Below are 246,433 nucleotides of genomic sequence, written 5' to 3'. Positions count from 1 at the left end.
TCATAAACACGTGACATTTTATTAATGATTGAAAAGTTCGAAATTGACATCGGCAATTTTATTGCAAATCGTATTAATTGTTAATAAATATTCAATAAATTGTCCAGAAGTATATAAAAATTTGTAATCTTATATTGTATTACGTACTATACGCACGAACATATAAGAAACAAGATTAATATACTAAAATATTTTTACTTACAATGAATAAATTACGCGAGATAGCCGCCACAAAAGGTACACGTCGTCTCATCACGCTTCTTATGAATCATCAATCGTTAAATGCGTAATTATTTCAAAATATAATCGCGCTTTACGAAAAATAATAACGCGGAGAGCATTACATACGTCACTACGTACTTTTTCATTCGAGTCTCGTCGCTAACTAAGTAATCGCGCTGGAATGTATTCCAAAATTTACTTCTTCAAGTATATTAGTAAAAATCAATTCAACCAATCAATACAAAAGAAACCAAAATCTCTTTGCCCAGATTGGTCGATCGAATGCTACTCTACTCGAAGGAGTAAATTTTCGAACGCAACCCTGTTGTTTACGCGCCACGTTCGCGCAGTTGTATACGCCATGATATTAGCGCCGTGACCGTCACGGCGCTAATGTCACGGCGTGACATTCGCGTCGCGAGAGTCGAGCGGGTAGCAGTGACGTAAAGTGTTCCGCGCTTCGTATCCGAGATATTACATTGTTATTCCCTACGATAGTAACAATTAACGAATCGTAAAGGTGTCGGGACAGCAGCTGTTTATCGAGGCAGGTATTTCGTGCCATTTATCTATTTCGAGTGAATAATACATTAATTTTTCACGGATCGTATATTCGCGAGCATTCATCTCTAACCTCTGTACGCATAGTCGTTGCGGCAAATGGCGTATGAAGTTCGAATGCCGTATGTATCTGTGTATGAATTGTTGCGAAACCATATTTTTTCGCTTTATTCCACCGTCGCGATGTAATAAGGAGCGTGTGATCAATGTCGGGAGTGCCGTGCAAGATATCGGGTGATCGTGATTAATCGAAGTATTCGCGAGTAAGTGCCAGTAGCAAAGGATAAACGAGAGGAGGTGGAGGCCCGGGGAGGTATCAGGTGACGGCGGAACAATCGTGAGGTGAGTAATTTATTAACATATTTATAGCATTTTCGAGTGAGGGAAGGTTTGATCTCTCGTGGGAGAGCGATTAATATAATATAATATAAATATAAATATACTATAAGTAATGTAAAGTGCGTTCTCCGTTTGACGTTATTTTGGCTTTAAAGCACAAGATCTTTTGTCCTGATTAATCAATTAAACGCTTATTCGATGTATATTTCATTGATTAATTCAATAATCCAAATACCTCTAGTGATCGAAAACGAAGTTTATGACATCGTTAATCGCTCTCGGAGCGATCAAAATTCCTTCATCCGAAGATACTATTAGTTTATTATTTTTTATTTGCAAAATTAATTGTTTATTTACAACCGTTCTTTAGAATTATTTTTAAATACTTGATGTATTTGATAAAAATTATTTACAATAATATTTATATATATAAATCATTTATACAAAATAATTTATAGAAAATATTTCAACACTGTTTAAAATTTATAACTATTTAAATTTATTATATGTAAGAACTTGATTTTTTATTTTATTAGATTTCGTCAAAAATATATTTATGTTTTCATAAACAAATATTGTTTCAAGGATCATATGATCTTTTTTTTTTTTAAATAAATTTGTTTAAATGATAAATCAACGCAATAATTTAATTGCGTGGAATAATTTTTTTTTCTTAGATAATAACTATGTACTTAAAATAATACACATGTATACTTTCTTTGTGTGGACGGCTTTATATAATATATGGTGTATATATATATATTTATATTTTTTATAGATCAACATTGTACATTACAACTCCGCTGTTGCGCATCGTGTACCTGTGAGTAATAAATTATTTCTTTTTTTATATAATCTCAAAATAACAAATTTATAAAAATTAGATATAAATATCATCGGATATAATATCTTGCAGATTTTTCGTATCATATTTTTTCGTAAAAAGGCGTGATCTTTTTGCAAAATATCGAATGCTCGCGCATAGACCGTTTTGTAAAACAGATTTTATAAAAGAATTTAGAATTTTTATAAGAAATCTAAATTTACAAAATTAAAAAAGTCTGCAGCATACAGTTATATAATTAAATTTTAATTTGCATACCAAGAGCATTCCAAATTTTAACAAAGTTATTTTTTTTTTTTAAAACGATGTTTGCTTGTAATTTAAATAATTTTTACAGAGTTAAACATATATTGTAAATCAAAGAGTAATATTTAGATAATTTAATTACTAGCAACGTTAATTCAATCTTCATTATTTCCGCGTATAATATATAGGAGAAAGTAGCCGTAAAATAATGAAGACATTGAAAGATACTAGAGAAGTCTGGTTCCTCCTGAAATTAATGACTAAGTGCCATGAATGTTCAGCCCACGATTTTTAATATTTCAGTGGCCCAGAGCGATATAATTATATTCAGGCACGATCATACCTGCCAAACCTACATTTTCCTCGTTTAAATGAAATATTACAAATTGTGGGTTGGGCAGCGCTCGGTGACTCAACTATACATGCATTAGGCTCAGTTCTGACCTCGTCATGATGTTTGTACGATAGTGAGAAATGTTGTCTGCACAATTTGCTCTCGGATAGAGTCTCGAACGGAGAAATGATGTGAAGAGAAATTATTCATTACTCTTGTCAACTGGCGAATGACCAATTATCGCGCGCCGAGCTTTCCCGTCTAGCATTCGCGAATGCATACACTTCCTCCGGTCGGATAAGCATTCGCGGCGTAATAAAGTGACGCTTTCGATTCTCGTATCCGTGGCACGTGGGTGTGGGTGAGGCTTACATCGTGCATTAGGCGCGAAACGCCGTTGTATATCATAACGCTCGCGCGATCAACGGCTTCGTCGGCTGATTGTAAGTTGCGCCGCGATCGTGCGCGTAAAAGCGAAATTGCACGGTTCACTTTTGATCGTTATGGATTAAAATATTTCAAGCGACAGCAACGCGAATCGTGCAAAACATCGTTTCTATAAATTTCCCTCATTTCTGTCATTCATTATTTTTGAAGAATTCATTCATCCGGGACGTTCGTTAAAACTCAGTGTTTGTATAAATCTGTTTTTTTTTTTTTTTTTTTTTTTAAATTACACAATCAGATCATAATTCAAAAACATAAATTATTTTTGTGCGAACACATTTCTTACACATTTATTTTATTTGTTTCCTTTGTTTCAAATGATTTATCAGGAGTGATTTTTAAAGAAGTGCGCGAATAACACATAAATAGATCTTTATAAATATTTCAGTCATCATCAAGTCGACACAATGATGTCACAGCTAATATTTGAAATGAATTTTAAAGATTGTAGACACGGTACACTTTGCTTTGGAAAGAAGTGAGAGGACATTCTTTATTTCAACTATGACGTGATTGTATCAACTTGCTAGTATCAAGTCGTGTACAGAAATGAAAAAAATTTACATTTTTTACATTTTTTTTTTTCTCTCCTCAATCGTATGTAAATGATAAAATTGCCATCTTATCAAGAACAAACCGTATAAATACGCCTTAAGGCGCTTGCTGTCGTGTGTGCGATGTGTGGCTACTGGCTACTCGTACAGTACCTTTCAATGATGCATTTCCGGTTTGGTAGCTTGGCATCGTGTATCTCGCGTAGCAGCGCGTGCTGTTGCTATTCTTCGTCGCCGTCTTCGTCGTCGTCTTCGTCGTCGTCTTCGTCGTCGTCGACGTACTCCCTGCTTACAACGGTTATTGCGCGGTAGACACGTTACCCACCATCGGATTTATGCTCTATGTACTTGGACGTATTTATGAGCACTTCGTCAATAATCGGATTTTTTCTAGACCAGTTTCTCTTTCTCTCTCTTTCTCTCATCCTCTTCCGCCGACGACAGCACGCGACCGGATAATAAAATTAACGAGAAAATTGGTCTTACGTTAAAATAATACGATACGAGGTAGCTTGATGCTAATTTATAATTGAACCCGTGCATCGCAACACCATAATATCAAATGATTGGGGAAAAATATGGATTTGTATTTAATTATTAGAAGTTTTTTTTTGTCATTTTATAGCACACATACATACTCATAATACTTAATATATCTATTATAAACTCATGTAAAAATTGGATACTTTATGCTACTTATTATGTAGAAGATTGTGAGAAAAATTCGAAGAATTTTAATAAGGTTTATTTGATTTTGAATTTCAACCTTTGTCTGTCTTTTTAAATCCATTCTTTCGCCAATAATCATAGTACCTTAAACCGGTCCCGCCTTCATCTGTTGCCTGTAATATTAATCGCGTTTAATCGTTCGCCATCGAATCCTGGAATAAGAATGACTCACACTTATGTATGATTTAATTGTATAGCCTTTTATTGTACATGCTTTATCCACGAGATTGAAATTCAATTAAATATAAACCTTTCCTTCATTTATCTGATCGAGTAAGAGGATTGCTTAGAATTTTTAAATGCTAAATTCTCATATTTATATACATGTACGAACAAAATAAAATTAAAAGTGAATATAATCTCGGAAAATAATGCCAATTTTTCGAGCTTGTTAAATTAGCAGAAAGAAAATTAGCAGAAAGTAGCACGAAAAATATAATTTTGTATAATACAAATTATAGTGATTAATATATATAAAAATTCTTCACATGTCGTTTACTAAGGAGAGTTTTCAATTATCTCCGTATCTCGTCCTTTCGTAGAATGAGATTTTAGCTGAGAGACGACACGCAGATTGATGACATAACTGTATCCGCGTTCGCGCCACGACTTTGGTGGTCCTTTTTTTTATTTCACCCGAGAACGTTACCAATGGGGACGTGCGTGATTGTAATTTCGGCAATACGAAGAATTCGATGCGGGAAGTCTCTCTCAATCTCTCTTCTTTCTCTCTCCTTCGCGCGCGCCCGCTGAAAACCGCATCGACGTTAAATGTAATTTGCCAGACTTTCCGGATCTCTTTCTAGTCGCCACGAGAACGGATCAACATCCGCCGCACCTCTCTTGATCAGGCGAGACCTTGTCTCGACTTTTTCGAATCTTGCGATTTGTTAGCGATTAAGCTCTGTCGGTGATTCTTGCGAAATCGATCTGGTAAGAGATAATTAACTGATCCAGGAAATTTATATATACGTCAAGATTGTTACAAATATTTTAACTTTGCACGAATTTATATTTTTTAAATTAAAATACGCGCGCTACTCTTGTAAATATTTATCGCATCTTTGAAAATTTATGATTATTACAATTTATGACGTATTGACAGTTTAATTTAGAACGATTCATTAAAATGGTTCTATATTGTTAAGATTCTATATTATGAAAATTAATTTGTGTGTTAGAAAAAGTATATCCGCCATTAAAATTTATTGTTGATTTTAAATTTTTATCCGTATATATTTTTTTTAAAACATATTTTTGCTTTTAATACGTTAGATTTTAAAAATCGTTGCTTTCGCATCGATGATATATATATATTAGAATTTTAATGCTGCCTAATTGACATATATTATCCATGATAATTCGGAGCAACAAATAGAGTTTATGGATCAAGCAATTCTTCATCTTGATATCGAGACATGGCGATTAACTGGTATTTGCATTTTCATTATGCGCATACCAGATGCATGCGCTTCAATCTTGGTAGTTACATAATGCATCACGTGAATTACGCAATTCTCGATACCGCGGATAGATACCGGATAACAATGTACGCACAGGGTGTTCCGTAAATATAGACTCTTTTATTCTCATTACAATTCGTTCTCTAACAGATCCCGAAAAGTTAATAACCTGATGTAGCGGAGGAATTAAATCTTGCAAAATATTGTACAAGAAAAAGTAAAGGAAATGATGTACATATGTATAATGTATGTGAAAATGAATTGCTTCGTTATTTCATGGCTCTTTGAGTAACGGACATATTTTTTTTTTTTTTTTTTTAAATGATAAAAAGGATTTAGTTAACTATCGCTCATTAGGGGAACCGGATCTTTTCTTCGAAATAATTACTTCTCTAATCATTCTCTCAGAGAAAATGTAAATGCCATAGTATTTTATAAATATAGTACTTAATGATGTTTCACATTGCTAGGATGCTTTACCTCATTTCTATCTTCCTCGCGATAATTCTCTTCAGTATCGTTTCTCGATTGGAAGTTTTCGTCAGAAATTAATTATAGTAATTATTATAAAAAATTTTGATTTGTCAATTCTTTTTAAAAAATATAATTAATAGAAAGAAAAATCAGTTTCTCTTTCCTAGAGAATAATTTTTTTCTATTCTCACGATAAGTATCATTTTTAGAATTATGTAATCTTTAAAATTGATCACAAATTATACTTCGTTTGTTATAATCTCTGCGAAATGAAATTGCAATGGAACCTTCTCTCTCTCTCTCTCTCTCATTCGTCATTTCGTCTTTCATCGTATTAGTTTCTTCCCGCAATGATCGATTCAATTCCGAGTCATCTAGATGCACGCGCACGCGAATGCCTCGTCAATGTTTAACTGTGTTTTCATTTCCTGTCAGGGATAGGAGACGAAAAGAAAAAAAAAAAAAAAAACGAAACGCCGCGGAATGCCCACGCCCTTCCGATAGAAACGATCTCTACTATCGGCCAAGTATGCAAACTCCGATTTACGTGTCGGCGGACGGACAGCCCTTCCGCAATAAGGAAGCGCTCGTTATGATCGATCTCACGGACCGACAATGCCTGACAGATCATTCGAGATGAACATTGCAACAGCTTCTCTCTCTCTTTCGAATCTGTGAATATTTTTTTCAATGACGGATTTTACAATAGGCTCGCGTACTTTGCGTTTTAGCGCTTTAAACTTAATATTAAAAATTAATAAAATAATAAAACAAATATCATTCGTATTTTTTTATTTTATTTATTCTCATCTGCAACAATTGTAATTATCACTGTTTCTAAATAAATCGTATATTTCTTGTTTACTATGATAAAAATTAGTAAGAGAAATACTTCATAATTTATGCAAAATATTTTAAAATTTTTCTAGAACAATTATATAAAAAAATATTTAATTTATAAATATTTTTTCATATTGAGAGAGAAAGATTAAAGTCAAAACATTTCTATCTCAAAACAAATATAATATATTTTTTTTTTTTTATCTTCCGCGTTTGGGGCGCTACACTTGATAAATCCGCAACGTCCCCTATCTATCTAAACGAGAAGGGAAAAATGCAGCGGGAGCGAAACGATCAACGTTACATTGCACGGCGTCGAACGTTACGATTGCGACGATAACGTTAACTAGATGCCGAGGGCGCTCTTTTATTTTGATGGAATGAAACATTCTCTTCCGAGAGAGCCGCGGTCCCAAGAGCGGCGATTAATCATCAATATTAGATCTAACATTCCGGGTACGGTGCCGACGATTTATCGCGCGTATTCTTGGTGAAAGAAAATGGGAAGGGGGGAAAAAAATGATATCGATTTTTCCGAGCGCAATGCACGTACGTACGTACATACATACATATGCGCAGAGTCCGAGTAATCTACGAATATCAAATCAACGTCGAACATGCCTTTACGTTTTGCGATAAATAATTCTTACATTCATACGAGATTATGCTGTAGGTCGCGGCAATATGCGATTTCCAGTGGAGCTTGTTACAACATTTAAAATTGTATATATAGTAAAATTAAATAAATGATATTTTGTGGAAGTCAGAGAGAGAGAGAGAGGGGGGGGGGAACGCGAATTTATTTTAAAATTAATTAATTATCTTATAAATTTTAGTAAGCAAAAGCGCGTAAAACACGTTTCTATATTCCGTTATATTATATTTGCTCTGAGATAGAAATGTTTTGATTTTAACTCCTCTTGTCCATTTCCTTCTCTCTCATGTCAGTGTAAAAGAAAATATTTATAAATTAAATAATATATAATCCTTCTGGAAGAAATTTATTTTAAAATAAATATATATTACATTTTACATAAATTATGAAATATCTCTTTTATTGTATGATATTTTCGCACAAGCTACATATTAATTATTATCTCTCAAACATTGTTATTAGACGAAGAAAAATTAGTTTATCATCTGGATATCAATTAATTTCAAATAATTATCTTAAATAAAAATCGTCTTTGTTATTCAGGCATATTTTATACGAAAAACTTTAAGAATACGATACAATTACACTAAACGCGATAAAATTAAAAATATATGTTTATATCATATATAAAATTAAGCGGGAGATGCCTTTGTCAAGGATAAAAGATCCCATATATATATAAATTACTTCCTTTCCTTATATATGCACGTGAGTTCATTCGCGTTTCATTAGTTCACGATCGTAATCTTAAAAACGTCTCTTGCGTTTACGAAGGAATAAATTTCGCGAAGAGTCACATCGCACAGAACGCGCGAAAGCGCATCCCTCGAGGGGTTAATAACCACATAGACCGTATGCACCGGGCAAAAATGCGTCGTACATCCAGGAAGAATCTCGAGGATCATCTCGCCGCGTTCCGAATTACTTCGCGAGTCGGCTCGGAGCGACGTGTTATCGAGATCACGGTCGCTGATAATCGTTTCGAGTACAGCATCCGACAATGAGGAGAGAGAAAGAGAAAGAGAGAGATGGAAGGAAGAGGGAAAGACAGGGAGAGAACAGTCCACGTCGTGTCCACGGGGCGTGCACAGTTATCCGGATGATCCTCCGGATCTTTCACGGCGGTGCATTACGTATGGTGCGATGCACCGAGAGCGCGGATATATAAGAGTTACGTCAGATGCATTCAGGAAGAGCTCGCGAGAGATGCGCCACGTGTTGCGCAACCGCGGAAAAGGCGCGCGCTGCTTGGGAACGCGCGGCGATACGTCAAAAAAGATTGGAAAGAATCCACGTGCGCTTGCGTCTACGTATGTAGATGCGTGCCGTGGGCCGTGTAAACGCACGCACGTATATGCGTATACGTATATAAGTGCGGGGGCGGGTGGACGAGCACACACGCCGAGAAGTAACGTGAGAACGTCTCCTCTCGATTTCGTCGACGGTATTTCGACTTGGATAGATTACTTTGCGATCGATGTGTGTAGGAAGTATGGCGAGTATGCGTTTAGGGAGCCTTAGGTCAGGCACGATTTTTATAGAAGCGTCTAATATAGAACTGTACGTAAGAGAGTGTACAGGGGATGATCGAAGGAGGAAAAACTATAGTTTGAGAAATTAAATGCCCCTCCCCGTAGAAAGGGAAGTAAATATTATACGCTGTTATCTATTTTCAAAAACAATAATCTGTACAAACTAAATATAAAAGTTTATAATTTTTTTAATTTTTTAGATAATTACATTCGTGAATAATAAAATAATGAAGCAGTTGTATGTTTATATTAGAATTTCAATCGAGACTTTTGATCGATTAATGTCATTAAATATTTATTACAGCACATGTTGTTTTCCTTATATAAATTATTGCATAATATTTCAAACACTGCATTTTATAATGTATACGATTATAATTTATTTTACAAATTTTCGCTTTACTCATCTAACAACAGACTTTGAGAAGTAATAATCAGTTCTTACATTATCAATAAACTAGGAGATTATAGATAATAATAATTAATATATAATTTGTGCAAAAATATAGTAAAAAAGATACTCTAAAAATATAGTAAAAAAGATACTATTTTAGAATAAATTTTTTTTCCGGAAGAATTATATAATATTTAATTTATATAAATAGTAAAGACAGAATTCGGAGGAAACATTTTACCGTTTAATCTTTAAGTTAAAGTGAAAAAGAGTAGAAGTCTGAAGGCGCGCATGTGGATAAATAAGGCATGTGGGAGCGGATTTATTAAAATCAGCAACGTGGTGAAACGTAATCTACGACACGCTCGTATTTCTCATGCATTTATGTATGTCGAGCTCTCCAGCCCGAAGCCGGAGCGACGCGTGCGGAGACTTTGTCTGCGATTCCATCTCGCTTCCGTTTCGGTTCGTCCGCGCGTAGCGGGATTTAGCGATTTATATATACGGGTTTCTTTATCTTATGAAAAAATTAGTAACGTGAGGAACGCGACGCATAATATATACATGCCCTAAATGCACGTGGGCGTGCGAAGTTCATTGCGGACAACACGTACGAGTAATGTGAGAGCTGTTCCATCATTCCACATTGTTAGTCGTGATCGTGATTATCTGGAGAAACAAGAATTAGAAAAGTCATAAGGAGCAATTAACGAATATTCGTAAAAATAGTCAAATTTAAATAATAAAAACCACACGACAAAATTTAAATAAATTATCGTTTCCGATTCTATACTCACTGACCATTAGCTATTTAATTTATTTTAATTTAATTTATTTTTCAACGCTGAAAAGAGTCCAGTTCGGGACTGAAAGTCTGCGCTTTTTATTTTATAATTTATTTTTTATTTTTGTATAACTCAAGATTCATTAATTTGTACGTAATGTTTTTTGTTCTTTAATTTATTGAATTTTGTCGCGTGATTTTTTTATTATCTAAATTTGACCATTTTTGCGGACATCCGTTAATTTCTCTTTACGCCCTTTCTAATTGTTGTTTATTATATTTGAAATCTTTTTGTTATTTTGAACTTATCTGGAAAAAATTTCAGTCAGAACTTAGAAGCGTAAATGCGAAAATTGCCTACAGTCCTCTGGTTTATCGACAATATAAGAACTGATTACTACTTCTCAAAATCTATTATTAGATGAGCAATGCAAAAATTTATAAAATAAAATATAATTATACACATTGTAATTATAATATGCGGTGTTTGAAATTTCACGAATTCAAATTTCATCAATGACGTTAGTGTGTGTATACATATATATGTATAATCTCTCTCAATTACATATGTGTAATTTTTATAAATGTTTAAAATGTTTTGCATACATTTGTAAATGAATATATTGTATATATTCCAGTTTTTAATTTGATAAATTTTCTAAATTCTCCGTAGGTTTTCGTGATTAGGTCAGATTAATGTAACGTGCAGCTCATTACGAATTTAACGAACATGCGAGACGTTTTGCGTTCCCACGAACAGTAGATCTGCTTGTTTTTAATAGTTTCACCAAGCGTGAATTCAGAGCGAATTTCATTCTATTCTTTTGCTTGTATCCTCAATCGTCCTCAATGCATAACCGTGCCTCGCAGACATCATTACTTCCGGCACAGTGAATTAAAACGGTATCGTTTCAATGATGCAAAACCCGCCGAAACTTGATGCACAATGTCACTTTATGGGATATGTTCACTCTTTGTGACATTGCAATTTAACGCGTAAAAATGAAGCAAAGAATTTTGGAAAAAATCCTGAGACAAAATTTTGCTCCTGTTTTCAATCTCTATTTTTTAGCGTTTATGGATTCTGGAGGATTTCGATATATTTTTCATTTATATAGAAATTATTAATATTTTATTGAGCTCTTACTTGATATTTTAAATAAGACGGTAAACGAGAGAAAAGTTTTTTACTTAAAGGTTTAAAAGAAAGTTTGCGGAAAAACTTGAATACTTTCAAAATAAAGATCTGATTGTAAGTATGAAAATAGATGTTAGATTGAACATTGAGGTCAAAAGTAGAAGAAAATTTTGACTTGCGATAGCTCGTATATTTAACTGGATTTGGAATGTCTAATATTAACTAGAGAATAATTAATTTAATAACTATTGAAACCATTTTAAACTGTTTATAGGAAAAAATAAGAGATGAAAGATAATATTCGATTAATATCTTCATGCACAAAATATTGCAAATGTAGTAGTACGTGAGAAGTCAAATTTACAACTAAAACCAAGGCAGTCTCTCTCATTTTTATCCGTCATTTTTGTCGTTTGAGCAGTTCTCGATGATCCTTCGAGATGATCGTCTGAATTTCGTTAATACTATCGCTCCATCAAGGCCAGACTCTGAAAATAAGGCACTTTATATTCCCATGGAATAAATCGCGTCAACATCGGCACGAAATAACAACCAGAAATGTCAGATGTCTCCGTTGCGACGTGAGCAAAAGTGATACTACAAAAAATTAACTATAAAAGTGTTTTTGTTGTTTAAGATTATTTTTTAAAGGCCATTGCAGCCATATATATCCAATAGTTATTTGAAATAAATAGCATTTTTTTTTTTAGATAAGAAACCTCTCTATTATGTTTTTGATTTATATATCTTATAATTAGACTTTTTTTTTTTCATTTATAGATTTACAACTATAAATTTGTATATTTTGTTTTGAAGAAAGTTAAAATCTCATTCTCTTCGATTCAATTTTGTATTATATATCTTTTTATATTTCATATTTCTATCGTTTTTTTTTTTCTATGAACAATTAGTTTGAAATCAACTAACTATGCTCCCATTTGTAAGCATTTTAACTAGGACAACCGCGAAATTATAATAACAGTGCGATATGACATTGCGATTCTTCCGATGACATATCCTTGAATGCAATAGTTGCGTGTAATTTTTCCCGTCTACAAAAGGTCAGCAAAGAGAAAAGACAATGGGTTCATTTTACATGTCCCGTCGAGATCTTATGTAATTTTTTTTTGTCCATTGTACTCTCGCGATATCGACCAAGATATTTCTGTACATCAGTGCGAAGGAAGTGTCGTAATATAGGATGACGTCGGTGTCCTTGCTGCGCTCTCATTACACGTGACTCTTGATGTCAATTTGCCTTGATTCCGGATACGTTATTTCGTTAAGAGCATTAAATTTTCAATTGCCTTCGGCACTTTGATAATTGAGGAACTTGATGCAAAAAAAAAAATGTGTATATATATATATTTATATTTACATATTTATATATATACATATATATTTATTAAATTTTATTTAACTTATTTCTTCCGCGTATATCTTTATCAAACATAGTTTTTACATAGATTCTTTGTGACGTGTTTATAAAAGATTATATAAAATTATTTTTTTACAATTTAAAATATTTAAAATTAAAGATTTATTAAATAAAAATTTGAAAAAAAAAACAAACTATATTATAATTTTTATAAAAATACTAGGAGAGAGAAATTACAATAAAATCTAATATCTTTTATAACATTTTAATATGTTAGGCCTTATTATAGTTATTATTTCTAAAATTAAGAGTTTATCGATTTTAAAATTGCGTGAAATTTCAAGGATACTCGATGCTTTAGTGTGCCAAACCCTCCCTCCCTTTCCCCTCCCTCCTCCCCCTCCCCCCTCCCCACACAATAATAAAATAAAATTACCAGGAGATTGTTTATTTTTAATTCGTTTATTCTTATCATTTGTTCTTAATCAACTAAGGCAAAATTTGCGAAATTAGATTGTTCGGCCGGAAGAATAATTGCGACAAGAACGAGAGCGAAAGCGACAGTTATCTCAAATGACATAGATTTAATTATGGGCCGAGGATTTTTACGCGAATTATCGGTCTCCCCCGAGGGGAATAAAAATTGCTGGGGCCCCGGATGTGCGTGTGGGCGTTATCGGATCGGATCCGCGAGGCATTTCGGATTTTTTTACGACGGCTATTACTTGGGCCATATTTCATTCGACGTATTTGCGATTGTCGTTGATAAACGATATACAGTTGTTGTATTAACCCTCTTAAAAAATACAAGGGAGGGAGAGGGGGGAGAGGGGCTATACGGTATCACGATACCGTGCTCGGATATTAATAACTAGTTGCGTGCGCATCGAGCTGCATGTCTGCACGGACGCGTAACGATTGCGTAATTCCGCTTGCGGAAATAGATGTAAACGGTGCGCGATAAAGCGCGTATCCCACATGCGTGTCTGCATACATGCATCTCAACGATGCAATTATATCGGATGGCTTTTGTACGGGATGCTCGGTAATTGCTTAAATCAAATCAGAAAGATTGTTATAAAGTTATTGATAAACTTATATTCATATTTAAAGAAAACTTTATAAAAAAGGAAGGCTACTTATTAATTTATAAACAGAAGACATTTTGCAATCTATCATTTTGCTGCGCACAAATGTGCACAGATTAAATCATTAATGAATGTTATAAAGTAAAATCATTTTATCCGTCATAAAATAATTTTTCTTATGTCATTATATTTTTGCTATATTTTCTCAAAGATATTTTAAAACCGAGAGATTTTTATTGTAGTCCTCGCTGTTTAATTTTAACTTATATATAATATAAAACATAATATCTCGTTTAATCGCGTAAAAAGTTATATACATATAATACAACACGTTGACTGCTACTTTTTCAAATTGACTCAGATTGAAAATCGCCCATACGCGTTCTATTGACAGTATCTGCCACAACCTGTGACCTGCTCGGGCTCAATTAAGTGGGCAGGAAGTATCAGCGCGCGTACAATGATACGTAACAGACCAATGATATAGGTACATACATACGCATGTTCGATGTTCCGTTCAATCGTGCGTCAAGCCATCGTAATAATAATTGTCCCGGCACACCTGACCCTCGTTAAACGCGTTGCTTAATCGTTCGCTACTCCTTGAGAACGACCCTTCACCTACTTTTTATACGACCCACGCGCGCTGCGCACACTCGTATTTGCCTTCTCATTCCATCATTGAGTTAGCTAAAATTATTTGTAGGAGTTTTTGTAATTATTTATTAACGTAAATTATTTATTATTATAATATATTATGCAATTATTATTAATTGTATTTATATATATATATATATATATATATATTAATTTTATTATAATAGTATATTTAACATACAATGTATTTGATTAGAAGCTTTTGTCAATTTTAATTACATCTGTCTATATTTCATATCAAAGATAATTTTAATATTTGAAAAAAAAAACACAATTTATTTAAAATATATATCACACACACAATAAATATTTGTAATTCGATTATTTATTATAGAGACTGATAGATGTAACGATCGCGTGACGTATCGTATTTTCAATCAATGACATTGACAGTCAACGTTATAGCCTTGTCAGATAAATGCTCTTCCGTCGTGGCAGGAATAAATTTTCGCGGATACTGATTTCTACTTCGAAGATCGTTTCCGACAGTTGCCAGCTTCGGAATTCGCCGTGATTTTTCGTCTCGATATGCGCATATTGCGCGATTCGATCGGGATATATCCCACGTGAGGAAATTTCCGTGTTCGAAAATTCCGGTACTCTTCGATTTCGCAAAAGGCCACGCGAACGCAATTTTACGCTCATTAGAAAACAACGGGGTGGGGGGTGGGGAGGGAGAGAGAGGCTAGCGCATCCCCGCAATGAAGAAACGCAGCTTCGCCTCGTCTCGTGAAAGTCAAGGTCGCGACTACGTGCGTGCGTGCGTGCGTGCAACGCGTGCGGACACGCAATATCGGACGCGGAGCCGTTTTCCCGGACGTATCCGGTCCCAAGGTCGCGCCACTTCCGAGAAAGGCCGCCAATGAACGTCGTCGTTCTCCGATCCTCTCGCTGCGAGCGAGAGGCACAAAACTATACTTAACCTGGGTTAAAGGCAGGAGACTCCTCTCTGGTTTGAGCGCGTGTCTCTGATTACGGGATGCACGAGAGCGTGGCTCTCTCGAACTCCGATACCGCCGCCGCATCTCGGACGTCGATTTCGCGGAATGCACGCCGTGTCGAGGAAGTGCATCCCCGCGGTTGATCGCGCTTTCTCCGCGAGAAAGTCGCAACACAACTCCGAGGAATTGTTTTCGGCAACAGTAACTGTGTTAAAACAAAGGACGCTCATTTTTCAAGAATTTTTATAGAATTTGTAGAATTCAAATTAAATAAATAACACAGAAAAGGGAAAATGCTTGATTGAACATTTGCTGCGTATAGTAAATAGGAAACGTATGATTGTGTGTGTGTGTGTGTGTGTGTGAAAAATGTACAAAAAAAAAAATCGAATGGTTTAACGACAACACTGATTACTCAATCCATTTGTTTCAGAACTTAAAAAAAAAAGAGAATATTTTTGATCTAACATATATGTAATTTTTCCAACTTGTTAAAATGGATTTTTCTTAGATATTTTTATCTATTGTCATCGGATACCAGATCTTTCATTTAAAAAAAAAAAATCTATTATTAAATATATCTTTCATTCAAAAAAGTGTTATTCTTTATAAATATTTTATATGAACGAAAAGAAAAAAAAATGACATTATGTTTATCAAGATTCTTTTAAACTTTTGCGCAAAAGAATAATGAAAGAAAATGTGAATGTCGCAAGTAGATTTTCTCAACTTTATCTCTTATCTCGATCTTTTTTTATTATATATTGTTGTTTTTCGACTCGGTCACTTTAATCGTGAATTTTTGCCCGGATTATTAGCGATCGATGGTCGAACAAACCCTTTCTAATGGAAAGGATTTATCCTGCCGTTCTCAGCCTTCTTTGCCTTCCTTGTCAAGGAATTAAATGGAATCGTCAATCATCGGATTTATTTGGATACCTTGTTAATTCCCTAAATTATTGTGGCGAGCCTCATTGTAGGGGTTCTCGACAGGTTTTCTTTTCTTTTTTTTTCTTTTTTTTTTTTTAAATGATACACGACTTCTTTTTGAGCGTATCGGAACGTATTCAGATGTGGCGCCGCTGAAGGATGTAAAAAAAATTTGAGACCATTTCCGGGCCGCGGCCAATCGACCCGCACAGTTCGTGAAATTCGGCATTTACGATTTTTCAAAAACGATTAAGATGGCCGAGCATTTAATCGTGATTGATGATTGTATTTTGGGGCGCTAACTCAAGTCGAATTAACGACTCTTGGAAGTTGCCTACGGGTCAAGCAGATTCGAAAAATCGTCGGTTGTCATCAGCTAAACAATCACAGCTAATCAGTTAGTTTTTCGATTTTTTTTTTAACACGATGATAGAAAGCGTGTCGTGTTTTCTCTATTTGAAATATCTAAACAGCCACTTTTTACAAGATGATTCCTTAAAACTATAAAAATAAATATGATAATAAAACTCTACGATAATAAAGCTCTAACTATAATAATAAAATTCTAGTCAACAATTAATTAGAATTATATCTATTGTATTATAATTAAATCAATGATCAAAAAATCAAGATTTATTCTTAAAAAAAAAAAAAGAAATATTTTTATTTATATAAATAGTACAAAATATTATATAACAATAATATAATATATTAACTTTAATAGGAGTATATTTTTGCATCGGTTTCTTTGATGTGTAAAATACCATAAGATTTTAGAGTTGAAAGGATTTTTTGCAAAACGTCGAGATGCGCTCTCGTGTGGTCTATTGTGAATTCTAACGAGGCCTCGCGCAAACTAACGAGGGAACGAAAGCAGGGTTCTAAGGGAACGTTACGGTCCGGCCTTAGACACAAAAAGTGCTCGAAAACGGTTGCAGCCGCGGTTAGTGCTTTAATAGTTCTCCCTTCATCCGGTCCAGCCGTGTGGCTGAGGCTCTTAAGTGGCGGCATAGGTGCCTATAATAGGGCCCCTATGTCTGGCCCTTCGGGCTATTCTAGTTTCCTCCCTGAATTCCGAGAGAGCGCCCATAGATTCCACGATACGTCGTCGTAACTCTTTCGTTCTCTATATTCGGGGAACCAGGACGATCCAGGACGATTGATTTATCAGTAGAATTATGAAATTTCAGACACTGGCCATTTTACAACGCCTAATCGCACTCGCATATTTCGGCGCGATTGTGAAATCAAATCAATTTCTTGATAATTAATAATTTTATATACTAAAAATAAATTTTTTTTAATCAGATACATTTTGTTAATTTTTTTTTTTTTTTTTTTTTTTATTTATTTAAATAAATATATACTTTGTTTCCAAAAAATATTTTGTTATATCAAATAAATTATTACTTTACGTGCAATAAAAATTATAATTTTTTAAATACATTATTTAAAATTTTAATATAAAAAATATTTATATTTGATGATAAAAAATTATTTATTAAAGTAAAGAAAACTTGTGTTCTTGAAACAAATAGCCTAAACTAATTTTTTTTTTTTTTTTTTTTTTTTTTTTTTTTTAAGGAAGTAATTTAGTATAATAAAAGTAAAAAATAAATTTTTGCAAATAAAAGCATGCTTTGCTTTGGATCTAATACATTTTTTTTTCAGTGTATATTTCGAAAAATAGTAATCGAAAAAGAATGAAGTATATGGATTTATATAATAGATTATTGAGCATAGAGTTAGGGAAGTGCATCGTTACGTTAATGTAGCTGGAAATGAGTTACCGTCGCGTAACATAACATTGGGGTCGCTGAATAATCGCTGAAAATCAATTTTAACCTAAATTGCCGAAACCCCAGTTTAGCTGGAATAATTTTTTTTTTTTTTTTTTTTTTTTTTTAAATCGGTTAAGTGTTCGCATTAACGTGATCATTAAAATTCAAGTAGAAAGGGACGGGGAGATGAGTCTGGCAGATATGACCGATCCAGGCGAACCTATACATCACTATACGGTGACCAATTTAGGAGCCACGTTCCTCGAATTCGTTTAGCGAGAAGGACCACCGTAAACAGGAAAGGAGAAATTGGTCAGTAGGGAAAGTCAAATATGCACGGATCGCGGGGAGAGAGCGATTCATCGAATCCTTCGAACTTGATGAGCGCGTAACATGCAAAGTGGCGTGTAAGAGCGTATGATCGACAAATTTTTTGTTTGTGTAAACTATATAAAACAGGATTGGCAAAATTCCACATTTTTCAGATAAAATTCATGCCAGCGGTAAAAATTGGTATTTTCCGGAAAAAGTTGGCAAAAACTATCTTTTCTACTAAAAATGTTAAAATAAATAAAAAACCTTATTATCAATATTCGTCGATTGCGAGAGTATTTTTTAATTGAAATTTTATCCAAAATAATATTCCCGTAATAAATTAGAAATCGATGAATAAATAATTTTTTTAGAAAATGTTAAAGATAAACGCGAATTATATCTATATTGATGTATAAATATTTCATCTTCTTACTATTATATTTTTTAAATTAGATTAAAAACTAATATAAAATTTTTAATATAAAATTAACACTTACTTTTAAATATATTTGCAATGTGATTTACGATCGTTTCTTCTAATCGTGCAAGTTATTCAGCACAATTTTATAACTAACGATAAGTATTTTTTATTTATTTATTTCATTATAAGGATTATATTATAAAACTATCATTGTTGTGTTTAGAACGTCAACCTCAATCAACATTTAAATTATTATTTGCATCATAGCGCGATGATGGGCTCTCTCTAGAATCAAACTAAACGTTACATCGATGTTAATCAAATTTTTATCTAACATACATATATAATATTATTATATTATTATACATATATAATATAATATTATTATTATTGTTGCTTATTATATTATTACTATATTATTATTGAAAAAATTTTGCATGTTGATCATTTTTAGTATATTTACGCGACGCATTCTCACTCACTCTATTTGTCAATATATATTTCCCGGCATATTAGAATGCAATTCCGGATCTCGTAACTTCATTGAATATCAGACCCTTTAAAAAAGTATATAATTTAATTAATACCACTATATACTCAGTCTCGCCGCGCCGTACCATTCACTTGCGCGAAGTAAAAGTAAATAAAAAAATGTATTGCTCGCATGTATTTGGTACTAAAATAATCTGTGGACAATATACTATCGAAATATATGAGAAACTGAATTTGTTGCTCGTCTTAAAGTATTAAAAATCGATACTTTGTCGCCGCGGACCCTATACGACGCGCTCTTATATTATATAAATTAACTAAAAGAATTTGTTGCTCGCATGTTTTGGGTACTAAAATAATCTGTGGACAATATACTGTCGAAATATATGAGAAACTGAATTTGTTGCTCGTCTTAAAGTATTAAAAATCGATACTTTGTCGCCGCGGACCCTATACGACGCGCTCTTATATTATATAAATTAACTAAAAGAATTTGTTGCTCGCATGTTTTGGGTACTAAAATAATCTGTGGACGATGTACTATCGAAATATATAAGAAACTGAATTTGTTGCTCGTCTTAAAGTATTAAAAATCGATACTTTGTCGCCGCGGACCCTATATCACGCGCTTTCCTAATATATAAATTAACTAAAAGAATTTGTTGCTCGCATGTTTTTGGTATTAAAATAATCTGTGGACGATGTACTATCGAAATATATGAGAAACTGAATTTGTTGCTCGTCTTAAAGTATTAAAAATCGATACTTTGTAAAGTATCGATTTTTAATACTTTAAGACGAGCAACAAATTCAGTTTCTTATATATTTCGATAGTATATTGTCCACAGATTATTTTAGTACCAAAAACATGAGAGCAACAAATTCTTTTAGTTAATTTATATAATATAAGAGCGCGTCGTATAGGGTTCGCGGCGACAAAGTATCGATTTTTAATACTTTAAGACGAGCAACAAATTCAGTTTCTTATATATTTCGATAGTACATCGTCCACAGATTATTTCAGTACCAAATACATGCGAGCGATACATTTTTTTATTTACTTTTACTTCGCGCAAGTGAATGGTACGGCGCGGCGAGACTGAGTATATAGTGGTATTAATTAAATAATATACTTTTTTAAAAATATTTTTATGTTATTTTAGAGCAACAAAATAGCAACAAATAATACGTCTCGATAATCGCGCTTGTGTGAAGAGCGTTACGGAAAATTTAGGCTGGACGGATAGGTGGGGGGAGGGGAGGGGAATGTCGTCGAATATCTCTTCCAAGAACAGGAGCGAGCGAGTTTTTTGCGAGAAAAAAATCGTGCGCCAAAAAACCTTCGCGATACGAACAAGGATAAGATAACGAAGCTCGAGCGATACTTTTGCAATCTCGCGATTATTTTCTGGCGAAATTATACATATAATTGAAGAAGAATCATATATTTTAAAAGAATATTAAAGTATATTGAAATACGCGACGCGAAGCTTCACCAATTGTAAAATTTCTCATTTAGCTGTTGGTACTCGTGGTTTCTCGCGGCATTTCAGAGACATTGATTAACGTTGACACGTCACCCTTAATTGGATTTCAGTAACATCCATAGTTTTAAAACTAACCAATCACCAATCAAGAATCGAATGACCGTGATTGGTCAATTTTACAACCATGAATATTATTAAACCTGACGTGTAAAATTAGTCGACTAACTGTCGACTAACCGAACACATTTTTTTTTTCTCTTAAATAAGAATATTTTATTAGGAATGTTCATATGTGGTGTGCGAGCTGCTTTTCAGATATATTCCTCCTTGAATCTTACACATTCTATTCAACGATTATTCTCGTTGTATTATCGTTTCGCCATGAAAATTGATCGAGATTTTGTAATATAAGCTCTCTCTCTCTCTTTCTCTCGAGCCGCGCTTCTTTGTTTATATCTGAATGTTTACATCCAACTTTTTTGAACGCTTCCGTACCGAGACGTTCGGCGACGCGGTCCTCCCCTCTCCTCGCCTACCCGTCCAGCCTAAATTTTCCGTAATCGTGTCAGTCTCTTCCCACAAGCGCGAGTCTCAAGACGAATTACGGTCGCGCTCCGTGTTTCTCGCGTCTTTTTATCCGTCGAAAGTGAGATCCGCGTACGAACGAGTGTCGGGGGGGTCTTGTATCGAATAACAGGCGATTATCCGAGTGTAATATATTAACCCGTGTAATCGTGATTAAGGCATCTTTCGATATATATATATACTCGCAAACGACAAGATTTTTCCCACGCATCTTTTATCTATCGAAAATGAATTTCGCATCCGAACGAATATTCGAAATATCCGAATCGAGAGTAATTTGTAGTTTTGATATATCGACTTTATAATACGATACAACGATCGATGAATACATTATTTAACATATTTTTAGGCGCTGAAATAATTTACTCGCTGTCGTATATAATAATATTGCGTTGAAAATATAAGCGCGTCGCGTTCCACACGTTTCTGCTTTAATATTCTTTAATATTGTTTTCAAATGTAATCCTTTTTTCAGAGTTATATTCACAATTTCATAAATCGAGATCGCAAAAGAGCGTCGCTCGAGCTAGTTTGATTTATCTCGCGCAGGATTCTTCGCGTACGGTTTATTTCTTGGAAGAGACGCGCTCGCTCCTTTTCCTGGAACGGATATTCGACGACGCGTCCCCCCCTCCCCATCTACTACTACTCGACCTGCCTAAATTTTCCGTAACCGTTACAGTAACCGTCGTATTGCGTTAGCGTGCGAGATTGAAATATTCTTTCCGTATTTCTCGCCTTTTTTTATCCATCACAAGTTTATCCCGTGTATAAAGTGGATGTCGTGAGTATCGGGAATGTCGATTAGAATCACGGAAAATCGTCTCCGTCCATTTATTAATACGCGATTATATGTTCTTTCATGTTTATAATCGGCATGGAAATAATTTTACCGCGTCATTGCATATGGCGGATTTTGGACTACGAGTGAAATAGTGATTATGAGAATAGTGATTATGCACGAGTGGACAAATTGATAGACTGTCTCGTCTCAATTTGAAGCGAAGGGAGCAACCGGAAACGGAAAGGATCTCGCGATGACCAGATGCGGAAAGAAGTGAGACATGCAAGGGCGGTGCATCGGTCGGTCAGTAGAATTTATTATTAAACATTTAAAATTGTCAATATAATTTTTAGTTTATGGAAACAATAGTATTGAAAAATCGGGGGTTTTTTTTTTTTTTTATTAATGATTTATAGCTCATGTATAAATATTTAGAATTATAACTGACCATATTATCTTTGCCTTGATTATTTCTATTATTCGTCATTGATGATTACTGATGATTTCATAATTATAATCGTTGAGCGCATTAATTTTACTATTTTATTAGCATTCGAAATCATCATTAATACGATTACATTTTATTTAACTCTGATCACTCTGTAATCTAAACATCCTTAACGCGTCATTTTTAGAGAATGAAAATTATCAAACATGTGCATTAACAAAATTAATCATATAAATATTTAGAATTAAAACTGACCATATTATTTTTGCCTTGATTATTTCTATTATTCGTCATTGATGATTACTGATGATTTCATAATTATAATCGTTGAGCGCATTAATTTTACTATTTTATTAGCATTCGAAATCATCATTAATACGATTACATTTTATTTAACTCTGATCACTCTGTAATCTTAACATCCTTAACGCGTCATTTTTAGAGAATGAAAATTATCAAACATGTGCATTAACGAAATTAACAATATGCATGTCAATTTATTTTTTAATTTATGGAAACGATGATATTGAAAAATCGAGTTGTTTTTTGATTAATTATTTATAATCTGATAATCATATAAATATTTAGAATTAAAACTGACCATATTATCTTTGCCTTGATTATTTCTATTATTCATCATTGATGATTATTAATGATTTCATAATTATAATCGTTGAGCGCATTAATTTTACTATTTTATTAGCATTCGAAATCATCATTAATACGATTACATTTTATTTAACTCTGATCACTCTGTAATCTTAACATATATCTTTAACGCGTCATTCTTAAAAAAGCAAGAGGAGCAACAAATTCAGTTTCTTATATATTTCGATAGTATATTGTCCACAGATTATTTTAATACCAAAAACATGCGAGCAACAAATTCTTTTAGTTAATTTATATAATATAAGAGCGCGTCGTATAGGGTCCTCGGCGACAAAGTATCGATTTTTAATACTTTAAGACGAGCAACAAACTCAGTTTCTTATATATTTCGATAGTAGTCATCGTCCACAGATTATTTTAATACCAAAAACATGCGAGCAACAAATTCTTTTAGTTAGTTTATATAATATAATAGCGCGTCGTATAGGGTCCGCGGCGACTAAGTATCGATTTTTAATACTTTAAGACGAGCAACAAATTCAGTTTCTCATATATTTCGACAGTATATTGTCCACAGATTATTTCAGTACCAAATACATGCGAGCGATACATTTTTTTATTTACTTTTACTTCGCGCAAGTGAATGGTACGGCGCGGCGAGACTGAGTATATAGTGGTATTAATTAAATAATATACTTTTTTAAAAATATTTTTATGTTATTTTAGAGCAACAAAATAGCAACAAATTCTAGTGTATTTTATTTTTTGATTCGAGCTTTATATATATTTTTTTCACTATGTGGGGGGGGGGCTGGCTTAATGTCAAGCTAGCACCCCCCACTTTGAATGTAAATTCCTGCTAAACGGTTTGAGCAATAAAATTCGGACTACGGCAACTAATTAGCACATAATTAGCACTAAATTATTTGATGTATTTGATTTAATTTGGCGTTGGTGGGGGGGCTAACTTAATATGGGTTCAAAATTCCATATACGAACTTGCACGTACGTATGCAAGATAATGTTGGGTGCCCCTCTCCCCTTCTCTCCTCCATGGAAGATGCGTGGCTCGATGCGTACCGCGCTTGTAAACGTGCGTATGTGTCGGTGCAGTCTACGGTGGCCTTGGCTCAATGTCGCATATTTGCCGACCTGGGGCTGCCAGGCCGGCAAGGCTTGTGTGCCTACGTTCCTGTACATTGCACAATCTTTATGTACGCGCGCGCGAAATGTTGAGGGAACGTTCTCTCGTGGGACGCGCGATATATGGTACTCGAGGGGTCAGCCGGGGTCAACATACGCGAAACAAATTTGACCGCGGTGGCAGATGGACTATAATCGCCATTTGTCATGTTGAAGCACGTTGCTTAGATCCATTTATTAACCCTGGGAATATTCTCGGTTCCTCTCCTGCTCTTCTTCTTTTTCCTCTCGGTTACACGTACCACTTTTGTTTAAATGTAACTGGGACAGACTTTTCCCGCGAGTATCGCCTCTTGGCTCGGATTTTATCTGGAAAAGTAGTACGTGTCTCTCCTTAATAACGGTAGAAGTAATCTTTACCAATAATGATAATATTCATTGCTCGATTGTCACTCTTGTTACAATGTATAATAAAACTGATAAATATATAATGACTATAAGAAGCTTTATAAGAATTTTACAATTTTCACCTGAGATCTAATTACCAAGATATATTTAATTACGTATATAAAAATGTTATGACAATTTTTGTTATCGAAAATACATAATTATTAGGTTTATTTTACAAGAAGTAAAATATCGATAAAAAATTTTATCCCTTCTTATTATCGGATCGTCGCTTTTCTTGTAAGCGACAAAAAAAGATTACGATTTACGCGTCACATTAAAAAGTATCAAAAATATTCAGCTTTCTCTCTATCAATTTCTTCCACGCTCGCTTGCGCAAAAGCGTGATTATTTTACGCAAAGATAGACGCTACGACGTACAAGACACTGTACAAAGTATAAGCGGTTAATTTTCGCGAGAGGACGTTTATCGTCGAGGCGCGTTTTTTTTCTATCAGCCTTCGAGGAAGCATTGCTTATATCATCCATTACGATGGCATCGATCATTCTAAATAATAGCCGGTAGGGATTGGGCGGTAGCCGGAGGACGCGGGGCCACGTGGTTTTCTGGGAAAAAGTAATACAGGCCTGACTTCTCTCCGTAAATCTGTTTGATTTATTCGCGATCTCCTCCGCGGCTTTAATTTTACGAGCAACTTTGATTTTTCATACATACACGCGTAGTGCGCGCAAGAGTACGTATAGAGCCCGTATAAGGAAGCCGATATTCGAAGGAAAGGATTCGAGGCTGGACGATCGGCGTACGTTATCATACCGATCGCCAAATTCATGCGCAGAGTCAAAATACAAAAGTACGTAACGCGGACGATAATTACGGTGCACAGTTGGAAAATTTTTTTAATTTAACATATATCGCATGTCTACGCAAATTCTTTTGTTAATTTAACATAATAATATGGAATGTTAAATGGTGACATTAATTCTATATTAATATTTCAACGCAAAATAAATGTAAACTTCATAATAATTTGAAGTAAATTTTGTGTAAAAAATCAACATAATTTTAATGATAAAATTAATTTCGAGAAAAAATTATTGACGGTCCGTAGTGACTCTTGTAAAATAAAATCAACATTTTTTTCTGCAAATTTGAACAGATATATCCTGTCATTAATAATACGGAACATATCTATTGATATCTAAAATTGAAAATATGTACACACTGTATTATTTTTATATTTTTCTTCAGTTGTTTTAATAATTTAATATTTGACTTCGATTAACACGACATCGCTATGTTTAATTAACATATAAATATGTTTAATATTTAACACAAAAATTTTAACCGCCATATTTTTTAACAAAAAAAAAAACATAAATTTTCCAACCGTATGAAAGTGGTGGCTGAAGACAGGAAGGGAGTCTTATTAATTATCGTTAATTCTATGACGATGGAATAGCGATGGCAAGAAGCGTTTATGACACAGACATACCTCCGGATTCGAATCGCTAAACGAGGGGAATTATGGTACAAAAATATCAGCGGACGATTTGAAAATAATGATCGAATCATTGACACATCTCATTATCAAAGTATAAGCAGCGAGAAATTCTATTAGCAGATATTAGTCTCTAAATATTTATCACAATATATATATATATATTACTTTTAAACTCATTTTTTTTTAAAACGTTATTACGCAATAATTATTGAACATAACTTTATATTTCTATAATTTTACACTAGAAAAGAAAATTAAATTTTTTTATAATATTAATAATGACCTGCAAAATATGAAATTGTAAGTGATGCGGTATTTCTTGGCGATTGTTTTTCTCTTTATTCGAAAATTTCACTATTTAATCTTATTTATGTAATAGTGACAAGTGGTAATATCTTTAAAGTATCAATACACCATTCTCGCGCATAAGCATTCGTACTTGACTTGGAAATGAGAAGTGAGTGAATCGCTACAGGGGTTATTACTACTGTCTGCGTTTCACGAGAACGTCCCGTTGCGCCCACAATTGTACCGGATATGAAGAGCGTGAAATGATTATAGATCTGTCGCTTTGGGCCTGCCAAATTACAGGCCTCGGAGTGAGAGAGGCCTGTATATATATATATGCGTGAAGAATGCGCCGCGATACATAGGATTGCGAGCGTTTACATCCCGTGTACTGTGCGTACACGCGTGCGTACACGCATGACGATGAGTAAGATCGGGCGGAAACGGTAACGCGCGGATTAGAGCGCGAGTTTCTTTTGCTCCGGAACAGATTGCGCCCGACACGAAAGGCGAGAATATGTTTTATTCGTCTTTTCGGATCGCCTATAAGAGATCACCCCCCTCATTACGTATTCACGCGATTACGTGGAAATTCACTTCGGGATATATATAAATTGAAAGCCAAAATGATTTTAAATACTGCATACAGCTTATCTTATTTCTTTTTAATTTTATTTTATTATCTTTTTATTTTATATATACAGTGTACTTGATTTAAGCGTCTACACTCAGTTATTTTTTAAAAAGTAATAGGATTATAAAAAATGTTTTAAATAAAAGTATTTTTTTTTTTTTTTTTCCATGTTGTCCATGACAGTTTTTATTGGAGATACTTTGTTTTTCCACTTACACCTAAAAGCAACACACAAGTCAAGATAATATCTTATGAACTATATTGAAAATCTCTTTTTATTACACATATTACATACGTGGAATTGAAATACCTTACAAAACTGTAGTGAAATAATTAATTAAACAAGCTACAGGTTGAGCAGAATTGAAACGCTAGCGGAACATATTCTACCATATACTCTACGCTTTTGATGGGTTTTTTTGTTCGCTATTAGCGGACGCTCGCTATTGTTGAATGATGTGTAGGTGAATGGGGGTACCGGTACATACGGGAGAGAACTTCCGCAGCTCTGTTTCCATCGCCGTTTCACCGCTGTAATAGTAGCGGAAGACAGAGACCCCGCGATACATCGGTAAGAGAGACGCACGTAACGCGACGACGACTTCCGCGTAAGGAGTTATTAATCGCGGCCCTCGTTAACGGCGTAGCGATTGTACGCGCGAACGTGCGAAAAGAGTGGGAAGTCGGGCAAACCGTGCACGAGTTGCGTCACTAGCCGCGATTGTAGCCCGATTTGCGCGGTGACGTGTGAAAAACCATCCTCGGTGAAAGGCTCGTTTATCCGAAAATCGGCGACTGTCTGTTTGTCGACAATAGATAGATGAGCGCGATATTTGCTCGTCATATTTTACGTCATTATTCTTCACCATTATTTTGCATTTTCGAATCCTTCGAATATTATTATGAAACTAGTATAAAAAAACACATTCATTTTTTCAATTATTGACTTAATATTATTATAATATTAGAGACAAGAGCTAACTTTTGATATTCATTCATATTAATTAATTAATCATTAATTTTATATTATTTATTAGAGAGTATTTATTAGAGATTTATTAGAGTTATTTATTTTTAATTAAAGAACTTTTTTGTAAAGATATTTATTTGCCTGCTATTTCTCTCTTATAAGCTTTGCTCTCATGCTAAGCCTTTTTCTTGCTACCTGTTTTTTATATTATTTATTAAAACCCTTTTTTGTGATTTTTATCCTTTGAAATTATTTTACTTGCGCGTTAAATTTTTATAATTATTCCGTTTAATTTTGCCATAAATCTTCACCACACACATGTGACGTAATACTCTATTCTCGGTTATTAAGTAATATTAAATTATGTTCTCACAATTAAATTATACGATACGGTAAATTTTATGTATCCATTTTTATTTATTCACGTTTATTATATCATTATTATATTTTTTTTTCTTCGATGAGAGAGAAGGAATTTTTAATTATAAGATAGCATGCGCGTGTGTGCAAAGAGATTCGATACCAGTGGAAATCGTCCAAGTTTTAGTCATAATTTCCGTTAACGATAACGATAATTTAACAACATTACACACGGAATTATTAATCCGAGCATCGGGATGGTAGCGAATATCGGGACGATAAGTATTCTCAGGCACCGTGACGACCGCGTACTCTCGTTGGAATGTGGAAGAGTCTTTAACTATTAATTAAATTAACGCTCGAGTAAGCAGGACATATACGAGGAGGAAGCAAAATAGAATGGTTCTCTCATCCTCCGCTCTCGCTCGTTCAATCGGCGAAACGAAAGAACGGGCAAATAAACGACGAGGGCCAGTCCTGCAAACGGAAAGAAGCGGCAGGTCTGATGCTCAAATGCGTTTCATTACTTACATAAGGAATTAAATAGAAAATAGTTGAACCTTTCCAGCCACAAATATTTATTATAAAATGTAGACACAAAAATATTTTTCTCACATATGTGTTATAATAATAATAAAAAAAAAATAAAAAAAAAAGCTCGCGTTAAACTTTTTCTGGGCGAGAATTTGATGGAAGAAATATAATTTAGAATAGAATATAAAAATCATTGCAAATCTTCTGAATGTTTAGTGACAAATAGTTCAACAATTAAGTCGTAAATTAAATATATTATTGTTTGCGGAATCGATTCGAAGATTTTATTTTCCATTTATCTTTTGTGATAGTTGATTCAGGAAATCACTATAATTTTCCTTATATTGCATTAAATACCTTTATATCTATCATTAAAAAAAAAATCTCACCTAATCGAAGTTGTTATATTAAATATATAAATATATAAATTATCTCTGGATCGCTAGATCCATCTATATATATGCAAATCTACTATGTAAGTAGATCGCTAAATTGCTTCATTTAAATTTATCCATCGATCCATGAAATTCTTCTTTTCCAGCGTTATGATCGTTGAAATAGAACGATCTGAAATGAAATTAACGATAAGCGTAATCACGCACACGCACTATCTCTCTAACTCTGTGCGTGCCTTTCTTTTGTCCGTTGAGAAAACAAGCAAATAGAATTATTAGCATGCATCCGGTGCGATTTTCGCCGATAAAGTGCATGAAATAGCGAACCGCGGAATTTGCCGGAAGTTACGCGAGACGCAGATTATTATCGATCAGATAAACGACGACGATCAGCGCCAACGGAGTGAAAGTAGACGGTATCTCTGTCTTTGCTTCCTCCAATTCACCGTTCATTATCGTCTTTTTCCCTCAGTCATCGATATTCTTCGCGAATAAAATTACTGGCGATGCAATCGTAAAGATGGATAAGACAGATTTATCTGACTCATAAAATACATAGATCCCTTTAATATTTTGCCATCCTTTATCAATGCCGCCAAATTATTACGAATATTATAAGAATGTATTTGATTTTATTTAATTTCAGCTTACAAAATACATGTTTCTGTACTTTTGAACTTTAGTATAAGTACAATACGATTTCAAAATGAAGTAATTTCCGAAGTGATTTTTTTTAAAGCTATTTCCTGTGGCAACATAGTGATTTTTCGAAAGATCTGATCTCCGAGAGCGCGATGTAATTGTTAAATCTCCGATTCTCGTTTGGCTTGAATTCGTCCAACGATCGAATCTTGACGAAAATTACAACTTTGTAAAATCGAGCAACGCTCTCGTTGGCTCTGCCGGAAATCCTATCGCCGAAAAGGTGATCGGTGTATGTGCACCTTGCTACATCAGCTCTCACTGCAATATGTTTGTAGCTCGATCGGGGTCTCGTTTCTGCGGAGGACGTGATAAGTGAATCGAGCCGGGTTGCGCAATCTCTCCCTCTCTCTCTCTGTCTCTCCTCTCGTACTCTCCCTTCCTCTCGAGTCCTTCTGTTGCATCGAGCGACGGGGAAGAGAAGACGAGAAACTACGAGAGAATACAACCTGCACTCCCGTCTAATGAATAGTTGGGTCAGGCTGCTGCCTCGGTAAATGCTGAGAATTAACCGTCTGCTTCTTGACATTTCGCTCGGAAGAAGATCCTCTCCTCTCTCGCGAGGGCTCTTTCTCGCGATCTGTCTGGTCTTGCCGCGTATATATACTGTCTTTAACCCTTTCCTCTTTTCCTTTATTGCCGGTCGTTAGATCGCACGAAGCGATAACGGTTTAAGAACGCCAAGAGAACTTGCGCGAATCTGAAAGCAAAGTTGCTCTTTTCAATAAGAACCAGAATCAGGAAATTAGACATTTGGAAAATTTATGTTTACTTGGTAAAAAGTATGCCGGTTAAAGCTTTTTGCGTTAAATATTTAACATATTCATGCGCTAATTTAAATTTTGCCATTGTGTTAATCGAATTTTGAAATATTAAATTATTAAAACAATTGAAAAAAGTATAAAAATAACACAATGTGCACATATTTTTAATTTTACACGATAGATATATGGTGACAGGATTTATCTATCCAAATTTACAAAAAAAAATGTTGATTTTATCGCACGATAGGATACGTTGATTTTACAGAAAATTTATTTCGAATTACTATGAAATTTGCATACATTTTGCGTGGAAATATTAACATAGTATTAGTGAAATATTATTAAAGTAAGCAAATGAATTAAATTAATTAACAGAGTAAGGCACATGTCAATAAATTATTACATGTTTCAGGTTGCATGAAATAATGTGTGTCAAGGCATTTCTTTATTTAATTATCAATTAGTATTCGTTAACATTTTACATTTTCTGTGTGTTCGCTATCTATTTTTAATTAAATATTAATTACTAACAATAAATTTTATTTCCAAATAAATTGTATCTCTTTTGGACACATAAAAATTTTCTAGTTGAAATTTTGGACTATTCCAATAGATGGTTATTAAATCTCGTTTGGATATATTTATAATATATGTTGTTATATTTAGCTTGTTCGAATGACAAGTGGCTTAATAAATAACGAAATAATAGTCATACTAAAGTAGATATGCGCCATATGGACAAACATGAATATTATTATTATTATTTCTCTGAATTATATATTAACCTACTATCATCTTTTCCTTCCCACATTCGCGATTATTACACGACGATAACACTAATAGCCGAAACTTTCGCTTAATGATTCTAATAAAAACTGGATAATTCATTTATCGCGCGCGAAAAGGAGGGGTGTCCTCTCTCTCTCTCTCTCTTCGCGGTTCATCACCTTTCGTCTCATCGTTTATCGGAAGTCGTTAGATATAGGGAACCGCGAGATAATGGAAGAAAAGACGCCGATGCGTGTTTACTTGAAGTGGCCCGAGATTAAAACGCAGGACAGACAGGATCGGCCGCTTAATAGCCGAATCTGTTTTCTCGTGATGGAAGCAGAACGCGGGTAGTCTCGATACATAACTGGTTTCTCAAAGGAACGATTGCGCTCCACGTGCGTCTAATTCCCGGAATCTCGTCGGTGTCGAACGAAAAACGAACAAAACGTTAAATATGTTTCTTGGTTCGCGTGCTTCTCTCTCTCTCTCTCTCTCTCTCTTTCCGTCAAGTGTCCGTTATCTACGCGCTATGTGTGCCGATGTATGTGTTTCGGACACCACGCTGTATAAACGCAAATCTGGCATCGTGATTTACTACCTTATCGGGCCTTTGAATTAGCATAACCCGGACGAGAAACGCCAACGAGAGGCGCAAAACAGCCCGAAATAAAATCGAAGACTAAACATGATCGTGATCTAACGGCCTTGGTATTCTACATGAGCGAGAGTGGCACTTGGTACGGTATCTCAAATTGCGGAATATCGCGAATATGATCAGTTTTCATAGCGCGCAATACGCTTGAGCAATTTCACGCGTTCATCCGTTTGCACAATTTTATGAATATGATGCACGATGAAACTCGGAATGATACCCTGTTTCAACTAGTTTTTACATAGTTTAAACGCTGAGAGAAAGCGTGAAATAGTTTTCTTAAATTACGCCTGAATAAATAGCTTGACGAAGAATATATAATGGAAATTTTTAATAAATTTAATAAATTTATCAATTGACAGGCTACGTTCCATGTTATATGCACAATCGCCACCTCCTACGCGAGACCTATAAAAACTTATTGGTTATATAGGACGCATTTCAACGAGCGAAAGGCGGTCATCACGCGATTGTACGTTGTCGGAGCACTCGAGCAAATAACTCAATAACGAAAATACGTCCTACATGCGTGCCATTAACCTTTTTAAAAGTTCGTCACGACAGGCGTTTTGCAATTCGAGCCAGTTGTATGTAACATGGACCAGTCGAGTGAAAGCGCTCTTTTGCTGTACAAATAATTCTGTCCGGTTGACTCCCTTCTCTTCTCTCGTTTGCTTACATTAAGAAAAAATTGTAAGCAATGCGTAATTTTTTCACACTATTTGACAAGATTAAAAATTTTTTTATAAATATTATATATCCCAAATATTTAAATATTAAAATATACGAGTGCTTTTATTAGCGCAAAAAGTATAAACATTTTATTAATTATTTAACGATTGCTTTTATCTCACATAACAAAGTATTAATTACTGAATAAAAATTCATTTGCCCCGGCGTATTAAAACGACGAACAAAATAATTATTTTATAATATAAGAGAAGAGAACGTTAAAAACAGATTAGTATTTTAAAGACAAATAAATTAAAAAGAATCATCAGAAATAATATACGTGATGGTTTCGCAAAAATAGAATATCTAAGAAAAGGAAAATGTAGATTTTGATTTAAAAAAATTGAACAGAAGAGAATTGAAAAAAGTAACAAATCTTTTAGTTCGCTAATTGAAATATTTTTTTCGCAAATTCTTCCCATTCATGCTACCGCGACAAGTGGATAATCTACAAATCAGCGGGAAATCAGCTTAATTAATATCTTATAAAATTTGCGGTGGCACGTCGCGCTGATTCACTCGAATGCACGGGGTCGCTTTCGCGTGTGGGCACCATCCGCGTAACGCGGATTAAGGCCGATGTCATGTTCATCGTGTGCATAGGTTGCATACATTCGAGTGCATAAATTCAACTGGGACAGGTATACCGAATGAGACATTCTCCGTTGTCTACTTAGATTAAAGACGGCACTTCTTTAACTCTGAACAATTCTCAGAACTGTCAAGTGCATTAATGCGTTCGCCGAAAGTGTATGTTTCTTTGTTGTGTGTCCACCCATAATTGTGACACGAAATTTAAAGAGCACACCGCGTGTCAAATAAATAAATAAAAAAAAATGAAAATTTTTTTTTTTTTAATTAGAATTTTTTTCTCTTTTACTTTAATTTAGCAGATTTAAATATAAATGTTATAAATAGCAAAATTTACATATTTCAGAAAGAGAAAGATTATATCGTCACAATTTTATTTACATAATATAAATATTTTTACAAACCATCTTATCTTTTACAGCATTATTATAAGAATATCGTAGGTAAGGATTTTCAACGAACGAAATAAGTTTTAGCATATGGCGCTCTTTATGTCGGTCATCTCTTCAAATAATGCATTCGAATGTATTCTGTAAAATAGTGGGCTTCTGCGATTGCGCTCCTCGCGAAGAGACAGCGAGAGGTCTCGGCCGTCGACCATGATTTTCGCTCCCACTTGTAATTTATGGCGGGACGTTCGTTATCGTGGAGAAAATGTTTTCTCCCCTCGTACGCATTTAATTACTCTCTCGTGCGCGCGCATACGCGGCAGGTACTGAGATTAGCATGCCGACGATCGGCGTCATGTCAGACTGTTCTCGAGAGAAGGGAAGGGGAGGAGGGGGGGGGGACGCGACTTCTCTCTTAACGTGGAATTATATAATAATGAATGAGTACGAAGGAGAGTACGCGAGCGGATACGTCTCTATCGCGACCTTCGTCGTTACTCGTTAACTGTCGCGTGGACCGATGGACGAGGTTAAAAAAAGGTTTAAGTAAAAAGTTGCGTGGGTGTTAGCCGATGCGGGGGACAATCTTATGCATTCGAATGAAGAATCATCGTGAAATGCCACTGCGAATTTTATAAGATATTAATTACGCTCAGTCGCTGTGATAATTTGTAGATAATCCACTTGTCGTGGTAGCATCGATGGGATGAATTTGCATAAATATTTCAATTAGCGAACTACAAAATTAGCTAGCTTTTTTATTTCTCTTTGCTTTCCTTTTCTTAGATACTCTATTTTTGTGAAACCATCGCGTATATTATGTTGGATTTTTTCTTCTTTTTTTTTTATTTGTTTGTCTTTAAAATACCACTCCGTTTCTAATATTTCTCCTCTATTTGATTAATGAAGATTGGCCATTGATTGGTAAGGAGAGTTTTTCATCCAGTATAAATATAATACGCATACGACGATAAACAATTTTGCGTAAATTTAATTTTTGAAAAAAATAAAAGGTCCCGATTCGATATATCAACATTAACATTATGTATTATATATCTCATATTTATTTTATATCCGACTCAAAAAGCTCAAATACGATATCATACAATGGCTTGATTAATCGAATCTAAATGAGCTTGAGAAATGGACGAAGTGATTGAGAAAAACATCTGAGAATAAAATCTATTAAAATTAATCATTGTTTTCTTCTTTTTCAACTTTCTCGAGAGCGAATAGATCTTTCCTTCGCTTATAACCCGTGTCGCGTTTAAACAGTGGGCAAATTATTATAATCTCGCGACCGTTGCTGCTCGGCGCGATACGCATAATCGCCAATCGCATCCGACAGTCGCGCATAGACGACGGCGACGACGACGACGAATCGAGAGTCGGCGTTATCATCGGAGGGATATATACCTTGATTAATGCAGCATCAATTCCCGGTACGTATACGAGATAGGAAATCCAACCGGACGAAATTACAGCAATAACAATCTCGTCGCGCGCTCGCCGGCAGACAGAGAACTAGAGAGAGAAAGAGGGGAATAAATAAAGAGGAGAAGAGAAAGAGAGTCGGTCGCCGATCGCAGAAATGGATGAGCGCGGCACGCAAATGCAACGCTACGCACGGGCGGTATATAAGCGAGAGCGCGAACGTAGATAAAGGATTCGCGCTCGCGCGCGCTACGCCGGCAACTATCATCGGCCGTATCGGACGTTAGCCGCCGTTGATTTAAGACGCTTGTCGCGGCGCCCGGTTGTTGCGATCGTTAATCGACGTTTCGTAGCTGAGTCGCAATTAAGCCCGACGGCCGCGCCCGGACGCATTAACGCACGCAACGCCTGCCTCGTCCTCTCTCTCTCTCTCTCTCTCTCTCTCTTTAGCGCGCAAGCGTTCTCTCGTAATCGTCATAATTATCGATGATGACGGATCGTTCCGTCACACGCGCTAATTATCGCCGGCCAGGGCGGTCGCGCAGCTTCACGTCCCTGTGGGCGTAAAATCGCACTGGGCGCTCGCAGGATTTTTATCCCTGTCCCCTAGGGATGCCTCGCGCAAACACGCGGCATTTGCAATGTTTGTATTTGCAAAGATCGAAAGTTGTATGTATACAAAAGAAATCAGAATGTAAATGTCAATGCTTATGGTGAAGTAAAAAAATTTCCAAATAATTGACAATGACTATAAACAATATTATAAGCAAAAGTATAGGACCCTCCGAAAAAATTTAGCCTTACATAATATAAATTTTGGTGTATATTTATCTATATTTTTTCAATCTTATAAAGTATATCGATGCATATTTAAACAAAAATATGCAGATATTTATTATACAAGATAAATATTTTATCGCGCATTTTCTATCAATCTAAACAGATTGTGACGTGGTTTCTTCAAGGATTCATTAAAGAATGCATCGTTAAAATTTTTATCTTCATATAAACGTATATTTGAATTACAATTATCTGACGGCTGCCTCGGTGGATTATCAATTCGAGGCTAAGAATGCGGAATGTAACTAATCGAATTACAAGTTTTCAATTCTACTAATATTAATATTAACTATACATTTCGTGCTGATTTAAATTTTAAATTTTTTTAAATTTTAATCGTTTCCATAGAGTTTTACTCAAAAAAATATTCCAAATATACTAATAAGCTAAAAGAGATGGCAACATATTGTTTGATTATTATAAAAATAAGAAGATGTTCTTACTTTACGTGAGTTTCTTTGTCCAAACAATGCTGTTTGATTTTGAAAAGACAAAATAATTTTAATCAAATGACGTAATTGGATTTCTCTTCTTTGATATCAAAAATTATATCACTCGCGATACATTCTTCGATTATTAAAAAATTAAGACTCCCAGAAGCAATGGCGCGAAATCGACGGGACGATTTTTCTCCGTTATCTGTCACGTGCGCGTATTACGTAAGGATCGTGCAAATCACTCGGTCTCAAGAGGGGCCCCGTTCACGTCAGATTCGCGTGTCCCGTGCACGCGATTCGTATATTTGTATACGTTACGTAGCCTCGGTAACCCAACGTGTACGGTCGAAAACTGTTTGTAGATTCTCTAGAGCGAGTTTACGACACGCGTCTCTGAGCAATTAATTGTTATGTAAATGACACTTCAATGTGTCGGTGTGATGGGATGATGAGGCGTTTCGTCCTGGGTATCACACGCATTACGCGAGCCTCGCTCTCGATCAACGCGCTCGCGAGACACTCTTTCTTTATTCGCTAATTATTTTATTGCCGCTCGAGGCGTTGTCCTCGCGAGTAGTCGCGTAGGTATAAAGAAAAAGGAACGCCGCGTCCGGCGAAAGAAAGAATCGAGAGACGGCAGGCTTGTTTGCGTTAGGCGACGCGGGCGCGTAATCATTACAATTATCGACACTGACAGATTATTCCGTCACCGGCGGTGAATCGTAATTATCGATCGCCGCCAGTCTCGAAGTCCGGCCGAGGATCGGTCGCGTGGAAACGAGAAGTTTATGTGTTCCGTTAAGATCGCTCAACGTTTGAAATCGCGCCGAGGAGATAGAAATTACACAGCGAATAATCCGCAGTGCGATTAACGGTACCGCGTGCGATTTGCCTAATAAATAACTCGAGGAAACTCCATCTCAGTCTCTTTCCCCCTCTCCCTTCCTCTCTCCCTTGATATACATATATATATATATATATATGCGCATATCCATTAATGGAAACTCCTTTGCGATTCTCGTGAAATGAGAGACGGCACGCTGTATAAACGCGATCTCCTCGAGTGAAACCTGACAAATTATATGCAAATTACGCTTGTCACGCGACATTATTGCACATGGTAAATATGAATACGATGGCGAGCGTGTCATTATATCGCGACGTATCGCCGTATATTGAATTTTGGATAATAACAACATTCATCCCTCCCCCTCTTTCCGTCTCTTGTTATAATTATATACGAAATGAATATAATTGATCATAGATACGGAGAACATTGCAACATCGCTGTGTATATCGTATGTATAATATTTGTGTCGGATAATAATACGTTACGACTTTGAAATGGCGATTTACTTGACAAGAGCCAAGGGGGGATTATAATACCTCCTCTCATAAGAATCAAAGTAGGTGCGCGCGCGCGCGCGCGATCCATTTTTGCCGAAACGAACGGCCACGCGTGCCATGCCAACGTGAAATTAATTCTCAGGTTAATCGTGAGCAGGGAGGAGGGGGTGGGGGGTGGGGGGAAGGGAAGGGAGGTCACCGGAGCTGATATTTCGAGGTCTTTAACCCTGCCCTGCCCTACCCTGTTCGCAGCAACATACGCGCGTGACGTCATCGAAGATATAAGAAGATGACGCGATCGGTCGATCGTCGTGCGTGTGTGGGTTAACCTGCCGAGTTGGCGCCGCTTTTCGATCCTTGTCGAGCATATCTAGCGGTGCGTGTACACACGCATATATTTGTCGGTTATCCGGGGAGAAGCTTGTCACGTACACGGGAACATGTTAGAATTTACCGCGTTATCGTGTTAGAGCGATAGGTTGTCCGGGATCGTGTGTTCGAGATTGATGAGGCTAAAGCCTTTTTCTTTTATTCGATTGTTCTTTTTTTTTATTTATTATTATTTTTCATTATTTTATTTTATCTATTTTCTCGATATCGCTGTAAATTTCATTTTATTAGTCCTGTCGCAAATTTTTAATACAAATGCAGATATGGAAATTAGAAATCGTACAAGTCGAATTTTAGAGGAAAATATTTGTAATGGACGGAAAAGTAAGATTCCATAATGTGTTTTATACAGCTTTACGCGCTTGTCAAAAGTAATGCTATATGAAGTATAAAATAATTAATGCGTTCTCTATATTAATCCTCTATTTATCTATGTATTCGAAGACTCGTTTCAACATTCGTTTATATCCAGTGGAATTACAATTGCAATGTCTTCTCACAATCATTGAGATTATGCAGAGTAATATTCTTAAGTAGAGAGATCTCTTTTCGAAAATATTTTGAAAGGAAATAAACGCGCGCTATTGTTACGAGAATCTTTACATAATGACGAACTAAATGCTCTCGGATGCACTCGGTACTTGGAACTAGATACGGCTTTATACTACAACAACAAATTATTTCGCCACGAGAGCTATTTAGAGCGAAAACGCGCGTTCGCGCCTTGCTTATATTTTGATTTCGAAAAAAATTTGACTGAAACTTCAAGCGAAGTGTCTGCAGTTTTTTTGCAGACGCGCACAGAATGCCGTATGAATTTTCAGACATGCTTCAATTCTTAGACACACCCTTCTGAACTTTTAGAAAAACGACTTTCAGATTATTAAGACAGATTGTCTAAAATTTCTTTCAAATCTGAAAACTCAGAAATATATCTTACGATTGAATAAATTGCGATGCGTATCAAGAATATTAAGAGATTAAAAACTGCAATGGCGTGATTAAGAAAAATTAAATACAAATGATTTAAATGAAATTTTGAAATATATATTAAATATTAATATATATATATATATATATATATATATATATATATATATAATTAGTAATTTAATTATAATTAATATTAGATGTAATAAATATGAGAAATTTAATATTTATTTAAACTTTTTAAATTTATTTATTATTTATAGTTTCTGATATATTTAATTCTGTCTATTTCTATTGGGAAATTTAATAATATAATAAATTAGGGAACACACAGGCAAAGTGTGTTTGAATTAGAAAATTTTTTGCAATGTATTTTCATGGCACAATGGGGCCGAACTCGTGCGCGGCAAGCCATCTAACCCGAGGCAACCCCCGATATGCGACTAAATAGGTATCGGCGAATGGGAGATGCGTGGGAAGCCGTGGGGTCCGGCGACGGTGGTGGGCGATCTGCCTACGTCCCGCTGGATAATAAATCTGGACCGAGGGGACAGAGGGGTCCGGGGACGTTCGATCTCAGCGCGATCTAAATACATTCGTGAATGATGCCGTTTACACCGATCGACGTTGCGTTAACTCTCTGCGAGAAATCTCTCGTGTCTTTAATTCGGCCTCCAACAATGCTCATATGTATACTCATTGGACCGTGTGAAAAAAAAAAAGTGAAGCAAATATTTCTAACAGAAGGCAAAGAAACGAAAAAATATTTTATCGGAAACGTATATGTAAAATTCTAATATATACATATATATTAGATATCACTAAAAAAAAATTTTTTTTTTTTTTTATATAAATATATATTTCTTTTTAGCTTGGTAATTAAAACAGCAATTCTTCGATCGATATCTTTGATATTATTCGTATTCTTTATTGATCATATTTTTTCGATCATATTTTCTCTTAATAGAAATAAACGAAAAGCAAATGCTTTTATTACTATTTTTAATTCTATTCGTCAAGACGATTTTGTCTCGTTAAACGTCAAAAGTACTTGTGTTCCACTTTGTTTCCTATGACTCATCATAGGTAACGCTAAATTCTTATTATGGCAAGTGTAAGGCTGCTGGTCATTCACACGCCCACAAGTCGGCGTGATATCAATTACACAGCAATGATATCGGAAAAAGGCGAAATTCTACATTGCATTTAGCCTGGTTATCGAGGATCAATTAAGCTAACGGCTACCCAGCCGTAGATCGAATTAAGATAGATTTTTCGCGAATTGTATGAGCTAACTGTAAATACATGTAATTTACATAGTGTTATTAAGTCGCTATTATTCCATGACGATATTTCATATCGAACGCCATTTGGTTCTTTATGACTCGACATTCAAATATTTATTTGAAACGCCCATGAACGATTGATCGCGGATTTTTATTCATCTATCGCTTTATTTGTCATGCACCTCCTCGAATGTCGTAAACGGTTAATTATCGAATCTAATAATATACCTTAAGCTCACAGAGCAATCATAACTTTATCAATTGCTAACGGTTGTTCCGTACGATCATGCTCAGGCTTTAAACAGATTTATTTCATACTCTCGTCCTCGATTGTATATAAACTTGCATATAATTGTTCGACAAGTTTGCGATTATGCATTCGGGATAGTTTACTGTTATAAGATTAATCAGATTTTACTTTTTAAATACATCGTAATTAATAATTATCTCTCTTATTCAAACAAAATGTTAAACATTAAATCTTCTTTAATTCTCATTTTTCAATATTCATTAATCCTTATCTGAAAGATTTTCTTAGACCGCGAATATTTCTAGAAAAAATCAAGTGAATACATACATAGAATAGCTCACATATATTAGCTAAGATAATTAGAACTTTCACATGCAAATCTTAATTATATCAAGCACGGGGTGAGACGTTGGAATTATCGATATTTATACTATAGTGAAGGTGATTTCGAGTGGCGTCAAGTAGCTTGTTAATTAGATGCCCTGCGATAAGAGTTAATCTCGCTGATCGGAGTGTTTAGAAAGCACACGCGACGCTTTTCCCTTTCGACGGTTGACAGGCGTAAAATGATTTTCACGCATCGCTGCAAAAACGCCGGCGGAACGAAATCCGCACACAATTAATCCGCTTATCTCGAACTAATCGGCCTTCTATTATATTGCCGAGCGCAAGAATAATCGCTAATGCTCGCGCACGGCAAATTTATAATACGCGTCGGTTTCTGCGAAAGATAGAGAGAGAAAGAGAGAGGATACGTGTGCGAACGGCGATATATTGTCATGCGCGATTATATGAGAGACGCATCTCGTAATCGGTGAATTGCACTTTCGCTTCTACCTGTCATCGCGCGATAACTTGGATGCATGAAAAGAATAGCGCGACGCGTGCAACTCTTTTGTGAATTTAATTGCGTCGCTTATAGAAAATGAAGCATTAATTTCAAACAAAATCTTGAAATACTAGTCACAGAGAATTTTAAGAAAATTTAAAGCAAAAATAAGAAACGTATAAAAGACGGTCGTGTCTAAATTTTAATCCAAAAATAATTTTAATCACATGTGATTTTGATGTAAATCAATGGTACAACATTCATAACAAAATTTTATGATAAAATATTTGAAACTATAAATGTTAGAGAAGTGAAATATATATATATAGTACAATTGCATAATGCGAGTTGTCTTTCGTAGACATTAAAATAATTAACGGTCTTATAATGCTGACGCATTTCTTTGTCATCGGTCAAACTTGCTATAAAAGAGAGATTCGTGATACCGGAAAAATTTGAATTGATTCAGTTCTATAAAAAAAAAAAAAAAAAAAAAATCTTGAAAAAATATACGAGATATATTAAGAGAATATTATACATCAATAAATGTTATATGTGTAAAAAGATATATAATCTTGAGACGTAAATATACACAGCACTAGACCGCGATTTACGAACGCCCTGCAAATTTTCTCATCGCTACGACGCGACTGGCGAGTTCGATGTTATGTCACAGGTTGCGTCATCGCCTTCTATTACCAGCGGTTGACAATGAGATACTGCCGTTAAAGTGGATGCTATTTGCATGTAAATCGGATCGACTGATGACTAGATCTTTAAACAGCCGCGGAAAAGCTTCGTCTAAGGTCTAAGTACATAAATCGCGATATTTCTACCGAGACGCTTTTTACCTTGCCCTAATTGACGTAGAGATTGCGCAAGAAATCGAATTACGCAAGACAGTAGGCATAAGGATGATTCTCTCGCAGATATAATGCCGGATATTTATGCGAAATATTTGATTCGCGTAGCGAATGACGAACGTCATTTGTCTTTCTCGCGGAAAAAATAATTAACGCCTCCGTGAAATAAGGCCATAAGTGATTCCCAGGATTACAGACACATGCGCCTTTAAAATACTTTAGCCGGAATAAATAATTTATAATTATGTTATAAAAGTTAACACTGCATTTTTTTTTTTTTGTAAAATTATATATTCTATTCAAAGTAACGAAATAAATTTGAATCTTAGACAATAATTCTTACAGTAAATTTTCCATTAATTCCTTTTGTGTGATTTATTTATGTAATAAATAAAAGAAGCTGAAAGTACCAGAAGTACGAATGAAATGCGAACAGTGATGCTGCCATTTAAGATCATTTTGCAAAAGTGAAATTGCACACGCGACTACCGCAAATATCGCATAGAAACACTCATCGATTACGATAAAGTGCACGAGTCGGCAAGAGTTGCACATTTTATTATCGATTTTACCATTCGCGCACTGCAAATAAATAATGCAAAAGGAAACCGTACAACGAATACGTACGATCTATAAACCTCTCGATTTTGCCCAATTATTCGTAAAACGAGCGTTTCTCAATCTCTCGGATAACGCGCGAAAAGAATACACGCTGGGCAAGAAAGTCTTTAGGCTTCTCTCGAACAGCGGCGTAGCTATCGCGTAGTAAAAATATAGCAAAGCACGATTGAGAAATGAAAACTTTGCTGGGAAGAAAAATTTTTAAACAGAAGCCTCACATTTTAAGCAAAATAATATAATTAATATTAATAATGTAATAGTTTCTTATCCTAATGTACATAATTTTATCTTGGAGAAATTTCTATAATTTAAATCAATTTTTTTAGCGTAACACATTATAATATATATTATAGTAACATATATTGTATATATATTACATAAACAAAAAAAAAATATATATATATATAATTATTTTATATTATATAATACTATAATTATATAATAATTATATATATTTATAAAATTTTGGGAACCGAGTCTTGTATATAAAAGTGCAAAATTTTTACTACGCCATTTCTCTTTAATCACTCTTCCAGGGGAGAGATCACGAAACCCTGTCAGCCGATTTGTAGATTAGCATTTCGCACGCTGTTTGACTAACTGGCCATATTAGCGTCTGACGACCGATCGAGACTATGATTAATTCGGACGGAGGACGTCGATATCGACGTGCATGCTCGCGCTTATTCCTCCGTAATGCGTTTCTCCCGTTCTCGTTTCTTGTTTCCCATCGAACGGCCGATGATACGGCCATTAGATATTTCCTCTGTTCGTGCATCGCCGGATGATGAGAACTCGCGAGCGGCCGAGTCTGGATTCCCTTTTTTTTGCCCTTTTTTTCCGAGAGAGGATTAAAGACGACGGACGTGCGAGTTGTAGTTGTTATCGACAAGCTTGTTTGATTACTTTCTTGGTACTTTAGGTGTGAATTACGCTTGGCAGCCTTTAACTAACTTCGGCCGATGTGTTTTCTCTACCGGCTTAGATTATGTCGATCATGTTTCGCGATACAAATGGAAGAAGAATTTAATTTACACATTGAATGATATTAATGCAGCGAGTGATTTTATATATACACGTAATTAGAAAAACGTTGCTTAATTAAATGCTTTGTTTCTCTTGAAGCAATCTCAATCATCGCGCGAAGACAAAATGCTTCGAGAAGGAAATGCTAACTTTAATTGTCGCTCATCGTTATAGCGTTTGTCAAGTTGCGCCAACGATAAAACCACGGTGTCGTCCACTCGTTTGTACGATGATAACATTTCCGGAATTATGGCAATAGTTAATTTTATCATAAATGCTGTTAAAAGGAACAAGGGACAAAATTTCAACAAAGACAAGAAAGAGAATCAAATATTTAAACGAATACATATACTCAAGAGATATTGAATTATTGTCAATAATTAATTTGGAAATTGACAAAATTAAAATTGATGATAATGATAATCAGCGCGATATAATACATATCTCTTTAATAAGATGATACTTTTTTTATCAAGTATTCAGCATATTCTTTATTTTACACTCGAGAATCTAACTCGAGTCGTTTTTGTTGAGAGAATTATATAACCGTTCCCCAAATATTGACGAGCGAAATTTCACGTCAGCGGAAGAGCTTTCTATCGGACATGTCCGATGATTCTCCCGGACTTTCACGCGGGGAAGAGCCACTTGAGAAACTGAAAGTCATGTCACGAACGATCACGATTTTCTCACGGCGACTCTCGGCGTGTCTATGCACTCGTCGTTTACATTGCCTGATTTGAGATAAGAATAGTTTATACACGGGTATATCGATCTTTCGACTTTTCTCATCACTGTAACACAAGTTATTTACGAAGAGCACGATTCTTTCGTCAATATAAAAATCATTATAATTCTTTATTTAATACGTGTTAATAAAATTGTTGATAAATATGGATAAAAGGTTACACCTCACCGATTTTATCGCCACTTAAATATGTTACAGAGAAGATCCTTCCGAGTAATTGCCCGCATTTTATTTTATCTTTTATTATAATAATTTATAATTTAATTTTAATTATTAACAATAGAATAAAAATTAAATATCATATATTTTGACCGCATCATTATTTAAATATTAAATATAAATAAGAGTAAGTAAAAAACGCGTAAGTAGTAAAGAGTAAGTAAATGAAAAACTGTGTGAGATTTATTAAAAACTGAAAAAAAAAAAAAAAAGAATTAAATTCGAAAATTGAAATTATTATTATTATCTTTAAAATTGTTTTAAAAAACAAAATATAAAATATATACATTATAAGTATCTCCTCTTTCTTATCTGCCTGCCTGCCCGCGGTCGAATATACGCCTCGTCGAAAACGTGAAAAGTCAACGGGCCGTGACAAGTAAAGACAGTAAAGATAGAACGCGTTCGTTAATGTGTACGTGTGCGGATATACGGATGTTGCACAATGCGACCGAAAAAATAAAGCGACAGCAGATTAACGTTTATCGTGGTGGGAGATGTATGCGTGCCCGCATCGAGAGGGAAGATAAGATGCATTCAAGGATGTTCGCGGAGAGAAAAGTGTCGATCCCGAGAAGAAACACTACTTACGATAATGATATAATATATAAAAATTTGTAGGCACAGGTTTAATAATAATTTAAAATTAATATATAATTTAAAATCTTCAATTGCAACACTCATGCTTTTTTATATATCTATATAAGATTTTTTTTAACTCTATAATTCTAACAATAAGTTCTGAAGACGATATCTTATACGATACAAGATATTCTATCGTATAGATATATATTTATTACATATATACGTTTCATCATTTTAAATTTATATTCAAAACTATATATCATTTAAAAAGAGGAACAGCGGAATAGCGGAAAATGAGCGTGTAAAGACGACTTTAAAAGGTAACGGAAATTCTGTTTGGAGTATCATGAAAATTCTTGAGAGAATGTTTTGCGACGTGAAAGGCAAAAATAACAATAAGTCGACCGCTATTGAATCTGTGCGAGCTATAACGTACGATTTACAGCATTTAGATAGTTGAATACAGGATAAATACATAGATGAAGAGAGGAGGGCTCTAAGTACTAGGGTTGACTTAAGACTTAAGACAAGACAATATTTATAAAAGTATTATATATAGATTTTGAAAACTTTTCGAAATTAAATCTTGTCTTGATCTTGAGCGAATGTAGTAAAAATCTCGTCTCGATTTTATTAACGATTTTTATCTAATACTGAACAATTGTTTGAAATAATATTTATCATAATCTTTACAATGTATAATAATTTAAAGATAATTATTACTATTTTTATCATTCCACAATCATTAATAATTGTGAAAAATTTTATATTGTTTATTTAATTTATTTTATTAAGTAATTTTTCAATATAAATGTTTCTATTTATTACATAGAATTTTTTAAGTTTGTTTAATATAGTGATTTTTTTCTTTTCGAATTTACACACACAAATATACATATTTCAGTTTGTTTTAAAAATAATCTTGACAAGACCAATAATTTTGACAATCCTAGTCTTGATAATTGATTAATTGTCTTGATAATTAATTAAAAATCTTGTTTTAATCTTGTCTCGAATTTCGAGACAGAACGACGCAATATCAAGATTAATCTTGATATTTCGTGCAATCCTACTAAGTATCAATCAAAAAGAGAGAGAAAAGGAAAGATTCAATTTTCTTTCATTCAATGTACAATAACTCTCCTCTCAAAGTTCCCATCCGTACGTCTCTTTCTCGATCCCCCGTTCGACATTTGCGGATATCGATGAAGCAAATAGTATCGCGGGAATTTAATGACCGTCGTCGCGGCCGTATGAATTGTGCGAGTGTGTGTGAGCGAAGATTCGTGTTAATTAGGATAAAGCCTCGTGTTTTTCATGAACGAATCAAGCGCTGTCCAGCCGATGGGACGGCAGCCGGATACTATTCTCCCGGTGGTGATGCTTGACCGGTCGCGACAGTCACGTGCATGCCCGCCCATTCTTTAAGCTCCGCTCTTACAAGACTCGACAGAATTATATTTTACTCGACCGCCTTGTAACATTGTCTTATCTAAAATGTCAATGGCCTTACAATCATTTTCATATCTTTTCCTTCATTCCTGAAATACTTTTTTACTTCTCAAATTTCTTAAATCCGTTATCCTTCTCCTTATTTCAGTTATTACCTATCTATCTTTTTACATTTCTTTCCATTTTATTTTTTAATCAGAGCAAAGAACCCATTCTCGCTCCCAGAGTTGTCAAACCTGCTTTATTCGAAAAGGCTATTTGTCGATTGATCTTTATCTCGCGTATCAAGAACGGAAATGATGCCGCGGAGTTGGAGAACCACTGGTCGCCCACGCTTCTCGCTACATTCATTCATTCACTTTAGCATCGATCCCCCTCTTCCACTTGTCTCGCGCGATGCCTTCGACTCGCGAGCGTGTTCGCATCGCGTGCGTACGTACATACGTGTGCTCACGGTTGCCTTTGGCCTCGCGGGCGTCTGTGCACGAGGAGTAGGACGTCTCGGCAGGTGACGTCATCCGTCTCTCGTACACGTTATCTGCACGCGCGTGTCCTCGTCCGGTCGCGCGAAACCATCATTAATAAGGTTTATTACGCGTCGTCGCATCCGCGATTCGTCAGCGGCCGCGACGACGCTATCTCTTTCGGCGACGGGATACGCGACACACACGAGAGTATCGCGTATCGCGAGAGGCGGCGATGTTCTTTTTTTGTTTTGCGAAAAATAGAGCAAACTGCTGAAACCATCGACGATGCGTGCCCACGTCTCGTGGAGCTCTCGGGTTGGTACGCGTAAACAGGAAACTTTTCATGGCGATTATTTCTGAACTTATAGTTGTTAAATACCCTGCTCCCTTAGATTTATTATCCTTAATTATCTAACAACTTCAAGAAATTAATACTAGTTATCTTCATTATTAAACGATGACTTCTCTCCATCATCACAGCCATTGCCAATGAGCGAAACTATTTATAATAATTTCTATTATAAAATTGTGGAAAAAAAAAATATATATCAAAACTCTGGAAAAACGAATTCTAATTTTATTAATAAACCATAAACGGAATTTAATGGATAATAAAAAATATTTTCTTCCTTCCTTTCCAGATTCTGATTCCTAAAATTCTACATTACGTGTTTTTAATAAGAATTTAAGATCTTTTTTTATTGTCTTTTTTCCAGATTTCGTTTCTTGAAATTCCATGTCACATCATCTTTTCATCTTAAATCCTTCAATTCCCGTTTAAAATAGGCGACATAAAATTCCAGCAATTACAATTCGCGACAAAGATGAGAAAAAAAAAAAAATCTTTAATAAAGACGAAAAAGATGTTACTCATTGAACTTTTCAATTCTTTCCAACGACAAATCACGTAACGAACAAGGCGCGATCAGCTTGAGAGCTAAGATATTATCTGGTCTACGATGTGCAAACACAATTATACGGCGACTCGAAAGAATGGCCAATAACCTGGGCTCTTCGTCCGAGCTTGGCAACGAACAAGCGGATGCACGTAGGTAGCCGGCTCGTGGTTAATGATGCCCGCGCGAATCGATGATTCGTCAATGTCCGCCGCGAAATTGGAATTATCCGACGAAAGGGTGGGACGTGGGCCCCGGCATCGTGCACGGGGCCCGTCCTCCTGTCGGAAACTTAGATGAATATTAAATGTCCCGTTGACGTGGATCTATCCCCATCGCTTTCGAGTGTGGGAAAAAACCAAACGAGCTAATCGGCGAGGGTTTCTCGCGTGTCGCCGCTCCTCTCTCTCTCTCTCTCTCTCTCTCTCTCTCTCTCTCTCTCTCTCTTTCTCTCTCGTCGGGAGATGGACAAATCTCGGTGAAAAGAGACCGTAGCATAATTAAGGGCTTGAAAGCTAAAGCGGACGAGGTCTGTAATTTGTAAGGCCTGCTTTGAGTACTTGAAGTCGTATGTAAAGTGGATCTTATAAATTATGGACTTGGTACATTTTTCCTCTTAGCCCTTTAATTATTAACCGTCTACGCGATGTAATTGGAATTAAGCGAAGAGTGGAAACATCGAGCAAAGCTTAATGCTACGATACTATGTGCGTCTAAAGACATGCCCGCGCATGGCAGCTTAAACGTTATACTTTTTTTTTTTATGAAGAAAAATTTATGATATAAGTATATTGATTTCGGGATAATTTATCCTTTATATTTTGCAACTTCACGCGTTTTTGTTTATTACATCATTTTTAATAATAATAATTGAAAACAGTATATAAATATGTATTGTACCTTATAATCCACAAGTAATATTTTAGAGGAGTAAAATTAGTCCTGAGAAAAATTTTACCAATAGTTATCATTTGCAAATCGCCGGGAGAGATTCACTCATTGTCAGCGAAATACGCCTCTTACAGGACCGATGAGTCTCTATTACCGTCGATCATGCTACCGCATCATGATCATCGAGCATCGTCTATTCTCTGGATCGAGAATACGGGTCGTAGGTGACTTTTTCGCGGCAAACAAATCCGAACAAGTCCGAAACGCGCTCGCCGAGACCGGCGTCTCGCACGATTGCCGGACTCGACGGACGCCGAGTATCATCTCCAGATCAATGGCGCGCCGACAGGCAGAGGATGCGCTCTTATAGACTCTCCTCGGGCCATAACTGTATTCGCTCGGATAGCACGCTCGGATTATGGATGCACCGTTGCACGGTTGCGAAACAATGCGACTTAATAGCGACGGCCTGCGCGGACGAGTAATATACCTTTACGTACACATTGCGTGGGGTTTATTTATATACGTAGGAATGTGGAACGCACGCAGCGCGGGTCCTCTAAAATCTGAGCGTGATGTTGCTACGAGCGCGTATATACCGTTGTCATAACAGCATCCTTCCCTCTCGTTCCGCGAGGGAGATAATCGGAGGCGTTGGTCGAGAGGTTCTCGTTTCGATTCGAGGAGTTTGTCCAAACCAGATGGGCCACGTCGGGTCTATCTGGTTTGGACAAACTCCTCCGAGAGCCGGGTCCCTTTCTGTTAAATCATGAGTCGCCGACCTTTTTCCGATTCACTGTTTCGTCTTTCGGATACAGGATTTGGCCGCTCTTTCGAGTTCATCGCCCGTTCTTCGTATTAACCCCCGACAGTCATCTTTCACTTTGTGCAACTGACATGAGAACAGAAGCCCTGCCGCTAAAGCAATGTGAGAAATTATTCAACAGATTAGCTAAATATTAATAAATATTTATAAACGGATAAGTTCTAAACACAGAGCCTACATCAATCTACAGAAGAATCTAATTTTCGGTCCATTGTAGAAAATTATATTGCGGAAGAGGAATTAAATCTAATCTTGGCGAGATTAGTTTGATTAATTTAACTCCGCGCTGGACTAACGACTTTTTTTTTACGGTACCCAAAAGTGCTTCTAACCATATTGAACTAATATAGAAATGACTGTTGTACAATAGATTTGTGTTAAAAAGTACTGGTCTTTCGAAAATGGACCGATCGTAATTCATGGAAATATTTCAAGTGACCAATTTTGAAATACTCGGCGAAATATCCCGACTTATGACGCGGCGATTCGTTTATTTAGACCTGAAGGAGCGTCGATGGCGATAGCCGATAACGTACATCCGAGAGTTGTAACATCGCCACACCCGTTGTACAACTTGAAGCCGTCGGTCGCCGCTACACTTTGCGCAATACCGTAACTCGCATCACGGCCCTGCATCCTGCATCATCTCCGTCGACGATAGACCCTTCCAAGGTGCTCCTACGTTGTATCCTACACGTTTCTACATATATACACGTGTACAAACCAGTCACCTCGGCCAATCCGATCGGCCGGACTCGCGAATGAATAAACTCGTCCCGATCGGGCAGATGTCCGATCGAGAAACGAAGTGTCCCATTTATCGCCGGGCACGCAACTCCATTTCGCGCATCCAACCGCGCATCAACGATTAAACTGCAACCGAGGAATGCGATGCAAGGGAGAGTCGGTGGCAGAATGGACAGAGAGATGATAAGCGGGAAGGACGAGAGAGAGAGAGAGAAAAAAGAAAGCGAGGGGGCGAAGCGCGTGGTGCATCTCTCGTATGGGGATCAGTGGACCCCATACGTGCGAACTGGTGCGACTGGTGTTCGTTCGCGAGCAATCGTTGCGTCGATCCCGGTACTAAATTATTTCGCTGCGCGATTGGCGGCGTGATCGCGGTCGTATCGAGGTGCGATTACCGCTGATGGAAAAAAGAAGCGGCACGAAGGACAGCGAGGTGAATAACGGCGGTTTTATTAATTGACCAGATCTATTATCGACCACCGTTTATACGTCACCTTTAGTCGAGTTTAATAACATTCGTAGGTCTAAAACTATCCAATCACAGTTGTTTCGTTCTTCAAAGGACTAATTGTTTGGCCAGCCTTAGAATTACAGGGAAGTTGTTGAACCCAATTAAGGGTGACATATAAACGTAGTCGTTGATCATCTTTGTCGGTCATGCACTGAGAAATTAATAAAAAAAAAATCAGCTGTCTCCGCGGAAGAGGTATCTATCTCGCTGATCGACTCTACTCCTTCTCAAATTTTATTCCGAGGATACGGGACCCGTGAATGAAGAAAATGAAAAATATCGGATAAACAGGATATCCCCGCTACTAATTACCCAAAGCATTCGCGATTAAGGCTTGGAATGTTCTCTACAGCATGGAACTTAACTAACGACCGCGTGGCGTATAATCTCGTTGAAACTCTGTCTTTCTTTTTTCTTTCATTTATTTTAATTCTAATATTCTTTAAAGCGTATACGCGTTCCATTTTATAAATATCCTGTATGTAGCAAAAAACATACTAACGTCGCGCGAAAGCTGAAGAATAAATTGGGCGCAAAAACTGGTCTTTATATCGAATGAAACGTCTTTGACTATAACACTATTGCGATGAGAGATAATACTCGCAAATCTGAGGATTCATTAAACTTAAATCAACAGGGTATTAGCCCTGCGCGAATACGCTAATGAGAATCTTAATCTACAAACTCGAAACTTTTACGATGGAACGAAAAATACTTAGAGGTATTTGGGTATCGTTACGTAACAAATAAATTGTGCAGAATTAAATGTCTCTCACGAAAGACGACAGTTGATTTCCGGATACCCGCAGGGAAGTAATTGGTCCCCGTGACTGGGATGCGGAAAGTTAAATCTTGGCAGATTCTTGCGACCCTCGACTGTATTTAATTACCAGAATTCATACCGTGTTATTTAATAAAAATAAAAAAAAAATTATACAACCTATTCTTTCTTAAATACTATATATACAATATATATATATATATTTTTTTTTTTAAATATTTATGCTTAATTTTTAATAGATATATTTTTTTATTTCGTTCACTGTTACATGCACAATTGTTTTTATTTGCAAATTAACATTTTTTTTATATGGTGACTTTTTTCTATAATAGCTTTCTGCATTTCGATATTTTTTGAAATGCAAGTAAATTTTATACGCGAAATATATTGTGTAAATGTTTGGCAAGATACAACATAAATCGATTTTTAAAACTTGTGCATCTTTCATCTCATCGGTTTGGTAATATTTATGACGGAATCGATATTAATGTAAAACTCTTTAGTTGCATCTCACGTTCATTATTATTCGCCTGTGAAATCGCATGCTAAGCAGAAAGAAACATTTTGTTCTGCAACATATCGATCTGATATTGAAATATCTTATTTACGCGACATCAATGATCAAAATTTTCAATCGCCCTTGTCACAATCAACATCTTTATACGGTACAAGTTTACATACCTACGCGTATAGTCCGTGTAATAATTTATACATTTAACGTGAAAATTGATACAACATAGAGTTGTAGATAAGATGACATAATTCTTTGCGCGGTTTCATAATCGATTTTTAAGCACGTTGCACGCGGAAGTTTACAGTAAAAAAAAAAAAAAATACCGCTAGAATTCCTAAATTCAAACCGTCTCTCTATCGTTATTATTTATTACTCCATACAACACGATTTTTATTATTACGTGCGCGTATCGCGTTACACGAACCGCTATCGATAGCGATCGCAACTTGGACGCGTCAGAATCATCGTCGTCCGTATTCCCGTAAAGGAGTTACGAATTCGTTAATAAAATTCACGATAGAAGCACATTGTCGAGTGCGTCGACGAGAAAACGCACAGACGTCTGGACGACAAATAACTTCCTGGTGCGATCGCGCGATCATCGGAGCCTGTAATAGAAATCAATATTCTTTACACCTACATAACGGATCTCTTGATGAATCCTACGACACGCCGCTAATTAAACGAAGGATCGCTCTCGAATTTGTAGAATCAGGTGAAATGAAGATTCGTAATAAATAACAAAAGACTTTATCCCATATATAAAAGTCGAATTTATTTTTTTAAAAGCAGATTTTAAAATCGTAAGATTATAGACAATTTTATTTCATTCTTTTTTTTTTGTAATTATGGAATATTATAAATATTTTTCTACAACTTTGAAATTTTAGTTGGCATATTAAAAACAAATTTTTTTTTTTACTTATATGAAAATAAAAATTTATTTGAATGGATCTTTATTTTATTAAGAAACTATTCCTTCATCGATTTTTACTTCATCAATATTCTTGCCAATAGTAAACGAATGTCTGATGTCGTTAAAAATTTCGCACACGTTACCGAACCGATCTATAACGAACGATTCTTGATACCAATGGACAGCCATATAAAAAAAACACTCTCACGCTCTTATCAATTCTCAAAATTTTATTTTTTGTTGAAATAAAAAATTAAATTTAGTTTTAGAATTATAATTGGAATTTTTGAAATAAACGTGGAATACTTTTATTTAGCAAATCTAGAAAAGAAGCTAAAAATAAAAAAATTCAAACAACAATAATACGAAAATATAATATATAAAAATATATATAATAAAAATTTTCTATGGAATACACTGCATTAATTTTGAAAACATTTGTTTAAATATATTAATGTTTTTTTTTTTTTTTTTTTTAAGAAGAGAAGTAAAGTAAATCTCGATTTGTATGCTTATGAAACTTGTGAAAAAATCATTTTAGTTTTTCATTTTTGAATCAAATTTACGCTTCTGAAATTTCAAATTGTACAGGGCTTGACTAATCGCTCGTAAATACGCGTCCGATGTCCTCACGACTCGCCTCGCGTATTCGTAAGCCATAAAGCCCTCTCGAGTTGAATATCAATCAGTCTGCACGGTTTCTTAAGATCTTATCGAATGATGAACACGAGTATCACGGACTTAACTCTGAGGAGGAGATACGTGTTCGTACTTTCGGATCCTTTCGGCGAAAACGGACGAGTAGGTCGGGCACGAGAAATCGGTCGCGAAATTTCTCGTTCTCCTTTAGACACGCGGTGCAAGTGTTAACTTTACCGGATGTACTCGATCTTCTTATTTTCAGGACGATCATACGCAGCGACGTTCTAAATGTTCGAAATACAATAAAACAATACAGTGGGATTATAAGAACATAATCGCAAGATTTATAAAATCATTACAATTATATGCAGAGTTTATTTAATAATTAGATCTTGTATATTATTATTGTATGGTTATTTTATAAACGTGAAGAAGTGAAAAATATTTATTTCGCAACTCATTTAGAAATGATTGAAAATTCAAACAGTGTGTCTGCAAAAAAGCCGCGGACACTTTGTCTGAAGTTACAGTAAATTTTTTTACAGAGTGCGCGAGTTCTGTGGGAGAGACTCGAGGCTCTGGCGTCGTCCCTCTCTAAAAGCGCGATCGCTCTCGCGTCGACAAAAAAGCGCCACTTTCGTGTCCTTGCGGTAAGTAACACCTTGGGATCGCGAGGACAGGATAACAGCATTTCCCGGTAAGGCCGAGAAGGCCCTGGGCCTCGTCCCACGTATCCGATCGACTCACCATCGTCGTTCCATCCGACGATGGTTCTTACCAACCGCAATTTCTTTCGTCGCCCCCGCCAACGGAGGTAACGTACCAGGAAGAGCGTTTACCTCGTCGGTATAAACCTCAGGCCCCTTAAACCAGAATAGAATGTCAGTTTCGGTATCGGTCAGTTTTGATTTCGTTCCTTTATCACGAGACAGACACGCGGGCGTCGCGCGTTCGCGCGGCAAAGGATTATGACAATTTACGACGTAGGCTCTTTTTAACGGTGTCCCGTTTCGCGCGAATGAAATGATGTCTTTAAATTAATGGATGTACGGGTGGGCTTGAATGAGACTTTGTTACGGGATTTACGGTTCGCCTGTTACCATAATTTTATTTAGATATGTTCGGCCATACCGGGTGTATGTTATGTAAACGCTAATCCCTCTTCTTATTTTCTTGGATTTTAATACGTACGTTAATTAATTTGCATGTTCTTTGTAAATCATTTCTAAATGAGTTGCGAAATAAATATTTTTTACTTCTTCACGTTTATAAAATGATCATACAATAATAATATATACAGCATCTAATTATTAAATAAACTCTTTTAAACTTTTAGAGAAACGACTCTGATGATTAAGACAGATTGTCTGTAATTTCCCTCAGACGCTCGGATATGAAAATTCAGACAAAAATGTGTCTGAATTTTTAGAAAATTTTTTTTACAGTGCACGACTCGGCCATTCGACGTATTACTGCATCGATAAAGACGCCCACACTAGGGTCCCTGTTCGCTGCAGGCGCCGTTCTATCTATTATAACGAAGCGGAATCGAAGCGGCGGCAGGCGAGGATATACGGAGAGAAGGAAGATGGACGCATTGTAACTTGTAACGTCGTACGCGCGCTTCATCCCGTGCCTCGAGTCGGGTCGATGATACGCGAACCGGCCGTATAAATCATCTTCTAATCTCCGCTCTTACGTCGCGCCGCGATTATTGAGATGATCCCCTCGCGACGTTTCAGGATAAATTTGCCGTTTATATTACGGAAGCACGCGCATTCAAGGACTGTACGCGCACTGTATATAAATTCATGACTTGAGCATTTATGATTCGTGATAATTTCATTTGACTCGAGTAAGAGTAAATTAATATACCATCATTCTTCCGTATCGTCGATTAAAATTGATGAAGAGCGATATTCATTTAATTGAAGTTTATAGAAGAAAATTTTCGTCGCAATTATCTGCCTGCTTGAAACAATTTTGACAAACGACCATGTGTTCGGATTAAGTTTGTATGTAATTTCGCTTGAATATAATTTATTTTTTACTATTAGGGAACATATTATTTTTTTAAAGAAATTATAACGCATCGAGAATAAATTACGCGACTTATTTCATGCAATATTCATACAAATCAATGTGTTTACCATTTTATAATATACAAAAGGCAGGCACTTATCTCTCGTCTATTTTTCGTTACGAGGCTTATCAAGGATCGAATTATGCGAAGGGGGAAAAGGCGAAGTGATGCAGAGCGAGGTGATGCGTGGACGCGTGCCCTCGCGATGGTGTGTCTCCATACACGAGCATTCTCAAAGAGTGCTATTTATATCTCCTGACTGCATGAGCTAAAAGAACGGCCGAGGAGCGGGTTCCTCAATATGGCAGCAGGTAGGCCGTGCTCAGTGATTCAGAGCCGTAATTTTTCCGGCTGGACCAGACGGTGGCTCTATTCTCTACCGTCTGCTGTTCCCCGTCCTCAAACAGCGAGAGACCACGATCTCCGCCACCTTGCTCTTCCTCTCGCGTCCACGGTTGACGGTTCACTCGCGCAAGAAGGGATCGCCGGATCGCGTGTCCCGATTTAACGCGAATTTTTCGCGAATGTCTTTGTGTGGATGTGATTCATCCAAAATAATATTTGTCTATTTTTTTTTTTTTTTTTTTCCCCTTAAACTTTGAAGAAAATTAATTTTTTATTTTTTTTTTATCTTTTTTTTTAAATTGTACGAAGAAATTTATCTTTGCGAAGATGTAATTCTACCAAAACAATATTTGTCTAACCATATTGTAATCATTCCCCCCCCCCCCCCCTGTATTCTGGAATTATTAAGAATTCGGAAAATAACGGTATAATTTAGCCGTTTCTTTTAAATCTTGAGGAATATTAATTTTTTATTTCAAATCCTATTAATTTTTTTTACCTTAAATTGTGCGAAGAAATTTATAATGGTGCGTATGCGTGAGGCTTCCTCCCCCCCCTCCCTCCCTCCCTCTCTCTCAAATTTGCTACACAAAGTATCAGTGTTTTATATATATTAACGCTCGCTCATTGAAATATTTTTGAATTAAGTTCACGCAATAACATGCTTGCAAACAATAACAGAATATAATGCAATATTTAATGATACCGCTTCGTTTGATGCATCCTCTCATTATCTTATCTGTTATCGAGATATTAAAAAATGATCGATACACGCACCAATGTACGACGATACGTATTCCCCTTATTAAGTATCGCTATCTCGTTGGATGAATTACCGCGAGAATTTGAAACGTTTTATCGGCATGACAATCAAGTTAATATTTAAAAAAAAAAAAAAAAAAAAAAAAAAAAAAAAAAAAAAAACGATACCGACAATTGTCAGGCCGATCGCGAATACATCGTGTGCGTCGTGGGTGTTAGGCACCTCAATTAATATTAGAATGGCATCGGCGTATATCTTACGTAGGCGTTTGGCACGCCAGACACGTATCCGTTAGCACGTTTTGCAGTCGTCGAGACAAGTGGTGTCCCTTCGATCGACAATGTATTACAATGAAGATTCTTAAAAAGCCCGAATTTGTGCACATTCAACACTTTCGGACGCTTCCAAAATATTTTACCCCTATAATTTGCATCCCATTGGATGTAACAGCACGTGAATATTTTATGGCGATCACGTATTCGTTGTAAACAAGATTTATAACGTTTAAATCATCATTGAAAGGTTTTACACATTTTTCCTGCTCACTAAAAATAACATGGCTATAAATATACTTTTGTAAACAGTCCCAAGCTGCATTAGCTGCACAAAGTGTCTTAAAAGATTTCTTTCATCTTAATTTTAGTACCATTATAATCTTTGATTGAAAATAAGGTTTTCTCACGATAAGGTTTTCTCTGATAATATTGAGAATTTTTTTATCAATTGGAAATATGTAGAATAAGTTGTGAGTTTTGCGTTTTGCAACTTCAAACATTTTTTTTTTTTTCTTTTACATAGCAATTTCACTTCATTCGTCGACGACAAGATTTTCCCAAGAGAACACTGTTGAAAGAAAAACTTTAGATAAAGTGTCTGAAGCTTTTTTTACAGACACACTATCTAAATTTTCAGATAGGAGACTATCTGAACTTTCAGACACATTTCAATTTTCATATTCTTCTGAACTTTTAGAAAAAACGACTCCGATGATTAAGACGGATATAGATGACAAAAATTTTTTTTCACACATCCAGATCTGAAAATTCAAATAAAAATGTGTTTGAATACTTAGATGATTTTCAGTGAACGTCATATTCGCTTCTTTTCCCTCATCCCCAATGAATTCCCGGCCCCTCGCCAGAAATCTCGGGCTCCCAATCGGCTCGAGGATCGATTCTATCCTCTGTCTTGCGTTTGTAGTAACCCCGAACCAGTGCGGCGAGCGAGCTTTCCGGCTTGCGGAAAAATAGCGCGGCTCTCGAGAGGAGGATATCCGATCGCTTCGCGGGATCGTTTGCGGACCGCTTACACCGACAGATGGGATTATCTGATCTTGAATCTAGCCGGGATGGCTCCGGCGCGTATAATTGCCATCGTCGAGCGAACGAGCGTAGCCTGGTGAGCGAGCTAGAGAGAGGGCCCCGATATTCCTTCTCCTCCTTCTCTATCTACGACTCTCGTCTTGGCTGGCTGAGTCTCGCTAGTCGAGCTAGTCCGTCCAGCCGACGTTCCTCCTCGTTCCTTCGTTCAACAGCCGTTCGTTGTTGCTGCCGCCGCCACCGGTCGCTGCCTCTCTAGTCGACTCGTTCGCCACCAGAGTCAAGGCTGCGAACCGGGAATGTGCGTGCAACTATGCTACCTGAACCTTTTATTCCTCCTGATATCCGCCTGATGGTCGCCGCCGCCGCCGTCGACGCCGCTGCCTTCCCTTAACGTGGGTTTTTAGTCTTAGCCTATGCCTAGTAATAGTATACGTAATAGTAATAGTATACGCGTTCGTATGAATCTGCACCGTGCACATGGAATCTTCTTCTGTTTGATCCCGGTCTGATCTTCCAGCAGCAAAACTTTCTCTCCCCTCCTCTATTTCCCCTTCGTTTCTCTTCCCGCTGATAACGATCTTCCGACAAGAAAGAGAGAGAGAGAGAAAGAGAGAATACTTATAAACCCCCTTAGCACCTGTCCACCCAAGATAATAACACCGTCGCGAACCCTGCAACCTGATTGCCTGACTGTTACCTACCTACCTACCTACCTACCTACCTACCAACCTACCTACCTACCTACCTAACTAATCCACCCACTTATCTCTCTTCCTCTCCGCTATCTATTCTCTCTTTCGCTGTTGAATTCTCGTTCTCCATTTACGTCGCCTATATTGACCACGTATTTTGACGCGCACGTCAGAAAATTTGCTTCCCATTTTTCATAAAGCTCGATTACGAGAACGTTTGTTGCAAATGTAATTCCTTTAGGACAATCTTTTAAATCACTTACTAACGATTCAATCGCGTTACGATTGATTTTAGTTTACCCAATCCTTTTTTTATTAGGCTCTTCAATTCTATTATGCGCTTCAATTCTTTATCAATTTAGTTGTATCTCACGATACACTTGGGCAAAGATTTTATCCCGCGTAAAATGTAATATAAAGCGTTTCTCTTCAATATTGTTTACCTACTAATCTCCATTTCATATCGATATTTATTCTATTCGTGTCTAATAAGAGAGTCGCCGGGAGCGTGGTTTCTCAGCGACGCGATGGTTAAGCAACCGCTTCGCTGGAAATCATTGTCTCACAAGCCAAGTGGCCGCGTGGGTCGTTCTCGCAAGGACTTGACCATTGTAATAAGTAATAACGGAATAGTAATAACTCATATTAAAAAATTACTCAACATTTATTCGAGTACTATCCATGGCCAGGAATTCCTCGTAATTATGACGAAAGCTCGTTAAATATTTTGCACGTATATCTCACTTTCTTTATACGCTGTATATATACATAAGTATCGAATATTGGTATGTTTATCTTATGGCACATTTTTCATATTTCTGTTACAGATAAGAGAACGTTACGAGCCGATGGAAGTATAGGTCTGTAATTTATCATATGTTGTCTTGCATTATATATATATATTAACCATTAAGCAAAATAACAAAATAACATTTTTTTATTAATATTTTTATATATTTTCTATTTTTTTCTTTATACGATTTTTGAGTTGATCTCTCATTTCGAAGAAAATTGTAATTTGCTCGATATAATGTTTGAAACTGAGCAATATCTATTATCATGATATTCTCGAACACGTGTCTTCTGTTTCATGAACAAAGTAAATATCTATTAAGAATAAAATATTTATTAAAACCGGCAAATTTAAACAGGGAAATTACACGTAATGTCGTAGAAAGATCTTTTAATGTTTTATGTTATACTTACAAAAAAGGCGTAAAAATTGAAAACATCATTAATCTTTTTTTCTATAGTAGCTAACATTAATATCAATTGCTAACTCATGAATAATTGATAATTAAATTAATAACAATTTTAGTCACTACGTATACATATATGGTTTCAAAGATTTATTAAAATTAAATTATAATAATTAGATAATGTTTATTAATTAATTATAATGATTTTATCATTTCTTGCAATATAAAAAAATATCAGTTTTGGGAGAAAATAGCAAATGAAAGTATTTAATACAATAACTTATACGACGATAAATCATTTTTACGCTTAAGTCGACACGCCTCGGACAATCTAATCGCTTGGATATCTGTCACTATTCACTCCACGTGACGGAATTAAAACGTTTGCGTCAAAACATTAAATCGGTCCCTCTCGGCAGCAGAGGGGAGGACACAGTGTATATATGAAAGTGGTCGTCCCGGTTGAGAATATTTTCTGACACACGCTTGACCTTCTTCAGATCTGTGGATTGCCATGATCGAGGCTTCGCGTGAATTATTCTCTTTGTCAGTTGACAAACGCACATGCCACATGAGGAGATCGCAAAATAGCGCGACCTCGAAAAGACTACCTCCTTTTTTTCTTTTTTTTTTTTATCACCGTTTTTTTACCATCGACTTTTTGTCGCGTTCGTCTCATTGTCAGACGCTTTTATTATTCCGCAAGTGCGCAATCGTACTGAATTACACAGCCGAATGAAAGGGCCGATGATCAATGAACTTTGCGCCGCCGTTAAATTGTTAACACGCGCTTCCTCTCTATACACGAGAGGGAAATACCGTTAAGATAATATCGATTATCACGCTCGAAATCTCCTCGCGAGCTGGAGAAGAAATAATCGCTATTAGATTTTAATGAAACTAAATGATGCACGGATATATCGATCTCGCTGAGAGCTTGAGTTCTATGCAATTACAGCCTTATATTTTTTCTTAGCTAAGAATTGTTAGAGAGCTAGAATACATTTCGCTTCATTAAATTATCTTCATTCATCATCTTAGCAAAGATAATCAACAGCCTAAAGATTTTTTCAATTTTTAGTGTAAAAATTACCTCCATCATCGTTCCAAGTATTAATCCTCAATTACAATGTAAAGTGATTTTTAGGACATTTTACACTTTAATCTAATCGATTGATTCTAACATAAGAAAAGAAAATTATATCTAATATTATATCAATTATACGAACAGTTGGAAAATTTGGCTTAAATTTAACATATATCGCATGTTTCAAACGGTCCACACAAATTTTTGTGTCAATTTAAAATAATATAAATGTGTTAAGTGGTGACATTTAATACTTTGTTAATATTTCAACACAAAATGAAAGTAAACTTGGTAATAATATGAAATAGATTTTGTGTAAAATCAACATATTGTTAATGATAAAATTAACTTGAAAAAAATGTTAATGTAACGTTCTGTAATCACTCTCACTTCTATTATAGAATAAAGTCAACATTTTTTTCTGCACAGATGTATTCGAACAGATAAATCCTAATACCTAATAATACGAAATATATCTATTATGTAAAATTAAAGATATTTGTATATTGTGTTATATTTATACACCTTTTTCTTTTGTTTTAATAATTTAATATCCGAGTTCCATTAACACAATAATAATATGTTAAATTAGGACATGAATGTGTTAAATATTTAAGAGAAAAATTTTAATTGGCATATTGTCTTAACAAGAAAACGCAACGGTGTAGCAGAAACGTGAGAGCAAAAGAAATATTCAATAAATTGAAATAAATGTGTGATCGCGCATCCGGAAAGGATCGATCAAGCTTCTGCGCGTATAATGTCGATCACGTTCGCGCACACGATCTCAAAATGTCGTTATTATTTCGCATAAGAAACACGGAACGCGGAACCGGCTGTCGCGCGAATACCCAGAAACCGTGTAATCCACTATGTGACACGTTCGGTTCGCGGACACGCCATTAATGGTACATATCCTAGTGTATCCACGCATTTTTCGCGATCTTTCGCGAGAGAACGAGTGGTAAGACAAGGAGACGACCGAGCGGGATCTCCGGATAAAAAGCGTCAAGGTCTCCACCGCGTGTCGTTCGACAAAACAAACCATTCAAGAACCATTGGGCATGAATGCATGGTCATTAACGAGCACCGCTCCAAAGTATCTCTTTCTGCTACCGATTGATGAATAATATTTCCCGTCCCATTCTACCGTAATATAGATAAACTTCCATTATGATTGCATTGATATTTTTTTTTTTTCGATTTTAATGCCACTCTGATCAAATTAATATTAGCGATATTATTAATATCGTGTGTGATGCACGATATTAATAATATACTCGATAAGAGGCTGATTGTGCATTAAAATAAAATAGATCGTCGCGTTCTACTTAAAGTAACATTCAAATTAATATATAATAATAAAGCTTCGTACGTGATGCACGATATTAATACAATAATATACTCGATAAGAGGCTGATTGTGCATTAAAATAAAATAGATCGTCGCGTTCTAATTAAAGTAACATTCAAATTAATATATAATAATAAAACTTACATAATCATTAGCATCTCGTGTTTAAGTTAAGAACACGCCAAGATGGTCGTTAAATTGCGTCAAAGTGTAATTAACCATCGCAATTACCGATTCATTTGCAAAACTCCCCGTTCGCCAATTATGTTCATTAGATTTCCCGGTGTGCGGTGACGCAATTCGTGCTGGCGAACGCCGTCTCTTCGTTAATTATCCCCGCGGGATTACAGGTTTTGCGAGTTCAATTCGGGAAAGTTGCCGCGCGACCGATTTCCACGTATAAATTCTCTCGAATCTGGTTCGTTCCCGATCAATTTCCCCCATCTGGAGACCGAATCTTCGAGACCGTTTTTTTTTTTTGGGCCCCATTTTCCCCTCGCCCAATGCAGCCCTCGAATCAACCTGGCTAAACCTGAATGCCGTTTTTTTTTTTTTTTTGCCACGCCAATATTTGCGTAATACGACCAATCATACCCGGAAATTATCCCGCCGGTTATTCACGCGACCACGTGTGTACTTTCACTGTCGTGGAGCACTTTCGTGTCTCCCGCCGTCTCAAACGCACGCAGTTTCTCTCTCCTTCTCTCCTTCTCTCCTCACCGGACTCGATAAATGTGCACATTGTGCTTTAGCTTCATCAATCGGAGCGGGTGCCCGAGGAGAGACTAATGCCATCCTTTCAGCTCGATCGATAGTTGTTCTCGGCTTGTAACATAAGTTTTCGTGCGATTCGAGCTACTTGGATCGATTAATTAACGATGATTAACGATTAGTTAACGCGTGCGGTCGTTGTACATTAATATATATATGTGGAGTCACCGTGCACATTCGAGATATTCAGAGAATTGTATAATAGCGTAACCGATAAAAGATACGGTACACGTAATTCTCGGCGAGAGGCAATACTAGGATTATGTTGAAAGTGATATTACGGTCTGATAGATCGCCGAGCTACGGAAGTTGAGATCATCGTTGTGTTTGCACGTTACACAAATGCCGCACAGTATTTTCTCTCTCTCTCTCCCTCTCTCTTTCTGTTTACCGTATCCGATCTAAAGTGCAACCACCAATTTGGTGCACCGACTTAAATTGGATATCTATGAAATGAAATTCTCCTGCATAGATAGATGGATAGATAGATAGATATCGTGCGGACGAAAGTAATAATGCTGCTTCGAATGCCATTCCGATGTCAGGCATGACATCACGATTTCTGGCAACGTTATTAGATCGGCGATACCGTTAATATGATCACGATCATGGGGGTGAAATCGCTGGGAGCGTGACTACAAGAGATCTCATTAGCAAATTCAATAATGTGCGTAGATCAAAATCGCAGCGAATTCATTCCTATATATTACTCGGGTATACAAAGTGATTTAGAGAAGTGTGGATTTAAGGCGCTTTGCAAATGTGAGATTTCGGTCCAACGACGATTTTAATCTTCGAAGTGACTGTCTGACAAATACGAGATGAACCCGAAGACGAAGAGAGATGTTGCCGAGAGGAGAGGGGACGATAAGAGGATAGAATAATCGAACCGATAAAGAAATCGTGACGTGAACCGGAGAGAAAGGAGGATCCTACAACGGGTAGAGACCTTTAAGATCGCGAGGAGCAAAGGTATACTACATCCACGTACATAAGCGTACACTTGCGTGTGCTTGACCCATTGTCCCAACTCGGGAAGACCTTACACGGTTCAGGAACACGCGTAACACAGACCGATCGAAACTGTGCTGAATTATCGATTTTCCGGATTTTGCGTAATCGACGACGCGCTCTACTTATATAGATTGAAATACGACAGTGGATCGGGATATCCTTGAATTCGTATAAAAAGAGATTTTAAAACGGAGAAAACTTTTACGAGGCAACATACTTTTCTCATCGAGACGTTCTATTAAAGTTTCTCGATCTTTCGCAAATTAAAAATTATAATTAAATTATAATTATAAAAAATTTAATTCTATTATATTATATTAAAGGTTGAAATCAATTAAGTCGTATAATAATTTAATTATAACTCTCTCGATTAATTTACTGCGGATAAAAATCAAATTCAATAATTAAAATTGAAGAGATTTGAGAAATATATATTTATTATATTTATATCGACGATTTAATTCTCTAAATTACATTAAATATTGAAATTAATTAAGTCATATGATTTAATCATAACTCTCACGATTAATTTATTGCATCAAGATGAAAAGCAAATTCATTAATTAGAATTGAAAAATATTGTATATTTATTACATTTATATCACGCAAATCTCATATTGAAAAAATTACATTACATTAGCTACCGTACATGCGGCACGGAAAGTAAAAGTTTCATTGTATCGTAATAACTACATTTATGTATTTACGACGATGGATACAAGATAATCGATACATAGTTAACACCCGTAATCAGGCTTCGATAGAGTGACCGTTCGCGCGTGTCGCCTTGTTAATAGTGATAACGCGTGTAAAATTACCCGGCTACTTATACACCGATCTAACGTCGACAAAATATAATACAAAAATGTATTAGGCGCGTGTTCCACTGTTTTCTTAATATTTATATGTGCAATATACCGGTTACGCTCGCGGCTGCACGAACTGGGTCAATTTGATTGACGGATAAATTTTCTCGCTGCAACTGCAAGAATTTTTAGGGTGGACGCACCCTTAAACCGAGGTTATTCTTGCCGGATATATTTTATCGCGAAATCTTTCGCTTTCACAGGAAGATGAAAATTTTTGAAAAATTTGTAAGAAGTTTTATTATTATTCATTGTAAGGAGGATTCTCTTTGACATATTTTGAATCGATTTCCCTTCAATCAATTGACATTTTATGATTCACAATGATTAGATAAAATGAAAACATTATTATTAAAAAAGAAAATGAGCAGGGGAAATTTATGGAATTAAATTTATAATATGCATATTTCATGTAAGAGAGAATGTAAAACGAAATATAATCTTTATATTAAGAAACATGTATATATTTAATTAAATATTTTAAACAAATATTAAAAAAATATATTAATAAATGTTAATAAATATTTAAAATTTTTAATTAAATTATAAAATTTTTCAATTATCACGATACTTGTGTGATCATTAATTTTTGATACTCCGCTTCGAAAGAGAGATGACGGGATTTCAATAAGAAAAATAATAGATTAATTTTATATCTTTAACGATGATTCTCGCGCCATTAGAAGGAATACCGAAACAAACAGGTCCGAGATGTGAACATTAGGCCGCAGAACTTTGCGAAATTTCACGAGAGAGCCGAGACGTGATTTCAATTAACCGTCCGGCCGTCATTATCCTCTGAAAGTGCCCCATCTTCCTGCCTGTTACGTGTGTCGGCGTAGAATTGTAACCCATCTGAGATCGCCTGCCAAAGATCACGGTAATTTGTAATAATTAGAGCCACTCTTCCCTCCTCTCTGCCTCATTCTCCTCCGTGCTTCTCTCTCTCTCTCTCTCTCTCTCTCTCTCTCTCTCTCTCTCTCTCTCTCTCTCTCTCTCTCTCTCTCTCCGCGCTCATTCGCCCTCCCTTTTCTTCGCTCTCGTCTCGGCGGCTCATACAGTGCCGACACCTTCCTCTCGAACGTACGCTGATATTACCGGTGAGATTGTAGGTAAGAAAAAGATAGTGTACTTAGAGCCTCTATCATTTGTCCGACACGGTATTACGCGTTTGCTCGAACGAGCGTTCGACAACGATAATTCGAAATTTAGAGAGATTACGAAAGATTCAAAATTTTGCGTCGCAATGAGAAACGGAGCGTTACGAGCATCTTCTTTCGTCTAGCTAATCTATGCTAATAACGGTTAACCACAATTCTTAATTACGAGATTAGACCGGCGACGTTTACGAGAGAACGCGGTCAAAAATCAGGTAGAAAATAATGATGCGGCAGTTCATTGTATCGCGTCGTAAAAGTTAATTCCGGAAAATGAGGCGACTATTATTTTCTATAAACGTACAACTTAATTCTTATTATTAGTCTGCTTTCTCCAAAAATAAGTCAACAGATATATAAAACATATGATATATGTGTTCCGGTATTCCTTCTAATGGCGCGAGAATCATCGTTAAAGACGTAAAATTGATTAATTACTTTTCTCGGAATCCCGTCATCTCTCAATTTTAAAGCCAATTATTAAAATTAATAATCATATAAGCATCGTAATAATTAAAAAATATAATTTAATTAAAAATTTTAAATAGTAAAAAAAAATATATTAATTATAGTGTATAAAAAAAATTATATTAATTATATGTAATAGATACTTTTTTAATATTTATTTAAAATATTTAATTAAATATATATATATATATCGTTTCTCAATATAGAGATTAAATTCCGCTTTACATTCTCTCTTATATAAAACATGCATATTATAATTTATAACATGTGAAAAATTCGATATTCTATCAAAACATAAATTATAATACACCGATCGATTAAAAAATCCGACTGATATATTACATCATCAATCGCATACAAAGGTTGAGCACTTTTGACTTCTGATAATAGAATTACGACGCACTCTCGTCGACGATGACGACGACGGATTTATCCGATGGACGAATGTCCTGCGGCGCAAAAAGAGAGAGAGAGAGAGAGAGAGAGAGAGAGAGAGAGAGAGAGAGAGAGAGAGAGAGAGAGAGAGAGAGAGAGAGAGAGAGAGAGAGAGTGGTCCGACAAATTAAGTGTTGCCCCGACAACGGGGCTGAAACACGCGTCCGCACTAGAATTACATTCCCAGATACGGATCTACATGGGATTTGAATAATGTACATAGTTCTCCCTCCTTCCCTCTCCTCCCGTCCCGCTCCCTATTCCCTTCCTTTGCTTTATCCTCGAACCAGGAATAACCAGTCTTCGCTAAGCGCAACGATCGGGAAAAGAGCCCGGGATGCTGCGCGTTCCGGAATACCTCTCGGTTGTTTTGGCGCATCCTCCGCGACCCCGTCTAAACAATTTAAAAGCCGTCGGAGATCGGAGAACGGATAGCGCGGAGGTAAACGACGATGATCTCTCGGCAACAATGTGAGAGAAGGAAAGGAAGAGGAGGATGGCCGAAGTAAGAGAGCTTCTCGGAATGATCTTTAATACGTTATACGCTAATGAGGCAACGGTGTACAGGAAACACGCGGCGAACGTCTCCGGCCGAGAAGAAGGTTCGTTTGCCCCCCTCTCTCTCTCTCTCTCTCTCTCGTCGGCGATCATTAATCCTCCGGACTGACCTTCGCGAATTTAAAACGGTATACGCCGGGCCTCGTGTCTCGCGCACGAGCTGCATTTTCGTAACGTCTTCATTGTCGTTAACGGCCGAACGACCGCGCTCCGGTCATGGCACGGCTTACGAAATTTCAGCGGCCGCTGACACCCAATTGACACACCGTGGTGGTCGATGGACCGTCATTGTCGTCGTCATGGCATCGCAAGGAACGGTACCGTCAGCGCCGCAACCGCGAGTGTCGTCTCGATCTACTAAGGTCCGTCGTTGAAGATCACAGCGATTTGCTTAGATCGTTTAATCGAAGAAAATATTTCGAGAAGCACGATTTAGTCTGAAATAGTTATATTAAAGCTTGAATTAATTCTTCATTAATTTTAAAACTAATTATCTTTATTCGATTATGACATTTATCGCTCAAGATTCGCGTATTCTGGAATCGAGATGAAGAGTGGTACCCGGAGTCTGCGAGAAGTCGACGTTTAGAACATCACGCGGGAAATCGCGCGTAAAACGGGAGAACGCGTACAATTATCGATGCTGCGTTGGATGAAATTTTATATGGATTCCAGGAAATGGAGATTGAGAATCCGTCTGTAACTGGAAATTTTGTAAGAAAGTCGGCAATTCCAGCGCGCGAAATTGCGAGAGGCGAGGAGGAACAGCACGCTAATGACAAGGATCCACCAGGGCGATTACGCGAGAAACGGCGCGAATCGATCATCGGAATGATCATCGGCGCGCCCAGGTGTGACTCGCGTGCGTTTCCAGGAGCATATACTTATCAACGCCGGACTCGGGCTCGCTGATTAGCGCTAGGTGCCGAGAGCGCGTAAAATTGCCGGGAACAGGACGGCAAAAGGAGCAAGCGACCGGCGGCGATTCGCGCTGACCTTGCGTTTCTCACTCGAATGTAGAATTTAACGTTAGACTTGCGGCCACAACCGAGCAGGGCGACTGAAGGAGGCAAATGAAGCGAGAGAGGAAGGAAGAAGAGCAGGAAAAAGGTAGACGCGGCGGGAGCGAGAGAAAGGAAGGAAGGAAGGGGGTTCGACGTGAGGAAATAGGGGATGGGGTCTTGGTCGTAACATTGCAGGGAGAAGCCCGCTGAGTGAGATATTACCGCCGTCATAATCTCTAATAACTACACAGAGCCCTTTATAATGTTTTCCAGTGCTTCATCGTGCCGCGGTAGCATAGTCTCTCTCTCTCTCTTTCTCTCTCCCTCTCTCTCTTCTCGTCTCGCATAATGTAAATGATTAGGCCCGGGGTCCGGGGAAAGATCCGCGCTCTCGAGAAAAGACGTGACCACGTATCACGCTGCTGTGAAAAAATTTTCTACAAATTCAGACAAAAATTTATCCGAATTCGTACACCCGTTTGTCTGAAAAATTCAGACAGTATATAAAGAAGCTGCAGATACTTTGCCTGAAGTTTTAGCCAAATTTTTATTCCCGAGAAGGATAGCGAGGTCAACCGTGTCAAAGAGGCTGCCGAAGAAAGGGGTGAGGGGGAGATATGGACGGCGAAATCGGCGTGAAAACGATTCGCAAAATCGTGCACGAGACAGTCTACTACAGTCACGCCGCAATTTAATTAGCTTCTGATCTGCACCAGTAATGTGCACCGGACATTAAGTCTGGCCGGTTTCCCTTCCTTTGACGTTCTTTACTGCCGGTCGAGCGCGAATCGAGCCAATAGCCTTCGGTTATTCTCTCCACAGGTCTCGCTCTCTCGTATATATCCCTTGACGCGGGTATTCCATCACCGCGGCGCAATTTTATCGCCGTTTAACGCGATGTAATTGAAATTACGAAATCTCACGTCTACTTAATACTCCGCGCACGGTGATGAGCGTGTCTCTTGGTTGCTTTCGTGGGAATATAATTCCTATATAAAGTGCTAAGCCTTTTTTTTTATTTATACCTACTATGAGAGGAATAAAATGAACAAAGTACAGTATATTAAAAAGAGGATGGGTATAATGAAAAAGCGCTCGCAAAATGTTGTGACAGGAGTGATGCATGGACAGAATGATTTTTTTTTTTCTTCTTCTTCTAAAGATAAAGGTACATCTCTATAAGATGGAATGCATGCGGAAAATATCTATGAATATAGACAATCTCTTCCAAACAATCAATCATATGATTCTTGATTGACTGCTTTCTTAAATAAAGGATAGAAACCTATCACAATTAAAGAGCTAGATTTGCAATCTTTTCAAAAATATAAATCACATGTAGATGTGTGAAATTTTATTTACTTCTGTACTTTTTTTTGTAGAAACATTGGAGAAAATGGAGATAATACGGAATAGTGATATAAATAAATAAGAAAACATTTTTTAAATCCTATACTTAAATCCTATAATACATAAGATTTTATATCAAAAATATATAATATATAAAAATAAAAAACACATTTTTCAAAAAATCAACGTATATGAAATCGGGGAAAATAAGAAGACGTGTCTGTGTGTAATTAAGTCCGTCTGCCTAGAGCTTCTTGCCTGTTGTCTCTCGTTGTGTCTACGTCATACGTAGAAGGGAGATAAACGTATCTTAAAAAGAAATCGGGAAGTCTCCGTATAGTCCATATGTATCGTCGACATTTAATTGCCTTTGTATTATATGCAAGTACCGCGAGCTCCTCGCGTCATTTTATTACCTATCGCAACTCAGACGCACATCCTGTTAGTTCATAGAACACCAGGATGAACATCGGCTCCGATAGCGGCGATAACATTTCCCTCTCCTTTCTTTCCGCCTTTACGTTTCCGCATCCATACCTTCCTTCGTGCGTTTAAACCGAGTTCGTCCTCAAATAACGCCTTCGGCGTCGTCATGAGTGCTATTTATTGTACTTTATTTCTTTTATCAGGGCTCGCCTTCCGTGCGATGAAATTGATATTCCGGGAGACGTAAGAGAGAAAGAAGGAGAGAGAGAGAGAGAGAGAGAGAGAGAGGGAGAGATGATTTAAATACCGGAAGCGCGCGCGCGTTGGAAATCGGGTCGATCGAGAATGATAATACGGAGATTCTGAAATGCACATTCTAATTCATGGACGATTGAGAAAATCGTTGTAACGGCACGATCGCTCGTAATAAAATAGATGTAATTGAGGAAGATAGTTGCAGGCAATTTAAATCTATGTATCTGTCAAATTTATTACGGTGTGATTTATGATACTGAAAATTTAAATGTCTTAAATCTATATTTTACATTTGTCCATGCTGTATAATACAATGAATTCTATCTTCCACTTTATCCGTGTAACGATCGACAAGAAAATTGTCTAAGCGCCTTTTAATTTCGAAACGAAGATCAAAGCTCCCGTTATATTAAAAATCTAATCGATGGATTATAAAAGTACTCTTATGATTACATCGAAATATTTATTATCCGCAAGATATTTATAAGAAACATATAATATATATAATAAATTTATTAAGAAATAAATAATTTTATATTAATAATATAAATATATTATATACACATTTTATAATAGCATTTATATATTCTCAAACACAAAGTTCTGTATAAATATAATCATTTATAATAAGATAATAAAATACAACACTTGAAGTTAAAATCATGTTGACACGTGAACGATTAACGCAGTGATATGATACGAGATTCGGCGATGTATATCGGGCAAGTATTCGATGAATCTTTCACGGATCACTCGTGGCAGAGGTTCAGTGTGTTAGCGGTACATCCACGGCAACGACGTCGGTAAGCCGTTTAACCGACTTACGAAGAAACCAGCGAGTGTCCCTCGCACGTTGCACCGTGCACGGGTAGCAGGTATCCATAGGAGCGCGCATCTCGACGGCGGCGGCGGCGGCGGCTTACGGGTGTAATGATGTTATTTTCTTGTAGCCGGTAACTCCGGTGCCGGCGCAAAAAGAGGGGGCCCCCACGTCAGGCAGTTACACGTTTGTATCACTTCGCATACCTGCCCCCTCCCCCCCCCTCCTCGATTTCAATTTTCCCTCCCCTTACGCATTCCGCGCTCTCCGATGCGGTGCCCCGTTACCGCGCTTACGCATCTGGATGTCATTTACGAGCGGGCGATGCGAGACGGAGGAAGCCGCGCTATTTTTGCCCGTGGTACGCTAGATCGAAGACAAACGATCCGCCACCTCGTCGTCGTCGACGACGACGAGAAGGGGACTTGATTACGGACGCGCTGTTAATACGACGCACCTGCGCGTCGCGTCGGTGTAGCAATTAAAGATGTTACGGAATGCCGCGAGGCAGAGGCGTCGTTCCAGAAACGCGTGCAACTAGAAATCGTTGCGACAAACGTTCCCCTAGGCCGTCTCTCGCATTCCTGAGACGAGGTGGACCTTCGTTCCGACGCGCTAGCCTGGATGCCAGCGCTACTAAGGATACTCGATGTGCGCACGGTGACCCTGAGCGCGATTCTCTTTTAATGGCGAACAACACGTTAGGGACTGAATACAATCTCGTGTTTGAGAAAATGTAATCGAAACGCGACTATTTTTGAATTATAGAAAGCTAATTACACTATGTGTAATCGGAAATACAATATATATATATATATACATACGATTTATAAGAAATTCTCTTCATATTTCTCACTTATAATCTTTGAGGCAGAAGATAAAATGTAATTATAAATTATAATAGTAATTATTAATTATTAAATATATTATTAAATATAAATCATTAATATAATTCAATCTTAATTCTTACATCTTTTAATAAGGGCGACTTTTTAATTTGAAAAAAGTTGATGGATTTCAATCAACCGGATTTATATAGAATCGCTATCACATATTGAACGCTCGTATAATTTCCAACGCGATATACAATAATTGCGAAAAAATCAATTATAGTATCTCGAATGACCCATTTCAATCGTCTTTCGCTTAAAAAAATGGATTCACGAGATATCGCGAGGAGGCGCTTTTTCTCAGACCGCTGACGCAGCAGTTTGTCGTTAAAAGGAAGTCGACGGGTTGGTCATGGACACCCCGTATGTATATCGACAAGAGAAAAGATTTCAATCGGCCACATTACGCGACATCGGCCACTCGAGGTCGTGGAAAAAAGCATCATTTCACACACACACACACACGCGCGCGCGCGCGCACGTAATCTCTTTGTCGTTCTTCCTCCGGCGATGTAAATTCATACGTCGGTGCATATTTAATTTCCCTTAGAATAATTTCGCGGCGCATAATGAGCGTGACGCTCAACGGCGTCCGGTTGTGACTCCGTTATTAAATCGCCGATAGAAAGCGAATCGATAAAGAAATACCGATCCCCGATCTACCGGCGCATCGTTCGCGGTTAATGTTTCTTACGCCAAGGATTAGGGATACCGGATCATGTCCTGCGGGCGTATTCCGTATTTTTTCTTTCTTTTTTTTTTTTTTCCATACACATTCGCTGCAGTTGTATTAACTAAAAATGAGAAATATTTAAGAACCAGACGTCGATTAATCCCAATTGACGTCGAATATAATTTTCTACTTTCTGACTGTGACGCGCACAGAATCTCTCTCTCTCTCTCTCTCTTTCTCTCTCTATATATATATATATATGGTATTTTTTTTTTTTTGTAAAGAAATTATTCTAAACACAATTAATCCGCTAAATTATGGTCTCGCAAATAATTTTCAAACAATGTGGATGAAGCTCCGGTCAAGCGAAATTTAATTCTCTCGGTTGCGCGCGCACTATGTAGTAACCAGCCGAGACGTGAAAAACTATGGAACTTCTGGTGTGTATATAGTTTAGTATAGTGATTATACTGGAGGCGGCGGAACGCACCGCGGGCTACAATCGTCTGGCGCATAATTTTGAGCGCGCTTTTTGCGCCCAACACTCGACTGTAATTTATTCGCTTGATATATATTCAAAGTTGGAGAAGTACATATCGATTTTCATATGCTCTACTAGAGGCGTGCGCGATAGTTGACGCATTTCACGCGCGCGTTATTACGTGTATTATTATTTTCATGTCTGCGCGTTCGAGAAATAACGAGAGAAACGATTACAGCAAATACATGCGTAAGCGATTTACAAAACAGCGTAAATAAGATTGCGAAAAGGGAAGATGGGCGTAATCTGATTTTCACAATATATGCGGCGGGTATGTCAATTTATAATTAATTATAATCTAATTTACACGTGATTCAATCGACCTATATATCCGAATGAAATATTGTTTGAAACATTGACATTTAAGGTCTTTAAAAATAGAGTTGCGTGTTTCTACTTTTAGAGTTAATATTAAAATATTAAAACGTTAAGATATCAAAATATTAAAATAATAACATATTAGAAGACGGATTCTATTTTTATTTCCGCGAGTGCAGCAACGGCGTAAATCGACGTTTGATGATCGCGAAATTAGTTGAAAAAAACGGACCGTCCTCGCAACGATAAATCGTGGTTGGAGGTCCGGATTTTTGTCTCGAGCAGCTCGTTACAGCGGCATCGGAGAATCGAACGGTAACGTCGGTAGGAAAGACCGTTTTCGCGGATACAAAGTTGTCTGTGTAACGAAGGGGGGTAAAGAGAGAGATCGGCGGTGGAAAAAAAGATCGCCTATCTTCCAAGTCCGATCGCGAGTACCCGATGTTCCTCTTACCTTGCCGCGGGGCACACTCGAATCTATATAAGAGGCCGAGAGAGCTCTCTCTCTCCCTCTCTCTCTCTCTCTCTCTCGCTTTCGGTATCGGGGGTATAACGGTGATTGCACGAACTCACGATTTCCATATTTCACCGGCGAGTCAATGGCCAAATCCGAGTGTTTGATTTACGTAGTCCCGCGACCGCGTGATCGATGAATCTTTTCCCCGGCGATTAAACGTAAATTACACTGGCTACGAAATCGTTATTGGGTCCGACGATCGATTCCGCGCGCGAGAATTAATTTACTCGACACGGAAGAGAGAGAGAGAGAGAGAGGGGGGGGGCGGAAGACGGAGATAGGTTCGAGATAATAATCGATCGATCTCGCGAAAAAAAGAAACTTTATAATTTAATTACGAATTCACGATAAACTTATTCTCTGAATTTTTAAGATACATATATCGTACATTAATGCGAAATAATTATTTCTGTCAAAATTAAATGTTATATCACAGAAAATTATATATTACACGAGATTGTAGGATCATATTTCCTGCCTGTCAAAATTATAATTATCCGATAGATACTTTATCATTTTTTTAAATAGAGAACACTATTTCAGAGGAGATCTCCTCTATATAGAGTCTACGATCTAGCGAGAGGGAAAAATAAAGAAAAACCGCGACGAGATCGGGCTCTGCCTAAGGTCTGCGAGAGTGTCACGGATTGAGATATAAAACGGGGCCGGCTTCGGGGAACCGGGTCGAGGGCTATCCGCGATAAATGGCCGAGCGTGTAATTCACGGACACCGGTTGCGACGAGAACGCGTGATTGATGACGGAAACGTAAGCAGATACACGGTCGTTTCGCCTCGAAACGACCATATACCTAATGGATTTTTCAAGCGAGTCTCCAAAGGTGCGAAGGGAAAAAGGGGCAAAGGGAGGAGCAATTTATCGAGCGTTTCTCCACCTCTTCAAAGTCGCATCTCAAATCTCTCCCCTCCCTCCCTCCCTTTCTCTCTCTCTCTCTCTCTCTCTCTCTCTCTCTCTCTCTCTCTCTCTCTTACCTTTTCTCTTTTCGCGAAACAAATAGCTATCCGATTTTAGGTCCGGTCGATAATTTTTCTCGCGGCGTGGGCGACACGCCTGCTTCCTGCCGTTTTTTGGGCCCGGCACGCGATAGAATCCAAGGATCGGCCAAGGATCAGGCCTGGCCGAATTTGGTTTTCGGCGTAGATTACTCGTAAATTCGTAGCCCTCACTCGTAAATTTTCGGCGTAGCCGCCCGCCGAATCGCTATTTACATGTCTCGCGCGACCAAAACGATGATGCATAAAGTCTCTCGCGTCGGTCATCTCAATTTTTCTCCCCCACGTCCGCGAGCGGCCGTTCTCCAGTCACGTAAAGGCTCCGATAAATCGACGATGACGATGTGGCAAAAAAAAAAAAAAAAAAAAAAAGTCTTATTTAAAAATTAAAAGCTGATGTGAAGCTGCACTTTGTTCTTTATATAGTGATTTATTTTCGCGCCACCCAAGAAGCAACGATTAATGTCCGTGCACAAGGACTCGTTTTGTTCTCTCACGTTACAATGTTCTTTACGATATGGGAACATTCTCGAGTCACGTAAGGAGTATCCGACTTCGAGATTGTATTGAAAAGTCTTTCATAAAACTTACGAAATAATGCCACTCTCGTTGTGTGCGAAGCTAGACAATACCAACTTGTTCTCGATATCATGATTATTTATTTCCACGCCGCCCAAGATACGAAGATCCAAATAATGGTATCGCGATCTAAGATTCCGGCGATAAAACGCATCTTTACACGGTATAGTGCACTTTCGCGAAATATGAAGGATTCGATGAAAATACAATTACCACGCAATCATGACGATATCTGAGAGACACCGGAAGGTAAGAAAGTCGTTTATGCTGGCAAATCGACATTCGCGAGACGGTTAAGTTTTGTACAAATTAGCGGATGTATTGTATTTAATGCCGACACGCAAAAGAACGCAAATGGGCACGATATGTTTTTTAAATCTCTATACTATTTATAATATAATAATAATTATAATAATATTATATTAATTTTAATAATTAAGTATAATTTTTCACGAAGGAAATCAATTGTTTGGGAGACGATAATCTAAAAAATATTGATTTTTATTTGTCTCATTTATTTTATTTGTCTGACTTTTTTTCGCATTTGCTTTATATATCCGTTTTAATTATATTTGATTATGAAACGTATAATAATTTTTTATTTTACCCTTTTTTTCTCTCGGCCGTGTTTCTCGTATCCGTACGTGACTTAATCAGAGAAAGTGTACATGTAATGACACTCGCCGCTGCTTCGTACATGTAACACACATCTACCGGAACTCATTGACTCATTTGTTTATTTTTTTCTCTCTTTTTTTTTTAGTCACAGAGTGTCAAACATAATTATTAAGACTATGAAATTATAAAACGCGAGAAATCACGGTACAGTAACTTTCACGCTCTTCCTCTTTAATATAAAACAAGATAGTCTACAAGCTTATTAAAATTCTCTTACGTTTTGTATCTTTCCACGTTTTAATAAAAAAAAAAAAATATATATATATATGTATATTCATTTTTATTTATAAAAGAAATTTATTCATATAGAAGAGCTATATTTGTCGCTTCCGTGAAAACGAATGTACCATTTCCTATTGGATTTCTTCCGTTGCGCCATTCGTTACGTCACGGATTTAGCGCTCTCCACGGCGGAGCGATTCAACGTCGTAATTAACTGCGGCTGAGAGAGAAGAGGCTGAGTTTCGAGAGCGTACACGTGCTTACATCGACTTACTCTCTCGACTCGAGGCGCGTAACCGGGAATCGCGGTGACGGAGAAAGTGAAAATAATTTCTTCATCGGAAGAACCCGTCGTCCCTTTCGCCGTTGCCTGCCGGCATCAGATAGCCAGCGGTGCGGCTAGTTAGAGTCGCCTTGGCGGCTGTCCACTGTTGCGAGCAAAGGACCTTCGTCGGCGCTCTTCATTAGCACGGCGGCAAGTTCAAGGCCGGCACGTTCCAAACCGAGATGGAGAAAGAGAAAGAGAAAAGAATGGCATCATGTTCAACCTTGAAAGCTCTTTCATTTCAGTCGCCATCATCGTGGTCGTCGTCATCGTCATCATCATCATCTCGAAAATCCTGCGACTTCCGCCAAAGTCTGTCTAGTCGTCACCCATTTGCGCACGCCGATCACTTGGTGCGAGAATCAATCATCGCGGAAGGGAAATCCCCCGATCCGCGAGTTCGCCTCTCCGCTAGAATCGCCGTGCTTCGATCGTAAATCATGCAAACACGCGGACATTTCCCCTCGCTTCTCGTCACTGTCCGCCGATCAGATCCGCGATCGCACTATCGCGCGGTTAGAATCACAGTTTTGTTCTCACAGCGTCTACATATGTAATGTATGCGTCCGCTGATCTTCCTTGGCCGACCTGGAAACTCATCGGAGCGATCCCATTGCACGTTGTACTATTCTTGAGACATTGCAAGATCTTATTAATTATTCAATATATAAATAAATGTCGTTGTAGGCGATTATATCTAATATATTTATAATAATATTGATATTAATGTATATTTGCAAAAACGTTGGAGAAGATAAAATGGAAAAGTAACATATTCCATATCGTATCTAATGATTTAGGATCTATCATATTTCGAAAGTTTATAATTATAAAATTTATATTTGCCATTAAATTTTTCTCATCGTTACATTATATCTAACGATCTCTTGAGAAATAACTCGAATCGAATTAAAAGAGCTACGAGCAGTCGAAGCAGGAAGATTATGCGGCATTCGAGCTTCAAATCTCGTTTTACTATGCATCGCGACACATTACGCACTTTGCATATGTAAATGTAACACACGGAACGAGTGCCGCGGAAGGAATCGATCAAAGTATTGTAACGGATGTAATCCGCGTAACTCAATAAGCCCGGCAGCCGTTGATTGAGTAGTAACCCGGGGACATTTATTAGATCGGCGCTTTGCATAAACGCATTTTTCCGGGGGACGAATGGACGAGGAGAGGGAGGGAGGGGGGGGGAGGGGAGGAGGGAGACGATGCCTCCGCATCGAGGGTGCGCATCTTAACGATCCGCCTTGCTTGCCCCATCATCATGCTACGCAATAACTCTCCTCTTAGTGGCGGCATGTCCAATGTGGAGCATCGTCCGTCCCGTCCGTCTATCCCTCATCAGCTAGATCCGCGGCACGTAGGCCGACTTTAAGGCTCAATTATTTATATAGCCGAGAGTGAGTGCCGTTGATTCGCCCATGCGATGATTACGCCAATCATAATAGGGCTGTAGTCCCGAGTGAGAAAGAGAGAAAGAGAGAGAGATAGAGAGAGAATCTACATTGTGATTGGCCTTGCCACACTGGAATCGGGACTAACTACCCACAGAAATCAAGCAAAATAGAAACAAGACCGATCCTCAATCACGTGTAATTGTACTTGGTCCGTGTTCTACTGCACACACTAGTATATACCTCTCCTTTGATACTTATATTTAGCGGCGCATAATTTTCTCTCGATCTATCCGCCTGCTGCGTGTCTGCTGCCTCTCGGCCGGCAGCCCCCAGTAGCCTCTCTCTCTCTCTCTCTCTCTCTCTCTCTCTCTCTCTCTCTCTTCCTCCTCGTTATTTTCTTTATTTATAGTCATATTCGCTGAAACGCCGCGTATCATCTCAACGCCGCGCGCCCTATACGCCGCACGGGGCCCCGCATAAAGTCCGAGGCCGAGATCTCTAACGTAAACACGCTTATCCGCCAAATCGATCGTAAAATATCCTGTTATTATCGGGGCATGCTACCGTACCCGGTACAACGATCGTCGACGTACGATCTCGGCGAGTTCGCAGTCCGATGAGACTATAAACATTTATTCCCCTAACTATTTGTAACGATCTGTAGGAACTTTGTCAAATGAGTCACGTCGACGGAGTCTTTTCGACGCGCGTACTTCGTTATATATATATATATATATATATATAAAAAGTGACTTTTTCTCACGTTACTCTGTATATGAATATTTTTTATGATCGCACACTTGTATTTTCATATCTCGATTTTATCTTTGCTATTTTAATTTATTTCGACTTTACGCGCCTCTTTTAGAAACGGACATATTAAAGTTTATTTATAGTTGAGATAATTAAATCTAGATTTTTTAAATTAATTATTTCGTTCACCCAATTAAATATTCAAGTAATCTTTATCAAAAATTTAGAAAACGCTATTTGCTTATTTGCTCGAATCATTTATCTGTTATCAAATCTTCGTATCTATTATTAAATTCTTTTTTCAATGTATATAATATCTTTTTTTTAGAAAGATAATTATAAAGAACACTTTTGTTATACAATCTCTTATATTTAACGAGAACAATTAATCATTTCACGCGATTATTCTTTGATTATACAACTATTGATAAATTTTAAATATGTCAAATATAGGAAGGTGTGTATTAGTCGAATATAGCATCGAGATGATATTTTCTTACATAAAACTCTCTATTTTCTCTATTGGATGGAAATGACGCATCGACTGAAAAAGATTGCACTCAATTTCAATAACAAGCAGACAGCCGCATTTAGCGAGAAACGCGCGACGAGTACGCGCCGAGGCCGAGGTCCGTATCTCTCTCAACTTCGCTCAACACCGTATCGAGCGCGAAAGCGTCATCGAGGACGAGGATTTGGATAGCCTCACACCCTCGCCTGTGAACGGCCTCGCGTGATTACTTGGTTCGCACCAAGTATAGCATTGTCCGTGGATCAAGTCGACCGTGGCAGGACGAGGCGAAGTGGCGAGAGTCGGCGACAGCCTCTGTTGCTGCAGGTTTTTGGTGGGGGACCTTGACCGAGTGACGTTCACCAGCAGCGGCAGCCTGCAATCGCGCAGGTAGGGAGAGACAGGTAGGTAGGGAAGAGTGGTCACCGAGAAAAGACAGAGAGAAAGAGAGAGAGAGAGATAGGCAGCGCTGGCTGGACCCAGCGGTCGCTGGTGACGACACCGATACGTGTTGCACGAGGCATCGAACGCTTTTGACATATGTGTATCTTTCATCATCAGTCAACATCAATCGACATGAAAATTTTTCTCGACCGAAATATTAATGATGCGAGGATGTCGCGAAACGATCGAGTCATCGAACCGTTTTGAATGCGCGGTATCGAGTAGGTATCTTACAACGCGGATTACAATTGACAGATAGGGAGAAAGACAGGGAGCTTGCGGGAACAACGGTCAACTCGAGTGATTTATAAAATAATTATTAAATAATATAATTAATTTGAAATTATTCATTTATTTATAATAGATGGTAAAGAAATTTTTAGAATAGACGTTCATCTCTTTTGAGACGACACATTTGTAGAAAACCATTAAGGGAAACTAGAGTAAATGTAAAGGGACATTTACTTATACCGATTTACTTTCTATATATCTTCTTCTTCTTCTTCTTCTTCTTCTTCTTCTTCTTCTTCTTCTTTTTTTTTTCCTTTTTTTTTTTTTATTCAGAACAAGGATATAGAAGAGTATTTTAATGAGCACGATATTATAAGCATAAAACAATCATTGATTATAATTTGTATTTATTTAATATAGTGATTTCATTTCAACTTTATTTCTTATTAATGTTAAAAATTTCTTATGTAAACAAACTTAACAGCAATTTGAAAAAAAAATTTTAACAAGTTTTATGAAATTTAACACTTTTATTAAATTAAGAGATTATTGTATTTTTAATCTAAAAATATTGTACAACTAACACTTGTTTGCAATTCAAACGAAAATTCAAGCCATCAGTTTCTTTTAATATCGAAATTATTTAAGAATGTAAACTAAACCGATACATATCAAACAGTCACACGATACGTGACAAAATAAATTTTTTTATTTAAAAAAATTATACTATCTGAACCGATTAAATCGTCAAATATTTACCTAATAATCGATTAAATTAATTCTAAGAATTCGAGGATTATCAGAGGTTATCTACCAGCAGTCGCGTTTCCCGGTGTGTGTACTCCTTGAAATCACTCTGTACGTCCGTGTTGTGTCCGTCCGTGCCTACTCTCCTGCCTATCTCCGTTGGTGCTCGGGCCCGGTGGGATAGGACGCGGTGGAAGGAGTAGTAAGCGGCCTACGCAGTTTCAACCTGGGTCCCAGCTTTTATTAGTTCTTCGGCGCTCGGCGGAGAACGAACGGAAAACGAACGAACGTGTGCGTGGTGCGGACGAACGACGGTCTGTACCCCCCTGGTCCGGACCTCTGATCGGATCCCGGAGTCGAGCCTGCAGCTCTGAGACACCTGCAGTCTCTTACGAATCCTTGGAGGCGACTCGCGTGAGGAGGTACGAATAAGTAGCGGTGTTATTAAGGTGTCGATAAGAGCGAGGGATCACGAGTAATATCGAGTGACTTCCGAATATATATATATATATATATATATATATATATGTCAGTGCGAGACAATTTGGAGGATCGAATTGGAATATTCGATCTTGGGTGTTAGATAACGAGTGTCGAAAATTGGGGTTGAAAAAAAAAGCAAGAGACCACGATCGTTGATCGATAATTGGTGATATTAATCCTTCGAGTCGATTTCACGTATTCGCGAATTCGGTGAATAGTGACAGTTGGCGATCGTGAGAGTGTTCAGTTCGAATATTATCATCGCAATATCTCTTCAAAAAAGAGAGAGAGAGAGAGAGAATCCTCCTTCTTCCGATTCCGCTCGGGGAACCGATCGTACCTGAAGGGTTGTAATCTTAGAGAGAGAGTACCGGATATCTAAACGATCGGAATGCTACTGTGTCACTGAAGGTAAATCTAACATCGACAAAGGGGCAAAGTCTCTAACGTCAACACATATTTAACGACGATGACGACAAATCGATCGGATTGGCAGGATCGAATCCGCGATCGAACATGCGTTCGATTCGATTCTTACCGCGAGAATGTTAATCCAAGGTAAAACAGTGGTGAAGAGAGCTCGTCGAGTCTTCGGTAGATCGGGTACATAGATAAGGTGTAGGGCTTCTACCGCTATACGTACGTATGTTCGCGGAGCCGAATAGATTACAGAGGGTCCCCCGAGAGCGAGTTATTTCGCGCGCAGATTGGATCTGCCGGCCGAGCTTGGCTCGTCTCGGCGCTGGGCACAAACCAGCGAAAGGGTAATATCCCATTAACTGAAAGATCAATTAACTCGCGTTAACGGACACTTTAATCACCGATGTGTGCAGCTAGAGGCCTCCTCTCGCGATGCGCGCGCGAGCGAGCGCGAATCTACGCGTTTAATCTGCCCAGTTCCGAGATCGAGTCGACCGATCATACGCGCCGAGCTCCTCGCTATGAGAAGCGATCCGCGATATAATACGAGGAGAAAGGGGAAGGGGAGGGGGGGGGGTTCAAACAGGATATCGAGGAAAGGAATATATTATTCATTGACGCGGATTGAAACGAGAATAAACATTTATGGAGATGTCGCCCGCTCTCGCGTCTGTCCTCGAGGATCAATCGATCGGGCCGACGAATCTCTCCGAATTAATACGCCGAGAGATTTACGATTAGGCGACTTAGGTTCGAGTTAACGCGCCCCTAAATCGACAGATCTGCGTCGTGCGTGTCGAATGATATTTTTAAATAAACGGCAACGGGATGATGGAAAAAAATTTATATACTACCGCATTTATTCGTCGATAATAATTTCTCTTCGATAATTTATTTTTCAAAGAAATTTAACGTAGATGTTCTGATTGTGGGAAAAAAAAAACCTACCTTTAACAATAAAAATTGTAATTACGATTAATTATATCGGTATATCTCTCAAAAAAAAATACAATTTTAGCCCCTGTAAAATAATTTTATCGCGAAACATATTTTAATCTTATATTTGTAAGAAATAATATGTTTATACGCACGACGCGTATCTTATCAGGTATCTTATCAAGTATATTGAGCGTAAATAGACTACTCGATGCGCAAAGGATCGATTGCTCCTTTTCTCCTGTTTTTCTCTCGCCCTCTCGCCTGTTCGCACTCACGAGATGAAGATCGCGCCCATCAGCCCGAGGTGTAAATCCCCCTTCGCTGAATCTCCGATACGGTTTTATCGCACGTTTCAGCATACAGCGGGCGGACGTGCGTCGCGTGTAACCGCACCGTGATAGAGACGTAAGGGTTTAAAGAAGAGGAATACACGCGAGGGACGGTGCAACGATAAGCACCGGGAGGAACTTTCGGCCTTGACGTGTACAAAGTGTGTCAGTGTTACTCGCGCGCGAGCGAGAGAGAGGAACGCTTTCGATGGGAATCACCGTTGCTGGTTCCATTCACCATAATGCATCCGCGTAACGTGACCGTTCGCGTCCAGATTTCTCCTGCTGCCCGGTATAAGCGATGGCTGCATCGCATAATCGCCACGACGGAGGACGCGCGCGGGACGCATACAGTTAGAAAAATTGTTTTCTTGTTAAAAAATATGCCGATTAAAATTTTAAATGTTAATCAATTAATTTAACGTATCGCCGTTGTGTCAATTGAATTCAAATGTTAAATTATTAAAACAATTGAAAAGAAATGTAAAAATAACACAATACGCATATATTTTTTTATTTTACACAATAGATATGTAATATGTTCCGTATTATTAGTGACAGGATTTATTTGTCAAAATTTACAGGAAAAAAAAAAAATATTGATTTTATTCTATAATAGGAGTGAGAGTGATTACAGATCGACAATAACATTTTTCTAACAATAAGTTAATTTTATCGTTAAAATTATATTGATTTTACGGAAAATTTGTATCCGGTGCGAGTATGCAAATAAAGTGATCGCGCTTAATTTTTTTTTCTTTTTTTTCCTCGCGAATCACGAGTGCGACTTATGATTTCCATTTCCATTTCTGGCATCCGCGTCATGCTCGTGTCGTACGTGTTCTATTAGTTTTGAGTCATATTTCCGCATCGGCTAAACTGATGATAAAGTGACGGTTCATTCGGACGATATTTATGATGGTTTTTTATAGATCGAGTACACAAATCAATCACATTGATTTGATTATTGCAAAGATCGTTTACAGAGATTTACGTGTTGCGAGAATTTTAAAACCGCGGAGTTATTTAACACGGATAATTACAGCTTTTGGTGAATGAAAAAAAAAGTCACAGTCACTACTAGTTCTTCTACCGAATCACGATTGGACAGTCACGTTTACGACGGTGTCCGACGGATTTCTCGTGATGAAATTTTTATACGGATAATTCTTCGACTTTCTGATCTGACACTAATTTATGCTAATTTCATTTATCTTTTCAAACAACCTAAACAGCAAATGAGGATTATGAATTCGTTAATTCGTAAACATTTTTAATGCCATGATGAGGTGCTGTAAATGCTAGAAGCTTGTTTTACGATAATCGATGATGTTTTGGGTATAGAAACAGAATATATTTAATACAGATTGATTATTGAAAATTTTACATTCGCGATTTCGGTAATCAAGTAGCGGTTTTTTAACCAAGAGTGCTTTATTATACATGTGCCGAGTGAAAGCGTGAAAAAAAATATGGGGCAATTAAAAAGCCGCGACGAATTTCGTCATCGCGGGATGAACGACCCGAAAAGTATTCCGAAGAAGCGCGCCCGAGATACAATTTACACGCAGTTGGAAAATTTGGCTCAAATTTAACATATATTCGAAACGATCAAATTTTTGTGCCAATTTAACATAATATGGATATGTTAAATGATAACGCTAGTACTCTATTAATATTTCAACACAAAATAAATGCAAATTTTATAATAATTTGAAATAAATTTTTTATAAAATCAACATATTTTTAACGATAAAGTAAATTTGACTTAATCGTAAAAAAAAAAAAAAAAATTATTTACAGTCTGTAGTCACTCTTACTTTTATTATAGAATAAGATCAACATTTTTTTCTGTAAATTTTGACAGATAAATCCTATCACTAATAATACGGAATATGCTTGTCGTGTAAAACTAAAAATATATGTACATTGTGTTATTTTTACACTCTTCTTCAATTGTTTTAATAATTTAACATTCAAGTTCAATTAACATAACAGCAATATGTAAAATTAATACATGAACGTGTTAAACATTTATTACAAAAATTTTAATCGGCATATTTTTGAAGAAGAAAATAAATTAATAAATTTCCCAATTGTAGAGGAGAATTGCGTCGAGTGTAAACGCGGGAGGATTCGCAGGCTTGAGCAGGCTCGGTAGGCCGTTGAAGATAAAGTTCGTAGGCGAATCTACGTCGGATGGTAAGAGCAGGAATTTTATAAGCGATGGTAGCCCGTTCCGGAGGAATACGTGCGCGCGAAGGATCCTCTCCTGCCGCGCGCGATCTAAATTAAAATCTTTCCTCGGGGCCTCTCTCGTCGATTCTCCGACTGCCCGGCGTAACGGGTGACGGCTAGAAACGAAAGGCCTCGAGTTTGCGCGAGCGGCAAGAAAAATAAGCAGACGAAATCGCACACGGAAACGCTGACAACGCTCGTTACACGAGTATCCGGGCGTATTTTTTTCAGTCACGCTTTACGATGTTTGCGTAAATTTATTGGTCTAGCGATATTAACCGTAAAATGCACCGCTCCGTGATAAAAAGTAACGAAAGAAAGAAACGAGTCTCATCAACTTGTTTTCGCAGACAGACACGTCGTTCGAAGAACGACCAAATGAGAAATCGAAAGGATATATGGTATAAAGGACATCCAAAGGATATATAAATATTTAAAAAATCGTACGAAAGATAATTTGTAATTATAGTATAAAGCCTCTTATGTAAAATAGTAAAATGTTACATTAATTGATTGAGAAAATTTTACAGAAATTTATTATCAAACGTTGTCGATTAAAGTCTCTAATCCAGAAGCATCAAAACTGCGAGAATATTATAGAGTAACCCAAAAATTTGTTAAGAAACTATTCAAATATGAGATATCGCATGTACAAAATACACTTTTATTGAATAAGCGTGATATTATTGAAAGTAAAATCAGACATTTTATTATGTATAGAGATTGACGTATAAATTTTTCTCTAAAACCCATGCGGACAAAAGTATAGTATACAAGATGTAATCTAGAAATTTCCTGCATTTCAAGGGTGTTATTAAGCTACTGAAACTACATAGGTAGAGTTCTTCGAGAGCACCGTGTATAAACCGGCTATGATTCTCGTTCCATTTGGATCCACTCGTCCTCTATAATCCAGCAGCAGCTTTCTAATAGCGGTTTGATCGCGATTGCAGACGCGCGAGCCTTCCAGCCGGACGGATACACCCTTCTTCTCGCGTCCAGCCGCCTCGACTACCACTGATTTTATTATCGGGCTTCTTCGCGCCGTCAATAAAAGTCAATGAAGAAGGTGCTAAACGTTTCACGCGCGCGAAAAACGGAAGTGTTTATTACATGTCTCGGTGTCCGAATGTCCCTCGCGCGCAGAGAAGACTCTTAGAGAATAATTCGGTATATGTAACATCGACGTGAGTCTCGGTCGTCGCTTTTATCGCGCGTTTTTGATTTTCGCACTATTATCCCGTAACGAATGTGAAAGATTTGAAAGAGAGGAGCGGGCGGACCGTTAGATGATTCGTAACGACGACGCCGGTGACTTTGTAAGCTTTTATATCGCCTTCCGACCTTCTAATTCTTCTTTTTCCACACTCGTGGGGATTCTAATTCTAACACGCATGAGAATTTGACCGGACGAATTTGACCGCGCTTTTGTCACCATCTCACCGCTAATGACTAACTTCATGTCGAGGACGACATGAAATCATCGCGAGATCCGTTGTCACATTCTCTGAGAGAAAAGGCTACGTTTTTATTATTCCCGTCCTCGTGCTATTATGTAATATGAGGAAGCGGCAAATAACATGTATTAAGGAATCCTACCGCGTATATATCTGTCAGTGCTCGAGAAAAGTAGATTTCTCATCGCCAATATTTGCTTGATAATATTAGAAATGCAAATTAAACGATGTTACATATTTTCATCTTTTTTATTTTTAAATTTATATATATATATATATATATATATTATTTATGTTTATTTATAAGTAAAATTTAAAAGCAAATTTATAAGAGATTAAAATTGTCGAGTTTTATCTGCATCCACGTTTGAAGCTGGTGCATCTTTTATCAAGAATGATTATACAAAATTTATTAATTATAAAGAAAAATATGATATTATTTTTATCCAATCGATAATAATACTTTAGATAAAAAATAATCATTTTTCGAGTATATTGTATATTAAAAGCTATGAAAAACATGATGGGATATAATGTTCTCATTCGACTCGATGCAACTTTCTTCGCTCTCCGTCAGCTATCTTAATTCCCGTCTACTCTCGTAAGGAAGAAAAAATATTCGATGTGGAATGCGCGCAAGGTGGAATTAAAATCGCAAGAATATAGTCGCGTCTTGCTGCATTTAGCGACGTTTTTTATCCTTCTCTTTACTGTTATCCAGCCCCATAGCGGATAACGAAGGACGCATTATGGGATCCCCTCGTACATTAGACGCGGTCCTGGAGACCCGTCGTCTTTTTTTCTCTTTTGCACTGTGGATCGAATCAGATGTTTCTGCGCGCGATTAGGCGACTAGGAGACGCGTGGGAGTCGAAGCCTGTTGTAAACTTTCATCCCAAAAAAAATATATTAACCGTCACTTTTTATAGCGTTGATTCCCGCCGGAGGGGAGCACGACAGGAGATTCTGCGATCTTGTTCGCCAAATATGGCCACCCGAGCCTATCGCGAGTAGGCTTGATCCCCCAATCGGTCTCATGCGAATTGTCTCGTTTGGAGTTGGCGTTTCCTCCCTCGCGCTAATAAAGTCGTTGAATGACGCCTCAACCCCGTCCGCATATGTCATTCGAATGCGAGAACTCGTCAAGACGTATCACTCCGGTCAGCTGATGGCCTTGACAGATAAACGCGCGCGCGCGGGCGCGGGGTCACCTTTATTTGTTTCACAAGGGCAGATACCGATCGGTAGACAAAAACGCACCATGAATGTTAATGTCTACTTCAGCGATTCATCCGAGAATCTTTTAGTGAATCTTTAATTCAACAGTTTATACAGCATGCTCACAATAATTAGAGATACTCTTCAAAAGAATATAGCTTAATCTCTTTTTATTATTGCAAACGATTTATCTTTTTTTTTTTTTTTTTTTTTTTTTGTTAATAAATACCGTGGATTTAAAATTTTTAAATAAATGATGAATTTTTTAGCACAAGGCACGTCGATTTTTACACGTTTTCGCGACATTGAAGTCGCTTCGCTCAGTAAAAAGATTGTGACCAGGGTCGACTTTTTGAAAAAAACAAAGTTGTTTTTACACGATAGCGCGAAAAACATCGAGTGAAATAAAGCGCTTCTGACGATAATGATCAGTCCCCCTGACGCTTCCGTCTGTGTCGTCCGAGTGACTCTCGTCAGCGATATTTTTAGAGCCGTTTTTATATCGCGTCTCTCATGTTTTTATTTGCAAGGAAAAAATTTTATTCCACGCACAGCTTCATACGTTTTATTTCTACCTCTCAGAATGTTATGAAATAACATGCAAACAACTGCATCAATTATTCTTGGGAAAATACAATAGTTTCTAAAAATTAGGAAGCTTGCTGAATTGAACATTAGCAAAATACTTATCGACGAATATCAATTCGATCATAAATTTTTTTTATAAAAAAATTGATTCGCGAACGAGTCAGACATTTTTCCCTATACGATAAATAATCTTTTCTTTCATATAAAATAATATTTAGACGTGACGGAATATGCGCGCGAAATATGACAAAATCGAGACAGGACAGTATAATTTATCGATGTCGTTTTAGAAATTAATTAAGATCAAGTCAACATCGTATCCCATAGCCTCGAGTCGACGACGCGATACTTTGTTACTGCCGCTTCTATGAAATTTAAATTAGATGTTACGTTTAGATCGTAATGTCGATAAGAAAATTGCGAAATTATATTCCGATATCCGGCTAATTACGGTGCATAATTACGATAATGTTTAATATAGACGGTATACACAGGGGGAAAAAGTAAGACGGGTGAGGAGGAAGGAGGAGGTCTTATCGCATAATCGTTCCTATTAGCAATGTTTTCATCGGCGAATCCATTGCCGATATTGTGCACTGTCACCATCATCCTTGTCACTGTCATTATATCGTTGCGCGTATCTCGAGTATCCCATCTGCCTGCATGACGACAAAGAGAACCATTATCACTCGTTGCGCGTTTATCATCGTCTACCTTATAGTTGGCATGCGCTAGTATAGACACGTCGCAAGGAACATCACGATGCTATCACTTGTCTCTCTCTCTCTCTCTCTCTCTCTCTCATAATTCCACATGCGCACGCAGAAATAGCGTATACAGCAAGCGCAAACATTATTCTCGTACATAAATTGCACTCTCATGACAACTGAGGAACAATCGTTCGGCCGATCGTTGGTTTGAAAGTAGAATAAGTCTGAGAGAGCTCTCGTTACAATTGATTCAGCCCGTCAGTTTGTGCAATTACATTGTTTAACGTTCGTTATATATGTTCAAATGATATTCTGCTACTCTGAAACATCCTGTTATTCGCATTCTTTTCAAACAGATCCTCGTACGTTCGATAGAACGAACGGACAGTTTCGTGATCAGAAAAATAACGGACGAAAGGAAGGCTAGACGCGTAAATCTTCATCGACGAGATTATCCCAAGTATTAAGAGCGCAGCTTTGCTTGGCTTACAGGTCGATGATCGGGTCTACGGATGCGCTTCGTGAAGGGAGATAAGAACGAAAGAGAGTTTCGGGGGTGAGAGTGGTGTAAAAGTACGAGGGCGTGTGAAAGGGGGGCGAACGAAACGGGGAGAAACGTGCCTCCCTATAGTTGGATCGCGTGGCATGATCGGGCGAAAAGGTGAAAAGGCAAGATGCTTACGATACAGCGTTCGGAATCGTTGAGAGGGGCAAAAGGCTGCAATCCCCCCGGCACGCATTTGCTACCCCCCATTGGGTCCGGGGCTTCCGTCTCCGGGTGGAAGCCCGCCGAGAGAAGCGTCTCCTTCAATCGAGACGTCCACGTGAAGAGGATCGGTGAGTCCAGGCAATATCACACACACCACACAAACTATACCGACATATCCTGCATATGTAGCGGGAGCGAGAGAGATCGAGAGAAATGGCGCTGCTTGATTTTTCGGGACCGACGCACGTCGGTTATTTTAATAAAATAATATTCTCTCACTTGTCTATATATTAATTAAATTTTGCAGATTTTTTTTTAATTTTAAATAAATGAATAAATTAAATGAATGGATAAATAATGATATAAAAATACAAAGGATTTCGTGTACAATAATTTTTTTTTTTTTTTTTTTTTTTTTTTAAATTCAATTTTACGCAAGGGAAATAAAATGTAAATTCTAATTTAGAATTTAGATATGTAAAAGATAAGCTATAGTCATATACATATAATTTTCTCGCCAACCTTCCGTGAAAGCCAGCCCTTCAGGTTTCGCCTAACAGTATCCGCGCGCGTGAGGGCCAAGTACCGTTTGCCGAATTAAAATCTGATAAGACGCGAAGACGACCTGTTTGCAAGGACGATCTTCCGGTACGATTGGTGCATACGCGGTCGGAATTTAATGCGTTATAAAAGTGCACGCACGCGCGATACCAGAGAGGAAGAACGGGAGAAGAGATTGCGATTTTACCTCGCGATTCCGCGATGTCTTGTATCTCGGGGAAAAAAAAAAAAAAAAAAAAAATACGGGCCCGACGTAGAGAGCGATTCCAGATTGTGGAAATAATTCGCGACGCGACTCTCGCTTCTAGCTCCCGACAGCGATCTCGTCTCTCGGCGATGCGACCGTCGCCGTCGTTTCCAAGAAGCAGTCTCGACATGGAAAATTATGCGTGTGCGAAATTCTACCGAAACAAAAATCATATTTAATTTCATCAAGATGAGAGCGACAGACGGAGACGCGAGAGAGATTTCAGATTTCCTTTAACATCTTTAATTGAAATCGTTCGTGTTTGAATTCCCATCGGTCGACATTTTCCTCCTTCGGATTTGTTTCATAATATTTTTTTGATAGAGATGCGTCATATTACGTTGACGTTTACGTTTAGTGCATTTAGTATTTTTTTAGTATTTTATTTTTTCAGTGTAATACAAATACAAATAGTACGCAAAAATCGATAATAGCGACAAGAAACCAAAGGCATGTATCTTTAATAAATGTTTCTTACGCCAACATGACATTTAAATGCAAACGTGAGGAAAGATTCTCGGATTTCTCGAGTAGGAGTAAATCGCGAAACGTCAAGCAGTGCCATAGCGCTAAGAGCTAAGCAATTCGCCTAACTTGTGTCTAACTTCCGCAACTCCCTCGATATATGAATGTGTAACAATACTTAATCAGCAGAGCCTGCCGCGGACTAATGGCACGAAATAATAATCGTTACGCTATGCGAGATGAGATTCGTTTTCCCTTGCGTGTTATATCTAATATTGACTATAATATTGACTATATTAATCGTAGTTAATTATTGATCGCGTAACAAATAACTTAACGATGAATAGTCTTAACGGCGACTCTCTCCTCTCTCCGGAGAAGATAGCGGATGATTTCAATGACCTTGACATCGTCGAGATCGACGAGATCATCTTGAATTCGAGGGGAGACGATTATTTCATTGAAGGACACGCGCGCCTTCTCTGTCTCTCTTCGCAGTTCTCTTAATGCAATATGTGGGATTATAATGGTATTGGTGTGTGCGCACAGGACTCAACCCATCCTCCTGTATTACTAGCTAATTATTAATCGTATTAATAATCCCCTTCCCCCTTCTTACACTCCGCGAGGTAAGCATCGATCCGCATTATGTTCTTCCGAGCTCACAAAATTTTCGCTGAATTCTCAATTAATGTTAAGCGCTGTATAACAATGATAAGACTGTATACATTTTAGCAAATATTAATTTTGTTAATTATTATTATGTAACACTCTCGAAAATTCAGTTCTTAATATGTAACGGTAATTAAAAATTAAATGGAAACGTAAAACAAAATCCAATAAAAATTAAGAAAAAGCTACTTTATGTTTACGATACCTTCCGTATAAACTGGCTCTAATTAGAATGGAGAAAATTTTAAAAAGTGTGTACTAGTAAAAATTGTGCAACCGATCTGTTACAAGTCTCCTCCGCGCGATCGTTACATTACGCTAGGTCACGTAGATATATTAAAAGCAGTATACCGGGGATCGCACATCTATCTTATTTATACGCAGTTTCAGGGAAGCAACTTAATATGCCACACACCACGAGCCGTAGCGAAGTACGGGATAAGCGCGGCAGATAAAGCCAAACGCAACGAACCGTCACAAGTTACGAGTGTTTCCGCTTTTCGTGTACTATCGCCATCACGGCGATCGAAACTCATTCACATTCTCAGCATCTCTTACCTTGTTTTGACAGTTCGAATTATACCGGCGCAGATAAAATTTATGACTATCAAATCGAGGCAATTATCTTAAGATTCGACTGGAGTTTTATTTCAATTTACAAGTGGCATTATATTTTACAGCTGGCATCTCCGTTAGGCGGGGCTGTACATATAATTACACGCGCTGTATATTAATTTTGAAATGTCACGGAACATGTGTGTAATATATATTTTCGAAACATATTTTCATACGGGTCGACCCGACTGTTCCTCAATGAAAATGTCAAACTTAATCGTATATTATTTTATATTTCGTTATTTATTTAAATATCTAAAGCTCTTTATTCAGGAAAGTATTTTCACACACATATTTTATAAATTACCTATGACTCACAAGTATTACTACTACTATTACTACTACTACAATTGCTTTAACAAAAATAATTGAATTGATTCCAAACTCGTTAAAGAATTTTTAATTATATTTTTCGAACTGCATTATCGTGTCCATTGATTAAATCTTTAATGATATTGATTCGTATCGCGAGCATTTCTAAAAATATCGAGAATATTTTTCCTTCCGCGATCTTTTCTTTTCTTTCGGAATCGAAAGATAAATCTCGATTGACAGGGTCGAGAGTCATTGGCGCGATCGGATACGGTCGACCAACTCTCTCACTGACTTCATCCGCTTATTACGATGATGCGAATAATAAAAGTACATGCTTTGCTCAGTACAATTTACCGCGAAATCGCGATGATCGATTCAAGTCGAAAGAGCATAATAGCATTCGGATATTTATTATCGTGCCCGTTTAATTCTTGTCATTGATCAGCTGATCGGTAATAGCGACTATGAGATCGGAGGATGCCTTTGTTCTCAAAAGATGTTTTAAATATTTTCAATTAATATATCGAATCTCGGTAGAAATTATACTTGCATATATTAATTAATAAGATTAGTAGAACACGTCAATTCGTTATAGCGATTTTTTATCAATCGGATGTATATCGTTCGGAACGTGATACTCCAAAATTAAAGGGAGACTTTGCACCGCGATAAAAAGATCGAATCGGTGCATTAACGATCGTACCGTATTTCTTATCATACCGGTATGAAGTGTATGTTTCTTACTATCCTCTCTCTCTCTCTCTCTCTCTCTCTCTCCTTTTTTTCTTTATTTTTCCATCTCTCTTTCTCTTCGTTTCCCCTCTCGTCGTCAATGCGGGCGGTCTCGGGAAGTCAGCCTAGTTGGGTGCAGCGTTTGCGCATGTGCCTCTCGTTCAAGCTTGTTAAGAGCCCCTTGTGTCGTCCGCATTATCCCGCCTGTTGGCGTTTCCTGGATCGTCGCGTGCTCCGCGATCGCAGAGTCCGGCCTTAGTCTGCATCGGTATGCGTGTATACGTGTGTACGAATGTGTTTGTGTAACGAGGTGTAATACGCTTCGCGCTACGATCTTCGTTAGATCACTAATGGACGCCGCGCGGAATCGCCCCGAGATATAATGCGGATGGTGGAAAAAGTAGCTCTATCACTGCACAGGAAGTTACGATCGAGTCCCCTTCTATTCGATATAAACGATCGCTTCTACCGTATAGCGTGATCATGCATCTCCTTTAATTTCGAATGATTAAATCTGGTTTTGAACTCCGTATTATCTTTCCTTGGAGAACAACGACGCATCGCGAGTTTCATGATAACGCAACGAATCTAATAGCGATCAGATCGCACGAGAGTCGCAGGCAACAGATGTAAATACTCGAAGCACCGCGAATGGACCGGTATCGCGAGTCAACGACGTATCGAATACCACGTGTAAACCGCTGTCATTAATGCCGTACGATCGCGTTAATCGCCTTTCTTGCGGGGAGAAATGCCAACGTGATCAATCGCGAATTAACAGTTCTAGGCATGAATATCGACGTTAAGACGGACTTATACATGGCATATTAATCTTCATCTCTCGCAAAATAATTTGTCCTACCTCTTCACGATATGATGCCTATCATATTTATAAAGTTCTATAATTATTACTAAATATATATTGTATATACGAAATTTATTATAATTATTACAATTTTTCTTTTTTTTTTTTTTTTTCAATTCATATTTAATTCATATTTAAATTATTTAATATATGAGTTTTACTATCTGTTTTTTATAAATTCTATCGTTTCTGAGAGAAGTAGCCAAGTAACTTTAAGGTTGCGAACAAACCCGCAGAAACGAGGAAGTGCCGGGATATCGGATGAATCGGTAAAGTTGAAAACGTGGGGATCGTTCTGACATGACTTTTGTGAAACGCGTGCTTACAAGTGGAAGTGAGTAAGAGGAGAAGGAAAAGGGCAACGTGTAGCAAGGATGAGAGGTTACGGAGGTGAAGCACGTACAGATTATGGGAATACAAATTAGCGCAATCCGGCCACGAGCATCTCTACCCAGTGCATTTGACGCGATCTACCTGCGATTCGACAAAGTTCTACCATGTATTTTACAGTCAAGTTCTACCGGGACAAATAAACGAGAGACACTCACCGCAGAAAGATTTCCGTTGGAATTTTCTTTGTTAGAACGAATTAACAGTGCGCTGTTGGAAAATTTGTGTGTTTCCTGTCAAAAAATCGTTAAAAGACTTTATTATTGAAAATGTTGATTTTTACAGAAAATTTCTTACAAATTATTATAAAGTTCGCATTCATTTGACGTTGAAATATTAATATATATAAAATTATAAAATGGTGATATGTATGTTAAATTAACACAAAAATTTGTGTCGTCTATTTGGGACATGCGATATAAATTAAATTTAAACCAAATTTTTCAAGAGTGCGCCACGAGGATTCAGAATAAATTCGAAAGTCAGCGAGGATTCGCGAAGGGCCGCTGTAACTGAGATTTTCTCATAGTTCCTTTAGCTAGCAAGATCTGCGATTTAACGGAAGACACGTTGATCGCGACTAGTCGTCAGTATATTACGGCGCAGAAAACATTCCTCTCGCAATTATGACGTCATGCGCTAAAATCATTCATCAGTGTCAACGCTACGCGCTTTCCCAGATGCTTACTCGCTCAGGTGTTCGCGTTCGTCGCCGGTAATCAATCTTCGGAAATTAGCTTTCGCTCGTGCACAAACTTCTTCCTCGATAAAATCCCAAGGATAAGATATAATAGGAGAAAGATCGTATAATGTGTGAAATTAACAGGAAATAATGCGAAATAACGAAGATGTTGTCGCAAGGGTAAAATTTTACGACTATTCCGCGAGAAAGTCCCCTAACGAGAAAAGTCGCGTGTTAGAAAGTCAAGCGAACACTGATCGAAAAAGGAAAAAAAAAAAAAAAAAAAAACTGACCGAAACTTCACACAGTGTCCGCAGCTTTTTCGCAAACGCAATCGTTTGAATTTTCAAACAGAATGCCGTCTGAATTTTCAGACACACTTCAATTTTTCAAATATTCTTCTGAAATTTTAGAAAAACGATTCCGATGATGTAAGACAGATTGTCTGAAATTTCCTTTAGAGAGACCCAGACAAAAATGTATCTGAATTTTTGGAAAATTTTTTTTTCAAACAAAGATGTTTCAAGAAACGATGGAGAAATCGAGTCGTTGTTGTACTTTGTAGTTCCGTTGCAGCTCGAAGCCGAAGTCTCGTATCGATTCACGCGACGAACTGACCGATACCACGAGGTACTGCACGAAGTGTTTACGGCGTGTTCGCGGCCCTCGAAGCAGTAGGTCAGCGCGATCCGCGCGAACTTTGACCCCGTGCAAGCGAGATTTGCACTTCCGCCGATTCTTTCATCCGCTTGGTGGTATCCTTACCGTACACGACCATTCGAGGAGCGATGGATTCGCGAAGTAGTAACCTGCATTCCATTCGAATAAACAATGGATCATGATAAAATCAATGGAATGACATGATCGAATAATTGCGTATTTTTTTACTGGAAAAATATTTATTATAATTTTATATATAATTATTATCTTGTAAATATTATACATATATAAATATTTATAATATTAACTTATTATTTAGATTTATTTATGCATTTTTTTCATATAACTCTCAATATTGCCAATGGACATAAAATTTAATTCGCATTTAATATGTTTCATGTTATACTTTATTTTATATTATTTCTACGATCTCTACTTTTCATACATACTTTTTTTCTGCTACCAAGATATTCGTGATATTCGTGAAATCAGGAATGCGGAATCTCGACATATAAGCGTCATTTACGCGAGCAGAGGTTGAGCACGTCGAATAATATTGTAATTAACTCGCGCTCGCGATCGATCGGATTAAGCTAGCGCGTAGATTAGATTCATCATTACCGGAATCTCGACTGATTGTGAGATACATGTGTGTGCCGCAATTGAAACCTGCCAATAATTTCATGCCTATTAAGAGCTTCGGTTAACTTGAAACTCTCTCGCAAACTTGATATTAAATTTTATTATTACATTGGTATAACAATATAATAGTGAACAAGCCTTTTTCTCATATTTCACACATTACTTCCGCCAGTAATATTGAAACAAATAAGATAATATAAAAAAACACCTGACGTTAAGTACATTCGAATTTTAAGACAATTTTATAGTTATAATGTAAAATTTCTAGAAAATATTAAAAATAACTTGCGCGTGTTCACTCTTTTATCTTTTAATAATATATTATTTGATTATGATTATTTTATATTCGCTGCGCAACGTTCCCAGAATATTGTCAAGAGAATGGCGACAGCGCACGCCCCTAAAAGATAACAATTCGTGAGAATGTCAAGCATAGTCTAGGATCTAGGGAATCGACTACAGTGGCCCCGTCAGTTCAGTGCGATTCACACGGCAAATGATTTCTTTCAATGAAAAACGTTCACATTGTTCGTATGAATAATTTACTGTTGAATTGATTTTAGATAGGAAAAATGCCAAACGCGACTTTCTCGAGTGTAGCATTTCTTTTCCTGTGAAGAAATTAAAGGCACGATTAACGTACAAGCTATTAATTAGCGTTTTAATTTGCACAAGAATATGTAACTATGAAGGAAAAAAATGTATCAAAGGATAATTCGTTGAATATATTAATTTACAAGAGGAAGAAATTATTTCGAGAGTATGGTAACCCTGAGTATGTTGACCCTAAAATTTGAAAGTCTAAGAATTTAGGATGTATCTAATCGTTTTAAAAATTAGAAATTAGTAATTGAAAGATCTGAAGTTCTGAAAATCTGAGAATTTTTAATTATCTAAGAATTTTAAATAGTTCAATTCAGAGAATCTAAAAGAAATTTAAAAGATCTGATAAAATCTCGTTGAAAAGCTGGGAGTTTAAAGAATTGAAAGCTTGAAGTTCTCTCTCAAAGAGAAACTGAAGATTTTAAACTCTACGCGATTTAAGCTTTTGCAATTCTGTGGATTTGGAAAAATAATTGATTTTAACAATCTTCAAGGTTTCGAGAACTTGAAAACTTGATAATCTCGACGATTTGAAAAAACCAACAAATTAAACGGCGCTCCATGATTTGATGATCTGACGATCGGAATGTCCTGCACGCGTGGCGGGAACTTGAACGATGGCTAACAACGCGATACTGTCGTAATGATATGTCTCATGCGCGTTCTCCATCATGAATTCATCGAACGTACGTGTAACGTGCCCCTAGTGCAAGATCTTGGCGCTAATGTCGCGATAATTAAATCGATTTTACGACGCGCCTGAATATCAATCGGTCAGTCGAGCACAATGATTACATCTCGTTAACGCTCGCTCGTGGTATTGCATTAAATGACATTAGCTACGCTGAGTGTTGCAGACAGAAACGCGCATCCCACGGGATAACCATACACGGAAACATAAACAATCTGTTGAACCGGTAAATAATAAGCTGATATTACGGCAAATTTACAAGTCCATAATTGAAAGCATTTGGGTATAATCACGGAGATATGTGCCCATATATCAGTGCTTGGATTCATCTCGTAGTGGTTTTCATGTTTTTCTCAACATCTATTTCTCATCTAGACAGCAATTGCGAGTCTATATATAACGAATGGTTTTACTTGACTCTTATTCACAATTCAAATTTTCTAGAGATACTTTTTAAAATGTTATTTTACGAATATTTCTTTCTAACTCTTTAAATATTGCGAGAACTTTTAATACTACTTTTCTTAATTTTTTTTAATTTACGCGTTTTTTTTTTTCCAAGATTTGAACGCACATTTATAAAATTTAATTTTATAGCAATATATATATATTTTTTTATTAAATTATGATAAAGTTAAGATTGTATTAAGAATTGAAAAGGGTAAGTCGTTAAATACAAGGTGGAATCAATCGTACAAGCCTTCAGACAAGATCAGTTATCTAAACGCATCAATTCTCGCTACATTTTAAAGCACCTTCTCTCTCTCTATCTCTCTCTCGTTTTTTCGCGCTAAAACCGCAAGTATGTTTGCGTTTATACATTCGCAAAATATTTCTGCCGCATACATTCGAACGATAATTAGTCTTCAGGAGAGAGCAGGATCGAACCTTCGTGTCTTGTTCGAGATCGGAAAATCACCGCTCTCTTCTGTCCGTTTTAACTCGCATTCCGCGGTATCAGCCTGTGAGCTATACGCCTTATTAATCTCGATCCGCGGAAGATACGTCCGCTTATATACGGGAACACGATGGCTGCACGACGGAAGCCCCGCGAGCTGGAAACGCACGTGTCCTTCGCTCGCGAGCTTGTCGTGTAATGCCCGCGCGACGCAATTAAATCCAACGATATCTCAAGAGATTACATTCCCGCGCGTGACAGTCGCGCAGGGTTCGCGCCACTGAATCTCGTAAACGACGCAAAGTTTGTCGTCTTAGTTTACGATTTACAACTAGTAGTAGGGAACACGACCAACGAACTCTAGGCGTGCAACAAGCTTCAGCGTCAGCTGAGGGAAAATTGCCCCGCTAAAGGATAGCGTTGTCTCCTTCGATATACATTTTAGTACACAATAGGAAAATTTATGTTTTCTTGTTAAAAGATATGCCGATTAAAATTTTTGTATTTTTGCATTAAATATTTAACGCTCATGTGTTAAATTAACATTCATGTGCTAATTTAACATATTGCTGGTGTTCTAATTGAATTTAAATGCTAAATTATTAAAACAACTGAAAAAGAAGTGTAAAAATGCGCATATTTTTAATTTTACACAGAAGATATTACGTTCTGTATTATTAGTGACAGGATTTATCTGTTAAAATTTACAGAAAAAAAATTTCAATTTTATTCTACCATAGGAGTGAAAGTGACTACGGACTGTCAATAATTTTGTTCAAATTAATTTTATCATTAAAAATATGTTGATTTTAAAGAAAATTTATTTCAAAACTACTATAAAGTTTTTAAATTTATTTTGAAATATTAACATAATAATAGTGTCACCATTTAACATATCCATATTATGTTAAATTATCAGAAAAATTTGTATAGACCATTTGGGACATGCGATATATGTTTAAATTTGAGGCCGAATTTTCCAACTGTGTAACAAAGTTCCCCCTCACATTTTACACGGAGAATAATATCCTTATTAATTATAACGAATACTAAACTTTCGACAGAGAGCTTGTACGAAGCTTTCATGCGTTTACGCTTAAAAAAGACAGCTACTACTTAGAATATTTTCTCTCTTTCTCTGCCTCTTCTGACTTTTTTTTATACGAGAAGTATAGTATGGGAGAGCACGTTCGAGTATGTATAGAATTCAGTGGACACGTCCGACCGGACTGGTCACGAGGAAATCGCGTTCTAAGCCTCTCTCCTTTCCTTCCTTGAGATGATGTTTCCCCGAAAGCAGTATAATTTAGCTAAACGCTAAGAAGCCCGTTAGACAGGACAAACCTTTAAGAGACAAAGCTTCGCGAGAGGCTGTTAATTGCGTGTTTGTGGAAACCGAGCGACCGACGTCGTAAAAGCACTTTCGTATGACGGCGTTTTAAACGACGATTGGTGATGAGTTCCCACGAGGGAAAGAGAGAGAGAGAGAGAGAGAGAGAGATGCAATTTTCTGGAAATAGTATATCTCTTCACAAAACGCCAGACGAAAAAAAAACGAATAATGAGACGAATTTGTATTGATGCGTAATTAATTAGTAACGCTGCAAATATCGTCAAAGATACAAAACAAAAAAGCAAATGTTTTGGTTCATTTCGGAATTATTTTTTTAGAATTAAAGAAGATTTAAGATGAACTAAAATGTTTGGCATTTATAGTATTTTCGCAATACTTGCGGTTGCTATAATTAATTAATATGCATTTACAACTGCGTCTAGACATTATTTGGTGCGAATGCAACGGCGAAGTAAGTTGTTAAATGTATTCGCAACTAAAGGAATTAACGCAACTCTATGCAACGACGACGACAAGGATGACGATGCACGCGACGGGATCGATAATGAATCAATTTTCGTCTAATGTCGATTAGCCTTCTACCGCCTAAGGCACGAATGAGATTCAAGCTCGTCCGGCGTGGGAAGACATCCATGGTCGCGATGCTTTCTCCTTATGTAAGATAAACCGTCCGCGCGCGAATAAAAATAATAGATCGTATGTGCGTAGGCTGATTTTATCTGCAGTGAAAATTTCGTGGGAGACCTAATTAATGTCGGAGGATGTTTTACATGGAGGAATATAAAGCGATGAATTTGCTTTCAAGAGTGTATAACTCGGTGCGAAGATATATTTTACTTTTAAATTAAATTCACATACGTAGGGAAGCTTTCATCTTTTGTCAGAATCTTAATCCTATAGTTCAACTGAAAGATCCAGCGTAAAAAAGAAATATGTTCACTTTTATAGCTCGTAAAATCTTTAAATATAAAAAGGAATAGATATACGTACGCATGGAACTTTTTAGATATTAAATATAATGGCGCTGGAAGAATTAAATAAGTTAAAGTGCAATAAGATTAATTGATTTTATTTTTATTCCTCGGTTTTTTATTTGATCTTTTCATTGTCGAAAATTATTTACTGCTACGTTCGCTATACTTTTTTTTTTTTTTTTTTTTTTTTTTTTTTTTTTTTTTTTTTTTTTTTTTAATTTGAAATAACAATCTTGTTCAACCGTCATTACTATAGGTCCTTTATCTCTCTATGTTACCCACGATTATCGCTTAAAAGGGAAAAAAGAGAGGAATTTTAGTTATCTTTCGAATTAGCACGTAGCAATCTCGAAGGAGCCGACCCAGCCGTTAACGAGCTGTTGATTAAACGACCCATTTTTAAATATGACAGTGTTAATTATAAGCATTATATCGATCGCGAATCGGACGATGCGGCGAATTAATGGCGGTCCCAATTCAGCCAAAGTAGCAATTTCTTACGCCTCGGATTCTAGCTTCTAATGTGAGCCAGCCGCTTCTACCAGACGCTTAGTTAAACTCGATTAACATCTAACGATCATGCCCTCGCTGGCTTAACATAAATCGTCGTGACATAATTCATTAATTTATCGAAGCCGCCAACTGTCGAGCTAATAACAACACCATATCTTTTTCATAATTTCATTTAAAATTCAGGAATTGTTGACACCCGATTTTTATATACGTAGAATCGATTTATTAGTCAACTATGTCGAAACTACCAATGTTTGGCTTCATCCATTTACATTAATTCTTTATCTCGTTATATATGCTATCTCATTTGCATTTTTTAATCACGTCAATAGGTTTACGAAATGCTAGAAGTTTGAGACCGGATTTGTCTTCTACTCGAGAAGAAACGGTAGAAAAGTATTATCGAATTTGGTTATCTTGGCACGAGCACAGTAATTATGTAGAATGATCAATCTTTGCTTATTATATTGTATCTATCGGAAATCCAAGTCGGCGTCGCATTAAAACACTTGAATTTGCAGAGAGATCATTCTAAAATCCGTCTTCTTTTTCTTTTTTTTTTTTTTTTTCATAACTTGTAGCATTTCTTCACTTTATAAATGAATGGCGTTATACGCACAAAAATAATTGACCAAATAATATTTTTAAATAAATTAAGCTTGAAATGCATAGAGTCTCATTTTATCGATCCAGCGAAAAGAAAGATGTACAAAGAATAGTACACAACTCATTTCACTCGGATTACTTAATTGTGTAATATCGTTCAAATAATAATTACACAGTTGAAAAATTTGTTTTCTTGTTAAAGAATGTGACGATTAAAATTTTTGTGTTAAATATTTAACGTATTCAGTGTTAATTTAACATTGACAAATTGATTTCAAGTTACTATGAAATTGGCATTCATTTTATGTTGAAATGTTAACATAATATTAGTCATCATTTAACATATCGATATTATATTAAATTGACAGAAAAATTTACATGGACATGTGATATATATTAAATTTAAGCTAAATTTTCCAACTGTATAGAGGCGCGAGACTAAAGGCCATCGCTTACAATGCGTGTTGCAGGACGTGGTGCACCGCGCGTAACCGCGGCTCTCGTGAGCGATGGAGAAGGTAGGTTGATCGCCACCCCGATTCGCAAGGAGAACATCACCGCGAGGAGCAAGGAAGATCTCGCACAGGAAGCGGCTCTGGTCCTGCAACAAGCGGGCAGTCTTCACTGCGTGGCGCGCGACAACCGGCGCAATCTGCCCGGTCGCTTCAGCACCCTCCCGGCGCGTCGTAACAAGAAACGCCCGGAGCTGCCGATCGATGTAAGGCCCCGCCGCGGCAGCGAGGAGATCGGCGGCAGCGCCACGACCGCGAGTGCCGCGGACCTCGGCACCCCGCGGGCCAAAAAGAAGCCGCTGCTAGAGAGAAGCGTCAGCGATGCCGGCGCGAGGAAGCTGAAGAGACCGCTCGCGCGCTTCTCCTCACCCAAATTGGAAAGACGGCGGCAGCCGGTTGGCCGGAGCGCGAGCGACGCCGGCACCTGGAACCGTAACCTGGGCACGCAGCGCAAGCGGAGCGGCAGCGAGAGCGAGGGCTCGCACCTTAGTACCGTCAGCCAGCGGGTGAAGAAGCAGCTGTCACCGATAATCGAGGCGTCGCCGCAGCACGTTGATCAGCAACCGTTTCACTTTGACACTTGGACGTGCGCGGACCGGGAGAACAATAATCGACCGAAGGCGAAGAAGCCGAAGAAGGGAAGAGAGGAGCAAGCGAGTCCGGCTATCGATGTCGACGACGTGATATCGACGCGATACCCCGAGACGAGAGAGACGACCGAGGAAAAAACGACGATCGAAACGTGCGTCGACGAGCTCGCGCATAGATCGCCTAGCCGAGAAGCCAAGATAATCGAGCATCGCATATTTGTCGAGGGCAGGGACGACGAAGAGAAGAGGGAAATCGCGGATACTAGCCGTACTCCCTCACCTCTGAAGGAACGCAAGCGCGGGGAAGACGAAGTTGATAAAGCGGGCGCGGATAGTACGCTACATAGCAGCCGCTACGATCTTCAGCAACGTAATCGGCAAGAATCTACCATTCATAAAATGATCCACCGATTGTCCAACGATCGTTCGCCGCCACCGCAGCTGACCAGGACGATGATGTCACCGTCGCCAGGATTCAGCCACAACAACAACCGGCCGTTCTCCTACACGAGACCGAATGAATCTTGCAGCCCGTCGCCACCGTCGCAGACCAATGTCATCTACGCGCAGGTACAGCCGGACAAGAAAAAGGCTCAACGAAGTCATTCCGACAGCGACGAGGGTCTCGGTCTCGAGAGGAAGGACTCCTCGCGTGAGAATAGTCCCGCGGAGAAGGAGTACCGCAGAACCGAGTACTCGTACAGTAGCGATCTGCGTCGCAACAATGAGATTAACGCCTTCGAGTCGAGATATGAGGAGGATCGTAAGAACGCTGGCCTCTTTGGTAAACATTTGGACAGCTCGAAGGACTTTATCTCTAGAACGAACGAGGTCACGAAGCGTTACGAGTTCGACGATATCGACAGACGTCTCTACGACAAGCCTGACAAATACACGTCGACCGTATTCGTAGACACTTCCGGCCGCGGCAGGGCCGACGGCATGGATTCTAAGCGAAGGGACAGCGGCGAGCTATCATCGAGACAGAACGAAAGCGGGATCTCACCCAAGACGTCTGAATTGAGCGCGCGTCGGGATCTATTGGAGTCCAGGATCAAGTCCAGGTTGCTAGCCGACGAGATGTTCGCTGCCAAGAACAGCGCCAACGTGCCAGTGAAGAAATCGAGCGAGCATGAGATAATCGACAAACCGATCGTGCCGTCGCCAGTCACGCCGAATCGTATCGCGTCACCGAAACGATACATGGACACGTACATCACGGAGAAGCGTACCAATAGCAATGGCGAGAAATACATCTTCGAGAAGGAGATACACGAGGATAACGGCAAGGTTTACGGTTACGAGAAGAAGATCACTAATAAGATCCCGACGAACGGCTACCTCGACCCGAAACCGAAGGACGGCTATACCGTAGAGACCAGAACGGACAAATACGGCGACAAGTACATCGTGGAGACGCGCACGCACGAGGGTTACGCCAATGATTTCCCCTTCCTCAGCGATCGTAATCGAAGCAGCCCGGAGGAGAGATTCCAGGGCATTAGGAACGGTGGCAGCTCCTACAAGCCGTTGCATTATCTACCCGAGAACGCTGATGCGACAACGAATCACTTTCGCAGCGAGTCGCGAGGGAACGAGCTATCGTCGCCGATCATCGCCAAGAAACTGAACGAACGCAAATTCTCGAAGAGCGACGATTTCCTGGATCGCGAGAACCGGCCGATCGGACGCGTGCTGCCGAAGAAGAAGCCGTTCGAGTCGATCCGCGGCATGAGCAAGTCGACGCAACGGTTAGACGAGGTCGCCGGGGAGAACGCCAGGGTGCGGGCGCTCAGGAGCGAGTACACCACGAGATCGCACGAGAATCTGACCAGCCACGCGGGATACGCGAACGCGAGACGACCGACCGCGTTGCCGGACAGCCCGACGATGAATGGACGCGGGACGAGATCGCCGTTCGCGAAACGTGGTCACCTGGATAGTTTGCGCGAGGGCCCAAACGACGACTATGACACCGACATCTCGCACATGACCAGCAGCCAGCTGGAGTCCAAGTTTTACAAAGAGACGCGCACCACGCAGAGATACACGAGCGGTGGCGAACGTCCGATTCACGACGATTACGACAGCTCGCCGCCGCGGATACGCACTGATCGCGGTGGCTACAATTCCAGCCGATATGACTCGGACACTACCGCCAGGGACTCGATTCGCTGCGAGACGCGTTACGATGAGACGTCGCGCACTCTGAGAAAGGAGCACCGCGGCAACCTGGATGATGATCCGAAGAAACCGCTCAGACGATCGCGCAATCGGCTCGATTACTTTGACGATTCCGATGATCCTCGAGGGAAGGTGTCCTCGGTCAGTCGATTGGAGACCTTCGACGAGAGTCCGACCAGACCACCCAGGACTTATCACGAGGGCAAATCGAGGCATGCGAGGCAGGAAGCGCGTCATCGGCTGAGCGATCCGGATCGCAAGGATCGACTGGCCGATTCCGGGATCGAGAACGATTACAGGAGGGACTCGCAGGAGGCGGATAGGCGCGAGCAACTCGAGTCCGAGGACGAGGGCTTCGTCAGCCGGCAGTTCATCAAGCACGAACGACGGCATACGGATCGCAACATGAATCTGACGCCTACTTTTGATCGACGCAAGTACGACAAGTACGGAAACGGCTCGTCGGGCGCGAAACCATCACTGGTCACCGCAAAGCCGCCCACCGGCGCCGCCGACAAAAAGTACGAGAAGAAGGTGGCGAAGAAGAGCGGCACTATGAGCAAGGTCAAGCAGCTGTTCAGCAAGAAGGAAAAGAAGGCAAAGGAGGAGAAGGACAAGAAGAATGCGAGGAGCGGCAGCAGCGGCGCCTTCACCGACGACGAGGTGACGATGAGGTATCGAGAGTATCGCGGCGATCAGCTGAGAAGTGCCAAGAGCGCGCGGGATTTGGGCAGCGACATCGATCAGGTAAGAGAGTCTCTTTTTTTTTTTTTCTTCTCCCGCGCGTCGGTTTAAAGCCGCGGTCGAACACACCGAGATAACATCAACGATGATGGCCGATGATTGATTGATTTTGGCATCTCGGTTATCTGGGTCAATGAATCGGACGTTAAGCGAGGTCGATGGAATCGCATGTGGATGAAAAAAAAAAAAGAGCGATATACCGGAAGTTCTCGCGTAAAAAAGTGCAGCGGTAAATGATTAACGATTAATTGGCGAGAAAAGTTTCTAAAAAGATATTTTTTATATATTCGATACATTTATATAATTCATATTAACGTATTAAGAAATATCGTAAACACTAAAATTGTAACAAAATCGTAAAAATCATCAAAGTTGAAAAAAGATATATATGTAATATCTGTTTATAAATTATCTCATAAATTTCTAATCTATTTTTTAATGTTTGTAAAATTACTTTAATAATTCAAAATTATATATTAATTTTAATAATTTTTTTAAATTCTTCTTATAACGAAACAATGTTTATATTCAATTTTACGAGACAAGTAACAACGTCTTTTAGAGAAGGAAAATATCTAAATACTTAGATCATAAACTCGATCAGTTCAAGCTATATATATATCGAACATCGCATTTCCGGGATTTTCCAAGTTCTCGCTGCCGTTCTCGCGGCAAGAGCAACGTACACGATAATATTTCAAAATGATCACGCGCGAGAGCAAGTGATTACGTTTCGAACATCATCTCCGTTAGTCTGAGTAAAAAGAGGAGATAAGGCTCGCGTGATATTAATCAGGATGACCGCGGTGCGCGAGAGTCACAGGGCGTTACGAGAGAGATTCTTGTTCCGCTCGCGTCGTATTTATGCGATTGTCGCGGATTAAAGGCGAGATAAAGAAAAAGAGAAAGAGAGAGAGAGACCGTTCCCGCGTGCGGTTCTGCTTCCGCGATCGGACGTCGAATAATTTTCTCGCGCTCCCCGATGTTCGGTATACGCATCGCGAACCGGAAGTAAGCGGGTAATTGGGTCCCAAGCCGTCGCCGACTGCCATTGCAATTGCGTCATGTCTAACTGTACACCTTAGTCGGCCTTTAACCATCATAGTCGCGACTTTAACGGGTGACCACGCGGTAGGATTACGCCGCCGCCCACGCCCCCGTAGAAACATATCCTTTTCGGAATATCTATCATGCAAACGCACATATACGCATACACAAGCCGCGACAAGGTAATGCTACACTCGACCCCGCGATATCCATAGATAGACTCTGACACGCACGTTGAATCGGGGTAATTTGCGACACGTGATGACATTTTATTTTTAACTTCAGTCCGCATGACTTTCCATACAAAAATATGATACGATATAAATATATAATTATCTAATTTTTTTGCACCTGTCGACACACACGATAACTTGATAAATGATTAAAATGTGGTGATAAGTACAGCAAATTTTGATTATATACAATAAAATGAAATTGAAATACTTTAATGTTGAAAGAAAAAAAAATTCAGGTTATTATTAATATAGATAAATAGATAGATTATATATATATTTAAAATTTTAATAAAGAATTAGAGAAAGGGGGGAAAATTGAAAAAAAATTAAAAAAAAAAAAAATAAAAACTGAGAAAATATTAATATTAATATTAATTATTCATCTACTATGAGATTTATATACTCGAAAAGTCGACTCATTTTTCGCATAAGATTATATCTGACAATTGGTTTGATTCATTTACCAGTGGACAGTTACGAATGTTATTGTTAGGCTCGGGAATCCTGTACTAAGGCGCACGATAGGCTTCGTCGATCTCGCAAAGTTAAGCGGGATAGACGTTACCCCGTAACGGAGCTTTCGCTGTCGGACGTCGCCGGGGTCCCGTATGAAGAGTAATGATACAGCGTCCGCGAGCGATCATCGACATGAAAGCCCAGTGCCTCCTCTCTTGGGAAATAAGTCCAAGTTCCGCGCGCGCGAGCGCGAATGATAGATAATTCCCTCCTTAGCCCGAGGAGATTTTTCCACGCGGTAAATCTCGGAACGATCGTTATTCCTCGATTGCGCAACTCGTCAAACAGCTCAGCCCGCCAGGTATTCAATTTCGCGACGATAAATAGAATACACACGGTATACAAGATGGTACGCGGCTGGAAAATTTCACTTAAATTCAACGTATATCGCATGCCCCAAACGGTCCACACAAATTTGTTTGTTAATTTAATATAACGTGGATATGTTGAATGACACTAATACTACGTTCGTGTTTCAACATTTCAAAATTAATGCAAGCTTTATAGTAATTTGAAATAAATTTGTTTATAAAATCAACATATTTTTAATGATAAAATTGAAAAAAATATTATTGATCTGTAATCAGTCTTATGTCTATCGTAGAATAAAATCATTTTTTTTTTCCCCATAAATTTTACCAGATAAATCTTGTCTAATGTAACTAATAATACGGAATATGTATATCTATCGTGTAAAGTTAAAAATATGTGCACATTGTATTATTTTTACACTTTTTTAAAAATTGCTTTAACAATTTAACATTTGATTTCAATTAACGCAACAGCAATATATTAAATTAACACATAAAAGTGTTAAATATCAAATAGAAAAATTTTAACCCGACATATTTTTTAATAAGAAAACAAATTTTCCAATCGTGTAGGATGGGTACACTTGACGCGGATGTGTGCAAGTAATAGCGCCTGATCACGCTCTGATTACTCGGTCATTTAATATTCCAATTACTGCTGTTGTCTCTGTTCGAGGTCGATCCCGACCGAGTGCTCCCGGCTCTAATTTCCCTTGAGTGAGCTCCTAACTCGATTACGCGCGAGCACACGTTATTAACACGCGTCTCTGCCTCATCCAAGTCGATTTACTGCGCGTTATAGCCGTAAACGATTTGCGGCGAAGGTCGCGATTGCTGTCGGCTGTCGGCCGGGTAACGTGCGTCGTGCAAACGCACAAATATAAAATATCGACGCCATTATCTAATTAGATGAGTACGCCGTAAATAACGATATAGTATGTGTGTGTATATATATATATATGTATTGTATTGCCTGCCGGCGTGGCGAAGGGAGACGAAATTATTCGCTCGTTCGCGCACGACGAGTGTTTTCAACAACGAGAATCGTGAGAGCCGCTCGTTGCGATTATGACTCTCGAAATTCGCGATTACTCGAGCGAAATATATTTGTCGCCGTGTGTAAAACTCGAAAAAGAATCAAGCACCATGACACTCTATTTCATCAATCATTTGCAAATTCTCGATTATAAATCGCTAATTTTTCCTCAACTCTTTGTTAACATTAATCCGATATCATAATTTCCATCTCATTCGCAGCCACAATTATTTGTTTTTGATCCATTTTTTAAGAAAGTCTTTATATTTAACTAACCGGTTTCCGGGGAGGGGGCGAAAAATAGTAGAGACATATTTTAAGATTTCGCACAAAAGAATTGGCCCGGACGATAGAATAATTCGCCGGAGATTGATACATGCTGCGGGAATAAGGGTTGAATAGCTCTTGTAGATGCGATCATTTTTAGTTCCATCGATGAGAGATTAATGGACCACAGCGTGTCGTCGGTTGTTGGACCGAAAGCTGCCAACTCTAAAAAGAAGATATACGACTGGTAAAGAAAAAGGCGAGCGTGAAACACGTCCATAGAACCGATCTCACGGCGAAGTCGTTACACAACACGTGTTACACGCGTGTGACAGGTGTTTGTACGTCGCGAGTGAATTGAACTAATTGTGAGACGGCATCTCGAATTTTATGCACTTCACAGACTTGCGCAAAATGAAAAAAAAATAAAATAAAATAAAATAAAAAATTCTATACTTATTGTTAGGAAATATTTTTATGAATATAATAAAGTAAATATAACAATTAAAATAAGAATAAACGTAATAAATTTTGTACTCTTATTTTTGTAATCATCGAAGTCTAGATTGTTGAGATACATAGTCGAGAAAGAAATATAAATATAAATATATAAAACCGTATTTGAAGAAATTGTCGTAGACTAACGATCGTCTTGTGACTAGAATGTGTACCCAGACTAGGCTCGTTATCAGGCAATTTATCTCATCGGACGATCTATTTGTTGAATCCAATTCGCAACCATGTGCCATTATCTCCTTCGGCATGCATTCGGCCGCGTTCCATTTTCTGTCATTCCGCCTCCGTTAATCATTCCGGCGCTTTCGCACTTTATCATTAATCGCGACCACGTCGCCCTGGGACACGACGAAACCGATTTGCCTCTTCCCCCGCTGTTCGTACGACGTCCAACACGGCCGATCGTCGAAGGTACGAAAACACCGTACCCCCTACCCTCCCTTCACCTCATCATCCTTACCCTTCATTCTCTCCTCTCGCCCAACGAGTTACACGACTGGGAGCAAACAAACCGCACCGCGTGCACCGACGAAGGTGTCTGCCCGGTGTTCTCGTCGGAGACTTGGTTTTCTCACGCGGCGGGACTCGAGACTCGGTTGCGCAATTTGCATGTCACGAAATTATAAGGCGCTAAGTATCATTTTTCAAACGTGAAAGTTCCAAGATCTTATTGGCCAATTTTATCACGGCTATATAACTTTGCGATGTAAGCTCTCGGTTCGTTTCGAAAATATGTAACATTGTTATTTCCATCAAAATATATATATATATATATAGAACGAGAAAATTACTTCAAATATACATATACATTTATATTTATATTTGTTCTTCAATTATATATCTCAACAATCTAGACTTTGATGACTAGGAGAATAAGATTAAAAAAATTACATTATTTATTATATATTTCTAATATTTCATAGGTATAGAATTTTTGATTTTCTTTTATTACATATTATAAATGATATACTATAATATATAAACAATATTATTTATAATTATTATAATTATATAATATATAAATAATATTATTTACAATATTATGGATATAATATATTAATAATATTATTTCAGATAAAATATTAATTTTGACATATAATCCTCCATGTAATTTCTCACCTGCGCACGCACACACACACACACACGCATACGTCGCGTTCTTCCTCGCAGGTGTTTTCGCGCGAATCGAGTAGCGTGTAAAGCTGGACCCGCTGGCTGGAGGCTGCGAGCGCGCGCGAGATGATCGAGCATTATCGTATCTCGGAACACCCACGCGCTCTTCGTAGCCGCCACGTCGGACGGCGACGAAGGAAGGAAAGAACCGGGCATCGGTGTCGCGGCCGACCGGGGGTGATCCACGCCCAGGTGCAAAGACACATGCTCTTGCACGGAGGCGCGGTGATGCTTTCGCAACGACCGCTGGCGTAAAAGCGACCAGCCGACGTCGGTAGCGAAAGGAGAACAGACGGGACTGATAAAAGAGAGAGAGAGAGAGAGAGAAAAATAGAGGGGGGCGGAGGAGGTAGAGGACCGAAGAGGGCACGCGCAAAAAAGGGCCCATTAACTTCATCGTAACCCGGCAGGAGAGGTGCGGATCCCCGCGGCGCGGCTTGCCTTATACCGCGCTAATTAATAATAAATGGCCGTAAAACGAAAAGAATATCCTTTATTTTCTACCGCCGCCGCCGCATCGAGTCCTTCTTCTTCTTCTCCTCCTCCCCCGCGCCCCTCCTCTTCCTCCTCCTCCTACGCTTTTTCCTAGCTCCGTTTTTTTTTTTTTTTTTTTTTTTTTTTTTTTTTTTTTTTTTTTTTTTTTTTTTTTTTTTGACAGCTCGCTCGTTCTAGCTCCGGCGTCTCTCGTCTGTGTTTCTCGGCTTTATTGTACACGAAATGTTGCAGACGCTTCTCATTTTCCGCTTATGTAATAATCCGACGATCATTTCGCGCGAATCATTTCAATGTCCCACTCTCGTCACGCTTATTCGAGGAACTCGCGACGCGTTATCGCGTCGCGTTCGTAGACTTATAACGTTATAAATCGTATCGTAGCGTTCTGTGTATATATTGAGTTGTAAGTTACGTTACTTCGCATAATCTCCGATTGTCCGTAGGGGATTTATCCAAGGATAGAATAAATCTGTCTATCTACCTATCTATCTATCTACCTTGCTCGCCGATTAATACCCACCGTTTCGCGGTAGCCGCACACTCGGGACAATCGCTTACGCATATACGATATTCACTCTCGGCGATGATAGAGGGTCGCCAATGTACGTTATCTAATCGCATAATTTTTCTTAAACGCAGTATCGATCATAATTTTGCGAACACGGTCTATTCGATAGAGAGATAGAGAAACGACTTTTAATTTATGACTTATCTTTTTACCGTAAATTAATAATATAGTGAAAAACATAAAAGATTATAGAAGTTTTTATATCGATATAGAATTATGTCTAAGCTCGTCGCACATGCAAGATATTTTATTTAATTAACTGACTCGCAACGACCTAATAATATATCACTATAAATGATTAATATCTTTGCGTGATAATTATGACAATACACTTCTTCAACGTGACGCGATGCAATTTGTTATCGTGATTTAATATCAATGACAATATTATTAATTAAAATCATTAAACAAATGGATATCAATATTACGCTGTACTTATAGCAAACTTTTTCATCTAATTTTCCAAAAAAAATGTGCAAGATTGTTCGAATGGAAAATGTCAAAGAATAACGAAGAAATTATTAACTCGCGATTGCATTCCGCGTTGCATCGCGAACGCTTTCGATGTGGAAATTCCGATCGTACGCCGCGAGCATTCGTCAGAAATCGGATTTCGCGGAGATGAGGCGAATGTACGGAGAGGCGCATGCTCGCAAGGATCGGCATCTATCGATGAGGGAGAGATCCCTCCTTCGCCATACGCCCCTTCACCCACGAGCTGTGACCTACGCGCGGACGCTCACCCACCCACCCAACCGCGTGCAGACCGCCATCGAGAGAACCCGTATTCCATTTCCATCGAAAGTTCACACTAATGGCATTTGCTCTACACACATCGTGCGCGCTATGCGAGCGGCCCGAGAGAGAGAGAGAGAGAGACCGCGATCGGCCAATTACGATTTATTAGCTGGTGCGGGCGTATTCACGGGCTTTCAAACGACTCGATATACCGGATTGAGCTGGCCGATATCGGCTGTTTTTTGTCGATAGTCGGTGTGTCAGTGCACACGTCACAACTCGATCGAGCGCAATCACGTTCGATTGCGTTTTATTGAGGGGTCCGATGAATATAAAAGTAACATATAAAAGATATAATAAATAAAACATGTTTGCGCAATAAAGCGTGATGGTGTTCGGATCGAAACAACGATCATTCGAGAAAAAAAACCTTCAATATTTTATTACGAACACTAATATAATAGAATTAGTGCCCATAAAATGAAATAAGATAATTAAAATATAACGTTAGGAAGAGAGAGAGAGAGGGAGCATTTTGAATTATTAACGTTGAAAAAACGCGTTGGAAAAAACGGCAAAGAACATTTGCTCGTTAAAAATTCCATGAAATATTATTTAAAAATATTAAAAATATTCTAATATGATTTTTATCATCGATATATTAAAATAATCAAACAAAATTCGATCAGATTGAGACACGCTGATGACTCCGGTCGTATCGTCCGTGTGGAAAATGACCGACGAAGGCGATGACGAGGAATAAATCGAAACTACGTAACGAGAGATGCTAAATTCCTGCGAATCGTCGAGGATCGAAGGCGCCGCGATATGACGAGGGTACAAGAAAGAGAAAGGGAGACGAGAAGGGAAAAGGATCCCTAGAATATTCACGTTCGCGAGAAAGAGCATGCTTTGGAAGCTAGATGCACTTTGCTTTATGGTAGGCGGATCATTCGCACCTCCAATCCGGCTTGGCCTCCGCCAAGCCGGTTGTTGCGCCTGGATTAAAGGAAAGGACCCAGCCGGGACTGGCTAGGACATAGGAACTGGATCGCATTCCCCGCTCCGTGGGGCATAAAACCGCCGAGATAATATTGCCCGATAGGTTATTTATTGATATCTCGGGCTTAGGCTGCCACGATGCTCTATGCCCGGTGTGCCATCACGGAAATCCTCCGCGAGATTGCAGGAGTGCTACGTTAGTTTGCCTCCTTCCACGCTGCTCTATACGAAACCGTCCGTGTAACATCCTGCTTAGGAGTTAGGATACCGTTGATAGTTCTGAGAGATACTTGTCGCTCGGTAAAACCTCGTCAAGAGCCGCGGCTTTGATAAGCGAATGACGACGGTCCCTAAATAGTATTTCTCGAAGAAAAAAAATATAATAAAAATGTTGCAGATTTGAGGAAAAATTATGAACATACTCTATAAAAAATTGTTGTAAGAAATTTACGTTTAATAAATATTTTGAATTTTAATTAATGAAAATTTAAAGATAAAATAAGATTTATTTAAAACTAAAAAAAAATGATTTAAAGTTCTTAAAATAAAAGAAGCCATGATTTTTTCATTTTCAATCATGCGTCGAGGATTATCTCGATATCTCGGATAAGAAGAAGTCAATTCGAAAATAAATTTTGAAAAATCTGTAATCGATAAGACTCAGCTACGCGAACGACGACGGTTCCTAAATAATACTCTACTTTGGATTTTTTTAGAGAAGACAAAAAAGATTATGATGAAAAAGTTGCGGATTTGAGGAAAAATCGAATATACTCTGTAAAAAAATGTTTATAAAAAATTTTCATTTGATAAATACTTTGAATTTTATTCTTAATCTCGACACTATTACAATAGATTCAATTAATAAAGATTTAGAGATAACAAAAAAATTTATTTAGAATTTAAAAAAAGATTTAAACCAAAATTTCTTCATTTTCAATCGTTCGTCAGACAAGGATTATCTCGGATAAGGAGAAGTCAGTTCGAAGATTAGTTGAATGAATCTGTAGATGATAAAAATCAGCTCCACTTGAGAGACGAGAATGAAACACTCTGTATACCCGGCGTGTAGGTTTCGGTGTAGGTGTTGGAACGTAGGCGCGATATATATATAAATATATATATATTATATCTCGTCTCACGCGGAATCGTATCCGTACGGATCTGCGATGACGGTTCGTCGGCCGATTCGTGGCGTCGGTTCGAATTGTCTTATAAATGCGACGGACGGGCGCGAAGATACTCCGCGTTCACTTTCCAATTTCTGTATTCCGCCTTCTTCGCGCCGTTTTAAGCAGGCTCGCCCCGGCCTTTTCCACGATGGGCCGCGATCGCGATTTGCATATTCAACGAGATCCGGCCGATAGCTCCGCACGCCTCCGACTGTCTTTTTCCGACGCTTACGTGTTACGGGCTATGCGCATATTTCGCGATATCCGTCAGGCATTAAGCTAACTCGCACCGTTATGAAATATTTATATAGCAGGCGCTAAGAAAGTGGCGATCGTCGCTTCGTCGGAATTTAAAATCGCGATAATGCGAAAAGAGAGAAAAGTGTATAGGAGAATTTTAAAACGCACTAATAATTTTGCAAAATAATCCGATACTCCGTTAATGTAATTCTTAATCGGTCTCGATTCTCTCCAATCTTATGAATCTTCCTCCCGCTCCTTTCTCTCTCTCTCTGCCCCGATTATACCATAGTATTGTAGTGTAGTGTAAAACCTTGCCACAGCAGCGAAAAAGTTGCTAGACCGGAGGTCAGTGAGAATCCACGCGAGATATCTCGCGAACACGTCGGTCGGCGAGAAACGAAAGAACGACGAGCGAGCAGGTTGCAAGGAGAAGATTTCCCTCGACGGGGCGCACGCAGCACGGTTTCGTGCACCAATCGTTGCACCGGTTAGAAGTAATTAATTACGCGAACGAGAACGATTAATGATGTTTCGGAGGCTCTCGCGGCCCGAGCGGCTCGCTCGCGAAAAGTCATCCTTCAAACCGCGGGCTTGTTCGATCGGGGACCCACTTTCGCGAGGACGCGATTTTTCCGAATGCCCGACATCGTACGAGAATGTATTAACGTATTGCGAGATGCGGGGTAAACGTGTAGGAAGATTGTAGAGATTTTCCGATGACGATATGTTTGAAATCGAGAGAAAGAGATGTAAAGGTTTCCTCGATTGATAATCCTCTTTGACGCGACTTTTCATATATATTATACTATATTAAAATATTTTCATTATTAGTGGATTTGCCATTCGATTGGGAGTAACTTGTTTCTCTAGACCCTCTTAAATTAATATTTCAATTTAAAGAATAACGACTATGTACTTTGTAAGCTGTTTTTTTCAACATGCTTTGAATTTACATTAATATTCTTGATTGGTCTCTAATAAATCATCTTGAAATATATTTTTTTTATAACCAGTTTCTAATAATTTTCTCTAATAATTCAATTAAGAGATACTATTAGAGGTATCATTCGAAAAATAACATCGTGCAGAATATATAGATGTTTTCTAGATTATTTATAACGACGAAAAAAAGAGATCAAGCGTGTATAAGATCCTTTCGTTCAATTTATATTATAATAGTGAATATATATATATATATATATATATATATATATATATATAAATATTTTTCTACGCGAAATACACAAATTAACATTCCAAGTCAAAATAATGGCACTCAATGATAATTTGTTACCTCGAATAACAGAATTTCCTTCATCCTCGATGACAGCTTCGAAAAAAACCAGCCGCGTCACGTGACACACTTGTCGTACACAACGCAAGATAAACAGACGCGCGCATAGATAAACGCGCCTCGGCGACGCGTCAGCAGGTGCGACAAGGTCCCCGCGAGCGCATCTCGTTGCATCGATTGCGCGGGTAAGATGCCGTTGCCTGTTCGAGAGCCAAATCGGGAACGGTGAGGTGTGAGGTCACGATGGTCGTCGAGTCGACATCGAGAGCAGAAGCGGCTGATTATCCGCGCGAGGTGTCGTACGGACGTTTTTGGTATTAACGAGGGAGGCGCATCTGCATAATTATGCAACGATCCGCCTGCAGCCCCGATCAAGTCTACCCGCTGCTGCGGGGCTGAAAGTGCCGTAGAATCGAGCGAGTGCGCGAGCGATAATCTGCATAATCGCGCAATCATCGACATAAAGTGAGGTTTTAATAATCGGCGCCGCTCTCGCTCTCTCGCGAGATAAGATCGCGCGTGGACTCGTTAAACGGGACGCGAAATATCTCGCCGTATGCGGATATTTTGAATTTTACGATACTCGTCGTGTGTCAGCGTTCACGTCGACGTAAATCACTCTATGATCCGCGCATATGCAATCGCCACGTTTACAGTAGTCCACCTGTCTAATAACGGATCGGATTTTACCATCTAAATTTGGCCAAGTATCGGCGATACTTGCGAAATGCGCTTATCAATTTATTTAAAATATGATTCTCTTGTGCTTTAAAAGCTGATAGTTTCCCAGACATTTTTCTACATTGTTCAATAAAAAGAATAATTAATATTTTAAAAATTATCTTAATACTTTTTTTTACCATAAACTGATTTTTATTGATTGAAAAGTATTAAACGAATTATTCGTTAAAATCTTCTTTAATATTAATTTTTAAATAATTATGATATATAATTGATATAATTATATAATTTATAAATTATAAAATTAAATAATAATTATAATATATAAATTATTCATACATTTCCAGAGATAGTTCATCAACATTCAACCTCCGGTTGATGGAAGCTCGAGTGAATTGCTTATGTAATTATTAGCATACTTAGTTACGACAACGTCGCGTATTACGTACGGGTGGTCCTGCTTTCGAGCGCTCCTGGCGAAAGGTGGCACAATATCAGTCTATACATTAACTACACACGTCGATACCACGATCGGCGCGCTTTGCTTCCTTACACGTCGCGTACACTTTCTTGCGAGACCCCGTCGACTAATCCGGACATTAACATTCAATGCCCGACTCGTTCCAGTGTGTACCGGAGCAAATCGGGCAACCGTTTTTTTTTTTTTCCCCCGACGGGTGATAATTATTTATACTATATGTACACCAAGAGATATTTCCTATAATTATATAAAATCATATTTTTCTCTTCTAGTATTAAGGATTATTTTGCCTGTCATTATTTAAAGATTGAATTTCTAATCAATTTTTTTTTTTTTTTTTTTTTTACAGAAAAAAGATTGTTAAATTATATTTAAGCTAAATAATATTTAAAAGGATTATATCTAAATTTTATATCTAACTACGTGAAATTATTTTTTGCTATTTAATTTCTTTATTCGTATAATTTAACCGTATAATCAAGAACCTTACGTAAACACTTGTTCTAAAGATAAGAGAAAATATTAATTGACATATTCTTTAAAAAATGAAATTGATTTCTTGACGTGCTTTGGATACACATTAATATTTTTGTTTTGTCTAATCAATCATCTTGAAAGATATTTCTTTTTAAAATATATTGATCTAAATTAAATCTAATAATTTTCTAATAATTCAATTAAGAGATACTAGTAGATATAATAGATGTTTTCTAGATTATTTCTAGCAATAAAAAAAAAGTTCAAATATAAGACCCTTTCTCCTAATTTATTATAATAGTAAATATATAGATATCTTGCTCGTCTACGCGATATGCACAAATTAACATTCTAAATCATTAAGATTCTAAGTTAAAATAATGGCACTTAACGTTTATTGTTGCCTTAAATAAAAGAGAATTTTCTTCTTTTTTATATTTTTCAATGATAACACGTATTATCTTTTATTGAAGATTTCGATATCTTTAGAAGGGGACTTTTAAAGCTTTCAACGTGCTACTATGTTATATCCTTGGAATATAATTTGTGTACTTTGGGAATAATATTATTCGAGATTTTTCCGTAAAAAGAAAATGTGAGGCAATAATTTAAAAATTAAGATTAAGAGAACGTTATTAGCCTCCTTGCTAGCAGTTATTTACTCTGCCTAGCAAAATCACCGACGTTCTTCAGTATCATTTACCAAGCATGCGCCTAGTTTGTCTAGATGCAAGATAGACCCCGATCGAGAGAGTGTCTCGAGAGCTCGTTATCCGATTTCCCATTGGCTCTCGCGATGCCGCCGACGACGAAGATTGCCCGGATGTTTTGCATATTTCTGATTACGCGTTATCGATCCCCAGTGAGCGGGAGAACCGAGTCTCTCGTCGGGGTTACACGGCGGGTTTATTAACTCCCGTGTCAGTGTCCCGTGTCGCACTTTGTTACTTTGCCTGACAACGTAATCTCGGTACACGCCGCCCTGATGCACGCTCGATAATCGATACGCCGATCGTCCGGTGTCGTTGTCCAGAAGAAACATTGTGCGTAAAGACCAGTTTAGCATCGACATGACTTTCGATACGATACCGCCGTATCCAATTCAGCCGTTCGGTAAGAAATATGCTTATCGTTCGATATGCTTATCATTTGCTGGCATAAATCACATCTTTGTTATTTTGGAAAAAGAAAAATATGTATGCGAGAACGCATAATTGGAATTTCAACTAATTTATTATCGATTTTTGTTATACTGATATAAAGAGAAAATCTTAAATTACACGCGTGTCTAAAATATAAAATATTATTATGAGACGATCAGTGGCTGTATCTATATTTTTATTAGGATCGTTGGTTCACAATATGGCGAAATATAAATGAAGTTATGCGTAATTTCAATTGTTCGATTCGATTTTTCCAAGATTGTTAAAAACTCTGCAAGGCTGTAAAAATTGATATATCCATTGAACCGAACATTGAATTAGAAAAGAAAGGAAGATAATTGTTCGCTTATCCTTGTAAAATCTCCTCACCGTTGAAGAAAATTGCGTATTAAAAGGATTAAACGCAACCGTTCGTTTCATACGAATAATACTGGCAACGAGTGTGGGAATGCGTTGAAGTTACAATGGCTTACACCTGTGGGACGCATATACGGAGTCAAAAAGAAAAATTCGCGTTCTCGCCAATAGCTTTCGAATCGCGCACGTTGCATCGGGTATTGCGAAAGTGTCGTAAAAAGTGTCAACGACGAATGAGAGAGGCTGAAATTTATCCTTTAGCGCCGGCGTACACGCGATATACGCAGAGTCCTCAGGGGTGACGCGGTACAAACTCCAACGTCGTCATTTTGTTCCGTATATGTTAAGTATGTTACACCGTAGACATTATGCCCGAGCACACATTTTAACTCGACATAATCGTATCCTTCCCCGTTGCGCGACCCACTTTGCAAGGTCGTGGGATCAAGCATCCAAGCAGGTGCAGACAGTACCGTTTATTGTTTTTTAGCGCCGGGATCGCACGCCACCATATATATTATATTCGGCACGCTTAATATATACACCTTGCGAGAGATATTAAGCCGGATCAATATAATCAATGTAATCTTCGACGTTTACATCATGGATTATTCGAGCCGGACAGGCGGCGAGAGCTTTATTAGCGAAACCAGTTGGCGTAATTTTTAATAAGTTTATTCTCATTCGTCATATTAAAATATACGAGATTGTTTATCTCAAATTTCATTTGAAATCAATAAATATTTTTAAAAGTAGAAAATAAAAATTGTAGCAGAAAAGAGTCTTTATTTATAGGGAAAAATTAATTTAATCTCTTTTAACGCCCCAAATTTTAATTTTTATATATTTAAAAATTTAAATTAAATTAATTAATGTTTTAAAGAATTTTCAACGCTAAACAATCTATAATAATAAAAGATGTAATAAATATAAAATATAATTCCAATTATCTATTATCAATGACACAATTCACATGATTATTATCAGTAATAAACTATATTTTATCATTATATCTTGTTACGTTCCATCTGTAGTCGCGCTTATTAGAATGACAGACTCTAATTTTTTTTTTTTCAACGAAATATTCAATATGGTAATGAAAAAAAATGCAGAATTACATTATCCCCGTTGACATATGCAATATTCGAGATGGTAATTTGCGCGACGAGCATACCACTACCCACTTCAATAATCCCCGGTGTTCCCACGAGGAGAACAAAGCTTCGCAGCAACGGGAGCGACGCGCACTCGGCGCACTTGTCGGCAGAGTTGCGAATTCCGAGTGCCGACGACGACTACTCCAGGTATACAAGTATAGTCGCTGTTGCGTCATATTGCGAGGTTCGCTATGTATCGTATAAATACAATTCTCGGGAGCTGCTCTCTGTTGCGAAAGACAAACGATCGAACGTGTCTAGGAAATCCTAGATAAGTGCCGCGTATGTAAGAAGGTTCGTATATATATTCTGTAATAAGCTGTACATTATGAGTCTATCCTTTCCCCGCGAAAGTAATTTCCGCGATGGACTGTACTCCTTGTACGAAATATCGAACAATGTCACTGTAAAAAAAATTGAAACTTCAAACAAAGTGTCTACAGCATTATCGCGGACAAAATGGTCTGAATTTTTAGACAGGATGCTTATTTGGATTATCAGACGCACTTGAATTTTCAGACCAACTCTTCTGAATTTTTAGAAAAACTGATTCTCATGATTAAGATAGATTGTCTGAAATTTCTTTCAGTTCTGAAAATTCAAATAAAAATGTGTCTGAGTTTTTAGAAAATTTTTTACGACGATTGTCATAGTTTACAAATCGTACAAATGTATCGTCAAAGGTTATATATTTCTCACTCTAAACAATTTCCAGTAAACAATAATATATACGTTATCTTTTTTTCTCATTATTCTAAATGCATAAGTCACTTCGTAACTCTTCCTATACCTTGTTCAAATAAAACCGTCCGACAGATTCGTCCCGTAAGATGGACGATCTTGGTCAAGGAGTCGCTCGCTTTCAAAGCTGATGAGGAGGAACGAGTCGATCGGCATGAAACAGCGTTCGTTTACTTATATTTACGCGATATATAAAATGAAGGTCTCGAGAGTGGTTCATGCCCGATCGATCGTTACCTCGTTTACTCGAGCAGGAACGGCGATCGACCGTTGCTTGATGCACACAGATTGATAGTCATCGAAAATTCGCGGCCGATCGTGCCGGAAAAAAATCCCCATTCCCTAAGTCTTGCACGAATTCGCGTATCGTACCGTACATAACGATGGAGAAACTAGAAAGGCCGGCCGCTCGCGGCCTGTTTCCGGCTCCGCAGATACGTGCGTCTATCGCGATTGCATTTGGCGATTGGCATTCTGGAGATTTCCGCGCGGGGTGAGAGAGAAAAGGGCGAAATATCCGCCTCGGAGAAATATTCGCTGACGCGAATATCATTCCGCGGATTTTTTTTCTGCAGCCATCGGTCTCGGCATACATTTTTCATCGTTTTTCTTTTTCTTTTCTTTTTTTCGTATGTATATTGCGGTACGCGGCGGTAATCGTCTTTTTCTCACATCATCAGCTGATTATCGGTTATACGGGAGAGATCTCGCGACGCGCAACGTATCATTACAACGTCCGCATATATCTGTAATGACATCGTCGACATCTTTCGCGCTCGATTGAACAGCGGCGAAGAAAGAATGTCCCTCGTGGAAAACGACAGCGCGAACGATTTTCCGCGAATGCAGCTTGCAAATTGCAATGTTGAACGATATAGTCGCCGGTTGATCTCCGCTATCCTGTGTAAGAGGCGCGACGAGACAGGTTGTCAGCTGCAAAACTGGCGACCGTGATTCACAATCATACAAAAGCTAATATATTTGCGCTCGAAAATCTTCGCGCGTTTCTTCAACTTCTCCTTTTCCTCGCCTCGTTTCTCCTCGCGCGAACGCGATTTTCGCGCTGCTCATTTTTCCGCGCCGGCTGCTCGTTCGTAACCGCAAAGCATTTGCCATTACGACGTTGACGACGCGTACAAAATGTCTCATCGAGATTTCTCGTAGGACGTCTCTTAAAATATCTGTGTTTCGTACCGACGCAATTTAAAAAAAAAAGAGAGAGAGAGAGGAAAAACGGGTTAAGATGGCGCGGTGGAAATACTACTTTTTATCGAAACTATCTTTTTTTCCAATGGATAAGTTAGTTAATATTTAATATTCATTGAATGAATAGTCAATGATTGTTGCGTGAACTAATTATATAAATATTTATAACGCCTGAATTAAATACATTCGAATTTAAATCGAAAGATTAAATTTAAAACTAAACTCTGAAAATATGAAATCTGCTTATAAATAATTAAACTATTAAACTTACATGAAATTAATCGCTAAGGTACGGTACTTTATCTAATGCCTGTAACGAAAAGCAAAGTAAGATACTTGATAAAATTTGAAAATGTATTTTCCATGCGACTTTTATGAAAAAAATACATATATTGTATACTTTTCAAAATCGCAAACATATCGATCAAGATAAAAATCTAATTTTTTAATTATGATTTTTAAATTATGATTATAATAGATTAAAATTATTACTATTAAAAATTTTTTATAATGTTTACTATTAAAACTATTAAATTATTAAAATTATTAAAATAAATTATAATTTATAATATAAATTTATATGATTTTCTAATTTATAAACAAATCAATTGCCATCTCATTGAAGAACAACAGTCGAGGTGATTAATAAAAAAAAGGAATGCGATTAATAATTGCAAATATGTTCTCGCGTGTACGCGAAACATTATAATCGCCGTTCCAGCAGCTCGTTGACGCAACACTAGTTATTGTTGCGGCGTAGTCTCGTACGATAAATTATGAACACGTATCGCATACAATGTATTCTCGTCGTCGTCGTCGTCGTCATCGTCGTCGTCGTCGTCGTCGACCTTCTGTCGTGCGTCCGCGAGCGCTCGCGCTATTCTTCATTTTTACCCTATCGATATCCTATCATTATGACTAAAAGGGAAATAGCGGTAGGTATTATTATTGAAATGTCATGCGATCATGTTATTAAGCTGTCTCGTAAAGCATCCATTCGCACAACAAATACCGTCACGCGAAATCTCTCTCGCCGCACGCTCTCAAGCGCTATCGAGACGCATACGTCTTGAGATAATGAATTGTATACGGCCAGCCGCGCACAGATTTCCGTCACTTATGGACAGTTAACGTGGCACTTATATTAATAAATATACTTGTAACGTCAGCTTTCTATGTCTCTTTATTTATACGTATTTACTTGACATGATTACGTTACCGCTCTCAAAGTATGATGAGATTGTCGAGTGATTCTAGAGTGACGTTGTCAACGTAAAAGAAAATAATTTAATCATCTTGTATTATCGTATGTTTTTATTTATTTTATAGACACGATATTTATATTTTATTTTACAGACATGATCATTTGCTTAAGAACATAGGTATTCGCTATATAAGAATTATTTTCCACTTTAGTTTAGAACTTCTTGATTTTTTTTTCGGTATCCCTTTCGATTTCAGATTTCTTTTATCTGTGCTTTTTAAAGTTTTTTTTTTTTTTTTTTAGTTTGTAATGATTATAAATTTTTTTACTATGCATATCTATTGAAACATAACATAAATACCTGTGAAAAATAGAACATAGGATATTATTGGAGGAAAAAAAAAAAAAAAAAGTCTATAAATTTATTATTTTTTTATTTCTCTTTCTCTCTTTTTCTCCTATAAATGCAATAAATATAACAATTTTTAGCGTAAATAAGACTGAATATGATTGGACCAGTAGTTGAAATTACGATAAATAACGCTATTAATAATTCGTACAATATCTCAGACGTTGTCTCGAACGTTCGATACAGTCAAATCTCCTCGACTTAGCTCTCTATGTATCTTTATAGCGACATTCCGCAACGCGATATTTCTCGCGTCGGAAAAAAATATAAAGGAGCAAGACTCTAGGCGTGATCGGCGATTAAGCAAGGGACACCTGCCACGAGCTTTGCGAAATCGCTGCTATTGACTGCACCGGACTCGCCGAGAGGTTGCGCTCTGACAACCACCGATTTTATTCTGGGGGAGGTGTCAGACCCGATTTACGATACGACACGAATGCCAATAGCCTGGCAGTGAACATAACTCATTTCGCTGCGTGATAATCGCGACTCTATATACGGACTCTTGTATATCTAGGCGTGGTAGACAGTTGGAGAAGTTGTGTTAAATTTAACGTATATCGCATATTCCACACGGTCGACACAAATTTTTGTGTTAATTTAACATTATATGTTAAGAGCACGTTAAATGATGGCACTAATATTATGTTAATATTTCAATACAAAATCAATTCAAACTTTATAGTAATTGGAAATAAATTTTGTGTAAAATCAACATATTTTTAACGGTAAAATTAACTAAGAAAAAAGTTATTCACGGTCAAAATAGTCACTCTCATTTCTATTATAAAATAAAATCAATATTTTTTTTCTTTAAATTTTAACAAATCGATCCTGTCACTAATAATATGCAATATATCTATTGTGTAAAATATACGCACATTGGCTTATTTTTACACCTTTTTTTTTTACTTGTTAATTTAATATTTGAGTTCGATTAACACAACAGCAATATATTAAATTAACATATGAATGTGTTCAATATTTAACACAAACATTTTAAACGTCATATTTTTTAACGAGAAAACAAATTCTCCTTCCCCTCATGTAGCCCGTATATTTAAGATTCCGCGAAGACTCGCATTGTTCTCCTTGTTTGTGCGAAAATATCAATCCGTGCATCCTCGTCGACGTCAACGCGAACGGAATAATTGTGCGGAAATTTTAGTTATCCCGAGCTACTCTCTTAGCATGCAAGCACAGCCGGTTTAACGAGTCCCGTCATTGTTCTCACGTGGAAATGGTAATATGGCTTGACAACCGAAGACACGTTGCTCGGCACGTTGCGAGATAAACGTTACTTCAACGTGGTAAAATAGAGAAGGATCAATTAATTTAAAACATGCTTGAGGAGCTTGATATCTTTGAGAACTAGATATCTTTATAATAGATATTTTTATAATATTTATATAATATTATACAAATTTTTAAATAATATTTTCGATTGAATAAATTTCTTTAGATACGTTCGCTTCCGTCTTTTTAGAATATTACTCAAAATCGAGATCTATACTTAGAGTTTTTCTTTCGGATTCTTTGATTATTCTCAGAAAAGATAAAGTGAAGCAAGGTGTGGCAGGTTGAATGTAGATTTTCCAGGGTAACAGGCTATACACAGACTGTACGCTCGCATTGTTCTCCGTGTCTACGTAAAAGCATTAAGATCAGCCTATCAGCGCAGAAGGATCCGATGGAAATAATCGTAAATTCTATTATAGGCGATAAATATTCATCGCGATCGTTTTACGCAGCTCTTTGCGTGATATCCGGGTCATGTTCCGACAGAGGAAATCTTTTCTCGATAAATCTTGAAAATATATTTCAGCGCATGCATAAGAAAGAATGATATGGAATTATTATTAATTATTATTAATTAATTAAAAAAAATTTTATCAAAATTTATTATTACGTTAGAAAGGTTGAATTGAAAAAGATAAATGTTAATAGACAAGTAATCAATTAGTAGGGATATTAAAAAATTATTTGTGTTATATAAAATATATAAATATTAATGCATTAAGAAATTTAATTTTCTTGGTACACAAAAATAATTTGCGAAAAATATTCAGACTAATTATAAAATTTTCGCAGCATAAAATTGCGAAAAAGACGATGATAAATGTTGGATAGTAAAAGAAAATTTTAACCTTGTAGAATTTTGTGTATTCGTCGTTGTATATAAATAAGAATGAGTGTCCAGATGAATAATTTTTCTCGATCGCTTTCGCGAATCGTAAAACTGCGGGCACGAAGTTACGCAAACCGATCGAAAGCATTGTTTTTCCCATCCGGAACGCTTATTATATACTAAGGCGTGGTAGATCGAATCGATATCGGACGACCGACAGGTACCGTAACGAAGATATAGTTCAGATAATCCTAACGATAAATCGACAAGACATAAGTTTCGCCACCGCTCTGGCACTCTGGCGATTATTTTGTTATCGCTGAAAACGCACACGCGCAATTCTCTTTCTCACACGCTCCGGCGAGAAAAGAAAACAAACACGGGGTGGGAAAACTGGAAAACAAGCCGTTGCATCTTTCATCGAGATACAGTCTGCTCCCAGATCGCGAATCCGTCGCAGATTCATAAGTCGATCTTTCTCGCGGTCGGATTTATGTTTAGGTGTGGTTTACACCACGCTGATGTAATCGCATTTACTCGCACCTGGCAAATCCGTTCGCATTGTGCTTCGAAAGAAATTACACCGCATAATACATTTCAGAGCATGCATGAAGAAGGAATGATATGGAATTTCTATTAATTACGAAAAATTTTATCAAAATTTATTATACGTGTATACAAAGGGTGTATTGATAAAATATAAATGTTAATAAACAAGTAATCAAATAACAAGGATATTGAGACATTATTTGTGTCGTATAAAATGCCATAAATATTAATATGTAAAAAAATTTAATTTTTTTGCTATACAAAAATAATTGCGTGTATTTAATCACGAAAGAAAATTATTTAGATTATAGGAAGAAATTAATATCTTTTATTTATTTCGAAATTTAATGCAATACACAACTTCCTAATATTTGCTCGGGTATGTGTACGTGGCATAAAAATCATAACTGATACACAGATACGTGATAGATCAGATTGCACCATTCGCCAGATCACCGTTACTTATTGTCTGCGCAGAAAGAGCACGTTTCACTTAACGACCGCAACGCTCACGGTATCATTTTATCCTTGTTGTTCATCGAAAATTAAACAAAGACAGATGATGCTCGCGAGTGTTGCGGTCGTTAAGTGGAACGCGTCTTAAAATGTGTCACGCGTTATCGATACGTAAATTCGAACGTTTTCTCGATCGCATCGGCGATTTGACAGTTTGCTGCTAGATAAATGCTAAAGATACCTATCTACTACCGCGATATCGAGAAAGAAGAAGACGGAGAGGAGGAAAGAAAAGGGGATTTCGCAGGAACCGTGATCCGCCGCAAAAAAGTGCCTGATGAGAGATAAGAACGAGAGACGTTTCGAAGCAATGTCGAAGAACGATAAAGTTCTCAGTTATCGCTGCGATCATTTGTCAGAATATCGTGGGTAGAAAGAAGAAGCAAGAAAGAACTTTACGCGATTTATACATCGCTGACGCGTGACTCGCTCGAAATCCAACGGGGACAGACTGACCATGTCAGAAATTCATGACCTATATGTATATATATATATAAAAGAAAACTAAAAAAAATTAAAAATTTATTTTAAAAATTAAGACTTTTGTATTCTTGATTAATTTTTCATTATTTTAATGATATAGGTGGCATTGATAAAATTAGGAAAAAAATTAATAGTACATATATATACATAATATGAAAAATAATAAATAATATAAAAACAATAAATAATAAATATAAAAATAAAAATAATAATAAAATAATAAATAATATAAAACATATATTAATGTAATATCTTTTATTACAAATAAAATACGTCGCTGAATCTTTTCTAGCGGCTTAAAAATTATTATTTTTAAATGTATTTTTAGAATTGCTCTTCTATACTAAAAGAAACACGCCATGTTTGTTCTGGGGAGCAAAAACGATTCGGCTGCGTTGCGAGTCGCGACTGAAATTTCATGGTCCGTTAAAAACGTCACGCGATACTCTTTCTTCGCGCGGCGTTAACATGCGAATTGATCGCGCTTAACGTATAATTAGACAAGAGCTTGCACTTGCGTGCAAACCGATATATTCGAGGATGGACCGGCCAGCGATTCGATCGATAGACTGGACCCGGTTACAAGCGGCGTGTGCAAAACGAGAACGGGAGAGAGGGTGAGACAGACGAGAAAAAGAAACGAGAAAGGATCGAAAACGAGAAAGCGAGGCCAGGATATTATTATACGTCATGAATTTCAAGGCTATCGATCGCACAATTTTACATGAACCGTTATATTAAACGCCAAATAATGCATGCGGATAAAAAGCATTATCTAACAATATTAAAAATTAAAGAAAAGAGAAATAAATTACGCGATTCCAAGTTCATATTTGAAAAAAAAAAAAAAAAAATAGAGACACGAGAGAGCTCTTCTCGTCAGGTCTATTCATTAGAAATATTAATTAATTGCATTGTTGCATGTGATATATAATGTAGACTCTCTTAAATAATACAATTTATATTAATGTATAGTTCAAGATCAAATTAAAAGTTTTTGATCTTTTAATAAAATAAATTTAATTAATTAAAAATTTATGTAAACTTTATGAATAACAGACCGTAATTCGCTTGAACCATTGAACAATATGCATACTAAAATGAAATGCAAAAATTATTTAAAAAAATTGTTGCAACTATTACGTACAATAATACGTACGTGCGAATATATATACTCGCGAGGTATTGCGAGGGAGGACAGAAAGGGAGAGAGAGAGAGAGAGAGAGAGAGAGAGAGAGAGAGAGAGAGAGAGAGAGAGAGAGAGAGAGAAAGAGATACTCTTCGGCCGGCTCTCACTTTCACAGAGTCACCGTGACCGAGATAAAGATGGTAGCGGCACGTCACTATCGCCACATACGGTGGACTGACCACTAACGTCTCTGCACCATATATGGCTGTCGCGTGTGCGCGACGAGGGGGTAACGTGCCCGCGTGCATCGTACGTATCGTAGGTATAAACGTACGTTATACATACACACGTGCATCGCGCAGGCCGCACGGGTAGCCGTCCCGCATGTCGACAGATCCGAAAGGATCGATAGATCAGTCCTTTAATTATACGACCTGTATGCGGGCAACCTGTGTACGGCCTCGACGGTGTCCGATCGGATCGCCGCGTGTGCCCTACTGATACACATGACGCGTCACCGAGCACGTCGACCGGGATGTTGATCGAGGTATAGCACGTATTTGGTAATGCGTTAATCGTACGATATAAAAGCTCGTCGCATAAATTCTTGCTCGCGTAAATTCATCAATAGCAAAATCTTTATCAGAATTCGAGCTTTTTATTGAAACCCACTCCCCCCCCCCTCTTTTAATTTAATTATTAATGTAATTTTATATTCTTACTCTATTATATTTATAATATCTCGTAATTTAATTTTTTTTTTTTTTTTTTTTTTTTTTTTTTTTTTTTTTAAAGCAATTATACACTTTTAATTTAATAATTCTTGATACGTTTATAAATCTATACATCAATATTTAAATTATAATAAAAATTTTTAGTTAAATTATATTAGTATTAAAATTAAGTTAAAATCAAAATAATAAATTGTACTTGCGTACGATATATAATGTGGACTCTCTTAAATAATATAATATTAATCAAAGTTCAAAATTAAAAGTAAAAGTTTTTGATTTTTTAATAAAGTAAATTAAGAATGCAATTTTATTTATGTAAACTTTATCAATACAATAGACCGTAATTCACTTTATCATTGAGCAATATGTATGCTAAAATAAAATATAAAATTTATTTATTAAAATTCGTCGCAGCTATTTATTCTTGATATAATCAATAAGATTAATTTTTGAGACGCTATCGAAGAATGAATTTATAATACGTAAGTTCGTAAGGCGATGCAATTTCGGCCTAGGATTCGCGATAATCTTTTATGTTGGTATTTTGGTGCAACGGTGGTCGATTTAAAATTCATTAAACTGCCAATTTAATGATGATAAACGCCCGACCATTTAATTATACGCGCTAGGTTGTAAATTCGCCAAATGTCAGACCATGAGAGAAGCACAAATCGGACGTAATAGAATATTACTGCGAATCTCGTCCCTCTCCCCCCCCCCCCCTGCCATTGGACAAAAAATAGGGAACGCACCTTCCCCGATTTATTATCCCTGGCGGTGCTAAATAAGAGAAAGAGAGATACACGGCTAATAAGGGACGGTAAATAAGAGACACGAAGAAGCAACGAAGCACCGTTCGACACGATTAATCCGCGGATTTACACGGGCCTTATCGGCATGCACGCTGGAATCTCAGAATACGGGAGGTGGTCGACGCAGGAAAGCGCAAGCAGGCAGGCGAACAGACGCGATTCGAGGGAGGAGGAAAAAGGAAAGGGCATTATTTCAAGAAGGAAACCCGACTCCTACGGTGAGCAATAAAAGATGCTGAATTTCGTAATATCTCATCGAGAGAAGTGAGACGGTGGTGCTGGTGGTCGAGGAGGAGGCCAGGCCCTTTGCTCCCGCACAAAGAATCTAGCTTAGCATGCGAAAGAGATCGCGAGGACCTCTTTTCTCTCTTCTTTTTTTTTTCTTTCTTTCTTTCTTTCTCCTCTCTTTATACCCGCACATACGTCACGACTCGGTATATACGTCGCGAAACTCCGTTTATGCGTCGCGAATGACCGCGTCCATTAACATGGAAATCGAAAGTAGAAATCTCGAAAAATTCGCCATAAGTGACGCCGATTGCTCGCAAGGTCCTGTCCTCGCACCCTATATGGATTCGTCGCAGATCCATCCTGATCTATCCTCTTGATCTATTCTCGATCATGACTCACAACGCTAGGCGTCACTTTTCTCGCCATTCTCGAGACGAGTAGAAAGAAAAAAAACAACGCAGATTTCTTTCCGAATTTTTCTTCCTCTTTCCTGTTCCCTTGTGTATATACCATATACGATGCGCGACTCAATATTTGAAAATGCATATTTTTAAAAGTTTATATCTTTACAAATATATATTTTTATATTTTTTTTTTTCCTACATAAATATGTCTCAAAAATATAAAAATAGCAGCGCTTAGAAATCATCTAAAACATATCAAAATACGATCTTTCGAGCGACGAAAAATTTGCGTGATAAAAACAGCCTATTTATGTCAGATTGCATTGTACGACCAAGGACGATACGAGCTAATATATTCCTCTAGTGTCTTTAATAGTCTTCATTCGTTTCGTCCTCGTGTTTTATCCTCCTAGCCGTACAAACATTTCCGTTTTATCGCGCAAGAAAAAGGAGAAACGTGTCCGCGACTAATTCGCAGTGACAATTCGTAATTTTCTTACTCGTCTTTTACGTGACTTAGCTTTCAAGGCCCCCGATACGTATTCTTAAATTACAGTTACAACTTTTATCCTAAAACATTTTAATCAATTCGAAATTGATTCTTTTTTAAAACAAAAAACTATAAAAATATTGATAGATTTTTATAGTTTTATATATTTTAGATATTTTATATATATATATGTGTGTGTATAATTTGATGAAAATATTATATATATTATTTCTGTATTATATAAAAACAATTATAAAACATATTACATATACTTATACATATAACATTATGGATAAAAGTTTTTTTGATTTTTTAACCGATTGACGAAAGATGGACTTTACTATATAATAATCTTAATTTAAAATTTAATTATACTTGATGCTATATATTCAAAATAATCCAGTCGCATTTACACGACATAATCAAAATTAGTCAGATAATCTCCAAAAGAAAAAATATTTAGCGATAATTTTCGAAGACACCCGGAGAACCCTGCGGTTATAATTTACAGGTTGCTATGCTGATTCGAGGGCATGAATGCTGTCAAGGAATAAAAAATGCGAGATTTACGAGAGTCGATTTGCGGATCCCCCGCTCCGATCATAAGCTACTTAATACCGGATTAACTATACCCTCGTTGCCGTTGGAAAAACATCGCATCTGTTATATGATCCGAATTAGCGCGATCAACTTATTCCGCTGTTCATCCGTTCCAAAGGACGTGTCTCTATCAAAAATTGAATTTGGCAAAAGAAAATATAATCTTAAAGCGCACATTTCATGTAGAAATTTTCAAAAAAGATATTAAAAATATTTAAATATATAATTAATAATAAATAAGTATATATAATTAAGAAAATATATGCTAATATTTAATTTTTTAAATATACGATATATGCTGATATTTATAAATTTTATTTATATCTATTGATAGTTAAAAAACATTTTACTTTGGAAATATCGATATAATTATAGCTGTAATTTAATATTTTCTTCATCCATGAAAATACTAAAAATTAATTTTACTTTTTATATAATTTCATAATTTTTAAATATTTTTCGTAATTTCTATAGTTTTCGCATGATATCTCTAAGGGCTTTCTTATCCCAGGATCGAATGCAATCTCTATCTATTCATCTATCTATAATTTATTTCCATTACAATGTCATTCCCGGTTTTTTTTTACGGTTGCCTGATTATCATATGTCTAACTTTCTGACAGCTAGGATATTTGCATCAATTGCGACGTAGCTGTTCCCTCCTCCTGCGCGGAGAAACTTCACATTTAACCGAAAGGAATTCAGGACAATGACTACTATAAGGTCTTATCGTTACGGCCGAGTGTTTCCATTCTCGCTCGGATTATACCGTGAATATTATTATGGCAACCGCATAAATTACGATATCGACGACGGCGTCGTATGTATTTTGCCGAATGTTTCAGCTTGGCGAAAGTGAAATTGTCAACGGTATATTTTCACTTACTCGACGAGCAAATACAATATATTACGCGATAAATGTCGCACGATTTTCGTGAACGGGCTCGAGATAAACACGGGGAGAATAAACAGTTAATTTTACGAGGGCGAATTTATATTAATATGACACGCCCCGCGAATCGGAACTCCTGAACAAACGTTCACACGGTACGAATTCGCTCTGAGAATATTATCAAATATTGTGATCTCTGCATAATTTATCGATCACGTAAGCCACTTGATGACGGATTAAACACCGGCGATAATTGGGCGATAGATTACTTTTTTTGCCTCTTTCGTATCCGCCCTTGCTTCTCTCTTTCATATCTTGTTTCACACCTGCATGTGTGCTCGCGATATTTTTATAATCAGTCGCGAGTCGTATTCTGCATCCAAGATGATCGTCCGGTGTATATAAATTATAGTAATGTATATTTAAAAAAAATTGAGGTATCAATTTTTTTAATAATATATAAGTATATAATTTTGGCAACATTTAATTAAATATACGATATATCCACTTGTAAATTTTATCTAATCTTGATTGAGATTTAAAAACAAGATTCTACTTTGGATGTATCGATATAATTATAATTGCATCGAACAAACAATCGTCATTTCTTTCGAAATATATTTCGACGTTTAATCTTATCTGTAAAAATTCAGTGGAAGAATTTATATTTATCCGCGATCGGGAGTCATTCACCAAATGCAGACTCTGGGTTTGGCTCGCGCGTTCACACGGTACGAATTCGCGGAGAACAAAACGGAACCGTACTTTCAATATCGCCTTCACCTGCATTTGAAGCAGCAGCGGGGACCGGCCCGTTCGCCAGCACCCGCGCACGCATACACACACGCGCGCGCACATACACTTGCACCTGTTGGCGCTGAATACACGTTAGTTGGTACCGCTATCGCATATCCCACATCGAGGAACACGTGTAGTAGCGGCGAGCGTGCACACTTCTAGACCGTAAACGTGCCGGCGTCTCTCGAAATTCTGTGCGACCAAGTTTGTGCACCGTCTGTCACACAGTCACAATCGCTACTGATGCATGTACAATTAGAAAATTTGGCTTAAATTTAAGATATATCGCAAACCATCTACACAAATTTTTGTTAATTTAACATAATATGTACGGATATGTTAAATGACGACACTAATACTAATGTTAATATTTCGACACGAAATGAATGCAAACTTCATAATAATTTGAAATAAATTTTATGTAAAATCAACATATTCTTAATGATAATATTAACTTAGAAAAAAAGTTATTCACGGTGTGTAGTTAGTCTCACTCTTATTATAGAATAATAAATCAACATTTTTTTTTTTTTTTTTCGTAAATTTTAACAGATAAATCCCTGTTGCCAATAATGCAGAACATATTTATTGCATAAAATTAAAGATACGTGCACATTATTTTTACACTTTTTTCAATTCTTTTAAATAATTTAACATTTGAGTTCAATTAACACAACAGCAATATGTTAAATTAACACAAGGATGCATTAAATATTTAATACAAAGATAGAAAAATTTTAACCGGCATATTTTTTTAAGAAGAAAACAAATTTTCTAACTGTATTATTGTTATTTCATATTATACAAGGTGTCTTTCAGAAAGGATAATGCTCCGGCGGATACATCGGATTGAAATTAAAAATTGAAATAAAAACTTTCCTCCTTCGATTCTTTCAAAAGACTTAATGAATTAATTCGATCTGCGCGTATATTGCAGAATTTTTAAAAATCATCCTAAGAAATTTTCATCACTTCACTATTTTCCCTTAAAAAAGACATTATTACAAATATTATGCATTTCAAAGATGACTACCATATGTTCATGCTCGTTATTATTACTTTATACACATACGTATTATTCAATGGAGCTTTATTGCATACGCCGGCTGCTCAGCATGCACCGACAAACATGCAACCGCAAAACGCAAAGCACCAACGTTCACCGCGTATAAACAGATATACGCTTTATTGTAGCCGCAATGATTCTTCGCAAGGGGAGTAAGGAAAGTATTTAGTACTGATGTACGAGCGTGTATGTACGTACACTATACTTTATAATATTGCCATAACTTACCGCATACGAATCTCTCTTAATTTTTCCAACTATCAAAATATCAATTTTATAAATACGTAAATATATCATTGTGGTGACATAATTATATTTAATATCCAAAAAAAAATGAGATCTTGAAAATAACCATCTAAATCAAAATAATCAGATTATTATATAATAATCACAGCTATAATTGTAATATAATTATAATATGTTAGGTCTATCTCGAAATATATTATTCTAATTTTTTTTTTTTTTTTCTTCCAAGTATTTTTATATCGGATTTCTTCCTTTGCCGAAGAAGAGGAAGATACAGGCTTCGTCAGGCCTATATAGGTAGCCACGCCCCTGCTCGCGGTGCAACGTCAACGATATATTCGACGCACACGCATACAAACATACGTACACAGAGAGATAATATGTACACACAGATAATTGCGTCGCCAGTGAAAATGAAATCGATATCTCTGCGGGATCTGCGCCGGCCGCCGGGGGTCAGAGGTTGGCTCTCCCTGCCTCCCCCTCTTGCTCCGCATGGGGAATTGCTTTATTTAATAAGCCGCGAAGGAAGGACGTTAATAAAGCGGCCGTGCCCGTTGTTCACGTGTCGCACCTACACCTCTCCCCGCTTTTCCCTCGGCACATGAGGAATCCTGCCGTGGTGTCCTCCGTCCCGATTCTCTTTAATCAAGCTTTAATTCAATTAGCAATTCGGGAGATGCGAGAACGCGACATCGAGAGAAAACAATTATATTTAACTCATTATTTACGTTTCGTCCGGCGAGATCAGTTTGCTCCGTGCTAATCCTCGCTTAAATCCTTTTATGGTAACATTAACACATACAAGAGAATTTTATAGACCTCGTAAGCGTAGATTGTAAAACAGACGGTGATTACGAGACTAGACTTTATGCTCTCACACCACCAGGCAGTAAAACATACTCTCTCGCTATACATTAATAAAAAAAATATTTGATTTATTAAACCGCAATAAGTATAATATCTTTCATGAAACTCATTTATATAATTGTAGCAAGTTTATTATTATATTGTTTGCATATATATATATATATATATATATAAGAAATTTAGAGAATGCGTTATAAAAGTATATCGCATTTATAATACATTGCGGGAGGATATTTTAGTGGAAATTGAAACAATCCATCATTTTTTCCGTACCTGTAGGATATCTCGAAGGACTTTTGTGAACGCGCGAGGATGAGAAAACGCATGTCGTTAACCCAGAACTTGATTGCGCGAGCAGCACGCGAAAGATGCAACAGTCGTAGAAAAGGAGAAGATTACATGAGAGAGCACTGACAATAGGCGAAAGATTTTCAATAATTTTGAAATTATTAATAGCTTATTAAAATATTCAAATTTTAATATTTAAAAAATATTAATATTCGCATCAATCGGACATTTGATTTTTAATAGCGATCGCTAATTATTTTTGTATACGAGAGAAAATCCGGCACGATCGAATGATCTGATTCTTCTTCTCACTTCTCATTCTTCGCGTTTCACGCGAGAACATTTATTTTTATTTTCAATACTAACAGTGAACGAACCGAAAAAACCACCTACCCCGACCTCACCCAACTCTCAATATCGCGTCTCCCTCTCTCTCTCTCTCGTCGCGCCCAGAACTCGTCCTTAGGTCCAACACACCCACGTGATGTGTATACCGCAAGGTTGCTTCCTCTGGAATGGAAAAGAACGGAAATCCTTCGACTATAAATTCAATGCGACGCGCCGCAGAATTTCGTTATCGTAAAGTTACTTGTATCACGTACCCGCGTTGACGATTTATGCGGCGAACGTAATTGTTTATTTGCACATATATATGCATATATGTGATTTTGCATTGCAAACGCGACGCGTGATAGGTTATCATCGCCGATTTATTAATCGAAGCCGGTTTCCGGAACGTCGATTATTAATGCTCGAGCGATCATTGCTAAATCTATAATTGATGAATATATCTGTTTATATGTATATGCGGTAATGGATAGCGAATAAGAGAGATTAGAGAGAAAAGATGAATCGTATCGGCAAATTAGATTCCAACCTTCGAGCATTTTATTCCTAAAAAGAAATATGAGAACTCAATGAGAACCGAGCGTTAGGAACGAAATAAATTAAAATTATAAATTTATAAGAAAATAATAAATAATTATAAACTAAAATTATAAAATTATAAATGAAAGAGAGGGGAAATTTTAAACTCTTATATACAAACTTTATTTCGAGATAACACCACAGTTAATAACGCCACAGATTCTACGAGGCAATCAAAAATACTTTCTTCCAATTATCGAAACCACCATCTCGAACGCCTGAGGGCGAATACGACGCTTTCCATTATTATATTATATATACACGATTGTCGTATACGAGTCGGATTTTAGGAAGGCATAATAACCGGTGGCCATTGTTCGTTGGTCTTATGTATCAGGGCACATCTGCGGCGCGATAACACTACTCTTGGTACGCACGCAAGAAAGTTATTACGACAAATTGCCGGTCAGCGAAATCACTTTGCGGCTCGCAGAAAATTTGCGGCCGGAGAGAGAGAGAGAGCAAGAAGCGTGTGAGCAGCGTAACATCTCGGTGAGCCTCTAAATGAATTAGAAACGCGTTGTTGTGCGTGAAAAGGTCAGAGGGTGATGGATCTTACCGCGATGATGAGAAAAGAAACATGCATTTTCGATGCAACAGTGTTGCGTATAGAAATTACTTTGCTTACGAAGGCCCGTCCGATAAGAAATATATTACCAAGTAAATTAAAATCTAGATAGTAATAAATATTAATTTCAAGTTTATACTTTCAAAATTATAATTTATGTTATTTTTTTATTATAGAAGAGATTATATAGTATAATCTCTTTAATGTATAATATTTATTCTATTATACATAATGAAATATTATATATAATAAATATTTACATATTAATATTATATATAATAAATATTAGTGTAATTAATATTTTATTGTATATAATATTTATTTTAATAATATTCGAAAAAATTACAAAATATATATATATATATAAAGTATATAAATTATATAACAAAATGCAAAGTTTCTACTATACATGTAAAAAAAACTAATTAGTGGAATTAAACAGTAGATATTAATTACGAATAATTAGTATCAATAGGTGTTACTATGACCGATGATCCAAGTAATTTAGCTTTATCTTGATTCTCTTTCGAGTCACATTCGTGAGACCGAGATTAGCTAGGTTTGCTCTAATAAGGAATCAATTTGAACGAATCTCATCTGACGGATGCACGCTTCTCATTCGCGATTGCACGCTTCGCCATTTCGTCAAGCGGACTATGGCGGCAGAACGGCGAATAATGGTATAATTAAACACCGCAGAACCGCGACCGCTTTGCAAAACCGCAACCGATTGATTTACAGTAGTCTATGGACAGTCCACGAGCCGCAGAACGGGTCTTAGGAATCCATTCCGAGCATGTACAATGTGTCGCATAAATATCGTCGTTACGAACTTCTCGACTAATTTAATCTCTTTCATAACAAAAAATGTAAAAATAACGATGATTTTCGAGTTACGCGCAATGTCGTAAAATTTTTCAAACTTTAAATGAGATAGGAAAAAAATTAACGCCGCAAAGAATTAATAATATACGAAGAGGAAGGCCCATTCTTTATATAATTTCCGATAAACTTTATGCAAACAGAATTTTAATTTTAAATTTTCGTATGTGTGGATGAATAGTATTATTAGATTTATATTTTTCTGTAGATAGTATTATTAGATTTATATTTTTAAAAACAAAATGCATCCGTGTTAAAAGATGTCCGGTCTTTTTTTTTTTTTTATTATCTCACATTAAAGAAATAATTGATTATATTTCAATAAAACCATCTATAAATATGAAAGGAGAATCACCGCCAATTCTGAGGCACCGCGTATACACGCATGCACATTGGCTCGCGTCGACTCGCGCACACGCAATTAATCGTTGACATTTACTCCACTTTGCGGCGCTCTCCTTTTTCGCGGTGCGAGTCCTTCGGCTCTCTCGCGGTCTCTTTTTTTTTTTCCTTCTCCTTTCTTCCCTCAGTTTTTCTTCCCTCCTTTGCGGCACGCACGGGAGAAGGCCGGGTAGGCGAGTGGCGCGACTGGCGTGCCACTCGGCGCACGCATACACGCGTACTTGCGTGCGTATCTACGCATAGGCACACCAGAGGGAAACGAGTTCGTGCATCTCGGGACGCGAATTATCTGTTTTACGTGTCGACTGGAACTCCTTGAGAGGTTCGCTCGAGTTTTCGCGTAACGTCAGCGCGCGTTCGAACGTCAGTGGTGCCGAATGGGACCGGTTTACCTCTCTCCCCTCTCTTCCGCCGTTTCAAATCGCCTATATATATATATTTACTTAAAAAAAAAAAAAAAAGTATGAATTTTTCACGAATTCGGTTTCCACGTGGCTATAGCTAATTTACGAGTTTTGCATGAGAATTTTATCTGTTGACCACTTTTAAGATCTATTCTGTCGTTAATCATATACAAAATAATTTCGATGGAAATAATTTCACTACATTTTTACAGCACACGATAAATCTCTCTTTCTTTCTGTCTCCGCATTTATTTAAAAGGCAAAATTTCTCTCTCTCTCTCTCTCTCTCTCTCTCTCTCTCTTTGATTATAATATTATACGAATAATATATCGAATTAATATATAATTAAAATAGTAATATTAAATAAATTTAATTTTGATTAATATTTTAATATTAATATACAATAAATATAGAAATATTAATTAAAATTAAATAATTAATATATAATTAAAGGCGAGATAGTTTAGTTCAACGATTAAATACTTTGATAGCTGAATATATTTCTCTGCCTCTCGTTACGCACGTACGTTATTCACGGATCGGCAAATCCGCTCTTTTGCACGAGTTTTCGCGCGTTCCCGCATGACGACATGACGGCTTATAGAGAAGAGACGACAGGGTTGTAACAGACCGCGAGATGGTTGTAACATCCTCCGGACTCGTCTGGAAGACCTGATACCGGATACCTGACAACGGCCCCGATAAGAAACGATAACTCGCACGCCAATGACAGTGAGGTACGGCTACACCGCTCTCGACGCACTAACTCATCCGGAGATGGCACCGGACGTCGTACGATTAATTACCGCGATTAATAGTAATTAATAGAGTTGCCCCAGAGTAAACGTGAGCGAGTACCGTTCCTGTCAAACGTACGTATTTCTTTCCGCGGTAAGTGTGTGCGCGTGCAGCTCGCGTGCAACGCAAGATACTTGAAAATATCGATAGTTTCACTTAGCCGTTAAAGGTATGTATGTATATACATTACGCCATACCTTTATTTAGTTGATAATGTATAATATCCAAGTATCACAGTACCCTTAATCCTTTTATTTGATCGAGAGATGGGTGTAAATTTTATTAAGATATTTATTGTTAATATAAAATTAATGAAAGTAAAAATAAAATTATATTACAAAAATTATTTAAAATTAATAAAATTATTAAATTTATTAACTGTTAATATAAAAAATATTAACATTTTGGTGTGTGCTTCATTTAACCGACAATATAAAAGAATCGATACGTTTATTCAGGCATAAAACTATTTTTATATACAAATTCAACTACGATATTACTTACTTTAAGTGACATAAAATATTGAATATCATTCAATATTGATGTCCAATATTTTTCACTTAACGATGAAGTGAAAGCGTGAAATAATCTTTACTCTTCGACACTTTTAAACGTTCTTATTTCTAATTACTAGTTAATCGTTGGTCGACATATCTATTCGTCATCGTGACATAATTGCGTGTATTTTAATAATATTTAATACACGCTGTTAAATTTAGATTAATATATTAGATAGCATTTGCGGGAGACACCACGTGGGACCTACTACTATGCGGGGGCCCATCGTTATATATGCATAGAACAGGATGACTACATCCGCGTTGCTTATAACGTCAAAATAATCATTAGCTACCGAGATCCGACGTGACGATTAATTGCCTTTACCTAAACAGGCGCGATGTGACGTTATTTATCCGCACGTCTTGCTCCACCTAATTCACGGCGTGCGTATAGTGAACGATTTATCAAAGAGTGTTGCGACAGGACTATCATTATGTAAATAATTACTGTTGATCAATCCGGAAAAGAGGATTAATGTCCTATTAATTTAATCAGAATTTTCTCGGCTCGCTAATTTTTCGTTACACTGTGTTCGAGATCCTGTAGTTGATATGCGAATGTTATATATATGTTTAATTCATGTTTTGTGTCCTCGTAACGCTGATATCTTTCTTACTAATGTGTAAATCGAACGGCACACCTCGCATATAATCCAAAGATATTCATTTGAATATGAAAATCGAGTTCGTAAGAGATAAGCTATATATAGTTTTATCTCGAAGAGTTGACTCGTTTAGGGAAATATCAGGATAAAGTATTATATATAAATTAACAAAATCTAAATTACAATATAAAAGTTTCGTTAATTGCTCCTTTTGCCCCTTCCAATTTTTGATAAATAAAAAAATAATCTGCTCTAATGAAACAATTTCCATACCTCTGTAAGCTCGATAAAATTATTAAGCTAAACTCGCCGACCTAAAATCTTATCGCGACGTGCATTTTGCATATAATGTCCATGTCTCTTTCTCTTAGAATCGACGCTTACCGAATTCGCAATGTAATTCACGCGTATATAGGCAGAGAGAGTTTAACGGCGATATAAATAACCGACGATCATTATAGTCTTGAGATATCCAAGTACGCAACGCGTGTGTGCGCGCGCGCGCTCGCGCGTGTATTCTTTGCGCTTGTATTGGCGTAGGTATAATTTCTCATTATGCAAATCCCGGGGACTGCGTCCACGCGCGTGGTTACCGGAACCCCCAGACGATGAACATTACGAGATCGTGCGTGTCGGCACTTTCGCGCTTCGAGCGCGGCACCCTTGCTTCCGTTTTTGCGTTTCGAGGTCCTCTTGATCGTTGCCGCCGGTATTCCGCCGGTATTGGAATTAATGACCTAAGATTTAATAAGCGATCCCTCGATGTCGTCGGTCTCGAGCGTTTCCTCGGGACATGACAATTAGCGCGGGATATAATTAAGTATAATGAGATTGGGGGGTCGCGGAAAAACAGCTGGACTCTCATATATGTCGGACGTTCCTTCTTACATTAAACGAAAATGACGATTTCAACTTATCACATCGCGCTACATTAACGATTAAAACACGATTAATGCAACGGTATAATGAAAGGATAATTTGAAAGATATTTAATCAACTTCGTATCTCGGCGAAAATTAATAAACGTCAATTTCCATAACGCAACATTGTGTTTTTGCGCGAAGCAACCCAGAGATAAACTTTATCGCTGCATGGAGAAAATAATTATCATAATGTAATTACATATGTCCACTGTATATTTATAATTTAAAATGTATATATAATATTAACCATATCTTTTTGAGCATTAATGAATTATATAATTATTGTTTTGTTACTTTTGATAAACTATGTGATAATCTTTTTTTTTTTTTTTCGATCATATTCGCAACAAGCTACGCTAGACGCTGTCCATATCCCGACGATATGGAGATATATTCGCACTTGCGATATCTATATGATTACTAGTAGAAATCCGAGAAAGTAGTCGGACACGTCATCTTTTTGGCGTATGCATTGATCATTAAGTGACTGTATTTCCGCGCTTAATGCGGAGACTGAATCATAGAATGTACTGTTTATATATAATCCACGGCAAAGCATACGCCAATTATAAAAATCAGACAGCATCTCGAAATAAAAAATAATTATATTGCTACGACAGCAAGTTTTGCAGCGATTAAAAAATATAATCTTTTCAATATAAAGTCAAATATATAATTTATAATATAATTTAATTGGATATTTTTTAATTTAATATACGTTAACTTTTATTGTGTTTATATTTTATCTATTGTTTTATTTATATTTCCTTTTATTTCTTACGTTACAAAAAGAGAGAAAGAGAACATACGCATATATAAGATTTTTAAATATATACTTATATATAATTTTTAATTCATTATTCTTTTTTTGATTAGACCGTGAAAAAAAAATGTAAAATATTACAGACAAGATAAAATATTAAGTAGATGCGATCTTTAGCTATAAAATATACGTCTTTGCAATTTCCGAGAAATATATAATTAGATGTTTATACGACCAATCTCTGATGTCGCATTCCTCAACGAAAGATATTAATACCTCGATAATTCGGAAATCATTAGTGTCAACTTTTATTCCGCAATGCGCAGTCGGACGATCTTTCAAGGAAATCTTAAATTAGATTATTCTTCTTTTTTGTTGCAGGTGAGTGAAAAGATACGGAACACCTATTCCATACATCAGAATCGTTTGCGGGTGAGTGAATATTTTTAAGCGCAAATGATTACTAGAAGATGATACACAGATATTTCACGTGACGCTTATGTAAAATATCGTCAAAAATCTTGATGTTTTTAAGAATTTATGGAAATTAGCAAACAGTTCTATTTTCAATAAAAGCATGTCCCTAAATCACAAACTAGTTTTGTAACCAGAATCTTATATAATTTATTCTAGAGTATAATTATTATTAATATAATACAGTAATAAAAATAAGAATATACTACAATGGCCGATATATTACATATTATAATCCTAATAAAACGCGTTATAAAATATATTATACGGTGACACGTTATAAAAATATATAGAGACATCGTTGTTCTTCTCCCATGTTCTTCTTTATCTATTATTCAATTCGCACTTTCTAAGTACAGAATCTTTGTAAGATTCTCCAGCTTTGATATGCAAAATAAATCTTGGTAGAGAGAGAGAGAGAGAGAGAAGAGAGAGTAAAATATAGTAACACACATTTTCGCGCAGCCGGATCACGTTGAGACGAAGGTGAGGAGAGCGCGAAGTAGGTCGTCGTGTGGTGGCCGCGTGTATCTTCTTCTCGTTTCCGGGAATTTTAATCGTAACAGCCTCTTTTGCGCCCAATGCGCTCTCGGGGCTTTGACAGCTGTTCTCCTCGCGTGTATATCTGCTCTCTGGATACATACGTAGGCATCTCTCTCTCTCTCTCTCTCTCTCTCTCTGTCTCAACTTGTTCCGGGCCTGGCGAACACACCGGAGGCGACTCCATCTCGAAAGGAATGTCGTTCGGCGAAGGTGCGTGGGTCTACAAAATATATTATATCAATGTGTGCCTTCTCTCTTTCTCTCTAGCTGTTTCTCTTTTCTTCCCTCGTGGGCCCACGCTTTCCATCCCGCTCGGATACGCGTCATACGAAAGAGATCGGTGGGACATATTATGCCGTATCTTGCAAAATCGCCAAGCGCGATTCCTTGCGCAAGCCACGACGCGCTCGTCATTTCCCCGAAAGTATTCACTGAGATACCGCGGGTTACGAAATCCGTCAAGGTGTCAACCTGTTCTTGTCTCAATCCCGATTTCGTGCCAGGAAACGCCCGTCTTCGTGTCTGCTTCTCTCATGCGAGGAACGGCATGAGAAAATGCAGACGCGACTGACATTTCGCATATAATAATCCGATCATTTCAATTATAAATTTGAGAAATGTACGATCGGAAGAAAAGCTTGCCACACGGTTTATCAGAAGTAATAAAACAATAAATATATAATGCATATATGATTAAAAAATATTAATAAGTTAATAATATAATTACATTTTTAACTATAACTAAATTATTTTTGCGATGCATTGATAATATTTATCTCTGGGTTGCTTGGCGCAAAAACACAATGTTATCGCAATGTTAGTGCTTTGTTTAATTGCTTTATAGAAATTGACATTTATTAATTTTCGCCGAAATACGAAGTTATTAAATACCTTTCAAATTATCCTTCCATTATCGTTTATTAATCGTGCATTAATACAGCGCGATGAGATAAGTTGAAATCGTCATTTTGGTTTAACGTAAACGGAGGAGCGTCTCTTGTTAACGTTCAATATAGCATAATTGTTATTAGATTTATAGTATTGTATGTCGGATATCATGATATTATCTCTCTCTCTCTCTCTCTCTCTCTCTCTCCCTCTCTCTGTTTTTATCATATCTTTAATGATGCATTTAATATAGTGATGTAAAACTCCAGCGTATCCTACCGCATATTTGTTCGTAAATTAATATCTGCGCGAGGAATCTAACACAATATTACGGCCATCATTTAGGCATTTAATGAGGCATGACGGATGCAAGCTTCTAGGTCAGAACTGCCGCCTCCCACCGACCCGAGTTAGAAATAGTCGGTTAATTAGAGATCGTTAGACGATGAGCACGATCTCGTCATTCATAACATGCCGCCGCTACCGAGAGAGATGGTTGCTTGCGCAATCTATATACTGTATTACGTAACGATAAGTTATCGTCACGCTTATCGATGGCGTTGCGATTCATTCTTTCGCGTTAACTTATTAAAGTTTCACGCGCAAACTATTAATCTTACGCATGTATGTTCTTTCGCAGATAAACGTCCGATGATTGCCATCGTGTAATACTCGATCTCGGAGATATCTGATTGAACACGGGATAACTGTGTAATTAATTACGCGAGTCGCGGAAGTAATGCATGTTTATCGTTTTTTTTATTTAGAATGCACATTGCATCTTTCGGAGACGTAGGAATGTCTTTTAGAGATAAAAATAATTCTCACGTGTCAAGTACAATAAATCTTATCTTCATTGTACGAAGATTTTTCCTATACAATTCGCGATTAAATCTTTCATCAAATCATAATATCTTAATAAAAATTTACAAAGATAAAGAAACTCTTATTTAACTCTCTTATATTTTTGCTTCGAGATGTCGCGGCATCCGTAACGTTTCGGCATTGATGTCGGCTGGATCGGATCGTATATATTTTTATCTCGAACGTCTGCAAAACACTCGTCCATAAAATTGCCCAATTCGCGAACGGAATAGATTCGACTAATCGACCGTATCGTAAAGTGATTGACGCGTGACCTCATCGCGACACCCGTCTTTTCTCGAGAAGAGAAGATCGAACATCCGATAGAACCAAAGAAGAAGAAACAGAAGAGGACCCCCGATGTGTCCATTTAGAGACGATTAAAAGGCCCGATCGGTGTTGTTGATGGAGCGAGAAGGAATTTGATTCGCTCTTACAAGAGACGAGTATAGAGTGAGAGTGAATTCGAAAGCGTGAGCGACCGGTTATTTCGCTGTGTAAAATGTGTGTGGTTGCGCGTCTGCCGATAAATGATATAAGTAGCCGCGAATCGACCTTTTCGCCAAAGAGAATAGCGAGAGAAAAAAAAATGATGCAACAAACGCTGTATTCGATTTCTCTTCGAGTAGCACATCCGACAGTATGAAATAAATTGTCGGCAAAATAAAACAAATTTTTTATTATATCATATTTGGATACTAAATATTAAAATTTCGATAAATATCTCTTATAACTATATAATTTTTTATTTTTCATATTTCTTTATAAATAAGAGTCTCTTTCATCTTTCTAAATTTTCATTAAACTATTATCATTTAATTAAAGATTTTAATCGCAAATTGTATAGCAAAAATCTTCATTATATGAAGATAATATTCATAATTTTATTCTATTTTACATACGAGATACGATTATTTTTAACTGTAAAAAATATTTAATTTTATAGCCAGTATTGATAACATTAAACATTTTTTATATATATATAAAAAAAAATTAAATTAAAGCAAAAAATTATTATATGTATCTAGGTGTACAGTATAATTATTAATGTCAATTAACACAAACCTGGTTTAATTATTAATCGTATCGTAAGATCAGCGATGTTTATCGAGAAACGATTTGCCACGATTTGCGACATCGCTTGCAAACTCTATCGTCGCGCGATGATGCATTTAAGACAGAAATAGACCCCGATTGCGACATGTGCGAAACACTATCCGTTATGGATGTCGAGCAGGAAAAGTGTATCCTTTTTCGTAAAACGCCATATAAAGATTCTTGCGCGATAGCGGTACACGTTTCCTCAAATAACATCCAGAAAAAGAAAAAAAAAAAAAATTCGGGAAGAATCCTCGATTCGCCGATTTTATCTCATTAATACAATATATCCGGCCGCGTATCGGATATAATCATAGAATTAAAAAAATATGTAAAAAGATTCTTTAATGAGGGATATTATGTAGTTAAATGTGGGACCAGCCCTGTCGCGAACGCGTTTATGAGAAGAGTATTGGCAGCCAGTACGATTGCTATTAATTTTAATTGCCATCTAAAGGCTGCCAATTAAAACAACGCTCGTCGACTTGTTTTGTGTCGATGGTCGCGCTCCAGACAGAGTGTGTATCCTATCATTGTCTGATTATCCCTTCGCGTGATAATCATCTTTATTTCTCCATTTCGATGAATCGGTGAATCGGTATTTTGTAATTGGCAACCGTAGAAAGTATATAATTATTAGAGAAAGGAGATATATATCTCGGTAAAATAATGAAAGTAAGATTACATTATCACACGCCGATACTTTATAAAGGCTTTATAACACAGATTTAACCGCAACCATTAGGACGAAAGGATGATTTCTAGAAAGATTATTATATTCTTCATCAGATATTTCGTTACACAATTTTATCGATAAGTTTATTTATATTTTAATAATAAAGTCACGAATCAAATATATATTTTTTCTTAATTAATTTTCGACGGTACGGTTAAGGCTTTCTATCGATGTTCATTATAGAAATAGGCAGCATAAAATTCTAAAACATTCTTAAAAATTTCGTCGTTCGATATTTCACTGGGAAATAAAAGATTAATTCTAGAATTATCAATGGAACATACCACATTGAAAATGAAAAATTAATATAAACATAATCGTTCGCAATCAATAAATTGCTTTCAAGGAATATTTTACATCTGTACGTTTATCAATATTTATGCGCGCGAGTCGCATTATCCGTAATAAATGCGTCTTGATATTGCGTTGATCGACGCGTATTTTCTTAATGAGGGACGTAAGTGTACAGCCGCAGCAATTTGTCGAGAGGTCGACAGATAATAAGGAGGTTTCCTGCAAGTGGAAAAATCGCCGAGGAAACGTCGTCGTGCATTAATTAAGCGACACAAATTCCCCGTTTTTCCCGGCACGTTGCAAAATCTTACGCTGGCACATAAATACACGATCACGCACGCGAGACAGGCATCTGGCATTAAGTACGTGCCAGATAACGATATAATTTCTCGTTAATAGAATAAATTGCACAATCAATGGTATATCGTAACAATAAATAATAAATATATAATATAATAACGATAAAAAATAAATATATAAAATTGTGATATTAATAAAAAAAGTCCACTTAAAAAATCAGGTAACTGCTTTAAAAGAGAAACGGCCTTTTCTTCGTAATATAAATTTATACAATGCGTAATCACAGTTCGATAATATATATTAAAACTAATCGGTCCTATCCAATATGTGCGTTTGTTGTACTGATTAAGCTTTCTAACTTGAAATAATACGATGACCGAGTGCACAAATTACAAATATTCCGTATCGAATCCATAGCTCGTGACCGAACGATTCGCTCTGACATCTTTAATGGAGAACTAACGAGTCGTAGCGATGGAAAAGGATTTCCGTGCACATTAGTAACGTCTCCTATAATTGATCAGAAATGTGTAGCATAATGTACGTTGTACTATAAACGCGACGAGTGTTAACATTGCCGCGAAGCATCTTTAGCTTCGAGTGAGAGTCGTCTAATTTCGTGACTTTGTAAGAAGCACAGTTATAACTACGTGCTTGTAGAAATCGTAAAATTGATTTATAATTTCTGTGCGTGTGAAAATGCAATATGTCATGTTACTGCAACAGTGAGAATGATCGAATCTAGATAAACTTTTATATAAATTTCGATTTAGGAAATAATTTTTTTTTTAAATAAATATTTTTATCGTGTGTAATAATTTAAATGTCTGATTTAAAACTTAATTATTAGATAACGAATATCATTTAATTAACATTTCGTCATATTGATGTAATTAAATGGAATAAAATATACTAAAGCTCTTGAAACTTTTATATGTATATAAATTTAAACTGAAGTTTATCGTTCATCGAAAGAAAATATAATATATACAATATAATAAAAGAGATATTGATTTATGTAATTAAAGTTTAATTAGATACTCCTCGCGAGAAAACCGAGCGATCAGTTTCCATAAAAGCGTAATTGTAATAAACAAAATCTCATTATATTGTACATTCAATTATTATAAATCATCCAAGTTGATATCTATTCGCGATAAAAAAAGTTGATACATTATTTATGAGCCATTTCGTTAATAGTGGAAACGGATTCGAATAGTCAGCCGCGACGATAAAGAATCAGGTCGCCCTCCGGAGGCCGTTAATCACTGACACGCTAGATTCTAGATTCGCTATATCGAAATTTAAAGCCCGGCGTGCAATCGGCCAGAGGCCTCCGGTAACCGGTCGCGATGGCGGTGATGGCGGCAAGGCCGTTTCGCGATCGGTGGAGCGCGTCGGCCACCAATGGAAATTCAGCGCGAGTTACGTTCGCGAGTTTCGAACACGAGAGTGAATTCTCCAGGCAAAATCGAGAGTGGACACGGGCCGGTAAGCCCGTCATAACTGTACGTCCGGCAAAGAATCAGGTCAAACTCGGCGAAGAAACGAGGAGAAGTCGAGGCGTGTGCGAGGACAAGATGCGCCTCTGTACGCATCTCTCTGCGTATCGGAGATACCGTTGGCGGAGAAACTCCTTTCGCGGGGATGACGATGATCGATGCACGACACTCGAATACTGCGAAAGATGCACCGTAAATAATTTTCTAAAAATTCAAACATATTTTTGTCTAAATTTTTAGATCTGCATGTCTGGGAGAAATTTCAGACAATCTATCAGAGTCGTTTTTTTTTCCAAATGTTCCGAAGAATGTGTGTGAAAATTCAGACGATATGTATGCGAAACAGCTGCAGGCAGGTACTTTGTTTCTTTGTGCGAAGCGAAGTCTCGGTCAACTTTTCTTTTAAATAAAATAGGCAATTTTTGAACTAATAAATTTAGATACGCATACACGGAGATAAGTTGCAACGTTTCTTCGGACGAAAATATTTTTTTACAAATATGCGATACATTCTGAAAAAATATTTCAGCACAAACACCTATATAAGAGACTTTAAAATATTCATAGACCATTATCGTGCAATGAGAATTAATGCAAATCAATGGTTAGGCAACAGTTCCAAGTTACCCAACAAACTCAATTATCAACTGGCCTTATCTATGCTACGTAAAATGTAAAAGCAAATACATTTCTTGCAACAACTCCAGCACTTAATATATCTTTATCTACTTGAGTTTCCATTAAGATCAAGTATATAATATTCGTATTATCTTAATACAATATACAAGAAGAACGATATAAAGAGTAGCAATTATTCAGATATTTCAAATAATATTTTATCGAATAATATTATTATTATTATATTTATCATTTATATACAAGAGAAAGAAACAGAGAGAGAGAGAGAGAAGGAGGCGCGACGGGGAGAGACGGGAACAAAGTGAACACCGGGTAAAAGGAAGGCGTGGATCGTTATACGGAGCTCGCGGCCGTAGGTCTCGTAATTATAAATTCAGAAAAAAGGGTAGCTGTAAAGGCCCGATTACCGATGTATGCGTGTGTGTCGGTGCGCGCGCGAGGGAACGCGAATTCTAATTGACCACTTGCGATTGCACGGTGCCAGCCGCCGTTGCACGTCTTCATCCCGCCGTGGCACGATACCTCCTTGGCCGCGTTCACCTCACGCCACACGCACGTATGTACGTCGCGATCGAAAGGAGTAGGTCGAGTAGGAGAGGAAGAAGAGTGTCTCGCATTCTACGGGTATCGCGCGTCGTTTAATACTCTATAAGGACCACCGCGAGGATTCGTGATTTCGCGCGATAAATTCACGAAAAGGTACAAAGGAAAGAACAGGCATCGCGGATCGAATATCCGTCCGATCGCATGAATCGATCGAGAGGGAGAAGACCACGAGATACGGTGATCGCTCCTCCTCCCCCTCCTCCTCGTTGCGTGCTCGAATTTATATCGATACGGCTCGCGAAAAAATAAAATGAAAATTTTGCGGAATCCATAAAGGGATTCCATCTTCAACGAGCGCGAGGATACAATCGGCGAGATTTATATTGATTTCGAAAAAAGGGATTAGCGAACATCGGTAAAAACATGAAATTCTAGAATAAGATACAGTGTCTAAAAGGAAAAATAATAAATAGAACGAATGAAAGAGGATAAATGTAGTAAATAATAGAATAAAACGAAGTAACGATCTGTTTCATATATATATATATATATATATTATAGCACGAGGTATAAAAAGATAATTATTTAATAGTCGAGCAAAAAATTAAAAATCTTTTGCGAAAAATACACCCACAGAAAAGATTTCCGGATCTAATGCTATCACTCTTCAATCTATCATAAAATAGGATCGATATAGCGACGATCATATTTATTATCGAAAAAGGAATATTTTAATCTCAAATGGAAAATTCTTAAATCTAGAATAAAATGCTCTTGGTGCTATACCGTTAATTTTTTCACAAAGATGAAGATGGAAATTTGTAGCGATCTAACATCGAGTTATTCTAAATGCAAGAATATATAAGCTTAGATTTGTATATGTTACTCTTGTCTCGAGATAGTAAGACAATCTTATTTAATTCGCGAGAGAAGAAAAGGAATTATTGATTTAATTTTAAAATTGTTTTATTTTTATACCGCATAAGGTTGTGATACGATTAAATATGTGAAGAATATTTTTTGTCTCGTTATCAGAAATCCTTTCTGAGAGTGTAAAGAAATTTATCGCAATTGATAGGCCAATGGCGAAAGCGGCAATACCGTGAAATAACAATGATTTACCAATCAAAGCGGACGACTCGCTCACGGGAATTGACCACTTCCGGTAACGAGAGGGTCACCGGGTTTTTTTTTCATCCCTCTTTTCCGTGCAAACGATCCATTGAATCTCGAGCGAACTACCGGAAACGCAAGAAACGCGAGGATCGTGCAGCATGTATAATTTGGCGGCTAATGAGAACTGCGCGCGAATCAAATTAGTGAAATTATTTAAATTTCCTGCCACCGGATTGTAGGAGAAGGGAAGAGGGAGAAGAAGGGAGGGCATTGGCTGAAATATTACGAAAAAATCGCACGAATACGTATCCCAGGAAATTAACAGCGAAGAAATCGTGCCGAAGAACAGGCACAATGGCGTGAAATCGGGATCTAATAGGAGTTGATAAAACGACCGAGAAACTAATCGCTTCCGTTAAGACCTCGAAGGTGCATTCTCTCATTAATAATGCTTCGATTTCGAACAAATTCCCAAGTTCAGAAATCTCTAAAAGGATCAGCTGATCAGCTCGCCGCGATATTTACGCTTTAGAGCAAATAAATTTTTTAATCTTTATTAACGCATATAATCTTAAAATATCGAAATATTATTGAAGTAAAATATGAATAAAATATTTAATATCGCACCCCAAAGTATTTTAAAGGAATATACGATTTTTTTATTTTACGCCAATTTGCACGCGTCCAAAACTTGATTTATAAATATCGTTAGACTTCTGTGAATCTTATAACGCGCGCGCAATTTTATCGCAACGATATCGTTTGAGAAAAAGCAGATTCAAAATGATCCATAGATAGAAGTATACGAGGCTTCGCGCTTTATACAAGTACGCGCGACATCGAGGGCATCGACGTCCGAGAAGGAGCGAGCGAGATTAGCGGCTGATGAAAAGATGGGGCCTCGCGGGATGACGTTTTAAGTGCCGATGAAATTGTACGGCCGATAACCGCCGCAGTCTCCGATCCTCTCTCGGGTCTCTCGTAGGGCGGTGTTATATAGATTCCGCGCCGCGAATTACCAACACACACACACACACACATACACACACCTGGTTGTGCCATGCCGTGCACGCGTACTGTGCGTGCGCGCATACAGCCGCTCCAGAATATAATGCCACTCTTTCGCGGCTCTCAGGGCATGAGAACCGATTCGCCATGGGAAGTTACTATCGTGTATCGATTGGTTCGAAGAATCTATAAGAGAGAGACAGAGAGAGAGAGAGAGAGAGAGAGAGATGCGACGGAGAGGGAAAAATAAGAAACTCGGAGTTCTAGAGAAAATCCCCGGAGGAATGGATCTCTCTCCCTTGAGGTTTTATATGGGCCCTTTACGTGGATTTATCGCGAGCGCGCGTGCGCCCTTCACGAGGAGGGAATGAGGGAGGAAAAAGAAGGAGAGAAAGAACGTGTGTGTTGTTACTCTATACGTTGCGGGATAAGATATTTCACGGGATGGGTCGTCGCTTATGCGTGCCTAAGAATTATCAAGGTGAGGAGGGTACGGTCGATCTCGAGACCGCCATTTCGTTCTAACAGACGCCACCCGAAAGCTATCGTTCTCGCACCCTATTCTCAAGTCACCTGTAATAGACAAACGGCGATAAATCGCGTCTGTGTCCGTTGCCGCTCTAATGGACGTACTTGGGTATTTAGATTCCTCCGCGAAGAGACGTCAGGCCGAGTCGTTAAGCTCACGCATCGCTTATCCTGCGACGAGAGAAATTGCCGGAAGTCGCAGACGCGAGAATAGATTCGCGCCTTCTTCATCAAATTCATTTTATTGATCAACGATAGCGAAGCTAACAAGGAAGAAACAATGTTTTTTCAGAAAATTTTATTAAAGTAAGCTCGGAAATATGCAGAAAAGATGTTAATAATAATACTCAATAGATTCTACGTTACAAGGTACTGATATAAAAAAATGGTTAATAATTTCTAATTAATTTCTAATTATATAATTATAATTATATTAATATATTTAATAATTTTTCAATTATTATAATTTAATTTCTTAATTAGAATCTTTTAATAAGCTAATTTAAAACATTTTATATAATAAAGCATATATAATAATACAAAAGTTAAACTGTGATCCTACAAGTCATTTCATTATACATATTAATCGGACACGCGTTCACATACGCGTTAAAGTTGTCGTCCAAAAATTATATATATATCACATTCAATTTTTAGATCAGCTAATGAAATATATATATATAACGCAAGCGCGCGAGAGAGGTCGAATGCATTTCACACGCGCTGCGCGCAAAGTGCAGTCAACGCATTGTACGCATTGCCGCGACCCTTCGTCTCTTTCGCGGCAGATAAATACATAAGCGCGGGAAAGGGTCACGTACTATGCTAGTAGATGCGTGAGGGAGGAACGGGAAGAGAGGAAAGGAAGACGGTCTCTCGCGCGCCAATAACGACGGCAGATGTAAAGGCGCCCGCCACCATATGGTCCCCGCAATCCGAACGCAACGTTGCATAATCTGCGGACGCGGTCCACAACGACAGAGGCCAGGCAAGCGTGTCACGCATCTGTCCATCCGCGCGCGCGCCGCGCCGCGTTGCATGCGATCCATGCAAGTGCATGCGTGCGCAACACGCATCTCTAACCGCCCAGTGGCACGTTTGAGGATTATAACGGAAATTTCTCTATTTTTTTTTTTTTTTAATGTAAATAGAAATTTTTTTATCGAAGAGAATTTTATACGATCGCTATCGTTGACATCTTTTAATTAATTAACGTCAATTAATTTCATTTGCAAATTTTTTTCTCGGAAAGAATGCGCTATAAAGGATATTTAATAATAATTAATAATATTATTATTAATATAATAATTATATTATTATTAACATTAATATTTATTATTATTATTAATATTTAATAATATTTAAATTATGTATAGAAGAGAGAGAAATGGATGAATGAGAACATTTGAGATCGGCAGAAAATAATTTGTATAATAATAAAATACAGACGATATAAGCAATCTGCGCGAAAATATGACTGCATTGATAACTTATTGATACAATATGTTGCTTTTGCAACTTTCTACAAACGAATTAACAAGAAATGAGTAGTTAGCCGGTTACTGATTACAAAACATACTTGCGACCTTTAAATTTTCGCAAAAGGAAAGGCATATATTCCGTTACGTGAAATAAAATTTTACCAAGTGATTTTTATATCTGTTAATATGGAGCATATATGTTGTCAAGAATTCGACGATATAAAAAAAGAAAGTATGTCTAACACATTTTAGGAAGTTGATAACACAATACTCACAGCGATAATTTCTTATAGCATGTTTCACACACACAAAAGTGATTATCCTTTAATATATTTTTGAAAAATATAAATTTTTTTGAATTAGTTATGAACGAACCATGAATTTTTAATCGCATTCAATATTTATTTAACAAAACTCAAGACTTTATAAAATAATATTTCAACTTTTATAAAAAATTATTCGCTTCAATTATTTCATATAAAGATCGATTTTTCGATACAGTAGGCAGAATATTGACAGATCAATCGCCTCGACAATCATCTTCTCGCGGAAAAGAAAGAGCATTTGAAGAGAGAGCTCGGTTCGTATCTATTCTAATCTAATTCGTTGAATCTTATACCGTATGCCGATTAGATCCAATCGCCCCGCATAACGATCGCGTACAGCTGTCGTCTCCGCTGATCGCTACGTTTTACAGCCGCGCATTTACACTCGAGCAATGTACCAACCGCATACCAGAATCCCGTGCCTGGAATCATCACCGACCAGGAGGTATCATCGCGTTCAATGTCGAATCGCGACGTCTTCAATCGCCGGTCTCTTAGTTCCGTCCGGTGATTACGAGGACGGAAATGGAGGAGAGAGAGAGAGGGAAAGAAGCCTCGGTCCGGGGGCGATTAGGGGTCTCCCCTTTTTCTAAATGCGGGAGACGCCGCGCCGCAAACACCATGAGCTTTCCCATGGGATCCGCCGCGCCGCGTTCATGCATTCCGCGGCTATGCATAAACGGGGAGATGCAGTAAATTATCACTATAATAACCCCGCGGAAGCGGATTGGATTTCTCACACGATCTCTCTCCCTCGCCATCTCTTTCTCTTTCTGTCACAGTCGCTGCCGCCGCCACCACGGTTTACACCGCTCTCGTGATGTTTACACGCGGCGGCGGTTTTATGGGAATGTTAATGGGTGACATTCCACCCTCTGTAAGCGGAGGACAGGAGGAAAACGCGGCTCTGGTCGACCGGCCGACCAGAGAGCCGCTTCAACCCGATGCTCGTCATCTCGTAGCAAAGTTTATTCCCCGACCACCATCATAGACGCGCGCCTTATACAGGTTTCTGACAATCGTATTGCCTTGCCTCGTGAAAACCGAATCTACCGACCGACCGTTTAGTGTATCATGGAATCAGAAATTCTAAATCTTTGATTTTGGACGCGTCTATCTTGAAATATTATTTATCTAAATTAATAAAAAAAAAAAAATTTTTTTTTTTTTTTATGAAACCTTATAATAGATAATAAGATAGAATAAAATGGAAGGCTCAGTACCATGATTATATTAGCACTGACCCTAATCGCTATACATCTCGAAGATTTATTTTACACGCCAAGACCAAGGGAAGAGAGAGAGAGAGAGAGAGAGAGCTGATTGCTAATAAATGAAACGTCGAACGTCGATATAATATTATTATAAATATTGGTCTCTTATCTAGGAATCTCAGTGGTTCAGTTTCGTTTTTATACATGATACCGATAGAAGAGATCTCATATTAAGTCTTTTTGCATATGTATGGTTTTTATATATATCTAAATTATTAAACTTCTCTAGTAGGAAATACATATATTTTGAATAGATAAATACGAATCGATTATAACGATAGGAGAGAAGGTTGCGTCGAACGCGTAACATCGGCTATAAACGTTCCTGTGATGCGATATCGACCTTCGTTCACGGCAGATTCTGTTCGCTCTGTCTCAGAGGATGCGTGCCATGTGCGTTGCACAGGTGATAAAGTTCAATTACACGCTTCTCGTCTCCTCGCGGCGATCGCCGAAGCGAGGCTCGGCACGCATCGCGCTCACGTGAGCGCGTACACACGCGTGCACGCGTATTCAGGGATGCAGAACGGACTTTAAGGAGACGCTCCCGCACTCGTCTCGACACTCTCGCGCAATATAAAGCGCAATTATACGATTCCGCGAATCCCACGTGCGATTGTCAACAGTCTCGTAATTTCTTGTCGCTTTCAGGACTTAACCGGAAAAGAACGGAGTTAAATCCATCTCTCCCTTCTCGCGTCGACTATACGTGCGACGTGCTAACGATACAGGGCACCGATACGTGAATTGATTAAAGGAACTTGTCTTATGTTGGATCGCATGATAGAGGCTTTTATATATTCTTTGATATTTCAATATACTACACACCGTTGAGATGCAAATGCTTTTTGTAAATATCTTATTATTATTATCGATAAACGCATATTAATGTAAAATACATTATAAAATGATATTTTTTATTTTTTCCCGAAAAAAATATTATTAATGCCGATTGTCGAAAATAATTATTTCAAATTAATTAATTTAAATATAAATTATCAATTTTAAAATCCTGAATGCTCTCTCTCTCTCTCTCTCTCTCTCTCTCTCTCTCTCTCTCTCTCTCTCTCTCTCTCTCTCTCTCTCTCTCTCTCTCTCTCTCTCTCCGTCCGTCTCTTTAAAACTAGTGACACTCGAATATCGACACATCCTATTCTAATATCAATCAGTAATATACATTAATACTGACGCGAAATGTCGATACCGATACCGATACTATATATCGATACCATGAAGCTTAAACTGGCTGGAGTCGCGAATAGACGCGTGTACGTATCTATGACGTCGTATCTTGCCCGATCTCCTCCGTTTCTCCCGTCGTTGTAATTGCGAACTCTCTCGCGGCTCTCAGAGAGCGAGACCGCCATCACCGCCGCAGATGAGTTATATCGGCGCTGGCCGGGCTCGCACGGTGGCCTGCCGTGATGGGGCCCCGTGTACCGAGGTGAGAGTGTTCACCGGGTCTGACACCTGACGGCCGCCGGCCACAGAAAGGAGATCGTTCGTTCTAACGCTCGTCCGCACGCCATTTACGACCGGCGACGGAAATTATCCACGATAAATAAAAGAATTCTCAAGTCGCCGCCCCGAGTGTATTTTGTTTGAGAGCGTGCCGATTTCACGCGAGATAGGTACGTTTTTTATTTATTATAAATAGATGATTTGGTATTAAGTACGTCAAAAGCACAACAAAAATTGAAGAGGGAGAAAGAGAGAATAAATATATATCTCTAAGTATATTGAATATATTTATGTGTATTTATGTGTATTTAATAAATAAATATATATAAATAAAATAAATATATTAAAGACGTAAAAATTACATAAATTATTTTTACCATTAAACTTTTTTTATCCTGAATTTATTGTTAAATATATCTGCGACAGAATTTTAATTTGCTGCATGATTTTGAAACGTTCTTTGTGTAAAACACAACGTTAAGAGAGAAAAAAATTTGTTTAAATAGATATGATATATACAGGATGTTTCATAAATGGTAGGCAAAACTTTAGTACTAATAAATTCCTAACGCTTAGAGAAGGAAAAAAAAAAATTATATCAACGTAGGTCCGGAAATGATTAGTTTCATCATTAGTTTATCATGTGACCCCTCCGAAATCATGCAACTTTTGTCCGAAACATTTTTTTCTACGATTAAAAATAAAAAAGTTATTTGGAGTGGGACATAAAAATGGGACACTCTATATATATATATATATATATATATATATATATATATATATATATATAAATACAAACCTTAAATTTCAAGATTGTACTTTCCGATATGAATTGCAAGAGAAAAAAAAAAAAAAGAATTCGACATGAAATACGCGGCGAATAGTGTAGACATGGCGCGCGATGCCATGCCGTTCAGAATCACATCGGGCCCAGCGCAGCGAGTTGTCGTGGCCTAAGACGTGTGAGTAAAATAACACGCGGCCCTAGTGACTCTCTCGAATATACATTTACCCGTCCGGGGGATACGCCGGGGAGATGATATCGGCGCGTAAGCAAGGGCGGTGCTTTCTCATGTCACTAACGACTCTAGACACTCTCGCACGCCACGGCTCCGTTACTAACAATATCTACCTGAATGGATTATTATGCCTCGCTCCCCCCTCCTTCCCCACCCCCTCCCCTCTTCCCAATCCCAGTCCGTTGCCGTATATGCGGCCGTGATATTCCAACCGGGGCGCATTGTCCGGATTCTTTTACGCGGCGGAGGCCGTCGATAAGCGAATCAAGGAGGGCAGGGCGGGAGGACGAGAGCAAAACGCGTCGATAATAATTCGATTTCAATGCGACGGGTGTATATATATATATATATGTATGTATGTATGTATGTATGTATTCTTTATACACGATGAGAGCTGCGCTCTCGCTATCAACGAACGCGCCTTACATAATGCTCGACCGAGCACAACGAGAACAAAGGACGCGTTCTCAGGGACAAATTGTGTTCTCTCTCTCTCTCTCTCTCTCTCTCTGCGCGAGTCGCCGCCCGTAATGATCCGCTGTCCGGGCTTAAGTCCGCGTTGCAGCATTGCATCCCCGCGACTCGCAGCATCCTCCCGTTGTGCTCGTCTCTGCGCATTTATAAATATTCATGTAGACATCTCAAGGCCCCTCCTGTAACGTCGGCCGACATGCGTTTGGCAGGCAAACGCGCGCTCGAGTAAGGTTCGGCTCTTATATGTGGAACGAAAACAGTTGCGCGAATCTACAGCTCGCGTAACGTCGAAATACATATTACTCGTTTCGAGGAATAAGATAAACTGGTTTTAGTTCGATCGTACTAGTTCGACAAGAGTTCGACTTGATTGAGCTTAATAGCGTTTTCGAGCGAGGCAAGATCTGAGAGCGATTGAACTCAATTTTCCATGAATATATATTCGAGCGAAAATGGGTCTTAAATTTGATTAATATAAATAATATAAAGTACATTCCGTTTGACGCTATTTTGACTTTAAAGCACAAGATTCTTTGCCCCGATTAATCAATGAAACGCTTACTCAAAGTATTTCATTGATTAATGATGTCATTAATCGCTGACAGAGCAATCGAATTTGTTTCACTCGAAAATGCTATAAGCTCGAGTTTCGCGCTCTTAAAGTTATAACTCAATCTTGTGTAACTTGAATGTGTAAAAATTATTTTCGCGAGAAACGAAAATGAAATTTCAATGAACGAGATTCGTCACCGCGATCGAAGAAATTTTCAGGTCGATTAAAATCGATTGAATTACGTTTTTCACGAAACGAAACGGAACTCGATCTCGAAAATAGCTACTTGTAAATAGCTAGAATGACCGAGAGTAGAGGATACAATCTACCCGACATCGGCACTTTAGCTTTAGATGACCTGTGTTCGCCGATACCGAACTTGAACGGCGGTGGCGGCAACGGCGGTTTAACAACCAGGTCAGTGTTTTTCGCTCCAGTTGCTCGTGTGTTGATATGTATAATCTCGGTAATTATATACCATCTAGCCGGTGAGGATTTGCCCGTCGGGCGGTACGCACTCGGCAACGAGGCGCCTGCATTTTATTTCGTACTCCAATCACAGCTGATTGGCACTGACTGTTATTTGTCGAGCGAGAGGAGCCGAAAGGAGCAAGGAGGAGGTGGAGAGAAAACAGACATTCCGTTTATTCCTCGCGATAGCTCACTCCTACGTAAGCTCCTCTCTCAATCACTCGCGGGCATAACTGCCTTCTTTCTTGCTTACGCGAGAGCGAGAACCTCTTTCGTACATTAAACATACCGAAAGGATAATACTGTCGGGGCAACGGGGTTGAAATTGCTCGGCGTCTTTTCTCTCTTTCCCTCCCGCGTGTTGAATTTCTACTGAAATAATTATCATGCTCGTTAAAGCACCGATAAGTATTATTACTGGAATTATCGGCCCGCCGTCCGTCCGCATTTGCCCCGACGCGACGCGCGCAAATAAAATTATAACGGCCTCGTTATAGCTGACTATAAAACGAGCCTTTCGATTTTCTATAATAGCGAGAGCCCGGGAAATGATATTATTCTTGTGCGATACGCGTGACTTTCGTCTGCAAAATATACATGACAGAATCACGTTGCCTCGTAAAATAGTGTTGTCATACGATTTTATGTCTCATACGTTTCTATACATAAGTATTTTAACGCTGTATAGTGTGCAAGATAATGCAGGATGTACCAAGTCAGGTGAATAAAACTTCAGGATCTTATAGGAAATTGAATTTGGAAGAAAAAGGTTTGTATAAACATAGGTCCGAAAACGCTTCATTAAAAAGTTATAGCTAATAAACTTTGAAGCTTTTTCTTTTCAAAACATCAGCATAGAGACTTTCGAAATGATCTCTCCCTGAATTTTTAGTTATAATTACAGAAGATAATTTTTAATGTAAAATACTTTTCTATAAAAATATATTTCCTAAATTTACTTTTTTTTCTAAATATAATTTTCCAATTCGATATAAATATACTTTTCTAAAGAAATAAATAAATATACGTCTCGGTACAAAAAAGAAAAAAGAAAAAAAAATCGACATTACATCGATTTCGAGATGTCTCGTTCAAAATATCCGAAAGAAATTTTCGAGAGATGCAACTGTGTGAAACGTGAATTAGCAACTAATGAGATATATGATGATTGGGTGTCTCTCAATTAGCGTGCGCCAGGTACTTTCCATTAATGGGACCAATAATGTATATCTGTATCTACGATTACGGCTACGCATCGTTGCATCATTCATGAGGTTCATTGAGCCCATTTGCCAGTTTGTGTTCCGGGCTCGGTTGCCCGCTTGAAATATGTAACTCGAAAAACCGGTCACGGATACCACGGAAGGGAAGATGCCAAATCCCCGATTAAGGGGATCCATTCATCGGACCAGGACGCCCCCCCCCCTCCCCTTCGTGCTTTCGTCGTCCCTTTCTCCCCCTACTTTTCTCGCGCTATCATCGGCCGGTTCCCTTATGGTCGCACCTTCGCCCGTATGCGTCCGTAGTGATTTGCTCTCCGCATCAACGCGGTGTACGTGCATTACGCTGGATCCGGGGCCGTTAACGACTTCATCAACGACCGGGTGATAGCGTAAAAGACGAGCCGAAGACACGAGCGATAGCTGTTGACCATGAAAGAAACGTCTTCCGGCGGGTACGCTCGCACACGAAGCGAAAATAAAAGTGCCTCTGCTGTTTGCCGAAGGACGCGACCGGCTTCTCGCTTCGCAATCCTTGCCGTTTCTTTGCCATTGGAATCGCGGATACCTTTTGTGTGTCGATATAAGCATCGCTTTCAGCGAAGGGAGCGTTTCCTTCTTCTTCGATATTAAAATACGAGAGATCTGATACGAGAGATAAAATATTGGAGAATAATTTTAACAATTTTGACGAAGATATTGTAAAGAGAAAAATATTCGTCTTTAAAAGTGCAAATAAAAAAATTGTTTTACGTATATTATTTTAGTTTTATTTCATATGTGTACTTGTTAGTCTTTTTGAATTTCTAACTTTTCAAGAATAATCTTTTAATCCCTAAGATTGAAATTTTAAGATTAATAATTTAAGAAAATCCTTAAAATTTTAATTTTAATCACTAAGATTATTTTTATCAGTTAGTATCCGCTGCACAGATTCTTATTTTATTTTGTGTCACGTCTCTATTATAATGGGACATATTTAAATTATCCTATAAAAAGAGAGGATTATTTTAATGACCCAGATCGAAATGCGAATTTTGATGTCGAAGAAGAAGACACGAACGAGTTATTGTAAATAGGTCAAGAGTTGCCTTCGCCGCAAACATTCGACGATGTTATGTAACTCACATATGCTCGTTAGAGACTGACTTTACGGCCACTGTGTTGCGAGTGAAAGTCGGTGGGTCAAAGAACTGCCGCGAGAGAACATGTCCCAAAATTCATGATCATTAAAAGAGTTATTCTGCGTAAAATTACGTTGATTTTAGATATCTCAATCATTGCGATATTGCCGTTTATGTCGGTGAAAGCGTAACAAAAGTTGGCTTGAATCACATATGTAAATATATTTTAAAAGTACAAATAAATATATATGTATTGTTTAAATATCACACGCAATAAACACAAAACTATATATAAAATTAATTCAACTTTATTTTGCAAGCATGGCATATGATTTTCAGCGTTTTTTTTTACACAGGGGATTAATAGCCTTTAATATCACTGTTTTAGGTCCATATTATTTATGTAGATATATTTTCGTCGACTTAATCCCTGATTTTTTTTATTGTACTTTCTTACCGCGTAATATTGCTCTATAAAGGGTAAGCGTCGCACTAATTAAACGATCGTTGCAAAGATCGGCGGAAGGTCCTCTGACTGATTCGAATTATCGCTATAATTCACTTTTATTGCACGAGCGTCACCAGCGGCTGCGTGATTCTCGGCGCTTCGTATACATATACGACTATAAAACGCGCGTAATCGGAGGTTGAGAGCGGCCGGCGGATTCTTTAAAAAAGGATAGACCCCGAGAGATGTATCGGAACGAGGCGACGGCGACGGCGATCAGAGCGACCATCGTCTTATCCCGGTGAAGTGAAAGAAGGAGACGATGCGGACGGGGCGATAAAGAGCGAGAGATGGGAGAAGCGATAGATAAATATATCAAAGCGGATCGGAATGCGCGTCTTATTGAAAGGGAGGGTCGGTCGATCGAGTCTTGTGTACCATCCCCCTCTTCGTCCCCCTTCTTTAGAAACGCGCGCGTCACGAGAAATTGCTGGTTTTCCCACGAAGAAAGCTCGGGCACGCTACCGGGACCGTACGGAGCAACGCAACATCGCTCTCGCAAATGCGCCCTCTCTCTCCCCTCCCCCCCCTCTCTCTCTCTCTCTTTATCTATCCTCCCTTCGCTCATGTTTGCCTCTTCTCGCTCCATCGGAAATATAATTGGCGCTTTGCAAATCCATTAACCGGCCCCGTGTGGCAAGTGGCGTTGCCACGGAATTACCGCTGGGGCCCCCGTTGAGACTTTCCCCCTTTTCCCTCGCCCATCTCCTCTCCCCTCCCGCTCGTACGCACTAATTCATAGTTTCATGCCTTCCCGCTGCTTAAAGACTTAATGGAGGCGCGCGCGCGCACACGCATGCCGGACTTGTGCGCGTATACCGTGTACACGTGGGCGCAGAAAAACGACATCGCTTCCGTTGTGAAATACATCGTGAGCGTTACGACGTTTGTATACCAACGATATCTCACGATCTATCGCGCTTCTCTTTTATTTCCCCCCCCCTCCCCCCCCCCAGTATGACATCAGCGAGGAGATCTGCGGGGAAATAATAAAATTAACATATCGCGATCGCGCGTTATAGTGAAATAAACTCGCTGGATGTGACTGTGGAAGAATATCGCGGATTTCTTTTGAGCAATGTAAAGTAGATTTCACATTCTGACATAAATGTAATTAACTGTTATGTTTCACAATTTTTTATTTTTCGATATATCAAGGCAGTCGTGTTTGAAAATTGATATAGGATAAATATAAAATATAAAAATATATATGCGTTATAAAGGATATTATTTATGTTTATATGTATGGGTGTGTGTGTGTGTGTGTGTGTGTGTGTGTGTGTGTGTGTGTGTGTGTGTGTGTGTGTGTGTGTGTGTGTGTGTGTGTGTGTGATTATATTTAAAATTCTTCTCGTCCATATAAAAATACACGTTTATTTTCCTTACGTGATAATTTAATTACTTATATAAATCGTTCATCTATTTACGTTATTATTTAATTAATTTCGCATTATTTACTCATGTCTCTCATCTATTTATATAATCAAAGGGTAAGATTTATTACGCCCAAACGTACATCTGGCATTGCCATCTTGTCTCCATCTACATGTGCTTGAAGCTTTATTTTTACCTAGAGACGCTTCCACCAGCACTTCGCTTGACGACTCGTACAGCGATATTTGCGCGAAAGTCGCTCATCCGCGATGCTACAGGGAGGATCGGCTAGATAGCGAGGATGTATTTGAGGCTACCATTAAGGCCGGTGATTGATAATGCCCGCAGACCCGTTCCGCGCCATCGCGTCCGTCCGATCAAGGTCTCCCTGGGTGCGCACCCGATCGAGCAAAAAGCGAAAAGGGCGAGGCGGTCGGCCGGTGAGCACCGACGCAAACCGAGCTGCAAAAAGCGAAAGAAACCGCATCTCTGACTGCATTGTCACTGGTCGCCTTCGCCGCGAAGCCCTCTCTTCTCTCTCTCTCTCTCTTTTTTTTTATTCGCTAAGCAATTACCGCTAACATCGACGGACGGCTCGGACTCGTAATTATCGGCGAAAGTGATAAACCGATTTCTCCCAGAGGCGATCATCGCCGACACATTCCTAGATCTTTGATCTAGAGAAGCGTGCGGTTAGCGCGTCTCTGACTTTGCATCATCGGTATCGCGCTCTATCGGATCAAAAGGAAAATTGCGTTGCTATTGATAATTTTACATTCAATAACGCATTATTCATACGACATGTACATAGATCTCGATTGATTGGGATTCCTATCTCTTATTTTTTTGGAAAGTTGAAAAAATTTAACTTATTCTAATCTTAAATTTGAAGAAAGTGACAGTTGCAGTTTATCTTGTCATATTTTTCAAATTTCCGTCAATATTTATTTCTTCCGCTTTTAGAACAAAACAAAAAAAAATATGAGAAAAATTAGAAAGATTGACTATCGTCGATCTTGATTAATTAAGATTCCTATCTCTTATTTTTCGAATTAAAAATATTCAGCTTATTTGAATTTTAAATTTAAAGAAATTTGACAATTGTATTTTATCCTATCAAATTTTTCAAATTTCCGTCAAAATACTTATTCCTTTCGTTTTTAAAATAAAAACAAAAAAATGATAAATATTTACCAGTGAAAAGTTGACTATCGTATCGATGAAAACATTGGAATTTAGAAACAGAACAACGTTGTCCTCGATTGACAGACAGATGCTATTATCAAAATAACGACCAAGTTGACGTAAAAATTGCGCGAGTGTCATTTTCGACGACGATGGGTTCTAACGACAACAAGACGCTCTTGCGAAGCGAGAATTATCGCGGTCGTCCAGAAAAACTTTTCTTCAACAGAACGTCACCGAGTAGTCGCGCGAGTCGAAAGGCCGGCAGCAACACTATTACGACAATCGCTAGAATAAACAGGCGCGGTTTTTTTTCGCGTTCGCGCTAGACGTTAAGAATGCATTAACAGCGCGTTGCGACCTTGCACCTTAAACAGGCGCGTTACCTCGTAATAGTGCGCGCGCTTACGACGACCGGTGACATGTGAAAGGAAAATTACGGAGATAAAATAGACGTAGAGCGCGGCGCTAGGAGAAGATGGCCTTCCTCTTCGTTATCCCCGGGATAACGTCATAATGCTTATGTCGTAGACATAAAGGCAAACGATCGAAGAGCGCAGAACGGGAGGATACAAAATGACAAAACGCAAGTCCCGGCTCTCTCCGCGAACGGGGATGACAATGCGGCTGCTAACTAGTAAAATGCTAATATTTGCTTAACCCTTGACGAAGGTGGGGAGGAAGTAGTCGTGCTCTTTCTCTATCTCTTTCTCCCTCTCTTTCTCTTGATATCTGGCGGAGACACACGCAGCATCTACGGAGAAGGCGAGAGAGGAAAAGAGTGACGCAGCAACGTTTATGCGTATCCTCTCAAAGATATTTTCCGTCGGTAGAGATTGAACAGTGTAAGCTTGCTTGCTCGTTCGCTTGCTTGCCTCGCATCAAGAAAAACATTAGACGAGTATACTCGTACGCGGGAGATGATTCGGCGGCTTTCGCGAGGGAATGAGCGAGCTCGACGCTCGTCGAGGAAAAGTAGTCATCAAAGCGGCCTCTTCTTGCTCATCTAGCCTAGTTTACAACGCCGCGATTTATTTACTCGTACCGCGGTATCGCGCGAAAAGCCCTCGAACAAAGTCGAGCCGCGGGAATTCGCTCGTCGATAAATAATGCGAGTCTTCGTTAAGCGTTCGTTAATGTCCACCGTTGGATGTAAACGTAGATACGCATATGCCCGGAGAATATTCAAGGATGGGAGCGATAAATTACGTTACGCTTCCCAAATCAGTTACACATTCTCTCTTTCGCGAATTTTAACAGAGAAAATTAATATAAACGCAAATCATCTTGTACGATGGAAAGAATAAGGAATTTTACGATATAGAAAATATTCTTTCTTTTACCTTTAGATATTATGTACTTCTCTAATGTTTTGATGTTACGCCTCAAATTATCACTGTAGAGGTAGAGTATCTTTATGCAAAATTTTTCAAAATTATTTTTATATTTTATATTAATTATAATTATATAATAATATTATACAGATATATATAAATATGAAATAAAAATAATTATAATTATTTTTATTTCATATTTGTATTCTCTTTACTAGAGAACTCGCAGCTAATCGAGAGCAGTTTGCAGCGGTATATAAAAATTTTCCTATCCCTCTTATTCTCTTATAATACAACTCTCAAAGTCACACGAATGTCGACAGATGATCCCAAAACAATGTTCGCTGTGTATCTGGCGCAATACGCATATCATCGCATCGGTATTAACCAGGATGCGAAAATAGCTGGGGCCGGATTCCCGGATAAGTATCCCCAGTTGAGACTAACGAGCCGCCGTTAACTTCAGTCATCCGCGAGCGAAACACAGCTGTCGACACGTCACGTTCCATCGGCACGTTTTACGAGCGCGCGAGCGGCGAACGTTTAGAATTTCGAGAGGCATGCGAAAGATTGTTTTCTGGATCCCCGACTAAATCGAGAGAAAAAGAGGAGTGAGAGAGAGAGAGAGAGAGAGGAGATGAGCTCGCGAGAGGTTTTCCTTCGGGTCTAGGAAACGTCCGGATATGATAATAAGCGAGGCTCGCGCCAACGTTGTACGTCGAGCACGACGTCCGAACCCCTCGGGGCTACGTAACCGGGCTCTCGCATCAACAGAGAGAGAGAACCAGTCCTCTTCCCTGAAGTCGCTGTCACGACCACCGGGAACGTCTCTGTTCCGCGTGGAACATCTTTTAAATCTCGCTTGCACCGCAAGAGAGAAAGGGAGAGAGAGAGAGTCACGCCTCTTCGATCCGTTCCGTACAATATGCACCCAATGCTGGAGAAGAGCGCGTATCGCGAAGAGGATAGGAAGAGATTTTCAGTAAAACCAACTCGCCGCATGATGATATTATTCTACGTAACGAACGCAACGAGCCTTTGGGAATCGCGATTGTCGGCGAGACACGAGAATTTGCGATCGATAAAGTTGCGCCGCCGATATATTTAAATTAACTGTGAGCATTAAAAGGTACACGTAAGAATAGAAATTCCATAATTATTTAACAACGCGTAATATTTTTACCCATAATTACCCATAATTAGCCAAGCAACGAAAACGACATCGTGTATAGAGAGAAAATTGAATAAAAATATATTTCGATATACAACGTCATCGTTATCGTGCAGATACGAATCCGAAGTAAAGAGCCTCGCTATCTCTCCGAGCAACGACTTTACGTAAATCGTAAATTAGCACAATAGCGTGAACGAAAGCGGGCGATCGCCACGCTTTGACGAGCGATGTCGTGCCGGGGCAATTAAGCAAGAGCAATGAGAGAAGCGCGAGAGAGAAAGAAACGACGTAGACGAAGAAAAGCGGTCACGAGCGCGTCTTCACGCGCGGCACCAGTCTTCAATTGCGCAAATATCTCGGGGAGAGCCCCCAATGGAAGGAATTAGCATAATGCCGGGAAGCATTAGGCCTGTGAGCGCAAATTGTGCGGCGGGCAACGGGCTCAAAGAGACCACGGGGTGCAAGATGGAGAGGGGGAATGGAAAAAGAAAGCCGTGGATGGTCGTCGTCGGCGCGATAGATAGGTAGGTAGGTAGGTAAAGGTTGGTAGGAGATGCCCGCGTCGAGGAAAAGTCGCCAGGGTGGTTAGCGAAACGAGAGGATGCATCCTCTCGTTCGTATCCGACTGGGATTCGATCAGCTGACAACGGCGCGTTCCGCTTAAACTGTCGCTAATGCCGGGGATAAATGCTGATTCTCGTTTCTGATCGATTCACCACAGACTCGATGTTTATTCCATCTTCTATAGAAATATATGCGATTGACACAGAGTGGTATGCGTCACGTTGTTCTCGTTTCCAGAAACAATTAGCTCGTTTTTCGATTATAAAAAAATATGCGACGTAAATATACTCGTAATGATGTCTCATAAATTATTAGAATCAGCTTTCGCTTTAAAATTTTCGGTTATATCAAATTATCAAGGATATTGTTCTCCCAGCAAAAATATCTTCTTCGCGAATGAATCGATGTGCACAGTCGTTAACGCCTCGTATCGTAGTAATATATTTATATTATTTGTATATAATATAATATTTAATAAATATTTTGAATGCAAAATATAAGAGAGAATCGAATTTTAAAACACGCGTGATGAGCGCAATTAATTTTAAATTAAAGAAAAAGATTCTTTTTTAATTAACATTATAAATTAAATTAAAAATTTTTTAATTTCAATTACAAAAAGATGTCATCCTGAATCGACGTTCCTGGTCGACGTTCTCGGATCGTTTCGCGGTCACAGGCAAACCGACTCTTCGCTAACGGCAGACAGGCACGAAAGTCCGTCTCATCCGAACGTGAAAGTGTTGAGAGAACAGCAGGCAGGTTATTACAGGTAGTTACAGATAGTTGGGGGATCAGAGCGTCGTGCGCTCTTTCCTTCGCACTTCCTACAGGCTCGTTTCTCGGTACCGAGACCGGACACTCCTTCCTTTCCCGCGACACACACAACGGCCGACGTTGTGCCCCTCCTTTTCGCAAGCTGCGACGAACTGATCCTTGCGCGGTTCGATGCCCAATGTATCGTGTCGAGGACAACGGTGTACGTTTTCGCGATGTAACTGACCTGTCTCGGGGTAACCTTAGTTGCGCCGCGAGAGAACCGCAAACCTCTCCTTCCCCCTTCACCCCCTGTCGAATTCTTTCTTTTGCCGGCATCGGTCGCCTTAGCAGGACAATTCGAATGCGTTGCCGCACCGACGAAAGCGTGCAGCATCCGCCAGAAGAAACGCTTCTTCGCGGATTAATGTCGCGAGACCGAACCGCTTCGCCGAGCCCGGGGAACCGTCGAGAATTCACGGAGATTCCGATCCCTATTGGATTAGAAAATAATGACACGGTCACACACAGTAATAATAATAATAAGAAAGAGTTGTTTGAAAAATGTTGCGATAAAAATCACTCGCCAAAACTATGGGAGCTTTTCAGCAAGACGCACGCATAAACGCAATATCATACGATTGGCTGCCAAATAGAAAAATTTTAGGGGTCTTTAAAAATTATCCATTTAATAGCCAATCGCGTGACATTATGTCTACGTAGGTTTTTTTGCCGGAAAACTCCCTTTATGAAATAAATACGCAACTTTTCAATATATCACATATTTTAATACACGTAACAGTTTTATCTTGAACTTTCTGTAAAAGCATTATTTTCTAGTCGAATGAAAAATATCCGGCGAATATAGCGGATAATCTTTTCCAGATTTCCGACGCTCTCGTAAACGTCGTCTACGCGTCGTTCTACGCGGGATCGTTGAGCCCGCGAAAGCGGCCAACGTCCGCCATCATCGAATCCACCATCGAATTTGCAATCGAATTTGCGGCGCAAACGTCGCTCGTCTCGCGACGACGCCGATCGCCTGAAAATCGACGAGCTCGCGATCCGCCAACGACGACGAGAACGACGGGCGAGATCGAGCGGGGTAGTAAATCTGAATCTCATCGCGCGCGATCGTTTATTCGCGAGACGCGGGGTAGGGGCAATTATGGGGCCCATGAATATTTATGGAAACCCGCGCATCGTGTAATCTTTACGAGACACAACGGCCACGGGAACGTCACCCGGACGATCGCGCGATGCTTCACGGTTTACTTTGTCGGCTACGCCGAACTCAATTACCATCGCGCTCGCACTTGTAATACGTAAGATACGGAGGACGGGACATCTCCCTCCCCTTCCTCCCCTCCGCCTTTTCTTTTCCCTCGCATGAGCGAAGAAGCGATCGATCCCTCGCTTAAGTGGCTACCTTGGCCCGTACACCGACGGCGACTCGCTGACAAAAGGACGCACGATGTCTACGTGCCGTGGCGAATACGATGTTTCTCCTCCCTATCATGGCGGAGTTATTCAAGAGGAGATAGGGAGAATTAATTTCAGCGCCGCGCGAGTGGATAGAGAAACGCATTAAAGCCTAACGCGATGCGAGAAATAGGCGGAATGCCGAATCTCGATTGCCGATCTGAAATTTTTTGTCGCTTCATTTTTTTTTTTTCTCACAATATAATATATGCTCGATATGTGAATATTTTGAAATAATCGAGACGCTGAAAGTGTAAAATAAATAATTGACATCTTGAACAAACATCAATTAAATGTTTATAAATATTAATATACATGTTTTTCTTTTTATTTTATCAATCAACTCATATTTTAAACAAACGGGATTTTCATGTTTTTCTCTCTCTCTCTCTTTCGTTTTAAGCGTCATATTTAATGTTTAAACATGTTTTCTAATACGTGTAAAAGATTTTTCAAAAAATTATTTTAGCAAGAGATAAAACAATCGTCTATTAGGGAAACGTTTCCTTTCAATTTTTTTCACAAACTTTATTATATTCTCCTTATGATTTCATTTTATCGCTCATTTATTATACCACGCCCGATTCTAAAGCGCCCCTAATGCAACCGTTTATTTCTCCCCACCATCACGTTAGGGGCCCCGGGCCCCGATTGCAAACGACCGAACGATGGCGTGCGGGACGTCGCTACCGTGGATCCATCCCGTCTCGTCGTCTCTCTTTCCAAGACGCAGATATACACGTGGATGGAGCGGGCTGGTTATCCCCGTCACGTAATCGCGCGCGATAAAGTAGCCCGCGGGGCTACTCGCCCGACAGAACGGTCCCCGCATTTACGACGACGCACACGGGTCTCTTTTAATGGGCCCCGACCCGTCTAATTACTACCCTCGCCCCATAATACGTAATGAGCGCTACGCCCGCGTACAAGCGCATGCCTCGTCTTAGAATTAGCGGCATAATTACCCCCCGATCGCGAGTTGGCAGGACGTTTATACGGTTACGCAATTGTACGAGGGAATGAGTACCAGGACGCGTGCATGCGTCGTCGTCCACCTTTTTAACTATTTATCTCGGGTGGATTTAATGCTGTTAAATCAACTCTCTTAACGATCTCACTCTAACAGATTATAAATCCCGGATTACGGGCTCTAGTCTCTCTCTCTCTCTCCCTCTCTCTCTCTTCACTCGAGTTTGAACGGTAAGAAAAATTATTGATTTACGATCGACATGCATTAGTTCTTGCTCCTGACCAGCGGCACTTCCCGCTCCCGAGTTGTTTAATTAAATATCTATAATAATTTATTTACTTTTGTTTAAGGCTCGTTCTGTTTCCAGCGAAATATCTTAATTTTTATCATCACAGGATATGACAAAACGATGTTTTATTACATAATATTATTATATTATTACAAAATTATGAAACTAAAATTGAAAATATTAAGATACATCTAAAAAGATAATGTTGAAAAATTAAATAACGAGAAAGACACAAATTATAGGAGATATTATATACTCGATATATATTCGGTGATCTAAATGACGTTTTCATATCGCGAGATAAATCGTTGAACGTATTACGAGAAAGAGAGAGAGAAAAAGAGAGAGAGGCTATATTATCTCACCTACGTATACTTCCTTCAATAACTTAACGTAGCATGATCGCAATGCTATTGTTACGTGCGCTTATTCTCTAATTAGCATGACCGTTACATGACTTGTTTCAGTAATTAGCGTACTATTAGGAGGCCAATCGTCCGCTTTCAGACTCATTCAATAGCAAGTCATTGAGAGCGAAGGCATACATTCTCGCTTTTGACGTAGAATGCGGAAATCTCGATTATTCCTCTCGTAATTATCCCCGTTATTGTTGGTTTAATCATCGACTTGCTTCCTATCTGTAGGCAATTTGTCAAGTTAACGAGATTCTTTATAAGCGAACGATGCGGTTTTCGCAGCAAATACATCATAGAAATTTAAAAGATGGAAAAAGCTCGTAGTTTCTGTTATAAATCGTGGAATCTCCCGCAAATTGAAATTTGCATAAACGCGTGACTTCCTTATCGGTAAAATAACCGCGTGATTAAAGAAATTAAATACAAATCGAGATTATAAAAGAATTAGGTAATAAAAAATATGTAAAATAAGAAAAGGAGAAATAAATGCTTAAAAAAAAAGATCATAATTGTTTTCAACGAATTTATACAGTGCAAAGACAAATCTTATTTAGATCTTTATCAGATTTGCCTCTTTTCGCGTAAATATATTAGTTTTGAAAGATGCTCCTCGGCAATGACATTGTATTCTTCTAGATCGCCGGTATTCGAGCGAGGCATATACAATATATCATACGTCCGGTTAGTTAGAGGTTTACTTTGTTAACCATCGTCTCACCACTGGAAATATTTGTGATTTATTCGAGTTGGTTTTTTTTTTTTTTCAGATAGAATTTTAACAATTAAATCGAATTTTAACAATTTATTCGGTTATCCATTATATCTTCGTTGAAAATTCTCATTTCTTCATTTCTCAAATTTTAATAATTGCTATTTTCTAAGAATCCTAATTTATAATTATTTGCAGTTTGCTGATCCGAATAAAAGCGTGACAAAATTTTTCTTTCAACTTTAACCTCGTTAAATCTCATAAATATAATTTTATTCAATTTCTTATCAGAGATTTGCCTCTTTTGTCTCTTTTACAGAGCCTTTTAAATATATTATATTAGTTTTTAAAGAAGCTGTTCGGCGCGGCATTGTACTCTTCTAGATCGCCGGTTCTATTCGAGCGAGGCGCATACATCATACGCCTGGTCGTTAGAGGTCTCCAGTCTTAACTAACTGCGTTCCTTATCTAAATGGCAATAATAATTGGCTGCGAAGCGTATCCCGTATCGATACCCGCGGCCGACGTGCGCTGCGCACCGCCATGGGAACAATGCGCCGTCTGACTTACGACGTGCTTAGTAGAAGAGCGGTGGAGGCGGCGTTGCAGACGTAACGCGCGAGCGGAGATGATAGGCGCGAGGAATGCGTTTCCGAGACGAAAGAGGGATAATTCGAAATTATCCCGGGGCTTTAATCAACGATCGCGCCCGTAGCCGCGAGATCTTCCTACGAGTTGCATACCTAAATGTCAGCAGGCACGATCGAAAAGAAACGCCCGGCTTGGTTTTATCAAGCTGTCGGTCGTACTGTAATTAAGTCGTTCACAGGCCGCATCGCGTTGCAAATATAGCTTAATTCGTAGCTCTTATTAATTACACGATCATTTTGACGAGACGCGCTTTACGCCCTTGAAACTGCGTATATCTTATTTTTACAAGAAAAATTAATTGTTATATCTTTGTCGAAAAATCTAAAATTATAAATATTATTAATACATTCGAATTGTATCGATGAGATTTAACTCCTATTTCTTATAGAAAAAAAAAAAAAAAATTTTTTTTTTTTACACGTTTTACCGAACAGCTTCTTTAAAAACTAATTTAATATATTTAAAAGGCTCTGTAAAAGAGACAAAAGAGGCAAATCTCTGATAAGAAACTGAATAAAATTATATTTATGAGACTTAAGGAGATTAAACTTGAAAGAAAAATTTTGTCACGCTTTTATTCGGATCAGCAAATTGCAAATAATTATACGTTAAAATTCTTAGAAAACATCGATTATTAAAATTTTAAAAAGAAGGAATGATAATTTTCAACGAAGATATAAGGGATAACCGAGTAATCTAAACAAGAAATGTAAATCTACATATTTACTTTACAAGATTCGACTGTTAAAATTCTATCTCAAAAGAGTTTTCACGAATTCGAATAAATCAGAAATATTCCCAACGATGAGACGATAGTTAATAAAATAGAGTCCGCGAGGAAAGACCGTCAGATGGAAATTCTACGAGCGCGGTTAATAAGAGGGCCTGGAGGATTTAATTACGAAGCGAAGAGACAAGCGAAGGAATCGAGGCTCCGCGAATCTCGATGAGAATTTCGCTCCTCGTTCGCGCTCGCTGATTACGGGACTCAGAAGTAAGCCGGAGGAAAGTTTAGCGGTTTCTCACAGTCCGGCAAAAAGCGTGATTCCGAAGCGTGCGGTCGAGGCGATCCGCCTCGTGTACAGCCTAATTCAATCCAACTACTCGCAACACCTTCTTCATCCGCCATCGGGTTGCACCATCGGGGAAGAAGCTGAAAGGATGAGTATTCGCGCCACCGAGAAGGAAATTCGCCTCTTCTCGCGGCGCGAATCGCGTGTAATCGAAATCGTGGATTCGCGATTACGTAACAAAAATATCTCTCCTTCTCAACTACCGCTTTTTAAGAATCGACACGTGTTTGTCACCTCGATCCGCCCACGTGTGCTTTGCACGACGCGGAGGAGCATCTTTTGATCAGACGATAATCATTGAATGAAGATTAGAAAATTGAATTATACGTCAAATGATCCGTTTATATCGAGATGAATATCTAAGAGATGCATCACCGAGGAATTTTGATCTTTCATTAAAATGAATTAATGGATATTATTGATATATTAATAATGTGTTTTTTATTCACATAATTGTAATAGAGCCAAATGTAATTAAGACCACTTTTTATTAGTTAGTCTTTAATTTTTAAATAGAGATATGTCTCTACAACTCGATAATAATTTACTCTTTTCTAAGTATTGTGTGTGAATGAATATACATTTATTTCAGTTTTAGATTATAAATCGATTTATAAAAAAATCATTCTTATATCATGCATTTAAAAGCATAATAGAAATGTACCAAAAAGTTTTCAGAGAGAGATTATCTATCCTCCATTCCAAGTATTCTTGATTTTTCTAGAAATAATTTCAGCAAGATTATATTTTAGAAAATAATTTTTTTAATATACGAATGAATCCCGAATTATTTCGAGTTGTCAACTGGAATGACGGCGATAACTTGCACGGAAATAAAGCTCCTTATCTTTCTCTTTCTCACGCTCGCGAATCCACCACTTATGAAAGCGCTATCGTACGCTTTTTTACGGGATAGACGAGAAGAGATCGTCTAGGACGACCGTCGGGGTTCCGGGAAGACGAGTTGAGGCAACTCCTCGGAGCTCTCTCCCTTTGTACACGACGCAGATCTCATCTCAACGAGCGCTCACGTTACTTGTAGAGTGCCAATTCCGGAAAGATTCTAGACGATGATCCCCTAAGCGAACGTCTTCCTCATACGTGACATTTGTTTGCCGCTGCGAGAGCGCTCTCTCCACCACCGCTTGAGAACCAGCTGATAATCGAGCACAAGAGGATCGGCGCAATTGTTATGTATTGCTGGATCAAGTATATGTATATATCGCGATCTCTTTCATCCCTCGACGCAAAGTATCCGGGTACTTTGGGGCGCAAAAAATAAAAATCTATACATTCTCGAAACTTTTTTTTTTTTTTACAAAAGAAAAGAATATTACTATTCTAATATTTTTCTAAAAAAAAAAAAAAAAAAAAAAAAAAAAAAAAAAAAAAAAAAAAAATATTAAAATATTTTTCAAATATTTTAAAAATTATTAAATTATTCCCGCCTCCCCCCCCCTCCCTCAAAAAAGAAAATTATCACAGAGGCGTATAAATATTATTTTCGAAACCGCAAAATTATTTTTACAAAAGAAGGAAGGGGAAAACAAAAGTTCGTATTAATACAAAATATGTAAGAATGCGTACACGTAACGTAAACACCACATGTTCATTTCATCGTCTAGTATTACAGGTCGTAGTTTTATGAAATGAGACCCAGCACGCTCGTGGACAGCCAATTAAACGACCGCACGATGGCCGGGGGAACGTGGCCATCATACGCGAATAAATCGCGCGCGTGTCCGTGTTCACGTGCACGCGGAGCCCTTTGCCGCGCGCGTCGCTATCTCGATAATAGAATGATCTATCTACAGCGAAAGAGAGAGAGAGAGAGAGAGAGAGAGAGAGAGAGAGAGAGAGAGAGAGAGAGAGAGAGAGAGAGAGAGAGAGAGAACAGCAACAATGAACGGAGCCGGGATACATACCTTCTATTCCGCGCCCTATCGCGACCGCAGGTACGCGCGCAAGGCGTACTTGATCTGGAAGCAAGAAAGTACCTAACCCTAACAAATAACAATACGGTATTGCCCTCACGTAACCGAGCATCGAAGGGCTCGGGATCGGTCATTACGCGCCGCTCGTGGGGTGCTCGATCTCGCGGGTTAGGGTAAATACACCAGTGAACGACCGGTTAAGAATTATTGTCAGATAAGCTAATCTCTTCGCCAGCTGGAAATATTTCGCGCAGAACAACACGACTTCGATATATACAAGTGCTTTAATCTATAGATAATTATTGAGAAATGATATCTCTCTTTCGCTGATATTTTAAGATATATTTAGAAGAATATACATTATATATATTTTATATATTCCTTTATATGTGTGTGAATATATTCGTATTACTTTATATCGCAGAAATTTATAAGAAGAGATATAATCCGTTCTACTATCACACTTCGATTGCGCATACTTTACGCGCGAATCTGATTTTAGCTCGAAAGAATTCGATACGTTCTTATATTGCTTTGGGATAAAAGAAAAACTTTCATTATCGTAATCCATTTATTAGTCTATTTAATCTTAGCATGCTCAGCAATCGCTTTTATATACATGCGCGTTAAAAAAAAATCATTTTCTAAAATAATTCTTGAAATTGATTCTCAGAAAATCAAGAATATTGAGAACGGAGGATAGATAATGTTTCTGCTAAGATTTTTCGGTACATTTCTATTATGTTTTTAAATACATGATATAAAAATGATTTTATAAATTGATTTATAATGTAAAACTGAAATAAATGTATATGCATTATACACGATACTTAGAAAAGGGTAAATTATTATCGAGTTGTAGAGACTGATATCTGAATACAACAATGGTCGCGCGTTAATATAATACACTCATCGTTTTCGCTTCCTCTTCCATCCGCCTTCCCTTTACCCCTTTGATTCGTCATCCCTTTCGTGCCACCGTGTGTGATCCGCGTGGCGCGATTTTCAATAGTTAATGTACCATGAATGAAGCCCCGTTCAATTGTTCGCAACGCGATATCATAGCTATTTATTGTAGTAATTGTAGTTCATCAAAGAGTCGAGTTCTTTTTTTCTCCTCTCCCGATGCTCTATCTTTTTTTTTTTTTTTTAGTTTTATTTTTTCCATTCTTCTCCGTGCGCGGTGACGATACCTATTCTTGCTACGCGTTTCCACCCCAACATTACTAAGCATGCAGAAAATCCATTGTCCTTCCCGTGAAACTCCTTTCAGGGAGTCACCAGCGAGGATATGCTAACCGAAGATTTATTCCTGGCCGTCTTCCCTCGTCGACGACGAGAGATAAATTATTTATTCGCGCACATTATTGTTTACGGAATTATGCATGTTTATGTCGCAAAACATTTTATCCATCTATCGAAATTGATTATTTTTACGCTCATATCGTACGTTTCAAAAGGATCGATTTATTTTTCCTACCGCTCATGATGATTCCTCTCTTTCTCGTTTGCTCTCGTATTTAATAACTTTATTAACTATATTACTGATATCGAGAGTGACGTTCGTTTTCGATTCGCGTAATGAATAAAATCCGATCGCACGAATATTCCTGGTCGATTAATCGAACGATTGCACATTGCTTTCCAATTTTAATGATGATGCAACAAAGAGAAACAAAGATTGAATTAATCACGAGTAATTCAATTTTCCATCTTTAACTCTATTCGTCCAGACAATGATTCGGAAACTACTAATTGGCATTTGATGCTATTTACGAGTATCATTAAGGATTATTCAATCCTGGAAACACGAGAAATGCAAGTTAATGTTAAATATGAAGGAAAAAAAAAAGGAAAAAAATTAAAATTTCCGCGATTCAATCTTTTATGGCTTTGATCTTGAAAAGGGATAAATTATTATCGAGTTGTAGAAACTGATGTCTCTGTTTAAAAATTATAGACTAACATAAAAAGTGGTCTTGATTTCATTTGACTCTGTTAGAATTATGCGAATAAAAAATATTATTAACATATTAATAATATCTACTAATTCATATTAATCAGTGGTCAAAATTCTTCAATGATTCATCTCTTTGTTAGATATTCACTCGAAGGCACGAAGCGGTGGAGGGCGGCTCATCCAATTGCTTCCTGGTCTCTCGATAACAGCCGCGCAACATCCCTCCTATCGTTACCCGCGCCTCGGGACGATAATTCCGGATTAACGACAGGACGTCGGTATCGATTGTTTATCGTGTGAAAGACCGTCCGTGAACGATCGTCCATTACGTCGCCCCGCTACGTTGCACGCCGTGCTGCAGAATAGAGACTCGGAACCCCCGATATCTGCCCTCGATAATCTCCCGCCCGCGATGAAGGAGGCCTTCTTTCCTCTCCGCTTCGTAGATTCGCGGAATATCGGCTACGAGCCGGTAAAATCCCCTTCATCGAGCGGGATAATCGACCGGCAGGATGCTGTGTATAGTTTGCAGGGTTTCGAAAACGGTCTGTTGTTCTTTCCTTTTATTCTCTTCATATTTAACATTAATTTACATTTTTCGCATTCCCAGGATCGTTATAACTCTTAATAAACGCCTAAATAGCATTAGCGCCAATTAGTAGTTTCCAAATCATCGTTTGGATGAATGTGATAGAATTAAAGAAAAAAAAAAAAAAAATTGAATTACCAGCGATTAATTCAATTCTCGTTTCTCTATTTGCATTATCATTAAAATTGGAAAGCAAATCGTTCAATCGTTCGATTAATCGACCAGGAATATTCGTGCGATCGGTTTTTATTCGTTACGCGAATCGGAAATGAACGTCGCTCTCTCGATGTCAATAATATAGTTATTAAATAAGAGAGAGAGAGAACGCGAGAAAGAGAAATCATAAGCGGTAGGAAATATAAATCCTATACTTTTTCAGACAGACTTAAGATATACGGGAGAGTGGGAAAATTTAGAAGAGCTCACCGAACCGATTGTTACTAACGAAGCGGCGCGTAAAAAAATCACTCGGCATATTACGAGTCTAATATTTATAATTAAATAAGAGTATTATCATTAGTACCATGGCTGGTTTTTCCTTCGTCGCTATCTACCGTCTAATTTTGCGCTAATGACGCTTTACTCGCACTCGTAAAGAGGCGAATGCATTAGCTAATGAAGCAATCTGTACTGATTGTTTTTAGTGTCTAATCTGCCGGATATTCAATATTCGCAAGGCTTATACATTTTTTTTTTTTTCCCATCGAAATATACAAAGTTCAGTATCGCGTAGGTAAAGTAACATAATATTTTTCGCTGTAAAATTTGCTATCGATTAATATCCATAATAGTTTCCATGATTTATATAAATAAATGTTTAATTTAATCTATTCTGCAAATTGTGGAAAAAGATTTATATAAAAATGCAATGCTCTATTATTATCATCATCCATGATCCGACTCGAATTTTTCGAATCTGAGAATAAATGTATATATAAAAATTAGCATTTATAATGAACATCTTCAATAGGAAAAAACCTAGAAAAAAAAACCTTTATTGGATGGAAATCGAAATGCTATCGCAAAGAACAAGAATTTGACGAAGAGTATCGGCTACTTTTTCCAATGGGGGTCGACGTAACGCAGATTAAAAGCGAAAGGAGAAGAAGCGACGGAGGAGGTTCTGGCATGCCTGCCGGGGATAGATGTCTCTCTTGACATCTTTTTCAGAGAAGTCCGTTGAAAGAGATGACAGCGGTGGATACTGCGTCATGCGAGGAAGAGAAGGTAAAGCAACTCTTCTTCTACACGCGTTGTTCATCCATGGCACGATGATGGTTTCTCACAGGCTGTTACACGGACGGCGGTCATGTGTATCACGTGCACACGTGCACAACGCAATAACAATAACACACAACGGTGTCCGGACTCTCCGCAGAGAGAAAGAGAAAAAGAGGGAGGGAGAGAGAGAGAGAGAGAGACAGAGAAAAGCTCACTCTCCGCGCGAACAGAGTCCTGGAGCTGCCGAGGAGTTTGTGGCGATCTCGAGTCTCGAGGAGTCTGGGCGAGATAGATAAGGGGTTAAGGAGGTTTAGCCGTGAGATCGCGGGGTTCTCGAAATAGTTGTACCATTAACGGAGTCGTCCCGTGCGAAAGCACCAGCGCGGCTTTCACAGCGGACAGACTCAGCCCGCGGTATCTCTCGCGGTAATTGAGATACGTTTCGGTCATTTAGCCGCGAATCTCTTCTTCCTCTCGATTCTCACAACTCGAATATACTTAGTGCCGTGAGTTGAGACGCATATTTCGCTCATCCTAAAGTCTCCTATTTCGCATTCGTCCATCGAGAAAAATTCGTCAAATTCATCGTATTATTTCGAAAATCCATCCTTGAGCAAAACGATAATGTTGATCATATTTCTCACATATTATCAGAAGTAAAGAAGTTTGTAGAAACATTTTTTCGCTAGACTTAAATCTAGACTTAAATATATTTTATCGTATAGTATCTTTTATATATTTAAAAAAAAAAGAAACATATATTTTGAATTTTTTAAATAATTATTCATGCGCATGTAAACCAATCAGTTTACGTCGAAATAGTATTTCTTATGATTTATGTCGTTATTTTAAATATTCGATGATTCGTATAATAATACATTTACGCAACAAGGAAGATATTACGATGTCGAGAAAGAGCGGCGACCTGCTGCGCAGGCGGCAACGCACATTCCGACCACGTCTTATCCACCAGCCCCAACTAGATCGTCCAACCCACGCGCGCGTCGGCTTCGAGAAAGTATCAATGAGGAGCACGATTCCTGGAACGATCGCGAGATAGCAGATAAGTTCGAGCCCTGAAGACCTAAACAATGCCGGATATTCGTATCACTTATGGGATTGTATAGATAGCCTCTTCATCTCCACTTCTTCTTCCGCCACCCTGCGTTCTCCCTTTTTCCCTCCCCTCTTCCCTCCTTCTGTCTGTCTCTCGCCGCTTTTGCCGCGAGGAATCGCCGACAAGGCAGTCGCCGATCGCAATTTACCGATACGATTCTACCTGTCGCATTGCGCGCCAATTTCCTCTCCTCTGCTCTCTTTCCCTCTTTGTCTCTATATATGAACGTCTTTACATTCTGGTCTAGGCCAGATTAAAATCCTCGCTTAGGGTCGCCCAGTCGATTTCCACCAGGTACGTCTTCGGTAAATATCCGTGGAGCATCCTCTAAGACCAAGACCAAGTCGAAGCGTCTTAGGTCTTGGGGGATACACACCGGTCAACCGGCTGATCGGTCAATGTGTATCGCACCGGTCGCAGTCCGGTACACGGTGCCGTATGTGCATCGGTAAAACCAATGCAAGGGGAGAAGGAGATATCAGAGAGATACGGTTCTCTTTCTCTCTTCCCTCAACTAACCGCGGCTCTATTACCTATTCGCTCCGTACCTGCGAGTAGCGACTCACGCCGCGCGAATTAGGATACCGTCTGTCAGAACGAATACGAGATAAGCGGAAAGAGAGATGTTTATTATGGCCGCTAGAAACAGCTCTCTCTCTCTCTCTCTCTCTCTCTCTCTCTCTCTCGTGTATTCATCGTTGAAAATATAAAATTGGCGAAATTTTTAAGACTACTTGAAAAGAACCATGAAACATATAAATTATACTAGGAATTTTGTTCTTATTAAATTATTATGAAACTTTATTGATATTAGAAAAGAACAGTAGTAAGTTGATGTGACTTTTAATAATTGAAAAGCTTGATAAATGTCATTATAACTTTTTGATGTTTTGTGATAATTATATGTCGTTGCCAAGAGATAAGTAGGACGTTTAGGCCAAGGCGGCATGCGCACTTGTACATGTCGTAATCGACAACAGCTTGAGCGAGAGCATCTCGTCACGATCGAAATAATTAATATTCATCGACATCGCCGAGGCATTCACCGGGACGGTCGTTCTCGTTACAAGTCGCTGCGAATCTCCCCCCCCCCCCCGCGTTCCTCCACACGGTGTCTCCCGAGATGATCGCGAATGTTCGATAAAGTGCCCGTCTGTCGCATTCCGTAATGTCATTTCATCGATTATAATTATTCTCGAAGACGCCGCGAGAAATGAGAGCGATGTCAAAATTCACCCTCAAATAGAATGCGACGCAAAAAAATACTTGATTTGACAACTGATTTCGTAGACGTATTGTTTTTCCTAATTTAATAGTTTTTCTTAAAAATATGACAAGATAAACGTAATTAATCTTTTATCTTTTCACTGCATTCCACGAACATTTCTTTCTCGTAACGTTTAAACCATGTGTTTAATAATTTTTCATTTAATAAAATATCTTTATACTCTTAAAATATAAAAATATTGAGAATGAGAGAGAGAGAGAGAGAGAGAGAAATGCGCCCAATTTATTGAATTTATCAAATTGCAATACAAATTCCGTTATTTATATTTTATTTTAATTAAAGATTTTCACAAGAGATTTTCTAACAATGCAAATAATATTAAAGCAATAATATTAATTTAGATGAATGAGTCATATTCATATTTAACTAACAATAAGTCTTGTTTACATAAACTTGATTGTCAACGGTACATCGCGAATCTCCATTGATAGTCAGAGGAATTGTATCATCGAAGTACGATCTCGAGTATAGTCGGACCCCATACGTTTCAAAGAAAATAAATAAACTCGTGCGTGTGAAAGAGAAAGAAAGAGAGAGAGAGAGAGAGAGAACATCCTTCCCCCTACGGCATACCGTTGATTATTAATGACCGCGATGGTGGTCGTCGTCGAGAGCGAAACCGCGTACACCCGGTACCCTCCATCGACGCGATCTTCTCTTATAGCTCCTATTTACCCTCGTGCTTTGAAACTCCCGGTGGCGTCGGCCACCGGTGACGAGAAAGAGGACGACTTTGCGTCACGAGAATTAGAATATCGCGAGAGAAAGAGAGCACGGAATAGAAAAATTATTCTTTCCTTTTTTTTTGTCTCTAAATAAGAAAAAGAGAACATATTCTTTAATTCATATAAAATAGGATATTTAATTTTACGAATAATTTAACAATTTAATTATTAATAATTCAATAATTTAATTTTATGTAAGTACACACATATGTGAAAGCTGTTAAGAAAATTAGGTGAGAATGAAATTATAAATAATGTAATAATTCGAATATAAGATTTTGTTACGCGAAAGTTATGCGTTTCAATAATAAATTTCTAAAAGAATTAAATTTACACAATTTGCACGAATGTAATGAATTTCTCAACGCAATATAGAAGCTGCTATGGAAAAAAAAAAAAAAAGTGTCGCGTCGTAGAAAAATCCACGATTCTTTATCAAGTTTCGTAACATTTGCAAACTGTTTTATCAATATTTTCAAATACATTTATACCTCTATTAATTAACTTTAGTTATCGCTCTCTCGCGATCTTAATCTTTCACATTAATTATTTCGTTATATATTCCGAGATTAATAACACCTAACATTAATCAAGAATCATTTAAATCTTAATTAATTTTAATTATCTTCTAGAAATATGCCTTTAGAGATATAAAGATAACACTTTCCATCGATATCCCCTCGATGCTTCGCAGATCCTATCGCGTCTAAAGAGAGAAAAATCGTAACGGATTCCCTTTAACGCATGGAGGCGCGTTATCCTCTCCAGATGCGCATTCCTGGTCAAACCGCATCCCGTCCTCCGCCGGCGAAGGATATTCAAGGTGGATGTTTCTTGCGGCGCGTCTCCTCCCTTTTCTTTCATCCCTTTTGCCTTCCTCACCGCGATTATTTTCAACCTGGGGCTCGCCGCGCACTGCAAATCTTCTCTTTCTCTCTCTTTTCCCGTGCGTACGGTCGCGATTACGCAGTCGCACGCGTGCACGCATCGGGCGAACCATTGTCGGATCCCAATATGACAGGGCCCCAATGCCCATTACGTACCCGTTCGTTTATTTTGCGTCTTTACGCGTTACAGATCTTACTATAATGCCCCTTTGTACAGAGAGCGGCCGGGATTCCATTTTCCTTATTACTTGCTTCTTGCACCATTGGCAATATACCGTGGCCTACTCCATTTCGTCTCTATTCCCTTACGACTGAATCAACTCGATGCGATATGTTGTAATGTCGATTGAAGGTGGAACCTACTGTTTTCAATTTAATAACAAAAGATACAGGTTTGTCAAGTATCTGTAGAATCTCTTCGCTCTCATTCGAATATTAGAAATCCTGTACTAGTACATCTGCGATGTTAATTTAATTTAATTTAATTAATATATTCCTAACAATTGTGACATCTTTCGATCGACGTTACGAGATGAAATACGAGACAAAGTGATGGGATTCATTTGTTCCACAATCGAATAGCAAAAACATTGTATTATATACAATATAAAAGAACAAGAAGATAGGGGTAAAAGAAACGCACGATTTTCGCTCGTGACCGATTTTCTTTGCCTTACCGCATGCAGACGGCGGGATAAAGTCTGAGAAGGAGTTGGGCAGTGAGCGGGACGCGAAAGAGGAGGGAAGGGGGTGGGGGTGGGGGGAGATGCCAGTTAAGGTCGTAAATCGCATTCCTTGGAATTTATGCGTAATCTACCGGTGACCTACGGCGGACGGTTTAATGTTGCAGAGTTATGCGTCGAGAGAGGGGGTGGGGGCGGGGCGGGGTAGGGGGAGAGAGGGAGAGATACACGCACTCACACACACGCACGCGTCATCGTCCGCGCTTGGGTACGTAAGCGACCTAGCCCAATCTTGACGGCCCACGCCGAGTCACAAAAGAGAGAGGAGCAAGGGAGTAGCCTTACGCATAACGCATTCCCCGGACGAAGGAGTCGAAGAGGGAGAGAGAAACTGAGAAAGAAAAAGATAAAGGAGAAGAAAAGGGCGAGGAGGAAGGCCACGGACGGTGTAAGAGTTAGCAGGGCGGTGCGTGGGTCACAATACCCTTAGGGCCTCCTCCTCCTCCTCCTCCTCCTCCTCCCTCCTCCTCCTCCTCCTCCTCCTCCTCCTCCTCCTCCTCCTTCTTCTCCCTTCCCTGCTCTATGCGGGGACTCCCGGCTTTTTCTTCGTTCTCAGCATCACTCGACCTCTCCTTCGTCCTCGTCGTCATCGTGGTCCTCGTCGTTGTCGTTGTCGTTGTTGTCGACTCGTTATGGAAAGCACACACGCGGGATATTGTTGCTCGTATATATGGAGAATACCAGGGAAGCGCGCCGTGCTTGTACTATGCAGATGATTCCGCGATATAGGCTATTCATTGTGAATCATTTAAGAGCTTATTTCGCGGTGGATACGCGGTGCACGTATGTATACGCGTGATATGTTATTATATTGCGTATTGAAAGGTCCGGCGAGCACGCACGGTAAGTCGATAGAGAGAAAGAGGCATAAGAATCGATGCACTGTACGGAATCAGCGGATCCTTTTCATACACTCTAGTCTAGTACATCGTCAGAAAATTCACGATAGCTACGATTTGCCATTCGAACGATGTCAGGGATTGCGCGAGAGAATATGGCTATACAATACTATTGTACAGTTATATGCAATGGAGATCTTCAGAATTTTCTTTCAAACAACGCAATAAGATTCAGCTTCTTCCGAAACATATGTTTATCTTTATATCTCTCACGTGTGTCGATTAAGCTCTCATTTGCGTTCCTGACAGATATGACAATTAATTAAAAATATAGGGAGGTTCTTGTAAAAATTTCGCGATATTTATAAGTTTACATCAAACGCTCCATGACGTATCATGACATCGCAAGATCCTTTCATTTATTCGAATAAAAAAAAAAAAAAAATCACATAAAAATATACTTCTCGTTAAGGATTGATGGATATGAATTCTAAGATATGACGGATTATTGCGTATTATAGACGCTCGTTATAGGTTTACTCACATACATCGAATATCATACCTCGATATCTTCGCGGTACCCTGATTTCATCGAACTAACGCGTAATCGCGCATCGATTGCGTCAATGGATCCATGAGAGAGATAACATTCCGATATGCGGCGATATACTTCCTATATGCAGTTTCCCGAGCGCGTTACGTGTTCGGGCGAGACGGCTTCGGCGGCCTTCGACGGCGGCGATTACGATCGTCGGCGCGGTCTTTGGCGAGGATACCGATGAATAAACAGGGAGAGTCGTGATAAGCGCCCGAAGCCGTAGCACGCCAGCGCGCATTATGCATACGCGAGAGCGAGAGTAAATGACGGAGGTGGCAGCGCTGATGATGGTGATGATGCAAAATGGTAATAATAACGACGACATGGACGTCGTCGGGGAATGAAACGGACACGCGTCTGCCTGCCTGCCTGCCTGCCTGCCTGTCTGTGCACATCCTCCGCTTCGAGGGGGCGAGTTATTTTAGACCGAGACTGGGGCTCCTACCCGGGTAGAAATTTCCCAACATTCTCCCAGATATCGTATAAATTCTCATTAGAATGCTCAAATTTATCCCAAAATACATTATTGGAAAATTTGTGTTTTCTTAAAGTTGAAAAATATGCCGGTTACAATTTTTGTGTTAAATAATTTTAATTGTGTTTATTTAACACATTGCTGTTGTATTAATTGAATTCAAATGTTAAGTTGCACGTATTTTTAATTTTACACAATAGATATGTTCCGTATTATTAGTGACAAGATTTATTAAATTAAATTAATACAAAAATTTATGTAAATTGTTTGAGACATACGATATATGTTAAATTTAAGCGAAATTTTCCAACAGTGTGATTACAAATCCCATATTTATCCCAAATATGAGTTTTCGATCTAGGATCTTAATTGTTATGTCATATTTAATTTGATACATAATCGTAACTTTAATTTTTCTCTTCACTTTGCATATTAAAATTAAGCAAAATACTTAAAATTCGAGTAGCAAAATGGAAAACTGTAACGAAAGATCGAGAGCGATTGGCAAAAGAGCGGTTAATATAAATAACGAGAGCGTTCAGCGAGCGAAACGCATTTTATTTTTATCAAACGAATTTAACTTATTGCGTTGGAATTTGCGGGAAATCGCGAGATCAATCTAGTCAGGCTGCGTGATCGAGTTATCTCGATAATATGAATCTTATTTACCGTTTTCCTCCTCACAAAATAGCGTATCGACAAAAGTCTTAATATCGAACGCGTGCCGCGGATGAAACTCGTTTTTTTCACGAATTACTGTCCCATCGAGGTCGGTACAATATTGTACATCCAATCGTACGGAAAGACACTCGAGAACGATACACGATGGTCGTGTGTATGCCATTTAAGATGACGCCAATTAGGAGTCTAATACGTTTCCCGTGTCCACTTTGTCCGGGCTATAAATTTCCGCTGGATTGGATAACGGTTGGAAGAGAGCGAGCTATCGGGATCCGCGAAATAAATCATGAGGAGAGGTCCGGATGGCAACAGCGGGGTTGCATAGAATGTAATGGCGTTGTACAGAGATAATATACATACTTCGGAAGGCGTTGAATGTAACGTGCGATTTTTGTTTCGGCAGGAGGACTACAGTCAACGCAGACGCTTATCGACACCCAGCGGCAGCCCTAGCCCTCCCAGACCAACCAGACTCTCGAGGTCTACCGGGACTCTTACCAGAGAGGAAGAGTCCTTTTGTAAGTCCAGCAATACCCTGACCAGGGACAATCAGGCTCGAGAAGCGGAGAGCAAAGGCTGGTTCAAGTCCCTCTCGAGGAAAAATAAATCCAATGCCACGGTAAGCATCGCGCGCTTTTCCCGTTTCTAAAAATTTATATTACAAAGATTGATCCAAGATTACTGAGAAATATATCTGTGGAAATGTCATTAATCGATTGACGATTAATTTTTCCGTGCAACAAGTTTAATTTTTTTTTTTTTTTTTTTTTTTTTCGAGAAACTTGAGAAAAATTCAATCTTACAATGTTGACTAATACATTTAATTTTATCAAAATTTGCAAAAAAATAAATCAGATTATTTTTATATTTGTATACTGAATTCTTAGATTGTAAAGTGAAAAATTGGGAAAACCAACTCCACGATTAAGATTAAGAAAATGTTCAATACTTGTGATTGATCGTTCGATCAAGGTAAATGATTACGAAAACTTAACATATGGAATCGCCTGATTGAGAAGTCCGGTAGCCTTGTTAGTAACAGGATACGAAATATTTCCGTCGATTGACATCATTCCAAATGTTCCGAGTTTGGGCGGAATGAGTCGAAACCGACTCAAGAAATGAATAAATATCTTTCTTCGAAACTGGCGTGTTTAAGTAGGCGAGAAGGACTTTCGTATTCGGTATCGACATCGCCGAAAAAAAAAAAAAAAAGCCGACGATCAGAAACGCGGCAGATCATCCTCCGCGAGCCTAGGATCTTTTTCGTGGGTATTATCCGATAACGAGGAGGCTCTGTCTCTCTCTCCCCTCAAAGATCGTGCCCGTGGTTATCTCGCGCGCATCCAGGCCGGTACGCATTCATCAGTCAGAGAGCGCGGGTCGCTGCGCGGAGGAGCCATTAGGGCAGCGCAACCTCCAATTACCGGTTTGATTAAATGCTTAACTAACTCCGCGCTCTGTGGTTTAATTTAATCGCGAGATTAAGTGCCGATCAGAGGAGGTTGCTTGCCTAGCTCTATAAGCCCGACCATCGTCCGCGCGCCCGCCCGCGCGGGAATAATCTCTGTCAGGTCCCGATTCTCTCCTGCGATCTCTCTCTCTCTCTCTCTCTCTCAACCTGAGCAGAGGAGAGGAGAGGAGAGGAGAAAAGAAAAGATGCTCGCTCGCAACTGTAAAGCCGCGCTGGAATACTCGCGCTCGTTCGAGATGATTGCGTGCGTATGAATCTCTCGCCGTGGACGATGATCTATCGAATGAGTCGGCCCGGGGAGAATTATGACTCATGGAAGGCACCGTGCGATGCAACCTACGGGGGGGAGGCCGCGATTTTTGCGAACCGCAGGAAGAATACGGCTTTATAGGCGCGCTCGCGCGATTTTCTACCGGTCGATCGGAAGACGCGAAGAAGGGGGTTCGGAGTCCGAAAAATTCGCGACCGTCAATGGAGAGGCCCAGTTATCTTCGTCTCGAACAATTGACAAAGAGGAGAGTCGGACTTATCTCGACGTTATTATCTCGCGTCATATTCTATTTTCTCCGAAGCCACGTTAGTAACTCGGAGCGTCCTTAATCCTTATTCTTAATCTCATTATCCTGTAGAAAGGATAATAAGATTATTTCACAGTAGGCATAATAAATTTTCTTATATCCATTGAAAATCGATTCAGATGGTATTTTGTTCAATTTTATTACAAGAAGGTTGTAAAAAATATTTGTGATAAAAGAATTGAAAATAACATGAAAATAACATTTAAAAATACAAAGATTTTTTTTTATTCCCAACTTTTAAACTTCTCTTAAAAAAAAAAATAAATAAATAAATAAATAAATAAAAAAAAGTTTGATTTTTTTTTTTCTAAAAAATTAGTTAAACTATAGTCAAAGTTAGTCGAGATTGGCAAAACCGCCCTTAAAAGTCGGGAAACTGAAGCCAAGTATGTGCTTAGCGCTATGAAAATTATATATTACCGCGGAATAATATATCATTACGGCGATACGTTTCAATCTATCGCGCTCTCGCAAAAGTCCGTCTTCCGTTCGCGAAATTACAACGTTCGATAAATCGATATTTGGAATAAGCGGGCGTAATTGTTATACGGCAGAAATAATGTGCGCGCGCGGCTATATTTGGTCGAGATCATGAATAATGAAGCGTCGATAACTTTGCAGCCGGTGGATAAAAAGCCGAGAATACCCGAGAGCGAGATCTTGACGACCGGCACCGAGGATGAGGAAGCTTCCTCCGCGCCTGAACGAGTTTCCGTGCAAAAGAATCTCCGCTTCTTCGGCGATACGGATCAGGAGTCCGTCTCGTCCAACAGAGACCGCAGGTAAATGCTATAATACGAACCGCATATACGGCTTTATATGCGCCCGATGAAATATTTTGCGCGAGAGTGATTTCAATATTTACTCTTCAACTGATTAATTTTATTACTATTATTATATTTGTTATTGTATGTAATTGGTATCATTAGCATTATCATTATAAATAAACATTTCCAATTGTCTATTTTGCTATTTATTTTTTTTTTTTTTTGTTACTTTATTCATTCGATTATTATTAATTTTTAGTCTCTGATTATGTAAAATTTGTATGACATAATTGTTAATTTGTTTAAAGTTATAGAATTTTTTTGCAAAATATTTCTTACGAAAAAAAAAAAATATATAATGTACACATACACATGCTAATTGAAAATATAATTTCTACACTATAAGAATACTTATTTAATTCAGAAACAAGTGACGTAATGGACCATGCCTATTCAAGGCGTGTTGTCATAAATTCGAACCGCCATAATTTGAATATTATATCAGTTTCTGATTATGTAAAATTTGTGTGAGAAATAATTTTTAATTTATTTAAAATTAACGAGAGAGAGTTCTTTCGTTAAATAATTCTTACGAAGAAGAAAATGTACACATACACACGACAAGCTGATTAAAAATATAATTTCTACACTACAAGAATAATTACATATTTCAGGAACAAACGAATTAACGATCACGCCTGCTCAAGGCGTGACATCACAAATTCGAACCGCCATAATTTGGGTATCATATCAGCCCCGAAGAAACCTCCAAGACTCGCTGAAAGCGCGTTGTCTTCGGGCGAGAGCACAACCGGCGATAGCAGTCAGCAAAGTCAAAACTCTCAGAGATCGCAAAGATCTGTCGTGTATCTCCATGCTGCTACAGGTACAATCTATTTATTTATATTTTTCATCTAACATATTATTTAGCATTTTAGTAATTGTTCCATTTTAATATTCTGTTACAATAATGCAATATTATTCTTTCCGTATATATTCATACATACAATACTTTTCTTTCAAAATTTCAAAAGATATTCGGAAACCAAGAATTTTAATTTGTGATCACATGCCAAAACTGAAGGATATTATTAATATTCATATTATAAGCGATTAAAATTTGTTTGCGGATCAAGCTTCAAGAAATGAATTAAATAAATTATATATTATGATATATTTGAATTTATATAAATTGATATCTGAAATAAATAATAATTTATTACAAGAATATATTGTCTAATTACATTTTCATTAAAGAAACGTCGGCCCTATTGTAAATTAATCTAAGAATACATGTGTTTAAATCTTTTTTTTTTTTTTTTAAATCTCTTATCTTGTAATATGTTGTCATAACATATTATTATTATATAAAAGATATGTTTTATGAAGCCGAAAATTATTCATTGAGTGTTGGAAATTATGTAATATCCATTGCACTTGCGTCATATAGAAAACATGAAAAATTGTCCCTTTCTTTCTCTCTCCGGTTGGCTGTTCAAAGTTATTTAACTAACGAGTTGAATAACATTCGACAGTGAAAGTACGGAAAATGTCGTCAAGCGTAACCGCACTCTGTAATTGCGATTCAACTCCCGATATATCTGCATTCCAGTCGGCGAAATACCGGGCCCGAACGAGCGACGTCGGGCGGCGAGTCGCGAGGAGTTAAATCGACCGTTGCAATCGCACACGAGAACGGTGTCGAGGAGCGTGAGCGTCCTTGCACCGTGGAAGCCGCGACATTACAGGGAACCGTTCGAGATCAACTACGATCAGCAACAGCACGCGAAACCGATCGCGACCATGAGACGGAGGCAACGGAGTCGCGAAACCCTCAGTCGTCGAGGAAAGGAACCTCGACGAAGCAAGGACAATCTTTCCAAGACGAGTAAATATGGTCCTATTTTTGAACGAACGTTTCGATCGTTACATGAAATGTGGAAATAAATCCTGTATGCTCAAAGAAAATAAATATCTATTCTTGATAGACAATCTCCAGTATGGCAATATATCTCTTTTTTTATATTTAATTTTTATTAATAAAGATTTGAGTAAATCTTTATTAATAAAAATTAAATATAAGCAAAGAAATGAGTAGTGAATTTCAGCAAATGATGAACAAGACTGTCTTTTAATAGAAGCGAGAGAGACCAATATTTTTTTATAATAAATTCAATTAATTAGATTCAAATGATTATATTAAATTAAAAAAAAAAAAAAGAATAAAAGGAATTAAATTAAGATTTTTTTCAAAGTTTTTTTAAAGAAAACAATCATCCAATTTTTTTATTTGAAGTTTTTAATCATTAATGCTAAATTGAAGCAACTATCTGAACTAATGTTTACTTTGCAAGCTCTATTATATTATAAATAAGATTACAAATCGTAATCCTATTTATAATAATATAGAGAAAATAATTTTATTTATCTTGAATTAACGCTTATTAATTAGTTCTAAATTATATAAAAAATACAATATTTTCAATCAAACTTTCAACATGCAAACATTTTTTAATATTAATTATTAATAATTCGTATATTAAGTATTATTATTATTATATAATAATACGTCATCTATATATTTTGAATTGTTCAAAAATGCGTCCCTACAATCTATTAAAAATCGCGATTATGATCACAGAAAATAAACAATCTCAATTGCAGGTACGATCAACCGTAGCACATTGAAATCGAAGGACAAGCAGAAAGTGGATAGAACCGTCTCCACGGAATCGTTGGCCACAAAATCGCGGGGCTCCAAGTCGGAATTGAGCAGGTCCACGTCCGTACCACGCGATCCGAACAAGAGCGCGGGATGGTTCAAGCTGAAGAGCAAGAAATCACGCGCCTAAATTGGACGGCCATTGATCAATGCTAGTCTCTCGAGTAAACGTAATTCTCGTAATCTCGTAGGCGATTAATAAGCGTCGATATATCCGGCACCCGCTGATTAATAACGACGCGACTTATCGATATAATATATACCGCTCTTATATATAATTTTTAACTTACACGAGCATCGATCGCGATCTCGCGGATTTCTAATTCTTTAACCGAGTAGCGCATAATTTTGCGTGCGAATTAATTGCTGTTAGTCGATTTCGCGAATTTATAGAATTTCTGTGTCACCCAAGACATAAACTCTTACACGGAACGAAATAAATACACTTATCCAAATACAAATAGGTACACGTGAGGAAGCTTCGAAGTTGCTCGTCAAACTAATATTGTTATACTTTGCGCATTAAATAAATATAACGCTTCTTGTAACAAAGAAGATTAAAAGGAATATGATCGAATATGTAAGTTCTTGAAGTTTAAGTTTAAATACAAATTGTGTATTCTAAAATGAGAATTTTCTCAATATATCAAATGCTACATTATTTTAATAGCCTTCTCTCTGCCAAATTTAACGAATTAAATTTGTTACACAAGATGAGAATGCATTTTTAAGACACATTCACATATTGTGAATTAACATTTCATTGTGTATTAACTTTCGAGTCTTCTTCTAGACTCAAGAAAAAGTACTTGTCTCATATTTTCATATAATTATGTGTTGCGCATATCATGAGAAATTAACGCGTCATTTCATTCTACCGTGAATCAGAGTGCCATCATCATTTTTTCACATTTCTATAATATAAATAATTACTAGATAAAATTCAATAGAAAATATTTTTCATATTTTATCGCGACAATCGAGAAATATAAAATACGGACAGTTATATGTACGACAATAATCATCTTTCTGTGCATAGATCAATCTTGTCTCTGCATGCTTACTGTATATAGATCTTTATGTTAATAATCGTAATTTTTAATCAATTTTTATTAGAACCTATTGCGTTTCTACTCTTGTCGCTATACATACGTGGATCACAGATTACAGTTATATATTATAATACAGTTATATCGTTTGCAAATTTTTCATATTTGAGAGATACTTTTGTCATTTCCAATAACAATATGAAAAGGAGTAAAACACGCAACGCTAAACATTATCTGTTGTACTGTGATACGCTTTTGCATGTGGACAAAAAGATAAATTAACTATATATGGCGACATAAATAGTCATCTTGCACCATAGCGATTACTTCATTCCTATCTGGTGCTACTTACATGTGTATGTGTACATACGGATCATTAAATGATATGCATGTAAATATCATGAATATATATATTAACAATATTGTACGTAATTACCAATAAAATCTATTATGTATTAATACAGACGTTATTTTTTTTGTAAGCATAAAATGCGTTAAACACATAGAAATCCACAAAAACTAAGAACGAGTTATATTTTGTAACATGATTAATACATAAAATAAACATATAATATAATATCACATTAATAATAAAATATATTAATATCAAATATATATTCCATGATATTTGTGAAATCAAGTGTGATATCGCTTTATTTCGTTTATTGGAATGGATCATATTTGTTAATCATATTATGGTACTCACAAGATGTTGATTAATTGACAGGATATGGATGGATAGGAACAGAAACGATAATGATGCATGATTGTTGTCTTAAATGTGCAGGTCACAATTCCACAGTTTTATTCAATTTATCCCAACAGCACAATGTTGTTCCGCATAGGATAAGTATCATCCCCAAATAGGTATCTGAAAAGTAAAGTGAATCATAAAGTAAATAATTCATTACATTCCCTTTTACAGAACATTAAAATAATTTCATATATACTTACTTTTGTGCACTTTTTCCTCGCCCAGGAACCAGCCTGTGATTGCGGTGAACACAAAGGTAAGGGAATTTGAAACTGGCACAGCCAAAGATATATCGGTGCTTTGCAGAGTAAGAAAATACAGCACCGAGCCACACTGGTTAAGAATGAATGGCAGGATATACTGGGTAAAACAATAAAATCACAATTATAAACATCAATTTTATAATATAAAATTTGATAAAATATTAGTAACAGAAATATGACAAACCTCTAAATTGGTAACAAGGAACCCGATCTCCTTGATAAATTGCGCATAAAACGAGGTAGCCTTGACATTCTCCAAACCTTGCGCACCTTTCTTTATAAATGGATTAGTTACTCCCCAAAGAATCGCCACGACACATAAATATAAGATAGAATCTGTAATATAAACAAGATATATACATTAATATCTTTCCATTTCTACTGTTTAATTTTGCTGGAAGTGATTCATAAAAAAAAAAAAGAAAAAAAACCAAATAAGTGTGAAAAAAAGTTTATTAAAAATACAGTCTCACCTATAGTAACTGCCATTCTCGTCGCTTATATAACATATAAAATATCACGAGCGTAATGTAAATATTGCAAGAATTCTCGATTAATAAATTCACGGCACGAATTCTATTAAAACGCATCGCTATAAATCGCGGCCGTTAAAGACAGGTTAGAAAACACGAGCTGTTTTGAAACTCTATTAGATCATGGTCGAATTAGCAATAATAATATTGCGATTGAATAAGTATAAACTTTAAACGATCGACGCGAAGAATCGATTTCCGCAAAAGCTAATCGTCATCGGCGACATCAAAAAAATCACGATATTTAAACATAATAACATTTTATACGATGTTTAACGTATTTCGTAAAATGTCCGACGTTTTGCGAGATAATAATCGCACGCGAGATTCTTTAACACAATAATAATCGCGATAAATGCTCTATATTAAATACGGAGAGATAAAAATACGCATTGCAAAACTGATTCGAGATCCATCGAAAACTCGAAAAGCAATATTGCCAACTTCGAAGTATTAAAATGATCGAAGAGAGAGAGAGAGAGAGAGAGAGAGAGAGAGAGAGAGAGAGAGAGAGAGAGAGAGAGAGAGCTGCGGAATAAGAATATACAAATAATACTCGAAATATTTTAGTAATGTTAGAAGTGATTGAACTACACATATATCCAGCGAATTTTGCTATAACAAATAAAAGGTATAGCCGCCAAAAGTTAATAGTAAAACAATGACTGTACATATATACGTACTTGGCTACGATGATGTACAGATGTACACTTTTTGTACTTTAAACGCGCTTCGACGAGAAAATAAAAGTGAAATATGTCAAAACGATTTCAAACGTATAGAAACAATGAATCGGCTGATACCAAAATTGCAGTGATAACGTTGTTTCGTGATAAACTCGTACGATGAATGTCGGACGCTCGACGAGAAACGTTTGCGATAACTTTTCGCGCGCAAAATTTTTTTATGACGTCATCACACGGTTCGAGATCTAGCGGAGCAATGTTGCCAATCTCGAAATATTAAAATGGTCAAAGAGAACGGCGAAATAAATAAATAAATAAATATATATATATATATATATATGTCTCTCACGACAAAAAGTTTGTATTAATTAATTGATAGATAGATTTTTATAGCATTTTCGAATACGGTATATTATATATGTATAACTATATCGATACTTTCTAAAATCATTACGTTATTAGCAAAAGCAAAAATTGTTCAATAAAAAAAATATAAATTTATTTAAAAAAAAAATTAAAAGTTTAATACATTAATCCATTAATGCAACGATATTAATTCACTGACAAATGTTCGATGGTTTCTAATTGTTCCATTTCTATCTTCTTTAAAGAATCGTATTGTACTCGTAATCGTTCCAGTTCCATGGATTTTTCCATAATTAAAGCCTGTAATAAAAAAAGATAAATTAGAATCGATCGAAAACGAATAATATTGTATGTATTATTATCACAATCCTTCTAATTATTTCAAAACCTGCATTTGCTGTTTTTGGGCTTCTCTGTGTTTCGCAATGGAACGTAAGACATTTCGTGCACCGATTGTTTTCATTTTCTCTTTCTCAACTTCCTTTCCCAAATCGTCTAATATTTTAATGAAGTCATCGGAATTTTTCTCAAATTCGGTAATCTCTGCAAGATGAAAATTTTCGATCACCATAATGATATCGATAAATATTCTTGAAGCAAAATTTATAACAAAATTGCGATAATCGACGATAAATAAAATAGGATGTACGTTTTTGTGCGTAGTTTTAAAAACTGCTCAATCCTAGTATGAAAGTTAACTCATTTACTTCATATGTCACATAACGTTACATTATATTGGTTTATATTTAATTTTTTGCATGTATAAAAAAAATTTCAAATTGTATATGTTTCGCGCCACGATGATCCCATTGGGATCCCATTTAGTCATGAACGATTAAGCGTTCCAATCGACGAGATAGGATCGGTTCGTTAAACCCGTATCAGACTACGCATTGAAAATGAAAGATTGAAGATTAAAGATTGGAATTTGATTAATCAGAACAAAAAGAATTAAAATTTTTTTGTTCCGATTGGTCAAATTTCAATCTTGAATCTTGAATCTCAATCTTCAATGCGTAGTCCGATACGGGCTTTAACACAATCACAAACAACATTATAATTGTTATCCGAGTGTGCAAACGTGCGTTTTTCTCATGCAGATATTCATGAAATAAATAGCGAATGCGGACATACAGTGACAATGGACAGTGAGAAGATTCGCATTGTCGATAGAGATCAGGTGAGAGTGACAAGAGAGCTAGGAGTAACTTAGTTGACATCGCTGGTCGATACCACGTGACAACGTGACTTACTAGATACGAAATTTTGACTCTCGTCCTTTAGTTTATTGGATTGATTGGCCGCTTCTGGCTCTAAAATGAGTATCTTGCTAAAATCATCGATGTAAATACCGTACTTGGTTAGTGGGTCCGCCATTTTCTCGCGTCTAGGACAGTCTAGGATAATAAAATCACACGAGGTTCTTCATTCCGAGATGGAGATAGACGATTCTGATTGGTTCAGATCCATCGCCATTATTTCGAGCATTCGACGAGAAGCATCTACATATTTATACACCTCGCGACATTCTTGACAGTTTTATATACTATGCTCAAGAGCTGCTGTCGCATTCGCCGTTATAGTTCTGGTTAGTTCATAATAGAAGTAGCTCTACGTGCTGATAATGAGCAGTAATGAATGAGAGAAAATGGAGCCACGTGCGGACACGTTGAGATCCGCGTCTTTCTCGCTTTTTCTATATCAGCGAATATAAAGCAGCCAGCTTATCGATCGCTTATCGATGTCACATCGAGCACGCTCGTGAACCGCGCGTCGTCACGTCATCTCATCGCGAAAGTTTCCTTAGATATCTGTCGGTTATATACACACACGCAGCATTCTTGATTATATCGACAAAATCGATATACGGTTCGTCTACGGTCGCGTCAAGTGTTGTAAGTAACTCGGCCTCGGCTCTGCCAGGTTCAGTCGTCAAAAGTTCGTTATGTCGGGCGAGCATAAGACGGTAATTAAATGTCCCTCGGAGTATGTCAAACTGAACATCGGAGGCTCGCTCCATTATACCACGATAGGCACTTTGCAAAAGCACGATACTATGCTACGTGCTATGTTTAGCGGTCGCATGGAAGTGCTCACTGACTCCGAAGGTGAGGCATCTTATTTTGGATTGCAATAGTTTTGAAAGTTTTTAAATCGATAAACTTCTATGTAAAGCGGACTAATATATATATATCGATTTTTTTCGCTTCATTCTTAAGAACAAAATGATGAGCTATTTCATCCTCTAAGAATTTCCTTCCCCCCCCCCTCCCCCCTAAAAAAAACCGATCGATTTAATATTTTATTTGTTTCTTCCGATTTACACGACGTTTTTCTCTCTATCGTAGGCTGGATATTGATCGATCGGTGTGGCAAACATTTTGGGACAATCTTGAATTTTTTACGAGACGGTTCAGTTCCATTGCCGGAAAGTACGAAAGAAATGGCAGAGTTATTAGCTGAAGCAAAGTACTACTGTATCAGCGAGTTGGCTGAGTCGTGTGAACAAGTGCTCCTTCGGAAAGAGCGCGAAGCAGAACCCATCTGCAGAGTTCCCCTCATTACTTCTCAGAAAGAAGAGCAGTTACTCATAAGCAATACTACTAAGCCTGTAGTCAAGCTGCTCATTAATAGGCATAACAATAAATATTCTTATACGAGGTAATATAAAATGCCACTTGATAATGGAATATTATAATATTTTGTTGACTTTTATAAATTTTCCTTAGCTCTTACCGATGTAAATTACCAATGTAATATAATGACAGGCTGACATAGTGTAGAAGCAATATATTATCTCTTGTATAATTTGTAGATTAATAATATTCTAAATCCATAAAAAATGATAAGAATTAGTGATATACATTACTCATGACATAGCTATTTATTACTATTGCAATTATAAGCCCATTAAAGAAAATTAATCTAATTTTTACAGTACATCAGATGACAATCTACTAAAGAACATAGAATTATTTGATAAAATGTCACTTAGATTCAGTGGTAGAGTGTTATTCATCAAAGATGTCATCGGCTCAAGTGAGATTTGCTGTTGGACATTTTACGGACACGGTCGTAAAGTGGCAGAACTCTGCTGCCATTCGATTGTCTATACAACTGATAAGAAGCATACAAAGGTAACATCAGGCTATACATATAATGATACAATGTTCGATTGTTGATATCAGAATTGTGTAACAAATTATGCTTTCAGGTTGAATTTCCGGAAGCTCGAATATACGAGGAAACATTGAACATTTTATTGTACGAGCATCGAAATGGTCCAGATCAGGAGTTGATGCAGGCGACGTCCTCGCGCGGTGCGGTACCCTGCACGTCCGACGAAGAGGAGGGTGAGCGTTCGAGCTTGGCTCGCCTTCGCTCCAACAAACAAAACACCAACTGACCCAGTCTTGTTCACCTCAGTCCACCGCATACCGCGATCCTCAGCGTCGTTCGTTCTTTCAAAACACGAATCAATATAAAATAAGACAAAACAGGAAGTATACCAAGCACAAACGCCATATGATATTTGGTTATCACCTGTCGTTCGAGTCTTCTTTTTTTTCTTTCCCATTTTCGTCTTTGTGCGTGGAACACTAGAGGAAAGCTAGAGTTAAACTTTGATCGAACTATCATCTCGATACATTTCTCTTGCATCACAATCTTAATTTCGCGCACAATTATGTGCTCTGATTGTTGAAAATGCATTTGTAAGAAAACACTCATCGACCCCGTTATTAACATAAAATGAAATTACAAATTAGTCTTTAAATTTTTTCGTCTTTGCTATACTTGCTATACAAGCGTATTTATAAATATATATAAATGTGCAAATAAGAGAGAATGGCATCTTTTATTAATTTCATTCAAATCATATAAATGTAAATGCCCTATGCGATTACTATTCATGTGCCAAATTGTTACGTTAAATCTACAACAGGAATAAGTCCAAGTTGCCATTTTGCGACTGATAAAATTATTTATGAATTTATACTCTATAACAACTTTTAAGCAGTCATTTAGATTAATCAAATTTATGAAAAGATTTTTGTGAAAACTAGAACTGTGTTGTTACTTGTTGTATAAGTATTATTATTTTATTATTCTCATTATCATTATCATTGTCTCGTCATCATCATTATTGCATTATTATGATTAATTGTCATAATTATTAGTTACTATTATTGCTTATTATTCCTACATCATTATTATTACAGTAAAACCCTTTTGTGTTTATATATATTTTCTTATAAATTTGCATAATTTGATATTTCAATAAATGATTAAAATATATTGTGTTATTTACTTTTTTCTGTAAATCTAGAATATTATTAAACTGCTTAAAGGGTGATGCGGAGTAAACACTGCCCCATTAAATAACAAATCAAAAATGATATCATTTAGAAATGGTTTTAAGGAGACGCGTTTTAAACACTCGTCTTTGTTATTTCGATTGAATTAGAGATATTAAACATAAAAAATGTTAAATTACAGTGTTTAAAGATTTCCAGCTTGAATAAATATTATAATATAGTAAAATCCGGATAATTTTGGTATTTTTTCAGACTTATTTACCAACACTGTCGTATTTTATATCATAATAGCTCACGTGATAACATGCGCAACGTCACACTTAATCTCATATACTCATTTGACACTCCGTATGAAAAGGAGTATTTTTCGAATATTTTCTTTCTCCAGCCCTAGATTGCTGAAAGTTATCTGGATCTTACAGTATATGTGATATAATATATCTGATTTTGAATAAACGAACTTATTTCGAATTTTTTATTTTCCGATGTCATTTCAAATATATATTATTTCCCTGCTGTCGTAATTGATATAGCGACTATAGTGATCGTTATTCTGACATATCCACTTTCACTTATATGAATCTTTTGAGTGACATTTGGAACCAAAGCATTTCGGAAATCAATGCGAATAAATATTTACTGACCATAAATATGACGGTGGAAAACTTTAATTTTTCATTTTGCGATAGAGTAATAAAAGATAAGTTTGCTCAATTTTCCGAAGGTATTAAATGAGTAAAGATGGAATGTATAGAAACAATTACAGGCTCTGTGTGATCTATATACTGGCATAAATATATTATATATTAAAATATACAAAGAAAAAATATATGTATATATACTATATATATTTTTTTGCGTGTTTTTTTAAAAATACGATCTGTAATCCCCTCAAAAAATTAATAAAGGGACCACTTATATTGCGCGTTACATGCCTGCATTGTAGAATTCATTCATATCTGTAATATGTATGTTATATATTGAATCGAATATATCTATGTTGAATAAAATAATTTATAAGTTTTCTTGTCCTTTTTATGCGATTTTATAAATAACCAAGTGTAAGAGATTAAACAGATAACAAATAATAGGATATATGGATCATGAAATGTACCCTCCCAAAATTTAAAAAACTACGAGATATATTACAACTATACAACTATAAAATCAAATAAAAATGAGAAAGATACTTTTATTACAATATAGAACATGATGCGTTTGCGATAATGAATTTTAAATAAGTGGCAAAGCTAATTATATTGTATATAATACATTATACAAAGTCAGATTTATTCTGTTACTTGCTTAAATACATTTAATAAAGGTTATTTAATGAAGAAATTAATTTGATTACACGCAAAAAGCAGGCTTGAGCAAATTTTTGGATCATTTAGAATATAATCCATTTTTCTCGGACAGGAGGAAAAAATGAAAAACTTGAAAGGAAAGAGAATAGAAATAAAAGATTGATTCGAGTGTGACATGTATTATGAAACAAGGTATTATTATACATAAATGTGTATATATGATGGAGTTTGCAGTTAAAGACAGTATTTGGGGTGCAAACCTTTCTTCTTGAGACGGAATCGAATGTACATACATATGTTGCGGAGGTTGTCAACTCCTGAATTGGAAAGGCACATCAGTTCTTTCTGGATGACACTAGAAGTGCCGCACGTCTAATATCAATACGCTACTGATCACCTTGCAAACGGTGTTTACATGAGAGTATCGTGATTGCTTCTGCATTTAACTATAAATAATATTTCTTCGATAAAATTACTGTCTACACTTACAATCGCGATTACACATGAGCATCGACAGAAGAATATATATTGGTGGAAAATGTCAGATATCGCAAAGATGTCACTGGGCCGACTCACTATTTTCACATTTCTATCTTCTATATTCATCTCATAGAATTTTAATGTAATTTTATATGAATTTCTACAATGTGGAAACACAGAAATGTCTCTTTCTGCGATCGAATCATGAACCTCTATACAATATGAAAATCTTAGTATGTAAAAACAAAAAATAAGATAACTAATGACGATAGGTTTTTAATTTGTTCAAATAATATTGCCTATTTACGGTTAATGTATATTAATCGTGTAACGCAAGCTTCAATAAAATTTGAAAGCATGCGACGAGTGTTGCAACAAGCGCGCATGTCAGATAATTTAGCTTCTAATTTGAATAAAATAGTAATTTTCTTAGACAAGAGTTTTACAAAGACACCGTGTCCGTGCTTAACATGCGCTTCATCAATCTATTCGTATTCATGGGTAAATATTGGATGGAGGAGCGTGATGTAGGCATATTTAAGTATATCTAAGAGCAAAAATTCACAATTCTCATCTAATTATTGTTGAAAGTAATGTATTGACTTTCTTATCAATAAATTATCGAATCCCCCATTATTTTCAATAGCTATACAAAAGAGATATATTTGCTCCCAGACATAATATGTTTTGCCTTCTATTTTGTGTCAGAATACTACAAGTATTTTGCACTTATTATAATACTACAAACATTTCACTTTTATCAGAAAGAATTTTGCAGCTATACTACGGATACTTTGCATTTATCAAAGTACTACAAATATCGTGGTAATTACAATATATTTTAAATTTATCATAATTTTTTTTATACCCCACAACTATAATGCATTTGTCAAATTACCACTTTCAGCTCTGCAATTGCAATCCTTTGCACAATATAAACGCTTTTACCGTTTTCTGAAAGCTCTACAATACATCTATACAATACTGTATAAATTTACAAAAAACACATTTTTGACATATGCGAATTTCCGAATTTAGATCGTTCTAAAATACACAGCACTTGACGTAGTTTAACGCGAGTACATCTTTTTTGTATTTCTTTAACATTATCATTAATACAAGATCACAAATTGGTAACGCGTTATACGCAATTGCCTTAATTATATAATAGTTAAGTTTAAACATCTTAAGGCTATTCGCACACCCATCCATTCAACCACTATATACCCAAGGATTCAAAAATAAATTCTATTTCGTAAAAATAAGGAGATAATGTATTGACTTACAAATAGAAGTTTTATATAGTCTACATTTATAAATATATACATTTATACTATGTATGTCTAACCCCTAAAAACTTAAGGAATATATTTTGTAAGTGCAGCTGGAGCAGATGGGATGATATATGCAAAATTTTTTTATCTGATTATCAAACATAAACATGTAATGATCTGATGATCGAACTCAAATGTATTGTTAATGTATAAACATAGGATATTATTGTATAATAATCAAAGAAAATTTTACAGTTTGAAATAAATATTGCAATGATACAAATATATTTAATTATTTTAATAATTTAAGGTATAATAAACTTATTTAAAGTGTTTTTATTTCTCCATCGAATATCAAATGTATTGAATATATTTTGTAAAATAATACCTTTTATAATACATATGTTGTATACTTTTATTATTTATGTGTTATATACTCTTATTGGAGACAAAGAAAATAAGAATATAATATGTATCCAGTAATAAAAATTGTATTAAGATATAATAGAGAAGAAAAAGAGAAAAACTTAGAATCTAATTACTTTCTACATGCAAATTTTCATCAGTATCATTGCATCATTTATATGAAATAATAACAAATAATAGATATATGATCTCAGTTAATAAAGGATTATGTATGAAATTATATTAAAAGCAACTACAATTTAGATAATAACGTGTTACAAGAGATTTATAGCAAGTCTTATAAAACTTTCAGAAAGAGAATAATTGTATTATATATTTTTTATGTATTAAGAATATTATATTTTTCATATTTTTAAGTCAGTAAATGCTTCTGAAGAAATGGACGAGTTTTGTGTGAGTTCTATCAAGATTATGCTTTTTATTATTATTTTATGTACACGACACAATAAAAAATATTAGCCCGTATGTGTTAAATTACTTGTCAACAATAAAATGCAAGATCAGATCTCAGATTCAGAATATGGAATATAATTTATGACCAGTCAAAATGTTTACTGCGCGTCATACAATCAGAGCATCTTGAAAAAGATATGAAATCGCGTTACATCTTACAAATCTTTTTTCCCTTTTAGAGGGAAAATTTTTATAAGCTCAATCATAGAAAAAAGAACCATTAAATCTTTCTGCATACATATAACTTTTCTCATATTTAGAGGCTATCGAATAACATTATGCAGTATTAAACAGATATATGCGCGAGATACAATCTTGAGAGAAAAACTGAAACATTCTTTATAATGATTTATTTCATCATAATAAAAAAATGACTTATATGTGTGTCCACTAAGAAAACGACACTATATCATTCCCACGTGCTCCAATGGAGCAATCTGTCAGCAGCAATCAATACATTAACACACCTTGCACTATTTCATGTGCCTATTACTGCATAACCCGCCGTTTCAACTTTACATAGTAATACAAAGTGTTACATAATTTTACAATAACTCACATTAATTTGTCCGCTTCCGGAGATCAGTTCATGACACGTGGTGACTCTTGATTTACATAGCTGCCTCGGTCTTGGCGCGTTTACAAGAGTTTACTATATTTTCTTCCGCGATACACTCGTTATTTTCCTCAACAGTTGGTGAGATCGATCGCTTCTTTGTGACGCATACCTCGGCAACGGTATTACTTTTAACAGTTGCGGTCGCCGGCATTGTAAACTTAACTATTACGGCAGTCATATTATCGCAACCCGTTCCGTCACCAAGAGTATCCGGTGCAAGGCAATGATCAAATAGCTGAAACACACGTCAGATTTTTCATTTATGTAAAGAGAATACTCTGAATTTTCTGAAGATGAAAAAGAAATATACACGCCCGCAAAGATTAAAAAACCTTTTTTCATTTTGCTCTAATTATCTAAGTAGAAATTAAATTGACAAATAAAATTTGCAAAAAAAGAAAAAAAATATATATATAATGTAACGCGATTCTCCATACCTCTTCGCAGATTTTTGAGATGTTCTCGTAATTTTGTGATAAACGGGTGCGAACGAACTGGACAACATTTTGACTGGTCATAAAGTTCCATATGCCATCGCACGCGAGCACCATAAACTCGTCTCTTCCCGGTTCAATCGTAATATGCCTTATGTCCGGCAAAGCGGAAATCATTTGTTCCTCAGCTGGTAATACCATATTTTGCTTATACGCGTGATCGCCGAGCGCTCTCGAAAGATTGAGACCGCCATTCACTCTACCGTCGCCCGTCACTTCTCCACCTGCTTTTACTATACGTTCCATTTCCGGTGCGTCCTCGGGTTTATGATCCAAACTAAGCTCGACCGCTTGGCCGTCTCTGCATAAAACACATCGAGAGTCCCCAGCATTGGCTACATACAACTCGTTTCCTTTGAGTATCGCTACCACCGCCGTGCATCCACTATCCGAACCAGGCTACAAAAAAAACATATTATTTATGTCTCCAAGTGGAAATTTTCACCTTTTTTTAGTCAACATACGCTCTTCTCTTTTCTTAATTTTGCTTTTATCTATAATAAATAAAGCAATTTTTAACAAATCTCATAGAAAGCAAAATCGAAATATATATTGTACCTTTTCTAAATTTATCATAATGTCATGATCCTCGTCAGAATCATCTATATCTTCTTCCTCGATTTCCTCATCATCATCGGTTTCGTCCTCGTCAATATCTTCCGTATCATCCTCGTCACTGTAAAGCAATTTAAGAAAAAAGAGATAATTTCGCAATTGGAAAACAATGCTTTAAAATCACATATTTATTCATTGACCAATGTAGTTCTATACCTTTCAGGGACACCATCGAACGTCTCGTCATTTTCATCATCGTCTTCGTCTTCTTCGGAATCATCGCTGTCCTTTTTCAGTAAGCTTTGGTAAAGATCCACAGATTGAACTCTTCTTCGACCACTGCTAGTTATCCGTTCTTGTTGACCCGCATCTCCATTTTCCACGGGAGTGCAGGAACTGCTCGATACGTTGTCTCCTCCGCCCTTACTGCTGTCCGCATCTCCGACCCTTTTCAGTTCCGCGCCATTAACTTCTACTTCGTTTGCATTAGACTCCGTGCATGGTGGGGTCTTGCCGGGACTCGAAACTTTCTCTTTCACGTCCTCCGAACTGTCGGGCATATCCATAGATTTGGCAGGTTCTACATCCGCAGTAGATCCCACTGGTGGTGACACATGAGCAGCATTACCGTTGCTCGTCGTCGAATCCAGCACTTGCTCGGCTTCGTTGCTTCCTGGACATTCGGACTCTTTTTGCTCCACTGTGCTAGACAGAGTCGATCCACATGGTTGACTGGAACTACTAACGTCTGTTTCGTTGGTATTCCAGGCAGTCATAGTCGACGAGGACGACGATGGAGGTGGTGGAGATGGTGACGAAGAACATCCCGCGCCAAGGGACGAACAGGTCGCTTTCTCTCGTTCCCTTCGACCTCGCAGGAAAGGACTCGCAAATGCGCGTTTACCGCACTTTTCACCTTTCAAGCTTTTTATATGAGTATTCAACATCTCTGACTTATACTTTGCCATTACTTGCTCCAACGGCATTGTCGCCTCCATACACAGATTACTAACATTCTCTTCTTCATCTATACGTAATGTAATGTACGAAGACAATCTTATTAAAGGTTTACTTGCGCATGTAAGTAAAAGAAATAAATTAACGCTTGCAAAGTATATAATTAGCAAGATTATCTTGATAAGAGTATATCCCGTAATAATGCATATCCTTAAGATGAAAAAAAACGCACCAGATTCGTTGTCACCTTCTTTCTTCTCCGTCGTTGACGTTTCTGCAAGTTCATGAAGAATTTTGACTACCTCTGGTTTTGTGAGAGTAGCATCAAAACCCAAGAAAGCATCTATTAGAGCTTGCCTGATGTCGTCTCTTTTGTAAGCTTCTGTCTCTTTGATAAAGTCAGGAAGATAACGTGCACAATATGTCGCTACTTCGTGTCCTCCATGACCATCGTATACAGCAAACAGTGAACAATTGTCATCAAAATCTATGCAACAATTGTGCGCATCCTACAAATAAGCAATTGTAATTAATAATTTCAATATTCTCGACACAGGATTTCTTCTATCATAGAAATTCTAACATTACAAGTCAATTCAAACATCGATAAAAAGTCTATTATTATAGAATTAAACTTCTGCTCTCTTATGTAGCCGATTTATTTCAATTTGACAGTAAAGATTAGCGTCAATAAGTAAGATAAAACAATCACTACGCATACAGACAGTATTATCGTGTAACAACTTTATCATTTATCATAGATATCATTATAATTGATATATTTTCCATACTATATATATCGAAGAAATATTGCTGATAAAATTATATCTATATAATAAGAGAAAAAATGCAATATCGACTAAAGCGTCGCCTGGATCACATTTTCATTGAGATATCTCGTCTATTGGCGCGAAAAGAAGCAAACGTGGTCGGCGGAATGTTAGCCGCGTCATACCCGGGATTTTTGGGCGTCGTTGCCGGTTTCGCCGGGTCGCCGGTGAAACCAGGTGAAACGCGCGGCCCCGAAAACTCGCCGAAACCGGATAACGGCAACGATGCGCGCGCGCGCGCGCGTTCGCGACCGCGTTGTTGCCGCGGCCGTTGCCGCCGCTCCACGACGTTCCCGCTTACCTCCTGACTGATTCGCCAGCCCTGCATCGAGCTCGCGCCGTACGCAACATTTTTTCCCGCTTCGTCGCTCGACTCCTTCTTCGTAATCGGCTCCGATAGATAAGCTCCCATCTTTCGAAATACCGGCTGGCCGTCGTGTCGCTCCCGCGGCGTCCGCGCGTAATATATCGCGTAATATTACGCCAGAAAACAGAACTTTTGACGAGCGTGATACGAGCGCGGCGAACAGTCGTTAACTAGCCTCTCATGACCGGTTTGGCTTTCTGTTTTCCCAGGACGCCGCTGGCGCCAGCTGGGCCATCGACACGATACGGCGCGCGTTTTCGCGCCAAACTTAAAGCGACGTGCGCATGTGGGTCGGAAACGCGAGTGCGACCGGATATGCGTGGATTCCACTCTATAGAAAAATAGTCATGGTCATTGTATTTACGTGCGTGTTGAAGCGTGAGCCGCATCCCGCATCATCGATGGTTTTCCTATTCGAAAAAAGGACTTTTCTATTTTATACAAGATATATATACATTATATCCTTTTATAATTTCCCTTTATGGGTATTTATTAGAGATTATAAACTAAAAAAATTGCGATCAATCTGGCATTTAATAAAGTAAAATAATAATGTAATAATTTCTTCGACAACGGTATGTATTTATTTAAAATATCGAATTTTAATATTAAAAGATTTCTTCTTTAATAGCGAATTCGGTTGGATGCACACTGATGCGCATTGAAAGTTATCATAAACAAATTTACAATGTATAAGCGTAAGTAATTAAAACATTAAGATGATTATGATAGTATTACAGTAAGAGTTTATTATTATTATTCGTATTAAACAACAATAATTCCTCTCAGTATTAATTATTTTACTTTTTTAATTATTTATATGCCGTTATAAATTCGTGTATAATAATCTTTGTGCCTTAATTTATTATTATAACATTTGCTATAATTCGCTATTAGAAAGTCGTTGATGTGGAATATGCGAATTTAACGTCGAAACATGAGATTTGAATCGCCATTGAACATTTCGCTTTTCGCGCCAGTTGTGTGGGAGAGGCGAGGGAGGGAGAGGCGCGCGCGAGTACAAACTCGTACAGGGAGATGTCGCGCATCTCCCACCATCGTACGCGGGTAGGGGAAAGCAGGAGAGGGGATAATCGGAACGCGCGCGCCGGGCGCTCGCTCAAGCCTCAGCCTCAAGCCCGCCAGTCGTTCGGCGAAGCTCGGGAGGTTAGGTCGTGGGCCGCGTGTGTTCCTCGCGAGTGCTCGGCGCACCGCGACGGACGTCGGCAGCGGATTCACGGGCACGAAATCATCGCCGAGAGTAGGCGATTAGTATTTTACTCCCCCTCCCACTCCTCCCCCGCATCTCGTAATTTCTCGCTCGCGGGCGAGCGTTCGCCGCGGGAGCAGCGGTCAAAGTCGATCGTTCTCTCGTCGTCGTCGCAGTAACGGGGGCGAGCCTCTCTCGCTGCACCCCCTCGCTTCATCCCCGCGCATCGTCTCTCATACCTTTCCAACAGCGTCTCGTCTGTGCAGCCGGCTGTACCGCGTCGTCGGCTTTTACGTCGCCCGTATGTGTAACATCGCACCTGTCGTACCTGTCGATACGCAGCTTCGAACGGAGGCGAGGATAAGCCAACACCGTGTGCTCCCGGCCTAGTGACCTGACCTTGGATCGGGCCGACCAGGTATGTTACTTATGTTTATTTATGGCTGTCGCGCGATTGTTTCTGCGGAGAGAAAGAGAGAGGAGCGAGCGAGCGAGCTATATTTCTCTTTTATTGACGTCCGATATATCGCGATGATTTGGTTAAAGTGGCATATGACAGCAGCACACACGCTGCTAATTCGGGGTGCTTAACGCCCGTACGTGTTACAGATAAGAGGATTTGGAGATCGCTTTTGGCGGTTAGGCTGAAGTTGCTCCGAATGATCGATATCTATACATCTTTACGCGGTTTCTCGATGAGGTTGTTAAATGAACCGTCGTGTACGTTGATCTGGAAGAGCGTTTCCGTTATTGCGAATCTCCTTGCGGTGATTATAAAATGATTGTTTAATCGAAAATTAATTGGAAAAATCCTCATGTATCTGAAGCAAAAGTTTTCTCTTTATGTAGCAATTATATCTTTCTATTAACTTGTGTTACGCGCGACGACCGCAGAGAGTACGATTCGTGTATAAAATATATCTGAAAAGTTTACTCCGCGAGAGAACGCAAGAATTCTTCGGTTAATGAGTATTATTAACTATGTATATGTTTGCAATTAAATTCTTTCCGTTTGTCCGTTATCACGCAAAGCCCGTTAGCGAAGCTATTTAACCGTCGCCCCCCCACCGAGTGCCGTGTCTGACTCGACGTTCCGTCGTCTACTGCTGTAGTTACAAGAGAACGTTTCTACTACTAACAGTCATTAATCTCTCTAGCCACGCAAAATATCGTCCCTCGCATAGACAGGCGAATATTTTGCTATATGTGAGTAAAATAATAAGAGAGTTGACGACATTATATATTATATATATATATTTTAAACACACACATATAATTTTGCATATGCAATTAGAAACTTGAAATTTAAAAAGTATATCATACTTTGCGATGTTGAACAATTACCTTCTTTTTTTTCTAATAATATTTTTCTATTTTTTTAAATCCATTGTTGTGTATAAGATTTACAAGATAGAATTTTAAGTTTTCACACTCGAGAATTAATCGCGATTTAAATAAGTAAAATGATATAATACATAAATTATATTACTTTCTTTTTTTTTCCTCTAATAATATTTTTCTATTCTTTTTATTTATCGTTTTGTATAAGACTTACAAAATGGAATCTTAAAACATTTCTACACTCGGAAATTAATCGCGAGTTAAATAAGTTAAATGACATAATACATCGCGTGCGCGCCGAAAGTTTTTATTCAATTTATTTTCGCGACAAATTGCGAAGTGTCGCTGTAGCAGGTCGATGGCAAGTGTCCAAATGCCAAGCGGAACAAGCGTACGTAATCTTACAACATCAATTTTAATTATCTAGTTTGATCCCTTCATCTAGAAGTCATTATTTGCTCGATACAAACTGTTGCACGCGTGCGCCATTCAATGAATTCGCATCCGATTGACTCTAACAATAAATGATAAACAGTATTTTCAAATGAGGAACAGAAATGTAACTTCAAGAATATATTATTAGAATATGCTTTTTAATCTTATTGGTAGATAAAGATCGCCATATTATATTCCAATGAATAATCCTTTCTTTATCTCGACACTCGTAATATTTGGCGCAATCGAAAGATGGAAAGATTTTTTTAATTATCGTTTATACAGTGAATTCCGATTGACTTTAAACGGTAAACAATAATATTTTCAAATGAGGAACAGAAATCTAATTCCAAGAATATTTTATTAAGAATGTAAATTTTGAATTTTCTCTCGTTTCCTTCAAATTAATCTTTACAAAGCAAAGGAGCGTTTATGTTATGAAATTCTTAATAATTGAATAGCAGTAATAATTGCGCATTTTTTTTAGTTTTTATTCTTCCTTTATTTTGCAATCAAAATTAATTTTCTCGTATCAATCGGAACTTGCGTATTAAATTTTTATGGCCGAAAATCTGTTAGGAAGTTACTTTTCGATTTAATCTCGCGACGCAGCTGATAAAATTGTCGCGGGATGCGAAGAGCAAAATCATCATTATTTGTTTTTTCAAAATAACTTGCGATCGTTCATGTTTTCTGCATTTTTGAATCTTAGATAAAGATCACCATATATACTCCAATAGATAATCCTTTCCTTATCTTGATACTGATAATATTTAGCGCAATCGCGTTCGAAAGATTTTTTAATTATCGTTTATACAGTGAATTCCGATTGATTCTAAGTGATAAATAATATTTTCAAATGAGGAACACAAATATAATTTCAGGAATATAATATTAGGAAAGTCAATTTTAAAGTTTCTCCTATACGTATATCCTTTAAATTAATTTTTAAAAAGCAGATGAGCGTTTTTATATTATGAAATCCTTATATAGTAATCGAGAAGTAGCAGCAGTAATTTCACAAATTTTTTTTAATTATCGTTCTTCCTTTATTCTGCAATCAAAATTAATTTTCTTGTACCAATCGGAAAGATTTCCGAAGTGTTGTTTACATAGAACGAAGGAAACATTTACGCTGTACGGACATACGATTTAATAAAGTTTCCTTTATCCTTTATAATAATTAATCGCAATTTCCACCCGTCCGGTTTAGAACACAATCCTGGCATGTGGCGCTGAAGCACAATCCGCTGGAACAATAACGTAGCTGCTTCTCACCATTTATGCATTGATAGTATTGAGTACAAGTATTGTTGATCTCGTGAGATATCTTAACCGATGGATAGCCATCCTTCTCATTTCCGGGACAATCGATGCAACCGGCCTCCCATGGCCAGTCGCAGTTTTGTGTCCATTTATTGAAATGCAATATTATCTCTTTTCCCTCGTCGTTTTTCCAACGACAATCAAACAGATATCTTTTACCCCAAGAACACTTGTAGAACTTTGTGCAATCGGTTTCGTGCGCGAGATGGACCGTGTCATTTGTGTCACGAAGTGGGCATTCTGTGGGAAATTCGTCTAGAGCTTTTTCCCGAATAGATTGAGATTTATCTTGACCGAGATCCCTGTCCGCGATAACGACGATCCAGGATGCCACAAAGACGATGGCGATTACGTGTATTGCTATATTGAATAAGAATTAGGTCAAACACATCGATGATAATACGATCAAATCGCAATTTAATCGAAAGGATATCAATTAATTATGTAAATTTTAATTGACGAAAAAGATTTTGCGAAGTATAATATTAATGTCTCGATTGCTTAACTCTTTTTAATACTCTTATTATAAAAATATCTTAAGTATTTCAACGATTACCTTTCATCGTCTATTCAATCCGAACTTGAAGAGAAGAAAATGTTTCGTTTGTTAGTCGATTTGCTTAAATACGTGACTGACTAAAGTCAGGCGAATCGACTCTATAAGTACGCATCACCTTATCGCGAAATACTTATCTATATCGTACATCTCTTTTTATCTATCTTTCGCTTAGATAATAGCTGAAAAAAATATAAGATGTTTTATCATTATGATTAATTAAATATTTTCACGTTAATATAATCATTGATTATTGGAATTTCATTTCGCGCGAAATTGATATGAGAAAATAAGCGGAAATCGCGCGCGACAACGGATGTGTTTGATCTTTGACACGCTGGGATCATTCTTACCGCTATCTCTGTGCTTGTCTCTCGCCATCGCGCGGAAGCATTAATTAATTTTGGTTGGTATTTTACTAGATACCCACGAGTCCGCGTGTCGAGCTGCCATGATATTAGAGCATCGTTCCGCAAATCATGTAAACTTAGTTTACTATTCGAGCTCCGTATCGCGAAAATTACAGCAGTTGCCGTGTCGCGTTGTCCGGAGAATTACTCACACATGAATATGTTTTTTTTTCTTTTTATTATTTTAAGAGCGATACAAAATCGCTATCGCTGTAGCTTGTTGACAGATAAAAATCGTTATATTTTTAGCGATGAATTGAGATTGCTAAAAATATACAATTTTTGCAATCGACAAATTACAAATTAATGTCGGCAAACACAGAAGTTGGAATTGCATTCGCATTTCTATTAAATATCTATCCATTATATTTGTTATTTTATTAGCCTATTATTATTTCAACGAATTTGCATTACGAAAACGCACATTATTATTCTACGAGCATGGTTGTTAAACTAAACTATCGCGGTGTTTGCAGGTGAAAATTTCCACATCTATAATTCTCCATATTATCTTGCCAAGAATTGTAATATACTGCTACTTACGAAAATTATTAAATTTGTATCACGCGAAAATAGAAGAAGAAACGAGAACAAATTCATTTCGTCGAAAGAAGATTATATACAAACTAAGAACACGCATTTCTTATTCCATCTCGTTTCTATGAAACAAACTACAGTTGGCTCACTCGAATATCGATATTCGTTTAAATCCCGTATTGCATGAGCTATTGTCATAAGAGAATTGCAAACACGACATCGATAATTTCTGCGGTACAATTCTTTTTTCTTCCCGACTGAAATTTATGGTATGTGGAACCTATGGCTCTTAGAGGTTTATTAACAGCAATTTCTTATGGAAAATATTTCTCCTCTTTTCGATTACGTCGCATGTTACTAAATTTTTCATCGACTGATAGCCAAGTCGATAAATTCGCTCGGAAATATGCGACAAAGATCTCTTGAAACAGAAGTCGAAAAAGGAGGTTAATGTTTTTTTCGACCACTCGCAATGTCGCCATATACGTTGGACGTCCGCGTCATTTGTAAGACGGGTGAGGGTGTGGGAGAAATAGGGTTTTAAAGGGTTTAAAGGGACAGAGAGAGAGAGAGAGAGAGAGAAAGAGTCACCAAGTATCAGGAAATATTTAAACTTCGGACGAACCTTTTTCGAAGGCATCAGCCTCGAAGTTACCGGTACGTGATGTGCGATCATGATGATATAAAAGTAAACTTTGTTCCGATCGAACGTAGAGATCTTCTAGTGATCTTCGGGTACTCCTAAAAGCGTGCGTGTAAATGCAGCGTGCTTAAAGTTATAAGGCAAGGCTTTTACGCCTTCCTCTTTTTTTTCAAAGTCGAAAAAAAGTAGTGCTCAAAATCATAATCACGTAATTTACATATACATATAAATATATATATATATATATTGAAATCATTTAAATAATATTTAATAATTGTTACACACGAAAAAGAGAATATTATTTTGATTATATATATGAATATGATATTGCAGTAACAAAATTGTAAACGAAATAGTAAACAATATTAAACGCTAATAAAAACGCGTTTGACGATGTCAACTTTAACGGGCAGTGCGAGAAATTGCATCAATCATCTATTTTGACAATCGAAGTAGTGCGAGAAATTTAAGCATGATTGATTAAAGCACTCTCAAGTTTCGCGAAAAACTTGGCAATTTATATCGCTGTACTCTGTTCCTTCCTCCGTAATTTATTGATGACAGAATAATGTGGAATTTCCTGGATTACGAAATTCAAGTTTTCGTTGTTCTCATCCAATAATTATTTTTCGTACATTAAATATTTAATGTATCAATATCTGGCGTGGTAAAAATACAATAAATTTGTCTTACTATTTATTTAATCTTGAAATATCGCGTATAATCTTATCACTGATGTCTCACATGAATTTTGAGAGAATTATATTGACAGAACTATTTTGACAAAACTTATTTTAACGCTCCTTTTTCTCCGACAGAATTCTTAAAATATTTAAATTCAACGTAGAATATACTACCATCGGAAAATTGTACTTTCGATTCTTCTTGAGCTGTGACCCGTAAAAAGTGACCAGTCTTGTGCCAAAGCGCGTTCTTTTTCCGTTCACCGTACACGACCGGGATTCCTTCGGCGATGTCCGTCGATGTGAACGACATCCAGGTCGGACGGAAACGCGGTAAATCCTTCGATTTCTTAAGAAAGTCTTTGCGAGATGCCGCGCCACATAATTCGCGAAAAATTTGTCCGCCTTTTTTAGTACAAAACTTTATGTCCTGACACGATCTCATCTTAATTTTCAACGTTTTATCGAAGAGAAATTCATTTTATGCGGTCGAAAAATATATTTGTATGGAAGATACAGGCTCGAGTCAAATTTTGTCGAGTCGACCCTAATAGTGTGCGATATTCTTAACTGGTGCGCATAAAATTAAATTATTGTTTATCGTACACTCGAATCATAAAACCAACTTTTTTAAAATTTTACGCGCAACCCTTTATATCATCTTAATATGAAAGAATGATAAATAGCGATTTAAAAATAACGATAAGCGCGGAGAATAAAATTAGCGATTTAAGCACCACTTAAAAATTGACAATTACTGCGTGTCTTTTAAGAAGCCTCATACATGCGCAGCCTACGTATCTAGAGAATTAAGAGCTATAGACCAAGGACAGGCGCGAAATTAGCGCAAAGTAGCGAATTTCTGCGAAACGGTACATTTACGATAAGAATATTAAAAGTCTCTCGTTGATTAATTCGAGAATAACTGAGAAAAATGCCTCTAGCTATCTTGTAGTCAGAATACAGCAGCCTTTTACGAGCGTTGCGTGTAGCGTGTCCTATTTTCCTCATAATAAGATACCGTCTCTCGCAGTGTAGTACTTTTCTTGCTTCGTTACCAGCAATTTCCGCATAGCAGCCGCAAGTTGAGACGCGTCTTGCGAATCGCAAAGCGGCGCACGTCGCGCAAGCACATCGTGATTCAGCTACCAGAATCAATTTTTAACGCACTGTGCGTTCTCTCTCTCTCTCTCTCTCTCCATCCTGCCTTTTTTAGTTCTGGATTTTTCTCTTGCGGTATGACAGACATTTTCAACATATATATTGTAGAATGATGATGAATCGTAATTTTAATGATAAAGGTAGAACGGTTGCTTAGCCAGAGAAAGAAATTTCACTTCGGTTGTACTCATGTTATGATCAAAGGAAAAGGCTCGAATCAAATAACGCGTAGAAAATGCTTTGCCAATAGAGAGTAATTTTGTACCATATAATGTCATTATTGCACTGTAGACAGACACCATTAATTAGCCATTTCCGTATCTTGTCTAAATTGCATTATAGCTCAGAATATCTATTTGATTTTAATGTCCTTAAACATTTAGCAGATGTGAAAAGTTAAATAAAACTAAATAATATATAACGGATTATAGACATTAATAAAAATATAATTTTCTATTTCTTGATTCATGATGAACGAATATCGAATATAAGCGGTTATAATTCATCGTTTATTCGTCAATAATTTCGATTTTATGCAATAATCAAAGGAATGGCTTTAAATCAATGTCGAGTTCAACGTTACATGCTAGTCACAAAGGGCGCTTGTGAAATTACATATAACGTGGAGAAGCGCGTTGAATCTTTTATTAATGATAATCAATTGGGATATCTTTTTTACGTAATATACGTTTATTGCCTTTATTATGACGCGGTACTTATTATCGATTGCGTCATTTTACGCTTCGTTTTCTTTTATCAACGATATCTTTATTGCTTTATTGCAATAAAGTCGTGACTTCTTTCGTTTGGCGAGCTTCGCGTGTGAACTGTGATAATACACTGCTTAGCATAATTTTTGTCAAGAAACAAATAGAAACCCTGCATTGAGCGAAAATGACCTAATTTATTGAGCGAAAATGACCTAATTTCGCTTCGACAAAGATAACAATTTCTAGGAGGGTTTACTTTCTAGCGGTACTCTTGAAAAATGCAAGTAATCACCGTAAATAGATTTCTGATAGGTGGATAGAAATAAGGTTTCTCGAATAAAAATATTTATCGGCAAAATGTTACTTGCATTTTCCATTGCACTGAATTATTTATGGAGATTTATGTCGCGACACAAATATTTTACAGAGTCGAAGCTTCTGATCCGATACGTTAGCTTCTCCCTGTCTAAATTGTCGGATATTCTACGAAACTCTCCGGTACATAGGAACTTTCCGAATACCGTTTACACGCGATGCACTCATTTCCCGTATATATGGCGCAACACCTGACCATCTCTAAACGCGCCGAGAAATGGCGGATTAAAATCACAGTTTGTCTTTGATGTTTAATATTGAACTTTCAACGTTGGAAGTTTTCCTGCGTAAACCGAATTGACTGCAGCGGTCGCTCCCGTATTCGAAATTTCCGAATTTGTTCTATCGTATTGTATTATTAATAATCGTTTCAAAGTAACGTATTCGCGGCTCGCAATTAGCGAATTTATGAGGCAAGACGCTTAAATTTGTATAAATCGAAGACAATTTTCGAATCTTTTCCTTATCTCAAATATAATAGAAAGATTCCGAAGAAATATTAAACAAAAATTAAAAAAGCCAAAAGGAGCAATTAACGGATGTCAATAACATATAATCGGATTTAAAAAGCAAAATCATACGACGCATTTAATAAAATAAAGAACTAATGAACTACATATAAATTAATAAAATCTGAATTATAGAAAAGTCACAATTACAATTCAAATATAATAAATTATAAATTAAAGTATAAAATATATATAAAGCGCAAACGTTTTAATTCTAATTGTGTGACTTTTATACATGCAGACTTTGTTAATTTATACGTAGCGCTTTAGTTTTTTAATTTATTAAATGTGTCGCGTGGTTTTTTTTTTTTTTTAATCTGATTATATTCTGTTATGTTACTGACATCCATTAATTGCTTCTTTTGCCCTTTCTAATTTTTGTTTCTCTTATCTCACTTGTTCGTTCGCGTCATATATATCGAATCGTCTCTTTTTATTCGGACGATACGTTTTTCGTTTCTTCGCCCAGCTGATTGTCTCGATCTCGCACGAGAGAGTTTTACTTCTGATGATTCTCGTTACATAAATATATCGAACATCGTCACCGCAGAGTTACGTTAAGTAAGAATGGTGCAGGGATGCGCAGCCCCCGAAGCACCTCAGAACCAGCTCCTTATTAAGCCTTTGCCCATTTCGTAGATATTCAACAAGCGTATACATAATTTTCAGCGAGCTCCAACGGTAAAGGTTCAAGATATGACGAATAATTCAACGCTAACATGCCGTGCAATTTGTCTTCCATTGTGTACACGATTTATCTTTTGCGCGTGACTTTATACTTAATAGTCTTGGGTATCTACTTATATATGCGAATATATATGTATATATATATATATATATATATATATATATATATATACAATATATACACACACACATATTGCAGCATCATATTTATCATCCAATTAATAAATCGCCTTATTTCAACATCATGATTTTCATCGTGTCTCGCGTGCGATCATCAGCAAAATTTCACCCTTCGCGATTCGTTTATTCCTTCCTTTCCCTTTTTTCTTTAGAGAATTCTCAAAGAAGTCTGAAACATCGAAACTGCGTAACTGTGGAATAAAGAGCGCAAACGTTTGTTTGCGGTGAAACGCGACTGTGTGTTTAAGGCAGGCGTACAACGCGAATGGGAAACACAAGCAGCGAGTTGCAGTTCCTTCTTATCTAAATCCATTAAACTCGATATTACCATAGATCGTAGAATCGACTCGGGAAGAATAGGAAATACATAAAGGAGAGAGAGAGAGAGAGAGATAGAAAATCGCCGGGGGCTACGCACGTGCCTATGTGTGCGAACGGGCAGAAATCATTGCTACGTAGAAAGGAGGGGAAAAAGTCCCGATATTATACGGTGAAACATCAGGGTACGAGTGGGATTTGTAGGTAAAATATGACGTGATATTTCTCGTGTGTCGGATGAGGGAAAACTGCCCGCGGCTTTCTTCAAGAAACTCCCTCGTCGTGATAACGCGGAAGTTGGAAGTGAACACAGAAGCGGTTGCTTCTGTCCCATCTATATTTCTGTCCGTCTGTTCGCGGATATTCGAGATCCAATTCTTAGTTCTTTCATATATACATATATCGCATTCCTTCTTTTTCCATTTCTTTTTACCCCCTCGAATGATCGAGCACGCTCGTGCGCCCGACACATGTGTAAATTCGACGAGGGTTACTACACAAACAGCCGTCGAAAAAAAAAAAAAAAAAAAAAAAATTGACGTGCCTTCTTTTATGTAGGGCATTTCGCACACAGAAACACCGGAGAATGTCGAGAGAGAGAGAAGAAAAAAAAATCTCGAGCAACAGTCTAACGCGTCGCGTGCTTGCTTCAGATACAGAAAATCATATGATCGCCGGCAAAAAAGTGTGTAAGTGTGACTCAGCTGTTTGGTAAAGAGTCGCGTGTTACGCGATCAGATGTCTTATTATAGGTGTCCATGCAGTTGGAAACATGCAATAATTACGCGATTATGCGCGCGATGCGATCGACGTTCATTATTTATCGGTCAATCCGCGAAAGAAAGTTTTTCAACAGGTTATAAATAACGCGCGTTTCTGTAATAATGCCCGCACGCCAGCTAAGTATTTCGCTATTATTTTCACGCCAACCGGGCGCTTTAACGTCATTCGACGGGACTATGAATCGCCGAAGGGGCTCGCGGCATTTTCTACGAGCGTATTACACGTACTTGTAACATAAAAGCCCGAGAATTTTCTTCTCATGTACGGTGAAAATTGTCTTTGTGCGAGTTAAATTTGTCCAACATTTTTTCCTTTCTTCAAGCTGTCACAAATATGTTTGTAACAGCATCATATTACAACGTATTCCGAGAGCCATCGTTCCTCGTTCTATGAATACAAAGAAAAATGTATTTTTCATATTTTCTTATATTCTTCGGACGCATCCGTAGAAAAGCATATGTTACGAGTTTCGGTAAATATCACGCAAACTAACGATGTTAGCCTAGCTGCTCGGACATACGTAGTATGATTATTTGCTATATAAAACTCCAACTTTGTTTAGACTTTGTTTTCTGTCTGAATACGTACAATAAACATGAGAGAGGAGAGAGAGAGAGAGAGAGCGAGCTGATAATCTTATCCGCGGGAAAATATTAATTCCCACGGCTATCCGCATTTCATGTTTTGATACAGATAACAATTTTATCGGCGTATCCGTGACGCGGCAATTAATTCGCGTGTGATAAATGATTGAAGTCATTAATTTTGAATTGGTCTAGTTGGCCGATTATACATTAATCGTGGCTTTATTAATTAATCACAGAATCCAAGGATAACGGAGAATCGGAAGAGCGTCATCCTTGGATGAGTTACGAGCCAATTGCAACGTTTATGCTAATTTTGCGAGCCAATATCACGCATCGAAGATGACATTAAATATACTGTTTGTTGCACTTTACGAAATTGAACGATAAGCATAATCGTATGTGAATAACAGGAAAATTCGTCGAAATACGTGGGCGACGGAAAAATTTTATTTATTTATAAGGGATAAAATAAAATTTATATTTCAAATTAATATTTCGATAAAAGGATAAAGGATAAAAATTTGCGAGACAATGACACTAACTCGTAGCCACTGTACCGAGAGCTCATTTCGAGCAGAAAAATTCTCGGCAGCTTTTCGCTAGACTTGCCGCTATTCCCTCATCTCGCCGACGCCAAGCTCTATCCCCGTTCCAATTTGCTCGGAAAATGTTTTTCCTCGTGCCGTGACTCGAAACCGCGAACGGGGGAACGACTGGGAAATTGTAAGAACGTCTTCGCTCGCTGGCGCGCGCTTTCGGACGAGACGAGATGATCTTTTTCCCTTCCGATTTTTCCCACACATATTCTTTTTCGCTTGATTCTAAGATCTAAATTCTCGATTATTCACGCGAACGTCGAATAAAAAAAAAAAAAAAAAAAAAGTTCGGAATTACATAAAAGTATGTTTATGTTTGGCTTGAGCCGGACGAGTATTATATCAGTCTCGATCCAACACTCACCTTGTACAGTCGAATATATAAACATACAATATATACAATGTATCTTACCTTCTATATACTTGTAAGAGTGAAAAGTTCGTGAATTTGAAAAGTTAAAGATCGGCAAAAAGCAAAGTTAAAAAAATAAAATATCTACAATCAAATATCAAAATGATACAAAATATTTCGATATTTATTATTTATGTATATATAGTTGGTTAAAATGAACCGAGAATTGTGCCCTTATAATTCGCAAGTTGATCGTTCGATGCTTTTTCTTATCTATACCCAAGTCTAAAGTTGTAACAACCTCTGCGCATTATCATTAATAATAAAATGTTTCTCATCCCATAACTTTCAATACATGCTATGTATAATTATTATGCAATATTAATTGCATAATACTTGTTACGCATAAATCGCTTAATTTTGCTCGATAGCCTCGCGCTCCTGTAAAGACACCATAATTACACATTTCGATTTGAGAAGAACTCAATATAAATACCAGTTAGTAGGTGGTTTGGATAAAACAATAAATTCGTCTTGGGAATTTTGATGAACGAACGATCGAAATAAGAATCTGAATAGCCAGTAGAATTACCCCATCGAGCCCACAGGACGAATATATAGTTATTATTCAAACCATCTAATAGCATTTGGTGACAGGTAGACTATCAAAATTGCGAAGAGTCAAGACAAGTAAAGAATTGCGTTCGCATTTAATTTGTGTCAGCCTACCACAATTTCGGTGAGGTGATAATTTTTTAGTTATAAGTTGGAAGAGAGAGGATCCAGTAACACGGATTGAGCATGATCGCGACATTGTTGCGATCAACCACTCAATATGAGAGCAAATTTGCTGAGTTTGCCGAAAATCGACGATGACACCGTGTCTAATGCTTCCCTTAATTACATATCTTTCTCTCTTCTTTCATTATACGCCCTCCTCTTTGTCTTCTACTTCTCCATCTCCGTTCTCCTTTTCTTTTTCTTTTTTTTTTTTTGTCTTTTTATCTTCCCCTCGACTGGCCTCTTGATTTACTTCATATCGCGTTTCACGTCCGCAGATGCCTTGTCATTCTCCGTCACCTTCTCGACCTCGCTGACCTCGTTATTTTCCTTATTGTTAGTACCTATCTTGGTTAGCTCGGCGACCTGTAATCCAGAAAAATTCGCAACTTTGCGATTCGTACCGAAGTGTGAAAGAACGGCGGCGATGCATATACACGTAACGAGATTACAGATATGTAAATATCATCTCACGACGTCGATTTTCGCCGAATATTTCAATTGAATTGAATTGAATTTTTTTATTTTCTTATTTTAACTTAATGTAAAGAGTTTCTTCTCGCGATTTATACATGTTAAAAATATATCGAGAAACCGATGATCTTTTCTTTAAATTCGTGCGTTCTCGAAAATTCGATTTAACTAACAAACCAAGAAAATATTCTTCTCACGAGATTCATCTTACAATTAGACAGCCGGCAGACAAGAAGTACGCGTTGCGTAGTGTTTGTACCATTTCCATCTGACTCCGCTCTTAAAGGCTCCTCGGGACGATGTCATAACATTGCGAATTTCTCCTCTTTGACGTGAAAACACGAACAAAAAAGCAATGTTTTTTTTCCGCTATGTTATCTATGCATTACGGATAAACATGTTTCCTTTTACATTTTCTCGAGGCAAAGTAATCGATGGATCGATTACTTTGGCTCGAGTATTCTCAATGATCAAACAGTGACACGATGAAAAGGATCGACGCTTATCTCGTATCTTGAAAAACGTGAGTAGTGATGATCCAAATTGAATAAATATCGATACATTATTATATTTGGTTTCGTTAATTCTAAATTATATACCGGTTTTGATATAATAACTACAGAGTCGATTAACATTTCGTACAATATTCCCGCGATAGTGAAGACTCTCGATCATCGAATTTCACTTATCTTTAGTTCCGTTTTCGCGTACGATACCAGAATCCTAGAGCTGACTATTCCGACGATCGCAGGAAATTGAAACTGTTGCCTATCCAGCTTCATCTGATTCCGAGGACTCGATGATCGACAAACTATGCGCGCGCTGATTAAGCGCGCGTCGTTATCGATTAGTTTCGTTACGTATGAATGACGATAATTAATTTACATTCTCTATAGATTTTTCGTACGTTTGTGCGCTGTCGAATTATTCATACATATTTGCTGAACATTAGCTATTCTAATTTGATCAACAAATGCGCAAATTTAATAATGCTGTAAATTTTCATTATTGCAGAGTTTCGCATTTTCGACGTCGTCATGTATGGATTTTGAACTCCCATCCCTGATAGATCCCCGAGGATTTTTCGAGCTAGAAGCGACGCAAAAAAGTAAGTGCAATACGATTAGATTTTTTTTTTTTTTAAATTTATCTCTTAATATTCATATGGTATGTTAAATATTAATCTCGTAGAAACAAATACCGTGAATTGAATTAGTTACGTGTCGAGGAATCCTGTGTCAACGGTAATAACTACTCGCTGTTTCATAATAAACAAACGCTTGACAAACGTTGCGATTACCCTGTTGCGCGCTCTCGGATTCGGAATCCGATTGGAAAAACAGGAATGAACGGATAAAATGTATGTACGTCTCCGCACATACCATATATACACATATGCGCGAATTCACGGTACGTGTATTCGGGAATAATTCAGAGAACCTTCAACATGTGAAAGACGAGTTACGATGCAACGTATCGATTCGACGCAAAATTTTTCGTCATGATACTTCCGTCGACGCGATGTTTTCATTTAACGCGATAATTATCGAGTGAAAAAAGGAATCGCACGTACAAAATGTGAGATCGTTTCGCAAGCGTTTTTATCTTGGGTGTGAAAATTTATATATTGTAGAGACGTCGACCATCGGTCCGAGTTTTTCTCTCGCTATTTATTTAAGACGATTTTACACGAGCCATAAAGACTCAGCTTTCGTAAAAGCTCGGAATTATGGGGTAATAAATTTTTTATCCGTAATTAAAATTGAATTAAACCTTCGTGTTTATTCACTCGACTGTGAACAGTGAGTTCCTTTTTTAAGCGATAAACGATCATAATTTTTTCGCGAGAGAGTTGTCACCGTAGTTGGAAAATTCACGACAATGTGAGGTATGGGATATTTTAACCGAGAAGCGTAAGAGAAATAGGTTCGCTCGGGAATAGTTTCCGGGGGAATTCCGGACGTTCCTCTAACGTATACATCGGCATTTTCGAGGATAAAGGAGACTCCGTGATACGATATCGAACAGTTCAGTCTATCTCCTTATCGGAAGCGGAGAACGTAAAGTACAATAAGGGCGGAAAGCGTATGTTACCTGATCTAATTTCGGATTGTTGCATTTGTACGCGTATCCTCGATCGTTATCCGCAAAGGACAAAGGTCTTTCATTTGCATTAGATAATAATATATAGATAAAATGGTAATGTGTGTAGCGCGATGAAATTGTGCGATTGTGTGTATGTGTACGCGCTCGTAATGAAATTGTTATTTAAATAAAGCGCCAACAGCTTTTTCCGTTTTACTTTGGCAGAATCTCACGCTCACGTTTATTTAATTTGTCACAGTGGACGAGCAATTGCTAAATACGAGACAGCATTACTGCTTCTTCCTCTTTTTTTTTTTTTTTTTTGTTAGATGTTTGAGGGAGAGAGTCGCTTCATGAATATTTTAGTAGCGCGAACTCGAGTCTCCCTGAACGTAAAAATAAGAGGACTGCGGAAAAGCGCGCGGAATATTTTCTGAAATAAGAAAAGCATTAATATATTCCTTTTAAGAGACAAATGGCACGTGAAAACATTTTGCGTGTTGCTCCTCACGCTACATTCCCGTAAAGGAATTTTCAAAAGAAATTTTCCGTCGTGTTTCTCCACATATGGAAAAATATCTGTGTTTACGGTACGGTGTTTTTTAAGCACCGTAACGTTATCATTAATCGTGCGTAGATGTGATAAATTTAACATCTACATCTCTCGTCGATGCTAAAATGCAGTGTAGGTGTGGGAAGCACGTGCCGTTGCGTCACGATAAAAAAAAAATATGATGCGTGAAATCGCGAGTGTCGACGCAATAAAGTTAACACATAACTCGGGCAAGGATCACGGTATACGCGTGTTTCGGAAATATCGCTGTCTTTCTTTCGGATAATCGCTCCGATAAAGGCGATCGTTTGAATCGGTTGTCAGAGTGATTCGTGGGTGGTTTTCGTTGACCTATCGGATTGACCCTGTAATCGTCGATCATGTTGTTATTCCCTTTTTCCCGATACCCACCCACGCGATCTTCTAACTGCATATCCTGTTTTCCCTTGCGACGAGATATCCTCTCACGCTTTTATCATCCTTTGCTATCTATCGATCTCGATACGTGACCTCCTCGCATCGGAATGTTAAAACATAATGTTTTACAGGATAAAGCATTATGTAATAGGAGAAAATATGATACGATGAGGAGGTTATTATACAGTTGGAAAATTTGGCTAAAATCTAACGTATATCGCATCTTTCAAATGGTCCATACAAATTTTTGTGTTAATTTAATATATTAATATGGATATGAAATAAATTTTGTGTAAAATCAACATATTTTTAACGATAAAATTAACTTGGAAAAATTTTATCGACGGTCTGTAATCACTCTCACTCTTATTGTAGAATAAAATCAACATTTTTTTCCGTAAATTTTAACAGACAAATTCTGTCACTAATTTAATAATACGAAACATGTCTATTGTGTAAAATTCAAAATATACGCACATTGTATTATTTTTACACTTTTTTTCCGGTTGTTTTAATATTGTTTAACATTTGAGTTCCATTAATACAACAGTAATATGTAATTAATACATGAATTGTGTTAAATATTTAGCACAAAAATTTTAACCGGCATATTTTTTAACAAGAAAACAAATTTTCCAATGTGTATATAATCCACTTTTTAGATCCACATTTAAGACGGTTTTAATAATTAACTAATCATTCTCGCAACGAATTAAGTGAATGGATTATTTCCATTACGCGTCCTGTCTGCGAGCCATTCTCGCAAGGAGTAGATTTCCGCGGAACAACATTAACGAGTAAGTTGCAAAATGTCCGAGAGAAGTTGAGCCTGGTGGCTGAATAGATTAAAGCGCAACTACGTGGAGTATACGGGGTATCCGACTTCCAAGTCCCCCCCCCCCTCTTTTCCCCTTTCCCATCTTTCGAATCTGTACAAAACTTTCCGCGATTGTTAAAGTATTAACTCACTTTTAAAGCGGCCTTACTTTCGCGCATTTTTACCGGCGCAAAAGGTCTGCGGGAGGCGGCGGACCTCTACGAGAAAGCACTCTCCGGTAATTAACTTAATTCACGTCCCCCACTGTACGCGGATAATATCAAGCCAGTGATAATGACGCGATAATCGTGTTTACGCTCATTCTCGGCGTCTAGTAAAATGTGTATTTTTATACGCGTTATCGTTATTTTTATGAATTTTCGATAAACTTGTATTACATTCCGCAAAGCGTCTAAAAATATATCCGGGTCTCGCATTTCCAAATTATTTTAACTTAATTATGTTTTTTTAAAAATATTCCGGATATCTTCGCAAAAAAAGTTTGAAAGAATTTTAGTTACGCGCCTCTTGGAAATTGATAGCGCGTATGTAGGGCGTTCCTTAAATGATATCCTAAATTTGATTAAACTTTTTCAAGGTGTATTCTATTATATAATTACACTAATTGAAAAATTTGTGTTCTATTATAATTACACTAGTTTTAAAAAACTAGCATCGGAGTGAAACATACTATATTTTGGGAGCATCCTACGATGTCCCATTTCGCAAGAAGCCCCTTCTGAAAAGAATTTAAAATGGATCTTTTCGAGACTAGAACTTTTTCCCTCGCATCGAACTTTTTCTATTTTCTCGTTTTCCCTTTTTCCTCGGTTGCGTTATCTTTCCGTGTGCGAAACTGACGGTAAAATAAATCCGAATGCGGATGCTGTCGGGAACGGGACTATATTTGCAGCCAGGGTCCAGTCGAGTGGCATCCACGTGAAACGACATTATTCGCACGAGAGCGCGAGCGTAACAAAAGTTGGACAATCACATTGTGACATTTAGTCGACTCGGTCACGTACGAGCTTCAAACCGCAAAGTTCTTTTCACCCTATATAAGCTCCAGATATGTTGCTTATTTGAGGAAGGAATGTAAAAAAACATTTCTTCCACGCTTTTAAATGAGCTTGAAAATCATTTTCACACCATTGATGCTGGAAATCGCAAATAAAGGATTACTATCGCTCATAATGTTTACGGATGTCGTAAATGCTTTCTGGCGCTTTTAAAATTTAACGATGGCCAGATAATCCACCTGCGTGCGAATAAAACATCGTAAATTTTTTTTTCTTCTTTTTACGGTTGAGCGCAATTCTTCGAGCTGTAAAATGGTATGCTGGATAATTTACGCAGCTTCAGCTCGCATTTGCCGTAAAACGCGATAATAAAACTAATGATGCCGTCTTACTGACTTCTCGGAGGAAGCGATAAAGTTCGTTTCTCGCGAAACGGAGTCGACGATGTAAGGTTTGATCCTTCTTCCAATTAGATTTCGGGTTTCGTGGCATTCGATTACAAACATCTGTACTCTGTAGACCGAGTTAACAGACCGGAGAGAAAAAGAGAGGAAAAAAAGATGTGCGAGAGATACGGATGTCACTTGCACGAGACATCAAGACTTGAAATTATTTTGTCTTGTCTGAAAATTCGAGACAAAATCAAGACAAGATTTTTTGCGTGTGTAGTGTTTTGGGAAATAAACGAATAACATAACATAAATAATAATAATTATTAAAAAAATGTTGGGATTTATTTCGGGATTGTGCATTGAGAGAGCGGAGCTGCACGTGATCGTTCTATGGATCTCGAAGCAAATTTTAGTGATACTGACTACTCATACATTCTTAACTTTTTGATTGCTCGATACATATTCTACTCTTCTTCTCTAAAACGTACGCCTTTTTGCGCTTTGTATGGATTATATCTAATTTAATGTAATTAATAATCTTATCTGTACGCGTCCTATTTACTGCGCTGGTTCTTTATTGCCTATTAAATTTTTGTTGAATAATAATTAATCTTAAATTATTATAAAGATATTATAATAATTATTATAAAGATTATATATTATTAAATATTATTTCAAACAATTGTTTAATAAAAGACAAAAATTGTTGATAAAATCGAGACAAGATAATACAAGATGAGATTTTTACTATCAAGATTCACTCAAGACCAAGACAAGATTTAAGTTTTCGACAATTTTCGATATCAATACAATATTTTTACGAATTTATTGTTTTGTTTTGAATGTTGCAACTCTAAATGTCACGTGTGAACGGAAAACGCGAACTGTTCGCTCACGAGCTCGCCAACGAGAGGAAGGCATGCGGCTTATATATTAAGGTTTTATCGCGCTATAATGCATCGGCGCCGCGAATTATGCACCACGACCTAACTTGTCGTGCATTAAATTTCGAAAATAATAAAAGCTCTTCGGTTACCGAGCGCGAGCTCGGTGTAAAATGGATAGTTATTAGTAGTTGAAATAAGTTCGCGTTTTCTTCACGACACGTCCCGACTTATCCCGGCCTGTTAATATCGAGTTTCACGGAGATCGTGGCATCATTTGGTTACGTCTCGTCGCGTATTATAAAGGCTACACCCACATCATCGGAGAGACACGAATGAACTTTTGACCCGATTGTGTGTGTTCTTTAACGATATCCGTAAACACGCGTCGGGACAGACGAATGAATTTACTGAAAGCGGACCTCGTCGTTTTATATCCGCGATTTTATTCGCTTTTAATCCACAATGAATATTTACTTCCGTTTACGTTGTTCGTTTCCGTTTTTTCGAAAATTATGAGAAATTAATTAAAGCGAGGGGATATAAATGACGCGAATAAACGAATCAAACGAACGAGTAGTTGAGCAGCGCACACATGTTCCTTTTTTTCTTTCCCGTGAATATTCATGAACATTGTTTGAAGCACGGTCGTATCTGCGAAAATGATAAATTCGTTATTTGATATCAATGTATATTTCATTTTGCGTCGCTTGTTGTAGTATCGTCGGGATAAAGAACGTTCTATCGCGCTGTACAAATTCTCGAGCGAGCGAAACGCACGCTATTAATCAAATATCGTCTGTGGCGAGCGAATAATAGGATCCGAGGCAGATCTCATCAGCGAATAGCCTTGGTTAGTTCAACTAACGAAATGAAAAAAACTTGAGGAAAGGGAAGAATTCGAGGAGAGGAAAGAATTCCTCATAGAGCAAAAAGAACATCAATTCAAACCACTTCGCAGCTCGTTCTTCGACAATCGGAACATCACTTATTTACACAAGTATTCGGGCTAATTTGTGTCACCCACGTTTATCCTCGCGTGGGCGACGCCACGCGCGCGTCTGATCAATACGGGACTTTTACTACTCGCGGAGATGAACGTGCCAAGTCATTCATTCATTCACGGCACAGACGCGGATGTACGATTTGTTTATTCCCGCTTACGGGCCCTTCTACGAAGGTACATACTAAGGTAAACTACGTACAAGTAGTCGAATATTCCGTGATATCGAAAATTGACGAGGATTTAATCCCAGGAAGAACGAAGATACTATCGCGATACAAGCTGTGTAAGCTGTTTGTAAAAATGTCAAGCAGCTTGTCCGACACGATTACCACGCATTTGCGTGTCTCCGATCGATGTCTCGTCGTCCGTCACTCGTTTTAAGGATAAAAGCGAGGTCAGGTCGATCGCCAGTCAGAGAGACCTTGACTCAGTGGCTGTACTCGGTGGTGAGTGCGCGCACGCGTTCTATCTCACCTTCTATCCCTCTCTCTCTCTCTCTCTCTCTCTCTCTCTCTCTCTCTCTCTCTCTCTCTCTCTCTCTCTCTCTCTCTCTCTCTCTCTTTTCCTTTCTATTTCTCCGTCTCTCTCTTTCTATCAGTCTGACGGCAATAAGCCAGGACAGAAGGCAGAGTAGATATCCGCGCCCCCTTCCCGCTACTACCAGGCCCCTCTCCACTACTGTTACTACGCTTACGCTTACTACCCTCTTCCATCCTCCTCCCTCCCCCTCTCTCTGCGATCGTTCGTATACGCCTACGATACTCCACTCGCGTATACGACACGATTCTCCTACGCAATGCGATTAATGAATACGTCACGAAGAGGTCTGCGGCCGACACTCAATTCCCTGACCTGACCTCCTACGCTCGACGAAAAGGTAAAGCCAATTCTCGGGCAATTTAGAATAGGAGATTGGAATAATCTCATCTCTCCGACGAGATCGATTACGAAAGACGTCTCTCCGCTTACATTATTCAGTGAAGAATTCTCGAGTGCGATTCTCATTCATATATATCTTCATTTTATCGGTGACAATTAGCGTCTTTTCTCTGAAGATTATTAATCGCTCTGTTTTTACGTACAAACACAAGTGTTGCCATGTAGTCGGATTATTAGTACGCGTAACCGATTTCTTTTCTTCGCGCATCTTATTTCAGACCTTTGCGTCGTCGGAATGAAAAACGAGAATTCTTTAATTTTTATTTTTCCATCGGAAAACTTTATCGATTATCAAAAAATTCAATGAGACGAGAACAAAAAAAAAACACACACACAATTAAAGTATTAAATAAATTCACCTCGTGTAAAGATGGAGAAGCGAATTTGAATTGATTAAAAATGCACCATTTAAAATTTTAGAAGACATATATGCTGGACTGATGTCGATAATTATCGAAAGAGAGATCGTATCTTGAAAAAATTTTTACGATATGATTGATAATACTATCGGTTTTCAAGTCAAGCATATAATGGATGCTTCAACACTTGGTTCGTGTTATGAATAATTATGTAATTTGCGGCGAAATGTCGAGAGATCCTATCACGGAAGTGTATTGATCAGACGCCACAATTATCTGGTATCAACGTACGCGAAACTATGTGGAATATCATTTTTTCACTTAACGTAAAATAAATTATTACGTACCCGGATATGTGTACGGAATAAATAACAAAACGCCGTAACGATCTTAGCCACGTTCGGGGAAAAAATTTCTTCCCGATCCTTTTAGCATTGGCGTTATTTATACGTTATTTATATATGCGGTCGGACATATGAAATAATCCAATGACTATACAGATATACAAGGTGGGAAAGGTCAAAGGATGCACCGAGATAACGGGGAACGCGCGCGTCCCCGTCCTTGAAAAGACCGAGGTGTTCTAGTTGCAACAACGGTCGCTTTCCAAAGTTTTGAAGCGCGCAAGCTGTATCTAAGCCTGCAAATTACCATAATCGGATTTGCGGCATCGATTATGCGAATTGTGGCCGAGAAGCTCCGTTCACGCTACCTTCAAATTCGTGCCGGTAAGGGGACTATGCGCCCCCGCAAGTATGATTTTTTTTTTTTTCCCCGTTATACTTTAACCGCGAATATGTAAATTAAGAATTTTTACCACTGCCAGATAAGCCGCGGAGAAAAATGTATAAAAATTTTTACCTTACCTTTGCGTGTTTATATTTGTCGATTCGGCCGAATACTCTCGCGAAGTTTGGCCGAATAAACGAGTGAGGAGGGTAAACGTGTGACATCTATAGAATTCCAATGTTGGGAAAGGAATTGAACAAGTTCAAGGTTTACTTTATATGTCAAAACTATAACGAACATTCGACCTCTCCGTCCCTAGAGCTATACGGCAGAAATGTGTCGATGAAGAACACTCGATGAAATCGGAAACTATGTCAAGTGTCCTTGATAAAAGAAGCAGAGAATGGGGGTGGGGGGGGGGGGGAGGGAGAGGGCAGAGAGAGAGAACTGTAGTAGAGAGTAGTATTGCTGATTCTAGAAATCGTGCTGAACTTAAAAAGTTTCTCGTTAGCTTCGAAACGAAAATCAGTTAAGGTAATCGAATCCTTTGTAAAGGACCTCTCATCCTTCTCTTTTATTTGCCTTGGGAAACGCATTTTCGCGCTTAATTTCGTACTTGCGTTTACGAGGAGCTTACGTAGGAGAGATAACAAGTTTATCTATAGTAGGAACGCGCGACCCTTCGCTGACAAATGTGCGCCTTATCTCGGCGATACCGACTTTTCATCGGTCCAGCGAATCATTGGACCCTTCGATAAGGGAGAGAATAAGTTCGGGCACGAATCTTCGAGTGCCGCGTGCCATTATTTAAACAAGCGGCTTAACTACGTCAAACTTATTCCGAGCTGTCTTATCTCTGGCTACGTTCAATTTCAGAGAACAATCCAAAGTAATCGCTAATCCTTTGTCGATTCTGTGCCCGTTTCAGGACCACAAATATCCCTCATCGCGGATGAGATGATGTTCCCCGACTTGAATTTCGGAAATATTCGTCGCGCGATTCTAAAGAATCTATACACTCTGTTGGAAAACTTGTGTGTTTTCTCGTTAAAAAAAAATATATCGATTAAAAATTTTCAAATATTTAACATACTCATGTAATAAAGATAAAATTATTAAAATAATTGATAAAGTGTAAAAATAACATAAAGCGCACATATTTTTAATTTCACACAATAGATATGTTCCGTATTATTAGCGACAGGATTTATCTGTTAAAACTTGTTGACAAAAATGTTGATTTTATTCTACAATAGGAGTGAGAGTGACTATCGATCGTCGATAATATTTTTCCAAATTAATTTTATCATTAAAAGTATCTTGATTTTGTACAAAATTTCTTTCAAATTACTATAAAGCTTTTGCATTCATTCGGTGTTGAAATATTAGCATAATATTAGTGTCACCGTTTAACATATCCATATTATGTTAAATGAACACAAAAATTTGTGTGGATCATTTGGGATATGTGATATATATTAAATTTAAGCCAAATTTTCTAACAGGTGTATTAGATATTCGAGAGATAGAGGATTATTTTTTATATTTATATACCTTCGTCTACGGTCGATGGAAAAATATTTCCTCTCGATGCTTTTAACCGATATATCAAAATTCACGATGCACTTGGAAGTTTCTAGGAAAGTATCGATTGCAGTCCCGCTATTCGCTATTCGGGCACGGCGGGCGAACTTTTAGCGTTTTCGCGTGCTTCAGACACATCGACCGGCAAGTTTGCAAAGCGATCGTTAAAGTAGCGGTAACCCTCGAACGATTCTTATAGGCGTCGTTCGGGAATCATGCAATTTGATGGAATTAGCATTTTTTTCTCCAAGCCTCATCAAAGTTAGTTAGGAGAAAATGGTAATTGGTTAAGATTACAGCATTCTTAAGAATATAACAGCCTTTCGTTTCTTCCTATTCGATGCGAGGCGAAAGCAAAACTGGAAAGAAAATTGATCACCGATCGATATTTAACGCGACACATGTTTATATCGCGTTTTCTAAAATAATTTCATATTATTCAATTAATTTTAAAAGTCAATTCTAACAACAAAAGACGAGGATAAAGGCCTTGTGGCTGCAAGAATTATCATCTTTCAGTCCTATTTTCCATCCTCTTAAAGAGAAACGCGACGTTTGCATTTTCAACTTTTAATATCCTCTTTACCCTAATTCGTCCTTTTCATGCATAAGATTATCTTATCCACTTCCGACAGTACTTGCTTATGAAAAAAAATAATTTTCCGTCTAGACCCAAGAAAAGTAGACAGCAGAATATCCGGATAGCGCGGTGAGCCCACTCTCTTCCTCTCTCGATAAATATAATATAATTCCACATCCGTCGCTAATTCCATCGCCGGTTACGTAAGCGAAAGAATGCCATGAGTTACGCGCGCATTCGATATATCGATTCATTTGTCAGCGTGACTCAGGTCGCGACGCGACCCGCGTCCTTGTTATTTCGTGCAACGGTCAGACGGTCGCCAGACTGGCGTAGATGAAAATAGGCAGGCGCATTTAGAACAAACGTGGAAACGAATCGACAGCCCCCGAGCAATTCCAATGTCGAAGCGCACTTCGATCGGTGTACTACACAACATTCTTTCGTTGACAGTATTCAAGGCCAGCGATATCGAAAATCGACCTCAATTTTTTCGCATTCTCATTTTACTTCTCTTATTTTTTACACGTCGATTATTACTTTAGAAATACGTACGCTATTGTATTCGTGACGATTAACATATCTTTTGATTAATGATAAAATTCTTATCGGGCCCTACTTATCGCACCGGCTCTCAATTACGTCACTTTCTCTATGATTATATCAAGGAGAGCCTCTTTGGGATATATTATATATATATACGATGCATCGCGCAACGGGGACAGATATAATGTGGTAATGCATAGATCGTTGTCCCACGTTCTCAGATGGAACGTCGCGATATATCAACGAGAGCGTAATGGTACACGTGTCGTAAGGTCGTAGATGAATGGATATGCGTGTTTATACACCGTTGTGCATCGTCGCGTCTGGTTTTCCGAAGAATGCACCGGTGAACAAAAGTCTGTATACATATAGTATACGTAGATAAAAATAATCGTTTCGTAGAAATGAAATTTCTGCTTATTTATGAAAAGGATAAGGAGAAAGAGAGACAGAGAGACGTAAATATAATGGATACGGAGGACATATAGAGGCATAATAAATCGATATCGTTTCTCGAGGAAACGTTTATAGTCCCTATCTATCCTAAATATTGACGAGCGTAACAACATATAAATATGGTGTGTGCCTCGCGTTTCGTCGAGGACCGGGAGCTTGAGAGATGAGCGATTCGAAGAAATAGGGTACATCCGAAATGCATCCATACGCACGGAGCTTTTAACAATACTATCTACGAACGGAGAGTTTCGAATGAGAAAAGTTGCTATTCCCCGCCGAGTGATCCTACTTACTCGCTTTATTCAAGTTACGAGCTCTGCAACTGGGTCGCCGCGAGAGAATCTCTTGAAAAGCGTTTGATAACACGTTCTAACGTTTGTCCCTCAACGTCGCTATAGACGTGATCATTATTTATCGAGTATCCTGTAAGGTTTAAAATTATCGTAAAATTAGCGTAATTATTTCATTATTTATTACCCGCGTATCGTAAAATAATAACGCCGATTTATAAAATATTTATAATTGATGAATTAAAGGCCAACGCGAACAATGAAAGTTTTGAATATTTTCCTTATTTAATGAACAATAAAAAGGTGAAAAGTTTTAAGTCATTTGTGTCTGAAATATCCTATGTTTTTATTGTTCATTAAATAATTTAAATATTCAAAGCAACCTTTATTGCTCGTGTCGATCTTTAATTCATTCTTTATATATTTTAATATAGCGAGTTCATTATCATCATATCATTATTATATTAAAATATTTAATTACAGTATATGATTGATTATATTGTTCGCGCGAATAAGATAAATATAAGCGTTTTCCCTAACGATTCGTCCTCTGCATTGTTTCAGAAACTCCGAAAATGTGAACGTATAAAGGAAGGCAGATGCCCAACAAGGCGCGGCCTCGTCAAGAGTGGTCTCCTCGATCTCCCATAGATGTCTTGTAAGTATTAAAGATCGTCATTAAAAGCTACATGTGCGAAATATATTTTGCTATATTCCTTCCTCCGATTTCGCACGATTCGATTACATCGAGCATCGGATGCATAATCAGCTGATTGAAGTTTTCGCGCTTGTGATCTCTCCCGACGAGAAAATTGCCGCTCTCCCTTCGCGTCCTTCTATTCAATCAGATAAGATAATATTTAATTTTAATGGAACGGAGGATTGTTCGTTCCTTGTTTCTTTCTTTTTTTTTTTTTTTTAAATTTTTATATTGCTCTTTCTTTCTCGTAAGCGTCTCGGGAGCGTCAGATTCCATGCCCGAACAAAGTGAAATCGATCTCTGGTGTCTATTGTCTATGGGATTATATTAACGCGTTGTAAACTTACTCGACCGTATAATTATACGTGGAAACGCTACGGCGATAATGAGTAAATAGCGCGGTCGTATTCGATAGTTTGGAGAACGACGGGGCCCCGGCAGGGGGTGCAACGACGCGGAAGGCAACTCTGGAAATTGCAATTTGTCCGGATAACACGGGCCGCGTATTTCCCACGGAAACACCTCGGCCTGCCGCGCCGCGTCACGGCACAAAGGAAATTTTAGCCCCAGAAAACTCGGGCATCAAATAGGGCTCCCGTCGTGCAGTAGGTCCGAGGGGAGTCCGCGACTATAACGCGAGTGTTATTTCGAGCGTTCTCCAAATAGAGGTACAATATTAAAACGTCCGCGGATACGTATACGGCGTAGAAAACTTGTCGTTCGCGGCATCAAGTATCTACGTATGTATATATAATACTTACGGATACGGAAAATTGTACGGAAAAGCGTACACACTCCTGCATATAAATATCTCCGCAATCTCTCGCGAACGTGAGCGGTTTTTCAAGATTCTCGAGCGGAAAAGAGAGGAAGAGGGATGAGGGAGAAGCGATTTTGTTACCAACGACACGACAGTTTCGCTAATTGCAGCTCGTGTTGCAATTAAGATCGAGCGTTGGCACGAGAAATATATAGTTTTTTTTTTTTTTATTATCCTCTTTCTCTCTCTCTTTCTCAATCTCTTTCTGACAAATCAATAAGGAACCAACAATGATGTAAGGCGATGGATTAAATCGTATCGGCGATAAACGTTAGAGGAGCCATTACGTCGGAATACGGAATGCAACCGCATCTAGTTTAGATTGCTCTCTCTGTCTCAGGGGTACCGACCTTTCTGCATCATTTATAGCGGATCGATCCTCCGTTCTTCCGTCCCCCCCCCCCTCCTTCGTCCTTCCACGTCTTCTCGTTTCGCAAGTTCGTTAGTTATTCGGAGTTTAAAAGCTCGCGACTGCGACTAGTTTCGTCACTTGTGAATTCCAATTCGTTCCTTCGCGCTTCATCCTCCGTGTATAACTTTTACCACGAGATCTATATTCGCTCGGGAACATGTAATTTACATGCCTGTTGCGCTAATGCTGTAAACGTTTCAGTTAAGGTGACAAATGCAATTTGAAGCAAGTTGATGAACGTGCGAGAAAACATCTATTCTCGCTCCTTTTATTATCCATCTAGATATATATCTCGAGCGCGATAATAATTATCGATAGTACACACATCGAAAAGAGAGGATACGTGTAAAAATATATCTAAAATTTAAAATGTATCATTTAGAATATACAGGGTGTCCCCAATTTAAATGGCAAATCTTCAGAAGCGTGTAGGGTATCGAAAAGCTAAGACAGAAAGTCTTTCGGAGGTTTGCTCGTTTTTGCTCCATTTTAGGAGAAGATCATAAAAAAAGAAGCAAAACAAGTTTTCGTTTTTTTACTTATTTATTTACATTTTATTTATGTTATCATCTATTTAATGCAGATATTATTCAAAATGTTGCCCTCTTGCAGCAATGCAAGCGTTACATCTAGCACTGACCTCATTAATTGCAGCTAGACATTGTTCTAGTGATATTTGGTGTACTGCATCTACGATTCGGTCTCTTAATTGCTCTCTTGAATTGATTGGCACCATAAAGGGTAACATCAAGTGTTTACATATGTAAGGAACCTTGAAGCAGAAAATTCATTCGGTGCCAATCAACTCAATAGAGCAACTGACAATGAGAGATTGAATTTTTATGATTTTCTCTAAAATGGAGCAAAAACGAGCAAATCTCTAAAGGACTTCTTGCCATTTAAATTGGGGACACCCTGTATAGTTGAAGAGTTTAATCGAGTCTTGATAAAGATCCATTATTTTTCGCTTACGCGACAGCATGCGGGCTGATGATTTATCCTTCGCGGAGAAAGAGAGAGAGAGAGAGAGGAGAGCCACGAAAATCTTAAACGTACGGCTTGCGGTAAACCATCGTCGGAAAATCCACCGACATCGATCGATACGTTTGAGCCCGCATTCAATGGTGAACGAAATTAGCGAGCGCGACATTGACAATTGCTTTGTTCGTTCGTCACGCGATAAATTTGCGCCGGTAACCGTAACGTTTCGTGTAAATGCCAATCAGCTGCGCGTAATTATCAGTCACGAGCCACTGCGGTGGATATTAAATTGTTTCAGCTCCTTCAGTCGGAAATCTTGGGCGAAAAACAAATTCTGATGTGCGGCAAAATAATTAATTAATCTTATGTTGGAAAATTTGGCTTAAATCTAACATATATCGCATGTTCTAAACGGTACTCACCAATGTTTGTGTTAATTTAACATAATAATATGGATATGTTAAATGATGACGCTAATACAATATATTAATATTTCAACACGAAATGAATGCAAATTTCGTAGTAATTTGAAATAAATTTTGTGTAAAATCAACATATTTTTAACGATAAAATTAACTTGGAAAAATATTATCGACGGTCTGTAGTCACTCTCACTCCTATCGTAGAATAAAATCAACATTTTTTTCCGTAAATTTTAACAGACAAATCCTGTCACTAATCTAATAATACGGAACATGTCTATCGTGTAAAATTAAAAATATGTGCACATTGTATTATTTTTACACTTTTTCAGTTGTTTTAATAATTTAACATTTCAGTTCAATTAATACAACAGCAATATGATAAATAAACACATAAATGTGCTAAATATTTAACACAAAAATTTTAAACGGCCTATTTTTTAACAAGAAAACACAAATTTTCCAGCATTGTACACATTTATTGAGAGAGAGAGAGAGAGAGAGAATTCCGATAAATCAGGCTTGAACTTAAAGTTGTAATGGCTTGCAAGTTGGATTAGAGTAGGTGCACATCCGTGCTGTGCACGGTACACTGTAATAATCGACGATCAAGGGGTTTAATCATTCCTGCCGCGCCTCGACAAGGAAAGAATAAATTTGAGACACTGTCCGTAACTAATGGCGCTGTTGCGTGTTAAGAAATAGGGAAAAACAACGGGGTAATAACACGATTGCCATTTGAGAATCTAGAGGATATCTTTTTGAATCGCGTATGGAGAAGAGGGGAGAAAGGGGAGAGCGGGGTACAAGTCGATTGTACTTTGAATATATCTGGCGAGACAATGGCGTTTCTTGATGTTTGTCGCAGGTGGATGTCCCGCTCAGTCATGAGGCCGGCCGAGGGTGACATTTCGGATTGCATCCTGGTAATCGGCGTATCCAGATCGAAGATGGCCGTTGCTTTCCTGTCGGTCGCCTTGCTATCCCTGTTCCTTACCTTCCACATACTTTACGACAGCGCCGTTTACAGCCTCCACGCTGTCTCCGCCGTCGAAGGACGCACGGTCGAGCTGGTCTCCCAGGTACGTGTCTCTCTCTCTCTGACTAGAATTCCGTATCGCGTTAATGTCTCCGAAGACCCTTCGCGTATATGGTTCTGCCACTGCTACGATAATTTATGACAGGTACGCGCGACGCCACCGCTCCTTTTCTCCACCTCCAAGGTACATTTTCCGCGGACGAATCGCCATCTCCCCCAGGCCATCATAATCGGCGTACGCAAATGCGGGACAAGGGCATTGCTGGAGATGCTCTTTCTGCATCCGCAGATACAGAAGGCGGCCGGTGAGGTTCACTTCTTCGACCGTGATGACAATTACGGGAAGGGTCTGGAATGGTACCGGCGCAAGATGCCCTATTCCTTCAAGGGGCAGATCACTATCGAGAAGAGCCCGAGTTACTTCGTGACCTCGGAAGTGCCCGAAAGGATTCGCGCGATGAACGGCAGCGTCAAGCTGCTGTTGATCGTGCGGGAACCGGTCACCCGGGCGATATCGGATTACACGCAATTACGCACGCACGCCGCGACCGCGTCCACGTTAATCAACAACGGCACGCCGCAACAGCAGCAGCCAACGGCGCGCACTTTCGAGGAGCTCGTTATGCGACCCGACGGTACCATTAACGAATCCTACAGACCGGTTGCCATCTCTCTCTACCACACCTATATGCACCGCTGGCTGGAGGTGTTCCCCAGGGAGCAGATCCTCATAGTGAACGGTGATCAATTGATCGAGGACCCGGTGCCGCAGCTGCGCCGAATCGAGAATTTCCTCGGGCTCGAATCGCGCATCGGTCGGCACAACTTCTACTTTAATCACACCAAGGGCTTTTATTGCCTGAGGAACGAGACCTCGGAGAAGTGTCTGAAGGAGAGCAAAGGGCGCCGTCACCCACGTGTCAGTCCGATGGTTGTGACGAAGCTGAGGAAATTCTTTAACGAGCATAATCAACGCTTCTACGAGCTGGTCGGCGAGGATCTCGGCTGGCCGGAGGAATAACCATTGTGGAGAGGAACGACCCGTTCGTTATCGACGCGGATCGCGCGCGCATTCAGCGGCGAGCACGATCCTTTAATTAGGATCGAATATTCTCCTGTCACCGAAGAAGAAGAGACACCGTTACCAATCACCGGCGGAATTGACCATTGCGAGCCGAATACAAGATCCGAGCTGTCGTCGATGAAAATTCTTCAGGATTACAACATCAGCGATATTTGACCTGATCTCTTCGGGGACACGCCGATCAAGGATAAGTAGTTTATTTATTAAAATAGTTAATCTAGCCCTTTGTTTTCGAGAAAGAGTTGTCAACGGGCTGACGTTCCACGATGAGAGAGTATCGACATTGACGGATGCACGCGAAATCAGCGTATTGTTATTGCATTATATCAGTGTAAGCGTACGCGTATATAAAGGACGCGCACACATAAATGTATACAAACATGTACACACAAATGCACGTACATACATACATACATACATACGTATACACACGAAGTTACAATAACGCCGGCCAAAATAAAATAGAGACGCGAATCCGCGAGACAAACTACAATCCCTTCGTGGATCCACGCGGCATACGGATCACATTGGTCCGTGACTTTACATATCAATTTTACATATCGATAGTTTACATATCAATAGGTTAACTAGTTCGTACGACAAAGATTGAATATTTTTATAATCCACATTGGAGGTTGTTATATCGCTTATGTCGTTAAGGATATTACGTAACGCGAGGGATCTCTCGCGGCGATCAAAAAAGATCTAACATTTTATTTATTGCGCCTCGCGCATGCACGATCCACGCTATCATCATAGATATGGGGAGAGAAAAGGGGAAGGGAGAGAATGGGGGAAGGGAAAGGGCACACGGGGGGTGGGGGGGGGGGCGCGGAATAATTACGCCAACTCGCTCTTTTGCGAATAAGAAAAATCGAAAGCAAACCGAACGAACGTGCGATCTTTTATTTTTCCATCGTCTCTTCAACCTTATTTCTTCCCTCTCGCGGAAGAACGCGAACCGTTCTTCCCCATCGTTCTCACTTGACACTGGATATCGGCGCAAGCGTTCCTCTGGGAACGCGAAGAGAAGTAGGGTGAAATCCGACCAACCGCGAATAAACTCGTCAACGGTAAATGTAACGATTCTCGTGGAGAGGCTACGCCGTAGAAATCTTTATAATCGATTATTTTCCAAATCCCAATAGAGAGAGAGAGCTTGTCAATGCGCGCGGA

General features: G+C 37.8%; 7 protein-coding genes across 11 annotated transcripts; 3 read left to right on the top strand and 4 right to left on the bottom strand.

Annotated features, from left to right (window-relative positions):
• Nucleotides 1-57,124: 57,124 nt before the first annotated feature.
• Blo (bloated) lies at nt 57,125-197,405 on the top strand. Of its 4 annotated transcripts, none has more exons than XM_070305875.1 (8): nt 57,125-57,149; nt 60,788-60,820; nt 104,620-108,182; nt 191,624-191,839; nt 193,894-194,054; nt 194,714-194,925; nt 195,652-195,927; nt 196,704-197,405. In XM_070305875.1, the coding sequence occupies exons 1-8, from the start codon at nt 57,140-57,142 to the stop codon at nt 196,889-196,891; spliced, it is 4,659 nt and encodes a 1,552-aa protein (XP_070161976.1). In that variant the 5' UTR covers nt 57,125-57,139; the 3' UTR covers nt 196,892-197,405. The 4 variants fall into 4 exon arrangements, with proteins under 4 accessions (XP_070161976.1, XP_070161977.1, XP_070161974.1 ...); XM_070305873.1 differs by lacking the exons at nt 57,125-57,149; nt 60,788-60,820 and adding exons at nt 82,810-82,995; nt 91,448-91,792; XM_070305874.1 differs by lacking the exons at nt 57,125-57,149; nt 60,788-60,820 and adding exons at nt 83,088-83,467; nt 91,448-91,792.
• LOC138938695 (transmembrane protein 234 homolog) lies at nt 196,584-199,772 on the bottom strand. Its single transcript, XM_070305885.1, has 4 exons — nt 199,301-199,772; nt 199,012-199,163; nt 198,765-198,924; nt 196,584-198,681 (listed from the first exon to the last, which is right to left on the bottom strand). The coding sequence occupies exons 1-4, from the start codon at nt 199,314-199,316 to the stop codon at nt 198,599-198,601; spliced, it is 411 nt and encodes a 136-aa protein (XP_070161986.1). The 5' UTR covers nt 199,317-199,772; the 3' UTR covers nt 196,584-198,598.
• A 741-nt stretch (nt 199,773-200,513) lies between these two features.
• On the bottom strand, nt 200,514-201,825 carry Ift20 (intraflagellar transport 20). The gene is made up of 3 exons (XM_070305826.1): nt 201,666-201,825; nt 200,801-200,955; nt 200,514-200,712 (listed from the first exon to the last, which is right to left on the bottom strand). The coding sequence occupies exons 1-3, from the start codon at nt 201,787-201,789 to the stop codon at nt 200,599-200,601; spliced, it is 393 nt and encodes a 130-aa protein (XP_070161927.1). The 5' UTR covers nt 201,790-201,825; the 3' UTR covers nt 200,514-200,598.
• A 481-nt stretch (nt 201,826-202,306) lies between these two features.
• On the top strand, nt 202,307-205,658 carry LOC138938658 (BTB/POZ domain-containing adapter for CUL3-mediated RhoA degradation protein 3). The gene is made up of 4 exons (XM_070305825.1): nt 202,307-202,520; nt 202,761-203,073; nt 203,351-203,549; nt 203,627-205,658. The coding sequence occupies exons 1-4, from the start codon at nt 202,358-202,360 to the stop codon at nt 203,816-203,818; spliced, it is 867 nt and encodes a 288-aa protein (XP_070161926.1). The 5' UTR covers nt 202,307-202,357; the 3' UTR covers nt 203,819-205,658.
• Nucleotides 203,956-212,663, bottom strand: LOC138938657 (protein phosphatase 1G). Of its 2 annotated transcripts, XR_011447736.1 has the most exons (7): nt 212,425-212,663; nt 211,526-211,802; nt 210,553-211,363; nt 210,340-210,457; nt 209,725-210,180; nt 209,228-209,522; nt 203,956-204,011 (listed from the first exon to the last, which is right to left on the bottom strand). XR_011447736.1 is itself a non-coding variant. In XM_070305824.1 (6 exons), exons 1-6 carry the CDS (start codon nt 212,533-212,535, stop codon nt 209,280-209,282), a joined length of 2,016 nt encoding a protein of 671 aa, XP_070161925.1. In that variant the 5' UTR covers nt 212,536-212,663; the 3' UTR covers nt 208,421-209,279. The 2 variants fall into 2 exon arrangements, 1 of the variants encoding a protein (XP_070161925.1); XM_070305824.1 differs by lacking the exon at nt 203,956-204,011 and having other exon boundaries at nt 208,421-209,522.
• Nucleotides 212,664-213,650: 987 nt separating this feature from the next.
• Nucleotides 213,651-246,037, top strand: Hs3st-a (Heparan sulfate 3-O sulfotransferase-A). Its single transcript, XM_070305630.1, has 5 exons — nt 213,651-214,118; nt 228,158-228,251; nt 240,364-240,457; nt 244,003-244,216; nt 244,319-246,037. Exons 3-5 carry the CDS (start codon nt 240,399-240,401, stop codon nt 245,192-245,194), a joined length of 1,149 nt encoding a protein of 382 aa, XP_070161731.1. The 5' UTR covers nt 213,651-214,118; nt 228,158-228,251; nt 240,364-240,398; the 3' UTR covers nt 245,195-246,037.
• On the bottom strand, nt 216,526-217,428 carry LOC138938899 (uncharacterized). The gene is made up of 2 exons (XM_070306282.1): nt 217,359-217,428; nt 216,526-217,162 (listed from the first exon to the last, which is right to left on the bottom strand). The coding sequence occupies exons 1-2, from the start codon at nt 217,363-217,365 to the stop codon at nt 216,660-216,662; spliced, it is 510 nt and encodes a 169-aa protein (XP_070162383.1). The 5' UTR covers nt 217,366-217,428; the 3' UTR covers nt 216,526-216,659.
• Nucleotides 246,038-246,433: the final 396 nt, after the last annotated feature.

Source organism: Polyergus mexicanus, unplaced genomic scaffold (assembly GCF_030449975.1).
Source record: "Polyergus mexicanus isolate NDT 795.1 unplaced genomic scaffold, iyPolMexi1.0 SCAF_13, whole genome shotgun sequence".
Classification (NCBI taxonomy): domain Eukaryota; kingdom Metazoa; phylum Arthropoda; class Insecta; order Hymenoptera; family Formicidae; genus Polyergus; species Polyergus mexicanus.
Note: the sequence above shows the minus strand (reverse complement) of the source record. Positions and strands in the feature narration are given on the sequence as shown.

Coding starts and splice junctions, on each gene's coding strand:
- Blo (XM_070305873.1), top strand. CDS start 91,630: ATGCTTACGATACAGCGTTCGGAATCGTTGAGAGGGGCAAAAGGCTGC. Junction 194,055..194,713: donor TCGTCCAACAGAGACCGCAG/GTAAATGCTATA, acceptor TACATATTTCAG/GAACAAACGAATTAACGATC. Junction 195,928..196,703: donor GGACAATCTTTCCAAGACGA/GTAAATATGGTC, acceptor TCTCAATTGCAG/GTACGATCAACCGTAGCACA.
- LOC138938695 (XM_070305885.1), bottom strand. Junction 198,925..199,011: donor TCCTTGTTACCAATTTAGAG/GTTTGTCATATT, acceptor TGTTTTACCCAG/TATATCCTGCCATTCATTCT. Junction 198,682..198,764: donor CGAGGAAAAAGTGCACAAAA/GTAAGTATATAT, acceptor TTTACTTTTCAG/ATACCTATTTGGGGATGATA.
- Ift20 (XM_070305826.1), bottom strand. CDS start 201,789: ATGGCGGACCCACTAACCAAGTACGGTATTTACATCGATGATTTTAGC. Junction 200,956..201,665: donor GAGTCAAAATTTCGTATCTA/GTAAGTCACGTT, acceptor TTCATCTTGCAG/AGATTACCGAATTTGAGAAA. Junction 200,713..200,800: donor CCCAAAAACAGCAAATGCAG/GTTTTGAAATAA, acceptor TTTTTATTACAG/GCTTTAATTATGGAAAAATC.
- LOC138938658 (XM_070305825.1), top strand. CDS start 202,358: ATGTCGGGCGAGCATAAGACGGTAATTAAATGTCCCTCGGAGTATGTC. Junction 203,074..203,350: donor AATAAATATTCTTATACGAG/GTAATATAAAAT, acceptor TAATTTTTACAG/TACATCAGATGACAATCTAC. Junction 203,550..203,626: donor CTGATAAGAAGCATACAAAG/GTAACATCAGGC, acceptor TTATGCTTTCAG/GTTGAATTTCCGGAAGCTCG.
- LOC138938657 (XM_070305824.1), bottom strand. CDS start 212,535: ATGGGAGCTTATCTATCGGAGCCGATTACGAAGAAGGAGTCGAGCGAC. Junction 211,803..212,424: donor GCTGGCGAATCAGTCAGGAG/GTAAGCGGGAAC, acceptor GCTTATTTGTAG/GATGCGCACAATTGTTGCAT. Junction 211,364..211,525: donor AGAAGGTGACAACGAATCTG/GTGCGTTTTTTT, acceptor CATTACGTATAG/ATGAAGAAGAGAATGTTAGT.
- Hs3st-a (XM_070305630.1), top strand. CDS start 240,399: ATGCCCAACAAGGCGCGGCCTCGTCAAGAGTGGTCTCCTCGATCTCCC. Junction 240,458..244,002: donor CGATCTCCCATAGATGTCTT/GTAAGTATTAAA, acceptor TGTTTGTCGCAG/GTGGATGTCCCGCTCAGTCA. Junction 244,217..244,318: donor CGGTCGAGCTGGTCTCCCAG/GTACGTGTCTCT, acceptor AATTTATGACAG/GTACGCGCGACGCCACCGCT.